This window comes from Balaenoptera musculus, chromosome 2 (assembly GCF_009873245.2).
Source record: "Balaenoptera musculus isolate JJ_BM4_2016_0621 chromosome 2, mBalMus1.pri.v3, whole genome shotgun sequence".
NCBI classification, from domain to species: Eukaryota; Metazoa; Chordata; class Mammalia; order Artiodactyla; family Balaenopteridae; genus Balaenoptera; species Balaenoptera musculus.
The window spans coordinates 174,121,816-174,341,527 of NC_045786.1; the positions used below are offsets into that span (position 1 = coordinate 174,121,816).

The 219,712-nt window shown below is 49.0% G+C and overlaps 5 protein-coding genes, 1 long non-coding RNA gene and 1 pseudogene across 20 annotated transcripts; 4 read left to right on the top strand and 3 right to left on the bottom strand.

Annotated features, from left to right (window-relative positions):
- Nucleotides 1-3,227: 3,227 nt before the first annotated feature.
- KLC1 (kinesin light chain 1) lies at nt 3,228-33,726 on the top strand. The gene is given in 17 exon segments (XM_036844014.1): nt 3,228-3,342; nt 3,344-3,493; nt 5,336-5,463; nt 5,465-5,538; nt 5,541-5,567; nt 9,259-9,333; nt 9,837-10,062; nt 14,129-14,216; nt 14,834-14,935; nt 17,558-17,731; nt 17,878-17,977; nt 22,296-22,345; nt 22,431-22,498; nt 23,834-23,942; nt 26,994-27,155; nt 31,899-31,949; nt 32,633-33,726. Coding segments are annotated over 16 exon segments (1,680 nt in total). The 5' UTR covers nt 3,228; the 3' UTR covers nt 31,932-31,949; nt 32,633-33,726.
- Nucleotides 33,727-34,207: 481 nt separating this feature from the next.
- Nucleotides 34,208-45,323, top strand: LOC118890754. The gene is made up of 3 exons (XR_005018821.1): nt 34,208-34,291; nt 44,885-44,960; nt 45,313-45,323. It is a non-coding gene; the product is annotated as an uncharacterized LOC118890754 (long non-coding RNA).
- Nucleotides 41,029-55,101, bottom strand: XRCC3 (X-ray repair cross complementing 3). Of its 8 annotated transcripts, XM_036844013.1 has the most exons (9): nt 55,036-55,101; nt 52,102-52,218; nt 51,655-51,956; nt 49,827-49,964; nt 49,513-49,725; nt 46,393-46,547; nt 44,178-44,390; nt 44,049-44,095; nt 41,029-43,965 (listed from the first exon to the last, which is right to left on the bottom strand). In XM_036844013.1, exons 3-9 carry the CDS (start codon nt 51,707-51,709, stop codon nt 43,746-43,748), a joined length of 1,041 nt encoding a protein of 346 aa, XP_036699908.1. In that variant the 5' UTR covers nt 51,710-51,956; nt 52,102-52,218; nt 55,036-55,101; the 3' UTR covers nt 41,029-43,745. The 8 variants fall into 8 exon arrangements, with proteins under 8 accessions (XP_036699908.1, XP_036699907.1, XP_036699900.1 ...); XM_036844012.1 differs by having other exon boundaries at nt 44,049-44,390; XM_036844005.1 differs by having other exon boundaries at nt 41,029-44,390.
- A 308-nt stretch (nt 55,102-55,409) lies between these two features.
- On the top strand, nt 55,410-68,709 carry ZFYVE21 (zinc finger FYVE-type containing 21). Of its 2 annotated transcripts, XM_036841485.1 has the most exons (8): nt 55,410-55,599; nt 64,266-64,316; nt 64,516-64,684; nt 65,343-65,418; nt 65,503-65,594; nt 66,093-66,146; nt 67,854-67,996; nt 68,128-68,709. In XM_036841485.1, exons 1-8 carry the CDS (start codon nt 55,462-55,464, stop codon nt 68,161-68,163), a joined length of 759 nt encoding a protein of 252 aa, XP_036697380.1. In that variant the 5' UTR covers nt 55,410-55,461; the 3' UTR covers nt 68,164-68,709. The 2 variants fall into 2 exon arrangements, with proteins under 2 accessions (XP_036697380.1, XP_036697381.1); XM_036841486.1 differs by lacking the exon at nt 66,093-66,146.
- A 261-nt stretch (nt 68,710-68,970) lies between these two features.
- Nucleotides 68,971-152,983, bottom strand: PPP1R13B (protein phosphatase 1 regulatory subunit 13B). Of its 6 annotated transcripts, none has more exons than XM_036841479.1 (18): nt 152,721-152,983; nt 120,994-121,141; nt 115,878-115,997; nt 108,293-108,369; nt 88,141-88,242; nt 85,792-85,966; nt 84,800-84,996; nt 82,483-82,623; nt 79,556-79,736; nt 78,040-78,144; nt 75,912-76,081; nt 75,048-75,549; nt 73,168-73,916; nt 72,503-72,640; nt 72,299-72,432; nt 71,543-71,709; nt 70,631-70,822; nt 68,971-70,047 (listed from the first exon to the last, which is right to left on the bottom strand). In XM_036841479.1, the coding sequence occupies exons 1-18, from the start codon at nt 152,727-152,729 to the stop codon at nt 69,956-69,958; spliced, it is 3,399 nt and encodes a 1,132-aa protein (XP_036697374.1). In that variant the 5' UTR covers nt 152,730-152,983; the 3' UTR covers nt 68,971-69,955. The 6 variants fall into 6 exon arrangements, with proteins under 6 accessions (XP_036697374.1, XP_036697375.1, XP_036697376.1 ...); XM_036841480.1 differs by having other exon boundaries at nt 70,631-70,830; XM_036841481.1 differs by lacking the exon at nt 78,040-78,144.
- Nucleotides 100,456-101,452, top strand: LOC118889608 (annotated as a pseudogene).
- Nucleotides 152,984-202,892: 49,909 nt separating the features above from the next.
- On the bottom strand, nt 202,893-207,640 carry ATP5MPL (ATP synthase membrane subunit 6.8PL). 2 transcript variants are annotated; one of them, XM_036843275.1, is made up of 4 exons: nt 207,523-207,640; nt 204,492-204,615; nt 203,731-203,754; nt 202,893-203,043 (listed from the first exon to the last, which is right to left on the bottom strand). In XM_036843275.1, the coding sequence occupies exons 2-4, from the start codon at nt 204,613-204,615 to the stop codon at nt 203,009-203,011; spliced, it is 183 nt and encodes a 60-aa protein (XP_036699170.1). In that variant the 5' UTR covers nt 207,523-207,640; the 3' UTR covers nt 202,893-203,008. The 2 variants fall into 2 exon arrangements, with proteins under 2 accessions (XP_036699170.1, XP_036699171.1); XM_036843276.1 differs by lacking the exon at nt 207,523-207,640 and adding an exon at nt 206,937-207,097.
- Between the last annotated feature and the right edge of the window lie 12,072 nt (nt 207,641-219,712).

Genomic DNA, 219,712 nt, shown 5'->3' on the forward strand with positions numbered 1-219,712 from the left:
CACAGCGACCTGCAGCCCGGTGCAGCTGCTCGCAGGCAGCAGGAGCGTGCACGTCTCTGCCTCGCCCGTTGCCAGCAGTGCCCCGCACTTCGTCTAGAGAAGATGTGCTCATTTGCTAAGGACAGCTCTCCTGGGGGTGGCGGTCGGGGGTCGTTTCTTTCGGGTAGCTGGCCTCCCCTCTCCCATGGAAGTGCTGCTGCCCCCTCACCCCCCATGCTCCCCCCGTAAGTCCTGTCACCTGTAAAGTGTCCTTAGCTCTGGATGGGCGTGTTCATTTACTTGTCTTCTCTTTACCTGCATGTCCCTGAGGGTGAGGCCCTTGTCACCCTGTATAAGCCAGGGCCTCACTCAGAGTATGTTGTAGTAAAACACTTTTATGGTCTAGGTTGGGGAAGAAGAGCATAAACGTTGCATCGTTAGGAAGTAATACATAAATGTGTTGCTGCCAAAAGTGGAGAAGGAGTTCTTCATTTTTGGTTTTTTTTCTTTCTCTAGGGACACCAGTTCTGGGAAGTGAACCTTAGGCAGTGCTCAGATCCACACCTTAACCTAGTGGTATTGAGTCCTGTTCATTGGAAGCTGGTTCTAAAATGTTTCCTTCATTCATTCAGCAAACATATATTTAAGCGTTTACTGTGTGACAGGCTGGGATATAGTGCTGAACAAGACAAATGAGGTCCCTGCTCTCCGGAGTTTGCAGTGCAGTTGGAGAGCTATGAGATAAATAAGTTTGTAACAAATCTAATAATATTACACTGTCAGGTAGAGGAGTCGCCTCTGTTCTTTTGTTGTTTTCTGGGCTCTTTGTGTTATGGAGGTGGATTTCTGAATAGTCCTACAGACAGCTTCTAAACTTCCAAAGTTTAGTCTTTGTGTTATGCAAACAAATCAGTTTTCCAGTATGAAACGGGGGGGTGCAAGGACAGATGTGACCCTGTTATCAGCTACTCGCAGCCTTCACTCCCAAGTCCTAGAATGTGGGGTCTGTAGTCACTGCTTCAGCACTGCTCCCCCAGAGTCCCCTGGTGGCCTAGTGGTTAGGACTCGGCGCTTTCACTGCCGTGGCCCAGGTTTAACCCCTGGTCGGGGAACTAAGATCCCACAAGCCACGCAGCGTGGCCCAAAAAAAAAAAAAAAAAACCAACCACTGCTTCCCTTCCCCCAGCATCTGTCAGTCCATCCATTCACCAGATGGTCTGTGAGGGCCAGGAACTGTCCTACGTAGTGTGCATTCACTGGGGGTATAAGGTAAAGTCTTGCCTTTTAAAAAGAACTCATATTTAAGGGAATATAAGATAATATGTGAAAACAAAGATTTTGGGTAGTCATAAGTGCTCTGAAGGAAATCACTCTCAGGTGATTTAATATGACATCCGTCCCTGTCACTCTCCTGAACAGGCTTTCTTAATGATCACTGTTTGTGGCCTTAAAAAAAAAAATTATGGGATTTAAAAACAGACATGAAACTAGAGAGGATAGTAAAAAGAACTGTTGCTTCCTATTAGCCATCAGCACCATTTTGCTGACATTGTTTTATGTGCCCCTTTCTCCTTTCCTTTACCTTCTCACTGTAGTATTTTAAAAGCAGTCCCAGACACCATATGATTTCATGCTGGTGGCCTCTTGGCTAGTCTGACCCAGTAGGCATGCTCAGCCCTCATCCTCCTGGAGTCTTTTTTTTTTTTTTAATATGTTTTTTAAAATTAATTAATTAATCTATGGCTGCCTTGGGTCTTCGTTGCTGCACGTGGGGCTACTCTTTGTTTGCGGTACGGGGGCTTCGCATTGCGGTGGCTTCTCTTGTTATGGAGGCATGGGCTCTAGGTGCGTGGGCTTCAGTAGTTGTGGCACGCGGGCTCAGTAGTTGTTGGTGCACAGGCTTAGTTGCTCTGCGGCATGTGGGATCTTCCCGGACCAGGTCTCAAACCTGTGTCCCCTGCATTGGCAGGCGGATTCTTAACCACTGCGTCACTAGGGAAGCCCCCTCCTGGAGCCTTTACAGCACTGGTCATCCTGCTGTGTCACTCTTGTGTCACCAGGCTTCAGTCAGGTGTGGTTGTCTTGCTGCTCTGATTGTTCCCGTGCTCCTTTGCTGGTTTCTCTTTCTCCAACTGTGACCCTTTCTCAAGGCTTTGTCTGGTAAATATGTGACCGAGAATTTACTGTCCCTTCTGCATTTCATTAAGGGAAAAAAAGCTTGTAAACATTCAGAGAAGATTTTGTTCACGGAGGCTATGTGTTTTATTTATTTTAAAATTTTATTTTTATTTATTTCATTTTTGGCTGCATTGGGTCTTTGTTGCTGCATGCGGGCTTTTCTCTAGTTGTGGCGAGCGGGGTCTACTCTTCGTTGCAGTGCGTGGGCTTCTCATTGCGGTGGCTTCTCTTGTTGCAGAGCACGGGCTCTAGGCGCACGGGCTTCAGTAGCTGTGGCACATGGGCTAAGTTGTTCGGCGGCATGTGGAATCTTCCCGGACCAGGGCTCGAACCCGTGTCCCCTGCATTGGCAGGCAGATTCTCAACCACTGTGCCACCAGGGAAGCCCTGCTGTGTATTTTAGAAATGCCATTTGGATGTTTTGCTGCTTTTCATCTTTGGCATTAATTTCAGTTACTGTCATTTCTTCTGTAAAAAAAAAATTCAGGGCTTCCCTGGTGGCGCAGTGTTGAGATCTGCCTGCCAATGCAGGGGACACGGGTTCGAGCCTGGTCTGGGAGATCCCACATGCCGCGGAGCAACTAAGCCCGTGAGCCACAGTTACTGAGCCTGCGCGTCTGGAGCCTGTGCTCTGCAACAAGAGAGGCCGCGATAATGAGAGGCCCGCGCACCACCATGAAGAGTGGCCCCCGCTCGCCGCAACTGGAGAAAGTCCTCGCACAGAAACGAAGACCCAACACAGCCATAAATAAATAAATAAATAAATAAATTAAAAAAAAAACAAAACAACGTCTCTACCTTCCTGTTCCTGACAGTCCAGCAGGAGAGACTTTATTAAAAAAAAAAAAAATTCAGACATAAGCCCGAAAAGTAATTAATTTGGTCTGCAAAGGAAAAACAGAAACCAGTACAGAATGTAGTATTTCCAGGTAATAAATCACAATACACATATTTATTATTCACCTATAAAATGTTAATTCAGAAGTCTTCACACATGTATTTCATTAAAGGTGTAACATAAATTAAGCCTCTAATGAGATGTCCATCTTTTTTTTCTTTATCCATCCTAGAATGTATGACAACATGTCCACAATGGTGTACATAAAGGAAGACAAGTTGGAGAAGCTTACGCAGGAGATGAAATTATTTCTAAGACAAAAGCAAGTAATTCAGGGCCTGGAGGCCTCTGAAGAATGAGCACAATTCCATTTTACAAAGTTTACTGGAGACACTGAAGTGTTTGAAGAAAGATGACGAAAGTAATCTGGTGGAAGAGAAATCAAACATGATCCGAAAGTCACTGGAAATGTTGGAGCTTGGCCTGAGTGAGGCACAGGTATAACTCTCAGATATGAACATGAACTTGCCAGTCTGGAAAAAAGTGGAGACTTTGTTTGACATATGAGGTTTAACTAAACTAGAGGGCAGATACTTATAGAATAATAGAAATCAGCTTGTATGTGGGTTATGTATGTTATACAAATGGATGATTTGGGCATATCTAAATTTTAAAAAGTAGAGCGAAAAATAGAGGTAACTCTGTGTCAGTTAGGATTTGATTTGGCTGGCATATATCAAAAAACAAAACAGTGGCTTAAATATCATAGTCCATATGTAAAGCACATATTGAGGTGGGCTGTCCCAGATAGGTCTATAGCTGTAGTGGTTGTCAAGGGTACCCAGGCCCCTGCCACCTTCTGCACTACACCCCAGCCAGCCTGTCTCATGGGCTAAGACAGAGTCCCAGCTGCAGCCACGTGACCCCACTCTAGGACTGCGAATGGGCAGGAAGGGTGTGCCTCCTCCCTTTACCTCCTTGAAGTGTGCGTGGCACTCTGCTTACATCTCATTGGACGGAACTTGGTTCCGTGGGCACCCTAGTTGTGAGGGACACTGGGGAATGTTGTCTTGCCCCTTAGAGTTCCAGGTTCTTAAGCCTGAGGAAGAAGGGTGAATGTTGGCCAACAGCTCATAGTTTCTGCAGTACCCCAGACAAGATTGTCTAATGCACTTGACTAACCTTTGTTTCTATCCTGCTAGACATAGAGATGAAAAAATTGAAACATTTAGGTGTGCCCCCTGCCCCCGGCCATAACTTTCAGCTTTGGCCAACATATTTTAGGTAAAATAAATACACTAAAATTGGCTTCTTTCTTTCTTAGCTTTCTTCTTGTATAGTGAATGAATGAGGCAGAAGTGGGCTTCTGGTTTACCAGTGTCTCCGTCCCCCTCCTGCTTTCCCAGAGGAAATCATTCTGTACCAAAGTGATGGCCATACCCTGATTTTAAATTCTTCATCCTAAGCATGTTACAGATTCTAATTGTAGGACTTTGTCTATTGTGAATCTCTTATTTGCAAGTTGTGTTGAAAAAGCGATATAGGGGTGAACCTCCTTTTAGTTTGGCAGATATTGGGGTTAAAAGAAGAAGGAGGAAAAGAGCCCCACCTTCTAGAGTTTCAGGTTTAGACCTAGGAGGATAATAAAGAGGGAGGGGGCAGGTGCACGGTCTGCAGAGAGAACAGACCGAAGCCGGCTTTCCTCCCCAACTCTTTCAGCCCTTATCCTCCCAGGCAGGCCCGTCCCTGAGACCCATCAGTGCACCCCAGGCAGAGCCCAGTAGGGACCTCCGCTTATGAGTGCGTCAGGGCATCCTGACTCGTGGTGCTGGGCCACAACCACAGAGCCTTCGTCCCTTCCCCCTGCAGTGGCGAGGAAAACTCGTCTGTGCGCCCCGCCCCAGCTCCACCACCAGCCCCTCACAGAGTGACCTGCACTCTGCACACGTGTGCAGGTGTGTGCATGTGCTCTCACCCGTGGCAAAGGGTCTCTGAGAAATTCTGTTGGCGCCATCTAGATAAAAAGTAAAAAAAAACACAGCTCATCAGTACAGTAGCTGCCTGTCCTTTGCTAGTCCATTCGAGATGCTTTCTAAACAGAAAAAAACAATGCATTTTTCATAGATGTTCTGAGCATGTGATATTCTTGATCACGCCCTGAATGTAGCCTGTGACTAAAGTGTGGAAAATAGAAGTAATGGCAAATTGTACTTGTATGTACTTCGGAGCACGTGTCTGCAGGTGTCAGCTAGAGCTACAACCCCAGGACGCTTGCGGAGACGGGAGGTGGCGTTTGTTGGGCTGAGTAGTGCAGTGCTGTCAGCGTTTCTGTCTGTCTAGGTTATGATGGCTCTGTCAAATCACCTGAATGCCGTCGAGTCGGAGAAGCAGAAGCTGCGTGCACAGGTTCGTCGTCTGTGCCAGGAGAATCAGTGGCTGCGGATGAATTGGCCAACACGCAGGCAGAAATGCGAAGAGTGAGCAGTCTGTGGCTCAACTGGAGGAAGAAAGAAGCATCCTGGAATTCATGAATCAGCTAAAAAATGCGATGATGACATTTCTCCATCAGTAAGTGTTCTGTAGGAATGCAGTATTGGCAGTTACCACGTATCGTCGTCGTAGATTGTTTCAGTAAAGCCGCAGTGTTTTCCGCTCCCCTCCAGCGTTTGTGTTTAACAAGACCAAGGATTAAGGGTCTTGGGACTGAGTCCCTGGGCAAGTCATATAAGTTCTCTGTGGAGTAGATTTTTCGTGTGTGTTTTTTTTGAACGATGGTCAGAAAATGTAAAAATAGGGCTTTCCCTGGTGGCACAGTGGTTGAGAATCTGCCTGCCAATGCAAGGGACACGGGTTCGAGCCCTGGTCTGGGAAGATCCCACATGCTCGCGGAGCGATTAGGCCCGTGACCCACAATTGCTGAGCCTGCGCGTCTGGAGCCTGTGCTTCGCAACAAGAGAGGCCGCGATAGTGAGAGGCCCGTGCACCGCGATGAAGAGTGGCCCCCGCCTGCCACAACTAGAAAAAGGCCTCGCACAGAAACGAAGACCAAACACAGCCATAAATAAATAAATAATTAAAAAAAAAAAAAAAAAGAAAATGTAAAAATACTTTGTAAATATAAAATAAACGCAAAGAGGTGCCATTGCCTTCAACGAGGCCTGTCGCAGCTTGAGATCCCCTGAGCATCCTCACCCTTTGCGGTCTGGCTTCTGTGCCCATCACGCTGCGGGGATGCTTTTCCTTTAACAGTGCCCTGATCCAGTCGCCTGTAATCCAGACTCGGGACTACCTCTGTAGTTTATGGTGGAGCTTCACTTTCTCTTCGAAACCCTCTCCCCTGCTCCCAGGACACCACTTGGTTCTCCTGGTCCCTCGCTCATGCCTCCTTCTTGGCCTCTCCTGTGGTTCCTGGATGTTAGGGTTCCCCAAGGATCTTGGTCTTTTCCTTCATCTGTTGGCTCTTTCTGGATGTTCATCCCAATCTCGATTACTATTTTTCGTTTACTGTTTATTTCTGATTCAGTTAACTTTTTTTTTAAAGTAACCTTCTTTATTTTGGAATAATTTTAGATTCACAGAAAAGTCAGAGGTGGGGCCTCTGGGAGGTAGTGTGGATTAGATACGGTCATGAGGATGGGGCCACCATGATGACATTAGTTACACAAAGAGGAAGAGACCCTAGGTCTCTTGACGTGATACTGTAAAGAGAATTCCCACATGCCCTTCACCCAGGTTCCCCTAGTGTTAACATCTTGTATCACCACGTTACGTATCTGAGTTAACTTGGGGCACTGTCTGTCTCCAGAATACCGTAGGCTGCATGGCTTAAACAGTAGACACTTAATTTCTCCTGGTTCTGGAAGCTGCAAGTCTGAGATCAGGGTGACAGCTTGGTCGGTTTCTTGGTGAGGGCCTTCTTCCTGGTGTGTCTTCATGTGGCCTCCCTGGTGCATGTGTGCAAAGAGAGAGAGAGAGACCTAGGGTCTCTTCCTCTTTGTGTAACTAATGTTGTCATGGTGGCCCCATCCTCATGACCGCATCTAATCCACACTGCCTCCCAGAGGCCCCACCTCCAGATATCATCACATTGACGATTAGGGCTTCAACATATGAATTTGTGGGTGGGGAGGACAAACATTCAGTCCCTAGCAGTACGTTTGTTAAAAGTAAGAAATTAACGTTGCTGCATTACTATTAACGAAACTACAGCCTTTCTTTGGATTTCAACAGTCCTTCCATTAGTGTCCCTTTTCTGCTCTAGAATCCAGTCCAGGATTTCACATGGTATTTTGAGCTAACATTTTTTTAATGCCTACATAGTTCTAGGCATGTTCACTACATAATCTTTCTACCATTGAGTTCCACATTTGTGTCTGCAGTCTGAGCCCTCATCCTAAGACTGTAGGAATGGTTTTGTGTATTGTGCCAGCAGACCTACACTTGCCTTGTGTCTTAGCTTAGGCTACCATAACCAAATACCATAGACTAGGTGGCTTAAACAGGAGATCATTTACTTTCTCATAGATCTGGAGGCTGGAAGTCAGATACCAGGGTGCCAGCATGGCTGGTTTCTGGTGAGGACCCTTTTCCCAGCTTGCAGACAGCTGTCTTCTTACTATGTTTGCACATGGCAGGGTGTGGGTGTGGGGGGAGGGAGAGCTAGCTCTCTGATGTCTCTTATTATTAGGGTACCAATCCCATCGTGAGGGCCTCACCCTCGTGATTTTATCTAACCTAATTCCCACCAAATACCATCACACTGGGGGTTAGGGCTTCAACATGATTTTGGGCACAATTAGTCCATAGCACCCTGTTTTATGAGGCATACTGTATTTCTCCCTTGATCTCTAGGTCAGGAGCAACTGAATGTTTTGATTTAAAAGATATAACTCCTGTAGGTTGCTGTGGGAATAAGAATAGAGAAGTTGATTCACCTGGAAAACTGGATAACATTGAGCAGGGGAAAGCTGGTCTCATAGAATCAGAGACATTTAAAACTTTTTTTTTTTTTTTTTTTTTAATTTATTTATCAGTAATAGTGGCTCACGGGCTTAGTTGCTCCGTGGCATGTGGGATCTTCCCAGACCAGGGCCCGAACCCGTGTCTCCTGCATTGGCAGGCAGATTCTCAACCACTGCGCCACCAGGGAAGCCCTAAAACTTTTAATTTGGAAAACGTGTCTAGCTTGGAGAAGAGATACAATGAGCTAACCCTGCCTCCCCTTTTAGGGGGTTCGCATGAGAATTTTTCTGCCCTGTTCCTCCTACCACTGCTGGTGCATTTCCTTAGCATGAGGAGTTCTCCTGTGGGACCCAGGGCCGGGGTTAGATTCAGGAGGTTGAACCCAGGCGCAGTGCTTCCTCTCTCCTCTGCAGCCCAGATTCCATTTTTGCCGATTGTCTCAGCAGAGTCCTTGATGACGTTTTTCGCTCATTCCAGGATCCAGTTCAGGACTACACGTTGGACATAGTGGTCACGTTCCTTTAGTCATCTTTCATCTGGAACAGGTCCTTTCACAGAAAGAAGAAAGCCTGTCTTTGTCTTTCATGACACTGGTATTCTTGAAGAATACAGGCCAGTTACTTCATAGATTGTTCCTCAGTTCGGGTTTGTCTAGTGTTTCCTCATGAGTGTGTTTGGACTGTGTGTCCCAGATGGGAATGTTATAAAAGTGACGTGTGCCTCTCAGGTCCCTTCCAGAGGCAGATGGTGTCCGTCTGCGCCAGGGCGATGCTGAGTTCTCACCTGGTCAAGCTGCTGTCTGTTCTCTCCATCGTGTGGTCACTCATTTTACCCGAAGGCTCATCTGTGGGGGACACGAGTCATAGGCTGTCACACTGCTCTTAGGGGTCCTGCGGTGGAGATGCTGGTTGGGGAGGGGGGGTGTCCAGTCTGCCAGTTCTGTGGGTTCAGAGATTTGCCATTTAATTCATTTGGTTTCCAAATAAATTTATTTCAAGTAAGGGCTTTCCCTGCTCTTTGAACTTCTGTAGGACACGGGTGACGACTAAGGCACAGAGATGCCATCGTGATCTGTTCGCCACTCCTGACCGCACAAGTACTTTGAGTCAGTCTAGCAGGCTTTTTTATTACTCTTACTAAACTGATGGATAGACCAAATTGTGGCTAGTTCCTATATTGATCTGAAAAAACAAACCATCTTTTCTATTTTTTAGTTTAAATGAAATTTGTATCAAAGATTTCCAGTGCAGGATTTATAGTATTTGTAAGACTAATATTGTCCTGGGTTGGTTTTATAGGAGGACAAGACACTGATTCCACCAAAGAACCTCTGGATGACCTCTTCCCAAATGACGATGACGACCCCGGTCAAGGAAGTAAGTTGGGAGTGGTGGTTAAATGGCAGCATGCAGACCGAGGGTGGACGGGTCCTCCTTGGGGTGTAATTGCCGTCATTAGCAGGCGGTGGCGTGCCTGCAGCCTGCCTCTCAGGAGCCCTTGCACACTCGGGCTGCCTCGCTGGTTCCCCCAGAGAATTGCGAGCCATTTTTCTCGCTGGGCTAGAGTAGCGTGTTAAGGCCAGCCCTCGTAAACAGGGGCATGCACCAGCAAGTTCCGACGCGATCTGTGGATTCTCACAGAGCGAAAGGGCAAAGGAGTTTTTCCTGGTGCCAAGAGCAGTCTCACCACACGTTGGGGCCGCGCGCGGCACCCCCGACAAGTTGCTGGTGTTGCCTCGCCTGCGTGGGGAACGCTGGACAGGTTTGGTAAAGTGGGGACCACGTGCTGACCTGGACCAGAGCCAGAGCAGGGAGTGCTAATCAGCTGGTGTCACCGGGTGATTTTCTCTGTCGCCTGAAGTGAGCCCTTCTCTGTGTAGTGCAGCAGCAGCAGAGCAGCGCAGCGGCGGCCGCCCAGCAGGGCGGCTACGAGATCCCCGCGCGGCTGCGCACCCTGCACAACCTGGTCATCCAGTACGCCTCGCAGGGGCGCTACGAGGTCGCCGTGCCCCTCTGCAAGCAGGCCTTGGAGGACCTGGAGAAGACCTCTGGCCACGACCACCCGGACGTGGCCACCATGCTCAACATCCTGGCCTTGGTGTACAGGCTAGTAGTCCTCATTTTATTCTCTTGATTTTACCTAGAGACGACGTTTTTAACGAGCTTGCCCTAAAAATACATGTCTGTAAACTGTTACGAGCTACTTTTCCAGCCTTATCATCCGTTTGTCTTCAGACAGCCAGGGGTTCAGTGCAAACATTTAGCAAGCTCTCTGGCAAGAGTGTGACCCTGAAGAACGGACGCTGCCTGGGGCTCCCAGGCAGCCTTCCGGGACTAGCCCACAGCACCCTTCGCTCTGGCCAAGCTAAGCTCTTTTGATTTTTTTCCCCACAATACTTGGTATACCAGGCTCCTTCTGCCCACCCTGCCTGCCTGTACCCCCTGCCTTTCTGAGGCCTTGTCAGCTCTCTCTCCTTTCTGAATCCAGGGCTCCACGTGCCCCTTCCCAAGTTGTGCCCCATAACCCTGTCCCTGCCTCTCTCGCAGCACTTGCCCTGTACTTGGCCTCCGGGTGATTTGAATTTTGTCATCTCTTCTCCCGGGATCCTGGCTCCTTGAAGTTGAGGACCAGGTTGTCTTCTTGTCTCCACCTTGAGTCACTCGAACATGTTTGCTAACTCAGAAGCCTTTGGTGAACTTCCTGAATGGAATTAAATAGTTTGCCTAGGCACTGGGCAGTGGTACGTGGGAGCCCCTTGTCTGCTTCTGTCTTTTAGCCGAACTGACCTGAAATCGAGCAGGTCAGGGTGTTACTCACACGCAGGACTGGTTTGCTGTGGCCACTCCAGTGTGGTGGGTTTCAGTGAACTGCTCCATTTTTCTTCATTAGTTTGGTTGTTTCAATTTAGCCAACAGTTTTGAGATCCAGACGTATGTAAGACTTTGGGCTGGTTCCTGTGAGTCCCTAAAGATGAATACATAATACCTGTTCTCAAGGAGAAACCAGAACGTGGAATTTGAAGTCAGGAGAGTTCAGTTTGTATCTCTGCTAAGTGGCCCCTAGACAGAGGATGTTGTCCAGAGCCCTTAGCTTTTCCGAGCCTCTGAAGGGTTGCAGGGGATGTGAGACATGGTGTTTACCTGGCACTGTGAAATAGTCAAACAGCATCATCTAAACCTGTTTCTAAAGGAACTGAGGACCTTGTTTAGAGAATAGGCTGGCTGTGTTCATGTGTAATTATAGAAGCAGGGAGATTGTTGTTAATAAAATAACACAGAAGCGGGAATTCCCTGGCGGTCCAGGAATTAGGACTCTGCACTTTCACTGCTGGGGCCCGGGTTCAGTCTGTGGTTGGGGAACTATGATCCCATAAGCCGCTTGGTATGGCCAATAAAGAAAGAAAGTAACCCAGAAGTGTTCATGGAACAGAAAAGATGCCTTCCAGCTGAGAGGATTAGGGAAGGCCTAATGGAGGGGTGCGAGCGCTTTCTGTGGCCTTGAAGGGTGTGTTTGGGGCAGACTCCTGCATCCTGTTTGGCAGTAGTAAGGGATGGGGCTGGAAGGGCTGGGCACTCTGCAGGTGCCAGGTCTTAGGAGAGTGGCTGTGGGGAGTGCACAGGACCTGAGGGGGCTGGAGCCTGGAGGCAGGGCAGCCCAGCTGCGTGGGGCTGGCGGGGATGGAGCTGGGAACCTGAGCAGGGAGGGGGAAAGGAGGGGGAGGGCTCCATGAAGAGAAGAGGAGTAGACTGTCCCGAGAGGGAGCTGATCGCCTTAAAGAGCACCGGAAGGAAACTGAGCACCGCCACGCCGCCGCCGCGGCTCCACGCCGCCGCCACGGCTCGGCTTCGAGAGCAGCGTAGCCTTTTCCGTGCTGCATAGCACTCTGGTTTACAGGTAGTCCTGACATTTTTTGACAGGTTTCGTGCTTATGGACATTCAGGTTTGCAGATTTTTACTGTTATGCATTATTGTAAGAATTCCTTAGTCACAGGTATTTGCATTTAAAATCTTGGTAGATTATGCTAAATTTCATTCCAGAAAGGTCTTTAAAAAATTTACATGCCTACGGAGAACATGAGAGTTTCTGGCTGATGGTAGATATTTTTACTGTAAACGAGTTAAATAAAAAATATGCGTAGAATGCCACTGGAATTTGTTGTACTTAGGGTGCGTGGTCACACAGATGTCATTGTGCTGGGTGCTGGGAATTCGGTGGCCTGTCTTCAGTCTTGTGTTTTTCCTTCGCACTATAGTGTGAGAGTTTACTCATGTCAGCAGAACATTTGAAAAAAGTGAGCAGCTACGTATATATTCATATTCAATATTGTGTCCTAGAGCTGTACCATAACTCTATTTCAACATTTTTCTATTAAGGGACATTTAATTGTAAGCTTTTTTGGGGAGCGGCATTAATCTACTGATGAACATCTTTTGCTCAGGATTTTGTATTTTGTTTTAGTGTCAATTCCTAAAGCGGGTTAGAGTATAAACATGATACGTGGGCTTCCCTGGTGGCGCAGTGGTTGACAATCCGCCTACCAATGCAGGGGACACGGGTTCGATCCCTGGTCTGGGAAGATCCCACATGCAACAGAGCAACTAAGCCCGTGCGCCACAGCTACTGAGCCTGTGCTCTAGAGTCCGCGAGCCGCAACTGCTGAGCCCACGTGCCACAACTACTGAGCCCACGTGCCACAACTCCTGAAGCCTGCACACCTAGAGCCTGTGCTCTGCAGCAAGAGAAGCCACTGCAAGGAGAAGCCCATGCACCACAACGAAGAGTAGCCCCTGCTCGCTGCAACTAGAGAAAGCCTGCGCGCAGCAATGAAGACCCAACACAGCCAAAAATAAATAAATAAAATAAATAAATAAAAAAAAAAAACAAAAACATGATACGCTTCTTGGTACATGTTGCCCAGCTGCTTTCAGGAAGGTGGTGCCAGTTCACGCTCCTCCTCCATCACCAGCCTGGGGCTGGGCTGGTTGTCTCTTACTCTTTATTAATGGAGAAGTGCAGCATTGTGTATTAATTTGTATTCTGTGATTATGTGTTTTTAGTCATTTGTGTCCTTCTGTGAATGTTCTGTTACCTTTTTTTTTAATATATATTTATTCATCTATTTTTTGGCTGTGTTGGGTCTTCGTTGGCTTTCTCTAGTTGAGGCGAGCGGGGGCTACTCTTCGTTGTGGTGCGTGGGCTTCTCATTGCAGTGGCTTCTCTTGTTGCGGAGCACGGGCTCTAGGCGCGCGTGCTTCAGTAGCTGTGGCGCGCAGGTTCAGTAGGTGTGGCCCACAGGCTTAGTTGCTCCATGGCATGTGGGATCTTCCCGGACCAGGGCTCGAGCCTGTGTGCCCTGCATTGGCAGGCGGATTCTTAACCACTGCGCCACCAGGGAAGTCCAAAACCTATATACTTGGCCAGAATTAGTGTGCTTCGGAGGATCTGGCAGCCTTATCAGCCCTTCCAGTGTTCTGCAGGGCAAAGCCTTGCTGGGCAGCTGTTCTTACTCAGTTGGGAAGTATGTGTACTCAGTCTCACAAAGTAAATAACTGGTTTGCAGCCCCATCATCAGGTAGCACTTAAACCAAGGGGGCTGGGGCTGGAGGTGCTTCTGTCTCCCCACTGTCAGCAGGACCCTTTGCCCTGCCCTGCTTCAGCAGACACTGCGGGGTGCGTCCTGGGCTTCTGTTTCACAGGCTTTTCCATGGCACGTGGCAAATCATTAACTTCTTAGAGCAGCTCTGTGAGTCACATCCTTCCTTTTTAGGTGGGCCGACTGTGACTGTGGAGCCCACGTGACGTGCCAGAGCCACGCAGCCGGTAGCTGGCAGAGCTGGGTGCAGACACCGGAATCCGTTCCGTCTGCCTCACTGTTCTGGACGGCCTCGCTTACTGTGTGCGGGGTTATGGCGGTAGTATCGTCCCAGTGATCTAGATGGGAGGGCCAGGTTCAAAAGCTAATCAGGCCCGACACCCAGCTCACCTTGCCATTACGTTTATTGATGGAGTCTTTTTCTCCTACATTAGGAGTGTTTTTAATAGTTTTAATAGTTAATGTCTATTTTTTAATAACTGAAGCTTAACTTTTATTTCTTTAGTTCCAAAATTACATTTTAAAGAGATGTAGTAAGCTGTGTCTATAACACTTAATTGTATGTTTTTCAATTTAGAGACCAGAATAAATACAAAGATGCAGCTAATCTACTGAATGATGCCTTGGCCATCCGTGAGAAAACTCTGGGCAAAGATCATCCTGCGGTTTGTATACTGGTTCTTTCATTCTTTTTATATATTATTTTCTCTCATGTATTTTTATACCCATCTCATTTTAATATTAAACTCAACAGGGAAGATTTAAGAGCTGCCTTTTCCCTGGACGGCACAGGTAGGACTTCCCTCACTTAGTGCAAGTGATGAGCTTCAGTGCTGGTGACTCCCATTTAGCAGGTGTCAGTGTGCACTTAAGTTGTTTATCACCCCACCTCAAATGGATCACGTACTGTGTTTTTCGATCCTAAATCAAATTGCATGTACTTCTGTAAATTTTTTCCTAAAGATCTTGTATTGTCTTTTTATTAAAATCTGGTCAAATTTGCATATAGATCTATTTTGGTTGGCTTTGTGGCTTTCAGTGAAATTTAAAAAAAAATCAAGATCCTGTTGATGTTGATTTGGGTAATTTTAATATTCGGCAGTGTTACTTTATGCAGTCTGTCTGTAGACAGTGAGACTGCTCTTTCTCCTCAAGTGGAGTCCTGTTCCTTCATCCAGCTGAGAGCTCTTCCCTGCACATACTGGGCGTGATGAGTGTGTGATGTCTCACATCCCCTCCACTGCTGTCGTTTACCGTTCTTCGCGGTTCCCTGTGTTGGTAGGTGGCTGCAACTCTGAATAACCTCGCAGTGCTTTACGGCAAAAGAGGAAAGTACAAAGAAGCTGAGCCGCTGTGTAAAAGAGCTCTGGAGATCAGAGAAAAGGTGCGACTGAGGGCGGTTCTCCTTGAGATGCTATGTTTTATGCTTTTAAATAACTCACTTTTTTTTAAAAAATAACTCACTTTTAAGCTGTAAGGTGGGACCACTGTGATATATCATCACTGACCATTTACTGAAAACAAGCCCTTCAGTCAGGTGGGCAGCCCCAAACGCAGCCAGATGGGCCCATACACATGGGAGTTTAGGAGGAGTGGGTGTGCAGAGGGTGGAGCCTTGAGTCTGCATGCCCTCCCAGCCTGAGGCCTAGAAATGACTCACCTGAAGAAGGAATTTCTCAGGCCTGTAGGTGGAAGGCACGGGGGCATTTCATTGACAGTGGGGCACGTGCCTGTCAAGAAGAAAAACATTAAAATTTAAAAAATGAGGTCAACAAATATGCTTATGAAACTGAAGAAAATGAATAATTGTTTTTGAGAACTAAAGAATAACTCAGAGCTATAGAGTAAGTCAATGTCATGGATATTTAATATCAGCTAATACAGTTTATAGTAATTAGGTATTTTTTAAATGTAACTTGTTAATTTCAGCAGTGCTCTGTATGACTGTGTATTCAAATGTTAGAGACTTGGCAGGTCCATGCCATGATTTTTTTTTTTAAAGGTTATTTTATGACATATAGGTTTGTTTGTTTATTTATTTGTTTGTTTTTGGCTGCGTTAGGTCTTGTTGCTGCGTGTGGGCTTTCTCTAGTTGCGGCGAGCAGGGGCTACTCTTCGTTGCGGTATGCAGGTTTCTTGTTGCGGTGGCTTCTCTTGTCGCGGAGCGCAGGCTGTTGGCGTGCGGGCTTCAGTAGTTGCAGCATGTGGGCTCAGCAGTTGTGGCTCGCGGGCTCTAGAGCGCAGGCTCAGTAGTTGTGGCGCATGGACTTAGTTGCTCTGTGGCATGTGAGATCTTCCCGGACCAGGGATTGAACCCGTGTGCCCTGCATTGGCAGGCGGATTCCCAACCACTGTGCCACCAGGGAAGTCCAATGACATGATATTTTAATTTGACTTTTTGTGTCATTATTTACCATTGATACTGAGCAATCAGTCATTTAATTTTGAGTCATATGGCAAGGACTTGGGAAAGGGAGGTTGAAAAGGGGCTGATTATCACATTATGCAGGTAAAGTTTTGTCCATGTTGCCATCTGCATAATATTTACAAAATAAAATAGTTTTTATTTTTTATTTATCCACTGAGATTTTGAGTGGACTGGGGTTAAAATCAGGGAGAACCACAAATGTATCAAATTAAGGATTATGAACTGTAGATGATGATATATCAGATTCATTCATAAATATTTGCTCTTTCATTCAGTCGTGTAGCAGACATTTATTGAGGACTTGGGGGCTCTCTGCTTGGTTAGAGTTGGTGATTTCAAATTAGACACAGTCCCTTCCCTGGGGACACAGTGCAGCAGGCAGACCTTGGGAAGGCAGGTGCTTTGGCTTCTAGCCTAGAGCTCAGGGAACACATAGAGCAGGGGCTTCTCCAGGTACAGGGCTGGGACTGCGCTGGGCATGGCCTCCCACAAACAGCCAGCATTGGAGCTGAGTCTCAAAAACCGAGGTCAGAGCTTCCGGGGCAGGGAGAGGTGGGGAATGCAGAGGGGATGGAGAGGCAACCTGCCTCACTGGGGGCTGTGTAGGTAAAGGCGCAAGGTGAGAGACGGGACGGCTGGCTCAGGTCCTGAGGAAGCACTGTCGTGTTTAGTCGTCCATCTGCGTGCCAGCACCGTCCGAGGTGCTGAGAGGACATTACCTCCAGACATTGAGACAAGGCATTTGCACTCTGAGGCTTACATCTTAACGGGTGAGAGTCAGGCGACAAAGGACTAAATAGATAAATAAGATAGTTTTGGGTAGTGATACTTGCAAAGAAAGAAAAAAACCAGGTGATGTGCTTGTGAGTAAACTGGGTAGGGATGGGCTGAGGGCTCCCTTAAATTGGATATAAGGAGGTCCTCTCTGAGGGGACCTGAAAAGAAACCTGAAAGATGAGTTGTTTAGTGGGGGGTGGGGAGCAGGGCAGTGCTGGGAGAAGAGCGTCGGGCGTCTGGGACAGTAAGTTCAAGTTCGAAGAGCCCTGAGGGGTGAAGTTTGAAATGCGAGGGAAGTGGTTTGGGATGCTCAGAGAATCTGGGTCTGTTTGTGAACGGATACGTAGGATGTGAATTGAAGAATTGGAAGTTTCCTTTGAAGGCTGTTCTGTGCAGGAATAAGTGTAATGTCGTTAGACTCAGAAGGGCCAGGTGTAAGTTCAGGTACTTCAAGGACTGGGCAGCCACATTAAACAGCCTTTATAAAACCCAGTTTCCTCGTCTTCAGACTGTGCATAGTATTACCTACCAGGTAGGATTGTTATAAGAATTAAAGACACTAAAGCACGTGAAAGAAATCAGCATAGTCCCCTCCCCCCAAGAATAATGAGTTCAACAAATTCTGGTTAAGTTATTTTTATTATTGCATGGGGAGCCATTTAAACATCATAAGCCTGGAAGCAAGGCACAGTCGTATTTCTGTTTAGAAAGCGCCTTCTCATGATAGGGTAGAGAATGGATCGGATGGTACCATGTGAAACAAATAATAAGTGTTTCTAATACACTATTTTTTATTCCCAGGTTTTGGGAAAGGATCACCCCGATGTTGCCAAGCAGTTAAATAACTTGGCCTTACTGTGCCAGAACCAGGGCAAGTACGAAGAAGTAGAATATTATTATCAAAGAGCCCTCGAGATCTACCAAACAAAACTGGGGCCTGATGACCCCAATGTGGCCAAAACGAAAAATAACCTGGTACGTTGACAGAGGTACAACCTTATAGATAGAGTCAGATTACTTTCTTCCTGAAACCTGGACTCTGTTTCATAGTTTAACCTATAAATAAGAACGTATGCTTCACTTACGTATGAAGAATAGTAAGTACTTTGTTTTATTTTAAGGCATCCTGCTATCTGAAGCAAGGAAAATTCAAGCAAGCAGAAACACTGTACAAAGAGATTCTCACTCGCGCACATGAAAGGGAGTTTGGTTCTGTAGATGGTAAGAAATACACTTTTGTTTCTAAGCAGATGCAGTTGTAGGATGCGTTAAACATAGTGATTTCCATGAAGCAAAAGGATAAAAAAAAATAGTGATTTCCAGCTTGAACTTGGTAATACCCAAGTCATCACAGTATTTTCAAGATAGAATTTAATTTGAATTTTAGAAATGATTTTCCACGGAGCGCTTATTGGAGAGGACGTGACCCAGTCTGAGTGAGTGCCCATCGGCTCATCATTCATCATCCAATGACCATGGTGAACCCTGCATGCCTGCCCTGGCATTACCGATAATGGAGTCATGCAGCCTGTGGTCAGGGTGATGGGCCACGCTACCTTCACCGGAGTCCACACGTGCTTTAGGCACAACCTAGATGCACTGACTCCAGAAAGCCTTCCTGGAGTCATTAATGCTTTCTAGAATTGCTCTGTAGTACAGTGGTTCTCAAAGTGCCGGCAGGAACCAGCAATTTCAGCACCAGTTGGGACCTGTCAGAAATGCAAATTCTTGACCCATCCCAGGCCTGCTGGATTGTTTGACGGCCTTAAAGAGCTAAGGCCTGTCTCCTTTGTATCCCTTAAAGTATTGTAGGTGCTTAATATTTTATAAGATTTTAATTGCTCAGTAAAACAATGTTTGTGTGTTACGTAAGGCGTCTTCCCACTTTACTACCTATTACATAAGGATTTCAGAATGTGGACAGTTGTTACTAGCGTGTGGGAAACCTTAGAATTCGTGGGGAAAAAGAGGTTTTGATTAATATTTTCTTCTATAGAGAGTTTCTAGAAACCACTTTTGAAAAATCTTGGAAAAGTGTATTAGTTTTTTTCTGTTAACAAGTGGAGCAGTAAATCTCTTACTATCAGAAGATCGTAATGCCTCAGGCTCATCATTTTGAAGATGGATTCCGTTTGCAGTTGTGCCGGGATTGGAAAACAGCCCACCTCCCTGGACCTGTACAGTTCACAGGGACCTTTCATGTCCTCGTCTAACTGTAGAGGCCTTGCTGGTTTTGTGTTGATTCCAGGCCATCTCCTTAGTGCTTCTTTAAAAAAATTTACTCTTGGGGAAGACTTGTTTCCTTGCGATTTGCTAGCTTCTTTCTACTAAAAATAGTAGCATGAAGTCCAGTTAATTGGGTTCTAGTTAAAAGCAGTTTTTCTGTACTCGGATTTATCCTCCACACAAATGTTAAAACGTAGGACAGAAAGGCATTTTTTCTTTAGGCAAGATGCACATGTGTCCTGGTTTGCTGTCGGGGCATGGCTTTCAGGTCACAGGGCCTTCTTGGCTACAGTGCAGCATTGAAACCCATGACCTGGTTTGTTGTCAGGAAACCTAGTTCTCTTAACTGTGGTGGATTCTTGTCTGTTCTAACAATAGGCTTAGATTAGTGCATAAAGCTAAAACTGCAGTAAATAACAGTGTTATTAAGCTTTAAATACTGTTCACTCTTTTTTTTTTAATAATTGTGATACACAATTATTTTTCAAGTATTTAAACAATTGTACCAGCACCACTAACTGAATAATCCTTCCATTCCCCCCACTCATTTGTAAGGTCCTATTCTAAATTCTTTATCAAGTCAAGGATTTTGTTGCTGGTGGTAGTGGTAGTGGTAATGGTGGCGGTTGTTTTTCTGCTGGACCATTCCTCTCCATTTATGCAGGTATTGATTCTTGTACCAGTTGCACATCTTCTTGGCTGCTGAGGTTTGCAGTGAGGCGGGTGGGGGTGAAGTTAGATATGTGATGTGACAAAGTCTGTAATTACTCTTCCTTTTCAAAACTTCCCTGGTTAGTTTCACTGTTGTTTTTTTTTTTAATTGAAGTATAGTTGATTTACAATGTTGTTAATTACTGCTGTACAACAAAGTGATTCAGTTATATATTTACATTCTTTTTTTTTTATATTCTTTTCCATTATGGTTTATCATAGGATACCTGATATAGTTCCCTGTGCTGTACAGGAGGACCTTGTTGTTTATTCATTCTGTATATAAGAGCTTGCATCTGCTAACCCCAAACTCCCACTCCACTCCTCCCCCACCCCCCTTCCCTTTGGCAACCACCAGTCTGTTCTCTATGTCTGTGAGTCTGTTTCTGTTTCATAGATAGGTTCATTTGAGTCATATTTTAGATTCCACATATGAGTGGTATCATATGGTATTTGTCTTTTTCTGACTTACTTCACTTAGTATGATAAGCTCTAGTTGCATCCATGTTGCTGCAAATGGCATTATTTCGTTCTTTTTTATGGCTGAGTAGTATTCCATTGTATATACGTACCACATCTTCTTTATCCATTTAGGTTGTTTCCATGTCTTGGCTATTGTGAATAGTGCTGCTATGAACATAGGGATGCATTGTATCTTTTTGAGTTACAGTTTTGTCTGGATATATGCCCAGGAGTGGGATTGCTGGATCCTACGGTAATTCTATTTTTAGTTTTCTGAGGAACCTCCATACTGTTTTCTATAGTGGCTGCACCAATTTACATTCCCACCAACAGTGTAGGAGGGTCCCTTTTTCTATACCTTCTCCAGCATTTGTTATTTGTAGACTTTTTAATGATGGCCATTCTGACTGATGTGAGGTGATAACCTCATTGTAGTTTTGATTTGCATTTCTGTAATAATTAGTTATGTTGAGCATCTTTTCTTGTGACTGTTGGCCATCTGTATGTCTTCTTTGGAGAAATGTCTATTTAGGTCTTCTGCCCATTTTTTGATTGGGTTGTTTGTTTTTTTGTTGTTGAGTTGTGGGAGCTGTTTGTATATTTTGGAAATTAAGCCCTTGTCAGTTGCATCATTTGCAAATATTTTCTCCCATTCCGTAAGTTGTCTTTTCATTTTGTTTATGGTTTCCTTTGCTATGCAAATGTTCACTCTTTTAAAACCAGTATTTAAAACTAGTTTCATTCTTCTCCTATGACATGCCAAATAATCCTAAGAATAGTTAACCACATACTAGTCTTTTAGTTAAAAACAGTTTAAATGTGTAATCTTATTTAATTTTCTCAACAGTCCTGTGAAGTGGGTCACACATTACTCCATTTTAGGAGCGAGGACACTGCAGGCTAAGTGACTTGCCCAGGATGGGTAGCTGATGAGTGGTTGGATTGGGTGGGAGCACAGGTTTTATTCTCCAGAAACCTCAAAAATAAGTGAAGAGATGGGAACATGAAAATCACCTATAATTTCATCACCCAAATATGTCTTTTAATTTTTTTAGTGTCTTTCTGTCCTTTTCTGCCTATTGATTTGCATAATTGAAACCACACTTTATATATAATCATGTATACTGCTTATTTTCCTTTATACTTGTAGCTTAAGCATTTTTCATGTCATAAAAGTATTTTCATAACCTTCACTTTTTAAAAAAAATTTATTTATTTATTTGTTTTTATTTTTGGCTGCTTTGGGTCTTTGCTGTGCTTCAGCTTTCTCTGGTTGCGGTGAGCAGGGGCTACTCTTCGTTGCAGTGTGCAGGCTTCTCATTGTCGTGGCTTCTCTTGTTGCGGAGCACAGGCTCTAGGCGTGTGGGCTTCAGCAGTTGTGGCACACAGGCTCAGTAGTTGTGGCACACGGGCTCAGCAGTTGTGGCTCGCGGGCTCTGGAGCGCAGCCTCAGTAGTTGTGGCACACGGGCTTAGTTGCTCCGCAGCATGTGGGATCTTCCCAGGCCAGGGCTCAAACCCGTGTCCCTTGCATTGACAGGCAGATTCTTAACCACTGCGCCACCAGGGAAGCCCATAACCTTCACTTTTAAGACTGCTTATCCTCCATGATGTGGGTGCGTTAGTTGTCTGGAAGCTTTGGATGAGTGGTATGCGTCAGTGCTCTCAAAAGTGAAGAAAATTTTAAAGGAATATTGATTTGTAGTTTTTCCATTTTTGCTCCCAACATCTTACTACTATTTCTTAGACTTTTGTTTAATGTTAGTTGTTCAAATTCTAAATAGTCCCAAGTGTTACGTGAGGGTTCTAGCGTTAAAAGTTTCCTTATAGGGACCCTAGCATTTGTCCATGTTTTTGATCATTGCCTACCCTGTCTAGGTAGGTACCTTTGATTCCATGTCTTCTGTTCACAGAGCTGCATGTGAATGGCCATTTCCTACTGGTTTCTTGTGGTCTGGTTCTGTCTTCATAGTCTTTATTCTCCATTGTGAAACCTTGTCTGTCCATGATGTGAAAAGTAATATCTGAGAAGGATCATACGGAAAACAAAACAGAAACCTTGCAGTTGCTGAAATTGACAACTTCCACTTTGTGGGCTCTGTTATGCTTCAGTTTATAGTATGTTATTTTTTCTTCCCTAGATGAAAATAAACCCATTTGGATGCATGCTGAGGAAAGAGAAGAATGCAAAGTAAGGACATACTATTTCGAGAGATTCTAAATTGAATATATTGCTTAAGATAATTATTCACTTGAAATTATTTGCTATAATTTAGGGAAAGCAAAAGGATGGGACTTCTTTTGGAGAGTATGGTGGCTGGTACAAAGCCTGCAAAGTTGACAGGTACGTCTGCTTAACTGAAAAACAAAGACACAGCTGTGGAAGGTGCTAATGCTTCAAAGGTAGCTTGTAAACGACCGAGTGTGTAAGTTCCTTAAAGTGGTGTGGTTGCACAGTCCCTGATTTTCCCCAAATTCCAATAAAAACTCCATAACTTTGTAAATGAGGTAATTCATGTGCACAAAACCCACCGTAATATGGGTCACATGGGTAAAATATTGGTTCTGTCCATTAATGCTGTGTCTAAGGCTAACTACCAAATCGCAGGAGAAAAGATGACTAAATAGAGACACAACAGTTAAGGTGGCCATAGAGCAAACTCACGGGAAACAGGCCAGCAGACGTGCAAAAGCCAGCACTTTGCAGGTGTGTCCGGGTGCACACCCCAGTCTCTCCCGCAGCCCTCAGGGCCTCCGTGTCTGCAGAGGGTTGTGTGAGCTCCTTCACCAGCAGCCCATGAGCCTGTGTAGATGCCCATTTCCTCTTCTGACTGCAACACCTTTCCTGCAGTCTTTTTCCTATTTTAACTTTTGCTCTCTCTTTAAGACTTAGTTTACCAGTCTTCTATTTCAGAAAAACTCTCTGAACCCCTAGTTTGGAACAAGTACTCCTTATTTGGGTTCCCCATAGCACTTAGCATAACTTCTGAGTTGCATGTGCTTTGTTTCTCCCAGTATTCTGTAAATTGTCTCAAAGACATGGAGTATAGCTTCTTTATTTCTAAAGCGCCTATCATCAGTAAGAAAGAAATCTCTTGAAGTATATCTATACTAAAATGAACTAGATTTATTTCTCGTTTCTTAGTAAGAGTGCTCTGTGAGGAGTGCAGAAACACTGTCTGTGTCCACACTGTTCATCCTTTCGCACACACAACCGTCATTCTGTGACTCAGATCTCATTGGTGATGAGTTTTTGGATTCACTTTGCTTCCCCTCTACTTGTAGAGGGAGGGGAGAAGGTAGATAGCAGCATTAAAACATGTGTCCTCTTTACTGCCTGGCACAGTCAGCTCTGCCCCGGGGGTGGGAAGCCTGATGGTCACTGGACAGACCCAGAATAGACATTTCTGTTGAGACTGCTCGGTGGTCTGTGGGAGCAGCCACAGACTGGAAAGAACACAGGGGCATGTCCCATCAGCCACAGGGCTCAGTGCAGTAGGCAGGGGAGGCTTGACGTAGAAGAGCCTGTTAGAGTTTTACAGTTAAAAAAAAATACCATAGAAATTTAAATAATTTTAGCCAAACATAAGTCTGTTTGTCCTTTAGATTATGTGCTGTTGATAGTGGTTGCTCTAAAACTTATATTTTATAGTTTTGTATATCATATGCTTTCTTACAGTCCAACTGTTACAACTACTTTAAAAAACCTTGGGGCACTTTACAGACGTCAAGGCAAATTTGAAGCTGCAGAAACATTGGAAGAAGCAGCCATGAGGTCACGTAAACAGGTCAGTCAAAAACCTTCTGTTTTTAACTTAGCCTTCCGTTTTTAACTTTGAGTTTAATGATTCTCTTTTACGAGACTTATTGAAACCTTGATTTAGAAATAGAAAATGTTTACTGTTCTAGTTTGTACAAATAAAATTATATTGTTCAAGGGACAATATAATGTAAATATATGGTAAATATGACACCAAAAGCACGAGCAACAAAAGCAAAAGTCAGTCAATTAGATTCACCAAAATTAGAAACATTTGTGCATTCAAGGACACTATCAAGAAAATGAAAAGACTCACAGAATGGGTGGACATATTTGCAAATCACATCTGTGAGGAGGTCTAGTGTCCAGAATGTTTAAAGACACAAGGACCACCTAATTAAAAAACGAGCACAGGACCTGAATAGACATTTCTCTGAAGATGCTACACAACTGCCAACAAGCACATGGAAGGATGCTCAACATCATTAGTCATCAGGGGAATGCAAATGAAAACCACAGTGAGGTACCACTTCACACCCACTGGGATGGCTAGAATTCAAAAACAAAACAGAAATAACAAGTGTTGAGGAGGAGGTGCAGAGATTGGAACCCTTGTGCACTGCTGGTGGGGACGTAGAATGGTGCAGCTTCTGTAGAGAACAGTTTGGAGGTTCATCCAAAAGTGAAGCATAGAGTTCCTATCTGACCCTGCAAGTCCACTCCTAGGTATACACTGGAGAGAATGGAACACAGGTACTCAAAACAAATACAGCTGATTCTCGTTATTCATGGTACTTCTGTTCTGTAAAGTTGCTCTGAACACTGAATTAGCAAATACTGAACCATTGTTCCTAGGGAGATACAGAGTTATGTTCCTGGGAGCCTCTGGTCACATTTACTTCAACCGATCAATACATAACCTTGTTTTAGGTCTGCTTCTGTTTAAAGACACCTTATTTAGTATATGTTGTTGATTCATTAGCATCGGATTCATGGCCAGCAGCACTGTAACTTTTGCCTGGAGAGAGCTTATCTTTCTCCATAAGGCACACCCCAGCCTTCTTGCGCTTAGGAACACCAGGGGACACTTTAGCACTGCTCTCGGGGGCCGTTTTAAACAGTGAAATCACTGACCGAAATGCGGAAAACATGGCACCAGATGATTTAGACTGGGGGAGGGAGGATGCTTGTTTACAGTATAAGGTGAAACAAGAAAGCAGAGTGTCACCTTGTTCGATCTTAGCTGGGGATGTGCGCGTCGGGTGACTCGAAGTTTTCTCCACTTTGTGTGTCTGTGAATGACCATGAAAGCACTGCGAGTGTTGATTTTAGGATTACAAATACATTTTGGCCAGTAGGTGAATTAGCAAATACAGCCTCCGTAAGTGATGAGGATTGACTGCGCTTGTGCACATAAGTTCGTGGCAGCATTACTCTCAGTAGGCTGAATGAACAGACAGACACATGTTCGTCGATGGATGAATGGATACACGAGGTGGTATATCCATGGGATGGAATACTATTTGGCAATAGAAGGACTGCTGAAGCACTTTCCTTCATCAACTGAGGTATTTTAGTTATGCTGAAATACAGTTGTAAAGAACATACAGGAAAAAGGCTTAGTTCTTGCCCTTTAATTACCAGTTTTAGAGTAAGGAGTTAATGTATTACTGTGTATGTGTATGCATATAAAGATGGCAGGTTTTGTTTTCTATTTTTAGGGCTGGAGGGGCAGGTGTGGCTTTTTCCCCTGAATGGTGTATATGTAGCCTACTATGCAGTTGTTGGTTTATAGCCACCTTTTGGCCGGGATTAAAGTTACCCATGGGTACCTTAGAATTTTTTCCTTCAAGAGATTCTGTGCAGAGGGATTAGAGAAGGCCCAGCATAGGTGTTGTCAGTGGTGTTCTCCTAGCCTGTGCCCTGCAGGAGCCCCTTTCTTGAGTCCTGTCGTCCTTCCCAGGTCTTCTGACTCTGAGGGGCTACTGTTCAGGGGAGGGCGCCCTGCGTGTAGGCGGCGTGGGATTCTGGCTCGACTGGGAGTGGTCTGTGGTGCTCCTTCACCACCAGGCTTTGCTGTAAACCAGTGCCAAATAGTGTTTATCCAACCAGTGGTGTCTAGAGTCAGGAGCTGCAGATGTTTAGAGAAAGGGATGTTGCTAGTGCTTTGTTGAGAACAGCCCCTCCTGCGCCTGGGAGGGCCACGGTCTGCTTCACTGTGGAGGTCACCGCAGCACATGGTCTGTTTGGGTATTGTGCCCCCCTGAGGAGGAAACCTTGAGGGTGAGCGAAGGGACGGTATTTGCATGAGCTGTTTGGGTTGAGAGTCCATGTAGAACACAAGACATGCTGCACCTGGTCATCAGATGGTACTGAAATGCACACGGAGAACGTTTGCTGCTGGGTGTTAATCCAGTTATGTTTTCACTCAGATGTGCCTGGGGTGAACGTTGAGAAAGCAGGCGAGCGCTTGCTGCTGCTCAGCACTCTGAGGAGTAGGAACGTTTGCTGTTAAAATGCCTTTTGTTAAATTAGTGGCTGATTTTTAAAAATGTTATACTGAGAGCAAAGTAATCCGCGAGTTTTCAACCACGTACTTATTTTGGAGGCATGGAACACCAGGCACTTAATGTTAAAGTGTCAAAAACTGGGCAGTTTCCCAGCGTCTCACCATGAAACTTCCAAACATAGAGCAAAGTTGAGAGGATTTTATACCCGTGTACCGCCTCCGAGATTCAGTCACGAGCATCTCTCCCATCTATCCATCCTTCGGTCCTTTCTTTTTTTTTGATGCCTTTCAAAGTTGTATACCTCAGTACACTTCCTTTTAAATACTTCAGCGTGCACATCATAACCTGGAGCTCAGTATTTGTTTATAATTTTTTAATATTTGAGGTAAAATTTACATACGGTGAAATGCACAAGTCTTAAGTGTACATTCCTGAGAATCACTGTTCTGATTTTTCCCTCCAATGTTTAAGAACTTTTTTCCCCTAATATACATTTAGTTATCTTAGAAATCCCCAATAAAACTTAAGTGCTGATGGATCAAACCCTTTTCCCCCTGCCTGGCTCGCAGGGTCTTGACAATGCTCACAAACAGAGAGTAGCTGAAGTGCTGAATGACCCTGAGAACATGGAGAAGCGGAGAAGCCGCGAGAGCCTCAGCGCGGATGTGGTCAAGTACGAGAGCGGCCCTGACGGAGGGGAGGAAGTGAGTATGAGCGTAGAGTGGAACGGGGTAAGTACAGTACACAGCGCGCGCTCAGCCCGTGCTGCGAGGCCCCGGGCAGCAGTCTGGGCCGTCTCCCACCGGAGTGCTTTCTGGCATCTCCTGACTTACCTGCTAGACAGCCTACTTGTCTCAAATTAAGTACGAAAAATTAAGCTTTTTGTAAGTTCTTCTGCTAACACTGAAGTCTGTTATTTGTTTGAAGTAGTAATTTTCTTCTTTTTAGGAATCCATGAAAGCTGTTTGGCTTAACTTTGAGCACTTAAATGCTGATTGAGTGTCCTGGTTATTAAAGCATAATCCATAATTTGGTTTTATTTTAATATTAGGATTAGTGTGGCAGATAACTAACTCGCTTTTTTAACTTACCCATTTTCATTGCTAACTTCAGTGCTCCTAATTTCACTGACGAGGCTGCTGTAGATTTCGTTAGAATTAATTTAAATACTTCCAAGGAAAATGGTGATTCAAACAGAACTCGTCTGTAGAAGAGAACAGGTCAGGAGTGAGAATGTTAGGGTGGCTGCTCTTCACGCCCCAGCTCAGTCCACGGAGGGCCCAGCGGCTCACCGGTCTCCACGGTTACCTGCCGGAGGCTTTTGGGTCCCGAGCATGTGCCTCTATTAGAAACGTGTCACCTCTGTGGCCAGGCTGTGCCTCTGCCTCTGCGGAAATTCTTACCACTGCTGTTTCTCCAGTGTTGCCTTCTGGGCATTTTCTTTCTAGTGAATTTTTGTAACACGTGGGTAATTTTTTTGTACATTGAGCTGGTGTCTTTGGAATTCTGCTTTTATGGGGGAGGGTTGAATGCAGGATTAGCTTTAATGCATTCAGGTGCAGTGTTGATTTTTTTGAAGTCACGTAATGCAGTTTGATTGAAGTCATGTAATGCAGTTTGATTTTTTGAAGTCACGTAATGCAGTTTGATTAGGTAATTGTGCAGATGTTTTGCCAAATGGTAGTTTGGGACTTTCTTATAGTCTATCTTATTGAATCTATTTATTCTTTGGGATTTTCTACAGCTGTATCAATTTGGTAAGGGTCAGCACTCTAGTTGACATTTTGTGCAGAACGTTGTTGGCCAAGCTTTAAGGGAGAGCATCTCTTTCGACTGTCTTTACCTGGCAGCTCCCTTGCTTTGGTTTCCCTGTGCCAAGACAACCAATCAGCATCTGCTTTGACCACTCACCCCGTTGGGCAGTCGCCCAAAGGGAAATGAGGGTGGCGCTGCCCTACTCGTGTCCGTGTCCAGCCCGCACTGTGTACTGTACTCTCCCCGTGGTGGCTGTTGTCTGCGTGCTTTGTGTAGAGGGCCCCTCTTTTCGCTGGTCTTCAGGAGCCAGGGGGCAGGGTTTGATCCTTTAGAATGAAGTTCTGGAGGAGCTTTCTCTTGAGACAGTATTTCTAGGTCAATCTTTCTATGAAATCACGTGAAAATAAAATTATTGACATCTCAGAGTTCTATTACTGTCTTCAAGACTGAGACTTGGGGGTGAGGGAGAGCTGCTTTCATTCCTCCGTGGAGGGCGGGCGGGCGGGCGTCACGGTGCGGTGGGCAGAGGTGGGACCCCACCCCCGCCCAGTTCCTGCTCTCTGCCCTTCACCTCACATTTCCTCTCTCACTGTGGACATGCTGTCACTCAGGACGCACACACGCTGGGTGCTGGATACCTTTTTACTTGACTTTTAGACACTAGCGACTCTGCATCTTTGACAGAATCCACCCCAGGGCGCTTCGCCTGGGCTGGATCCAGGTGACTGAAAGAATCTAGATTGCCGGTCATCCAGTGCAGCGGTTCCTAAACTCACTTTGAGCAGCAGAAGGAACCCTCCCCTCAGATGGGGTCTTATGTGAAGCAGTGAGTAAATAGAGAACTGCTTGGGTTAACCAGGGAGGGACAGTCGAGAGCTGGTGCCTGAGGCCACTGCTCAGACCAGGACCGCCCCCAAACAGGAGGCCTTGGTTCTCAGACTGGTTTCCTTTGGAAGCTCTGAGGTTCTGAGAAGTTAGTGCTGCTCTCCCAACATTTGACTTTTGAGTTTTATTTTCAGAGCATACATTTACATTTTAAAAAGAGGCAGGAAAGGCAGTATGCACCCTTAGGTGGTGTTTGGTTTTTTTTAACATCTTTTTTGGAGTATAATTGCTTTACTATGTTGTGTTAGTTTTTGCTGTGTAACAAAGTGAATCAGCTCTACATATACACGTATCCCATATCCCCTCCCTCTTGCATCTCCCTCCCACCCCCCCATCCCACCCCTCTAGGTGGTCACAAAGCACCGAGCTGATCTCCCTGTGCTATGCGGCTGCTTCCCACTAGCTATCTATTTTACATTTGATAGTGTATATATGTCCATGCCACTCTCTCACTTCGTCCCAGCTTAACATTCCCCATCCCTGTGTCCTCAAGTCCATTCTCTGTGTCTGCATCTTTATTCCTGTCCTACCCCTAGGTTCATTAGAACCATTTTTTTTTAGATTCCATATATATGTGTTAGCGTACGGTATTTGTTTTTTCTCTTTCTGACTTACTTCACTCTGTATGACAGACTCTGGGTCCATCCACCTCACTACAATTACCTCAGTTTCATTTCTTTTTCTGGCTGTGAGTAATATTCCATTGTATATATGGGCCACACCTTCTTTCTCCATTCGTCTACCCTTAAGTGCTCTTTAGATTCAGCTTTATTGAGGTGTAATTGCGTGCAACCAGAGGAGCGCATTTGAAGCTCACCTTGGTTTAGAGGCTCACACACTGCTGTCCTCACATCATCTCTGTCCAGGTGTGAGGATAAAATGTTTCATGCTGTCTCTGCATGAGTGCAGATTTCCCTGAGATTACAGGGCAAGCAGACTAAGCATTGTTGCTATTTGCAGCCACTTTCCTGTGTGCATCAAGATTTTCTCTGTTATGCAGTCAAGATAAAAGATAAAAATAAATTGGGAGTTGAGGTGGGCGCTGAGGCTGGACCTGTCTGTAACTTCACGTTCAGATCACAGGTTCTCTGAGGCAGCCTCATTGTTCTTACTTGTTTACTTTATTATCATAAGAACTTGTTACATGTTTATAATGAGAAAATGCTGTTTAGGTTTTATTTTATATTGGGGTTCTACATTAGATTTTAATTTTTTAAAAAAGGATTTCAGCGCTCCTTAAAAAGTTTGGAAACCGCTGCTGTAGGGAAAGTGCTGAGCTGCTCTGTTGGGGGGACGCACACAGCCCTCCCTTGGGTTCTCACAGGACACTAGGCGCAGGCTTTCTCAGAGTTCAGAAGTAACATGGACCACAGAGGGCGGCGTGGTCAAAGACAAGACAAACTGGGTTATAATAGTTACTCCCTGCAGATACTGCAAGTCTGGGTCAGCAGAGAACTGAATTGTGTGCTATTAAGATATAAGAAACGTAAGGCTCCTGGACATATTCTAATTCACGTGAAGTTTCTGGATGAGATTCTTGACATGGTAGATAATTTGTTTAGGGAAGTACAATTCTGTTCTTTTTCTGTGTACCGTAGAGATCATAATTGAAGTACTTGAAAATGTAACTTCATCAAATGTTATTTTTGTGTAAACTGTTCAGATCTAAAAGTCACTGTCAAGATAAGTCTCTTATGGTCCTGCTTCTAAAGATGCAGATGCTCTGTGCATAGTGACCCTTTCTGGGTAAAACTGACTTCACGTTAACTGTGAGACGCACGTGTGTCAGTCACCGGGACCCAGGTCCCCACTGGGCCACGCAGGAGCCTCGGGGCTGCACTGTAATTAAGGAATTGCCCTTGCAGTGGTCCCACTAGGCCGCCAGGAAACATCACACGTCTTACATTCTGAGTGGGACCTGAGCTTCACCTGTGCTGGCCTTTCTGTTTTCAGAGTGCCAGTTCTCTACTGGGGTCCTTCTGAAGTAGCCCCACCCCCATGTACCCATTCTTTTCATACTGCTCCCCATGTTAATATTTCTAAAAGCTTTTAATACACTAAACTCTTTCCCAGGATTGCTGGGAATGAGGTAACTGTTAATTAGAAATAATGTAATTTTTTAAAAATAAAAATTAAACTAGGAAGACAACTAGAATAAACCAAAGAAGAATTTAAAAACACCAAATCACCTGAAATCCATAGATAATAATTACTGCCATATAATTCTTCACCAATACATTATACTGTTAATTTTTGTTCAGAAACCCAGTTTTTTGATGCAGATATTCTTTCATGGCAGTATAACGATCTAGACTATTCTGAAAGTGTTGGAATACAATGAAACCTCCCAACCCTCTAGTCTGTTTTGAGTAGAAATCCACCTTGTTTGGGTGGGTTTGTGCTGTCCTTCCTGGTGGTTCTCAGGGGAGAGGTTCCCAGCTGGTGAGAGCAAGGAGGGCAGGCAGACCTACCTGCTCCACCGCCCCACCTCCCCTCCAGGTGCTGCTCCCCAAGCCCAGCCTGCCTTGCCGGGGGGGGGGGGCAGCGGGGGGGGGGAGAGAGTGAGTGTGTGTGGATAAGTGTATGAAATGCTCTTGGAATCTGACTGAAATTACTCTTCCGTATTCTGCTGAGTGTCTAGTACAGGAATATTACAAATAGTACTACTATAGAGTAGCACTGAATTTTGAAATGAACACAAGGAGTTGTACTATTTATAGAATTATATTAACGTTTTAACATTCTATTTCTAAAGAGCAGCAAGAACTTATGTTTTCTTGTCCTCCCAGCATTGGTGGGGAGTTGGTAACAAGTTTTATTTTTCCATTTTAAAGATGAGAAAGATGAAGCTCGGGCTGGTTAAATGACTTGCTCAGCGTCGCATGGTGAGTCAGCGCGGGCGGGGCTCAGGTCCCCGCGGTCTGGGGCTTCCAATCTGCCAGGACCCAGGATGCGTTGCTGCTTCGGAAATCCTTTTTCTAGTTAATTTTATTTTGGATTATCAACTGCATGTTTAAAATGTGCTATAAACTTTAAAAGTCAGTGTTTCTTAACATTTCTGAAATGTCTAAAATGTTAGTGTTTTTCAGAGAAAGTCCTTTCTGATTTCAGAGAGAACTTTATAGTTTAGTTCTATGCGAGAGGATTTCTGATAGTTAAAGCTTTAATGAATGCACTCTTCCTGTGCATAGCAGTCTTTCTTTTGGTCACTGTCAATGTTTTTTGTTTCGGAATCTCCTTATGTACAGTAACTTGAAAACCTTTTTATTGTGAGTATCAAGGAGATGTCTAGCACGGTGCCAGCCGTGCTCTAAAAATGTTGAATTTTATTTTATTGAGGATTAGGAGTGATTAGTCTAGATTATGTAAAATGTAACATAAGGTCCAGTACCTGTTTCATACGGGGCTGACAGGAGCAGGCAGAAGGTAATTCCAAATACTAAAGCGGTAAAAATGCTGCTTAGATTTTGTGACCTAGAAATACTGTAAGCCAAGCTGTGCTGCGTGGAAACCGGCTCTTTTCTCATGAGTTTCACCCGGGCTTTCTCTCTCCGTTTCTGTCTAACAGGCCTAGCTGCCCTGTGTGACACTCACACTGTCTCCTGCATGATGGGCGGCATCTCCTCCAGCTTTTCTTCTCTCTCCAGTGCTGACGGCTGTGTTTAGCAATCCCCTAGGATTCTTGTCAGAGCTACACCGCCATTCCTTTCGGTGCTGCTGTCCTTTTGGGGGGTTCCTTATCTCTGTATACATGTAGCTTTGCCAGATATGTACTTAGTAATATAAACTGTGTTAATAAAACCATTTACTGTGTAATACATGAGTTTAAAAACTAAGAGCAATTAGCTGTTCACTTTGATAAGAGGTAGTTAGTAGTATCCCCCAGGTGTTACTGCAATGGCATGATGGTGACTGTGACACTACCTAGGCTGTCAGAGTAGGGCATGTGCTGCTCCTGTCGCGTACCGATACCTGCTGGGACCACCCTGGGCTCTGGGCGCTCCCCTTAGGATCGTGCTCAAGTAGAATTTGCTGTGTAGTCTTTGTGTGAAATTTTGACAATTCTGCTTTTCTCTACTAATCTTTAAGTGTTCAGTGATTTGTGTATTTGTGTCTTTCTAACTTCTAATAAACTCACTCCAACTGACCTGTGTCTTGGTGTCTGTCTGCTTGGTAGACCTTCTCACTCTTTCCATGGAATGCAGCATTGCCGTAGCTTCTAGAAGGGGTGGGGCTACTGTTAATCTTACTAAATGATTCATTCTGAGAATAAAAGTTGTTCTATACACATTTTTTTCACTCTGTGTATTTGATTTTCATATCCAGATACTGCCAAGTGTTTCACTTATTAATGTCTGAATCAGTTATACAAAAGCTGGGCACTCTTACTTGCTTCCTACAAGGCATCTAAGGATTTTTAGTTATTTGTATAGAATGAACGTATTGTTTAATTTTCCCATTACATTTGTAATCAACATTTAATAAAACTGTCCTATATAACTTAATGAAGAAACAGTATATCTATTGCATGTAGATGAAATTGTTAAAAGGAAGTTGCCTATGTCAAACCTAAATGTTTTAGGTCCTGTACTGTTTCATGGACCAGATGCTTCCGTATTTATTAAACATGGAGTTTGATTTTGGTGATCTTCCTAGAAGCTGCCTTAATTTCCTTGAGTCTTTCTGTGTATCTTTTGTTTCAAAACAGTAATATAATTAATTTTCCTTTGGGGATTTTGTTACTTTTGTTTGAATGAGCTTTTTCATGTTCAAAGGTTTTCATATTCATTGGATTATCTTGCATGAAATTTAAAATGGAGAGATTTCTATTTAAAGTGTATTTACATACATGGCAAATTGATAATTTCTGTAGGAGTCACATTACCAGCAAGTCACAGACCGGCAGGTCAACCACGATGTGAATTCTTGTTTTCATTTAGCTTTGTCTCTTGCGGGTTGGGAGGGAGAACCATGTGGCGCTTCACATTTGTTCACGTTTTTTTCAGGATGGCACTGGATCTTTAAAACGCAGTGGTTCCTTTAGCAAACTCCGGGCTTCAATTAGACGCAGCAGCGAGAAGCTGGTTAGGAAGCTGAAGGGAGGAGGTTCACGAGACAGTGAGCCAAAGGACCCTGGGTAACTATCGCCGGCCCCCGCCCGCCCTTCTCGCCCGCAGACCTCAGAGCTGCATTCCCGCCTGCTTCCCACACGGTCGCAGTGGAGAGGGTTAGTAGCTGCAATCCGACTTTTTCCCAGGATAGGTTGAGAAAAAATTGTGAAATTTCCTGTTTAGAGGCTAAAAGAGCTGAAGCCTTTGAAAGAAATTTATGGAATTCTTTGATTTTGTTACATGTTCAAAGAAAGCTTTAGCAGTGAAAAGTAAGAATTTAATATTAAAATATTGAGCATATTGTTTTCTCTAAGTATGCATTATTCATTTTTAAAACCAGCATTAGCTTAAATCCTTTAAAGTTAGTTTTAATCTTTTAAAATCAAATGCCAGCTATGACTATATTAAATCTCATCATACAGGTATTACTATAGGAAGAAAAATGGTTTAAATAGAAGGATCACAATTTCAAGAGTTTTGTTATATGAGTTTCTTTAGGAGATTTAAAAAACCTTAGGTTTTGCATGTGTTTAGAAAAGGGTCTCTTCAGTCATGAGTCTTTTAGGGTCTTTTGAACAATAACTTTTAAGTTATCAAAGGAATTTGATTCTAAGATATTCCTTGCTTTTTATAAGGTTCGTCAGAGGAAGGGTTCTTTGTCCTTCTCTGTTAGTGTTAACAAATTGTCCTGGTTTCTGGGTTATTTCTGGTGTAAACAGCTTCCTGTTTTTGGATGCGTTTCTCACAGAAGCACTGTATTGTATTGTCAGCTGTTCCGTGAAACTCAGCCTCCCTAAAACGGTACCTATTTTGTAAAGGTTGATTCTTAGTATGACTCTGTTTTAAAGTATTTCACTTTAAGTTCTGTAAGAATTCTGATGTCTCAGAACTGAGACCGAGTTCCTTTGGGTAACATCTGGGAATATAAAGGTAGGTGCTTTTACAGTTGTGTGCTTCGCTGTCTGTAAGACATGTCCCGTCTCATTCCTCTTGTCATCAGTTGGGGCCTGACTCCGGAGACTGCTGGGGTCGCCCAGCCTGGCTCTCTGGTCCGCGCCTCACCCGCACCTGTGGGGAGAGGGGCTGGGCTTGCCCTTAGCTCTGCCCCCGCATCTCTGCTGGTGGAGGGACTTGCTTCCCGATGGCTTTGGAGGCAGGAGGAGCAGTTGGGTGTTTATATGCTGCCATTGCCCTCTTCTCAGAAATGTCTACAATCTGCAGAGGGAGTTTCCTGCGCTCCGCCGATGCCTGGTGTGAAACCGCCGGAAGCTGCGGTGTTGGAAGCCAGTGGGGGCTTCTGCGGGCGCGCAGGGCGTCGGTCCTGCCTGGGAGGAGGCATGTGCGCGCTGCCTTAGGGAAGTGGGTCCTAAAGTGCCCTTGTTTGGTTTCCAGAGCTAAAGTGATACGGTGCTGTCTGCCCCTCTCACAGCGTGGTGAGGGGCTGAGCAGATTGCTGGGCCCTGCTGAGCCCCGGTCCTGATCCTTTGGCGGGTCTGACGCGTGAAGTGAGGGCCTGTCACGCGCTCTATGCCGTACAGGCCATCGGCCGGTTCCGCCAGGGCAGACGCACTGTGGCCTGGGGTTCTGGATGTCTCGGAGCTCTTCAGGGCAGCGTCCAACTCTGGCACCGAGTCCTGGACGCGGCAGAGCTCACAGTTTCTCCTTCACGTCTTTCTGTCTTTCCCGTGACGCTGCGTGTGTGGACGCTCCCCAGTACGGATGTTCATGGCGCTAAGAGCGCTTTGCCAGTCTGACCTGTTGAAAAGTAGACCCACACACTTGCATATCGTAACAGTTTTCCTCTGTGATGTTATCTGGGTTGATATCTTACTAAACTTTTTGAAAAACTAAATAATTTAGAAAGTTTATCCCATCAAATGCATGAAACAAAGTAATCTTTCCAGGTAAGAGCAGCAATCTTTAGACCAGTGGCTCTCAAACTGGAGCATGCCGCAGCATCTCCTGGAGGGTTCCTAAAACAGACCGAAAGGCCCACCCCTGCGTTTCTGATGCAGTGGGGTGGGGGGGAGGAGGGGCGAATTTGCCTTTCTAGCAAGTTCCCGGGTAGCGCCAGCGCTGCTGGGTGGGCCACGTTGTGAGAATCACTGAAGTGGGTGCCCCGGGATCAGGGTCTGCAGCCTGCAGTGGGCACAGCTCCAGGGAAGCACTGGACTGCTTGATGGTCTGGGCGCCGCGGGCTTCAGTAAGAGTGAGGGTGCGATTCCGAAGAGTCACTGATGGGGCAAGTTGTTCTTTCACTTCACCTTGTAAAGAAAAGGAAGTTTGAGGACAAAGTTTGTGTACCTTTCTTAGGAAAAGGTAGCTGGCCAATTAAGTAATATAATTAAATATGGCAGAATATAATTCACTGGTGATTTGGTTTGATTTTATCCTTTGTTCTTTAGTGGTTCTGGATAGAGGAAAACCTGTCCAGAGCTCTAGCAACACTTGTGTGGGGTTCATTGGGATGTTTTTGTCTTGTCCTAGGTGGGAAGTTTGGGGAGTGAGTTTTATAATGCTTGGGGATAAGTCAGTTAAGGTTTTGCTCTTGGTGTAGTTTGTTTAGTGAGAACTCAGTAAGTGCCTGCTGTTTGCCTGGCACTGTGCCTGTGGTGCTGGCGGCCGTGCGTCCATCACCTGGGCCTTTGGTCCCTGCAGCTGGTGTGCGTGTGTGCGTCTCTGTCTGGTTGTGCTCGGCCTTCACACCTGTGCTTCACCCTTGCAGCCACGCACTCAGCTTGTAAATAATAGTGGTCACTGTTGATGTCATGGTAGTTCAAATTCAGAATTACTGATCCTATTATAAACATTTAAAAATAACCCTTCATATTGGTTCTTTTAGCTTTAAAAGAGAAGGTGGCTTTCTGTTTGAGGTCATCCGTGGTGGCAGTAAGCAATTACAGTAATTTTACGACTATCTATAATTTAAGTTTAGATTATAGGTAATTTGTAACATTTTATTAAGTATTTTAAAGGTGTCAAACGGGAGAAAAAAGTAAATATATATATACAAATCACGATATTTTTTGTAAATGTAAAGCCACGAAATATGTTTTAAATTTTGGTTTCTGAGCAGAGAAATACTAGCCTTAGAGTTTATTTTACTAATAAAAGATTATTTTTTCCTAGTTTTAATATAGAAAAATCTACAAAATACAGAATATATTTATGCATTTGATCTTAATAGTGAGCTTTGAGGGTCTCTCTGTCTCTCTCTCTCTTTATTAATATTTATTTATTTATTTGGTTGCGCTGGGTCTTAGTTGTGGCCGGTGGGCTCCTTAGTTGCAGCATGCATGTGGGATCTAGTTCCCTGACCAGGGATGGAACCCAGGCCCCCTGCATTGGGAGTGCGGAGTCTTACCCACTGTGCCACCAGGAAAGTCCCTTGAGGGTCTCTCTCTGACACGGTCACTTAGGGGCGAGGTTTACGGGAGTCGTTGAGGTTCCCTTCCTGAAACTCATCTCAGGAGGCTCCTCGGGCTCCCACGCCGAAGTCAGCGGGTGGCATTGGCAGAGCCGCTCGGCTCCTATAGGAGCCAGGCTTTAACAAGTGAAACTGCAGCGACACTGGCTTTCTGTATGGGGCTCGAAGATAAACTTTTTGCTGAGAAAGACGCAGAGAAACTGCGCTTTTTTGTGCTGGGTGCAATAGAGTAGATCTGGGATGTCCGTGTAAAGAGTTGGGTGGGTATCCCAGTCTGGGTGAGATAAAGGCCTCCTCTCCGTTAGGGACAGTCCCAGGCCCCCATGGTGACAGAGGCTTTGGAGGGGTGGCTTTGCTGTGCTCCCTGCTCCTGGTTGACTGATGTGCTGACGGTTTGTCCTTGCATGTCCGCCGTCCTGGGTGCAGCATGAAGCGTGCCAGTTCTCTGAATGTCCTTAACATGGGTGGCACGGTGGCCGAAGACCATTTCCAAGTAAGGAGCCCTGCCCCACTTAACATCCTTTACATGTTGGCTGGACCTTTCCTCATCACTGCTGCCATTTCAGCAGAGCCTGTGAACATTTTAGTATTTCTGATTCAAGACAAATAGACATCATAAATGATAACTTTCATAGTCGGCATGAACTTAACCATCTGAATTATGGGAATGTTGTGAACATTCTTAGTATGTGAATTAATGATCTTTACAAATATTTTGATTGACAATTAAAAATTAAATATTCTGATAAAGTAATATCAAAACTTGACCAGTTGTTAATTTGTATTATTAATTTGTATGATTTTAGCTTCTAGTAGTTTATAACTAATATAATGTCTAGCTGAGCTGTTCAGTGTTTTAAAACTATTCAAAACTTCACTAAGTACAGTCACTTTGACACAACAATCTTTAGCACTTTGTCACCTGTCTGAGTCTTGCACAGACCGGTCACCTTTGCACTTAAAACTGTTGGCATCCTGTCCTCCATTACAAATGGCCTTTTTATTTTCCATGTGTGACTGTTGGGTGCGCCCAGGCCTCTGGCCCCTTCTATGACCTAGCTGCTGTCCACCGGGACCAGGTGTCCTGGTCACCACACCTGTTGATGCAGCAGCTTTCCCAGTCACCTCAGTCCCACCGGTAAACTGTGTGACGTACAGGGACGGTGACGGGCTGGCAGGTGTGCTGAGCTTCCTCCTCACCCCCAGCACGCTGCGGGGGCGGCTGCTCCCAGGATGCTGTCCTCGGGCCTCTAGTGTAAAAGCTGCACGTGCTCGGAGGATGCGCTGCTGCTGATGACAGTGGAAGAAACTACTTTTGTTTTTAAAGGGTCTGGAGCTAACATAGTCCTTTGCTCCCCTTTCTTGTGTTTTGCACACGCACATCTGAGCATCCGGACTCTGGTGTGTTGATGTGAGTCGTGCAGCTCTTGTTAGTGCCGAGACCACTGCAAGCTGGCGTCATGCGAGGTACTGGTGAAGAATAATTCTTCCATTTGTTTTTTCACGCAGGAACGAAATAATTGTCTGGCAGACTCCAGAGCTCTGAGTGCCAGCCACGCCGACCTGGCCCCCACGGGTCGAGGCAGAGCTAGATTAACCCCCAAGGCTAACGAGCGCTGAGACTCTCAAAGCTTGGCCAGGCCCCTCCCCCCTGCAGGGCGGCCCTGGGGTCGCCTCCTTTCCTGCATGATGACCTCCACCACCTGCTGGAGGTTTGCCCCGAATTCTGTTAAGCGGTCTGCAGCCCTAGTGCCCAAGAGCCGCCAAAGCCCAACGGTGGGACCCGGCCAGGTGTGGAGCCGGCTCAGCGTGCTCGGGATGGGCCGCTGCTCGTGGACACCGGCCCCAGCACCAAAATCTGCTTTCAATTGTAATACTGTGTTAAGGCTGTTCATTAAGACTGGAACCTTAAACTACATCCTTTGAGAATAGGAATCCAGTGACCTGTGGCAGCGATGCTGGGATTAGGGAGCGGGGGAGACGGGGTAGCTGCAGGGAGGCCTGCACCCCTCCTGGTCTGCATCTCAGCCCCTTTGGAGCCCTTTTCCCCCCCTCCTGGCCTCTGTATACTAAGCACACGGAGATGCATGTTTTCCTTTTAAAAAGCTTTTCTTCGTAGCGTTAAGTAACACAGGGTGGGTTCTGACAGATACATTTTCTTTTCTTTTTTTTTCTTTTTTGTAGATTGATTTATTTTGGCTGTGTTGGGTCTTCATTGCCGCACACGGGCTTTTCTCTAGTTGTGGCGAGCAGGGGCTACTCTTCGTTGTGGTGCGCGGGCTTCTTATTGCGGTGGCTTCTCTTGTTGCAGAGCACGGGTCCTAAGTGTGCAGGCTTCAGTAGTTGTGGCTCATGGGCTCAGTAGCTGTGGCTCGCAGGCTCCAGACGCGCAGGCTCAGTAGTTGTGGCTCACGGGCTCAGCAGTTGTGGCTCACGGGCTCAGTAGTTGTGGCACACGGGCTTAGTTGCTCCGCGGCATGTGGGATCTTCCCAGACCAGGGCTCGAACCTGTGTCCCCTGCACTGGCAGGTGGATTCTTAACCACTGCGCCACCAGGGAAGTCCTGACAGATACATTTTCAAACCAACCCTGAGACGTTATTCCTTAAGGGAATCCGTGAGACAAGCTGGTAGGTTAAGAAGGTGTAATTCCAGATGACGCCAGCTGTACAAGGGGACATCCTTGCTGATGAGGTTTGAAAGAGGATCTGGAAAGCTGTGAGCATCCTTGTGAAATGTTGTCAGGGTTAGTTTCTAGTTTACCTTAATGTTATGTGGGTGGTGTCACTGAGCAAAGGCGCTTCCAGCCACCTTTTCCTCAACAGTTGCACTGGGCTGGGGTGCTACGTGCTCCCTGTGGGGACTGGGGGGGGGCTCACTGTGGGGTGCCCTTGGACTGCACGTGTCCTTCACCCCCAGTGTGGACCTCGGGCTGAGGGCTAGAGGCAGCAGCGTCCTGCGGTTTCGGTACAGCAAGACTAGACTTTAAGCTTTGTTTAAAAGTTCCTATAATTCAGTAGTGGATCACCTCAGGGCACCGGTGCTTGTGTTGGTGAGAGTTGCTGTGTCCCCTGAGAGGCAGGCACCCCAGCCCGGTGTTGGGGGCCCGTGAGGCTGACCAGTCTCCTGCAGCCTGTCTCCTCTGGCCACGCTCCTTTCCTCAGCTCCTGACTCCACTTAGGTTTTGCAGCTTCCAATGGATCAGGAACTTTCAAAATGCTCTCTAGAGGTGTTTAAAAAAGTTTGATGGGTTGTAAGAAACCACTGGAAAAAAGAGCAGAGCTGCGTCCCCCCCATGTGGGCACTGTGGCCCTTTCAGGTTCACCTTTAGGTGCAGTGGGGGTGATGTGTCTGTGTCACATCAGAATCAGGAGGGGGACCAAGCTGTCCTGGCTCTTCCTTCCACTACATTGAAGTTTTCTCCCAGCCACAGAGCTGATACAGGACACCTGAAACCCACTCGGTTTCCCTTAGTGACAGTTGTCTCTGGAAAAACAAAGGGCATTTAGAAAGAATAAACATGGGGCTGAGAATAGAATTTAATTTTAAGCTTCCAGTTGGTGAAAAGAGACCTTCTTTGCAGGGGCCTTAGTTGAACCTTGTCTGGCTTTGAGCCCTCTGGCCCTGGTTCCCCGAGGGTTGTGGTGGCCTTTGTAAGGCCACATGGAGACAGCATTTGGTGTAAGGCTCAAGGGCCTTCTTGAAGCTGGGTTGTAAAGGCCTTCGTGTCTCAGAGGGAATGCTACCGGGGAGTCAGCAGTTTCTGATTTTTGAACTTGTATCAAAATGGAGAGAAGCCAGGTTGTAACCTACTTCCAGTCTGGTAGTCAGGATTTTAACATTCTCGGAGAGAGCAGTTGGGGGGGGAGGGGGAAGTCCAGCCCTCCCTCTTCCTTTCCTGGTGAGGGGACCCTAGGGGGCCAGCCCCCATTTCTACACTGTTTCTATCAAGTTAGACTCCCCTGGCCAGAGGACGGACGGGCAGTGGAGGGGCTGAGGGTCGCCGTTGAGTGTCTGAGGGCAGAGGTCGTGGAGAGCTGGGCCTCCTGACCCTCCTGCTCCTCCCCAGGGGGAGAGGCCATTCCCATGCTGCAGGGGTTCAGTTATTTTCTGAAACTTAAAAAAAGTTCCTATTATTTGTTTGGTCAGAAGGCTGCTAGGGATATCATGTAATTAGTTATTGCCTTTACAGTAAAGTATAAGTATTGCTAAGGATTCAGAGTTTAGTTTGTAGCACTCATTGTTATAACTTCATAGAATGTTCTGGGGAAGGCATGTTACATCTGTACGAGGCCAACTTTTGATATGTTTGAACACTGCATTGTGTAATCATGGGATATCTGGAAACTAAAGCAGCACCGGATAGCACCAACCAAAGGTGAAGTTCAAATGAGCTAAGCGAGCATCGTCCTGCAGATGCCTCCTCGTGTAATTGGGCTGATGCATAAAGACACGTGCACAGTTTCCGCTTAGTTCTCCAGCACGACAGGAGGACTCAGGTGGTTTATACAGTGGTGTGGCGCTACCCCTCGGGGGTCACAGGCCTGTGAGGACCATCCGATTGTCCGTGGGGCGTGCTCTGGGGGATGGGATTGGCTGAGGCCAGGGAGAGGTAGGGTGGACACTCCTTTGGGACTTGGTGTTTCTGAGACACAGAGAGAAAACCCCACTGCAAAGTCCTATGGCCCTTGGTGGGTGAGCACCCCCAGGACGGCCTGTCTGCCTGGTGGGCAGGTGCAGCTGCCCAGAGGCCGAACGTGGGTGCACTTGTGCCGGTCTGCACCTCTGCAGGGGGGTGGCCATGAAACATACCTTTTGTCTTGGAGCAACAGTTTTTTTTCTTTTCTCACTGTTGGTGTGACTTGCCTAGGAAATCATGTGGAACTGTTTATATTTACTTACAAAAATAAAGTTTTATTTCCTGTTGTAAAGTCCCTGTACGTTTGCGGAAAGGCTCTTTTGTAAAACTCCAACCCTAAAATTTAGACCCTTTTCCTGTTTGACATTAGGCACCCAGTCTTTTTAGGGTCACGGACTACTTTGAAAACAGGACGAAAACTGTAAATGGGTCATCCCGTCCTAGAATGACGTGCACAGAGCGTGTGCCCCGGGACAGGGATCTACCGCCCCACCCCAGTGAGCCCGTGGGAGCCTGGGACCAGTGTCTAGCTCCTGGAGCTGTGGGAGGGTGGCCACGGCACTGAAAGTGGAGTGACAGGGCCACCCCAGGGCTGTGAGGACAGATGTCACGTGTATGAGTCCTCAGGACAGTGCCTGGCACAGAGCAAGCGCTGGTGCGGGTCCAGGGGCTGCAGGTGCCTTCACCGGCACGTCTGTCCGGCCGGGGCTGCTCTGTGCCGGGCAGCAGTGGGGAGGGGGCAGAGGCAGGGTGATGATGGGGGCGAAGGCGGCGCAGCCCTGCCGGAACTGGGCAGTCACGTCCCTTGGTGGCCGTGGGGCCTTGTGCTGCCACGAACAGATGCTCAGATTCTGGCGTTTGTGGCCAGATGCAGCAGGACCCTGGCCTATGGGAGGTCCCGAGTTCTATGCACACGGTGCGGGAGCGCCCTGCCAGAGTGGACGCCCCCCCCCCAGGCCAGGGCTGAGGTCCCGGCCACCGTGGCCAGCCTTGGAGGAGGCACTGAGGGCACAGCGGGATGTGCTCTCCTTTTAGAATAGTTCTCGTCTGCCCAGAACGGGTTTCCCGGCCGATGGGCCAAGCCGGCGCCGCGGCTGCTGGCGCCCGCTGGGGCTGGTGGCCGGGCTGGTGGCAGGGGCAGCGCACAAGGCACATCTCCCCGCTCCGATGCCTCTCCCGGACCCTGCGGCCTGGCCTGCCGTGTGTTCTCCACCCTGTGCCAGACCGGGGCCCGGGGGTGTGCTGGCGGCCAGGAGCTGACAGCCCGACCACGGGGTGAGGAGGGCCAGTGGGCGCTCGTCTGACCTTGGCCCGCCGCGGCCCGAGGCGTGGGTGTTGGGAGCTTTGGGAAGGGGATGTGCAGCCTTGCGGGGTCGGGCTGGGGCCGGGGGGCCGGCATCCGGGCAGGAGCTAACGTGGGCCTGGGGCGGAGGGGCTATGGATGCTGGGCGCTTCTTGCAGCCCCTGGTACCTGAGGGGACCCTAACCAGGGGGAGGGTGACACGTCAGCAGGACTCGGTCCCAGGCGTCCCCCGCACACCCTCAGCGGTGACCGTGTAGGAACAGGACGAGGGCGGCAGGTGGGGGGCGGAGACCACCCTCAGGGTGCGGCGGGGCGGGGCGGAGGCGGCCTCCTCGGGGCGCTGCCGGTCGGCCATCAGCCTCACCAGGAGCTGGTTGGACCAGGTTATTCCCAGGGCCGGAGACACCCGCTCTCCCCCGACACTGAGACAGAAAACAGCCGACTGTCCTGTGCTGCGTGTGGAACCGCGGGTCCCGCCGCCCCTGCCCTCGGGCGCCCCACTCACCCCGGCGGCCCGGCTGCCACACCCCGCTCCTCCGCGAATTCCGTCACCTGGAGGGTCCAGATCGGGGTCAGCGGCGGTGAGGACCCGGCCCCCCTGGCCTTGCCCTCCCCGCGGGCGGAGGGGGCCCACCTGGTTGACGCACAGCACGGGGCTCCGGAAGGTGCAGCTCAGCCGGCGCAGCTCGGCCCCCAGCGCCTGCAGACGCCGGGCCCTGAGGGCCGAGGCCGCCTGGTCGAACTCACAACGGAACGGGGCTGCCACGGAGTCGATGACCACCAGGCGGGCCATGCCCCGCGACAGCAGCACAGGCACCTTCTCACGCACACACTCCAGCAGGGTGTCCTGGAAGCCGAGGGGAGGTGGCCGTCACCACCCGCGCGGGGGACCCCTCACCACGCCCCGCCCTGGGCCATCACAGTGGCCAGGCCCCTCCCCTTCAGTGGCCCCGTGCTGGGCACCGACCGCCCGGGCCACCACGGTCACCAGGACTGCCCAGCCCCACCCAGTGGAGGGAGGAAGCAGGTGTGCGGGGACCTGAGTCTGTCCTGCAACCAGCGTCGCCTCCCACGTGAAGACCCCCGGGCCGCGCCCAGGCTGTGCGCTAGGACGCTGACCGAGCCGGTGTGGGGTCTCAGGTGCCCCCAGGCCAGGCCCACCTGCCCCCCAAGGCCCTGCGCGCTGTGCTCGGGGCAGCCCTGTCCCTTGGGGCCGCCTGGCTGCCCGCCTGGACTCGGCCCCGGTGCCCGGTGGCCACACGCTGGCCATCCCGTCAGGCACTCCTGAGAGCTGTCGGGTGTCTGGGATGAAATTCGACTCTGTGCTTGTTAACTCTCCAGGGTGTCTCCAGCAGAGCCTCTCTCTGTGGAAAATGACAGCAGCAGCAGCGGCGGCCTGGAGGACGCCAGCCTTAATGTGAGTCCTGCACCCCTTCCCGCCACCGCAGGCAGCGCTGGGGCATGGGGGGGCTGGGGCGGGGGCAGGGCTGCGCCTGCCTGCTGCAGGGTCAGGACTCCAAGAGGGGCCTAGCTTGGAGACCCCGTCCCCCGGGAGGAAGCCTGGGGCCCTGAGGCTCTGTTTGTGCAGCGGCATCAGGCCCCGGTCCGCACCTCTGGCCTCCCCCCGGGCAGGGCCCCCCAGTCGCTGGGCAGACACCAGCGAGGGCCGGGGGGCCTCCTCCAACCAGAGCTGCTCCCGAAACGTAACTTAGGAATGCCGCCCCCGGGTCTCGGCCGGCCTGGCCCTGACCCGCTGCCGCGTTTCGCAGTGAGGATGCGCTGGGAGGATGCGGATGTGCTGCCTGGGTGCGTCCGGAGGGCCCTGTGACAGCCAGGGGACGCTCGCGAGGCTGGAGGGCCTGGAGCGGGAGCCTGTAGCGCTGACCTCGCCTTCTCCTGCGTCCACGCCCTGAGCCCCATCACGCTAATCACCCGCAAAGCCACGGCCGCGCTGGGCCCCTAGGGGACGGCCACCTGCCGCCGGTCCACCCCGGGCCGCCCGTGCCCTGAACCAGCACAGGCTCGCGTGCCACCGCTCATCGTGTTACTTCCCCGCGCTATGTGTGATCATGTATTTTACTGTAAAATTTTTAAAAATTAAAAGTTTATACAGTTCATCCTTTACCGGAAATTCTTTTTATAGCAGTTCTTAAATGGGGGAAGGGCCCGGGTGGGTGGCTCTGCGCACTTGTGTTCGGTGCACTGGTCTATACTCCGTCTCCCATCTCCCTCCTGCAGCCTTTGCTTCATTATTCAGCCCCAAACAATGACCTCAGCCGGCTGCTCCCCCGCCGCCTGCCTGCCCCCTGCCCCCTCCCCAGGGGCCACTGCCCTCTGTGTTCCCACCGCTGTCTGCCCATGGGGAGGGCGCATGACCCGGGGACGGCTTCCAGGTGTGGTGTCGCCCCAGCGGCCCAGCCAGGCGCGCTCAGCAATCTGGGGGGCCTTGACAAGGGGACTTTCCCCTCCTTCAGAGGCAGAGGTACAACCCCACACCACGGCTGCTGCCGGGCCAGTGGCCTGGACGGCAGGTCCCGTCCTCTGGGCCGTGGTCCCCTCTGCAGCCAGGTGAACAGCCGCAGGAGGCCCTTGCCCGGTTGGGGCCTCCTCTAGGGGGCAGGAGGTGGCGTGTCAGGCGCCCCTCCCTTACCCGCTCTTCCCTTGGGGGTAAGGCTGCCAGAAACACACTGGACGCCCAGTTCAGCTTGCGCCCAGGTAACGAGTAGCGCCGGCCTGAGCGGAGCACACGGCCCCCCGCACACGACATGCCGCAGGCGGGCACCGGGGCCTGGCCTTGCGGGTCGTGCGCGTGGCCCGCCCGCGTGGCCGACTTCCCCTCAGACGCTTACCACGTCGGCTGCGTGCTCGATGAAGATCTGGTGGCCAAACTGGATTTTCCTGACCACGTCCCCTGGGACGTCTGTCCGCAGGCACTGCTGCTGAGCGATGAGCTGCTGCAGACGCCGGCTGGGGAAGGCGTCCTCTGTGCACACGAACACGGCCCCTGGGAAGCCACGGGGCGGTGAGCAGCGGGGGGCCCGAGGCCCCCCCCCCCACCCGCCAAAGGCCCTCCTTCCTGCACTGCCTCTCGTGGGTCTGCCCCTCCGACCCGGCACGGGGGCCGGCTGGCGCCCACCTCTCACCGCGGGCCCCTCACCGCCGGAACTGCACCCTGTGGGTCTGCCTGCCCTGGGCTGTCCGAGTGGGAGCGAGGGGAACTGTAGGGGCTCCCGGCTTTCAGAAACGCCCCCTCCTGCAGACACAGGGAGATGCCCCTCCCAGGCCCTGCTGGGCGGATGTTGCCTCAATTGCACTGTCAAGGCTCCTCCTAAGGTTCTGGGCTACCTGGTGGTAACTGTCTTTGCTGTGCCTGGAAAAGCCAGTAAACAAAACACAGGCGATGCATCACCAGGGGCCTGGAATCCCCACCAGAAGGTACCCCCGGTGTCCTGCGCTGAAAAGAACCAGGGGCCACCAATTCTCAACAAAGGCCCCAGGACAGTTCAGTGGGGAAAGAGTAGTCTTTTTAACAAACGGGGCGCTGGGACAGAGACACCCACATGCAAAAGGATGAAATTAGACCCTTACCTCATACCATATAGGAAAACTAAATCACAATGGATCAAATATGAGAGCCCAAACCATAAAACTCTTAGAAGAAAACACAGGGGTAAATCTTATGACCTTGGATTAGGCAGTGGATCCTTAGATGTGACACCAAAAGCACAAGCATGAAACAAACTGGACATCATCAAAGTGAAAAACTGTGCTTTAAAGGACACCAACAAGAGAGAGAGAAGATAACTTAATAGAGAAGATACTGCAAATTGTTTATCTGATGAGTTTAGTATCCAGATTATATAAAGATCTCCTGCAACTCCACAGACAAATAACCCAAGCTTTTAAATGGGCAAGAGATTGGAATAGACCTTTCTCCAAAAACACACGAATGAGCAGCAGCACGTGAAGAGATGGTCAACGTCACTAGTCACGAGGGGAATGCAGTCAGTGCCACAGTGACAAACCACCCACACGGGCATCAGAAGGACAAGCGTCGGCTCAGACGCGGAGGGACCGGAACCTCCTACATCGTTGATGGGAAGGAAAACGGTGTAGCCGCCGCTGAGAACAGTCTGGCAGTTCCTCAAAGAGCGAAACACGCAGCTACCATACGACCCAGCAATCCCACTCCTAGGTGTCCACCCAAAGCCACGCACGAACAAAAGGTGTGAACAACTCACATGACTGTCAACGGATGAACGGGTAGCTAAGTTGTGGTCTGTACACGTGATGGAACATTATTCAGCCCTACAAAGGAATGAAGAACTGACACATGCTCCAATGTGGGTGAACCCTGAAGACATTATGCTGGGTGAAAGGGCACATTTGCATGATCCCATTTATTTGAAATGTGCAGAACAGGCAAATCCATAGAGACAGGAAGCAGATGGGTGGTTGCCAGGGGCTGGGGGAGGGGAGAGTGGGGAGTGACTGCTCATAGGGATGGGGCTTCTTTTTGGGGTGATGAAATGTTCTGGAACTAGATAGTAGCGGTGGGTACACAACTTTGTGAAAATGCTAAAAACCACTGAATTAAATAAAGAAGAAAGGCCTCAGGACTTCCCTGGTGGCACAGTGGTTAAGAATCCGCCTGCCAATGCAGGGGACACAGGTTTGAGCCCTGGTCCGGGAAGATCCCACATGCTGCGGAGCAACTAAGCCCGTGCGCCACAACTACTGAGCCTGAGCTCTAGAGCCCGCGAACGACTACTGAGCCCGCGAGCCACAACTACTGAAGCCCGTGTACCTAGAGCCCGTGCTCCGCAACAAGAGAAGCCACCGCAATGAGAAGCCCGTGCACCGCAACAAAGAGTAGCCCCCGCTCGCCACAACTAGAGAAAGCCTGTGCTCAGCAATGAAGACCCAACACAGCCAAAAATAAATAAATAAATAAATAAGAAAGGCCTGTGATCTGGCGGTGCGCTGGCTGAGCCCCATCAGGACTCTCAGGGCCACGGCGAAACCTACCATTCCTCTCGCTGTACCGGTCACGGCACCGCCCCGGGGAGGGGACCCAGAGAAGAGGCAGAAGCACCGACACCACGTCCGCACGCCCTATTTGTGAGTGTGTAACTTTCATTTTGACCCGATTCTGTTTCAACAGACTTTCAAACTTGGAAAAGAGATGCAAGATGGAAGGAGAAGCACCGTCTGACCGTGTCAGTGGTGAGCTCCCGACCCTTGGGGCCTCCCTAACCTTCCCTGGCACGTTCCAGCCCATTCCCGGGGGCAGGGCTGCCTGGGGAGCCCCCGACGTGGCCGAGACCCTTGTCACAACGCCGCGGCGCCCGTGTCCTCCACATCTTGGGAGAGGCCTGGACAGAAGGTTCACAGCCAAACCCAATCGCACGGCCCTCGAAGCTCCTCGCCCCACACCCCGTCGGGCGTCTCACTGGGACAGGTGAGCGGGGTGCCCGCCCACAGAGGGGCTTCGAGAAGCTGGCGGGAAGGCGGCCCAGCATTTGAGGGTCGGCGGGGAGGAGCTCCACATTTTCTGAAGCGCAGGATCCAAAATAACTCCAGAGCCGCTTGGCCATTCTTTTCAAAATTGGGGCTTTCAGACCTGCTTTGGGAAGTCACTTTCTCAGGAAAATGTGCCTCAGGCCCCACATTTAATGTGGTCACAGTGGCCGTGGGCCAGGCCTCTGCAGGGGACACGCCGCTTTACGGAGTCGCCCCAGGCCGGCTCTGTCCCGCCTTGGCCAGGCCCTGGGGCTCTGCACTTTCCCTCCCACCGAGGGGCCCGTAGCCCCCCTCCCACTCCTGAGGCAGGAATCGCAGAGCGGTTGTGAAGACAGAGACTGGAACGTGGAAAACGGCCCCCAGGGGCAGCCTCTGGCCTCGACGGCAGGTGCCCGCGAGGTGACAGGTCAGGACCCCTGCCCGCCCCCCGAAGTGGCCGCACTCACCGGCCCCCAGGCCTCCGTGTCGCCGCGGGAGCTGCACGGCCAAGCAGAGTTGCAGCGCCAGCTGGGTCTTCCCGGCGGAGCTGCGTCCGGCCAGCTCGGTGATGCCGTCCAGGGGCAGCCCGCCGCGGAGGAGCCCGTCCAGCACGGGGCAGCCCAGGCTCAGGCGCTGGTGCTGCTCGGGGAACTGCTCCTTCTGCCGCAGCAGCTGGAGCGCTGGGTGCGGGGAAACGACAGGTGAGCCCAGCCCCGCAGGAAGCCCCGCACAGGTGCCCCCGTGCCCCGCTCCTCCAGCCAAACCCCAGGGCACCGGGCACCTGTGCAGACGCCGCTTCCCCGCAGGTGTGAGGAGGCCGCCCTCAACAAGCGCTGCACGTCGGGGCCGGAGAGGCGGGTCAGCCTCTGCAGGTCTGGTCCAGAAAGATGCAGAACCTCCTTTACTGACCTCAGTTTGGCTGAAGGTATAGAATCAATTACAGGACAAGGTCAGACACGGTAACACACGGCGACACAGCAGGGACAGCAGGTGTCCTCCAGTTCTGGGGACCTGGCGGGCAGGGGCCAGTCCACCTCTCCCTGAAGTTGCAGGGACCCCCAGACGGAAGGTGACCATGACGGGACGGGAGGGAAGGGGCCTGGGGAGGCTCGCGTCTTGGCTGCAGAAGCCGGATGCTTGGGCCTCTCCCTGGTGCCGGGAGCAGCGGCCTCCGCCTGGTCCCACGCCCGCCTGGACACGTCTCCCAAGACAGGTCTGTGTGTGCACAGCCTGGGAGGGGCCCGGGCCGAGTCGGGGGAACCATGCACGAGGGAGAGGCCGCAGGAAGGGATCCAAACGAACATCCACTGAACCAGGCCACGGGATGGCCAGTGGGGTGAACAGACAAAAGAAGAGGCAGCATGCTGGCGGCAGTATCGCGGAGGGCTGGGTTACAGGGTGAACAGCCCGAGGGAGCTGGTGTTTCATGAGGAAAATGAATAATTTTGAGCTTAGATAAACATATTACTTTCAAACGAGTAGAAAGAAAAAAAATACGCTAAAAATATATCCAACCAATCCAGAGGAAAGCATAAAAGAAAAACAACACAAAAAAAATAGGACGAACAGCACAGCTTAATAAGGGAGAGTTAAACCTAAATTTATCAGGAATTACCTTAAATACGTATGCACTGAATGCTTCAGTTAAAAAAAAAGACTGAACGAAAGGGGAAAACAGAACTACTGATGTGCCCTTAGGATGGAGGAGCAGGACGGCACGCTGCTGCCGAGCCCTGCGTGCACTCAGGGCCCCTGTCACCTGCTAACAAGCACCTGACGTCGAAGCATCCCTCACAGACACCCCGGGAGACAGCGAGAACAGAGGGGGGTGCAGGGCGCCAGCCGGGCTGCGGAGGAGCCAGTGCAGCGTGGGGATGGACGCGCCCAGATGCCAGCAGACTCGGTGGGCTGGCCAACCCTTTAAGCATTTAGAAAAGAGCCACCGCTGCCTGACAGACCTACTGCGACGTGGGAATAATCAGAAGTACAGAGGAAATGCGGCGCATGAAAAAAGGAGGCAACCGCTAACTTTGGGGGGAAAAACCAGAGATGGTACAAGAAAGGAAACAGTCATAACCCCAGGTTCAGTGGCAGCCATTATGTCCCCAGTCACAACTCTGATGGCTAATGGGACCCAAACTGTGTTCCAACTGTGGCGGGAGGTGTGGAGGAAGTAGGGGCACACGGGCACCAGCCAGCCCTCACCCCCAAAACAGGAGGCCTGTGAGGACTCGTAACACAGACAAATCACACACAGCAACATAAGCTCACTCATCAGCAACCCAGATATAAATACAACAAAGTTGCTAAAAGACTCCTAAGTGGTAAGTAGTTCCGTTTCACTTTTCAGACACCATGTGTGTACTGCTTTGATGAAAATGAAATTAACTTAAAAGAAGTCCTTTCAGTTAAACACACACACACAACTGAAAAACCTGCGCCACATTCCAGCATCAGGGCGTTGATCAGCACCAGCTGTCCTGGGTCAGTAACCAGAGGGTCCCCAAGGCTCAGACAGGCAACCTTGTAAACCTGTTCTACATAAGATGTGTATATATGTACGTTCATACTTTTACACAATCACTTTATATAAACATCAGCAAACACACCTTTCTTAACTGCAGCAATAATTCTAGGATTCAGGTCCAACTGATCCAAATCCATTTTTTCAATGGGGTGACCATAGAGATGGACGAACGCCCAGGGACACGAATTCTGACGTGCTTGTCGTCCCCTCGAGCAGCCCGGGAGCCGAGTGCAGCAGAGTGACCGAGCCCGGGTGCGCGGTTCCCTTTGTGACAGGGCCACACCGTCAGCCCTGAGCCTGGAGAGGCTTCACTGCACCAGGAACAGCACTGAGAGACGTCTAAGGTGGCGCTTCTGTCCGGGCAACTGTTCGGTAACTCAGAACCTAGGACTCAATCCACACACAGATGCATCTGAAGAGACCTTGCATTCTGAAGGTCAGCCCACTTCACCCCCGCAGAAAGTGGGAGAAACCGGCTTGTGTCCCAGCCCCACGCCCTCCAGGCCAGGGGCGCCCTGCCCTGACCCACCTCTCTGGGGTGACGGCGCCGGATACGGTCAGAGGCCCGTGTGTGCTGGGCTCACCTGAGTGGAGCCTGCTTTGCATTCTCCGGTGTGAGTTCCCTTAAGTGTGTCTCCATGGCGATCTGGAAAGAGCAGAAAAGGCCATGTGTGGTGGATGTCAGAGGACGCCCAGGAGGTCGGAACCGCTGCCCCAGCAGAGAACAGCGGACACCGAGTCCGGCCCGGCCTGCAGCCTGCCCTCCCCGCTGGCAGGAGGGGCAGCCGGCGGCGTGTCCACCCAAGACGGCACAGCCGGGGATGCAGCAGGGCAGCGACACTAAGGCTGCGGCCACTCAGCAGAGGCCAGGCTCAGCGTCCAGCAGCAGCAGCGAGGCCCGGGCCTCTGGACGGTGTCAGGTCGCTCCGGAAGCTTAAAGAACCGGGCCGTGTACACCCCCTCATCTGCGGTCTGCTCAGGGAGCCCCTGGAGGCAGCTGCTGGGAGGGGGCAGCACGAGGCTCTGGGGCCCACAGCCCTGGCAGGGGGTCTCCGGGCCAGCAGGCTGCTCCCACGTTCTGCTGGCGCAGGGGGCGGGGGGCTCCCAGACCAGCTGCTCGGGGCAGGGCTGACAGTAAATACTGCTGAGGCCCTCAGGACTGCACATCAGGGCAGAAGGGCGGCCTGAGTGCAGGGCCCCGGTACCAACTGCAAGGCGGCTGGGGGATGTTGAGTAGCTAGGAGTGCACCCTGAGGCCGTGTGGGAGACGCCCGGGCATCAGACATCCGGACAGAACACCAACCTGGGTTTGTAAATTCTAGAGGAAGTGCGTGTGTTCTTCCCCTGGACTTGTGGGAAGCCCCCGGCTCTGAAGCGGGGAGCAGGCTCTGAAGTGGGGAGCAGCGAGTGGGCTGGGGTCTGGATTCTGAATGACGGGGGGAGGGAGCCTGCGTGGGGACACAGCCGGTAGGTGCCTGTATATAAAGCTCGGATTCCGACGAGCAGCTGGACACGGGGCAGGAAAACCAGCGGGTGACCACCAACCGAAGGGCCTCAAGCTTCCGTGATGGGGGGGTAGGGCCCCCAGAAGCAGAGTGCCCACTGACGGAGCACCCGATGGGTACCCGACACCGGCCCAGGAGCTGGACCAAGAGCCTCAGGCAGGGGCCCAGGTGAGCCAGCCACCCTCCAGGTCTGTGCTTCTCCAACCGGGGACAAGCATGTGCCCAGGCAGCACCCAGGAGCAGGCACGGGGCGGCCTGGACAGAGCGCAGCAGCTTCCAGGGGCATCTGAGTGCAGGTACTGTTTCAGGGGCACAGCTAACGGTGGGCGCCGCTTGGTGAGTGTGAAGGCGCATCAACTCTTAGGGCCCAGCGCGAGACTTCGAGGAAACTCCAGTTAGGTCCCCGAGCCTTCCCAGGTGGAATCACTTTCCTGTATCTCTGGGACTCTGGGGCTCTCAGGGGGCCTGAGGACCCCATGCCGCCAACACACGCTGGGACAGGAAGGCGGGGCCGCGGCAGATGGGCCCACCTCCACCCTGGGGGCAACACTCAGGTTTCTGGCAGCTTTCGTTGACTCAAACTAAGGACTCAAGGGTTAGAGAATGAGGGAAGATCTCCTTTCAAAACTAATGCACTAAAATAAATGTGTTCAGGGCCTCTCCCGCTCAACCAGACAGCCACGCAAAGGAACCGGAGGGTTGGTCGGGGCGGAAGGAACCAATCCCCACACACTGAAACTGTTCATTCTTTCTCTGGTCAAGTTCGGAGCTAAATTCAGGCAAACTACATACAGCTCCACTAATGTTGCCCTAAAATCACTGAAGGTAATGAAAGGTAGAGGGCTGACATTTATCAAACACTTCGTCTCTTCCAAGCGCGTGACAGGTATGAACTCAAACTTCACACCAGCAATATTATAATAACCCTGTTTTGCTGGTGAGAAAACAGAAGCACAAAGTGGTTACACGACAAGCTTAAAGTCATGCCGCCAGCAAGCGGCCGGCCTGCGACGCAGGTCCAGGCTGTGTGTTCTAAGCCCCTGACCCAAATTAGCCCGACCCTGAGTTTACACGGCCCACCTGTTAACAAATCCAAAGGGAATCGTTTGGTCTCCATACTCTGCAGAACTCGGTTATCCAGAGGCTGACCTGCCCGGGGGGGAGTCCAGCCCTGTTGGGAGCAGCCCACCCTCAAGGCTGGGCATCTTTTCCGGCTCCCCCTCCCACAAAGGGGCCAACGAGCACTCCTTCATCCTGGGGCTGCTGGGAGGAAGCTTTCACCTGGGACCTTGGGTGGCCACACAGGTCCTCCCACGCCTGGGCCACCTCTGTGGTTTCTCCAGAACTGGCCAGCCTGGACTTCTGGCCCCCCTCGCTTCTCAGGATCCTCTTCTGTCTCTGGGAACCTCTTCTCTCTTCAGCCCCTGAGGCTTTGAGCACTCCCCACTCCCCCAGACCTGGGTGTCCAGCAGACCCCGCCTTGGCCGTCCGATGAACCAGGGCGCCCTGCAGACGCACCCTGCCACCCACGCGCATCTGCTCTTCCCACCGGGTGCTGCATCTCCGAGGTTGTCCACCCCCCACCCTCTCCCGCCCCACCCCACGGCCCCTGGACTGCTGCCACAGCCCAAAGTGGCCCTGCAGCTCTGCGGGCTGACGGCCCCAGGACCGGGCCCCTTCTGCCCCAGCCCCGCTCGCCAGCCCGCGCGGCACCGGCCCCGGGCTCCCTCCCGCCGCCGAGACTCGCTCGGACCCTCACTCGTCCCCTCGCTCGGCTGTGCCTTCTGCCCGCCCGCCCGCGGGTGCGAACCGCGGCTTGGGGCATCGATGACGCGCGACCCCGTCCCCGCAAAGCCCCAGGAGGAGGGTCGCGCGGGAGCCGAGCTGCGCTCTCGGTGCCCAAGGCCACCCCTGCCTCCATCCCGCCCCGGACCACGGCGGCCACTCCTCGCACTCACCTAGACCGCGCTCCACACGCTTCTTCGCGCCGTCCTACCTCTCGCAGCCTACTCTTCCAATGAGCGCCGGGCGCCCCGCGCCGGATACGCCAATCAGAGATGAAGCGGCGCCCACGTCGCCGACTAACTGGCCAATCCAAAGTCTCAATAGCCCCGAGCGGGCGGAACGTGCTCGGGCCGGCCCTCAATGCCTATTGGTGGCCGACCGCAGGGTGGCAGGGGAGGTACCCTTGCGCCAATTGAAGAGCGCAGCGACGGGGCGGACACCTGGCGGCGATTGGTCCGAGCTCCGTGCTTGGCGTGGGGATTGGGCGCGGGCGCTGTCAGTCGCGTTGGTGGGGCGGGGCGGGGCGGGGCGGGGTGGGGCGGGGCTCCCGGGGGGCTAGGGCCCGGTTGCGGGCGGCGGGCGAGCGCTGGGGTGGCGTCATGTCCTCCGAGGTGACCGCGCGCCACGACGCCAAGAAGCTGGTTCGCTCCCCCAGCGGCCTGCGCATGGTGCCCGAGCACCGCGCCTTCGGCAGCCCGTTCGGCCTGGAGGAGCCGCAGTGGGTCCCGGACAAGGAGGTAGGTCGCGGACGCCCGTCAGCCCCGGGACCGGGTCCGCGCCCCCTGTCCCCTCCCCGTGCCCCCAACCCTCCCCGCGTCCGCGCCCCGCGTCGGCTCCCCGGGCCCGCCCTGCCTCCCCGACGCCCCTCCGCAGCCCGACCCGCCCTCCTCTCCCCGCGCACCCCGGCCCCGGAACTGCCTCCTCCGGGCGGCCCTTCTGTCCTCCCCACCCCCAAACCCGGCCGCCCTCGGGACCCCTGCCCCGCGCCCTAGCGGAGCTCCCGGGCTCCACCCCTCCCGGGCCACGGGTACTCTGCCTGGCCTGGTTTCTTTTCGCGGGGCACCCAGTCTCCCCCGCTCTTCAGAAACTGCCCCCCGAGGTTTCTGTGACCCTTCACAGATCTCCCTTCCTGATACGACCCGGGCTTTGCCCAGCTGCGAGGTCACCTGTGGATTCCGCCACATCCATTGGTCGAGCTGCTGGGCTGGAACCTTTGAGACAGTTGCGACCCCCTCCCGCGAGGGAGGAGAGGAGGCCCGTGTTTGTTTATTTATAATCAGCGCTCTGTGTAGGGGACTCTCGCTGTGTGGACTGTCCGGCGGTGGTGTCTGAGGGAGTCTTGGGAGTGAGTACGCGCGTCCAGGTGGGGCGTCTGGAGGGCGTCCTGCCTGGGGAGCTGCACCTGCTCCCAGAGGTGAGGGGCGCGGCGGGGCGTGAGCTCTCCCGTGGGCGGGGTGAGGGCGGAACCTCTGAAGGCCCTTTTGTGCTGTGCCACAGGGTTTGGACTGGATCCCATAAGCCGGTTATTCTCAGCTATGCTAAACCAGGCGGAAAAACTTCTCGCATTCCTGTAAATCACAGACGTCCCAGAGACATAAAAGTAGCACGATTTTTGAAAATGCTTTAAGTTGCATCTCTTTCCAGCATTCCGATTGACCACTTTTCCTTCCTCCCCCTAGAATCACGGTTGGCAGGCGGCACGTTTTCTGCAGGGGGGCGAAGGGGAGGATGCGATCAGGTGTTTTCAGGGCACTGGCAGTGAAGCGCCCAGAGCTCGGAGGGGCGGTTGGGCCAGCCGCGGGGAGGTCTCAGCGCCGTCCTGCCAGGGCTGCCCTTTTCTCTGGTCTCCTGGTCACCGAGTTCCTGCAGGCCAGTGCACAGAGAGGGTGAGATGTTGGTGCGCAGGCGGGTCACTGAGCTGGCCCAGGCCACGTCCTCTCTTCCTCTTGGGTTTCTGCTCGTCCTGTCTGTGCTCTTTCTCTTTTGCATTTTTCTTCCTGGCGTTTGCAGTCTTTGAAATCACAGAACATACCTTTTCTCGCGTGGTCTCCTTGGTTAGTGCTGTTAAAAAGTGATTAAAGAGAAAAAAGGTAATATCACGACTCTCGTTCTCCTAAGTGAATGCATGTTCCGGAGCTCTTTTAACTGCATCATTGAGGGAGCCGGACAGGTGTTATCAAGGTTCGAAGAGAAGTCAGAACCGCACAGCCTGACCTGGAAGGAGGCAGGTGAGGGCAGGAGCTAGAGGCGAGTTGGTCTATTCCATGGCGGGGGAGGGGAGCTGGGACAGGGACATACTGTGTCTGCAACATCTCCACTTCACTGAGTGGGCACCAAGCGTGTCCTCGAGGCCAGGTCAGAGTGTCAGTCTTTTTCCACTGCTGTCCCCCGAGGACCCTCTTTAGACATTTTTTCCCCTGATTGATCCCCCATGAAATGTCACAGCAGTGGATATGTCCACTTAGGGACCATATGTGCGGGAGAACACCCCTCTGGACGATGTGCAGTTTTCCCCTGCAGCCCGCAAGCTGCTCTTCAGTTAACCTCTGGGTCCCCTGTGCCAGCCCTCTTCAGGGCCCTTTGCTCTTTCCTGAAATGATTGTTTCGCAGGTTGTACTGCATGTGTTGTCCTTCTTTGCGGGTCTGGTGTTGAGGTGCGTCTGGAGCCCTGCCCGCCTGTCTGGGGGCTCTCGGGAAAGTGATCAGGTTGGGTGGGCGTGCTTGGATCAGCGTGGCACTCCCTCCTGTAACAGAAGTTTTGTTCTCATGTTGGAAGGATGGCGGGGTGCCTTCCAGAAACACTCCCCCAGTTTGCCATCTGAGCAGCCAAAGAAGGCCCTAGAGGCGGAGGGAGCTCAGAGTGGGGAGGAAGTCTCCAAGTGACCGTGGACAGTTTCTCCTCTGAGTTTGAGGAAGTGCGTGTTGAAATGTACTGGGGAACGTCCTAGAGTCCAGAAGTGACCAAAGGAAGTGTCCGGAGGAAAAGAAACTTGGAGTGGGGCAGTTCGGGCTGGGAGAGTCGGGATGAAGTCTGGCCTTGGTTGCGGTGGCTCTTGGCGCGGGCGTGGGGGGCCGGGGGCTTGCCCTGCTGCTCGCTTGGCTTGGCGGCACTCGGCCTGTCCAGTGCTTCTGGGACCCACGACCCTGGTGTGTGGGGAGGGGACTCAAGCGTGGAGATACCAGTGCTGAGAAGTAGGTTTACTTGTGGTTTGGGACGGGCGGTGGCGGGGCACAGGTGGAGCACGGCAGGGGGCGACGTGCCGTCCTCAGCTTCGCCCGCCCCCGCACTCAGCTGTGGGTGGATGAGCGTCACGGCTGTGTGCAGCCGTCCTGCGTTCTTCGTCCCGGCTGTCTTCTTCTGGGTCCATCAGCGGCCAGCCTGTTGCCCATCTATCACCTTTTTTTTTTTTTTTTTTTTTTTAAGTTTATTTACATGTGGTCTTCTCGTTGTGTTGCCATTATCAAAGTGGGATTCTTTTTCTTTTTAATTGATTAATTAATTAATTTTTGGCTGCATTGGGTCTTCGTTGCTGTGCGCGGACCCTAGGCGCGTGGGCTCAGTAGTTGTGGCACGCAGGCTCAGTCGTTGTGGCTCGCGGGCTCAGTAGTTGTGGCTCGCAGGCTCTAGAGCACAGGCTCAGTAGTTGTGGCGCATGGGCTTAGCTGCTCCACAGCATGTGGGATCTTCCCAGACCAGGGCTCGAACCCGTGTCCCCTGCATTGGCAGGCAGATTCTTAACCACTGCACCACCAGGGAAGCCCCATCAACTGTTTACTCAGTGCCTGACCCTGTGCCAGCTTGGTAGCTGGGGCCCACAGGGGCATCCCGTACAGATGTTGGAAAACATGGGGATGTGGGTACGTCTGTAGCTCTCAGCTTCTCAGAGGGGTTCCTGCCCCAGAAATAACTGAGACTCACTTTCCTGGTGTCTCTATGCTCCCTGGGAGCTTGTGAGGTGGGGAGGCAGTGGCGGGACGGGGAGGAGGCCTGGGAACAGCTTGGGCCTCGTGTGACTGCTGTCCGAGTGTTCCATGACCAGGAGAGTGGGCTTAGGGGTGGGCCGTCTGGGCACACAGCCGTAAGGACTTGCTACAAGTAGCCCCAAATACTGCATTTTATCGCTGGAATCCGGGCAGTTTTGTAGCCCCTTTCTTCCTGTCCTGGGCGCTGGGTACAGCCAGTGATGACAATGGCTCTGCACTGTCACTGATGTCAGGTGCTCTGCAGATGCAGAACCGGGGAGGAGAGAGCACAAGTGTGTCAAACAAAAACAAGGTGAGGAGAGATTTGTGTCCCACAGGGTCACTGTGGGGGGAGGTCTGGCCCAGGGCCCTGCGAGCTCTCCAAGGGCAGGTGGCAGGGGTTGCTCCATGGGAGGGGCAGCCTAGGCTAGAAGGGAACGGGGTGGGAAGGGCAGGTGGTGTGATCTGACAGCGGATCAGGGGCTGCACCACCCCAGGACAGCCTGTCTCAGGCTGCGGGGTGGGTCAGAGTTCAAGGCCCTGAAGGAAGGAGAGATTAATGAAGGTTTTATCAAGTCAAGCTCGTGGGCACTTTGTTCCGATGGAGGAGTCAGCCCGTCCCATCAGCAGTCCGCGTGTGGCTTGTGGTGGGTGGACAGGGGTGTCTGTTAGTCTTCTCTAGAGCAGGTGGGGAGGGGCCCTTTGCAGGACGTGTTCCCAGAGCATTGTGGGCGGCGTCCCCGGTCTCTGGTCTCCTGGCCTCCGGGATCCCAGGCAGGGGTCCCCCGTGGTGAGGAGCCAGGAGAGCTGCCCACGGCCCCTCGGGCCGGCGGGGCGCTGCTGCCAGTGTCGGGAGAAGGCGGGTTCCTGGCCGTCCTGCGGGACACGGGCAGTGGCCGCCTCTCCTTCCTGGGATGTGGTGTCTGCACCTGCTGTTCCCTGTTTGATGGCTCTGGGCTTTGTCCTCGGAGGTGTTCTGTCCCTCCCCTCCTTCCCTCAGGCGCCCCACCCACCCCCGTGAAAGCATCTGTTGTCAAATTCATCTCAGTCCCGGGGCTGCTGTGTGTCTGCTCTTTGTCCCGTGAGCTGGTTTCTAACATTTTATTGGTTCCCTCATTAGTTAATGAGTTAAATCTTTTTTTTTTTAATTTATTTTAATTAATTAATTTATTTTTGTTTGCGTTGGGTCTTCATTGCTGCACGCGGACTTTCTCTAGTTCCGGTGAGTGGGGGCTACTCTTTGTTGCGGTGCGTGGGCTTCTCATTGCAGCGGCTTCTCTTGTTGCAGTGTGCGGGCTCTAGGCGCACGGGCTTCAGTACTTGTGGCACGGGGGCTCAGTACTTGTGGCGCATGGGCCCAGTTGCTCCGTGGCATGTGGGATCTTCCTGGACCAGGGCTCGAACCCGTGTCCCCTGCATTGGCAGGCGGATTCTTAACCACTGCGCCACCAGGGGAGTCCATGAGTTAAATCTTTGACACGGGTTCATTTTATATTTGTAGGAGTTATGCTTTTACTCTTTAAAAACAGTTGTTTTTCAACAAAGATACAGTAATACGTGTAATTTGTAACTTATTTTTATGATTTATTTTTGAGGACGCCTTTTTCTTTTTAATTTATCTAATTAATTTATTTATTTTTGGCTGTGTTGGGTCTTCGTTGCTGTGTGCAGGCTTCTCATTGCGGTGGCTTCTCTTGTTGCGGAGCACGGGCTCTAGGAGGAGGAAGCTTTTTTAAAAAAAATATTTATTTATTTATTCGCTTGTTTGTTTCGGCTGTGCCGGGTCTGAGTTGCGGCATGCACGTGGGATCTAGTTCCCCGACCAGGGATCGAACCTGGGCCGCCTGCGCTGGGAGCCCAGGATCTTACCCACTGGACCACCAGGGAAGTCCCCTAGTAGCCTGAGAAACGGTCTAGCGTGCGAGCCAGGCGCAGCCGGGCAGGTGTTGTCTCTCCCAGCGCCGCCAAGGACAGCGTGGGAGGAGGCGTGACTGCCCTTTGCCGCTCCAGCCTCAGAGGGAGGGTGGGCATCTGTCCCCAGATTCTGTCCTTTTTATAGTAACTTCTTTTTAAACACTCCTTTAAACTCTCCAAACTCCCTCTTCCGACTCTTCTCCTTTGAGGGGAGATGCCCTGTCGGCCGTCCTGATGCGCTGCCCTGGGCGCCCCCAGGGCTCCCTGTGCTGGAGTCGGACAGCAGGTCGGCAGAGACCGCGGGTCTCCAAGCCGCCCTGTGGCCCAGCCTCTGCCCTCGGCTGCGTGCTGGGGTGGACCCCACGATCCCCAAAGGCCCCTTCTGCCCTGAAGCCTGCCATCTGGGCCCGGCTTCGTGTGGCCCTTTCTGGTTTCTCCTTTGATTGCTCGTAATCTCCTCACTTTCCCCCCAGAAAGCACACCCCCAGCCTCGTCTGAACTCTCCTGCGTCGGCAGGGTGGGCACGAGCCAGCTGTTGCTCTCCTGGCTCAGCGAGGGGTTGAGGCCGCTGGGCTCTGACCCTGGGGCTGCAGCCAGGAGCGCGCTCGGGGTCGGGTGTTGCACTAGTGGCTGTCTGTGCCGCCCCCCGGCTCCCCCGTCCTCTCGTGGGCGCCCAGGGGACCCTGTGGAGGCCACCCTTACCACCGGCTTCCTCCCAACTGTGGGGCGGGGGTCCTGGGGGTGAGCGCAGGGGCCCCGGAGGTGGGCTGGAGGCTCCACCATTGACACTGTTTCACTCGAGGACAAGGACGAGGACGGCCCTGCTGGTCCTACCGCCCGTCCTGGCAGGTGGGGAGTGGCCTGGGGCAGCCTGGGGGGGATCAGGCAGCATCTGCGTGTGTGTCTGTGTCTCTGTGCCTGTGTGCGTGTGCTGTGTGTGTCTGTGCCTTAACCTGCACCTCGCACGCAGGGCCCTCACTGAGCTCCTGTGGGTCCCGGTTCTCCCTTGCAAGTGTGCCTGTCTGTGACGCCAGCCCCAGCCCACCCTAGCGGCGCCGCGGTGACACACAGGCCTGGGTGCGATGTAGTCTGAGAGGCTGGAACCCAGGCAGCTTTTGTCACACATGGTGCAGGTGGGTTGCTCACACCTGGTTTCTGGACTCCGTCTCCCCAAACAGCGGTTTCCCGGAACCCCAGAGCCTCTGGGTCCAGGTCAGGTGCACGGGGCCTGGTGCTGGGCCTCGGCCTGGGCTTTTTGTTTCCTTTCGATGCAGCTGGTCTATCAGACAAGGTGTGAGTTCTTTGGTGGTAATTTTACTCTCATATCTTCACCAGTTGCTTTATTTCCTTATTTAATTTTCTTTTCATATCAAATTGTTCTCTTGATAACTTTAAAAGCTTCTTTTATATAATCCACAGGAAACTTACCTTATTTAAAAGCCTGTACATTTTGTGAATAACCTCGTTGGTTATTTAGATTAATACAAAACTTCTAGATCACTAATGTTTTTAAGGGAGCGAATTTTATTTATTTATTTATTTAAAATATTTATTTTTGGCTGCATTGGGTCTTCGTGGCTGCGCACGGGCTTTCTCTAGCTGTGGTGAGCAGGGGCTGCTCTTCATTGCGGTGCGCAGGCTTCTCATTATGGTGGCTTCTCTTGTTGCAGAGCATGGGCTCTAGGCGCACGGGCTTCAGTAGTTGTGGCATGCAGCCTCAGTAGTTGTGGCTCGTGGGCTCTAGAGCACAGGCTCAGTAGTTGTGGCTCACAAGCTCAGTAGTTGTGGCGTGTGGGCTCAGTAGTTGTGGCTCACGGGCTCTAGAGCTCAGACTCAGTAGTTGTGGCACATGGGCTCAGTGGTTGTGGCACGTGAGCTCAGTAGTTGTGGCTCGGGGGCTCTAGAGTGCAGGCTCAGTAGTTGTGGCGTGTGGGCTCAGTAGTTGTGGCTCGCGGGCTCTAGAACGCAGGCTCAGTAGTTGTGGCTCACGGGCTTAGTTGCTCCGCAGCCTGTGGGATCTTCCCAGACCAGGGATTGAACCCGCGTCCCCTGCATTGGCAGGTGGATTCTTAACCACTGTGCCACCAGGGAAGCCCCGGGAGCAAATTTTAAATTCTGCTGTGGTCTTAGTTTAGAAATTGGTCTCTCAGTTGCCTAGATGCGAGCCTCCCGGCGAGGGTGGGGCAGCCCTGGGCTCCATGCCCCCGCCGTGGGTGCAGGACGCGCATAGACTCGGGAGGCAGCTCTCGCACTGGAGCCTGGCCTGATGCTGGTGGCCCCGCCGGCTTTCCCCGCATCCAGTGGATTCTGCGGCTGGCAGATGTGTGAGGTCACAGGAGAGCGTGGCACACAGATGCCCTGCCATGGGTGGAGGCCCGAGGGCCAAACACACGCAACGTTCCAGAACTGACAGCAAGAGGCAATGGCAGGGGCTGGTGGAAGCAGCTGCGCTGTGATTAGCCAGTTCGTGCCTGACGCCGGCAGGGACTCTGTGGATGGTTCTGGAGGGCCAAGGTGGGCCAGGCCCTGTGTCCCAGCACAGAATGCAGCGTAAGAGCAAAGAGAAAATAAGGAAACGTTACGGGATCTCAGAATGCTTAGACACCAGCCCAGGGTGGGGCCGTGGCCGTGTAGAGCTGGGTGGGGCTGGGGGCCAGCCTGGACGCCTGCCCTCCCACGGAGAAGGGCACACTGCGTGTGGATGCCAGGCTCCTTCCAGAAGCTTCCTCAGGGTCCCGGCCCCATGGTGGGCCCTGGCTCCTGCTGTGTATTTCCTCAGAGCGACAGACACGGCTGAAGGCGCAGGCCTGGGGGCGGGAGGGGTGCAGAGTAGGGGTCAAGGTCAAGCACTGCGCTGGCAGAACAGGGAGGATGGGGAATGAAGCCCGGGCGGCGAGTGGGTTCTGGTTGCCCAGATTGAAGCCAGGCAGTGAGGACGAAGGGCAGGACACTGGGGTCAGGCCGTGTTGGCCAGGACTGACTGGGGACTGGCCAGGTTAGGGTCGCGTGGTGGTCAGGGTGTCTGGCTCCCTGACGGTGGCATTTTACTGTCACTGTGTCATTGGGGTGAGGTGGCACATGTGTCCAGGAGCAGCTTTCCCACCGTGGATGCTGAGCCTTGGCGGCGCGGGGACAGTCTCTCCGCACTTGCTGCCAGGATGGGAAGAAACCCTGTGTCCTGTGTCAGATGACAGGTCTGAGGGCCTCCGCGTGGTTGGTTGGTTTGGTGATAATGTGGCTGTTTCCGGCCCTGGGCCTCGGCCTGTCCTTGGAGCCCTGTCCCCGGCCTCCCCGCTGAGCCCCGGGCGTTTGGGCCTCGTAGCACCCTTGCTGGCTGGACGCTGCCCCAGCTCAGCAGACCCACTGCGCTTCTCCGTGCGGGGACCCGGTGTAGATCACTTTCTGCTGCGGCATCGCATCATCTCACGGCCGATCCTGGGTTCCGGCGACAGGACGGGGCTCCCCGAGGAGCTGACCGCGTGGCCTCGGCAGCCGGGTCCTGACGCCCTGTCACCTTCTCTTCTAGTGCCCGAGGTGCATGCAGTGCGACACCAAGTTTGACTTTCTCACCAGGAAGGTGAGCTGCGGTGGGGCGGTAGGGGGAGTGGGGGGTGGGAGTGGGTGCTGTCTGTCGCGGAGCCTCGGGGACAGTGGCGGCCTGGTCGGCAGGCGGGGGTCCGGCCGCTGGGAAACCACTGGGACCCTCGAGGCATCTGGTCGTGGATGCCGGTGGCGCGGGTCTCCGGGAGTACTCACTGCCTGCCCCGCGTCTCCAGCACCACTGTCGCCGGTGTGGGAAGTGCTTCTGCGACAAGTGCTGCAGCCAGAAGGTGGCGCTGCGGCGCATGTGCTTCGTGGACCCCGTGCGGCAGTGCGCCGAGTGCGCCCTGGTGTCCCACCGGGAGGCCGAGTTCTACGACAAGCAGCTCAAGCTGCTCCTGAGCGGTGAGCACCTGGGGCCTCGTGTCTGTCGTGTGGTGGCTGCGATGCTGTGACGCCCTGCCTGGCCTCTGTCTCTGCGGGGCACCTGCTGCAGGCTTGGGACCGCTGGTTGGGACTCCAGGTGCGGCCCCGGCCGTCCTGGGACATGGTGGTGGCGAGAGGGCAGCTCTCTCCCCGGGCCTGCTGCCCCCTCCCCGTGCCTGCTGCCCCTTCCCCGTGCCTGCTGCCCCCTCCCCGGGCCTGCTGCCCCTTCCCCGGGCCTGCTGCCCCTTCCCCGGGCCTGCTGCCCCTTCCCCGGGCCTGCTGCCCTCTCCCGGGCCTTGGCAGCCTAGCCCCCCTGGCCTGCGGGCCCCCTCCCCCTCCTGGCAGCAGGGCGGGTGGTGCTGCCCAGTGGCCCCCGAGCGCTGGGGGAGGGTCGGCGCCCTGTGATCCAGGGCCTTGGGAGGTAAGGCCCCTGGGAGCCCCAGGCAGTGCCTTTTATTTCCGCTGTTGAACCCCAACCCTGTCACGGCCTTTCCGCCTCAGCCGAGGGCACCGCAGAACAGAGCTGCCACCGGTCTTGCTTTCCTTTTGTCCTCTGTGCGTGTCCCCTGGTGGGCTGGCCTGGAAGGGGAGGCGAGAAGGGAGCTGCCGGGGCCTCATGTCTGGTTTTCATCCCCAGGAGCCACCTTCCTCGTAACTTTTGGAAACTCGGAGAAGTCAGACACGATGGTCTGTCGTCTTTCCAGCAACCAGAGGTAAGAGCAGGTGCTGCTCGGCACTGACGCTCTGTCGCTCCGGGCCTGAAGTGACGCGGTGTGGACACCCTTTGTTTGCTGCAGGTACCTGCTTCTGGACGGGGACAGTCGCCACGAGGTCGAGGTCACGCGCATTGCCGCCGTGCAGATGCTCACAGAAGGCTTCTCTCCTGGAGGTGAGTGCCGTGTGGCACCGGCCTGGGTGACTCTCGGGGTCTGTGGGCCGTCCTGCTCAGCCGCGGCAGGGGCTTGTGTTTAGTGAGTGGCTGTAGGAGCTCACCAGGCGAATGGGGCTTAACGTGTAAAACAAGCGGGGACTCTGCTCTTCTGTACGTTTCACTTACTGTCGGGCTCGGGTCAGGGGTAAGGCTCCGGCGGCAGCTGGCGTCGGCCCGATTCCCCGATGCCTGGAGCGTTGCCCGCCCAGCACCACGGCCCCCAGGGTCTGCGGGGACAACCCTCCTCCTGGAGCTTGCGGAGCGCTTAGCCTATTCTGGATCTTTCCACCTAAACTTCCGCACTTCAGCAGCTGTCCTTCCATGGAAGTGGAGTTGGTGTTCCGTGTTGGGTGCAGTGTGCTGAAGAAACCCACGTGACTTAGTCCGTCTTGCTTTCTGTTTTCTGATCGGCTCTTGCTTGTTCTTCTCTCCTGCCTGCCTACCTTCTTGACGTAGAAAAAGACATGCACACTTACACCAGCCTCCCGGGGAGCCAGCCCGTCTCTGAAGGTCAGCTCCCCGCTCTCCGCCGCTCTCCCTGCCCCCGCGCCGGGCCGCGCCTCCTCCAGACCCTGCTGTGTGCTGGGGTCCACGCCGAGGCTCTCTGTGAAACACACATTGCCTTCTTTTGGTTGATTTGAAGGACAGTTGGGTCTAAGACGGGCAGACAAAGCATAAATGAAGCAATCTATCTCATCTGCTCAGTTCTGCGCTCCCAAGGGGAGCCCTACGCATTGTTTCCTAACGTCCCCATGGCATCCGCTGGGCCTGAGCGGGCCACGCGAGGGGGGCGCGGGCGGCGGCCCTCCCCAGCGCGCTCCCGTCCCTCCGCAGCGCGCTCGCTCCCGTGTTCTCTCGTAGGAGCCTCTCTGCGCTCCTGGGCCTGCAGGTGGCGAGGGAAGCGGGCCGGCGCCGCGTTTGCCCCCCGTGCCCGAGCACAGGCTTGTGCGTGGCGGCACCTGTGCTGCGCCGTGAGTCGAAGGTGCGGAAGTCATGGTCCGGAGAAGCGGGGGGCCACCCCCCGCCCAGGCCGGGGCATCCCTCCGTGTCCTTCCCGCGTGTGGGCGGGGCCGAGGGCTGGTGGCGCCACGCGCCCCCTTGTGGCGGTGCTGGGAGGACAGTGAGTCCTGCTCTGCCCAGGCTTCCGGAACCGTTAAATGCCCAGAAAAATGTGTTCCCGAGGGGGCGGGGGCGGGGGCGGCGGCCACAGCAGCGTCGCGCACTTTCTGTCGAGGCCCAGGTACTTGCATGCAGCTCTGCCGGACACAGACTCAAAATGCGACAGCAGTCATAGGAGCCACGGAAACGTGGCCTGGGCCAGTAAAAGTCTACTTACGGGAGCGGGGGGTGGGCAGAGCACAGCCTGCCTGCCCCAGAGCCCGGGGCGGGGGGCACTCCTGCAAGGAGCCCAGGTGGGGACAAGCCACTTGACACCCAGGGTCAAACCGTGGCTTATGAAAGGTCATGGAGGGCGTCCCAGGCCTTGGGTGGCGGGGCACTTCCAGCCGGATCGACCTCCCGGTGGGCCGGGCCTCTCCCACCCAGCACCTGCTCCCCTGCCGGCCTGCGTTTGACTCTGAGACCTGCGTCTGATGGAAGGGATCTTCTGAGCTGGGTAACTGCTCACAACGGAGTTTTCCTCCCAAGTCACAAAGTAGAACAGCTGTAGGCAAACTCCACTGTGAGGCTTGGTCTCCTTGCCACTTTTCTGGCTGCAGTCGTGACAGAAGGGCCGTCTGTTCCTCCAGCCGTTGGTTCTCAGAGCAGGTGCTGGGGTCCCGTCGTCGTCCATGGCGTCACAGCCCAAAGGCGGGCAGTTGTCCCAGCAGGCCGACCCCACACGGCATCTTTTCGGGAGCTTGTGTACTAGAATGGGGTGTTGGTGGCACTTGTGCCCTCCGCTTTGACCCTGGCTCTCCAGAGTAGGGTGGGGGTGAGGCCAGCGTGACAGGCAGGGTGCAGCCTGGGCAGCCCTCCCGACGGCACCGCGCCTTCTCCCTGGGTTCTCGGCCACGTGGTGCTGAGTGTTTGTCCCGCCCTGTGAGCTCGGGCTCATCCGCTGGGCAGCCCCTAGCCCAGGCCCTGCTACCAGGCCGCCTCCGTCCGAGGCCAGCACCAGGGCTGGGGAGGAGGTGCCCCAGCCAGCACATCAGGGCCGGCGGCACCCTGGGCGCTCAGCGTCCCCTCGGGCATCCTTACCTTGTCTCCCCGCTCCAGGAGGCAATGCGCGGGCCACAGGCATGACCCTGCAGTACACGGCGCCAGGGGTGGAGGGCGTGACGCAGCTGAAGCTGACGGCCGGGGAGGACGCAAACGGCAGCAGAAGGCAGGCGACAGCATGGCTGGTGGCCATGCACAAGGTACCGTGGGCCCGGCCCTTCTGCTCAGAGCACTGCCCACCTTTCCCAGAGGGAGGCCCGCCGCCTGCCTAGCCGGGGCGCCCCCACTGGCTTCAGCCAGGCACACGCATTTATCTCTGGTCACCTTGCAGGCTGCCAAGCTTCTCTACGAATCTCGGGACCAGTAACGCCACGCGGGCTGGACAGTCTGCTAGGGGCAGCAGCACCTGCTCGCCGAGCACGCACAGGCGCAACTAACCCTACACGTGCTGGAAACGCAACTCAAGTACTCGGAGCTTACTTAGTGCAATATGTACACAGTTGATTAATGCTCAGAACACCTCGTGCTTTAGAATTTGTCTCTTATCGATGCCTAATTGGGGTGGGAGAGACTGAGCTACACTACTGCTAAACTCTTTTTAGCATAATCTATACCATGTTTTTATGAGTGCCCAAGTTTACTAGATGGTTCTGGTCCCTTGATGTTCGTTCCATTAATTCTTCCACGGAAGTGATCTGGGCAGTGGTAACTCGGCCTGATTTGTACTGGAGCACATCTCACAGACTGCCCGTTCGTGTGTCACTCATCTGGGGCTATGAACAAACCTTTGCTACTTCACAGGGGAAGGAACAAGATTTGTGTTTTGTACTTTTCACTATTTCCCTTTATTAATTAAAATAATTGTACAACAATTTGTATATAAAGCTTATGATTAAAACCTATTTTGAAAATACGGATCAGGCCTCACCTCGCTGTGTCCAGACAACCTGAGCTTCGTGCTCAGCTCAGTTCTGGCTCCAGAACACAAGACTCACAGCCTCCGGCGAGAGACAGCGGTTTATTGTGTGCACGTTTACATGGCATCAGCGGAGAGAGACTGCCCTGCAGGGTGTTCGCTTCTCATCAGCACACTGTGTACACAATCAGTGCTTAAAGGTAGGCGACTACAACAAGAATCTACACGTGTCTATATGTAAATTACACACAAGACTCGTACATGGAAAATAAGCTCAGGGCCTGGATTTTAATGAGAGAAAAAAACATTTCCAACATGGTTCTGACAGTTTCGAGTGGTTTAGTCAAAAAATAGTTTTGGTATATAAAAGCCTGTACGTACAGTTGACGCTTCAGGGAAGCGCCTTACTTGCTTCAAGTCTGGAACCAGGCAGAGGTTATGGTGTCATGGCCGGGACCGGGGAGCCGGGGCCCTGCCCTCCCGCCCCTATAGCCGCCCCGTGACTTTGCAGGCGTCCCCGTGTCCACCGCCTCCTGGCCCGCGGGTTGCACAGCCCTCGGCAGAGCACGTCCACACCGGGAGGGGCGAGGACCACACCGGGGCAGCAAGAGGCTGCAGAGAAGGCAGTGCTGTGCTGAGACTCCTGACCACGTGTCACTCGCTCTTAAGGTCCCTCGTGTCCATGGCCTGTCGGTGACCTAGACCGAGGCCCGGAACAGGAAGTGGAGCCCACACACCAGGCACCACCGCTGGACAGAAGTCTCCACACGGGGGCTCCTCTGGTGATGAAGAAACGCATGTGGTGACGATGAGAAAGGTGCCCGGGTTTCTGTGATTTCCAGTCAACAGGAGGGCAGGGCTCTAGCGAGGGGACGCACCTCACAGCAGCTACAAGTTTTCATTGTTGGGGCTGGGGTGACACCAGGAATGAGGGACGACGGCCTTGGGGCCCAAGTCTGTGACAGCATTCGTCTTCCTTGGCAACCGACCAGGGGTTAATTACAGGGCTTCTTGCAACAGGGGCGGTTGTTTAGAAAGCTGGGTATTTATTCGGATTTACAGTAACTGGCAAAAGTCGGTCTTCTTGGAGGTGAAGGTCTCTCTCCCAGCTGCGGGCAGACCGGAGAAAGGGCCTCACCTAGAACCTGCCGGGGTTTCACATTGTGGACGCTGTCTGCTGAAGGGAGCACCAGTAAAGCCATGTCTAGCTTCAGCTCCCCGGGGAAATGGGAGAATCACCTCTTCAGTGGCTCCTCGTCGCTGGAGAGCCCGTGTGGTGCTCCAAAGGGAAGTTCAGGCCAGTGTTCGCTGTCGGGGTTTGATCCGTGGGTACAACTGGGAAGCAAGGGACAGGAGTTAGGACAAGGGGACGACCCACTGGACAGGAACCCCGTCCAGAGGCCAGGCTGCCCTCAGAAGGCCGCACACCAGCTCCTTCAGGCCGAAGTTCGGCTTGTCACCCTCGTGTGGAGAACTTCCCAACTCCCAGGATACCCCCTTCCTCTTCCTCTCAGGGCACTCGACACTGACGCTGTCTGCAAGGCCCCTAAAGGTGCCTGGCAGGCCCACGGTGTCCAGTGACTGTGTCACGAAGGCATGTGCCAGCCCCACCGGGCACGGAGCACGAGAGCAAAGGCACGGCCCTGCCAAGGGTCTGAGGAAGCATCAGTGCAACGCAGCGCAGCCGCCTGCAGCCGCCCTGCCCCCCGCCCCGCCCCCCGCCCCGTCAGCGGCCCCACGAGCAGAGCATGCTGTGAGCAGCCCCTGTCAGGGGGCTCCGGCCTCCCCATGGGCCTCCTCGAGAGCAGATGCCCCCCCACGGCTCCCACGAGGCTTGGAGAAAGGCAGTCTCCAGCCCGCAGGACTGGAGCCCAGGCTACGCCCATGGCAGGAGGAGGGGGCAGCGCGGAGTGCTTACCCCCAGCAGGGTTTTGGGCACGTAGCCCTCCCGGTCCCCCAAGCGAGCCCACCACCAGTCGGTCTCGCTCTCGTCCTTGCGCCTCAGGACGGTGAGGGCGTCCCCTTCGTGGAAGGACAGCTCGTCGCTGTTCTGGGCCTCGTAAGCCCACAGAGCGTACACCACGCCTTTGTTCATCACGCCCAACTTCTCCTGCACCCCTGGGACGGAAGAGCAAACGGTCAGGTCTCCGTGGAGGGCGGGCTGCAGAGGGAGCCCCGCAGCGGGATCGGGAGGGACACGCTGCTGTCCTTGGGCAGCCCGGCGGGGGCCGCGGTGGAGCGGTCAGAAGCCAGGCCAGCTGCCGCCCTCCGCTTAACACCAACAGCCCCTTCCACGTCCGAGCAAGAGGACCGTGGCGGAACCTTTGTGTCCAGAAGCAAAACAGTGTTGTTCTAAAAGGCGTTTCTTAAGGTGAAACGTACAACCCACACGTAGAACAAACTTCCAAAAGTCTAAAAAAGCCACGTGACTTGCTCTTGGACAGTGGGAAGCACTCGCCACCAAGCGACGGAGCCACCGCGACCCAGTGAGCTCACACCCAGGACTCGCCTGCGGGTCCCCAGGAAGGCCGGCCGCCCCCAGCCCCGCCGCACGGCCTCTGTCCTGGGAGCTGGGCCTGGAGGGCATTGCCCGTTTCACGTGTCACTTTGTCCCCAGGGTCTAAGGTAGGCTGGGCCCACAGGTTCTCCCATCGGGTGTAGCGTCGATGGCCTGTGACTGTTTAGCCCTTGGAAAACCCAGCCCTGCCTAATGGAGAAGGGAGCTTCCCTCCCGCACAGGATGGGACGGGACGGGACGGGAGACCCGCCCTGGGACACCTCAGCCCTCACAGCCCTCTCCCCTGGGGCACCCCGGCCACCCGCCCCGCACCGTGTAAGAACTGGGAGCACTGAGAGTAGCCTTCCTCCGCCTCTTCGCACTTGTCCGCAGCCGTCTCAACGTCGCTGATGGTGGAGGCGAAGATGGCGGCGCCGCTCTCCACCAGCTGCTTGCAGAGGTGGACGCTGTTGCAGGAAGCGGCACAGTGCAGCGGCGTCCTGGAGGGACAGAGGAGGCGCTCACGCCCAGCCGGGTCCCAGGTGGCCCCCAGGGCTGTGTGCTCAGTGCCCCGTGAGCTGCTGTGCTGCTGCCTGTGTAGTGGCCTCACTTCTACTGACAGTTTTGGGCCACACACACGTTTCTGAAAAGGGCGGGCCGGGAGTGGACTGAACACCGGCCTGTAAGCTGGGTGTTCACGGTGCAACAGCACGAGTGTCCCTCACACAAGTGACGCGTCCCTTACAATGGCTGCGACAGTGACGGCTGTGTTTTACCACAATATACAAAAATGGCTCTTCAAACGCGGCAGCGCAGACCGCTGCCTGACGCTCATGATGAGGCCCACGGGGCGCAGGGCCGGCACCGCAGCGGCCGGCCCGCGAGGCTCCCCTCCACACAGGCTTTCTGGCCACTTAAAAACATACGGCTCAGCAGAGGCTCAGACTACAGTCAGCGGTCAGCCACGTGAAGAGCATGAACACAGCCGAGCCTTTAACAAAACCCCGGGAAGATAACGCAGGCCTGGGACCAAGCTGCACCCTTGCCTCCTCCCTTCTCCCCACCACCCCCGCGCCCCGGGGCCCTCACCAGCCGTCGCTGTCGGCGGCGTTCACGTTGACCCCAAAGTCCAGCAGGAACTTCACAATCTGGTGGTGGCCGGCGCAGACGGCGTTGTGCAGCGGGGTGATGCCCTCGTCGTTGGGCTTGCTGGGGTCCTCCACCTAGGACACAGGGCGCGTGAGCCCCGCCCCTGCCCGGGGCCACCAGGGCTGCGGCCGCCCGCCTGCTCACCTCGTAGATGATCCTCTGCACCAGGTCGAACTCCCCCTCCAGGGAGGCGTCAAGGAGCAGCGCCAGCGGGTTGAAGCGGACCCTCAGCCCGTGCCCCGTCCTCTCCGAGTTGGGCTTCTTCAGGTTGGTCCGTTTGCTCTATCGGGAGGAAGCTTTGGATTTCAAGGTGACCCCACAGAAGCAGGCCCGGGGGGAAGCGGGCAAGAGGGGAGGGCCTAAAGCCCAAGGCAGAGCTTCCCGCGCAGCCCCGAGTGGTGCCGGGCACCGCGGACCAGCCCGCTCTCAGGCCAGCCCGGCCTGGCTCCGAAGGGCGTCTCTGCCTCGGGGGCCGGGCTGCGCCGCGGGCACCTGAGAGAGGGAGCAAGGCGGGTCACAGCCAAGCCCAACTGCTTCCGCCCTGCCAGCCGTGAGGAGCTCCTGCCTGCCTCTGCTCCTGCAGCACTGCCCTCCCTCTAGGGCTCTGTCTAGAACGTTCTCCTTCCCCTTGCTGCCTGCCCTTCCTCAGGGACACCTCGGGCCCCCAGGCTGGCCCTCTGGTGAGAGGCCATCGCCCCTCGTGCCCTGGACGAGCCCCACTGCTCCCAGCACCCCCAACACAGGCACGCCCTCCACAGGCACTGGCTGGCTGACTCGGGAGCCGGGGCCCGGTCTAGGGCGGCACCCACCGTAGGGGCCGCCGGCAGGGGCGCGGCGGGGGGGAACGATGCGGGCAGGCGCTCCTCCCCCAGGGACGGGGGCACCGGCTCAGTGGGCGGGGCCGTGGCCACGTTGTTGTTGTCGTCCTCGGCGGGCTCGGCTGTCTGGTGGGTGTTCGGGGGACAGATGAGCCCCTCCGGTTCGGGGGACGGGAGCCGGTTGTCATTGGCGTCCGAGGCGGGGGCAGGCTCGGCCGGGAGTGGGGCCGTGGGCAGGGCGGGGCCGGCCTCGCCCAGGTTCCCGTTGGCAGCGGTGTTCCCATTGTCCACATCGGCTAAGGAGCCCAGGAAGTCCTGCGAGGGGCTGGGCTGGTAGAAGGGGGTGCCCTCCATGCCCCCAGCCAGGGTGTTGAAGCGCTGGTACAGCAGCTTCTGGATGTTGGGCCCGCCAGGGCCCTCGGACTCCGTGATGGAGCTGCGCTTCTTCAGGGGCCGGGGCGCGTTGGCCAGCTTCCTGCGCAGGGCCTCCAGGTCAGCGTCGCTCTGGTAGCGCAACGGCGAGTGCACAATGGGCGTGAGCTTGGTGGGGCTGAGCGGCCGCGGCAGGCTCTCCACGGCGGCCCCGTCTCCGGCGGGGGCAGGGCTGTCCTGCTCTGGCTCCTTCTCAGCACTTTCTGAAGGGGGCAGGGGCTGCGAGGCGCTTGTGGCCAGCGACCCGTGAAGAAACGGCAGCGGCGACGGGGACGTGGAGCCGGACGGCAGAACAGGTTTACCGTACACTGGGGAGACACAGAGGACACCGACCTCAGCAGCCTGTGGCGCCTGGGGCCTGCTCACCAAGCACCTTTGACGACACAGAGATGGGCTCCTACAGAGACTGTAATCTGCCACTGAGGATGCTAAGTCCCCATATCAAATCCCAAAGGAACCTGCTGCTCACAGAACCCCACCAACTCCTTCTGGAAGGTGGAGTGTCTCTAATTTATCAGTGTTTACAGAACTGGGGCTTTCTCAAATGAAAAAGAACAAAAGGTTGCAAACCTGCCTTCCTGCCCTGAACAGGTGTTCACTGTTTCCTGGCCAAGGAGAACCCACGTGACCTGGGACCAAGCATGCAGGCCACCTCAGAAAGGAAGGCTGGTCCGGTGGCCCTGGCAAGCCTCTCCCCCGTGGGCCAGGGCCTGCCGCAGGCCAGTGCTGGTACAGCCACCCGGGAGATCCCTGGACACAGAGCGGCCTGGCCTGCCTAGGGATTCTCAAACTAGATTCTGGAATCTGCAGCCCACACCCAAGAACATCTGAAGAGGCCCCAGCCCAGCCCAGATGCCCAGAATCCTGCCGCACAGGGAGGAATCACCGTCAGCCTCCATATGTGGGGAACTGGGCTCTGTGCTCACACCTGCCTCCCCAGGAGGCCCGGGGCTGATGTTCCTGCACCCAAACCAGGGCTCTTCTCCCCTGTGGGCTCTGGGAAAGGATCCCAAAGTAGCAAAATCCTCCCCTCGCATCACCCCCCAGGGGCCTGGCTCAGCTACTACTAGGAGGCCAGGGGGATCAGATCCAGGCAGAGCTCCTACTACGCCAGCTCCCCAGATAGGTCCTGTACAAGTTACTACGAAGCAGGAGGAAAAGAAGAAATTCCAAAGTGCCAGCCTTCCGAGACCTGAATTTCCTGAGAAATGTGGGTAGGCGGGCACTCAGACAGAAGTCAGAGAGCTGTGGTCCACCTGCAGAACTGCTCTGTGCATGTCATCTTTTACCCCCATCTCACACAGATACCCAAGGCCACACGTTATGTAAGAATCAAGTTTAATCCTAAATAGCACGTGGCCCCAAAGTAAGGATATGGATTGGCATTTTCTCAAGTATGATTTCCTAGCCCCGAGAGATAGAGTGCAAACCCACCATACCTGCTTTAACCGACTTATTTAAGGTGCTGTGCGCCGCTGGCTGGTACTTCTTAGGTGGTGTGGCTTGCTGGAGGTACATGGAGTATATGGAACTTGAATTCACCGTCTGTGGGCCTTTCCTGGGGGACTGTGGCCTTGACCCTTTATCAGCCAGGAAGGGCCTAATGGCCACAGTTAGTGGGAGTTCAGGTTTGCCGTCTCCAGCTGGAAAGGCAGGCAGCCCCGCCGGCGGGTACGTGGGACTTGGTGGCACAGAAATCCTCTGCTGAATCTGCTGCGAGGACCCTGGCTGGTGGGGGCCACCTGCAGGGGGCAGCGGTGCAGGTTTCTGCCTACTGGGCAGGCCTGCGCTGGGCCTGGGCAAGCTGCCCTCCTTCCTCCTCTCCAGGGAGTTTGTCGAGCCTGGGCCCACGGGCGCAGGGCTTGGGTACGTCCCATAGCTTGGAGGCAGCTGCTTGCCGACACCAGGGATGGGAGGTGGCACTTTACCAATCTCGATGCCCTAAATTTAGGTGTTAAAAAGAAAGACAAAGTCATCCTTTGAAAAGTCAAGCACGTTTCCATCCACGGTCACAAGAGCACAAAGTAGGACTTGTAATCCTTCAAATAGGCTTGTGACCAGGCACGGGGCACGCCGTGGGGGTGAACAGCAGGGTGAACGACCCTGACCAAAGGCCTCACACCTGCACCCGGCTCTCGTGCTCAGGGTCCATGAACTCCTTCAGACTTGGGTTATGATTTGGACACCAACAGGATTAATTTGCCTCGTGACACCTCCTACCACTTAGATAAAGACGAAGGCTAAATAAGGATGCAGTCAGTTAGGAGCCTGTCTGTGTTTTGTGACGAAGACAAGCGGCCCACCTGTTTCTCCGGGGCTCCCAAGGCCGGCACGGGCACAGGCTGGCTCAAGACGGGCCCCTGCCTGAGAGGCCCCTCCACGTTCGAGTCCTTCCACTCCACGCTGGCGATCTGCGTCACTTTCACCAAAGAGCTAGAATTGTGTTTTAATGTTGGCCAGTTTCCATCATTGGCTTGAAAAGAACACAGAATTTAAGTAAAATTATTCTTGAAATTAGTTGAACCAACATAAGAATAACCCCCTGCCAGAAGCAAAAATCACCTTCTGGGACGTCACGCTCTGATGGAGCTCCATGACCAGGAGGCGCCCCCTCACCCACACACCGGCTGCTGCGCGGCAGGACGACCAAGGTCGGCCTCTGCCGGCACCGCCTCACCAGTGCCCACGTGCGGTCACGTGTGCAGAGACTCCATGGCCAAGCACAGGGCTGCCCCAGCCCGGGCGAGGGGCCAGAGGGTTGCAGAAACATTCTCAGCCCCCACTGCAATACAGGTCAAAGCCATTACATCGACACCAATGAACAACGTAAGCGTCGGCACTTGGTTTTCAAACACTATTTACAAATACAGACAGCAATAAAAAAGACTTATCTTTTGACTTCTTAACAGGTTTGACCTGTACTGCTTCTAGTATTAAAAGAAAAATTTGACTTTAATCTGTTAGAAATTTCCACCCTCTTAAAATAATTCATGATCACAGGAGGACAGTACAAGTTCCCAGTGATTGGAGTAGCAGGCTATCACTCTGCTGCAGTGATTAGAAAGCCAGTCAACCCAGCATTTTCAGGACAGCCACTGAAAAGGTATGCTTTTTAACACAGCACCTTCCAAACTGAGAAAGGGCGCAGAAGCACCCCCGGTAACACAGGCCCACTCACAGCGAGCCCACAGGGTTCGACCTCAGCCTGCCGCAGGCCCCTGCTCCTCTCCGCAGCAGTACAGGGCTGGACTAGCGTGGGAACCCTCCCAGCCATCAGCCGTATGGCAGGGAAAGCAGCCAAGGGCACTGTTCGGGGCCCTCCTGTAAGAGCAGCACATCCTCGCCCCTCCTCCCATCTGCCAGCACGGGCAGGTGGGGCAATGGCAGAGCAGCGGGAAATCACCCTCCCTTACAGCAACTGTGCCTGAGCCCAAACCTGCGACTCACAAAACAGGAAGAGCAAACTCTCAAATCTGCTCTGCACGCAGCCATACAAGCAGCGTCGGCGCAGTGCGGACGAGAGGGCCTCTGAGCGCCCGGGCAGCGGCGGCTCCTAAGCCAAATCTATCTCTGGCAGCAGCACGGCCAGCCCATTGTGTCCACTGCTACTCCGGCTCAGTTCCTCCATGGCTGGAAACCACTGCAGGCTCCAGGCCGCTGCTAGGGCCCTGGTGAAGCATTCCCAGGCCTTAGTCCAAACCATCGCTTTGCTCTGTGTGGCCCATCAGCCTCTTCCAGGACAGAAGTGTGTGTGCTTTCACGCCCCCTTGGTTGTATCAGACCGGGGGGGGGGGAGTGGTGTGGGCCAGGGATGCACAGGTTCACCAAGGATGCACCGAGTGCAAACTCCGGGCTGAGGGGAAAATGGACAGAGCCTGCTGCTGACTCAGGAGGGAGGATGGGGCTGGCCGCGGGGGCTAGAGTCCCTGGCCTCTCTCAGGATCACAGAAAATGTGGCCACCGGCTGCTCCTCAAATCCCACAGCCACGGGAGAGTTGGCAGAAGTCAGGCACACAGGGACTGGACAGGGACTAGGGACGTGCCTTCTTCAGGATGCGGCAGGAGGTGCAGAAGGAAGACCATTCGTTCCTATTATAAAGGGACAGTCATCTGTAAGTATGATGGGAGATTCCTGTACTGAAGATAAAACTAAAAGCCTCATAATGAACTCAGAAAATCATCTTAATTCTGTAAAAACAAAACCAAAAAACCCTTGCTGGGCCAGCACCTGTCAAACCCTTCCTGAGGATGATCTGGTGTTTCGACCCAGCCCAAATTTCACACCTGTTGAAGGCGGGGACCAATTATGTATATGTGGTTTCTGTCTCAAGTCTGAATGCGAGGCGCAGGCCTTTGTCAGTTTGGAAGAACAGCCACGGCTGATTTGGCACCGTCACCAGAGTTTCCCACCGGACCTGCCAGCCAACATACGGTTTGCAAACGGGCTTGTGGGGCGCTGTGACAAGCCACAGTCAGGCCCGACGTCGAGGTCTGACACTGTCCACGAGCTGGTCACTCTGGGTTTACCGTGGCCATCTGTGTGACACGGGAACCAGAAGGACAGCCGACAGCACAGTTAGTCTCCCCTGGGAGATGTTCTCACCCCGGCTCTACGTCTGGGCCGAGATACTGCCCCCCAACGTGGGGGTGACACAGGTCTCCTGCGCTCACTCACCCCACAGCACAGAGAAGGAGCGAGGCAACTGCCGAACCTCCGGAGGACACGGTCTCCCGGCCCTGCGAGGGGTCTTCTCCCGGCAGCCTCTTGTGAGGCGACCTAGCATCCACCCACAGAGAAGAGGGGAAACTCGAGCCATCCTCAGCTCGGGGCAGGTTTTGAGATATTTAAGCAGAGAAGGAGCCGGCTGTGCTAATTATCTGCCATCGGCAACAGCTGAATATATACTCCCACCATCGGGTGGTTCAAACTATAAATAACAGCTTATCAAAGAAAGCTGCAATTAGAGTTTCATGCCGACCACGCGCTCCACGTGGCTTCTAAGACACAGCCACGAAGAGATCTGAGCCGGGCACGTGGCCCATGAGGACTGGGGATACCTCCTCCCACCTGGGTCAGAGCAAGCCCCGGGTCCTCCAGCGGGGGCAGCAGTGGTGTTGCTGCTCAGACCAGGTGCCAGGCAAGAGAACTCAAAGCGAACAAACGAAAGACCAGCACAAATCTACCACCAAACCTAAAAAAGTCCTCAAAATGTAGTCCTGACCCAGTCAGCACTACTGCTGTCAGGAATGTCACCTGTGCTCTGTGACTCCGTGTGTGATGGGCCAGCGTGGCAGCCCTGTCATAAAGTCTCACTGCCAAGGAGCCCTGGCATCTCATGCATCAGTTTAAAGCACAGCCGTCTTCCTCTGAAGACACAGTGCGGCGTCTCCGTGGAGACCTGGGCCTGCGCTCGGCTAGGAAGCCGGGGGTGCCGCAGGAGCTCCATGTCCTCGGGACGGCTACGCACCGGCTCGGCGCTGGGGGCCCGAGTCCGGTCACACCGCACGATTCAGGGTGGCCGAGAGCCAAAGGGGTGGCCTGTGGACTTTCTGGTGGACAGAGACCACGCTGGGTCGGGCAAGCAGAGCAGCTGCAGGCTCTGCTGATGGGGAGGCAGCCCTCCGCCTGGGCCGTAGTGTGAGGACAAGCACCCTCACAGGCAAACAAAACCTGTGGCAGGGGAGGCTCAGGTCTTAACTAATTTGTGTTTTGAGAAGCCACACAGTAAGGACACTGAGTCCAAAAAAGAGAACCTGTTCTTGTTTTAGGATCATCATTACTATGGTGGCACACAGCTCCCCAAATGCTGCCCTAGAGGACAAAGTGCCTTGGAGGACACATCGCAGAGGCTGGGTGCAACGTGGGGGTCTTCTCTGAGGCCACTGTCCCCCCCACAGTCCCCCTTCCTGCTCACTCTCCCCCCGAAAGAGGACCCAGGCCACTCACCGGATTTGGATCTTCCGTGGGCAGCACTTGAGGCGATAGTGAGAGACTGGGGCTTTATGGGGTCTCCAGGGGCAGGATAGCTGCCGGTGCTGGGAACCTGGATGTAAGGCCCCACCGCAGCGACCCTGCCAGGCGTGCTCAGGGGTGACTGTGGCGAAGACGTGCCATTCACACGGCTCAGCTATAAAATGGGATGAAATGAGAGTCAAAATTCTACTCAGTTAAAAGAAATTATAAGCCTAGTATGACCGACTGCTCAGATTTGAGCCAATCACTCAACAGTTCATACGTAGGAAGCTCCATCACCCTGGGAGATCAGTATCTAGAAAGGGCAAGACTTCAAAAAAGGGCCTGAACCCACAGTCCCGTATGAGTGATGCTCTGTGATAACACCTACCTGTTCGTGAGTTATAAAACCAGGAGCCGAGTGTGTAACAGAGAACCCCTCAGGACCCCTCTGTGTACATAACCCTCTCACCTGGGGATGCACTCCCTCCCCTGGGTGGGCACAGAGGCATTGTCAAGCCTGGGCTCTGAGCCTGGCTTCAAATCCTGCTCTACCACTTACTCGCTGGGCTGCCTTGGGCAAGTGATGCAACATCTCTGAGCCTCTGTGCCCATGTCCGAAAATTCGGGATAAGCGTTGTTGTAAGGACTGAATGAGCCATGCAGGACAAAGTAATAGGGTCTGGAACCAGGTGAGACTCTGACCAGTTCCCTGAAGGCAGCTCTGCTGTTCTCAGCAAGGACACCAGGCCACAGCCAATGATACTGGTCACGTGACACTGCCCAACAACAAAAGCCTGCAAAACAGGGATCTGACTAGAGAAACACTGACCCTTAGAGTTCCCCAGACAGGCTCTGAGAGAGCCATACCCATCCAACAATTGTTTGCAAAATTCTGCATGCATGAGCATGTGTCATTTTGAAGAAAGCATCCATGATCTTGACAGTTGTTCAAAGGTGCCTAAAACCTTTGGGTTGGAGACACATCTCTGCAGAAGCACCAACTTCTTCAGGGAGATCCCTTGAAGTATCAGATGGAATAAGAAGTAATATTTATGTAGCCATTTGTGACGGTTAATTTTACCCATCAACTTGGCTAGGCTGTGATACCCAGATCTTTGGTCAAACATGTCTAGATGTTGCTGTAACGGTATTTTTAACATTTAAATCAACAGACTTTGAGTAAAGCGGATTGCCCTCCATAATGTGGGTGGGCTGCATCCAATCAGTTGAAGGGCTTACAGAGAAAGACTGAGGTCCTCAGAGGAAGAGGGAATTCCGCCTGTACACTGCCTTCAGACTCAGGCTGCAACATCCACAACTCCCTGGGTTTCAGGCTGCCGGCCAGCCCTGCAGATTTGGGGTGTGCCTGCCTCCACAACCACATGAGGCAGTTCCTTACAATCAGTCGACTGATCAGTCTCTACACACATGTACACACAGAACTGATTCTGTTCTCCAGAGACCCCTGACCCACCACTACTAAGACCGTAATGTAAACAAGCATGGAGCACAGGCACACGTCCTCTCCCATGGTCTGTGTGTTGTTAATTGAGAGAATAAGGAAATCATGGCATCATACAGATTAACCATTGACCTTTAAGCACTCTGGTTAAAAAAAAAGTGTGGATTTGTAAATAAGAGACTTTTCACCTGAGACCACTGATCACGATGCCCACAGAAGTGGCAGTACCCTTCTGCCTCTAGCGTCCTCCTAACCCATCCCACCAGGCGAAGCTACTGAAGCCTGCACCTCGCCTCCTGAGAGCTACCTTCAGAGCAGCAGGAGCTGACAAGAGGACACCTGTCAAGCGTGAAAGCACCAGTTTTGGAGTGTGGATAGAGGAACTCTGGGAGCACTGTCCCAGCTACCTGGCTGCCTGCTCCATTTCCACTCCTGAGGGCAAAGTGCCAATCAGCTCTCCACTCAGGCACTGCTCCCCCCAAACACTGAGCACCACTGGTGGAACAAAAGGTCAAGTGCTACATCCAGCCAGAGACACCACACACAGCAGTCCCTTATCCTCCCACGAGCTCCCAGCGATGCATACGCTCGTGAAGCACTGACAGCAACGGCAAGACTCAGGGACACCCTGCCTAACAACAGGGCTGGGTAATGTGACCACAGGCCCTGGGACATGGAATATTACACAGAAGTTACAAAAGGAATGAGGTAATAATGACCTGGAAAGATACCCATATTGCAGTTAAAAAAAAAAAAGACTAGGTACAGAACAGTGTGAATGATATAATTCCTACAATTCCATTTTCAATTAAAAATTGAATACCTTTCTGTCTATATTAAGCAAAAGACTGGAACCATTAATAACTATCATCCCTGAAGAATGAGAAGGATGGAAGGGACTTTCACATTTTCCTTTAAATATTTCTGCACTGTTTTAACTTTCTTCCAATGAGTATTTACTACCTTTGAAATTCAAAATACCAAATAAAGATTTTTAAAAAGCACTAACCCCTTATATAGCACTTTTCTCAAGAGTTTACAAAGTCTTTCCACATGGGTTATTTCTCAGAATCCTTATAGCAATTCTCAGCTCATAGCAAGGACACGAGGCTACACAAGGTCAAGGAATTTATGCACATGGCACAGCTTAAAATGGGTGCTGCAACTCCAGGGCCAAAGCCTCTTCCCCCAGTGGAAGGGAGACAGAGCTGCCTGGGGAGAATGGACGGTGAGGCGCTGCGGACCAGGCGGTTTTGATTCCATGCACCAGGAAACAACTGTGTCTTTGGGAACATGAACTTTCTTCTACTGTCACTTTTTATGGTTTATGGCCAATTTATGTTTATCAGCTATGGCAAATGGGGGGAGCAGAATGGCATTACAGTGAAGATGTACACTTTGGGGAAAAACCATTTTCAGTAGTTTATCTCACAGAAATATTTTCTTTTTCACATGCCTGAATTTTTTTCCCATAAAGACGTTCACGCAGTTCGCTGATCCGCTTGTCCATCATGGCCACCTCCATGTTGCGCTTATTCAAGAGCTCCTTCTGCTGCTGGAGCTTTGAATTCTGTTCCTGGTTGAGCTGATTACGAATCTGCAAAATAGAAAACATAACATTCATGATTTGTATTAACTAAATAGTCAAATTCTCATTGTTAGGGGGATTAAAAAAAGAAGGAAAAAGCAACATTTAGTTCTTATGTGTATTTACATACAGGCATCGTCCCCTGTATGCTAAATATTTTACAGGTACAGCACAGATGAATCCGGAACATATTTCTTATGGACCAAAAAAAGAGCAAATATCTGCAAATGTGTCTTCTTCAAAGTGTACGGAATGACTAGTACCAGTAATGACTGTGGGACACCATGCCTGTGGTCCTAGGGAACGGGGGCGGGTGGGGTTCAGTGACCTAAGGAGGGGCATCTGTTCTGCCCCACACAGTCCAGTGAATGTGGCAGCAGGAAACCCAAGGATGGCCAAATCACCAAACAGAATGTTCTTATATCATTTTAATGGGTTATAACAAGCACGTTTAAAAAATGAAATAGAGAATAGAAAACATCCGAGTGCACTGCACACAGAAGGTTAAGTCTTGTCTTGCTAAACTCTTTCAGGTGCACACATGTACTAGCACATACATACTGGCATATGTGTATAGACAGGAGGTAACATGTACTTTATAACCTAGATTGCAGTCAAAAAATTGGAAATATATATAAATAAATATACTACAGTCATCAAACTTTACCAAAAAAAAATCCTTAAAAAACCCTGCACTTGCATGAGGTAGGGGATATGGGGATATATGTATACATATAGCTTATTCACTTTGTTATATAGCAGAAACCCAACAATGTAAAGCAATTATACTCCAATAAAGATGTTAAAAAAAAAAAGAAAAACCCTGCGCTTTTAACAATTGCTTAAAAATATAAAAAGTAATAAATTCTTATAACACTTTGTTTCTATGCATTTACATTACAGAACTTAACAGCAACAAGTGAGTTTACTCTCTGTAATTAAAAATTTGCATTTCATAAAATGATATAATACTTTTTCTAGCAAGTGCTAATAGAACTGCAAAACTTGTATCTGGCTTGAAAAATCACCTGCTGGGGACTTCCCTGGTGGTCCAGTGGGTACGACTCCGCACTCCCAGTGCAGGGGGCCCAGGTTCAATCCCTGGTCAGGGAACTAGGTCCCGCATGCCATAACCAAGAGTCTGCATGCCACAACTAAAGATCCTGAGTGCCGCAACTAAGACCTGGCTCAGCCTAAATAAATAAATAAATATTTTAAAAAAATCACCTGCTGAATGACAATTTCTGAGAAATGGGAATCTTGAGGGTTGTTATGATTGTGTCCTCCTGAAATTCATATGTGGAAGCCCTAATACCCAATGTGATAGTAACTGGAGATGGGGCCCTTAGGAGGTAATTAGGTAGGCTTAGATGAGGTCATGAGGGTGGGGCCTTCATGATGGGGTTAGTGTCCTTATAAGAGGAGGAAGAGAGATCAGAGCATGTGGGGACACAACAAGAAGGCAGCCAGGAAGTGGACCCTCACCATGAACTGATCTTGGACTTCCAGCCTCCAGAGCTGTGAGACATAAATGTCTGTTGCTTTAAGGCAGCCCAAGCTGACTAAGACAAGGATTTAACAAATAGGCATCTATCTTGTCAGAACACAGTTTACACAGAGGCCTTAAGTATTATCTAAAGCTTAATTCTTTACCAGTTCATCATACTGCCAATTAAATTCACACTGAAATTTCTGTACCGAAAACATGCTAAGTGAAAGAAGCAAGTCACAAAGAACTACAACTGCATGATTCCATTCATATGAAATTTCCGGAATAGGCAAATCCATAGAGATGGAAAGTAGAGTCGTGGCTGCTTAGGGCTAGAGGGATAGGGGGTTGTGGGGTGATGGCTAAAAGGTGTCGGGTTTCTTTTGGGGGTGATGAAGATATTCTAAAATCAATTGTGGTGGCGTATACAGAACTCTGTGAAGATACTGAAAACCACTTAATTGTATGCTTTAAATGGGTGAATCGTATGCTATGTGAATTATGTCTCAAAGCTGTTTAAAAAATTCTTTTGTACTGAATACATTTTGTGCCTACTATTAAATTAGAATCCATTAATTTGTTTCCAGTTCCTGAGGTTTCCACGCTGAAAGAAAACCCAAAAGATAAGGAAGTTTTTTTTTTTTTTTTTGATAAGGAAGTTTTAATAGAATCATTCCTCAGACCCAGGTGAGTTACCTGTAGCTCTTGGTACAGTCTTTTCAGCTCCACTGCTGCTGGTCCTGTCAGCTTGCCATTGTAAGACTGGAACCCATTCAGTTTTCCCTTCTTTAAATCTTCCAATTGCTGACTGAGCTGATCAACTCTTAAAATCGCAGTCTGTACTTCTTGCTTCTTTTCCTGGAACATGGCACTGAACCTTTCTATTTCAGCAGCTATAATTTCCCACCAATAAAGAAAAAAAACATAATTTAGTTGATATTCTTTTTTTCATAGTATTTTGCTATTTTTATTTTGTGATTTCTTCATTTCTATCCATTTAACTCAACTTTAGCATCATCTAGTGCCAGACCTTGGAGAAAAAAAGTTGTAATACCCATAATCCAAAACACACTTCAACAAGCCTTTGGAACACATAATGTGACCGCTCATATGACAAACAATTAATTTGCACTAATTATTGAATATTTTTAAATTAGGGCAATCTGTCCAAAAGCTATCTTGGTCAAGCCACTTAGGAATCTCAAGGCACCAAAGAGACCAAAGGCTCTGTGAGGGCAGGACCATCCAAATCTATCTTGCTTATTCTGTAACATAAAGTAGGTACTAACAGAATTGATTGATGAAGTAACAATCCACGCACACAGAAATAAAAAGTGAGCATTTGTATGCTTTATCTTAATACACAGATAAAATTTATGCTGTTCAATTAAAACAGACCCTCACGATGAGTTGAGTCTTAAGAGTACCCTAGCCCCAGTCCAAAGGGCGGCTGCAACCAACGTAACAAAAGGATCTCTCTACTACATTGCTAAGGTTGCAAAAGATCTTCTAAGATCTCTTAATCTAACCAACCCATCCAGTTAGATGCAGATGACAGAGCAAAGCTTTAGTGCTTTTCTACAGCAAGATCTGACATCAGCTTGTGACTGAGAGCATCTGGAAGCTGGCCTCTGTCTCATGTCATCTACGCCTGCTGAGTGTGGGCGCCAGTGGGCCGCGGCACATACACAGATTGCCATTCATGATTTTGCTGTAGTCTACTTGTCCTCTCATGGCACGGATCTTCTTCAGTTTATTTTCCTGGGCTTCAACTCTTTCTTTCAATTTCTGAAGCTTTTCATTTTCAGAAATAGACTGCTGCTGACGGCGCTCCTGTTGCTTTAGAAAATGTAAACGCTGTTCCTATTGAGAGAGGAAAATAGCTAACTTTGAAAATTGAAACGTACAGTAACTTTTGTACACTAAAAAAAGTTTAAGTGGATCCCTCAGTATCTCCTATCTTAATGAATGTTACAGAAATGCTAGCCACGCTTTCACCTCCATTCCTGTGTGTGAAGCCCCAGCAGCCTAAGCTTCCTGCCACCAGTACCAGGTTTCCTGCTGCTACAAAGCGGCTTTCAAGGGTCCCTTATATTAACCTCCTAAAGGAAATGAGCACTGACTAGCAGAGGATTTTATATTGAAAAGAGATAAGGTGAGCAGTAAAGAGATGAACCTCTAATCTGCTAAGTGACAGGAACCTTCGAGGAAGGGTTTGTTTTCTTTAGGATTAGTTCCTTCAAAAGTAATCAAACATTTTATAGTCAAACAGGACAGTCCTACAGTAAAAATATATGCGATACTCTTCAGTAGTTTTTTTCCCTACTCATGTGAAAGCATACCTTAAGGGTAACAGTCAACATTATTCATGGTCCCATCTGTATGCATAAAACATACTTAAGAGGCTTAAGTGTGACTGTGCAGGTGTTACACACTGCACACTAAGGGAAGGGTATATGTGCTTCAATATGGAAAGATTAACTTGTGAATTACACTGCTGAAAATATCTAAGATTTTTTAAAATAGCAATACTCTTGGATTAATATTTGGAAAGAAAATAAAAAATAGAATTAGAAAATTTTATAATGACATAATACCACGTACATTTCATCTTAGAAATGGGATGAAAATACTTTCCAATTACTTTTAATTGTTCTTTATTCTTGTAAATCCAATAAACTTTGTAAGACAACTTTTAAAAACAAGTCCAACTTATACTATTATTTACATAAAAGTGGATAGAATCACGTGGTCATTAAATAAGTGAAAAAAAGTTGAACTGGACATTTGGTTCTTAAGAAAATCTCTCTACAGAGCAAGCATGAAGAACCTAGGCAGTGGCGTTAACATATGTGTTCTCTCTACAGCAGTTTCAGAACATTTAAGATCATTAAACATGAAATCATTTTCAGCAGGCATGGGTGATAGGTCTGATTTTTTAGTCCAAGACTAAACCATTATTTAGAAAAGTTTTGAAAGCAAGCAGGATCCTGTGGGGCACTCTGGGATCCAAAACCCTTTCTGCGCCCCCATTTCTGGTTTGTAGGGAAAAGGCTTCAGACTCCTACACCTTCCCTGAGCTCCAAAAGGCAGATTCAGTTACTAACCAGGGAAGTAAGAGAATGCAGGAACAAAGAAGGAGCAGTCAGGAAGCAACAGGGTCCTGGCTCCTCCTCCAGGGACACACAGAACAATACACCCTTGAGCTCTTCTGCAGGAACTAAGCCCCCCCCGCCCCAGGTGGAGGACGGTAACTCCACGCTGAGCACAGACTCTGGATCACCAGCCTGTTCCCTCACCACCAACCAATCAGAAGAAAGCCACACACCCTGCAGCCCTCCCCTAAATTTTGCCTATAAAAATGCTTCCCCGAGAACCACCGGGGAATTCGAATTTTTTGAGCATGAGCCACCCATTCTCCTCACTTGGCCCTGCAATAAACCTTTCTCTGCTCCAAACTCCAACGTTTCTGTTTTGCTCTGTTTGGCCTCACTGCAGGTCGGCAACAGTTTCAAACACTACGACAGAGTTTCAACAACAAATCTAGTACTCAGTGTAAATAATGAGTGCTGACAATGCCGTGCACCAAAATAAACCAAATTCCTTGTAGGGTGGTATAAAGGGAAGCCACTGTCTTGGGGGCCCATGACCAGTGTCTTATCACAGGTCACTGGCTTGCTTCCTCTAGAACACTAATGCCAACTACATCAGCCGAGAACACACCCAGAGGAAAAAGGAGGGGACAATAGAAAGTATCCTTTCTTTCCAAATTTTATCTACAATTGGATAAGGCCAACTGTTTCCTGTCCGGGGGGTTGTGTGTGCAAGTCAAGGGTCAGATGCTTTTGTTCTGATACTTTCCCAACTTCAAGAAGCTACAGTATGCATTTATGATTACATAAGAGATAATTAAGAAAGACATTGTGTTTAACACTGTGGCGGCATGGCCCTACTTGCAGGGGTTAGCCAGGTAATCTAAAGTAATGCCGAAGAACACACTTGTTGAACACTTCCCCACCGCTGCTTTAATAACTTACCTTGGCAACCAACATTTGCTGCTGGTTTTCAATTTGCTGTTGTTGCCTAGCTGCCATATCTTGGAGTTCTGAGAGGGTAAGTTCGACACGTGGATTCCCAATCTGCAGGAAACAAAACAAACTCAGACTGGAATGTATGTTTATCTGCATAATCATTTTCTCTAGTGTCAAAATGCACACACATCAAGATTTTTAAATAGGTTCCCTAGAAGCTAAGAGAAGATAAATAAGTGTACTTTCTCATAAGAACTTTTCCTCCTAATTGTTGACTGCTTCTATTAAATTTATTTGAGTAAAAGGGGATGTCAAATGTTTAAGGATAAACAACGTAAAAAATAAATGTGTAGGTGACACCTTAAGGACAAATGTCATTTCACTGCCACCTGGTCTCAAGAAGCTGAAATACATAAAAGATTCTAATATACAAATATCTCATTAAAAACACCATAGGTATGGCCTAAATCAAAGATTGACCCATTACTGACAGAGAATTATGTGTGTGAAATAAATACAAAAAGGTAACACATCTGGAGGAGTGGCAACCAATGGAACTGGAAAGCATGTCCCCATTCTCTGTTAATGATAAATAATTACATCAAGCATTTTTATTGTGTTCATCATGAACCTTGCACTGAAGTAATTACTTTCCATTTATGAACTCATATAAGCCTCAAAATGACACTCTCAGGTAGATATCATTATATCCCCGTTCTACAGATGAGAAAATGAAGCAGAGAGGAGTTCAAACTGTGCCACAGGTCCGGCAGTTTGCACGGACAGAGCAGGAGGCAGAGGCTTACTGTTGACCATCTCATACAGCACAGTCTTTACTAAGCATGCATTACTACGCTAGACGTGACACATGCATGCACTGTACCACACAATCTTCATAACAAGCCTCTGCGTCAGACAGATGAGCCCCACACTGGGCAGGAATCCCAGGAGAAAGGTGAAGGGGCGTGGCTAAGGGCACAGAGCTGACAAAGGGACAGAGCTGCAATCCTAGCCACGCCTGTCTCCCTCCCACCTCCTCCAGCCCCGGCTGAGCTAACCACACAGGTGCACGGCCCCTCCTCAGAGCTCCACTTTCTACCTCTAGGCTCAACTGCACTCTCAGGGTCCCTCCTACCTCCCTTGCGCCCTCTTGTAATTCTTCACAGGGGTACCCACCCCTGTTCCTCCGCCTCCAGTCCTCCCCAAATCATGTGGTGTTCAAGCCCATTCTGGACTCTTGGAAAATGGAATCAGGATCTGTTCACCGGTCTTAACTGGACCACGTTTATCTAACATCCCGAGAAAGTAACGTGGAGCAAGCCCCTTTTCAAAACTAGATATTGTAAACTGCCAAGTTACAGAAACTTCATTTGAAAAGAGATTTGTTCATTCTCCAGAAATGCCTGGCAGGACTGTCACAATGCCCCAAATTTCTGCATTAATACTAATAAAGGATTCTAATTTCCACCTATTGAGATTTTCCAATCACCACAACAAAAGGTATTTTTAAAACTTTCAGAACTTTACTCCTTAAACTTTTCACTAGAGAAAAATGAAGTTCATGCAACAAATCTTTCAATTCACATTAATTTCATAATTTTCACAACTTGAAGAAAAAACAAAAACCTGTCTCTTTGGTCTCCCCTCCACACCAATGGCTTAGAATAACAATGAAAAGAGGACAGAGGAGAAATTTAACTGTTTGATATTCTGATATTTATACCCGTGAACAAGAGAGAGCTCTTTGTATGTGTTGTATCATATGTGTATTTCTAACTATAAGACTAAGATATACTCTACTGTCATAAGTAAATCAGGTATTGTATCTTATGTATATACTCATATATATTGTAATTTAATAAAAGTTTATTGACAGATATCACAAACGGAAAACTGTATAAATCATAGTGTTCAGCTCAGTGAATTATTTCAAAGTGAACACACCTGTGTAATTTAATTGTATTTTAAACAGGTCATAAAAACACAAGCTACCATAAATTTGTAAGTCAACAGATATGCAACATTTTACACTTTAGTACATATTCCCTAATTTGTTCAATGTGAAAATTTAGAAGAAAGCACCTTTTCAGAGTTTTTTTTTTTTTTAATTAATTAATTAATTTATTTATTCATGGCTGTGTTGGGTCTTCGTTCCTGTGCGAGGACTTTCTCCAGCTGTGGCGAGCAGGGGCCACTCTCCATCCCCGCGGTGCGCGGGCCTCTCACTATCGCGGCCTCTCCTGTTCACAGGCTCCAGACGCGCAGGCTCAGTAGTTGTGGCTCACGGGCTTAGTTGCTCCGTGGCATGTGGGATCTTCCCAGACCAGGGCTCGAACCTGTGTCCCCTGCATTGGCAGGCAGATTCTTAACCACTGCGCCACCAGGGAAGCCCCAGAGTGTTTTAAGAAAACAAAAACCTTTGATGTAAATTTTATCCTCTTATGACAGGCCTATCAGTATGCATTCTCTCCTTGTAAACTAAACCCCATAGGAACAAGTTAAAATTCTCCATATGAACTCAATTTATTCAGACAAACTAATGACCTAATTCCTTGCTTATTTCTTCTCATTGCATCTAATAAGAAGAAATCAAATCCTGTTCCCATGGGCACATGGAGGTCCCTCATTATGGTAGTTATCTGATGAGTTCAACTCCAGGTCACAGGGAGGACAAGTCACTTCCACGACTAGTAAAACTAGTGGAAAAGTTCTCTCGGTAACAGCCCAACAGGCTTCTAAAATATAGGCCCAGAGAAAGGAAACAGCTCCCCAGCCTTCCACCTGCTGCACCATCCTCCCAGCTGGACTGCTGCCTGGGGCCCCAGGGCTCAGGGTCCCCTCTCCCTCCAACATTCTACCTGGACTCTGAATTCCAGGGCTGGTATTTATGTTCCCAACGAACGCGGTTCGCTCTCCAGCCTGACACTGATGTCACCCACCTCCCATAACAAACAGAGCCCACCCAAGCCCAGGTATAATGGACTCCCCACCCACCCCTACCCCCAACAAGCTCAGAGAAAACCGGAAGCCTCTTGCCCCCAGCCTTCACTTATCTGGGCATATCATCCCCTTCTTTCTCCAAGCGTCTACAAATCTACTTGCGGGAGCAATGAATTAAGAGACATTATTCCTCTAACTTACAATACTTGTATTGCAATATATACAAAACTCTCACCTGACAGAAAACTTGTGCTGGCGCGCCCTGGCTAATGAGAAACTCTCCACAGGTCCCAGTGCATCCAGCACCCACAGCGCCCGGCCCAGTGCATGGCCACAGGCTCCGATCAATGATTAACATTTCTTTTTTTTTTTTTTTTTTAATTTTATAGCTACTTTATTTATTTATTTATTTATTTTTGGCTGTGTTGGGTCTTCGGTTCGTGCGAGGGCTTTCTCTAGTTGCGGCAAGTGGGGACCACTGTTCATCGCGGTGCGGGGACCGCTCTTCATCGCGGTGCGCGGGCCTTTCACTATCGCGGCCCCTCCCGTTGCGGGGCACAGGCTCCAGATGCGCATGCTCAGTAGTTGTGGCTCACGGGCCCAGCTGCTCCGTGGCATGTGGGATCTTCCCAGACCAGGGCTCGAACCCGTGTCCCCTGCATTAGCAGGCAGATTCTCAACCACTGCGCCACCAGGGAAGCCCGATTAACATTTCTTGAATGGATTTATAAGTTAATCAATATTTCCTCATCCTTCCACCACACCCTGATCACATACCTACAGAGACAGCGTCTTCTCAAACTTAAAGTCCAGCCTTCTTTTCATTCTGTCTTCCTATAGAGAGCCGACATCCTCCTCGCCATTTTATCTCCCTCCCCAGATCTTCCCCCACACCTCGTGAACCCACATTTCCTCGGGCCCCTATCACCTCCCTTCTGACGATGTCCCCTAACTCCTGTCTGCCTGGAAAGGCTATAAGCAGCAGTAGTAAAGGAGCTTCGTAAAAGAAGAAACTAAGCCATGTGCTCGGGACCCCAGCAGGAGTCAAGAGACAGAGGGGGACCAGCACCAGGTATTCTCTATTTACACGACAGGGTGACTGTGAAGGGGTCAGGAGAACTGGGGCTTTTTTTTTTTTTTTTGAGTACTATACATGTTTGATACCATGGTAATTCGTTTACCCTCGATATGCCAGATATAATCCCAGATACTGTAATAGAAAAGTAAAATGCAGTTTCTCCCTGTTTTCAATGAGCCTCGATTCTGCTGAATGGGGTAAGAATCTCACATGGGAAGCAATTAAGTTACCCATCAAATTCAACTATGAGGAACAGAGCCTGAGCTCAGCTCTCCATACTTAAGAGTCTCATGTGAAATACAAAGAGCATTTTTCCAGCGTAGCAGCAAGGACCTGAAGCGTCCATGCACTCCTGTAGAAGTGTGCTGTTCAGCCTGGCACCCATCCTGGAAAGCCTGTGATAAGCTCAGAAAAGCAGAACGTTTCACAGCACCACACTCAGCTACCCTGGGTCCACTCGTCATGAGAACTGTGGGTCTGAAAATAAAAAGTGTCTCTTAAAACCTCCTACCCCAAAACAATGAATCCAAATGAGAAGCTAAACCCTCTTTACATTATTGTTCCTGACTTTACATAAATTCCTCACAAAAATATTATTTCATGGGCTTGGAAACAGATCCTCCAGCCCAGTCAAGCCCTGGATGACTGTGATCCTGGCCAACATCTTGATTACAACGTCATGAGAGACTCTGAACCACGCACCCAAGCCCTGGTTTCCTGACCCCTAGAAACTATGTAAGATAATAAAATTTACTGTTTAAGCTCCTAAATTTAAGATTAGCCACTTTAAAAAAATTGATAAGCATATATTCTAATCCATTTCAGATACAAAATTTCAAAAACATCCATAGTGGTAATAAGTTAACAAAATGAAGTGACAACAGGCTAGTTTAAGAAATACCCAGTGAAGTTTATCACGTTTACTTTAATTGAGGCATAATTTACAGACCATAAACGTGCCATTTAAAGTCTACTGCTGCATGAGTTCTGACCACTGCACGTCACAGTGTAACCACCAGCCCAGTCAAGACAGAACATTTCCATCATCCCAGAAAGCTCCCCGCTGTGCTTCCCAGTCAACTCCACTCTCCCTGCCCCAAACCAGCCATCTGCAGGGGTGGTGCTGGTTGTGCCACGATCATCACCGAGTCCTGTGTCCTGGAGAAGTTCTCACAGACGGGGTCACTTCCTTGTGTTTGGCTTCTTTCATTCACCACAACGTTTTAGAGATTCATCCACGTTGTTACCTGTATCAGGAACTCATTCCTTCCTGCTGACGAGTAGTATTCAGTCGTACGGATATAACAGTTTTTGTTATCCTGTTCGTCTGCTGATGAGCATTTCGGTTATTTCTACTTTTTAGCTATGAGGAATAAAGCCATCTTGAACATTCATGTACCAGTATTTATGTGGACAAACGTTCTGGCTTCTCTTGGGTAACTGAAGGGGAACGGGTTGAGGGGGTGGTTTGTGTGGTTAAGGGCTGGTTTAACTGATACAAACTGCCGAACTGTTTTCCAAAGTGAAGCACTGTTTTACACTCCCCCCAGCAATATATGAGAGCTCTAGCTTCTCCACATCCTTGTCAACATTTGGTGTTGTCAGGGTTTAAATTTTAATGATCCCCTTTTGAAATAAAATGCTAACCTCCTGGTGAAGAAAGAATTCCACATAAATGGTATTTTGATAAATAATGAAAAGAAGTAAGCATAAAAATGTCCTTAATGAAGCTATCAACCCCAAACGCACTATAATCAGATTTTCAATAAATAAGCTAGCTAGGGACTTCCCGCGTGGCACAGTGGTTAAGGATCTGCCTGCCAATGCAGGGGACACAGGTTCGAGCCCTGGTCCGGGAAGATCCCACATGCCATGGAGCAACTAAGCCCATGCACCACAACTACTGAGCCTGCACTGTAGAGCCCGCAAGCCACAACTACTGAGCCCCGCGTGCCACAACTACTGCAGTCCACGTGCCTAGAGCTTGTGCTCTGCAACAAAGAGAAGCCACTGCAATGAGAAGCCCGCGCACCGCAACAAAGAGTAGCTCCCGCTCGCCGCAACTAGAGAAAGCCCGCACACAGCAATGAAGACCCAATGCAGCCAATAAATAAACAAACAAACAAACAAATAAGCTAGCTAGATTTGCTGAAATTTAGATATAAAGGGGGGCTTATTTCCCAGGCTAATGTCTCATTTGTACTAATTATGTATATGAATCATGACTCAGAAAGCTATCAAAATAAAGTATGTTTGACAAACAGGCTATCAGAACTAGATTTTTTAGATATTAAACAACTACAACTCACTTGATAATTGTGGTTAAAAGCTTTAGATCACAAGTCAGTTGATAACATGGCTTTAGTCAAATGTATTTTTGTCTCCTCGGGTAATGTGTTTCATATATATTTTGAAACTGGTGTTACAATGATTCAGTTATTAAAAATATATAATAAAGTTTCTCAAACCATTGTAGACAATTATGCAATACACTCATCTTCCATCCTAAGCCTCTAATGATATGTTTTGTAGATTTTTAGTCTTCCCAAATATTAGTAAGAAGACTTAGCTTTATGTCTCATCTGAGGTACTATTGAAAACTTTCTGCCAACATGCACCGAATGTGTTTTTCCAATACGTGCCAAAACCATCGAAGACTGCACTTCTGTCTATGAAAACAAAACGTTCCTCACCTCGCACAGTATGTGTTCATTTAATGACTCTTCACTCTCACAGTTCCTAGAAAAATGACACTATTTTCCAGACAACTTTTTTTTGGTATAATGACATCCAAAAACACATTAAGTGCTCTGTAAGAAGTGATATTGTGACATTAGTTTCAAGCAAATAAACAGTCACCAATTTACTCACCCCAACTGCTCCGCATCAGAGAATAGGACGTGGCCCAACCCTAGAGCAAGTGTCACGGCTGGTGAGTCCCCGCGTGCGCTCTGAGCACACGCGCCTGGTGAAGAGGCCGAGGGGCGTCTTCTTCAACCCCCTCTGCTCTACTGTGCACAGGGCCTCCCCCATCTGTTTTCAAGTGCTCTCTCGTTTAGCTTTTGTTACCCTAAAGATGCTTTCCTGTCCTATAACTTTAAGTTCAGTTTGAGTGCATTATCCCCAAAAGTTGAAAAATTGGTGAAGAAAATTATATAAAAGGAAGAATTTACATTTCAAAGTCATTCCAAAGAAAAATTCTCTTGCATCCCTCTCCACCAACCATGCCTACTGTGAAGCCTTCTCCTCCTCCTTTCGCAAATACGACACACTGTCATTGCATGACATTTCATGTCCCAGCTGAATTCATGTGTTATTGCTTCTATCATCATGACTTCAGCGTTCAACTCATATATTTTATATCTGTGAAAACAGTTTGGGAATCAACAGTCCCCCTTTCTTTATTTCACAGGCCGTGTGTCTGCTCTCTACTGCTGAGTAACAGATCACACCTAGCCTTGGTATGAGCTTAAAACAGTACACATTCATCATGGCTCACAGCTTCTGTGGGTGAAGGATTCCCGAGCAGCATGACTGGTCGGTTCTGGCTAGAGATTCCTCCTGAGATGGAGTCAAATGTCAGGCAGGGCTGTGGCCGTTTTAAGGCCGCAGGATCTGGTTCCAAGATGGCTCACACGCATGGCTACCAAGCTGCTGCTGGCTGCTGGTGGGGGGCCTCAGTTCTCCTCCAAGTGGGTCCCTTCTCAGAGCTGCCTGCTCCAGTGTCCTCGTGACACAGTGGCTGGTTTCCCTCAGCGCAAGCAATCCAAGAGAGAGCTGGAGCAGCTGTCTCCTTATGAACTAGCCTCGAAGTCACACGACCTCACCTTCCCCATGTTCTGTTTGTTCGGAGCAAGTCACTAAGTCTCGGCGAGGAGGGGAATTAGGCTCCACCTTTGAAGGGAGGCATGTTAAAGAATTTGCAGACATATTTAAAGACCACCACATCCACTGACTGTGAAATCTCGTGAAGACTCTACAGACTTCTATCATTCTATCATGCACTACTTAGAAGAGTTTGGTTGTTCCCAACAGCACTGTCACAATCCAAAGAAGAGAACGTTTATGAGCATATGTTTAAGAGAGTGAGATAACAGGGCAATCAACAGAGGTTTTAAATATAAATGCTGCTTCTCCCCTCAATGCCTAACGTATACTGCTTGGTAGTGGATTTTGTCAGTAGTTAAACACCTATCAGCTAATGGGCCACTTTAGATGTCAGCTTTAATCCTGATATGCTGATTTTAATACTCAACCAAATAACTTCATCTTTGGTTACAAAACAGACAAGAATATAACTGTAATATTATTTGGGAAAAAAGTAAGTTCCCTAAGCTTCCAAGTTCCTTTTTGTATTTAGTCTATATGGAGAACACAGTTAACCCACTGGTGAGCCTAGCCATCCACCCCTGGCCTCTCTCCAAAGGAGCTCTAGATCCAGAGTTCCCATGGCCAAACTCACATTTTTGTTTGTATGCCCTGCCAGCACTTCAACTTCCACATGTCTGAAACCAAACCCCTTCCTTTCCTTCCAACTCGGGCTTCCTCCCTAAACTCCGGACTTTCATCAATGGCTCTCGCACCGTGTCTACCCTGAGCCCACCTCGCCCACTGGAAGCTGCGGCTCAGCTCCTGATCTCTCTCACAGCTGTGCCTGCCGCCCCCTTCCACAAGCAACCCTTTCCCACCCCCATATTTTTGCTCACATTCTTCCTTCTGTCCACAATGCCTTTCTCCTACTTCCTAAACCCTTCCTTATCCTTGAAGATCTAGTGGCAATGCCATCTGCTTCCTGAGGTTCTTCCTGATCATCTAAGGGATTTCTTACACAGCTGTTCTGACGCTCAGGATCTGACATCACTTCCAGACATGGGACAGAACTCAGTATTTTTTAATGGATTCGAAATTCTAGAGATTCAACAACATGTAAGGAGCACTTGCTCAGACATTTATATATACTTGAGTTTACAGTTATCTTAGTTGATGTGTACGAAAACTCTGTGAGGGAAAATAAGCTTAGTTTAGGATGAGGAAGCTGAGTCTCTGTGCAGCTGCTGGACGGCTCTCCTAAGTTCCTGTGGTTGGGTCAGTATCCGTGTCAGGATCTTAACCTGAGTCTCCTGACAGCAAGCCAGACGCTCTTTCCATCGCACAGGTGGTATTGCCCTCATGTTTTTTTCTTACCAGGCTACATTTCTTACCATTGCTCCTAACCAACAATCATTTATTGTATCAAAGGGTAGACACTCCATTAGACACCACTTATTGATTTATTATTAGTTTGAATCATATGAAAATGCTATTTTTGTAGATCAAAAAATGGTCAAAATCAATAATTTCATATGGTTCAATCTAACAGGAAAGGATTCATTCCCCCCCCCCCCCGGGAAAAATGTAAAAGCTAAAGATAACTTGATTCTAGCATAGAGTAATAAAAAAAATACAGAGAAGAATGAACTCTAGGTAACTATTTTTGGAAGACTATGAGAAATGACAAAACAGACTAATGACACCTGCCTAGTGACACTGAAGGGCTTTCTGGAGGAAGGCAGGATGGTGAGGAGGCCTGCCTATTGCTGCTGCTATTATTCCAGAGGAAGTCATCTGTGGCTTTCTTGGGACAATTTCATGTAAGCAGACATAAATGAATTATAAAAGGGGAAGAACTAATTTTTTTTTTAAATAAATTTATTTAATTTTGGCTGTGTTTGGTCTTTGTTGCTGCGCGCGGGCTCTCTCTAGTTGTGGCGAGCGGGGGCTACTCTTTGTTGTGGTGTGCGGGCTTCTCATTGCGGTGGCTTCTCTTGTTGTGGAGCACGGGCTCTAGGCATGAGGGCTTCAGTAGTTGTGGCATGCGGGCTCAGTAGTTGTGACTCACGGGCTCTAGAGCACAGGCTCAGTAGTTGTGGCGCACGGGCTTAGCTGCTCCGCGGCATGTGGGATTTTCCCGGACCAGGGCATGAACCTGTGTCCCCTGCATTGGCAGGTGGATTCTTAACCGCCATGCTACCAGGGAAGTCCCGGAAGAACTAATTTTAAAACCTCGTGTCTGATCATTTTTCTTGAAAGATGATTTTCAACGAATTTCTTTTCTTGGAGGGTAATATTGTCCTCCTACAAATGTTTCTTTTAAGATTTCTTTAAAGAAAGATCATTCTGTTAGCTAATAATAACTCCTCTTGTTTACATTAGCATCTCAAATGACATTTTCTTTAAGTTGTAGTTTACAGATAACAGGATGCCTTTTGAGTTTATATCTCCATAACCTTGACATTTTTATTTTCAAATATTTTCTTTGGAAGTAAGTCTCTCTGAGATTCAAGTAGCTGTGACTCTGCTGTAAAGTAGAGCTGGCAAAGCCTCACGAAACTCCCTGCCTCCGGTCCCATTCCACCCTCCACCCAGACACACAAGCACACACGCTGGCACCCAGGGATCCTTCTGAGATACAGCTGACCCTGTCTTCCTCTTACTTAACCTCCTACAAGACGCGTCCAGGCTCTGAGACCCCCAGGCGGGTTCTCCAGTTCTCTTCCCTCTTCAGCATCGCCCCACCTTCCTGTCCCCTGGCTCTGCTGTTACATTCTCTGCCGCCACACAGCCCCACGTCTTCCTCCCTATCTTTGCGGAAGTCTCTGGTCGCCACCTCAATAAGGCTAATCTGATCCTCCCTGTTACTGTGGTGCCTTGTCCTACTCTCATCACACTCCTCACACTGTGTTATAGTTTATCTGTTTTCACAGCTCTCTCCAAAAAACACCCATTCTTTCTCTGTGAAATCTGAGGCAGACTTCAAGTAGCCACCACCAAACACCTTGCATTGATAATGTCTTTGGCCTATCTAAAATACAAATAAATTGGATACAGGGAACTACATTCAACATCTTTTTTTTTTGGCCGTGCCGCGCAGCTTGTGGGATCTTGGTTCCCCGACCAGGGATTGAACCTGGGCCTTAGGCAGTGAAAGAACCGAGTCTTAACCAATGGACCACCAGGGAAGTCCCAATATCTTATAATAACCTATGATGGAAAAGAATATGAAAAAGAATATATATGTGTGTGTATAACTGAATTACTTTGCTGAACACCTGAAACTAACACAGCATTGTAAATCAACTTACTGCAATAATAAATAAATAAACAAATAAATTGGATAGAATTGCTTTAAAAAGAATAAAAGAGGATTTCCAAGCCTGGGTGGTAGTTACCTGAGTGTCTGCTTAGTAATTCTTTAAACCATACATGTTTTACACATTCTTCTGTACATTTATTTTTCAATTTAAAAAGTAAGAAATAAAGAAGAATTAGACCTAACAGCCAGTATCCCATCTTGTGATTTAATCATCACAAGATATTGGTTTAAAATTATAACTAGTTTTTTAAAGTATAACTGGATTCTCAAGTACAATGCCACTTCAAAGATGACAAACATCCCTAAAACAAAACTGACAAAATAATTAGGATAAAATCTGTTTATAATCACATGATATTCTAGAACATTAAATCATTCCTCTTTTTTCCTACCTCTGCAAGGTTATAAACTTTCAGGTTTGGAGAGTATTTTTACTTGCTTATTTAGCAAACAAAAAAGTAGGTGATAATGATATCAAGGTACATTATAAACATGTAGGTTTATTTTTATCACATAAAATATTCAGTAAAATTGAACCTCTCTAACATCTCATTGTGCTCTGGAAATGGTGTATTTCATATTCCAAAAATTACTAAGTCTCACAAATTAATAAGAGTCAATTAGATATCTAAAGCATATACTGGCTCCCACCCCCTGCAATACTACTACAATATGCTATTTTATCCTATATGTGAATCACTCATACGATTAAAATTCACTGATACCAGTTCAGTTTGGTTTAACCACATTTATACCCAAGGCAAGTGGCTGGGCGCAGCTGGGGCGAGAAAGATCAACAGGAGAACAGGGCTACCAAGGAGCATGAACACCAGTAAGAGAAACCAACTACACCCCACACGAGTGCTACAAGCTGAGCATTATGGTGACTTCTCTATCTCTCAGAATGTGGCCCACAAAACACGCTGAGCTACACTCCTGATAGCAACAACTAAAAGATAAAACATAAAAACCTATTTTTAAAAGCACCACCGAGTTGACACAGCAAGGAAGGAAGCTACAGGGGCTGAAATAAAGAGACAGCAGAAGCTCTGGGCATTGAGGAAATATCAAAGCCAGCTTATGCCCACCTGGAGACTTGCCCTCTGGAGCTGCTGAACCCTAGCACTAACAGAGAAAGCCGGTTTTCCGGTAGTGACGACCTCCCCACGAGAACACGCCTCTTGGAATGGACCTCCTTCATCCCTCTCCAGGAGAGAAGAGGAACGCAGCAAGAAGCGCCTGGTGCAGAGCCCCAATTCCTACTTCATGGATGTGAAATGCCCAGGATGCTATAAAATCACGACCGTCTCTAGCCATGCACAAACAGTAGTTTTGTGTGGCGGCTGCTCTACTGTCCTCTGCCAGCCTACAAGAGGAAAAGCAAGGCTTACAGAAGGATGCTCCTTCAGACAGAAGCAGCACTAAAAGCACCCTGAATCAAGAAGAACAGGAAACCATCCCAATAAACACATTTCAGATTTAAAAAAAAAAAAAAGAGAGAGAAAGATGAGACCAACCCAGGGTGGAGAGTCCAATAGAAGATGCCATACACATCCAGGACCCCGATTCAGCGTGAGAGTGAATGAGAAACACCCTCAAACCCACAGATGCGAGCAGGAGGAATCTGCCCTCTCTCCATCACAGTCTGAGTGGAGGGGGACGACCCCGCTAAGAATCCGTAAACACGAGACAGCCCTCATGTAAGCTTCAAGACCCACAAAGGGGACCACAGAGTGAGTCTATCTGCACGCCCAGTTACTGACCAAAGCAAATGCAAACCACTTGGGAAAATCCCACCTTCATCCAGACCTTAAAAATATTCACAGGTCAAGTTCCAAGGAAAGTGAGAAGCTCATTGTCAAAAATCAAAGCACACAAAGATCATAACACCATGACTTAAAGCCAGTAGAAGCGACATATGCAGAAATTGAAATTATTAGTTGCAGAATATGAAATAACTATGTTTAGTGTGTTTAAAGAAATAAGAGAAGCTTAACATATGACCAAAGAGTAACCAAGAAGAGGTGGAAAAGAACCAACTAAAACCTCTAAACTGAAAAATTTTTAATGACTGCTTAAATCCACTTTACTGTAGTTGACATATAATAAACTGTACATATCGGAAGTGCACAATTTGACACATTTTGACAAACATGCACACCATGAAACTATCACCACAATGCAGAAAATGGACAAACCCATCACCCTTAAAACTTCCTTGTGCTCCTTTGTAATCCCTCCCTCCCACCTCCCGCCACCCTTCCCAGGTCCCAGGTCCACAGGCAACTGCTGATCTACTTTCTGTTACTAGAAATTAGTTTACGTTTTCTCTAATTTTATATAAATGGAACTATACAGTGTGTACTCTTTTGTCTGGCTTCTTTCTTACAGCGTAATGATTTGAGATCCATCCATGGTGTAATATGCAGCAGTGGTTCATTCTTTTCTTTTTCTTTTTAATTAATTAATTTATTTATTTTTGGCTGCATTGGGTCTTCGTTGCTGTGCGCGGGCTTTCTCTAGTTGCAGCAAGCGGGGGCTACTCTTTTGTTACAGTGCGCGGGCTTCTCATTGAGGTGGTTTCTCCTGTTGCAGAGCACGGGCTCTAGGTGCACGGGCTTCAGTAACTGTGGCACGTGGGCTCAGTAGTTGTGGCTTGCAGGCTCTAGAGCGCAGGCTCAGTAGTTGTGGCACACGGGCTTAGTTGCTTCGCGGCATGTGGGATCTTCCCGGACCAGGGCTCGAACCCGTGTCCGCTGCATTGGCAGGTGGATTCTTAACCACTGCGCCACCAGGGAAGCCCGGTTCATTCTTTTTTATTGCTCAGGAATATTTCATTGTATGGATATAACAGTTTTTTTGTCCATTCACCTGTTAACACACATTAGGGTTTTTCTAGATTTTTGACTACCACAAATCAAACTGCTATAACATTCATGTACAAGTTTATATGGATATCTGCTTTCCTTTCTCGTGTAAATACTTAGAAGTAGAATTGCTGGATCGTATAACAGATTTATGTTCAAGTTTTAAAGAAACTGTCCAACTGTGTTCCAGACCACACCACTTACATTCTCAGCAGCCGTGTGTGTTTCTCGCAGGCTCTCCACAACTCTGCCAGCACTTGCTATCACCAGTCTTTTTAGTTTTAGACATTCTGATGGATGCGTGGTAGTATCTCACTGTGGTTTTAATTTGTATTTTCCTAAAAACTAATGATGTGGAACATGTTTACACATGCTTACTTGACATTCACATACCTTCTTTAGTGAAGCATCTATTCAAATATTCTGCCTGCTTCTTCTAAAACTGTGTTATTTATTTTATTAATGAGATTTGAGATTTCTTTTTATATTCTGAATATAGTTCCTTATCAGGTATAGTATTTGCAAGTATTTTCTCCCACACTGTGCCTTGTCTTTTCATAACAAGTAACACTAAAAGCATATTATATGTACTAACATCCAAATAAACACAGTGAAAGACAGAATTCATTAACTGAAAAATTGTATCTTAAGAAGTTATCCAGAACACAGTACAAAGAGACAAAGAAAGTGAAAATATAAGAGTAATTAAGGATAAAATGAAAGATATAACATGTCTAATCAAAGTTCCAGAGAAGAAAAAAGAAAGAATGTGGAAGAAGAAATACCTGTAGAGATAACAGTAGAGAACTTTCCAGCTAGGTTGATAGATGCCAATCCCCAGAATCAGTAAGTTCAACAAATCCCAACAGGAGAAATTAACAGAAATGCACACTTAGTTCTTCTACTCAAAACAGAGAATTATTTAATCCTAATTTCATTAAATCTCAAAACCACTATATGATAGTAAAGGGATTTTTGACATCAAATAATATAACACCACAAAAACAGGATAACAGGAATGGAGACAACAAGAATGTCTGGAAGCTGGAGAATGGATGCGAAGTAACTGACCTAGTAGATCTGAGACAGACCTCAAGAGAGAAGAGGTGAAACTGGATGAAGAAACCAGTTACATCACAGAACCTTCAAAGGGCTCAGGAATTGGCAAAACTATGTATCTCTGGAAAGGGGGATGAAATGTAAGGCACCTAAAATAAAGCAAACTGAGTGAAAGATATTTAAGAAGCAGTAAAATCCCTAGATCTCCTCCCCAACTCTATGATCTAGCTGACCACCTCTCTCCTACCCTGGCAGAAGTCTACAAATTTATTCTCTAGACAACTGAAACGTTATCTGGCCTGGGAGATGACAGTCCCAGCTGAGTCCTGGGTACCATATGGAAAACAAGGAGACTAAGTGACCATATTAATAATAAATGCTTCCAGAAACAAACACTCACATATACAGTCAATTGATCTGACAAAGGTGCCAAGACAATTCAATGGGGAAAGGATAGTCTTTGCACCAAATGGTGCTGGGATAATAGGATATTTACATGCAAAAGAATAAATCTGGCCCCCCTACTTCATACCATACACAAATATTAACTCAAAATGGACCACAGACCTAAATATAAGAGCTAAAACTATAAAGCTCTCAGAAGAAAATATGGGGGGTGGGGGTAGGATCAATTGGCCTTGGCAACTTAGTGGATGTACAGGAATAAAGCAGAAACGGACTCAGATTTAGCCTGATTGGCTGAGAAAACAGAAAAGAAGTACAGATACTTTCAGGACACCTAAGTAAAATGCTTGCTTTCCTTCTGGGAGTCAGGAATTTTGGTGGTTGCTAGACAGAGGCTGCCCACATGAGCAGCTCCCAATAAAACCCCAGGCATTGGGGCTCTGATGAGCTTCCCTGGCAGACATTTCACTCATGTCACGATCAGCTGCTGGAAGAATTAGGTGCATCCTGTGTGACTCCACTGGGAGCGGACTCTTGGGAGCCTGGTCTCCGACGTCACCCCGTGTGCCTCTTCCCTTTGATGCTCTTGCTTTGTGTTCCCTGACTGGAGGAGGTTGCAGCCACGAGCACAACCATAATGCTGAGTCCTGTGGGTCCTCCAAGCAAATCACCAACACCGGGGGTGGTCTTGGGACCCCTGATACAGGCATACACAATGAGAATAAATCAATTTGCCTTTATACCATAAAGTTAAACAAGATCTTGAAAATTCTGTTGGACAAGTAAGTTCCGAATGCTTACGACAGTGTGTACATATAACCTGGAGGTTCCCAAACTGGCAGGGCAACAGAGTCATATGGGGAGTCTTCCAGGCCCACCTCACACTTACTGAATCAAAAGTTCTGCCAATGGGATCTGGGCCTTTATATATATATTTTTTAATACATAAATTTATTTATTTATCTACTTTTGGCTGTGTTGGGTTTTTGCTGCCGCGCGCGGGCTTCTCTAGTTGCAATGAGCGGGGGCTACTCTTCGTTGCGGTGCACGGCCTTCTTATTGCGGTGGCTTCTCTTGTTGCGGAGCACGGGCTCTAGGCGCACGGGCTTCAGCAGCTGTGGCACGTGGGCTCAGTAGTTGTGGCGCATGGGCCTAGTTGCTCCGTGGCATGTGGGATCTTCGTGGACCAGGGCTCGAACCCATGTCTCCTGCATAGGCAGGCAGACTCTTAACCACTGTGCCACCAGGGAAGCCCATGGGCCTTTATTTCTTAGACAACCTGACTTCATGACCTGCAATTTTGGGAGAACAGAACTTTCCCAGCCTCCTGCCTCAGCAGCTGCTAATGGGCATGCATCACACCAAATCAGCAGCCTGTCCTTCTCTTCCAACCCACAGGCTGCTGGATCTGTTCCTGGTTGCTGCAGCCCGCAGACAGAAGGTTCAGTGTGCCACCATTCTATATCCAGGATATACACAAAAACATTTTTGGAGAAGGACATTTTTAACATCTTATTAACTTTAAAAATGCATGTAAAAGTGCTTTGTAGACAATAAAGTACTTCACAAAGGTAATATATTATTAGGCTTAAAAGGCAGGTGTGTGTGCCATAAAACACAGTAACATCTTCGATGTCATGCTTCTAGCACAGAGTTATACCTCCTCGCTAGCTCTCTAAACTTCCTCTAACTATAAGCTCATGTAAAGGCTACAAACACATTTTTAATTTTGGTTTCAGGTTTCAGTTTTGTTGCTCTTGAAATGTAAACTTCATTTCCATGTTAACAAGAAACAACTTCATCCTGGAAAAGATCACAGACCCATCACATCAAAACATCGAAACTCACCTTCTTACATTATTGGAAGGGAATCCTTTCCTCCGGAGTCCCTTCCCTTTATCATATGCGCACATACCCCGCCTCAATACACACAGCCTACTCAACGTATTTACTTCCCCTTCCCTAAAGTTCAGGCCAGGAAATCTTAGAACTCAAAAGGATCTTCAAAATTCTGTTGTACAGGTAAGTTCTGAATGCTTCCGACAGTGGGTACATGTAACCTGGAGGTTCCCAAACCTGGCAGGGCAACAGAGTCATATGGGGAGTTTTCCAGGCCCATTCCAAACTTACTGAATCAAAAATTCTGCCAGTGGGGCCTGGGCCTTTATTTCTTATGACTTTCTGAAGCATATATGCCTGACGGAACCCCACAAAGGCTCTAGATTTGGAGTGGACAAGTATATCAGAAGGCAGGAATAAGAGGAGGATTTGTGGAATGATCTTTAGAAATTGAAGGGTAAGGAAGGAGAATCCTTAATCTTGACATTAGGAATAGTTCTCCTTGAGTGGCACAAGGATTAAGACATTGGAACCAAAAAGAAGAAAATATAATCTAGTATACCACTTGGCTCTGCAGTGGATAATATCTGAAAAATCTAAAATAATAAACACCATTAAATGGTTTTCAGCTTTATAACCAATATATATACAAGGTATAAAGTCTTAACTATACTTAGATAAAAGTACACAAATATTATCAACATTGACAACATAAAAGTACAGCTGAGGGCTTCCCTGGTGGCGCAGTGGTTAAGAATCCGCTTGCCAACGCAGGGGACACAGGTTCGATGCCTGGTCCGGAAAGATCCCACATGCCGCGGAGCAACTAAGCCCGTGTGCCACAACTACTGAGCCTGTGCTCTAGAGCCCACGAGCCACAACTACTGAGCCCACGTGCCACAACTACTGAAGCCTGCACACCTAGAGCCCATGCTCCGCAACAAGAGAAGCCACCACAATGAGAAGCCCGTGCACTGCAACGAAGAGTAGCCCCCACTTGCTGCAACTAGAGAAAGCCCGTGCGCAGCAACGAAGACCCAACACAGCCAAAAATAAATAAATTAAAAAAAAAAAAAAAGTACAGCTGAAAAAGCTGGAAGGTAGGACAGGAGGGAAGGGGAGACAGAGAAAAGGGAGCGGGTGCTAATACCCTCATCTTACAAGAAGGGAGGTCCAGAGACATGGTTTAAAGTTGATCATACAAAGAAATAGAGACTTAAGTATATCATTTAAAGTCACAATGGTAGCCAATAAAAGAAATAAAATCGGAAGTCAATAATAGCGAGTTGGAAAGTACAGAGGCAAAGTAACTTGCTCAGACTTAGCTTGTTAGAAAGTTCTGAAGCCGTGTCTGAGCATGGGCCCTCCACACTCCAGGCCTGTGCTTTTTCCAGTGTATAGCTGTGCCAAGCACATGCCAGGGGGTGATCCGCCCAAGGCTATACACCTAGTTAGTGGCAGAGCCAGAAAAAGAAACTAATTTTCCAGCCTGAAAATTATTTGGAAAACTTATTACTAAAACTTCCAGAAAAGACCATGGTGAAAGTTTCTCATTCTTCCTTCTTCTCTCATTCATTCACTCTCATTCATTCATTTCTGCTCATTCTTTTAACATGTTATTTCTTAAAAAGAACCCTTTAGGACTTCCCTGGTGGTGCAGTGGATAAAACTCAGTGCTCCCAATGCAGGGGGCCAGGTTCAATCCCTGGTCAGGGAACTAGATCCCACACGCATGCCACTGCTAAGGAGCCCATGTGCCACAACTAAGGAGGCTGCAAGCCACAACTAAGGAGCCCACCTGCTGCAACAAAGACCCGGTGCAACCAAATAAAATAAATAAATATTAAAAAAAGAAAAAGAAAAAAGAACCCTTCTACTTAGATAAACTTCCTCACCTATAATCAATGTTAGGCCTATTCTCCAACTCTATACCATATGATAAAGGAAGTTCTCTTTCCTGGAGGCACCTATGAAGACTTCAACCCACCAGCCGCTTTGTCTTTTAAGACCTGACACAAGGATCAAGACATCAACACTGAAGATACAAAGCAAGTCTGCCTGCCCATCTTTTAGTCTAGAGACTAGACCATCTGCTTCCTGGGGACAGGCCACTGTCATGAGCACAGAGGCACGCAGCTGCTGCTCCAGGACATGCCGTGGGCAACATGTAATGGGCATGGAGTGCACTGCTCTGCTTGAGACCATCCAGTGCATGGGCCATGGTGTGGATTGATAAAACAATTAACACTCAAGTGACTGCCGCTTTGTAACTTCATAAAAATGTTTGAAATATTCAACAGAAATGACAACTTCTGTGAAAATAAAGGGCAACCTCAGGAAAATGGAGTTGGGAAGCCACGACGGGGAGCTCTCACACACATACCACTAGACACCGGTGCAGATCCCAACAGGAAGAGACGTACTGTGCACCCCCGGAGGAAGTAACACCACTCTACTGCCACCAGCAGCAGGAATAACGATCTCCTCCTTGCCTGACAACAATTCAGCCAATGTAAAGCCACCATATTTCAAACTCCCAGGTTCCTCCAACAGACCTTTTGTTGACAGCAGCCCCTCTCAACTTCCTCTTCTCCTCTAAAAAAGAGTTTCCTCTTGCTTTAGAGGACTGGGATGTGGTTGTCCAGAGCTGCGGGTCCTGAATTGCAATTCTTCACTGTTCCCAAATCAACTTGTTTTGCTGGTAAAATAACTGGCTGTTTTATTGTTTTCGGTTAGCACTACCCCAAAATTAATTCTTTAAAAATAAATTATAACCCCAATTCATTAGTACCTATAAAAAGCAATTAAAATTTTTCAATTTAATTCACTATTACTTACCCCATTTTCAGTGCGTTTTTCTCCAGGTACATTTATTACATTTCTCTGAGTTCTTTGCTCTTGGGTCTGACGGCCACCTAGAGAAATGAAGGCCAAACTTACTAAAAGACATACTAGAAAAACGATATTTTATCATTTCTTCACTTATTCAAATATTTATTGAACACAAGTATAAAATACCAGGCTGGACAACTCAAAAATTAGTACAGTTGAAAAAATGTCTTATAATCAACCTGTTTACATAAAGTTGTTTAAATGAAAATTTTTTCTAATATTCTATTTCAGAATTTTGAAATTGCTTTATATCAAGAAGTTTCTAACACTTAGAAAATGGTCAAGATGGTAAATTTTACGTTATGTGTGTGTGTGTGTGTGTGTGTGTGTGTGTATTTTTTTTTTAGAATTAACTTTTACTTTTATTTCTCTTTTTCTTGACCCCATCAATTTTATTCTAAAGTTCTTTCTCATTTCCAAGAGATTCATATTCCAATGCCATGTTATCTTGTTCAGGATCACAAAATAATATGGGAATCTTACAATTTGTTTTACAAAATAGCAGAACTCTTGTCATTGAACTGAATTAGTGCAAATACATGTGTGATCAATGTCATTCACAAACTTAGATACTGAAGCTTATTAAGCCTTCTTTTAAAAGGAACAATATTTGAAGAATTCCTAAAGAAAACAGAGATGAAATTCCATGTCCTCATACACAACACGAACCCAAAGATGCTGCACACCGGGTTCCCCCAGCTCTCCCGGACCCTCACTGCTTAGAAGGCTGACCGCTCCCTCTTCAAACTCACAGTGGAGGATCAGCCTCCCTTCCTGCCCCACGGGAGAAGCTGCTGGACGTGGGCCTGGAAGGAGCCTTGCTGCTGCTCTGGCTCAGGCCCCCTCTGCCTCATCGCTCACACCCTCTGCACACAGGGATGGGAAGGACCTGGGATCCAAGCTACTGACCCTGAGCAGATGCTCCAGGACCTGCCACTTGCTGGTCTCCACGTTGGTCCCGGGGACCCCACAGGAACTCGTAGTGGGCGGGGTCGCTGTGGGGCACCTGCCAGTACTCCAGGTAGCCCTCCTGCACCCACACTTTGGTGAGCAGCTCCCTGGGCTCCCCACAGATGCAGTGCTGCTTCCCTGCATACACCCGCATGACGCTCAGTGCTTCCCAGACCTCCTCCTCAAAGGCAGGATCCTTCCAGGAGGATCACAGCCAGAAGCATCACCAGGAGGCCAGCCTTGGGCACGCTCTGCCCGTCGGTCAGCACGGCATCCCAGGTGAGGCCCAGGGTGGGGGCCAGGACGTAGGTGCACTCGCGGGGGTCCACCTCCTTCACGTCCACGCCAAACACCAGCTGCATGCACTCGCAGGCTTGGCTGAAGACCACGGGGAAGTGGTCCCGATGGTCTTTGAGGACCATATTCAGCATTTCCGCCTCGGTGGTCGGCTCCTTGGTGCGATACTTGAGGAGCAGGAACCCCACCAGGTCAGCCATCATCACATGAAGTGCCTCCTGGGACAAGGACTCGGCCTGGGTTGGGGGGGGCGTGGACTGGGGAGGAGGGAGACGAGGGGGATGCAGCCTCCTCCCCCTCAGCCCTGAACAGCCACGCCTCCACCGGGCCCTGGGCCTGGACTGGGTCCTGAAGGTCTGCCTCAGGCTTGCGGAGCTCACTCATCTGGACCAGGGGTCTGATGACTGGGGTCGGGCCACCAACAGGAGTGTGGGCAGGGGTGACAGATGGGGACCATGGGCAGGTCTTCTTCTGAGGGGTGCTCTCGGGCCTCACAGGGGCGCTCCTCCTGGGCGGCCTGTCCCCTGCCAACCTCACCTTGACTCCTGGCACTGCCTGGGCCTCCTCTGTTCTGTGACCTGAGGACACGGTCCTCAGACCTGGGCCTTCGCCTCCCGGTTCCTGGAGCCCCCTTGGGTCCTGGATGAAATGCTGGCTGGAACAGGCTACCTCCCGGTCAGCTCTGAGCCTCCGACCAGCTGCACCCCGTGCAGAGAGTGACTCTGCGCCCCAGACTGGAGGCTGGGTGGGAGCTGCAGCGTCCCTGACCGCAGGGAGGGTCTGAGAAGAAGCACACCTTCCAGTGGTGCCTCTTTGCCCACAGCTAGACTTCAGAGTTTCTTCTCCGTTATGTATATTTTACCACAATTAATTTTTATTAAAAATTAAAGCTTGGACTTCCCTGGTGGCGCAGTGGTTACAAATCCGGCTGCCAATGCAGGGGACACGGGTTCGAGCCCTGCTCCGGGAAGATCCCACATGCGGCGGAGCAACTAAGCCCATGCGCCACAGCTACTGAGCTTGCACTCTAGAGCCCGCGAGCCCCAACTACTGAGCCCGCGTGCCACAACTACTGAAGCCCGTGCGCCTAGAGCCCGTGCTTCGCAACAAGAGAAGCCACTGCAATGAGAAGCCTACGCACTGCAACGAAGAGTAGCCCCCGCTCGCCGCAACTAGAGAAAGCCCGCGCACGGCAACGAAGACCCAACGCAGCCAAAAATAAATAAATAAATAAATAAATTTATTTTTTAAAAAATCTTACTCTTTTTATGTATAAAGCAAAGCTACTGGGTACATAAACAGACATACAGTACATCTGATAGGGGGAAGACAGGGGCAAGTAAGAATACAATATCCAGTAAAGGGCCCTTAGGGAGGTGATAATGAAAAATGCGATTAAACAAATGGGATAGTGAGAGGCCCGCGCACCGCGATGAAGAGTGGCCCCCACTTGCCACAACTAGAGAAAGCCCTCGCAGAGAAACGAAGACCCAACACAGCCATAAATTAAAAAATAAATAAATAAATAAATAAACAAATGGGAATGACAGAGTATGCAACCGAACACAGTCGCATAATATACAATAGCCATTTCATCACAGCTATTATATTTCCTATTAGCAGAAATTACGCATACACACATCCTAGACTATAGCATCTATCAGTTTACAGAGTAAATTAAATTCTTAGTTATTAGAATTTTTAAGAAATAAGGTACTTGGGTTAATTTAATATTCTATCATTGCTGCCTCTTGCAAACAGCAAACCATCAAATTAGAATACTATAAAACACATAACATTGAAATTATATCAAGTGCCACTTAATCTTTGATGGTAAAGAAGAAACTTGATGATCCTGCATTCTGGAGACAGAAAATAATAATAAGAGCTGACATTTAGTGAGCACATCGCCAGGACACCTCATTAACTGCCACCACAACCCAATGTACCCCGCACATAAGGAAACGGAGGCACAGGGATGTGAAGTCAGTTGCCCGAGGTCCAAACTGAGTAAGCAGCAGGGCCGGTGCTGAACCCAGGAGCCCTCACTCCAAACTCCATCACAGCAGCCCCCGGATTCTAGCTTACACTCTGCACATGCCCTGCACCGAGTTACTTTACACATTAAGCTTCTGTTCCCCCAGGTATACAAGGTGATTGAAGGAAATGTCCTCCACACTCTCCTCTAGCTTCCATATAGAGAATTCCTACTCTTTTAAGTCAGGGTTGTCCTTTACTTCTTGTTATACCTTATAGTTCTATAGGCAATAAATACTCAAATGTAACTCCTTTTAAACAATATATATCGGTGACAACTGGCTTGTCCTCAGCTCTGTGGGGAGCAGAGAGGAAATATGCGTCTTGGATCTTCACCTCTGGCTGATTAGAATATAAGCAGGAGGAGAAGTTCAGTGAACAGAAATAAAATGGAACACAGCACCCAATGAGAGCTGTTCTACCTGCCACCTTTCTTCTTGAGCTCTGAGAGAGAGGCAGAACATGCAGAAGCACAGGCAGAGGGAAAAGGGCGGAGGGTGGAGCATCACAGCTGGAGGAAGATGGAACTGTGAGTTAGGGCACGACAGCGAATGCATATGCAACAAAGAATATGGTGGAAGAGAGAAAGAAGAGACAGGTTGAGGATATGGGCAGGGTCCCATTACAAATGCCATCAAAGCTAAGCTGAGGAGTATTAAATAGGGAAGCAGGGACTTTGCTGAAAGTTGTGAAAAGTGATGAGAGTCGTGTGATGAATTTGGTTCCTCCAATCCTGACCAACCCTCTGTACCAGCCTGGGTCGAGAAAGGTGTACTCCCTGGCACCACTCCCCTCGGAGCCTCCTTCATCCTGGTCCCCTGCCTTCAATGCAGCAGCTCTGTACTCTCCCCTCCAGGTCCGACTCCCTCTTCAAGGCCCTCGTCTCGAGCCCCATCCCCCTGGGACGCATTGTCTCCTTAACCTCACACAGCCCAGCACCCGGCTCTTCCACTGTCTCAGGTGTACTTGCCACGTGAGCACAACAAGACTGAGCAGCATCCGGTGTGACGATGAACGTCAACTGGAAGGTCAGTGCTGTCCCCTTCCTTGTGACTCTAGACAGTTCTCTCAAGTATCCCTAACGCTTCCAGACTTTATAGAGTGAGAACAATATAAGACCTTCCCCCCACTCCACCATCCTGGGACAGTAAGGGTTATGTACATATATTATAATGATTAAAGTAAAATATAAAACTTCTAATTTGAGTATAGGGTATAAATATTTGGAGCACTCAGGTAGAGAGTTAAAGTAAGTTCTTAGCACTAGAACAGCACTTTAACTGCCAGCTAGTCTAATCCTCCTCAGGAGTCCATCCAGAGAGGCAGGGCCCTTTTCTAAGGTAGAAATGGATGAAGAGCTAGGCCTGGAGCCTTGGTCTCCTGACTCCAGATGACCAACACCCAGTGGAATAAAAACCAGAAGTAATGATGCACTGTGAAAAACTGCATGATATTAACAGCTACGGGAAGATGATTTTAAAGCAGACGGTAGCTCATCCTAGTGGCAAAATATCCTTTAATTAAAAATACAGGGATTTCCTTGGTGGTCCAGGGGTAAAGAATCCGCCTTCTAATGCAGGGGACGCAGGTTTGATCCCTGGTCAAGGAACTAAGATCCCACATGCCATGGGGCAACTAAGCCCGCGTGCCACAACTACTGAGCTTGTGCGCCTCAACGAGAGAGCCCGCATGCCACAAACTATAGAGCCCATGCGCCCTGGAGCCCGTGCACCACAACTAGAGACAGAAAAACCTGCATACCACTAGAGAGAAGCCCGTGCGCTACAACGAGGAACCCGCGCGCTGCAACGAAGACCTGAAGCAGCCAAATAAATAAATAGGTATTATAAAAAAATACAACTAGGGACTTCCCTGGCGGTCCAGTGCTTAAGACTCTGTGCTTCCAATGCAGAAGACACGGGTTCAATCCCTGGTCGGGGAACTCAGATCCCACAAGCCATGTGGCTCGGCAAAAAATAAATAAAGAGGGATAACTTGTAATAAAAGAATCTTCTTTTTACAAAAGGATGTCCTTTCATTGTTTATTTTTTTTTAAATACCAGAAGTAATCCATAATCACTGTTAAATAACAAAGGTTTCTTTCTTAACTGCACAGTGTATATGCTTTCCAAAAAAAAAGATTCCCTTATTTTAAATTTTAATTCAAAAATAAGTAGTTTATGGGAAACTGGGATTGACATATACACACTGCTATATATAAAACAGATAACTAATCAGGATCTACTGTACAGCACAGGGAACTCTACTCAATACTCTGTAATGGCCTATTTGAGAAAAGAATCTAAAAAAGAGTGGATATATGTATATGTATAATAGATTCATTTTGCTGTATACCTGAAACTAACACAACATTGTAAATGTACTATACTCCAATAAAAATTTTTTTTAAAAAGTAGTATATTCCTATGGTTCAAAATTCAAAAGGAAACAGGCTTCACTGCACCGCAGTGGTTCAGAATCCGCCTACCAATGCAGGGGACATGGGTTCGAGCCCTGGTCCAAGAAGATCCCACATGCCGCGGAGCAACTAGGCCCATGCACCACGACTACTAAGCCTGCGCTCTACAGCCCACGAGCCACAACTACTGAGCCTGCACACCACAACTACTGAAGCCCGTGTGCCTAGAGCCCGTGCTCTGCAACAAGAGAAGCCACCTCAGTGACAAGCCCGCGCACCGCAATGAAGACCCACGCAGCCAAAAATAAATAAATAAAATAAATAAATTTTTTTAAAAAATTCAAAATGAACCAAAAGATATAAATGACCAATTTTCCCTCCCTCCTTCCCCTACCCAGCAGCCTTCCCCCGAGGTTAGCCATGTTACCAGTTTCTTACTTATCGTTCCAAAGATATTTCATACACACAAGCCAACACAGAATACGTCATTACTCTTTCATCTCTGTTACACAGGAGGCAGCACGTGTGTACACTGTGCTTATTCAAGGGACAAGTGCAGGAAGTGGTTTCGGACAGGGCACAGAGCAGATGTACTCCGGTTTCTTCAGCCAACGCCCCTGGAGGCATTGAAGGCTGCTCCTACCAGCAGTGCCCATGAGCTACACTATGTAGATGTCATTTTGTATGTGTGCAGACACAGCTTTAGGATAAATTCTCAAAAGTGAGATTGCTGGGTGAAAGGTTTCATGCTTTTGTAAGCTTAATAGATACCACCAAACTGCCCTCTACAGAAGCTGCCAACAGTGTGGAAGGCTGCCTGTTTCTCAGCATTCTTGCCAACACTGTGTTATTAAATGTTCTAATCTTGGCCACGTGACACGTGAAATACAGTATCTCAGTGTTTTTCCTACATTTCTTTTATTAGGAGTAAGGCTGAACTTCTTTTCATATATTTCTGGGTCATGAATATTTCCTTTTCTGTGAACTTCAGGTTTGTATATTTTGCCCATTTTTTTTTTTTTTACTGTTTTTTTTTATCATTTTATGTAAAGGAAATTAGCCCTTTGCAATATGAGCTATAAATGCTGTTTCCCAGTTTATATTGTCTTTTGACCTTGCTTTAATGTGGCTATTGTCATGCAAAGAGGTTTTTTTTGTTTTTTTATTTTAATAATTCAGTTCGTCTTTTCTATTATGGTTTAGAGTTAGTTACACTTAGGCCTTGTTCTTTTTTTTTTTTTTTTTTTTGTTTGGCCGCACCGCACAGCTTGCAGGATCTCAGTTCCCCAACCAGGGACTGAACCCAGGCTGTGGCAGTGAAAGCCCGCAATCCTAACCACTAGGCCACCAGAGAACTCCCCACTTAGGTCTTGTTCTTGTTTTTCTCTCTCTCTCCATATACATATATGTGTATATATACACATATATATACTATATAAATATATATATATTTCCCAGAATTTTTATGATCCTTTCATGGTTTCATTTATTCTTAAAATCTAGAGATTTCATCCATATGATATTTATCAAAAGCAATCCCTTTCAACAGCAGGTCCCCTTACATGTTTCAGTGCATTACGTGACTGACTTAGGATCCTGAGGAGGAGGCTGAAAGTGTGAAATAATCATAAACTGCAATAACAGAAGTCAAAAAACCCCCGTGAGATACCAACTCTCCCTCTCACCACTTGTAAGTGAAGGGGGGAAAATCATGTGAATAATTAGATGTTTATTCCTGTTAATTCTTAAATTAATTTTAATTAATTTAATGTTTAAATTAACTTTTATGGCAAAAATTAGCAAATGGGGGAAAAAGCACTTATCTACCTTGTTCACTGCTCTCGGTTGGGGAATCTTCATGTCGAAGAAAGAATTTCACTTCTTCCCTTCGTGGCCCCCACTTCTGAAGATGTTCATACATCATATAATCAAAGGGTATGGGACGCTCTAGGAAAAAAACAAACAAACAAAAAAATCTTACTTTTCCCAGAAACAAACAAAATGACTCCTACCAAAAGTAAAAAATGAATAAAAATAATTTAAAATAAATGTACACATATATATTAGAATTCAAGGATATTACAAGCACTGAATTTTAACTTTAATGAAATGAAAGCAAGACCATGAACGGGAAATAATTTAGGTAACATATAAACACAAAGAAGTAAACATAAAAACAATTTTGCAACATTAAATGGGGAACAGTGAAAAAAATGTCCTTTAGTATATTTATCATGAAGCAGTATGCCTCCCACTCTTTCAAAGAAACACATTAACAAATTGGCTGAATCTTGTTATCCATTAAAATGTTACAGGTGGCAATCAGATGTATAAAGGCTTGACAACGACATGCTGGCAATACAGCTAGCCCACACAAACACTTGTATGTGAATGTTCACAGCAGCAATATTCATAGTAGCCAAAAAGTGGAAACAACCCAAATGTCCATTAACTGATGAAAGGATAAATAAACTGTTGTATATCATACAATGGATATTTGCAGCCAAAAAAAGAAATTAAGTATTGATACATGTTACAACATGGATGAATCCTGAAAACATGCTAAGAGAAAAAAGATAGATCAAAAAATCACACACTAAAAATAAATAGTTTTTTTAAAAAGTCACATATTATATGATACAATTTATATGAGATGCCTAAAATAGTCAAATACATAGAGCCAGAAAGTAATACAGTGGTTGCCAGGGGCTGGGGGAGGAAGGAATGGGGAGGTACAGAGTTTGGAGATAGTTGCATAACACTGAGAATGTCCTAAAAACCACGAAGTTGTACACTAAAATGGGGATTTTTATGCTATGTGAATTTTATCTCAATTAAAAGGAAAAAAAAAGGAAATCTTGAAACGTTCCCACTGCCGCTTGTGCTTGAAAGCGAGAAAGGATATCGGCAAGTTCCAAGGCTCACAGAAAACCGCCTGACGTGGGAGAGGAGCAGGACAAGATTGAACAGTATTCTGGCTCCTTTCAACACAAGAGTGTGGCTGGGTGAGAGACTCCTCCTGCTCAGCCTGAGAACCTGACACTGAGTCAAGAGAAAGAGCTGTGCAAGCTGCAGCCTCGTCATACATTCAAGGTGTGATTTATTGTTCAGTCCTAGATAAGTGCCAGACTTCCGTAAGGAAGAAAACCCCACCATTCATAGAAATGCAGCGCACATTGTGCTGCTGCCGTTTCATCTTCCTACATGTGCAGGCAAGCTTTGTCTATTCAACCAACATCAAGGGCAAGGACATAAATCATCTCATCTCAGTTGAAAATGAAATCTGTGTGTGCTTAGTTCAACTCTGAACTGAGTATTTGTACAGCGAAAAGCAAGCACAAATTGAACACTAAAGAAGTAATATCATTCCATATTTTTAGTTTTGAAAGTAACACTTTTTATGGATATAGGCCTATAAAAAAGATTTTTAAGAACTTGTATATTGTAGTTTTATAGCTGTGAGGCCCATGTTTAAGCCTAATCATGTCCCTTGGTTTTACATAAAATTGTGTCTTAGGCCATATTTTTATTCATATTGCTTTGGCTTACAAATTTTTTTCACATTAATTAAAATCAATTTACAGTCTTCACTTAAATCTACCAAGTCTGAACATAACTTTATAAAGTTAAAACTCCAATTTTGTCTTAAAGCCAGTTATTGAAAAAAATTTGTTTCCCTTTATAAATAAAAAAATTTTAAAGACTAACTTCAAGAAAAGCAAGCTAAGCTTCATTACCTTTTTTAAATAAGAAGGGTTAACTAAAATGTTATTTCTGCTTTAAAGTGAAAACAAAACTACCCCACACATATCATGTAGAATTAATAGCATACTATACCTCATTAGCATCTTATGTAATGGAGAAATCTATAAGACTTTCAGCCATTCTTGGATAAGGCAAAAAGAAAATCAAGTAGGAAATTTCACAAAAAGAAAAACTGAAGGTCCTACCTACACTCCTGATTTGCATTAGAGCTGACATCCTCTGTGAGGAAGGGAACCACAAAAAGATCAGGATAATACGCTGGCCAAGTTAACAGATTGTTATGGGTTGGGTTGTGTCCCTTCACACACAAATTCATATGCTGAAGTCTTAACCCCTAGTACCTCAGAATGTGACCTTATTTGAAGACAGGATCTTTAAAGAGGTAATAAGTTAAAATGAGGTCATTAGGGTGGGCCCTAATCCAAATGACTGGTGTCCCTTTAAGAAGAGATTAGGACACAGACACACACAGACAGAAGGCCCTGTAAGGACACAGGGAGAAGACTGCTGTCTACAAGCCAAGGAGAGAGGCCTCAGGAGAAACCAACCTTGCTGACACCTTGATCTCAGTCAGACCTCTAGCCTCCAGAATTGTGAAAAGATAAATTTCTCTTATTTAAGCCACCCAGTTTGTGTTACTTTGTTATGGCGGCCTGAGCAAACTAATACACAGATCCACAGAGAAATACTCTCTTCTCAAAAGCACTGACAATTATATTGGAGTATCATATTTCTGAATACTGATGACATGAGTATACCATGTGTTATGGATGCAGTAATTTTTATGCAAAGTGTTCTCCAAAATCTGAAAATTACCTTAAGGGTTCCTCTGGGGTAAAAAAGACTGAGAAAGGCTGTGCTTTTTCCCCTTCCTTTGAATCTCATCCACCCCCATCTCTTCAAGATCTCGCTTTGCTGCTCCAATTTACTCAATGATTTAAGTGTTTACTCAGGGCCTATTATGAGAAACAGGCTGGGCACTGGGGGTATGATGGTGAACAAACAAGTTCCTGCCTTCAGGAATTTTAGTCCAATAAGAGAGAGAGAGATGAAAGCTACTATATTATGTTTTGATAAATACAATGACAGTACTGGAGCAAAGGGGAGGGACCCTTAACGCACTCTGAGATTCAAGGAAGGGACGAGAGGCAAAGGTGCGTGGGTGCTAGGGACTGCTCTAGACAGTGGGAGCAGTGGCTGTGGCCCTCTGTGCTCCGAGGAGGCAGGCCTCACTCCTGATGAGCCTAGACCACAGGTTATGATTTCAGATGGCCCTGGAGCCAAGGACTGCACCAACTGAGTGACTCAAGCGGCCAGGGACCACTGGGGCTCTCCCAGACTAATGTAAGAGGCAGATAAGGAATAAGAAGTGATAGCAAGCCACAAAAAGCAAGAGCGCTAAGAGGCTAGAGAAGAGCAAACAATGATGGAATGACCAGGCTCTAACATTAGTCCTCTAAAAACTGCAATTACTTAACACCCCTCTTCCTGTAGCTGGTATCAGAATGATAACTGAGGACCTGGCCTCTTACTTCTACTTTAGTAAATAGTCCACCATTTATCAAAGTCAAGTTTCTCTCAATGTGTCCTTAAAGTTTTTACTCTGAATTTGAAGGATAACATTAAAAGCACAAGACTTTGGAAGAAAATATTTACAAATCATATACCTAATAAGGGACTTGTATCTACAATATATAAAGAACTCTTACTGGGGGTGTAATGTACAGCATGGTGACCAAAGTTAATAATACATACTGCAGGGACTTCCCTGGTGGCGCAGTGGTTAAGAATCTGCCTGCCAATGCAGGGGGACATGGGTTCGATTCCTGGTCCGGGAAGATCCTACATGCTGCGGAGCAACAACTACTGAGCCTGTGCTCTAGAACCTGTGAGCCACAACTACTGAGCCCGCATGCCACAACTACTGAAGCCCGCGCGCCTACAGCCCATGTTCTGCAATGAAAAGCCACCGCAATGAGAAGCCCGCGCACTACAATGAAGAGTAGCCCCCACTCGCTGCAACTAGAGAAAGCCTGTGCACAGCAACGAAGACCCAATGCCGCCAAAAATAAATTAATTTAAAAAAAAAAACATACTGCATATGTGAAGTTGCTAAGAGAGTAGACCTTAGAAGTGCTCATCACAAGAAAAAATATGCTGTAACTGTGCACAGTAACGGATGCTAACTAGACTTACTGTGGTGATCGTTTCACAACATATACAAATACCAAATAATCATGTAGTACATTTCAAACTAATAAGATGTTGTATGTCAATTATACCTCAATTAAAAAATTATTTTTAAGAAGTGTAAGAATTCACTGATTATCCCTAAGTGTCCTTTAAACACATCCATCTGGACGCCCACCTCATACACAGCATGTTCCAACTGACCACTCTCTTGCTTCCTGACTCAGACCCATCCATGCACACAGCTACCTCCTTCCACACGCTGCCGGAGCAGGTGGCCTTGCCAGTCTAGTTCCCACCCTCCCGGGCCCCCTCCTCTCAGTGCTGTCTGAGGAGCACGCCTTGTCCATGCTCTTCTCTTGTCCTTCCCTCACATTGCTCCCCTCGCCCGGTGTATCCTATCCTAGTTCAATTCCACCCCTCCGTGAGAGTCCACATTATTTTGCAGAATTTTCTGTATTCGGTAATTATATTACCTACACTGATCATCTCTGCCCAGCTAGCTGACAAATCCTTAAATATAAGAGCCAGTATTAACTCTTCTCAACTTAATAAACAAATATTTATGAAGCACTTACTATTTAAAAGGCTTTGTACACAGGGGAACACGATAATGTTTTTGTCTTCGTGAAGTTATCATAGGGAAAAGAAAAGCAGATGAACAACATGACATGCAACAAACAAAACACTGTTAAGGTCTCAGTGGACAGAGAACTCTCGTTTGGTCAGTAGTGATGTCAGAAAGCCTTCACAAGAGAACCGGATCCGCTTTCCCAGCTTCTTCCACACGGCTACGGTGAGGGTCAAATCACAAAACACACTTTTTTGCAAACAGCATTTATAACATCCTATCCTCATGCGATAGAATAGTTTTTACTTTACTCAATTCCTTATTACCTCAGATAACAAAGAACCAGGAACAACATTCTGTATTCAATAAACACTGGATTTCATGTACTTAGTCATCTTTATAGAGCCTAATACATACCATTTCCCCTCCACACTTCAGCTAAATGGCAACTGCCTTCTCCAGGTTCCTTGCAAAATTCTACAACATCCCGACATGTTGTTTCTGGTGTTATAGGAACTTCTGTTAAAATCTGTTCATTGTTGCTCAAGAACACGGTTAATATCATCTGTAAGAGAAATATTAAATTAAAGCTACAACTTAAGAGTCATCAATCAATAAAGAGATTAATCTGTAAATTAAAAGTGATCCCCCCACCTCCCCACTCCGCCACTGCCACTCTGCCCTGCCAGAATGCTTACAGGACAGGTTAAGCTGATCCTAAAGTTCACGTAGAAAAATTAAAATGTAAGACAAGTCGGGAAAATGCCAAAAGAGGAGTATTAGAAGGAAACTAGCACTACTAGATATTATAAAGCCTCAAAACAGTACGGCACCAGCACATAAATAGATCAATGGGACAAATTATAAAGTCCAGAAACAGAAAATGGTAAATGATGAAGCAGGTTATCTCAAAACTGAGGAGGGAAAAGACTATATAATGAATGATGCCTGAGCAATTAAAATACCCAACTGGAAAAAAATGAATTCATATTGCACATCATACACAAGCATAAGTTCCTAATAGATCAAATATTTAAATATAAATCACAAAATTGTAAAGATTTTAGACTAAAACTGGGTAAATTTCTTTTTATAATCTTGGAGTACAGAGCCCTTTCTACCTATGACTCAAAAACCAGACACCACAGAAAAAGATATATTCAAGTAATAAAACACAGGGATCTTTTACAAAGCAAAAAAGACAAACTGGGGAAAAATATTTGCAACTCATATTACATATAAAAAGCCAATCTCCTCAATATATAAAGGGCTCCTAAAAACTGGTACCAGAAAGACCAAAAATCCAATTTATTTTTAAAAATTGACTGAAGAAATAATATATCACAGTAAAAGAAATGAAAATGGTCCTTAAATGAAGATACATTATAATGTATTCAAAAAATTAAAAAATAAAAATTGTCCAGCATTATTTTAAAAAAATCTTTTAAAAACCCTACCACTTTGATCTAAGAACTCAAGAGATTGTATCATAAGGGATTTTTAAAAAACATTACCCCTAAAGTAAAATTTAAACCCAAGATTTTCTTTGATCAGACAGTATTATAAAGTATTTGTTTAATCTTTGATCAAAGTCAAAAACAAAATTTGCATTTGTCCCAAAATTCTCCTCTCAAAATCTTGGCTGTCAACTAAGTATTTTAGTTCATTGTTAAAATATTTTTTTTCTTAGAAGTGCCCTAAATTCCTAAATTTTGAGATTAAACATCTCTATACTGACAGCCAGATTTTATTACCAAAACTAGTAATAGTTATGAACTGTTCTCTTGCCACCAATCTCCCCTTACTCCAACCTACCCCTTCACTGTCGTCAGTTAATTTCCTAAATCAGTTGAAGTCATTCCCTTGCTTAAAATATTCAGGAACCCTGCACTGCCTAATAGCAATCCTTCCCAAAACATTTCTTCGGGTTTATAAACAGGAAACTGGTTTCTTTACTGAGCACTCAGGAGTCTAACATTGTAATGTTCATGTGAATCTCTAACTTTTCTCCCCCAGAGACCCTTATGGGGCTTGGATTTCCACAGAATGCCCTCCGAGAAAGCCTAGACCACAGGATAAACTGCAAACTCCTATCACGGGTAAAAGATTCCCCACAACCTTCCTAGCCTTCCAGTCCTAGTGCCCTCCCACCATGAACCTTGCTCCCTCAAGTCCAAGTTCTCCAGGCCGCTGTCCCTCTGCCCCAGTGCCCTTCCTGTTTGCCTGTAAACTCCTACTCACCCTTCAAAACTCAGCTCATGTGCGTCCACCTTTGCAAAACCTCCCTTCACCACCTCCTCTCACCAGGGAGGCTACATGTTCCTTCCTTTGTGATCCAGTAGCTCTTCACACACATCTTTATTACATCACACTAGGCTCTACGTGCCTCCAAGCAATTCACTTTTGAATCTTTTGTTCCCGTTGCCTGATCAGTATCTGATGTATGGGAGGCACTGTGAAATCTGGTTGACTCCACGAATGACAGACAAAATATAAAACCTTCACCATACCACAGAACTGAGGAAACACTACTCATGATCTAAGATACATCCAGTCTGTTCAACAAACAAGCACTTTTCCTTCAGTTCTTCTAGGATGTTATAAACACATTTCTCTTTTATAAGAAATAAAACAGTTATTTCTGCTCACTAACCCACAGAGGAAATTTATCTTTAAAAGTTGGGGGTCTTTTAAATATTAACATAAATGGCCTGGAATCTATAGAATTTTGAATAAAATAGGTAATTCCTGGATCCAGTGCAAACAAGTCCAGAACTGAAGGGCCTTAATGCTATACCAGTTTCATCAGAACAAGTGTAATTTTTTTTTTAAATAAATTTATTTATTTATTTATTTATTTTTGGCTGCATTGGGCCTTTGTTGCTGCACACAGACTTTCTCTAGTTGCAGCGAGCAGGGGTTACTCTGTTGCGGTGCGCGGGCTTCTCATTGCGGTGGCTTCTCTTGTTGCGGAGCACGGGCTCTAGGCACGCGGGCTTCAGTAGTTGTGGCTTGTGGGCTCTAGAGCACAGGCTCAGTAGCTGTGGCCCACGGGCTTAGTTGCTCCGTGGCATGTGGGATCTTCCCGGACCAGGGCTCGAACCCGTGTCCCCTGCATTGGCAGGCAGATTCTCAACCACTGCACCACCAGGGAAGCCCTTGGAATATATTTTTATTCTTGTTTACTCATATTTATCTTATACTTCTAATGGTAAATATTTTCCCATGTGATTTCACAGCCTATGCTTTAAATTTATTTATTTATTTATTTGTTTGTTTGTTTGGCTGCGCCAGGTCTTAGTTACAGCACGCGGGATCTGCATTGTGGCATGTGGGATCTAGTTCCCTGACCAGGGATCAAATCCGGGCCCCCTGCATTGGGAGCACAGAGTCTTAGCCATTGGACCACCAGGGAAGTCCCCTCATAGCCTATGCTTTTTAAGATCTAATAATATGTTTTCCCAAACCACAGTTTATAAATCAAAATTTCAAATCAGTGAGAATATTTTTTAAAATTATCTTCTCTTTAACTGCTGTAACTACATTTCACTAATAACCAGGAGTGGGTCCTGTTTTCCGCAGCTCTTCAGCCTTTTCATTCCTCATCCTGTACCCCTTGTGTCTACTACAGGATCCATGATTTGTTCTCCACACTGTGAGCTACTGAAGGTGTACACAACCATCTGCTTCTGGAAGCCGGGCCTCTGGCCAGAGCCAGTCTCGCATGCTCATCACCCACCATGGGCACACAGTGGCACCCGTAAAGGCGTGGCTTGTGCTTCTCTGCTCGGAAAGCAGAATTCTTTAGGAACCTGCTGTCAGAATGAACCATGGCGTGACACTCTTCGGGGACACTTTTGAATTACCAAGACTTTTCAGCTCGTGAATAAGTTCAACATGATGGGGGAAGGGGAGGAGGGGCAGAATGGCAGAGTTGTGAGTCTGAACATTTATTTTTGAAAGCTAAGAACTCCCAGATAAATTAGCCAAAAGTCACTACACATTATTTCAGTTTTTAATTCTATTTTATAGTCTTTAGTAAACCCTATCTTTTCTAATCTTAGCAAAATCCATTTCCCCTAATCTCTACTACTCAATCAAAGCTAATTTCATTATAATCATGACAGATTTAAAAGCTCTCGAGATAAATTAAGCTGGCATTGACCTGGATGGTACATACTTCCCTAGAGCAACCCCTACAATTGGAGCTGAAAAGGCATGGGACTGCTACCATTATTCTAGCAAGTATTTCTTAGATTAAAAGAAACTGAAGAATCTCCAACACAAATATCATAAGTATTAATCCTAGATGCACTTTTTTTTAATATCTTTGAAATCACAATATATCTTACAACTGATAGCATGTCACAATCTAATGGGTAGTGTTATTTTTTCTTTCTTAATAGTATGTATAGAGATGAAACCCAACAGGGTTAAGGATTAAGAAGGCTAAGAAGGCAAAGAAAACAAAGAAAAAAAAAGTTAATGTTTATTCTTCCTAAAAGATTAATATGTTGAAAATAAAATATTTGGTTAACTACAGTTAGAAAAACACACAAAGATTTATACTATGTGCTGTAACCAGCATAGCACGTGATGATAAGATGCCTTCTATGCCTTTCTTCAAACTGTTCCCTCTGCCCAGACAAGTCACGCTATCAGACCCTGCCCGCCTGTCCGTCCTTCTCCACCATCTGCAAATGTCCACCTCCTCTTGGAAGTATTTCCTGACGCCATTGTCTACCCATCCTGACCCAGTGTGAGTCAGGGCCTCCTCTTTTGCTCTCCTATAACAGACTGTGGCTATTTCTGGCATAACATTCTTACACTAAATTATCAATGGTTTTCATGATTACATCCTCTACTGGAACAGTGTTTGTGACTCACAGGAGTGAGTTGTGACCCATCACCTGCTCTTGAAATCATCTAAGTGTGTCTCAAGCTGCACATATTTTTATTTTTTTAGAAGTTGTTAAAAAAAAACCCAGAATGGCCATAAGGCCACTGAGGGCAGGACCTGTGTTCTCTAACTCAGTGCCTGAGTAAAATATAAGTGTGCTCAGTAAATAAAAGATGGAGGCAGCCTAGCAGGCAGCTAACTGCATAACCATATCAGATTAAGAGGTCAACTTCTCCTCACTCTCAAGAACATTTGAGCTACATAAAGAAAATCACTGGGAATCTACCACTAATGTAAGTCATTTACATAGTAGAGCCTTTAAAACATTTGCTCACCTAACCAACCTATCTAAAACAGCACTCCTCTATCTCACTCTGCTTTTTTTCTTCTTCGTTTTCATCACCACCTGATCTGTGCTGTATATTTATTTATTTGTTTATCCTCTGTCTCCTCCCACTAGAACATAAGCTCCCTGAGAGCAGGGATTTTAGTTAGTTCACTGCTCTATCACTAGTGCCTGGAGTAAAGCCTGGCACATAGTAGGCACTCAATAAACTCCCCCAAGTATATAAAAAATTTCTTTTTAAAATAGGTTGAGTCACAAAGGGTAGGTGTCTGCCTTCTTATCTTCAAGGTCTCCATAGGAAAAAAAAAAAGACCAATATATTCCCCCCCTAATCACTGAGTTACTCCACATCAGAGAGAAGAAGGATAAAAATCTTTTAAAAATGTTAGTGTTTGGGACTTCCCTGGTGGCGCAGTGGTTAAGAATCCGCCTGCCAATGCAGGGGACATGGGTTTGAGCCCTGTGTCCGAGCAAGATCCCACATGCTGCGGGGCAACTAAGCCCATGCGCCACAACTACTGAGCCTGCTCTCTAGAGCCTGCGAGCCACAGCTACGGAGCCCGCGTGTCACAACTACTGAAGCCCACGCGCCTAGAGACTGTGCTCCACAACAAGAGAAGCCACTGCGATGAGAAGCCTGTGCACCGCAACGAAGAGTAGCCCCCGCTCGCCCCAACTAGAGAAAGCCTGCATTCAGCAATGAGACCCAAGGCAGCCAAAAAATAAATTAAAAAAATTTTTTTAAATGTTAGTGTAAAAGTCAGAAGCCTGTACACATGCATATGATATTTGGCAGATTTTACTCAAAACTAGACATCACAGAAATCCCTTGTTAAAGTTTTCCCTCTTTCCACAAGGTGGCACTGCAGGGTATTGGGGGTGGGGGGGAGTCCCACCCCCACTCCTGCAAATTTTGGGGAAATGAATTAACTCCAAAGAAAATGAACGAATAGTTTGGTAAGATCATATTACATTCAATTTCTGTAATTGGAATTCGTATTATTTTGGCAAAGAACTAGAACTAGCCTTTCAAGATCAATGAAGAATTTTTTTCTAAATAAGCAAGAAGTAAATATTTAACACTCTTGAGAGGACAGACACATTTAAATATTTAAGTAGCATCTACTCATAAGAGACTAATACAGTTAAATGACCATTAAATTAGATCCTCAATAACCATATCAATTAGTTCAAGTCACTGTTTTTGCCTTTTTTATTTTATTTATTTATTTTATTTATTTATTTTTGGCTGTGTTGGGTCATCATTGCTGCACGCGGGCTTTCTCTAGCTGTGGTGAGCAGGGGCTACTCTTCGTTGTGGTGCGCGGGCTTCTCATTGTGGTGGCTTCTCGTTGCAGTGCATGGGTTCTAGGCGCATGGGCTTCAGTAGTTGTGGCACGAGGGCTCAGTAGTTGTGGCTCGCGGGCTCTAGAGAGCAGGCTTAGTAGTTGTGGCGCACGGGCTGAGTTGCTCCATGGCACGTGGGATCTTCCTGGACCGGGGTCGAACCCGTGTCCCCTGCATTGGCAGGCGGATTCTTAACCACTGCACCACCAGGGAAGTTCCTTTGCTTTAATAATTTAATATTTTAAAAGTATATGGGCTTCCCTGGTGGCGCAGTGGTTAAGAATCCGCCTGCCAATGCAAGGGACATGGGTTCGAGCCCTGGTCTGGGAAGATCCCACATGCTGCGGAGCAACTAAGCCCGTGCGCCACAACTACTGAGCCTGCGCGTCTGCAGCCTGTGCTTCGCAACGGGAGAGGCCGCAACAGTGAGAGGCCTGCGCACCGCGATGAAGAGTGGCCCCTGCTCGCCGCAACTGGAGAAAGCCCTCGCACAGAAACGAAGACCCAACACAGCCAAAAATAAATAAATAAATAAATTAAAAAAAAAAAAAAAAAAAGTATATATTCCATCATATAAAAATTTCCTCTTACCAGCTTGAATTGGTGAAATCTGGTCACACACTATTCCTGGGAATACAAAATATACATCTTAGCTTCCCTTCACCTTACTTACTTAATCCCTCCAGTATTTAAAAGCATATGCATTTTGAGGGAACCTGTCTAAAACCTTGTAGAAATACAAAACTCATGAAGCTTCTTGTAATGTCTAGATATGCCATTACTCCATACCATGTGTGGAGGTGATGCAGCTGACCAAATTTAATCTATTCACTAAAACTTAAAGAATCCTTTAAAATAGGAACAGGGCAGTATCAACTCTGACACCCTTGTTCATCAATGTTGAGAATTACTGCTCAGAATGATGGTTGCTTTACTGACATTGTCCATGTGAACGTTACGGAAGCAGAACTGATTTTCAAACCACAGGTTGTGACCTACTAATGTGCTGTATAATCAATTAGTGCCCTCAGGGCCAGTTTTATTTTTTAATGGAGAAGAACAACATAAAATAGTATTCTAACACAACACTGTAAATCAACTATACTCTAATATAAAATAAAAATTTTAAAAAACCAAAAAACACACATTAAAAAAAAAAAACCAGTATTAAGAGAATGAAAAGGGACTTCCCTGGTGGCTCAGTGGTTAAGAATTTGCCTGCCTATGCAGGGGACACAGGTTTGATCTCTGGTCCGGGAAGATCCCACATGCTGTGGAGCGACTAAGCCCGTGCGCCACACTACTGAGCTGGCGCTCTAGAGCCCGCGAGCCACAACTACTGAAGGCCTCATACCTAGAGCCCGTGTTCCGCAACAAGAGAAGCCACTGCAACGAGAAGCCCGTGCACCGCAACGAAGAGTAGCCCCTGCTCACCGCAACTAGAGAAAGCCCGTGCAGCCATAAATACATTAATTAATTAATTAATTTATTTATTTATTTTTAAAAAGAGAACAGAAAGACCAGCCTGGGAGAAAATATTCATAAAACACATGTCTGATAAAGAATCTGTATCCTAAATATACACAGAACTCTTAAAACTCAATAAGAAAACAAAGAACTCAATCAAAAAATGAACAAAAGATCCAGACACCTCATCAAAGAAGATACACAAATGGCAAATAAGCATGTGAAGAGATGTTCATCAGAGGTCATTAGGGAATTGCAAATTAAAACAACAATGAGAAACCACTACACACCTAATAAAATGTCCAAAATCCAGAACACTGACAATTCCAAATGCTGACAAAGATGTGGAGCAATAGGAACCTGCTGGTGGAAATGTGAAATGGTACATCCACTTTGGAAGACAGTCTGGCAGTTTCTTACAAAACTAAACATATTCTTACCATGAGATCCAGCAATTAAGATTCTTGGTATTTACCCAAATGAATTGAAAATTTATATCTACACAAAAACCTACACACAAATGTTTATAGTAGCTTTTTATTCATAACTGCCAAAACTTGGAAGTCACCAAGACATCCTTCGGTAGGTGAATGGATAAATAAACTGTGGTGCATCCAGAAAATGGAATATCATGCAGTGATAAAAAGAAATGAGCTATCAAGTCACAAAAAGACATGGAGGAAACATAAATGCACATGGCTAAGTGAAAGAAACCAGTCTGAAAAGGCTACATACTGTATGATTCCAACTATATGACATTCTGGAAAAGAAAAAACTGTGGAGACAGTAAAATGATCAGTGGTTGCCAGGAGTTGAGGGTGGAAGGAAGGATGAGTAAGAGGAAGGAAAAGAATTTTTTAGGGCAGTGAAAGTACTCTGTATGATACCATATTGGTAGATAAATGACACTCCACATTTGTCAAAACTCACAGAACTGTACATCAGAAAGAGTGAACCCTCATGTAAACTATGCACTTTAGTTAATAATAATGTATGAACATTAGTTCATTGACTATAACAAAGGTATCCCATTAAAGCAAGATGTTAATAATAGGGAAAACTGTTGGGGTTCAATCTTTCTGTAAACCTAAAACTGCTCTAAAAAACAGAGTCCATTAATTTAAAATAAAAAATAAAACAATACACTACACATGGTAAAGGTTAAGTGCTGTCTCCTGAAATTCTGACTACATATATCCATATAGAGAGATACAGGATTGTGTGTAAGACTGGGTCACGTTGTAAAAGGTGTTTCTTGGTGTGGGTCATGGTCCAAGAAGTTTGGAAGAAACTGCTCTCAGGGCCTCACGAAACCCCCCAGGATTAAATGAAAAATCACTACACTGGGGGAAAAGCACTCCCATCAACATTTATCAGTTTTTATTACTAGGCACTGTGACACACACTTCACACATTCTCAATTCACACACCAACTTTGTGAGATAAATACCAACCTTCATTTTACAGATTAGGGAAAGGAGGCTTGGACAGGTTAAATAACTTGTCCAAGGTCACTGAGCTAATAAGTGCCAGAGTAGGATTGGATTTAACCCTGGTCTGACTGACTCCAAAGCCATGGTCTGAACCACTACTCTAAACCACTTCAAAAGAAAAAAAGAAAAACAGCAGAATTTTAATAAATACCTTCATACTTACAATATACTTCCCTTTATTAAATAACTTCTCAATTAATCAAATTTTATCTAGTGTCTACAGCTGAAACTCTCTAAAATGCAAAGTTAATCATACAAGGGAACCAGAACAAAGAATCATGCATTTTTTTCTAATTATTCAACTATAAAGATGACCTCACTAACAGATGTTCTAATTAAATTTTCTTGACCTTACAAAATTTTAAATTAGGTGTACTAACAATTTTCAGAATAAGTCTTCCTCTTTCTACATATTTCTTTGTAAAATTCAAGAAAATATATTCCTGTATGTATTTTTTAAAAACATCTATCTACTCCTAGGTATATACCCAAGAGAATTAAAAACATATGTCTACACAAAAGCTTGAACAAAAAAGTTTATAGCACCATTACTCATAACAGCCAAAAAGTGGAAACAGCCCAAACTGATGAATGGATAAACAAATGTCGTATATCTATCTATACAATGGAATATTACTTGATCATAAAAAGGAATGACGTGAATGCTACAAACATGGATCAGCCTTAGAAACATTGCCAAGTGAAAGAAGCCAGATACAAAAGGTCACACGTTGTGTAATTCCATTTACATGAGATGCCCAGAATAGGCAAATCCATAGAGACAGGAAGTAGATTAGTGGTTGCCAGGGAATGAGGGGAAGGAGGAATAGGAAGGGACTGCTAATGGGTCCTGAAATTAGATAGTGGTGACAGTTACACAAGTCTGTGAATATGTTAAAACCACTAAACTGCATACTTCAAAGGAGTGAATGTTACGTGAAATACATATCAATAAAGCTGTATTTAAAAAATATCTAGCTATACCAATTATTCAACCTATACAATCAGTAAAATATTTTTCCCAATGGAAACAACTTTAAATAAATATTATGGGACTTCCCTGGTGGCGCAGTGGATAAGAATCCGCCTGCCAATGCAGGGGACACAGGTTCGAGCCCTGGTCCGGGAAGATCCCACATGCCGCGGAGCAACTAAGCCCGTGAGCCACAACCACTGGGCTTGTGCTCTAGAGCCCGCAAGCCACAACTACTGAGCTCACGCGCCACAACTACCGAAGCCCGCATGCCTAGAGCCCGTGCTCCACAACAAGAGAAGCCACCGCAATGAGAAGCTGGCGCACCACAACGAAGAGTGGCCCCCGCTCGCCGCAACTAGAGAAAGCCCGTGTGCATCAACAAAGACCCAATGCAACCATAAATAAATAAATAAATAAATAAATAAATAAATAAATATTATATCATTTCCTTTTATATATTTTTCTTTTCTCTAGTAATAAAGATTTATAACTGTACAAATCCTGTTTTTTCATGTCTGCTAATACCAAAAATTGAGTACTAATCCTTTTGCCAGCAGAAAACAAAACTCAAAACAAGGATAATTAGTAATGTCTCTGAAGAACACTTTAATATAATCATGTGTATAGACACCATAGCAAATACTATCATCTGTACAAAATCAGAATACAATTTTTCAAGGAAAAGTAAGTCCAAAAGCCCTCCTATCTTTTTACAAATGACTCCGTCCGTTTTGTCTTTCAGGTTTGAGACAGCTCTTAAAAACCATGATGCTACTTTGAATTTGCCTATAATGCTCTGAGTTACCATTCTCAAAATATTTCTCATCTTTAGAAAACTAAGCAAAACTCAAGTGTAGAAAACAAAAGTCCCAGTGCCTGGAGATTATCTATGCCATTTACAAAGGAAAAATACTTCAACAGATGTCCCTTAGGCCTCATGGAATCTAAATTCAGGCACTAATGACATGAACCATGATAAGATGTCCTAATGAAACAAGACAGACCACTGTTGTTACAGCAGAGTGATATGGTGGATAAAGTTTCACCTAATTAGGTGAGTTCCATGGAAGAAAAAGTTTGGTGTTAGCACTGTTCAATAACAACTGTAACCAGGATCTAGAAATCACTATGAAAAGGAAAACTAAACATTAATTTACTAATCTCCATATAAAACCCACTATTAAAAAAAAAGACTTGCCTAAGTTTCATCATCAACTTTAAAAAGAGAAACCTCAAGGTTTTAAAATAAGTTTTCATAATAAATGCCTTGTCCGTATGTTACGCTTAGGAAAATTGCTTGTTGGAAGTAGGACACATACAGAACTACAATTTTTTTTTTCAAATTATGCTAGTTCTGACATATCTTAGGTGCTTAAAATTAGAGTGAAGTTTATAACAAGATACTTAACTTCAAAGGACTTTTACAATTTATTAATAATAAAAATAGCTATTATTTCAGTGCTTACTATGTTCGAAGACAGGCCTTCTGTTTACCCATATTATATCTCTGAACTCTCCCAACAGGTCTACGGAGCTAGGTGCTAGGATGATCGTGTCACTGCATACAGACTGAAGGGCTGCCCAAGGTCACGTGACTAAGAAGTGCCAGAGTGTCTGACCCAAGAGTGTCTGACTCCAAAGCTTAAGTTTCTACTTGAATAGCTCAGGAACAAAGCAGTGAACACCTTTAAAAAACAAAAAAAAAACAAAAAAACAACACAACTATTCAAGTTCTTCATCCCTATGAAACTGCAAGAAACAATCTCTATTCAAAAGTTATCAGACAGAAACGTAAACTATTTTTTTATAATGGAAGAACTCACTTCAAATATATAATGTACACATTCCTTTGAAAAGCAAAACATTGTAAGTATGAATACAAAAGAGTAAATTAGTAGAGACTCATTATAAAATCCAAAGATGAATGTACTACACAGCCTAGACTGCCTCTGGGAAAAAATTCCTACTAACAAAGACTAAACTGAAAACTGATGCCTTCCCACTCCATGTCTTCACCTCTTTCTTGACCTGACCTGGGTCCTGAGATTTGGATCTGCTCAGATACCAGAAGAACCTTTATAAAAACCTGTGTACAATTTGCAAAATTTCAAAACCATTCCTTTTGAAGAGAGAATTATGTATTCCATCACTCATTACAACATGAGGCTGCATATAAGTTTTCTTATTATCACATATCCAAATTTTTACCTTTCCAAACAAAAAGCTCTATTATGGAGATCTGACTGAATTTCTGAGTATTAATATTGTCAGGAAGTTATGTGTTTTCAGAAAGAGAAAAGAATGAACATTTTCTTAGCCCCTACTAGGCAATCATACACCAATTTAGTCCTCATGGCAACCTCAGAGACCCCAACTGGGATGGCTTTCAGATGACAATTCTCTCCCCTCTTCTCTGGGACTCACACTTGTAAAGTTTTCAGGGGTCAGGCTTATTTTACATGCCCATCCCTCTTGCATTGCTGACTCAAACTAAGGAAGATAGATGATGAAAAATGTTCTTCGTCCCACAGGTATCCACTGAGTGCCTACTGTGTGCCAGGCGCTGGAGATTCAGCACTGACAAAGCAGACAGGGTTCCTGCCCTTGTGGAGTTTTCATTATAGTTTGAGGAAAGAGACAAAATAAGTAGGTAGAACATGTATCGTATGGTGGGTGGTGATGTATACTACGGAGAAAAGCAAAGCAGGCAAAGGAGATTGGGAACAAGGCAATTTTAATTTTAAGTAAGCTGGTTAGAAAAGGCCTCCGGGAAGGAGGTGAGAGAATGAGCCTGCAGACAGCCTGACAGAAGGGCATTCAGACAGAGGGAACAAGTGCAAAGGCCCTGAGGCAGAAGGAATGCCTCCTACGACTCAGAATCAACAAGGAGTCAGGTTGGCTGCAGCAGAGAAATCAAGGGGAGAAGAGTAGGTGATGAGAGGTAAACTACTAATTAGGCTTCTGCTCAGAGGGAGCTTGGAAGTCCTTAGAGTTCAGCTAAGAAGTGGCAAGTTTTACCATCATGATTTACAGCCTCACTCGGCTGCTTTGTTGAGAACAGACTGAGGGTGAAGAAGCACAGAAACAGGAAGGCCCTTAGAAGGCGAACCCAGGAATCCAGGACAGAGAGAGAATCCCGGAGGTAGTGCAGAATAGAAGCTGGCTAGACTGTGAAGGTAGCTCTGATGGATCTGCTGATGGAGTGGATGCTGACTACCAGAGAAAGAGGCTGTGCCGTAGACAGGGGGCCCACCACCCTTGATGCCAAGGTGCCCAGACTCATCCCAGGTCCTGCACCACCTGAAGATTCCGTTGCTCAGCTCTCCCTCCAGCATCCTTCCAATAAACCCCCTCTTCTCTAAGATTTTTTTTTTTAATTTTTTGGCAACACCTCATGGCACGTGGGATCTTAGTTCCCTGACCAGGGATCGAACCCACACCCCCTGCACTGGAAGCGCAGAGTCTTAACCACTGGACCGCCAGGGAAGTCCCTTTTCTAAGATTTTAGAAAGTACTTGCAACCAAAATCAACTCAACTACTAAAGTTACTATCATTTTACAAATGAGAAACCTGAGGTATAAAAAAGGTTCAGCACTCATCCAAGGCACAGCAGTTCCTGGGTAGCTGAGTTCAGAGGTGAACACACAAGTCTGCCTGGCTCCCGAAAGCCTGTACCACACTGCCTCCCAGGCCCTGACTAGCCCTCTACCTGCAAACAGGCACAGAGAGCATAAAAGCAAAACAAAACCAAAAGCAAAAGTGGGAGGGAAGTAGGCAGAAAAGGTCAGCAAGAAAACCCGCTTCAGGGCCAGCATTTCACAAGACGTGAGAAGCAGGATTATCCTGTTACAGAGACCTACCTCCCTTTCCCTCCACCCCACAGGGTCAAGGGCCTCAGCAACTCTGTTCCGCAAACACATGGAAGTCCCAGCTCTGTACCAAGTTGAAAGCCCCAACTGTCTCCATCCAGAAGAAGAGAGGAAATGGGGCTCAGGTTGACAGATCACCTTTCCTTTGGTCTTATCATCTCCCTACACTGCCACGAAATAGTTTTCTTCCACCTCTGGTCACAAAAACAGTTAACGTATTATTGTTGGCTCAGCACTCAGAGCGATCTCAAAAGGATCCATATTTTAACACAAAAATAAAATGTTGTGTTCCCTGAGGTAACAGTCATACCAGTCCTACAAAAAGCACACATTTTAAGCTGCAAATTTGAGAGGACAGCACACAGGTGCCTCAATTTTTTCTCAATAGTCAGTAAAGTTGTTTGGGGAAAAAGAAAAAATAAAAAACTTTTTTGGTAATTTGAGTTACTTTAGAGTAAATAACCACTTGCTTCTTAATCCATTCATAAAAGCATTCAATGCAATTAAAAGGGATACGCTGCGAGTTTCCAATTTAAGCTATCATAAAGATCAGTCACCAAATCTTAGAGCCAGAAAGGAGCCTTACCTAACCACCACTCTTTCCCCATTTTACCGATGAGGAAGCAGAAGCCCAGAGAAGGAAATAATTTGTCAAGGTTAATAAATCTTATTAGTAACAAAACCAAGACTGAAATCAGGTCTCTCAATTCTCAGCCCAGCAGGCTGCCTCCCTTTCAGCAGTTTATTTAGTTACACTGTTTACTTAATATTGAATGAGAAGGTCTGTGAAATGTCCAGCAAGAAGGCTGACATACAATATTCTCTCAAATCTAATTTCCTCCCTTTCTTGTTTATTTAAATACCTGGCATCAACTTTAGGCACTGCAAAAGTTAGAAAAACCTCAGAACTTTAAAAATTATAGAAATGAATTGAAATTAAATTACAAAAGAGAACCATGAAACAAAATTGACACAGGAACACATTATCAAGTGCAAATTATAAAGGGTAGCTGATGAGAAAACAGACCTATAATAAATTTTGAAAATGACTCCATGACTATCAATGGGATCCTGAAAAATGTAAGCTAAGTGACACTATTTGTTTAAAAGGCATTCAATTGGGATATAACTAGGTGACCATATAATTAAGAACCAAACATGGCCCCTTTGAGTGGCGAAAAAAAAGCTAACAAAACAGAATGCCAGGACAACAGGCAAAAACCAAGATGTTCTCTTGCACACCTGGATGTATGGGCACCCAGTATAAATCACACCTAAGGAAAACTACATTGTTTCATCTGCAACAAAACACTCCCAAGAGAAGAGTACCACAAAGCAACAAATATTTTAAAAATCAGGACTAAAGAGAAAGTGAAAACTACAGAATAGATCTTTTTTTTTTTTTTTTTTCACCGGCAGATGAAAAGTAAGCCCTGACTTCCCTGGTGGCGCAGTGGTTAAGAATCCACCCGCCAATGCAGGGGACATGGGTTTGAGCCCTGGTCCGGGATGCCGTGGAGCTAGTAAGCCTGCGCACCACAACTACTGAGCCTGAGTGCCACAACTACTGAAGCCCGTGCGGCTAGAGCCCGTGCTCCGCAACAAGAGAAGCCACCTCAATGCAGCAATAAATAAATAAATAAATTTATATTTTAAAAAAAGTAAGCCTTATAAAATGACTCATAAATCCTACCTCAAAAAAATTCTTTTCCACCCTTACTCCAACAGAAACAAGGAAAAGAACCATTTATGACATGCAAGTGAAAGAGGTAGGAGCATTATCCCCATTTTACAGATGAAGAAGCAGGGTCAAGAGAGTCTTGATACGTCACTCAAGGTCCGAATCTAAACCCAGGATGACTCCAAAAGCCACAAGGCCCATGAGAGTCCCAGGTCTCTTTTAGGACAGATATCACAGCTTGGCAGGCCACCTCTCTCCCTCCCTTCAAGATGAGGCAGACAGTGTTTCTATCCTCAAAAGAGAATGAGGGGAGGGGATGGGCTTGGCATGTAGGCTTGGCACACCTCACCCAGCTGTGGGTCTCTCTCTTTCAGCCAAGGCCACAAAAAGCTCACGGACCACGACGACCCTAGTCACCAGATCTGGGCCCCGTGGGACAACCAAGGACCGCCCCCACAGGACAACCAAGATCCTACATCCAAGGAATCAACTGACCTTGGAAATTCAAACCACAGAACCTAACTTCAACATTCAAGGGTTCTGCAGTCCAGCACCCATCTTCCTCCTCAGGTGTTGTGAACAGCAATAAAAGTAACAGCACCTGTTTACTGATTGACACTATGTGCTAGACCTCACGCTGAGCATTCTCCAGGCATAATATTGTTCAATCCTGCCAGAAATCCTGGGAAGAGGTTTTTGTTTTTCTTTGGGGTTTTTGCTTTTTTTTCTATTATCCTTATTATTTTTTAGGTGGCAAATTAACACCCACGTAATTTTTTTTTAGAGTCTAACAACAGATGTAATAAAAAACAGACAGTCCCCCTAACGACTCACACTTTTAAACAGCTGGTATATATCCTTTTAGACCTTTCTCTCCACCACAAAACTCTTTTCTTCTTTTTTACAGTGAAATCACATTAAGTAGAAAATGGGTTTTTCAGCCAACACTACATTTGGGGCATTTTTCCACAAGAATTCACACAGTTCTACTCCTTTTTTTTAGACTATATTTCTCCCTATGGCCACACCATTATTTATTGAGAGACAGTGTTACTTTCAGATGAGGAGATAAGCTCCAACAGGTATGTGACTTGTTTAAGGTCACAGAGTAAGTGGCAGGGCCAAGGCTGGACCCAGACCTACCTGATTCCAAAGTCTGTGTTCTCAAACACTCGGTCCCACAAGGTACTTGTTTTGAATGTTTCTGTCAACTAGACTACAAACCCCTTGAAGACAAGGAATTAGTGTCTTTAAGTCTCCAATGCCTAGCATTGTGTTGGCATATAATAAGAGTTAATAAATATTTGTTGTGTAAATATCTGATGAATGTCACTTTTTTTGTACCTCGTTTACCTTCCCTCCTATGCCATTCATATCTTTCACAGTGCCCTGGCATATGGAGGCACAAACATATCTGTTGAAAGTAAGTATAGCTCTAACGCCACTCTCGGTCTGGGTCACTTGGCCTCTCGCCATCTCAGAATTCACCTGCAATGCCAGCTCAGACCCACCTGCTTCTCCAGGAGCTTCCCTAACAGAGGGCTTTCGCATGGAGACCCCTCTATTCAGCTCTAATACAACATCATAAAAAGTTAGCACTAGAAACGATCTTAGCAGTTATTCATCCTGTACCCCTCCTCACTCTGTAGTAATAGAGATCGTAATCCATGGTTCTATGACAAACTAATAAGGCTTCAACCCACAAGAAATTAAAAATTTCAAAACCAAAGTGTAAGGCACTTAAAGTAGATTTTGCTAGGTACTACTTGGGGAGGGGGATGGCAAGATACGAAGGCAGTGAAATTTCGCAAAAATCTAAATGTCTATTTGAGCCTCCAAAAGACTACTAACCCTAAGTTTATAGTCCTGTCCTGCCTGACTCCATGGTGGTGCAGAATTTTGACCTTGGTAACCTCTAGCACCAGACTTCTCTGAATACTAGCCAAAACCTCATCAACTGATAGAAATGGGCTCTTCTATTGTATGATTAACCATAAAGGTTCAGATTAAGAGATTTTAATAACAGTTTTGCGTAACAAAAAAAACTGGCAAAACAAACACAAAAGATAATTTTCCACTAAATTTAGTCATGGAACTTAGCTACTTTGACTTGACTATCAAAAGTATAAGCAGGGGACTTCCCTAATGGTCCAGTGGTTAAGACTTTGCCTTCTGATGCAGGGGGTGAGGTCGATCTCTGGTTGGGGAGCTAAGATCCCACATGCCTCAGGGCCAAAAAACAAACAAAAAACAACAAAACAAAACATAAAACAGAAGCAATATTGTAACAAATTCAATAAAGACTTTAAAAATGGTCCACATCAGAAAAAAAAAAAAAAAGCATAAGCAGCTGCTAGTGCTTCTATAAAAATATCCCATTTTCCCTCCCAGTTACCCCATATGAGCCTTAGTATCTGATTATCAGCAACTCTTCTAAAGGACTCCCACCAGAAACCAATTGGACCATGAGGTATTCTCTGTTAACAATGATATTTGAGGATTTGTTCGATTCTAGAGGCAAATAACCATATAAGAAGATTAAAATTAGACTCCTGGGTTTGTTTTATGACAAGACACTGCAGTATAATAGACACAAAAAACCAAAACCCATAATGTAAAGCAAAGTATTACAATGTATATAACATAAACTGGACACACTTACAGGATCACTCATTCATTCACTTAGGAAAATTTTACTGAGCCCAACATGGCCCTGGGCCAGGCTCGGGACACAGACTGTCAACATCGCCTCAGTCACTGAACCTTGAGCTAAGACAGAGAAGAGATACCAGGAAACTACAGTGGGAAACTGCAGAGTGCCATGAGACCCCACAGAAGGACAGCCTGATCCAGATGCCAGCACCAGGGAAGACTTCCCAAAGGAAGCAACATGTAGGCTGAGACTAAAGGAGTTAGCCTTGAACGGGAGTGGAGAATGCGTGTGGGAGCCAGGGGGTAAGCAGGTTATGTTCTTTTTTTTTTTTTAATTTTTATTTTTATTCATTTTTTATTGGAGTATAGTTGATTTACAATGTTGTGTTAGTTTCTGCTGTACAGCAAAGTGAGTCAGTTATACATAAACATATATCCACTTTTTTTAGATTCTATTCCCATATAGGTCATTACAGAGTATTGAATAGAGTTCCCCATGCTATTCAGTAGGTTCTTATTAATTAACTGTTCTATATATAGTAGTGTGTATATGTCAATCCCAATCTCCCAATTTATCCCTCCTCCTTCCTTTCCCCCCTAGTAACCACAAGTTTGTTTTCTACATCTGCGACTCAACTGCTGTTTTGTAAACAGGTTCATTTGTACCATATTTCTTTTTTTTTAAAATGTGTTTCTTTTTTTTAAATTACAAATTTATTTATTTATTTTTTGGTTGTGTTGGGTCTTCAATGCCACGCGTGGGCTTTCTCTAGCTGTGGCGAGCAGGGGATACTTACTCTTCGTTGCGGTGTGCGTGCTTCTCTTTGCGGTGGCTTCTCTTGTTGCAGAGCTCTAGGCGCGTGTGCTTCAGTAGTTGCGGCACACAGGCTCAGTAGTCGTGGGGCACGGGCTTAGTTGCTCCGCGGCATGTGGGATCTTCCCAGACCAGGGCCCGAACCCATGTCCCCTGCATTGGCAGGCAGCTTCTTGACCACTGCGCCACCAGGGAAGTCCTGTACCATTTCTTTAAATTCCACATATAAGCGCTATCATATGATATTTGTCTTTCTCTGTCTTACTTCACCCACTATTACAATCTCTAGGTCCATCCATGTTGCTGCAAATGGCATTATTTCATTCTTTTTTTATGGCTGAGTAAATACTCCATTGTATATATGTACCACATCTTCTTTATCCATTCCTCTGTCGATGGACATTTAGATGGACCACTGCGCCACCAGGGAAGGCCCTGCCCATTTTTTGATTGGGTTGCTTTTTGTTTTTTTGTTTTTTTTTAAGCACTTTAAATTTATTTATTTATTTATTTTTATTTTTGGCTGTGTTGGGTCTTCGTTTCTGTGCGAGGGCTTTCTCTAGTTGCGGCGAGCGGGGGCCACTCTTCATCGTGGTGCACGGGCCTCTCACTATCGCGGCCTCTGTTGTTGCGGAGCACAGGCTCCAGACACGCAGGCTCAGTAGTTGTGGCTCACGGGCCCAGTTGCTCCGCGGCATGTGGGATCTTCCCAGACCAGGGCTCCAAACCCGTGTCCCCTGCATTGGCAGGCAGATTCTCAACCACTGCGCCACCAGGGAAGCCCTGGGTTGTTTTTTGATATTAAACATGAGCTGTTTGTATATTTTGGAGATTAATCCCTTGTCAGTCGCTTCGTTTGCAAATATTTTCTCCCATTATGTGGGTTTTCTTTTCATTGTGCTGATGGTTTCCTTTACTGTGCAAAAGCTTCTAAGTTTAATTAAGCCCCATTTGTTTATTTCTGTTTTTATTTTCATTACTCTAGGAGGTGGACCAAAAAAGATTTTTCTGCGACTTATGTCAGAGGGTGTTCTGCCTATGTTTTCCTCTAAGAGTTTTATAGTATCTGGTCTTACATTTAGGTCTTTAATCCATTTTGAGTTTATTTTTGTATATGGAGATTATGTTCTAAGTAGAGAGTCTGCTTAACTGTTCCACAGACCACCAATCAATGACAGATGAAAACAGCCATGATTAAATAAACCCCATTAGGCACTGCTTTCTCCTGTGCCAAAAACTTGACATTTAAATGACCATACCCTAATTTGGTTATGTTTCCAGCCATGCTTCACTCTAGAAGGTGATAAAGGAGCTCCTCTTAAATGTCTTCCACAGTGTTCTTTTTATATTTTGGTTTTACTTTTGCTATTCTTTTCTACTCTATTTACAAGTGAGAGTAGAAGGTGAAACTCTCAAGATAATTTAGTGTTAAAATATACTGAAGGGGGCTTCCCTGGTGGCGCAGCGGTTGAGAATCTGCCTGCCAATGCAGGGGACACGGGTTCGAGCCCTGGTCTGGGAAGATCCCACATGCCACGGAGCAACTGGGCCCGTGAGCCACACTTACTGAGCCTGCGCGTCTGGAGCCTGTGCTCCACAGCAAGAGAGGCCGCGACAGTGAGAGGCCCGCGCACCGCGATGAAGAGAGGCCCCCGCTTGCCACAATGAGAGAAAGCCCTCGCACAGAAACGAAGACCCAACACAGCAAAAATAAATAAATAAATAAATTAATTAAAAAAAAAAAAACAAAAACAAAAAACGGAGTACAGAAACAATAAAAAATGATTTGTTAAAAAAAAAAAAAAATATATATACTGAAGGAAAACAGAACTAGGTAGTCTTCCCAGACATACTAGGGCTGATAAAGTATTTCTGAGAGAGTAGTTTAATTGTAACAGTACTAGTAGTTAAATGTTGATAAAATCATCCTTTCAAATTTTTCCTAATTTAAATTAGAATCCTAAATCCTTTAATTATTAATTACACTATTTCTGTGGTTGTTAAGCACCCTTAATGACGCTACCAGAAAACTTAAAATTGCATTTGTGGCTCACATTATGTTCCTACTGGACAGAGCTCATCTAAAATGTGTCCAGCTGCTGTCTACATTACTGATATTATTTAGTCTTTTCTTGATGACTCAGTCATCATGAGGACCTTTAACCACCACCCTGTGTGTAGTCTGTAATCTGTCATTGTGCTATCTTTGGTGTTGACTGAGGTCAGGATGCCCACCCTCAGACCACAACCTCAGGTTTTCTTAAAGCTGTTTCTTTCTATGGTTTCCAGCAGCCTGTCTGCCCACAGCTACACCCCTCCAGCAACCTTGGATGCAGCTTCTAAAGATTTAGAAGCCAGGTAAATTAGAACTGTGCAACACCTAAGAATCAAGGATAAGTGACGGCTGAGGAGGATCACCTCCAAGTTAGCTTCAATGCATGATTCTTTGACAACTATTTTGACTGCTCGGAGACCCTTTTCTGCCTTGATTATCCTGATAGACTCTTCTCATTGATTCCAGACACTTAATGCCAACTTTAACATAAATTAGAGCATTTACAACTCTCCTTAAAATTCTGCAACGGTAGTTTCAGTTTGAGATGAAAAAGTTCTGAAGATGAATGGTGGCGATGGCTGCTGAACAACGTGAATGTGCTTAATTCTGCAGAACTGTACACTTAAAAATGGTTAAAATGGTAAATTTTGTTACGTATATTTTACCACAATTAAAAAAAAACAACCAACTTCAACAGTTTCATATCCTTCTCAAGATCAAGTTCAAACTTTCATGCAGGTCACACACGGCCCTCAGAATCTGACCTCTACCGACCTTTCTAGCCCCCTTGCTTCATCTGGCCTTAAGCTTCAAGCAACTTCCCTCAACATACCACACCAATTCAGATCTCAATGCCCTGCAAACATTAAGGCCTCTACCTAAAATTCCTTCTTCCTCATCCTTCTCAACTCCATTCAAATGTCACCTCCTCTGTGAAAACTCCCCTGACATCCCAAGGTTGAGAAGACTCCTCTCACCACTGTGCCCTGCCGTACGTAGCTTGTACTCTGCCAGGCGTACAGTCTTTATCTTTCAGAATGGCACTTTTTATTTACATGATTGTTCCCCACCGTGAGCTCACTGAGAGGAGGGACTGTGCCAGCCCTGGCACAGACTCAGCATATAAGGGGTGTGCCCTAAGTGCCTGCTGAGACCATTCAGTAAACAAGTACTTACTGAATGCCGACCAGAGGCAGGCAGTATCCTAAGCACTGGGGGTCCTGCAGTGGGAAAAGAAAATGAAGCCCCACTTCCATGGAGCCTCCACAAATACCTGCTAGGTGGACATAAGTACTATAAAGAAAAATGAAGTGCAATCAGGGAGGGACATTTTATACAGGGTGGCCTGGAACGTGCCAATTAGGTAGAGACCAGAGAACAGGGGGTGAGCTTTTCTGCTGACAGAACACTGAGTGAAGTGAATCTGAGCTGGTTTTGAGCTGTGGTCTGGATAACAAAGGGTACTGGAAAGAGAAGGTAAACTTTCATTTCTAAGAAACACAAACCATCCCACTCTGTCCTATCAACTTGACAGATTTTGCAATTACTACCTAGTTCTCCTGGCAGAAAGAACACAGGCATTCTACCTAGGTGGCGTAAAGTTCACTTATGCTCCTTTGCTGACTGAATCCTCTCTGCCATGAGGCCTTACGGTTGCTAGAGAAAACTAAGAGGAGCAGATGTTATTAACAGAATGCACTAAGCACTTGACAATCCTCACAACCACCTTTTGAAATACACTGCTATTAAAACCCATTTTTGGGCTTCCCTGGTGGCGCAGTGGTTGAGAATCTGCCTGCCAATGCAGGGGATACGGGTTCGAGCCCTGGTCTGGGAAGATCCCACATGCCGCGGAGCAGCTAGGCCCGTGAGCCACAACTACTGAGCCTGCGCGTCTGGAGCCTGTGCTCTGCAAGAAGAGAGGCCGCGACAGTGAGAGGCCCGCGCACCGCGATGAAGAGTGGCCCCCGCTCGCCACAACTAGAGAAAGCCCTCGCACAGAAACGAAGACCCAACACAGCCAAAAATAAAAATAAAAAAAATAAATTAATTAATTTTTTTAAAAAACCCCATTTTTAAAGAGGAAAATAAGAGGAAAATAAAGAGGTTAAATAATTTGTCCAAGGTCACAGAGCTGGTAAGTGGCAAAGCTAGACTTTGAAACCAGACAGTCTTGGCTTCAGAGTCTGAGCTGATAATCACTATGCCCCCTGTTTTACATCTGTATTTCTATCACAAATACTCTGTTCCTATTGTTGGGGGGTTTTTTTTCTGTTAATCCTAAAATTGTCAAACTTTACTTCACCGTTCTTCACATTTTGACAAAATCTCACTTCTCATTTCTATTCTAACACAAAAATCTGTATATATTTTGATCATTTGTGAATTTAATTATTATTCACTGATGTTATTTTCAAGACTGCCATGAGATAGAACTACAAGCATGCAATAGAGCAAAAAGCAAAATACAAACTATCAATACAGAGACACAGATTACACTGCTATAAAAAGTGTGCATATATACTCCACAAAGAAGGAGGAGGCCCAGGCCAGCCACTGCCCCATGAAGCTGGGTCTAGTGGGGGCTCTGGGTGGGGCTGATCAGGCAAAATGACAAGTACAAGGGATGACACATGTGTGTGGCATGCCACAAATGCCCAGGCAGTAATCTAGAACATCAAAAACACAACGTTAAAAATCACTTAATATAGGGCAAATGATTTTTTTAACTCAATATATTTATTTTACCTTAAGATTTAAGAGTAACATCTTTCAGGCAGGATATAGCAGGCATCTCAAGCTCAACACACCCAAAATAAACCTCATTCATCCCCTTACAGCCCTCTAAACCTATTCCTTCCCACGTGTTCTCTATCTTGGTTACAGGAAAGACAAGCCCGGCTGCTGAAGCAATAAACCTGTTATCCTCAACTCCAGCCACTGTACTTCCTTCCTGTTAATCACACACACTTACACGTCAGTACACACACTCACATGTACGCACACTCTCACACACCCTCTCACTCCATCAGATCTATTTTACCTCCTATTGACTGGCTCTTTCCCTTGACCTTCATGTCAAGTCTGACCTGCACCAGCTGGTCTCCTAACTGTTCTTCCTGTTTCTTTTTAATTTCCCTTCCTCCGCAGTCCATCCCCCGGCCTTGGCTCCAGAATTCTCCCTCTACCATACAAATCTGACTGCATCATTCTACTTTTTAAAAACGTTTGGTGGTTTCTGATCACCCATGGGATCAAGTGCAAACCCCATCAGAACACACACACACACCTCTTCACAATGGGGTCTGACACTACTTTCCACATCATAACCTTCTTTCATTCAAAATATCGTCACTGAACACCAACTATGTGGCCAGTCATTGGGACAGGCACTGGTGGTAAATAGCAATAAAAAGAGACAGCTCCTGCCGCCATGAAAATTACAGTCTAGGACAAGAAAGACATTTACCAGTCATACAAACAAACGTTTAAGACTGCACTACAAGTATTGCAAAGGTAGACCAGGCAAAATGTTCTGAAATCAAATAGTGGCAAAGGTTGTACAATCTTGTAAATACACTGAAAACCACTAAATTGTACACCTTAAAAGGTAAATTTTATGGTATGTGAATTACATCTTTAAAAAAAAAAAAAAAAAAAAGGCACACCAGGTTGAAGGCCTCTACTGGTGTATTTGGCCAAGGCAAAGATGGGAAAGCTTTCCAGAGGAAATGAAACTTATTACATATAACTAACATTCGCTGAGCATTTACTACACAACAGGCACCTTTTGCTGTAATAATCCATCTGATCCTAACAACCCTAAGGTTACTATTATTATTATCCTCAGTTTAAAGACAAAGAACTGAGGGATCAAGTAACTTTACCCAGGGTCAGAGAGCCAATAAATGGTGATGCCAGAATCCACACTTAAGCCAACCGACACCAGGGCCCATACTCTGCTACAGTGAAGTCACCTGGACAATGCCTGCTATTCAGAGCTACTTATGATACAATAAGTAAACCACTGTGCTTCATTTCTTCCAGAAGAAATTTCTCTCCACGTCCTCTATAAGGCCCTTAAAAGACCCTTTAAGATCCTAACCCATCCGCTCACCACCATCACCTTCCTGACTTCATCTCCTCCACTCTCCCCCTCCCCCCCCCCCACATACTCTGCTCCAGCCACACAGGCCTCCTTTTGTTTCTCCAGAATGCTGGGCACGCTCCTACCACAGGGCCTTTGCATTTGCTTGACCTACAATGATTGCAATCACAACATATGTTATAAATCATGATTCTGTCAAAACTTCAGTTAACACTTTCTCTAGACACACTAACAATACTGCTAGCAAGACCCTGTTCTGAATTGGACACTAACATTTCGAATGTCACTTATTAATTTTAATCAAAACTACCTCATTTTCCAGTCTTTTATTGTTCTGTATGATGTCACCATGCAAAGATTTTTATTTTACAAAATCTAGTAACAGCAGCTTTTGCTTACCAATTAGTGCGAACAACAGTCATACGGCTATCTTTGCAGTGAAATAAAACAAAACAATCAAGCCAAGAAAGTGTCACAATAGAACCTGATTACCACCATTCCTCTGTTCAGCCCTAGAACCATAGTTTGTGAAATAACTATGGCAACAGCACTTCAAGGCATCAAAATCCCACCGAACTTTTGCTGGGAAGCTATTGCCCATCTGTGCAAACACACAAAAATGCATGTTGACAACCAGTTATGTAACTTCAATACAGTAACCTGGTGATATTTTAAGTTTCTATCATGCTAAAAATTCTAAGTAACTCTTAGACATATATGCTGGCATAAACTTTTCAAAGTAGGACGCTGAGAAAGAAAAGATACATTTAACACATTTACATTTAAAACAGCGTTGTCCCCAAACTCAAGATGGCGAATACTATCATCTTTTATCAAAAAGATTCACCGTGAGAATCTTTTAAATATTAAGCTCCATTTGAGCTAAGCATCAGGGGAAAATATTTAGCCCAATTCAACTTACCAGGACCTCTAGCAAAATGCGTTGACTATAGCAAGTAAGTGACTGGTACAACGGCTAGGAGCAAAGGCTTTTCAGTCAGACAGTTTGTTTTCAAACCTTGTTTTACCACTTACTATCTGGGGGACCTTAGCCAAGTTTTACTTCCTGAGCCTCAGTCCTCCATAAAAATAGAGACACCACCACAAAGCCTATAGGATGCAGTGCTTTAGCGCATAATGACAAACACCATACACTGAGTGCTCACTATAACTAAACTGAATTGTAGGAAGTTAAATAGCTGCAAAACTTTGTTGCTGTACTTAATACTGTAGCCTTTAGAAGAGTTATCCCTATAGACTAGTTGTTTTTTTTTAAATTAATTAATTAATTTATTTATTTATGGCTGTGTTGAGTCTTGGTTGCTGTGCATGGGCTTTCTCTAGTTGGGGCGAGCGGGGGCTACTCTTTGTTGAGGTGCGTGGGTTTCTCATCGCGGTGGCTTCTCGTTGAGGAGCATGGGCTCTAGGCGTGCGGGCTTCAGTAGTGTGGCATGTGGGCTCAGTAGTTGTGGCTCATGGGCTCTAGAGTGCAGGCTCAATAGTTGTGGCACATGGTCTTAGCTGCTCCACAGCATGTGAGATCTTCCCGGACCAGGGCTCGAACTTGTGGCCCCTGCATTCGCAGGCAGATTCTTAACCACTGTGCCACCAGGGAAGTCCTAGACTAGTTTTTAGTTCAATAAAACTGTAATAATAAAATCTTTTACATACACATCTTTGTATGAGCGAAGCTTTGCTTTTCCTTTTGTGAATTTTTTGGGCACTCCAAAGGCTAGAAATAGTTTTATTGTTTTAAATGGTAATATTATGTTTGTAACTTTTGTCTTAAAGAAACCAGTTTAAAAAAAAAATCTTCTCCAGTCCTCGGTGTTCTGTTTACTGAGTTAGCTTGTAAATTCAAGCCTATCAAATGACTTAATGATTAAGTGGGACTTCCCTGGTGGCACAGTGGTTAAGAATCCGCCTGCCAACGCAGGGGACACGGGTTCGATCCCTGGTCCGGGAAGATCCCACATGCCGCGGAGCAACTAAGCCCGTGTGCCATAACTACTGAGCCTGTGCTCTAGAGCCCGCAAGCCACAACTACTGAGCCCACATGCCACAACTACTGAAGCCTGAGCGCCTAGAGCCCATGCTCCACAACAAAAGAAGCCTGCACACCATAATGAAGAGTAGCTCCCGCTCGCCGCAACTAGAGAAAGCCGGCGTGCAGCAACGAAGACCCAACGCAGCCAAAAATAAATTAATTAATTAACTAATTAATTTTAAAAAACCAATAATAGTGAACATCCACTGAGCTCCTTCTATCAGCTCTATCATACAAATATACTTGGGCAGTGAATGAGTTTACTAAAAGGCTGCCAAAACAAGTGTCAAGTTGTGTCAACCTTTGCTGCAGCCAATGCAAATATTACTGACCCCCCATGAAAGTATCTGCTATATATCAACTACCGGACCAACCACAAACACTTGGAAACCACTAGGACCAACTCATTTTACAGGTGAGGAACTGAGACCCAAAGAGATTAAGTCCACAGGTCACACAGTTACTTACAGGTGGGGACTGAAACCTAAGCCTCTCTGCTTCCAGTTCGTTGTTTTGTCAATTACATGACAGCTGACGGTTTAAAAAGAGAAAGACCTATTCCAGAACCTCAAAATGTTTTCTACATCGTTGGGAAGAAAGTGAATACCTGAAATAAGTGAATGTTTGTTTAATGAGAGCTAAATATTACGCACAAACTAATGTAACCCATAGCCCACAGTGAATATACTGAAGGGCTCCTAAGACAGAAATGAGTGGAATCAACTAGTCACACTGCGTGGTGTCTACTGGAGGTAAGGAGCCCCACTGTTAACATTACCAGAGGCACCGCCAGAGTGCCCTTCTTACAGGTAAAACACACTTCAGAGCCGCAGAGCTTCCTTTACTCAAGTCAGCCGTCCTTTGGAAGAGAAAGAAGTCTCCTCAGTGCCACGCCCCAGATATATTTCACCTGTGCACAAAGTTTTACAGCTGCAAAATGTTCATTCTCTGTTGAAAAGAATGATGCTAACGATCAAGGCGGTTTTTCAGCCTTTTCATGCTCTGAACCAGGCTACTTTTATTAAAATTCTTATTTTGGGACTTCCCTGGTGGCGCAGTGGTTAAGAATCCACCTGCCAATGCAGAGGACACAGGTTTGAACCCTGGTCCGGGAAGATCCCACATATCGCGGAGCAACTAAGCCCGTGCGCCACAACTACTGAAGCCCGCGCACCTAGAGCCCGTGCTCCGCAGCAAGAGAAGCCACCACAATGAGAAGCCCGCGCACCGCAGTAAAGACTAGCCCCCGCTCGCCACAACTAGAGCAAGCCCGCACGCGGCAACAAAGACCCAACACAGCCAAAAATAAATAAATAAATAAATAAATTTATTTTTCAAAAAAATTCTTATTTCTATCAAATCTGTTTAGGTATGGCCTAAACGATTTCAGGTCTAGACCCTCGGGACCAGCCAACGAGTAATCTTTAAAGTATAGCCCTCTTTTTTCCTTGGGAAAAGTTTTAAAATGTCACCCACTGAAAAAAGGTGAATGACCACAAATACTAGAATGCCATAATATTTTAATGAGGGAAAATTCCAAAATATAACTTTATTTAAAAGTAGACAATCATGAAACTGTGTAACAGGCAAATTGAACACTTCTACAAAGAGACATTATTGTGTCAGATGAGAACACGGCCAGATACTAATTTCCAACAGCTGAGAGACTGGGTGCTGCAGTAAGCCATCTGATCAATTAAAAATTATTACAGACTCTCAAATAAGTAGAATATACTCTAAACCTGTGTTGTTCACTAGAGTAGCCACTAGCTACATGTAGCTACTGAGCACTTGAAATGTCCTAGTCTGAAAGGAGGTGTGCTATATATGTAAAACTTCACTGGATTCACACTGGCTTTCAATGACTTAGTACCAAAAAAAAAAAAAATATCACATTAGTAAATTTTTCATACTGATTACATGTTAAAATGATAATATTTTTGATATACTGAGTTAATAAAAGATACTATTAAAAATAATACCAATTACTAGAAAAATTTAAGTCCCATTTGTGTCGCTCATTACATTCCTATTGGGTAGTGCTACTCTATACAAACTATGCAAAATCCGATCTAACCCTCCTTTGATGATTCATGACGATGATGATGAACACCAAATATATAATAAAGAAAAAATCTCATTTATATCTTGGATACGTAGTTTAAGATAGTATCAAGTAAGAATGGCGTGTTCTTAAAACTTCTATTAAATTTACAACCAACGCCAACTACATTTATAGAGGAAGGACTCAATCCTAAAAGTAGTACTTTTAGGGAACAAGAAGGAAATACAAAGTAAAGACCACAAAAGAGGGACTAAGAGAAATACCATCTGTTTCTAGAAGGCATTTTAAAATAAAAGCAGTGTGTTTTAAATAATTAGTAGGCTTGTTTTTTAAAAACATTTGATTATTATGAGTATCATAAAGAAATTTCCCAATTGCCAGCTAAGCAAACGTCGTAAAAAGGAAACCTGGTAAGGCTGAGGCTAGAAATTCTAACTATGTGAGGAATAGAAGTAAAATGTCCGAATGTACCATATGGAAAATGTAAGCCAAATTTCTTAACAGGGTATTTAAAATGAAACATACAATGATGAAACCAGTCAAAATTTTATAGATATCCTTCAATATTACTATGGTATCAACTGTTAGAGGATTTAACTAAAAGTGGTTTCAAAATTCCAAAACACCATAATGCCTTTTCCTAATCTAGCCAGTGAGAATTAGGGAGAGAACTGTTTCCAAATGTCTTATCTTGCAGAGGTTAAAATTAGAAATTGACAATTCAGAGACATATTAGCCATAATAAATATTTGCAGGGCATTCCGTTTGACAAGCACTATTGGACACTTCATCCTTTTTGATCCTCAGGACAGCCCTCAGATATTGGTATGTTTTTATCCCTGCTTTAGAGGTAATTCCAGGCTTGGAGACCTTGACTTGTTCAAGGTCACATTGCTAAAAAGTAGCAGAACCAGTACTTGATTCTGGTTCTTCTGAGGCTCATCCAGTTCTCCTTCCATTACAAGACAATCACTCATTTAAAACCAAACGTTTAGAAATACAAGCTCTGATGCCAAAGAAGGATCTAAGGATCAACTAGGTCAAACTTTAAGTACTCTGCAAACACGATGTGTTGGAATCAGTTCAAAAAGGGGAGAAGAGATTATCAAGAAACAGGAAATGACTTGAAAGATCAGGGAAAAAAATTTCTAATCTAAATGTCCTTGGGTGCAGGCACAGCAGAATAATAGTATTCAAGCAGAAAATGCAGAGAAACGGTACTTTCCTTCTGAAATGTGATTTTCAATGTAGAAATTGTAGGCTAAAAGAACGATTTTGTTGTTACTTTACTATAAATGTGTTTGAGAATTTTACTTAATATACAGGCACTCAGAAAACCAATACATCCAACTGGGTACCACCAGCCCTTCATTTTTTCACAAGTCATGACATTTACTTCACAAAAAGCCAGATGAGAAAAATTATAATTCAGCACCCACTGCTATTTAGATTAGAGGTAAAGGAAAAGGTCAGGTAGGAGAATGGCAAATTTAATGAGCACTGTCTTCTTCCTAGTACAACGCATCCTTGAGGGCAGGACAAAGGCGGCACCACCACAAACGAACCTAGTTCAACCTTCAAAACACACTGACAACAGGCCAGTTAACGCAAAATGTACAAATCTCGAAGGCACGGTGAAAGGGAATTCCTAAAACGGCTCTCTAAATCCATTCCTAAGTAAGGAATGTAAAGTAAATTCCTAAATATAATACAACAGGATTCCAGAATCAGGAAAGGGCTACGGAGAAATGTGGGTTTCCAGCGTGGGAACACCACACGGGGGTGCCCACACTGCCGACACCAAATACGACACCAGCCCATTTCAGGCGGGGGGCAGAGGCGCCTCGAGACCCCGAAACGGGGCGAGAGCCAAACGACACCCCTGCCTCCCCGTCCGAACCCCGCCGGGACGCACGGGGAAAACCGACCGGCTCCAATTTCACCTCCGGCTTCCCCTCCCGGGCAGTGCGGCCGGGGAGGCTCGGCAGGAAGGGCCGCGCCGCGGCCGAGGGAGGGGGCGCCGGCCCGGAGACCCCCGCCCGGACCTGCCCCCAGACCCCCGACCACGCCGGCCCCCGCACCCGGACCCCGAAGCGACCCGCGGACCACGGACCCCCGGACCCCGGCCCAGCCCTCGCTGACAGCCGGCGCCGCCCCACCTGCCCGCCCGGGGGGCGCCGGGGCCGGGCGCGCCCGCCAGGCCACTTCCTTCCCCGCCCGCCCGGCCCGCCGGGCTCGCGCGGGCCCCGAGGGCCGGGAGCCGCGGGAGGAAGGAGGCTTGGCCAGCCGCCCGCGGAGGAAACCGCCGCCGCCCGCACCCACCGGCATCATCGCGGCGCGGGTCCGCGGCGCCCTCCGCCGCCTGACAGGACGCTCGGCGTCGCGCCGCGCCGCGCCCGCCGCTCCGGCCGCCTTCACAGGCCGCGCGCCCGCCGCCGCGCTCTCGGGCCCTCACGGCGAGGCGGCAGCTGCAGCGGGCTGCGGAGCCTGGCCGGCCCTGTCGTGGCCGCCGGCGCGCTACGTCGCTGTCTCAGGACCGGTCGTCGTCGCCACCACCTCCGCCCGACCGCCTCCCGCCGCCAGCCCGCGGACTCTCCTCGGACCCCGCAGGCCCTGCCCCCAGCGCGTCGCCCCACACGGCGCCAGCCGCCCCCTCCGATTGGCCCGACTGTGCTGGGGGCGGGTCCGGGGGGGTGGGGCATCCGAGCCCCGCCCGCCCAACCTCGCTCCCGGCCGCGGCCAGGTACGAGCGCGTCCGCGCTCCCGCGGGCGGGCGGGGGAGGGGCGGTAGTGCTGCGGAAGCTGGACTGCTGCCCCGCCCGGCGTGACGGCCTGTGGGCTCCAGGCCGTGCGGGGCCAAGATCCCGGACCCTCGCAAACGTCGGGCATGGGAAAACCGAGGTCCAAAGAAGGAAGGGTCCGGCGGGGGCACCTCAGCGGGTCACGGTAGGGCCGAGACTCGAACCCCAACTCAGGGAGGGCCGGAGGGGGCGGGGCGCATCCCGTGGCGACGGCGCGCGCGCCCGCCTTTGACCGCGTCCTGACCCCCGGCTCCCGACGCCCGGTGGGGCTGCAGGCCAGGGGCCGGATCGGAAGGGTGTGGGTGCGCCCCAAACCATGCAAGTGACCCGGCTCCGCATTGCTCAAGATGAACCCACGAAACGGCGTGGCGCCCGGCCCCTGGGCACCTGTTCCCCGACACCACTACCTCCCCGCGTGTTCTGCGACTCCCGCTGCCCTTTCCCTACGGCCAGCCGACCTTCCCGGGCACGTGACCGCTCTTCAGCCTTGGCCCTTCACACAGGCGATACCCCCGGCCTAGAAGGCCTGTGCGCACCTGTACCAGCATCCTTCGATGCTCAGACTTCCCCGGGCAGCGCCCAGTCCTTCTCTCCAGGGTCTGGGTCTCTCCTTACGGCCCTCTCTCCCGTGACGCCACCCACTCAGGTCTGAGCGCCTGAGTAACGGAGGCCAGGGCAGGGGCTGAGCAGACTCTCAGTGAAGGCCGGCCAATGGGCAGGCATCCTTTCTGTGCCCTCCACACTGTACCATTCACTGGAACCCTGGCGGGGATGAGATGGTAACTGATGCACTCCACAGGCAGCTCTAAAACTTCCTTGAGCATCCGGAGCAGAGAGGTCTGTTTATGGCCCCGAACCCACCTTAGGGAGGGCTCAGCTCCTTAGAGATGACAGCAGGTGGTGGTCAGAGCCCATCCCTAGCCCGTCTGCTCCTCTGAGGGGCCTGAGGCTGCTGGGTGGGGCTGAGGGACAAAGAGGGAGCAGGCCAGAGAGCAACACCATACTCCTCTTGGCCTCTTCTTCAGAGGCCAAGGGGGTTAGTGGTTGAGAGTGTAGGACTTTACAGTTAGACGGACACTGCCTTGGCCACGCCCTCACAGTATGATCTTAGACAAGCTACATCTTCTCTCTGTATCTCAATTTGCCCATCTCTATAATGGGAAATTACAGGAATAACACCTGCCTCATATTTAGGGAGATTTAGCCTGGTATCTAGACCAAGGTCGTGCATAATTGGCCTCCTTTCTCTGACCTCCTCCACGCCCAAACCATCCCACACATGGACATAATTAGGTCACACACAAAAACCCCGACCCTGCAAAGACCTCTTTGTCTCCACATCACCCAGATTAAAGTTCACAAGATGCCCTTCAGGAGTCACTGTTGATGCTGGGATATGGCTTTTAGGGTGGTCTAAGAAGATGTCTGGATTGTTCAGAGAGGCATACTAGCAAAACAGTTCAGCGAAGGAGAGAGAGCGAGGCAGGTGGGATAGCTTATGCATACTCGGCCAATTCTTGATAATTGTTGAATCTGGGTGATGGGTACATGGGATACATTGTCCTTTTCTCTCTACTTTGTATGTTTGAACTATTTTATATTTTAAAAAATGATTACTCTTTAAAGCAAATAAAACCCATTTGGGGAGAAAATCAGTATAGATTCATATTTGCATAAAGGAATTCTTGAAGGATCAAGAACACTAATAAAGTAATGATTGCAGATGGGAATGGGAACTGGGTGGATTAGGGACAGAAATCAGGGTAAGAATTTTCACTATTTTTAAAAAAAATTTATTTCGAAATAAAAAAACTTATTTCGTTGTGGTGAGCGGGCTTCTCATTGTGGTGGCGGCTCTTGTTGCGGAGCACAGGCTCTAGGCACGCGGGCTTCAGTAGTTGTGGCTCGTGGACTTTAAAGCACAGGCTCAGTAGTTGTGGCGCACGGGCTTAGCTGCTTTGTGGCATGTGGGATCTTCCGGACCAGGGATCGAACCCATGTCCCCTGCATTGTTGGCAGGCGGATTCTTAACCACTGCGCCACCAGGGAAGTCATCCATTGAGTCTTGATGACCTCTTTAAAGGCCCTATCTCCAAATACAGTCACATTCAGAGGTGTGTTAGGGGTTAGGACTTCAACATATGAATCTTGGGGGGATGCAATTCAGTCCCTAACAAGACACTTCATAGCTTGGCCCCAGTCTACCTTCTACCTTTTCAGGTTAATCTCCTATGCTCCCAGCACCCCACACCTGGAATTTTTTTTTTTTTTTTTTTTTGGCCACTCAGCTTGTGGGATCTTAGTTCCTCAACCAGGGATCGGACTTGGGCCCCAGCAGTGAAAGCGCCGAGTCCTAACCACTGGACTGCCAGGGAATTCCTGCACACCTGGATCTTATACCCCAGCCATCCAGAGGCTGGGCCCTCCCCTCGTCCAGGACCCTATGCCTACAAAAATGCTTCTGCAATTTCCTCAAGAAGTGCTACCTGCTCCTGTTACAATTCAAATCCTTCCTCTTCTTCAAGGTTTTTCCAGATTCCCCCCAGGAGAACTCACCTCTACCACCTTCTCCCAGACTGCTTAGACCTGGCTCACTCGTCACATCCTGCTACCTTAGGTCTGGAGACATACCTATCTCCCCCAGGGGCCAGTGGGCTCATTTAGGTAATAAGTGTTCACTGGCTTTCTCCAGTGTGCCCAGCACTGGTCCAGGCCCCGGCAACACAACCTTGAGTAAGACAAACATGGTCCCTGTTCTCACGGAGCTTATAGTCTGGTCAGGGAGAATATGATAAACAAGAATGCAAGCAAATAAAATAACTCTTCACATGCTGGTAAGCATGTAAAAAATGCAATAAACCAGATTAATGTGACAGAGATAACTGCTTTTGCCAGGAGAAGGTGACATTTGAGATGGGACTTGAATACTGAAGAGGCACCTTCTGGGGCTCCCAAGGAGGGGTATGTGAAGGAGGAGGGAGAGCAGGTGAGAAAGGAATGAGCTAAGGGCAGCTCTGGGGGCAGCCCTGGGGGCTCAGCAGGCAGAGCAGGGGAGAATGGAGGGAGGTGAGGTCAGGTTTGGGTTTGTGGGCCAAGAGCCTGGATTTTATTCTGGGCGGGTAGAGAGACCAGATGTGTGTTTTCCAATGCCCAGTGGCCACCATGGGGAGGCTGGCTGGCGTGTGGCAAGAGTGGGGGAAGGAGGCCCCTTAGGGGGACTGAGGTGTAGGTGGTGGATGCAGGGAAGGGGTCCCATTTGGAATGTGCTTTAAGGGGTGGGGCTTGAGAAGGAAGGACCTGGGACGGCCCCCAGGCTTCTGCCCAGTGCTGGGGGCTGGGGTTCAAACGAGGCTGTCTGGTGCCCACAGAGCCCCCGGCATACTTAGCAAGCAGGAGCTAGTGGGTCCAGTGCTGATGTCCTGCTTGGCCATGTGGCCCCCGAAGGGCCACATTTCAGGACTCCCCTTCCTCTGACCAGGCTGAGCCCGTCCCCCACCCAGCCCTTCATCCAGCACTCCAGGCAGGCCTCAGGCATGGCCCAGCCTCTCCCCTTCTCTGCCCACTACCCCTGACTGCTGCCTACCCCATCCCTTTTCTCCCCCTGCCTCACCGCAACAGGAACCACCCTCACCTCTAGTCTCCATTAAACTCTTTTCGGCCAAAGGGGTGTTTCTGATGTGGAAATCATACCTGCCCACTGCCCCAGTGGGACCCCCTCAGTGGCTCCCTTCAGGGGGCAGGGGGGTTGTTAAACCCCTGAGGGTTTGGGCCTTCTCTCCCTGAAACAGGAGGGAAGGAGGCAGGGCACAACCTTTGAAAGAATGACATAGCCCGAGGACATGACATAAACTGATTAGAACCAAATGGGTCCAAGATGGTGGACAAGTCGACTTTTTCCACTAGACCTTGAGCCTCAGTGTATGCTCACATCAGCAGGCTAAATGACATATCCACAGGGGCCATGACTGTTCCAAGACTGAACTGACCATAAGGATCAATTGGTGGCCCAATTCCTGGAATCCCCCGCCCCTTCCTAAAATAGCGGAATACTCCTCCCACTCATTAGCCTATGAAATTACCCACCTCTATAAGAACTGGCAACCCCCGTACCCTAGGGCCTTTCTCACTTCTGAGGTGGCCCACACTCTGTCTGTGGAGTGTGTTTCTCTCTAAATAAACCCACTTTTATCTATCACTTTGCCTCTCACTGAATTCTTTCTGCCATGAGACATCAAGAACCTGAGCTTCATTAAGTCCTGAGACCAGGTGTGTGATCTCGGTTGGAAGACTGCGGGTTTTGGCTGCGTTGGAGTCCTGGGCGCATGGTTTTCACCCCCAGGCTCATTCCCACCTCCACCTGCCCCAGGTCAACTCCTACCCCTCCCACTCCGCCTGAAGGCAGCCGCCACCCCACAACCCCTGTGTTCCCCTCGTGCAGGGGTGGGGACAGTCGGGACGGGAGCCTCGTGTCCCGCCCCCACGGTTCCAAGGGAAGCCTGTTTCCACAAACCCTGGCTGCGAACCAATCGTGGTTCCGTTCGGGTCCTCAGGGGCATTAAAATAGTAATATTTTTGATCAAGGTGAGAAGAGACTTGATAGGAAACACACAGCGATCTGCTTTCCGTGTTTTGCTCTGCTGGGGGGGCCCTGAGGGGGTGTGTCCGCCGCGGGGTCCTCCGCGCCCAGTACCGAGTGGCGCCTACGCGCACCCCACCGCTGCCTCCACCTCGGGAAACGCACCGCAGACCCCCAGGCAGACGAACCTCAGGGTGGGGGCTCGGCAGCTGGGAGCTGCGTTCACTCCCACACAGGCCCCCGCTGCTGCCACGGGTGCCGAGGTGCCTGGTCACCGCCCCGGGGTCGGGGGTTCAGCGCTGGGGGAGGGGTCCACATGGCCAGGACGCGGGCCAGTACTCGGTACACAGAAGCCTCTGCTCATCCCCGCGGGGACCTAGTGAGGCAGGTGTTCTCTGAAGCCCAGAGAGGTTTCGCCACTTGTGCAGGGCCACGGGGCGGGGACCTACGGTGGCTGGGCTCGAACCTGGCAGAGCCGGAGTCAGCCCCGCGGCCGCGGGGCCAGGCGCGCTCTTCCAATCGGGCGCGGCCTCCGGGACTCCCGGCGCCGCCGGCTCCGCCCAGGTGGGCGGGGCCTCCTCGCCTGGAGAGGGTCCGCGGGGCGCCTTGGCTAAGCCAGACACACACACACACACACACACCCCGCTACATCACACACACACATCACAGACCCCTCGTCCTGGTCTGAGGCCTGAACCGCATTCTGCTCTCCTCCTGGGATCCGCCTAGGGCCCCTGTGGGAAGGAGAGAAGCCAGTGCTGGGCCCAGACAGTCATTCCTTCATTCATTTCTGACCTTGACTGTGTCCTCCGTGCTGGACTTGAGGCTACCAGGTTGCATCTCCCTGCCCTCAGGCAGCTTGTTAGAGGTCATGACAGAATGCAATTTGGGCAATTTAGTCTCCAATCTTTTGTTCTTCCCCAAGCGTCCTACCCTCGGCATTCCCTTCCCCACTCCCGGACATCATTTCCCGCGGATGCAGCCCCTCCCGCCCACCGCTGTGCAGGGTCCCCTATCAGGCCCTCCCTCCTCTCCCCCCCACACACTTCAGTTGCTTCCAGTTTCTCCCCATTATTCATGATGCTCTCACATCAGTCAGGGTCCTGTGGGAAAACAGATGGCTTTCCGCAAATAGGGAAATTCCAGGAGGGTTACTTACAAAGGGGGACTGCTTACCGAAGGGGCAGGGTCGCGGGGGTAAGGGAACCAGAGGGAGAGTGTAAGCCTCCAGGACCAGCACAGGGGGGGGCAGTTACCACCCGTAGGGCTGGAGGGAAGCAGGAGGGGAGGTCACCAGCAAATGAAAAAAGAGAGTCACCAAGGGGATGCCTGACCTTGAAAGCAGTGACGTTCGGTCAAGTGACAGCCTGTCCAAGGCCCCCTGACCTCCCACTAGGGCACTTCACTGGGCCAACCCACTGGGTTCTGAGTACCAGGAACCTGTGGATGCAGACCCTGGAGATGGGCCTCCCCTGGAGAGTAGCGGAGATTCAAACATAGTTCTAATGCTAAATCCTGCACTCTATACACACTTTACGTTGTTTTATGAGCTTAGAATCCATTTCACAATAACTACTTTGTTATTTTGTAGCAAGAAGTTAACCAAATGAGCTTTCACATAGGAGTTATGCCTTTGGACTGTGGAGCTAGACCACCTGCTATTTAGGTCTGGCTGTGTAATTTGGGGTAAGTTATGCAAACTTTCTGTGCCTCAGTTTGCTCATCTGTAAAATGGGGATAATAACAGTGCCTTCCTCAAGGATTTTTGTCTGGATTACATAAAATGATAAGTGTGGCACACAGTGAATGCCAAACGGGCATTCGCTGTTACCCTGAACTGGGTGAGATGCTGCTGCCAGACCAGGAGGGTCCCTGGTCTCAGAACCACTGTGCTCATCCACTGATCTGCAGCCTTGGGTGCCCGGGTATGCCAGCCTGACCTTAAAAAAAGCCCCACAGCTAAAGAGCAGTGTCCTACTCCCCCTCCCGCTCCCCTCGCAGTCTCCTCTGCACAGACACAGCACAGCACAATCCGGAACAGGATGATCTGTCCTTTTTGCCAACCCCAAAGAAGGCATCTGGCGGCAGGGTTGGCCCTCTTGGTATGTGGAGAGAACGTGACTGACTGCTGCCATTTGTACCGGGATGCCTGAGACACTCTGGGACAAGTTCCGGAAACTCCTTCAAGTGAATGAGGAGGACACTGGACTTGCCTCCTAGTGAGCCAGAAGGGTAATTGCCAACCCCTTAGCCTGCCTGGCTGAGCAAGGAGGGCGGTTCAGCTGAATGAGGTGTGAAGAACACGTCAAGGCCATGTGGGAACCTTGCTGGAGAACATTGGTCTTGACAGATGGGTCCCGCTGGGCCAGAAGGGGGATTTACACAACACACACACACACACACACACACACACACACACACACACGCAGAGGTATAGGTCACAGCTCATCACTTGCTTGTCACCTCCCCAATTGGCTTCTAATGCTCTCTACTTGTAATATAGTGATTAGAGTCAGAAAGACCTGATTCAAATTCCAATTCAAAAACGCAAATGTGCAAAAATAGTTCTGTTTGGACAAAATACCTCACTTTGTGTTTAAAATTAATTCATATTCTTATCAAAATAATCCACGGATTTTATTTTATTTTTTTTAAGATTTAATTTTTAATTTATTTTTGGCAGCGTTGGGTCTTCCTTCCTGCGCCCAGGCTTTCTCTAGTTGTGGCGAGTGGGGGCTACTCTTCGTTGTGGTGCGCGGCCTTCTCATTGCGGTGGCTTCTCTTGTTGCGGAGCACGGGCTCTCAGCGCTCGGGCTTCAGTAGTTGTGGCATGTGGGCTCAGTAGTTGTGGCTTGCAGGCTCTAGAGCACAGGCTCAGTAGTTGTGGCGCACAGGCTTAGTTGCTCCGAGGCATTTGGGATCTTCCTGGACCAGGGCTCAAACCTGTGTCCCCTGCATTGGCAGGCAGATTTTTAACCACTGCGCCACCAGGGAAGTCCCTCCCCTGCATTATTGACAGGGCGGATTCTTAACCACTGCGCCACCAGGGGAAGTCCCGCCCACTTGATTTTTAATGAGGCAAATAGTATGCAAATGCTTCTGATGAAAAACCTACAGGCCCATCTCTGACTCACAAGCTCCAGGGGCAACCTCTTTCAATTCTTTTATGTGTGTGTGTGAGAGACCTTCATATTTATAAATATTATGCTTATACTGTTATTTCTTGAGTTTTCAATTCTAGATATTATCAACTGGCTCCCTATTATGGCAGATGAGAATTTAGCAGTCTTACTTGCCCTCTCCCAAAATGCCTTTTCCCTTTACACAACACACTTATATCATATTTCTGGTTTAAACAATATTCAGCATTCCATTATTGTACCCTTGTAAATACTGTTCACTGCTGAGCCAAGCTGTGTACAGACAGTTTTGCTTCGACAGGTATTTTTTTTGGTTTTTTTTTTAAATTAATTTATTTTATTTTTGGCTGTGTTGGGTCTTCGTTGCTGCATGCAGTCTTTCTCTAGTTGCGGCAAGTGGGCTACTCTTCGTTGTGGTGTGCGGGCCTCTCATTGCGGTGGCTTCTCTTGCTGTGAAGCACGGGCTCTAGGCATGAGGGCTTCAGTAGTTGTGGCATGCAGGCTCAGTAGTTGTGGCTCGAGGGCTCTAGAGCGCAGGCTCAGTAATTGTGGCTCACGGGCTTAGTTGCTCCGCAGCATGTGGGATCTTCCCAGACCAGGATTGTGAACCCGTGTCCCCTGCATTGGCAGGCGGATTCTTAACCACTGTGCCACCAGGGAAGTCCCTGACACGTGTTTTAATTTATGCATATTAGCTTACAGGTGATTGGTAGGCAGGGGCAAGGCATCAGTACAACCGGAAGTTTGGGTAGTTTCTTATGCAGTTTTTCCAGTGTATTAATGTTTTGAAAGTCAGCAAGGACAAGGATTAAAACAATTAAAAGAGGGTCCTTAGCAATATATGAAGGCCTTAAAAAATTAGGTAAGTTGAAAAAATCCACAGAAAAGTCTTCCTTTAGAGCAAGAACAATGTAGTGTAGGACCACTTCACTCCCTCTGTGTTCAGTCTGTCTGGGGAAGCTGAGCGTGTAGATGAAGAAGCTGCAAAGGTGTGCTCTCATATTAAAACATTTTGTTTTTGATGGATAAAGAAAGCTACCTCTAGATTGTTTTTTTATTGTTGATGAAACTAGTCTCTTTTTAGAGGTGAACATCTTCAGGGTCAACATTTCCAAGGAGGAAGCAGAAGCCTAAAAGCCTAAGGCTGCAAAGGAGAGACTAGCTGTGATTTTAGGTGCTAATGCCAGTGGAGAAATGACTGTGTTAGTATCTTTATTAGTATCATTGTTGGTTTTGTTAGGGCTCTGGTTATAGAGCTATGCAAAAATATAAACTTAATAAAGGATGTGTATCCAGAATATATAAAGAATTCTTATGACTCAATAATAAGACAAACAACCCAATAAAAAAATGAGCAAAAGATTTTGAAGAGGGACTTCCCTGATGGTGCAGTGGTTAAGAATCTGCCTGCCAATGCAGAGAACATGGGTTCGAGCCCTGGTCCGGGAAGATCCCTACATGCCGTGGAGCAACTAAGCCCGTGCGCCACAACTACTGAGCCTGCGCTCTAGAGACTGTGAGCCACAACAACTGAGCCCGTGTGCCACAACTACTGAAGCCCGTGCGCCTAGAGCCCATGCTCCACACCAAAAGAAGCCACCCCAATGAGAGGCCCGCACACCGCAATGAAGAGTAGCCCCAGCTCAACACAACTAGAGGAAGCCCGCATGCAAGCAACGATGACCCAATGCAGCCAAGAATAAATAAATAAATAAATAAATAAATTTTTAAAAAAAAGATTTTGGGGGCTTCCCTGGTGGCGCAGTGGTTGAGAATCTGCCTGCCAATGCAGGGGACAAGGGTTCAAGCCCTGGTCTGGGAGGATCCCACGTGCCGCGGAGCAACTGAGCCCGTGAGCCATAACTACTGAGCCTGTGCGTCTGGAGCCTGTGCTCCGCAACAGGAGAGGCCGCAACGGTGGGAGGCCCGCGCACCGCGATGAAGAGTGGCCCCCACTCGCAACAGCTGGAGAAAGCCCTCGTACAGAAACGAAGACCCAACACAGCCAAAAATAAATAAACAAATAAATAAATAAATAAATTTATAAAAAAAAAAAAAAAAAAAGATTTTGAAGAGACACTTCGGCAGAAATATACAGCACATATAAGCACATGAAAAGATCATCATTGGTCGTCATCAATGAGATACCATCACACACCTGCTATAAAGGCTAAAATGAATAAGACTGACGATATCTAGTGTTGACGAGGAGGTGGGACACCTGGAACTCTCATACACGGCTGCTGGGAATGCAAAGGCGGTTCAGCCCCTTTGAAAAAGTTTGACATTTTCTTTTATTTTTTAAAATTGAAGTATAGTTGATTTACAATATTGTGTGAATTTCGGTTGTACAGCAAGTGACTCAGTTTTATATATATATATATATATTTCAGGTTATTTTCCAGTGTAGGTTTATTATAATATATTGAATATAGTTTCCCTGTGCTATACAGTGATCCTTATTGCTTCCCTATTTTATGTAGAGTAGTTTGTATCTGTTAATCCCATACTTCTAATTTTATCCCTCCCTTCTCCTTCCTTTTTGATAACCATGAGTTTTTTTCTTTCTATGTCTGTGAGTCTGTTTCTGTTTCATATATAGATTCATTTGTATTATTTTTTAGATTCCACATGTAAGTGATATCATATGATATTTGTCTTTGTCTGACTTACTTCACTTAGTATGATAATCTCTAGGTCCATCTATGTTGCTGCAATGGCATTATTTCATTCTTTTTCATGGCTAATAATATTCCATTGTATATATAATCACATCTTCTTTATCCATTCATCTGTTGATGGCACTTGGTTGCTTCCATGTCTTAGCTACTGTAAATAGTGCTGCTATGAACACTGGGGTACATGTATCTTTTTGAATTAGAGTTTTCATCTTTTCTAGGTATATGCCCAGGAGTGGGATTGCAGGATTATGCGGTAAGTCTATTTTTAGTTTTTAAGGAACCTTCATACTGTTCTCACATAGTGGCTACACCAATCTACATTCCCACCAACAGTGTAGAAGAGTTTCCTTTTCCAGCATTTATTATTATTATTATTATTTTTTAAATTCTGTTTTCATTCTTTTTTTTAAATTTCTGTTTTCATTTCTTTTTTTAAATTTATTTATATTTTATGGCTGTGTTTGGGTTTTCGTTTCTATGCGAGGGCTTTCTCTAGTTGCGGCAAGCGGGGGCCACTCTTCATCACGGTGCGTGGGCCTCTCATTATCGCGGCCTCTCTGTTGTTGTGGAGCACAGGCTCCAGACGCGCAGGCTCAGTAATTGTGGGCTCACGGGCCCAGTGGCTCTGTGGCATGTGGGATCTTCCCAGACCAGGGCTCGAACCCATGTCCCTGCAATGGCAGGCATTTCTCAACCACTGCGCCACCAGGGAAGCCCAGCATTTATTATTTTAGACTTTTTGATGATAGCCATTCTGACCGGTGTGAGGTGATACCTCATTGTGGTTTTGATTTGCATTTCTCTAATAATTAGTGATATCGAGCATCTTTTCATATGCCTGTTGGCCATCTCTATGTCTTCTTTGGAGAAACATTTATTTAGGTCTTCTGCCATTTTTTGATTGGGTTGTTTGTTTTTCTGGTATTGAGTTTATGAGCTGTTTATATATTTGGATATTAACCCCTTGTCAGTCACATCATTTACAAATATTTTCTCCTATTCCCTAGGTTGTCTTTTGTTTTGTTGATGGTCTCCTTTGTCATGCAAAAGATAATAAGTTTGATTAAGTCCCATTTGTTTATTTTTGCTTTATTTCTTTACCTCGGGAAAATGAGCTAACAAAATATTCCTACAATTTATATCCAAGAATGTTTTGCCTATGATCTGTTCTAGGAGTTTTATGGTGTCAAGTCTTATATTTAGGTCTTTAAACCATTTGGAGTTTATTTTTGTAGGTGGTGTTAGGGAGTGTTCTAATTTCATTGATTTACATGTAGCTGTCCAGCTTCCCAGCACCACTTGTTGAAGGGACTGTCTTTTCTCCATTGTATTTTCTTGGCTCCTTTGTCATAGATTAATTGACCGTAGGTGTGTGAGTTTATTTCTGGGCTCTCAGTTTGGTATTTTCGTGTGTGTGTGTATTTATAAAATGAGAAGCAGTCCCACTTCTAGCCATTGACCCTTGAGAAATGAAAATATAAGTTCACACAAAGACCTGCATATACGCAGCTTTAGTCATAATAACCCCAAACTGGAAATAACCCAACCTCTATTCAAATGGTTAATGTGGTACCTCTATACAATGGACTATGACTCCAGCAATAAAAAGGGACAAACTAAGTGATATACACAGTAAAATGGACGCATCTAAAATAGCATTATGCTAAGTGAATGGATTCAGACACAAAAGATTACATACTGTATGATTCTATGACATTCTGGAAAGTGATAGGGACAGAAATATCATAAGGACAGTAATTAGATCAGTAGTTCCTGAAAGATTAAGGGGAAATGACTGCAGTGGGGTCTGAGGCAACTTTTGGGGATGATGGAAATGTTCTATATCTTGATTGTGTAGTGGTGGTGGTTACATGACTATTTACATGTTTAAAACCTCATCAAATTATACACCTCAAAAGAAAAAATTTTACTTTGTACAAATTATACCTCAATAGGGACTTCCCTGGTGGTGCAGTGGTTAAGAATCCGCCTGCCAATGCAGAGGACATGGGTTCGAGCCCTGGTCCGGGAAGATCCCACATGCCATGGAGTAACTAAGCCTGCGCGCCACAGCTACTGAGCCTGCGCTCTAGAGCCCGCGAGCCACAACTACTGAGCCCAGGTGCCACAACTACTGAAGCCCGCACGCCTAGAGCCTGTGCTCCACAACAAGAGAAGCCACCGCAATGAGAAGCCCGCGCACTGCAACGAAGAGTAGCCCCCGCTCGCTGCAACTGGAGAAAGCACACGCACAGCAATGAAGACCCAATGCAGCCAAAAATAAATAAAATAAAATAAACAAAATTAAAAAAAAAATTATACCTCAATAAACCCAGCTTCTTAAAGATGTTCCACAGGTTTTAAGTGTCTAACCCTCTTTTCTCTGTAAGCCCTGTTATTTTTAGTGAATGACTTTACAGAAGGCAAGATTTTAAAGGAACGTTTATATTTAATTATAGCAAAAATATCTCAGTTATGATTACATCTCCTTTCCTCTATAATTTTTTGTTCTTCTGGGAGTTATATGGATGGGTTGCTCTCAAGTCTGCCACGTGGCTGTTGCGCCTCGACCTCTCTCCTGCATGGGCCATCTGCTTCCTGTATCCTTTGTCATCCTCTTTCTTGAGTTTGCATCTTCCTCATGGCAAAGCACATCTACCAGTAGCTTATTGAGATAGGGTGCATAGGAGGTGAATTTTCTAAAAGACTTTGCATTCTGAAAGTGTCTTTATTCTGCTCTCACAATTAACTGATAGTTTGGCTGGGTATAGAACTTCAGGTTGGAAATCATCACTATCAGAATTTTGAAGGTGTCAATTCCATTGTCATCTTGCTTCTAGTATTTCTGTGGAAGAGATTCTGCTACCTCTTCCTTTGAAAATGACCTGCTTTTTTCTCTTTGAAAGTCTTTCTTTTCCCCCTTTTTCTGGCCGTGCCACGCAGCTTGTGGGATCTTAGTTCCCTGACCAGGGATCAAGCCCAGGCCCCCTGCAGTGGAAGCCCAGAGTCCTAACCACTGGACTGCCAGGGAATTCCCCTCTTTGGAAGTTTTATCTTTATCCCCATTGGTTTGAAATTTCGAGATGAAGTGCACTGATGTGAATTTTTATCTATTAATTATGCTGGTAACTTGGTGGGATGTTTTTTCATCTGGATACTTATATCCTTCCATTCTGGGAGTTTTTCTTAACATTTTTCTTTGATAATTTCATTTCTTCTGTTTTCTCTTTTTTTTTTTTTTCTTTGTGGAATTCCTGACATTCAGATGTTGGACCCCCTGGTTTAGTCTTTTAATTTTCTTATTAAAATTTCTCTCCTCATTTCTATCTCTGTCTTTTGGGAGATTTCTTCAACTTGATGAAATGATGATCCCAAGATGATCTTATCCAGTTTCATGGCTTTAAATGCTATTTGCACACTCATGACTCCAGCCTGGACCTCTCCCCTAAATTCTATGTTCCTCTATCTAACCAGCTTCTCAGCATCTCTCCTTGCATATCTAATAAACATCTTGGATGAATAGATCCAAAACTGAATGTCTGGTTTCTAACTCCCTGTGCTTGGCTGAACAATGGCTCCCAAAATATAAATACTTCCTAATCCCCGGAACCTGTGGATGTTACCTTATATGGCAAAAAGGACTTGCAGGTATGATTAAGTTAAGGCTCTTGAGATGAGGAGATGATCCTGTATTAAGTGAGTCCTAAATGCCATCACATGTGTCCTTATAAAAGCGAGGGGAGGGACTTCCCTGGTGGTCCAGTGGTTAAGACTCTGCACTTCCAGTGCAGGGGGCACAGGTTCTATCCCTGGTTGGGGAACTAAGATCCCACATGCCGCCAGGAGCGGCCAAAAAAAAAAAAAAGAGGGAGGGGAGATGGTCAGAGGAGGAAGTAGGAGAGGTGACAGCAGAAGCAAGTGGCTGGAGTGACGTGAGGAAGGGGTCATGAGCCAAATAATGCAGGTGGCCCCCAGAAGCTAGAAAAGACAAGGACACAGCTTTTCAGAAGGAGCTGGCCCTGCTGACACCTTGCCTTTAGGCCAGTGAAACTGATTTCAAACTTCTGGCCTTCAGAACTGTAAGAGAAAAAATGTGCTGCTTTAAACCACCAAGTTTGCAGTAATGTGTTATAGCAGTGATCGGAAACGGATACATTCCCCGCCTCACTTCTCCCACAGACTTTCTCATGTCAGTCGAGGGCACCCCCATCCTTCCAATCGCTCAGGCCAAAACCTCGGCGTGGTCCTTGAGTCCTCTTTGACGCATACCGTGTATCCAGCCTACCAGGAAATTCTTTCAGTTCTACACTGAGAGCATCTTCAGAACCTTACCAGGTCTCGCCATCTCCACGGCAACCACTCCAGGCCAACGGCGCATCATCCCTTACTTGGGTCACTACAAAGCCTCCAGAATGGTCCCCAGTTTCTGCTTTTGCTGCCCACTTACCCCCCACCCCCACCCTTGAGCCCATTTTCAACCTAGCACCCAGCACGACCCTTTTAAAATGAATAAGATCGTTTCCCTCCTCTCTCTAATCTCTCACTGGCTCTTCATCTCACCCAGCGAAAGCCAAAGCCCCTCCGCAGCCTACGGGGGTGACACAACCGCCACCTCCCGTCCCCTCTCTCACCTCACGCCCAGCAACTGTCCCCTTGCTAACTCTAATCCAGCCACACTGGCCGCCTTGCTCAATTGTGCCAACCACACTCCTGCCTCAGGGCCTTTGGACCTGCTCTTCCCTCTGCTTGGGAAGTCCTCCCAGATTCCACATGACCAAAGCTGACTCTGTAATTTGTGGGGTCCAGTGCAGAAATGACAATGTGGGACTCCTCATTCAAAGAGCAGGGGAAAAAAAAGTATCATTAAAAGTACCAAAATATAGGGCTTCCCTGGTGGCGCAGTGGTTGAGAATCTGCCTGCCAATGCAGGGGACATGGGTTCGAGCCCTGGTCTGGGAAGATCCCACATGCTGCGGAGCAACTAGGCTCGTGAGCCACAACTACTGAGCCTGCGCGTCTGGAGCCTGTGCTCCGCAACAAGAGAGGCCGCGATAGTGAGAGGCCCACGCACCGCGATGAAGGGTGGCCCCCGCTCGCCGCAACTAGAGAAAGCCCTCGCACAGAAACAAAGACCCAACATAGCAATCAATCAATCAATCAATCAATCAATCTTAAAAAAAAAGAAGTAGCAAAATATAAAAGGTTTTCATTTCTTCCAAGAGAGAGGCTCTCTCTTGACCTGTCAAGGTCTTTTTAATTTGTTATTTAATGTTGCACTCCCTGGGGCAAAGGGATGCTTGCCATGAACTTGCAGACCCTGACGGGTACCCAGGGTCCCACACTTGCGCATGCACAAATCACAGGCTGCTGAGTAACCCCTACTAGAAAAGCAATCTCCCCTTGCCATGGGTGACCCCCTAAGGGGTTACAACCTCTGTGCAAGAACTGCCAAATCTCCTACAGAACATGCCGTGTAGCTGGCCAGCATGGGGCAGGGACAGCCACCTCCATGTCCTACCCTGAGATGCCGTGGGGCGTGTGTGACAGCCCCTGACCCTCCCTGTGCCCAGGTTCCCACTGGGGGCAGAAGGTGGCAGCAGTTGCTGGTCTGGTCTGTGTGCGTGGCTCTGATGGGGCCCGGGGCGCCAGCCAGCAGAGGAGTGGGCAGTCTAGAGGCAGGGAAACAGTGGGAGGGAAGACTGCGTTAGTGAGCCCAGCTCCAACCCCCAGGGCATTGGACTCCACTTACAAAACACACATCCAAAGGTAAAATTATCAAGACTCTCAAGACAGCGGGCAGAGCATAAGCCCTGGGTTGGGACCCTGTGCTGGTCCATAAAGCTGGTCTTAGACATGCTTTCCTTGCTCCGTCTCATCAGTGAGGCCACCCCTGACCCCTCCCCCCATGCCTGGTACACCCTTTCCCTGCACTCCAGCTGGCATTGTACATACTGTTTAAAGCCTGCCTCTCACATCTGGAACAGATGCTTCACGGGGAGGGGGGAGGGGGGGGAAGAAATCTCCCCAGCACCTAGAACACCGCCCAGCACATAAGAGGTGCTCAATAAATATATTGAATGAACAAAAAAGTGAGTGAATAAGTGAATGAATGAATGAATGAGTGGATGGATGGGCTTTCTTCCTGTGGCATCCCTCTGCAGCTTCCTCGGACCTGCCAGCTCATCTCCCGCTGCTCTCCACCTTCAAAACCACTGCTGGACTCTTGGGCTCTGTATAGCATCCTGCTGCTGCCCTTGTGGGCTTGTTGCCAGGCCCGCGGTGCTGTGGAATTCTGGAAAGCGGCAGCTGTGACCCACCGCCCACTCAGCCTGTCTGAGCAGCCCCTTGGCCATTCTCAGCCCTGCCCCTCCTCTGAAATTCAGATTTTTAGCCCTAAGGGCCAGGCTCCTTTGTAGGTACTTGCCAACTTGGTAAAAGTATGACTCTCAGAGAAAGTCATACCACCGTGACTCCCACTTTGTGTAGGTTGGTGAGCTGAGCAGGAGAGGTCAAGCAACTTCCCCGAGGCTGCACAGCTGCTGAATGTCTGGGCGGGGACTTGAACTTGAGCCTCTGGCTCTAACAGTTCACATGCCCCCGGCTGGGTGCTTGTCCAGATTGGAGATGTTGGGTGGGGTGCGCCAGCCCTGGCAAAGCCTCCTGCCAGCAGCCTGTATTGTTCCTGGGATTAGACTCTGGGGAGGCTGAGCTACAGGCCAAGTGTCACCAGGGCTTGCAGCTCTTTCCTGGGGCTTCCAGAGCCTCGGTGGGGCAGGGCAGGGCAATGCCCACCTCCCTCCTGAGAGGAAGCAGCCTGGGGACAGTACCTCGAAAAGGACAGGGGCGCTTCCTGGTGCTTCCAAGCTGGGGAGGGGCTGCAGAGGGACTCGCCCCCCCACATACCCCCGAGCGGCAGGGGCCCCAGGATAGGGACTGTGTAGGTGCCCTTCTCCGCTGAGGGTGACAGGCCACGCCTAACAGTGAGCAGCTCCAGCCATTCTGTCCCAAAGGCCCAGATTAGCACAGCAGGGCTCAGAGGAGGGGCCAGGACCCACCCTGCCCTGTAGAGGAGGCGGAACTAGGAACCAGGAGGAGAGATAAAGTGCTCCCAAGGCCTGTGTTCCAGAACCCTGCCTGTTGGAAGCTTCCCAGCACCTCTTGCTGCCTCGTGACCTCCCCAGAGGTTGAGGGGACTCATCAGGTAACTCTGACATGGTTTCATGGCTGCATGAGTCTGCCTTCCGTCAGCTCCCTGAGGGCGCTTTTACACACATTTTTATCCTTTCCACTTCCCGCCCCTGGTAAGTGAGTGCTGCTACCACATCCCCATTTGATGGATGAGTAAACTGAGGCCAGAGAGGATCGATAACCTGCCACTCAAGGTCACACCCACAGGAGAGGGCCTGGAGCCCACGAGCTCCCACACCTGCGGGCAGCAGCGCCTGTGCCTGCAGTTCCAACAGCAAAGCACCTCTGCCCAGGGCCCAGCTGAACGGGGCGCCAGGCAGTGCTCCGAGGGAGGTGGGGCTGGAGGGTGGCAGTCATGCCTGGGCCTGTAGGCACTGGCTCCGGGCCTGTTAGGCCAAAAAAGAATCCATCGGGTTACATGTGGGACCCAGATTTCTCATCTCAGAGGGACTTTCATCTCTCCCACCAGCCAGTTGGGGCCCCTGGTCCCCCAAGCCCTGCACCCTCCTGGCACAGAAGTGATCTGCTGCTGACCTGGGGCGGGGGGCGGGCACGTGTTGAAGGAGGCCTGGCTCCTGATCCCCTGGGCCCTCCATTCTAGCTCCTCTGGGGGCAGGGGCAGGTGCCACCCCCCTCCGGCATCCCCCTTGTCACTCCCTCACCTGCCCCCTCCCACCGCCTTTGCAGCTGCTGTCACTGGACCCCAGGGGGCCCTGGCTTCCATCTTCTCTCGTTAGAATCCTCCTCTGGTCCACTCCCTTCTCACCTTGTCTCCCACAGGCATTGGGCTAAGCACTTAGTAGGCTTTATCTCTTGAAATCCTAACAGCCAGCAGACACAGCCTGGGGGGGTGGGGGGAGGCAGGTGACCCTCGGTCCCACTTCCTGTTCCAAAACTCAGGGCAGGCCAGAGGGAAGGGTGTGGGCTGGGTCCTAGGCTCCCGGATCCTGGGGGGTGGTGGACCTGGGCTTCACTCCAAAGGCTCTCCAGACTGGCTGCCCAGGGCTACAGGGAGGGGTCCTCAGCACCCTGCCCACTCTGGCCCCCAGGGCTGCACGCCTACCCCGTTGAGGCTCAGAGCCACCCTACATGGCCACTCACTGACAGTGAGTGACGTGCACCACTCGGACCCTCGGTCTCCTCATTTCTGAATGAGAGATATCTTAGACTTACTTTAAGGCCCAGGTGTGCGCTGCTGGAAGGCAAACTGAGTTGCAATGACTCAGGCCTCTGTAACTCAATAGGCTTCACACCTATTGGTGGTTACTGGTAGCTGCTACTAATGACAACTTATCTGTTCATGACAGGCCTGTGGGCAAGAGCTGGTGCTGGGTGCTGGGGTGAGGAGGGAGGGGCGGGGCTCTTCCTCATTCCAGCCTTCGGGAGCACTCTGATGACCCCACCCTGAACTCCTCCCTCTCCGTCTTCTCCAGTTCATGTGTCATGAGTATCACCTGTCTGTCCCTCCAGTGTGTCTGCACCCCTCCGTGGCTCCATCACTCTGCAGGGGCCTGGCACCCAGAAGTGCGTGGGGTGGGAGTGAGGGTGAGTGAGACGTCTCAGCCCCCTCTCATTTTGCAGGTGGGAAAGCCAAGGCCCAAGGAGGTCCTGGGGAGGCCCAAGGACACAGTGAAGTGGGTCAGTGTTGGGAGGCTGCAAGCCAAGCGAGGGACCTTAAACTAAGTCTTTGGTTTGATCTCAGGTAGAGATCTGGGTCCCGGAAGGCTCCAGGAGCTGCAGTTACAGGTCAGTTTCAGGCCAACGAGCATCCTGGGGACACTGCTGTGTCGTTCTGCACCTGCCCTGACGGGAGCTCAGGTGTCTGGGTGGCCACGGCAGCCTGGGCAGCAGGCCACACTCCACGAAGGGCTTCTGGAAAGCTGAGCAGCACCGGCTCTGCTGGGTCTCCAGGGAACAGGACAGGGGCCCCAAAGACCCCTGGAGGTACGAGCCATCCCCAGGCACCCTGGGGAGAATGCCAGAGGCCTTGACTTTCCCCAGCCCCCAGCCCCACTGCTGCAGCCCGTCAGGCCCGCCCAGCCCAGCCCCCATTTCACCTCTTCACAGACAGCAGTGCCACTCGCTGGGCATCCCGTCCCCAACCACGTTCTTCCCGAGTGTCCACACAGCAGCCCGATGAAACCCGGATCTGACCAGGCCACCCTCACTCCCGCTTGCCTGTAGGATAAAGTCCGACTTCCTGTCCCTGGCGTTCAAGGCCCTCCATCTCTGCCTCTAGTGTCTGGACTGCCCTTAAGAGGGGAGGAATAGGGTGTCCCCAGGCAGGGGGTGGTGGCTCTGAGCCTTGTCCAGATATGGCCGGGCCACCCAGACTGCACTGAGCTGCTGGGCCGAACACGGCTTTCCTAGCCCTGGGTGTGCAAGTGTGAGGGCATCTGTGAGTGTGGCTGGGTGTGAGATGGTGTGTCCAGTGATAACGTTGGGCGACTGTGGGATATTCCCAAGAGGTTTTTGTTTTTTGGTGTTTTTTTTTGGCTGTGTTGGGTCTTCATTGCTACACGCGGGCTTTCCCTAGTTTCAGCGAGCGGGGGCTACTCTTCGTTGCAGTGCGCAGGCTTCTCATTGTCGTGGCTTCTCTTGTTGCAGAGCACGGGTTCTAGGCACACAGGCTTCAGTAGTTGTGGCGCGTGGGCTCAGTAGTTATGGCTTGAGGGCTCTAGAACTCAGCCTCAGTAGTTGTGGTGCACGGTCTTAGTTGCTCCGCGGCATGTGGGATCTTCCTGGACCAGGGCTCGAACCCATGTCCCCTGCATTGGCAGGCAGATTCTCAACCACTGCGCCACCAGGGAAGCCCCTCCCAAGAGGTTTTGCTGCAGGGGCCACATCCTGGGACCAGCTTTCCCTCCAACTGTCTCTTAGCAACCAGAGCTCCTGAGGATCCACCGTTCAACCCCTTCCAGGCCTGGGCCTCAGACGACCTCAGCGGAAACAGTGTGGCTTTGGTCAGAATGGCACGTGGGGCACAGAACTGGGCCTTTGACCCCTGCAGGTGGCGTCTCAGGTCAGGCTTAACTTCCTGCCCCAAGATAGCTGGAGCCACGTGACTGGCTCTTCTTCCCCTGCCTCCATCCCCAGCTCTAACCCAGCCCCAGGGGCCGAGCCAGCTTTGAGGCCGGTGGGGCCTGACCAGGTAAGTCCCTGCTCTGTAGCTCAGAGGCAGAACCCTCTTACAGCCCACCCAACCTGGAAGGGTCTTCTGTCCATCAGGCCTTGCTCTGGGTCCCATGCCCTGGTTACCCTCTGCCCTGTGATCTGCGCTCTGTGTTGTCTTGCTGCCAGCTGGACCCAGGACACCTTCCCATGCCTGTCGCTGACTCTGATCACCTGCTAGCTGGGTCCCGGGACCATCCTCCCTGGGCATGGCTTCTGAACAAGTAGCACCCCCGGTTACTGGAGCAATAATCTCCAGGTGTGTGCAGGTCTTCCATGATAGCCTCTATGATGGCTATGGTTGGTTTCCTTGTCTCGTGTCTGGGGACAGTGCTTCCTGTTCCAAAGAGGGGGTCCAGATGAAGGGCTCCAAGCAGCCCACCTGCCCAGGTTGTGTCCTCCTGCCCTGGGACTGGCAGGAGGGTAGGTCCACGACCCTCTTCATCCCTGGACCTTCTGTTGTCCTGGTGGTCACACCCTGACATCCCCACACCACAGTGTAAGGATCCCGTGTGAGGATGAGCACGCAAGGGATGGGGGCGGAATGCCACGGAGGGCACGGGAGGAGGGTGGCCAGCGCGGCGGGTGCGCCCTGGGGTCTGCAGAGGTCCGAGGATGCTCCGACACGGACTGGGGGCGTGGCCTCGAGCGTGGGCGTGGCTTCAACGGGAGGGGCGGGGCCTGCTTTCCGAGACCTGCGGGCCGCTCCCACCCGCCACGCTTCCTTCTGGGTGGGGGCTTACGTCTTGCTTGGTGGTCCTGCAGCTCTTTCCCCCGGCGCTGGGCCCTCCCCTCCGATCCTATGTCTTAGACGTGGTGACAATGACAACGTGGACGATAAGAAGAGCTTCGGGGACTTCCCTGGTGGCACAGTGGTTAGGAATCTGCCTGCCATGCAGGGGATACGGGTTCGAGCCCTGGTCCCGGAAGATCCCACATGCCGCGGAGCAACTAAGCCCGTGCCCGACAACTACTGAGCCTGCGCTGTAGAGCCCGCAAGCCACAACTACTGAGCCTGCGCTCTAGAGCCCGCGAGCCACAGCTACTGAAGCCCACGTGCCTAGAGCTGGTGCTCTGCAACAAGAGAAGCCACTGCACTGAGAAGCCCGCGCACGGCAACGAAGAGTAGCCCCTGCTCGCCGCAACTAGAGAAAGCCCGCACGCAGCAACGAAGACCCAACGCAAACAAAAAATAAATAAATAAATTTATTTTTAAAAAAAAGAGAAGAAGAGGTTTGGCTTCCGCCTCTCCCAGGTCCCCGCCCTGGGGGGGGCGGTCCTCAGGAGACATCCCGTCCGGCCAGAGCCTCTACCCAGACCCTCCCACTCCCTGCTGCCCACTCTGGCTCAGCTCTCTAAACCTGCCCATCCTCCAGGCCCTCCTCAAAAGTACCCCCTCCCAGAAGTGGACCCAGTTTAACTTCTCACCTCTGAGAATCATACTCTGTCACCCCCTCCCAGACACAGCCCACAACCTCCCAGCAACGGTGTCATCAATGTCCCCAAGGCCAGGCATCCAGAGGCCAATCAGATGTGCCATGGCTAGGTGGCTTCCACAATGGCCACCAGCAACACGGCCCAACTCGGCTACAAGGATCTTCTGCTACAAGACCTAGAATGGAGTCTTCCTACGGCTTGTGACTTGCAGTCCTGAGGGGCCAGGAAGCTGAGGAGGGTCCTTTCTCTCAGAGCAGGGTGGGGTCTCCAAGAGGAAGGGCCAAGTCTCACTCACCCCCAGCCCCCCAAAACTGGGAAGTCCTGATGTTTTTCAAGGGTAAATGGAGGTTTCTGGAAACATAGCTGTGTGAGAAGGATGTCTCCACCAGGCAGAATCTCCTGGCACACTTTCCTCACAATTGGCTTGGGGTCTGCCCACACTGGGTAGATGGGTGGATGGATGGGTGAGTGGGTGGATGGGCGACTGGGTAGATGGATGGATGGATATGTGAGTGGGTGGATGGGTGGGCGGATGGATGGGTGGATGGATGGGTGGATGGGTGGGTGGATGGATGGGTGGATGGATGGATGGGTGGATGGGTGGATGGATATGCGAGTGGGTGGATGGTTGGATGGGTGGGTGGGTGGGCAGGTACCATGTTCCCAACAGAGGCCAGCAGACCCCCTGCCTCCCTGCACACCCTGAGTGCCCCAAGCCTCGTGGCCAGGAAAGGATCACAGAGCCTGTTCATAAAACAGCTGAGGAGGTGAGTGCAGTTCAGCCTGCAGAAGACAAGCCTCAGGGGAGCAGAAGAGGTGCCTTTGAGGGTTTGGAGGGCTCTCCACTGGGAGGAGGCAAGGACACCCCCCCCTAACCCCATGGCTCTAGGGGTGGACCCAGGACTAGCGGGGGAAGCGGGAGGGAGGCAGATGGCGTCTGGAGGCGAAGCCAGCTGCTGGGGCTCGCCTCCTCTCCTGCTGTGCTCCTGACAAATGGTAAACGGAACCCGGTTTTCTTGCTAACTTACATTTTCAGTTCCAAATGGTCTGTGACTCCAAACATGTTCTCATTAACAAAGTGTCTTTTAGTTGCAAGCAACACACTGACAGTCACAAATGAGTGACACAGAGGTGCGTATGATGCTATGATGCAAAGCCACACTGTACCCAGCCACCCTCCCCAGGTCTGCTCCTTGATCCCACGGGGCTTGTGAGGCTCACAGCGGCCCCTGCAGCTGTACACACCACATCTACCTCTCATCTCTGACTTGCCAAATTTCAGACACTATGGACTCCTCAATATGAAAGGTGGAAATTCAAGAACATTACAGTTGACCCTTGAACAAGGCGCGAGTTAGGGGTGCGAGCTCCTGTGCAGTCAGAAGTCTCAGCATAACTTTACAGGGGGCCTTCTGATCTGGGGTTCCACATTCGAGGATTCAATCAGCCTCGGGTTGGGTAGTGCTACGGTATGTATTGAGCGAGGAAAAAAAAAAAAAAAACCTGCGTATAAGTGGACTCATGCAGTTCAGACCCATGTTGTTCAAGGGTCCGCTGTACATGACCCTCCTATTTTTCATATTTGCATAGTTACTTTTATTCTTCTACTGCTTTTTTGGTAACTTTAAATAACATCCATTCTACCATATAGCCTAGCAATTCCGCTGCTAGGTATATACCTAAGAGAAATGATAACGTGTCCAAGGGACTTCCCTGGTGGTCCAGTGGTTAGGACTCCTCGCTTCCACTGCAGGGGACACGGGTTCGATCCCTGGTCGGGGACCTAAAATCCCGCATGCTGTGCAGCACAGCCAAAAAAAAAAAGAAAACACGTTCATACAAACACCTGTACATAAATGTTCATAGCAGCATGACTCACAATAGTCAAAAAGGGGAAAACAGCTCAAATATCCAGCAGCTGGGTGGGAAGCAGCCGCGTGGCACAGGGAGATCAGCACTGTGCTTTGTGACCGCCTGGGGGGGTGGGATGGGGAGGGTGGGAGGGAGGGAGATGCGGGAGGGAGGAGATATGGGAGCGTGTGTATATCTGTAGCTGATTCACTTTGTTGTGGAGCAGAAACTAACACACCATTGTGAAGCAATTATACTTCAATAAAGATGTTTAAAAAAAAAAATATCCAGCAGCTGATGAATGGTTGGTTAAACAATATGCAGTCTGTTCCTACAATGGAATATTATTCAATTATATAAAGGAACGGGGACTTCCCTGGTTGCGCAGTGGTTAAGAATCTGCCTGCCAGTGCAGGGGACATGGGTTCGAGCCCTGGTCCAGGAATATCCCACATGCCACAGAGCAACTAAGCCCATGTGCCACAACTACTGAGCCTGCGCTCTAGAGCCCACGAGCCACAACTACTGAAGCCCGTGTGCCTAGAGCCCGTGTTCCACAACAAGAGAAGCCACTGCAATGAGAAGCCTGCACACCACAACGAAGAGTAGCCCCCACTCACCGCAACTAGAGAAAGCCCGTGCACAGCAACGAAGACCCAACACAGCCAAAAATAAATAAATAAAATTAAAAAAAAAAGGAATGAAGTACTGAGACAGGCTTTACCACTGAACACACTATGCTAAGTGAAAGAAGCCAGACACACAAAAAAACACATATTGTATGATTCCATTTATGTGGAATGTCCAGAATAGGCAAATGCATAGAGAGAGAAAGTAGAGTTGTGGATGCTTAGGGCTGGTGGGGAGGGAGAAACAGGAGAAATAGACTGCTAATGAGTATAGGATTTCTTTGTGGGGTGATGACAATGATGCAAGTAGACAGTAGTGATGGTTGCACAACCTTGCCAATGTACAAAAACCCTCAGAAACACACACTTTAAAAGGGCGTGTTTTATGCTAGGTGACTTATATATCAATAAAGCTGTTATATGTAAAAATATGTATTCATTGGGTAAAGAAGATGTAGTACACATATACAGTGGAATATTACTCAGCCATTAAAAAGAATGAAATAATGCCATTTGCAGCAACATGGATGGACCTAGAGATTATCCTGCTAAGTGAAGTAAGTCAGACAGAGAAAGACAAATACCCGATGATACCACTTATATGTGGAATCTAAAATATGACACAAATGAACTTATGAAACAGAAACAGACACACAGACGTAGAAAACAGACCTGTGGTTGCCAAGGGAGAGGGACGGACTGGGAGTTTGGGATTAGCAGATGCAAACTATTATATACAGAATGGATAAACAACAAGGTCCTACTGTATAGCACAGGGAACTATGTTCAATATGGTGTGATAAACCATAATGGAAAAGAATATGAAAAAGAATGTATATATATGTATAACTGAATCACTTTGAGCAGAAACTAACACAACATTGTAAATCAACTATACCTCAATAAAATAAGTAAAAAAAATATATATATATCTATTCGTTCACATTCACTTCTGACCCGGCCTTGGGGAGGCAAGGTCACTGGTCCCCCCCCCCCCCCCGCATTCCTCCATCCCTCCTCAGTCAGCCTCAAACAGTGAACCTGAACTCTGTCCAACATCAATCTGCGAACACACACTGACAGATGGGAGGCTGAGGTTGGGAGAGGATCTTGCAAAGGATCAGAATCCTGTTGTGATCATAACTGTGATTTAAAAAAATAATTGCTGTGTATTGAATACCCACCCTGTGCCAAGGTGACGGTGCTGTGTGTTCTACATGCATCATCTCATTAAGCCTCAGGATGACTTGAGGTCAGGCACCGTGTCCCCATTTTACAGAGGAGGAAACTGAGGCTTAGAGGCATCACATGACTGCTAGAACGTGGCAGAGCTGGGAGCAGAGCCCGGAGTGTAAATCCAAAACTCTTGGCCACCTGGGAGAACATCCACATTTGCTTTCTGTCTCCAAGTATGGGTTTTCTTATGCTGGTGCTCACGTAGACCCATTCGTTTTACGTGGTTTAAGCCCTTTGCGCGATGCAAGACCTATCTCGAGAATGTCCTTCGGGGCAGAGGAAGGCAGTAGAGGCAAGGGCTCCCTCCCCCCCACGCCCCCTTGCCGCCCACCTGGTACCAGGATGCTCCAGCCTCCCTGGGCCTTCATCCTGACCTCAGGTGGGTGCAACCTGGGCCGTGACCGTGACCTGCTTCCTGACAGACAATGGGAGGCCTGTTTGCCTTCCCGGGCGCCGGATTAGACAATATTTAGCTTTCCCTCGGAGGAGAAGCGTTGCCCCTCCCCCGCGCGGCAGTGCCAGCCGCTGGGCCGCCGCCAGCAGCCTCTCCCTGTTGCTCAGCGCCTCAGTGCCCATTCTAGAGGTTTAATCATTAACGGGCACATTTGGCCTTTGATTTCAGGTAGGAATTTGGGAGCTGTCCCCAGGAGCAATTACCTCTGACACACTATTTTGTGTAAAATCACTCTTAGCTGCCATTAGCTGATAAAGCTGGAATAAAGAGGGGTCCGTTAACCGCACTGGCCTCTCGGCCTCTCGGCCTCCGTGGAAGGCCACCATGGGACCTGCCTTTTGGGGGCCGTGAAGTAGGTTCTAGAACATTTGCTCTCAACGTGTCTGGCCCTGCGGCTGCGCGGTGGCCTCACCCCCACGGGCAGTCCTGAGGCTGGCAGAGTGGCCGGGAGCAGCACCCGCTCAGGGCAGACCCCCCGCAGCCAGGCCCCTGTTGGCTCTCGGCCCCCCGAGCGAGAAGCCGCTGGGATCAACAACTCCTCACCCTTCCAGCCCGGGTTGGGGCCCAGGCAGCAGCGCCCGCCTCTCGTCGCCCCTGGGAGGAGCAGCCGCTGCCTGGTGTGGGAGTGAGCTCCCCATCCCGGGCGGACTCCAAGCTGGGGCGCCCACTCAGGGCTCCCCCCGACCTGAGCCGGCTTTCGGGAGTCACCGACAGGCACCGAAGCCACGCCTCCTCCCCCTCCCCCCTGACTGCCACTGAGACCCGCCTCCCCGCCCTCTCCTGGGAGCTGCCCTGGGAGGCACGGGGCCTCCCAACGTGCGCTGCAGCCCCCGCTGCGTTTCTGCTGCTCGGGGCGTTGCCAGAGCAGCTGGCTGGAGGGGGAGGCAGGTTGAGAGAGGCCTGCTTGGGAGGAGGGTGGTGGCAGACCTGGTCTCCTTCAAGGGACCCCCTGCCTTCCTGCCCTCCTGCCCTCCTGCATCTCTGCCCCCTGGGCCCTGCCCCACTCCTCCCCAGAAACCTGAGGCTGAAACCTCAGAATCTCCCACCTTCCCCTGCCCTGCAATTCCCCTCGGGCTGGCCCGTCCCCTGCCCCTGCTGCAGTGCCAGTATCGGGGGGCCAGGCAGCGCGGGTTTGCTCAGGGGTGACCGCATGGTCAGCACCCGGATGGGCACGACCTCGGACACTCCCAGCTTGTCAACTGGAAGGGACTTGGAGGCCGGTGTGTCAAAAGTTCTCAGACGCAGAAGGGCCACAGGGGCCAGGTACACTGAGGGGCAGGCCAGAGCCTGCAACACAGCCATGCCACAGCCACTGCCTGTTTTTTTGGTTTTTTTTTTAATATTTATCTATTTATTTTTGGCTGCGTCGGGTCTTAATTTCAGAACGTGGGATCTTTTGTTGCAGCGCATGGGCTTCTCTCTAGTTGTGGCGCATGGGCTTCAGAGCATGCGGGCTCAGTAGTCGCAGTGTGTGGGCTCTCTAGTTGTGGCGCACGGGCTCAGTGGTTGTGGCATGCAGGCTCAGTTGCCCCGGGGCATGTGGGATCTTAGTTTCCCGACCAGGGATCGAACCCGCGTCCCCTGCACTGGAAGGCGGGTTCTTAACCACTGGACCACCAGGGCAGTCCCCACTACTGCCTGTTTTGCCCAAGTAGCCACGGGCCTCCCCGTGGGGCTCTGCTCTGTGACCCTGGTCGCTGGGCGTCATCTCCCCACCGCCCTGTGGGGCTTCGGGGCCTTCCTGCCAGCCAGCCCCGGCTCCAGATGGCCAGACAGTCCCAGAGCCTCCGGCTGGCCGGGCGCGGGGCTCCCGTGGCACCGGAAGAGCTGCCTGGAAAGGCAGGATGGGCACACCCTGTTAGGGGCTTGCCCACTGTCCCCCTGGGAGCCTTCCTGGAATCCAGGAAATTAAGAAGGACTCAGGCAGGACCCCCGAGGGGCCTAGGGGCCCCGCCTCTGTCTTGCTGCAGGACTCCCGGCCCTGTTCTCGGCTCTGCCGGGGAAGCCAGACCCTGCTGCCCAGAAGCGGGCTGGCGCTCACGGGGAAGGCGAGCTGGGGCCTCGCGGGGAGCAGACCCTCCAAGTCCCCTCCACGTCCGCCCGCTCCTTTGCACCCCTGCTGCCGCCCTGCCCCCTGGACCAGGGCAGCGGCCGCCCGGCCGATCGCCCTGCTTCGTCCTTGCTGTGGCCCCGTCCACTCTTGGGCTGGCTCCGTGGATTCGAGTTGTTTACTAGTCCCTGTTGCTTTAGGAACAGACTTGAAATCTTAAAGAACTTGACCCACAAAGAGGTGGCTGCAGGGATTGTGCGGTCGGGGGGACAGACTCCTGTGTAGGCAGGGTTTGCAGGAAGCTGGTTGGTTATTCAGTAGCTTTACTTCACAGATACGTCCCAGAGGGATGAAAGCGCTGAATGTAAACCACAACAAGTCAGAAACGTTTAGAAGAAAGTCTAGGCGCGTCCTTGCCCCGGAGAGGGGCGTGGCTGCCTGCTCCCTGGGCCAGGCATCCAGCGAAAACAAAGGCCAAGGGTGCCACCCCATCCACTGGGCCCCATGCAGGGTCAGGGACCTGCACCTCCCCAGACAAACAGGCTGTTATCTCCAGCGCCGCGTGGCAGAGGGAGCCGAGGTTTTCCAGACGTCTGGGGAGCCGTCTCCCATTCCCCGCACTGCGCAGGCCCAGCTTGGTGGGATGCTTTGGGTGTGCAGCCAATGGCAGCGCTTGGGCCCTGGGGCAGGAGGGAGCACAGGGAGGCCGCTGGCCCGGGTGGGGCCCTCGGGCCCTGCTGACACCCACGTGCAGGCCTGTGAGGACCAGAGTTGGGCGCTCCACGCCGGGCAGGGAAATGACGCGCCCCGTGCCGCCCACTCCAGTTCAGTGCCGAGGGGGGCAGCCTGTGAGGGCAGGCCTGGCAGAGGCCCTGTCAGCCCTTCCCTGCATACCTGACACTCCCCAGACGGCTGAGGTGAACCAGCCCCGTCCCAGCCCCAGAGCCTTTAAGAGACCCGCGGGGAAGCTGCTCTTATGAGCTGCTGTGATAAAGATGATGCACGTGTAGAGGCAACGTAGACAGACCTACGAGCGCCTCGATTACCAGAGCCTCAGTCTCTTCATCTATAAAACGGGGACAAGAATCAGGGCACTGCCTCAGGGTGCTCGGAGGATGGAGGTGACATAATCCTGGCACCTGGCAAGTGGTCAGTGCACGGGATGAGGCCTGGGTGCATGCCCAGGTACAGAGGGGCAAGGGGCTCCCTTGGGTAGGGAGGGAAGGCTTCTCATCCTGTGTCTGCCCTGGATGAGCCAGGCTGACCACGAGGACAAGGGGACCCGGCAGAGGGCATAGGACGCCTGGAAACTGCAAAGCCCCAGGAAGACTGCATGCTCAGAGGCTGGGGGGAGGGGCTGAACAAAAGGATGGCAGGGAAGGGCTGGTCCAGCTGGAGGGCCTGGCCGAAGGCCGAGAGGGGAGGCCTACCAGAACTTTCCTCCTGGGCGTTCCCTGCCCCCTGCTGCCTGTCAGGGCCTCTGGACAGTGCAGACCAGCTGGCTGGGGGCCTGGGCTAACATTTCCATTTAAAATTCCCAAGTTGCCCTAAAGGACCCAGCAAGAGCACAGAGTGAGGGGTGGAAAATGTTAGTGGAGAATCTGTCCTGTCCCTGGAGTTCTCCTGACCCTTCTCCTGTCCCTGCTGCCCCTGCAATGCTACGAGGTCTGCTCCCTGCAGTTGAGTTTCTTTACAAAAGAGGAAAACAAGGCTCAGAGAGGAAAGAGCTCTCCGAGTCCCACTGTTGGTCTAAGGCCAGATCGGCTTTAAATCCAAGTCTGTTTTATCACTGGGACCGGAGGGGACCAGAGAAGTCCACCATGGCCAGCAAGGATGGCCCATACTGCACCGCATCCCAGATTCCCAGAGGGCCCAGAGTCCCTCTCCACCCCAGCGGTCAGGGGAGCCTGGTGGACGCCCACCCTGGTGGCCCCTCCCGCAAACTACAGGTGCTCAGGAGTGTCCCTGAGGCTTCCCCTGGCCAAGGTCAGGACTGGCAATGCTGACCTTGGAAGTGGTCACGGCCACAGTGGTCTCTGCTGGGATGCTCTGAGGGCAGCAGGTCCGAAGCTGGTGGTGACGCCTCCAGCCCTGCCTGCGGCCCCAAGTCCCCTGCACTCAGCATCCCTGGTGCGTGTCCGTCTCTGAGTGCACGGAGGCCGAACAAAGGACGGTGCCCAGCCCTGAAACGGGAGAATCTAACAGCAGACCCTAGAGGGGACCCAATGATCAGCGTAGACCCACACCGTGGGGCTCCCAGCCACTGCCCTTCTCCAGGAAAGCCCCTTCCATGGGGTGCCCAGTGGCCAAGTCTGGGCCTGGTCACCCTGCCCACTGCCCTAAGTTGCTGGTCCCGGTGTGGGCCCCTGACTCAAGCTGACCAATCAGAATTTCCTTCCTGGAAATCTGGCTCTGCTTGGCCCACAGAGGAGCCCTGAGGGCCACACCTGGCGGCAGGGCCCCTTCCTCATCCATAAAAGAATATTAAAAATGACATTTTCCAAATATGTTGGCATAAAGACGAGTATATGCATATTATATGTGGAAACATTTTCTTCAGCCTAAAAGTTCATTTTTTTTCCTTCCGATTTGAGAAGAAATAAAAACATTTTGGGGGGCACTGAGCCCGCTGTGCCTCTTGGAGGCCCCCCAAGGTCAGCGCTGCAGGCTCGCTGGTCTCGCTCCTTTCTGACCTGGGAGATGCCTCACCTCCTTCCTGTCCGTCTCCTTTCGGCCTGAGTTGCCCAGAACTGGATTCTGAGTGCTGGTGGCCTAAGAACTAACACGGCCTTCCTGCCGTGGCTGTGCCTCCGAGCGAGCCTGAGTGTCACTCATCACCCCTGCAGCCCCGGACCCCATTTCACAGGTTAGGACACTGAGGCCTGGAGAGTCAGCTGCCTTGCCCGGGGCCCCGCTGTGGGTCCAGAGCCAGGTTCCAAGAATTCATGTGCAGCTTGTTCTTTGCAAGGAAAGATAAGCAGCTTCCTTCCCAGTTTCTCCTGCCCACTCTTTCCTTCCTTCCTGGTCCTTCATTCGTTTGCACTTAGGCCGGGGTCGCAGCAGGATGGAGCTGGGAGAATGAGTCTGGGGGTGAGAGGACAGCGAGGGTGGGCAGAGCAGACAAGTGGGCAATGGCTGCTCCAGACCCTCTCAGGTGCCACCCCCTCTGGGCATGAGGCCAGTTCCTACGGCATCCCTGGGTCCCCCACCCTGTGAGGCCCTCTCCAGGAGAGGTGTCCCCAAGGCCACCTGCAGGAGGAGAGTCCCTTCAGGGATATGGATCAGGGCAGAGGTGCTGCCCAGCTGCCTCTGGCTCCAGGGAGAAACCCTAGGCCCCATGGAGCTCCGTCAGCTTTTCCTGAGAACAGGAAAAGAAGCGGGAAGTGGGGATGTAAAAATAGATGCTACAGCCAGTCGGGGCAGGACTGCAGTTGGCCGGCCTCACGTCTTCCTTCTTCTGAAGGTTGGGCTTGGGCGCGCCCAGGCTGGGAGGGATGCCCGCTGGGCCTCCCTCCCCTCCTGCTTCCCGGACACCTCCTGGGCCCCCAGCCCCGGGAGGCACACGCACGGGCCACAAGGCCTCTGGGCGGGCGCTGTGATTCGCGGGGCTGGTGGCCAGCAAGGCTTCTGCGCCCCTGAGCCTCCGCCTGCCGGCGACAGCTTCCCTCCAGGGCCGCTCGGCTGGGTGAGCCACACCCACGGCACCCAGTGGGTGTGCTAGAGATGTGGTGCCTCCGTCACCTCTGCCCAACCCCCCACCCGGAGGGGCTGACCCCCTCTGGAGCTGCCTCTGACCTCTAACCTTTCCCAGGCAGGTTAAATGGAAGTTGTGCGAAGAGGCAGGGGTGGGGCTCATGACTATCTTTCCAAAGACCAGCCAGCGCTGTAGCCCCCTCCCAGCTCATCCTCCCCGCACCGTCCCTCAGCCCTGCGCTGGGGGCTGAAGCCCCAGGACCCACCGATTCCAGCTTCTGCCCGATGCAGCGGGAAGGCACTGCGTGTGGCCCCGAGGCCGGCCTGCCATTCTGCTGTGTCCCTCCCTGGGCAGTCAAGGTCCCCTGCGACCTCTGTTTCCCCATCACCCAAAAGGAAATTCAGCTTCCGCCTCCTTAAGAGAATGGGAGACGGAGCTGTGTAAACTGTAAAGTGCTGTGAGGGTGCGAAGGGCTGCTGCCCCCTGCAGGAAGCAGGGTTTCTCTCGGAGGCCGCAACAGAGAAGCACCTGCAGCTCCTGCCAGCTGCCCCGCCTCCACCCCACGTTTCCCTCCTGCCCCTGGGTCCCCAGGGAGTCGGTCATCTTCCGGCCACGCTCAGCTGATGCTGAAGGTGAGTCAGGTGCGATGATGACCCAAGCGCAGGTGAATCACGGAGCAGGAGGGGGAAGTGGGTTATTACCGGGACTGTCTCTCTGAGAGGCCGAGAGAGCAAGAGTGACATCACTGCCGGCTGACCTCACACGCACGAGGCCCCTGCCCGAGCTCCAACGGCCCTCTGTCCCCCTCCGCACCTGCTCTGTCCCCGCAGGCTGCGCTGGGCCCTGGCTCTGAGGACCACAGGCTGCTGGGAAGCGCGGGCACAGAGCGGCAATGGGGGCCGTGCCCGCCTGGAGCCACCCTCACAGAGGCCTCAGCTGTGAGCCTTTGGCACCTGCTCCAGTGAGGTTAATTCAGGGGGTTCAGGGCGAGTGAGAGGTGACACTGGGAAATGTAAACTTTAAACTGTATCAGTGTTCGTAAGTTGGGTTTGGCATTTAAAAATTTTACCCAAGGGACTATACTCAATATTTTGTAATAATCTATAAGGGAAAAGAATCTCAAAAGAATATATATATATATGTGTATAACTGAATCACTTTGCTCTACACCTGAAGCTGACACAACATTGTAAATCAACTATACTTCAATTAAAAAATAAGTACATTTTATTTATTTAAAAATCCTCATCCAGTGGAAGTGGCTCTGGCCTCTGAGGCCCTTTGGGAAAGCCACTTCAAAGGTCTAAGCTCCCCGGGCTGGGACAGGGCACGGGAGGGGCACTGGAGGGGCTGGGGCAGCCTCGGGCAGTGTCGTGGGCCCTTAGAATGAGCGCCCCTTCAGCGTTGGGCCCTGGGCGCTTCACTCGCTTGACCCTGGTCCCAACCCCGCAAGCTTTTCTAAGTTCATGGGGGACACTGAGGCCTTGGGTCTGGGATGGGAGTCAGGAGTCGGCTTGGTGGGGTACGGACTGCGAGGGCTGCCCGAGGGCCCCCACCAAGAGCAGGTCTGGGGGCAGGGTCTGTCTGTCCTTCCTGGCAGAAGGCAGCACCTGCACAGCCTCAGCTGGTGACAAAGGGGCAGAAACGCTCTGGACGTGGACAGAGGGCGCCGGCACAGACGCTAATGAAAGGCCAGGGCAGTGGGAGCTGAACCAGCCTGCGGCTTCCTCGAGGCCCGGCCGCTGTGACCGTGATCGTGGTAATAACACCAGTGCCCATCGTGGGTGCTCAGGCTGCTGGTGTGGGATGTCTGGACACTGACCGGCCGGGAGCTCAGGAAGCCCCTCCCCACGCGATCTCACTGATGCTGCCCTGGCTGGCTGGGCTGGGGGATTATTACTCTATTGTTTTTAAAGTGCCCTGTTGTCATTTTTTGATTACGGAAGCGATCCAAGCTCATGATAAAGACCTGTGAGCACTGAGTGGGTGGTGCTATTCGCTTGGTTCATGGTTCATGGATGGGGAGGTGACGCAGCCCATCGCAATTCATCAGTATCAGCAGCAGGATGACAAAAAGGATTTAGTCACCGTCCTTTGGGACACAGCTGGGTAAGGCTGCTGGCAGACAGACAGGGTCTGCACCCCGGCCCTCCCAACCTAAAGCTGACCAAAAATGAGGGTATTTTCTGCACAGTCCTGGGAGGTGAGGGCAGGAGTGGGGGCTAAGAGCAGATGGTGGCACAGTCCCCCAGCCGCTGGTGGCCGCAGCCCACAGGGCGACTGCCCATCTTGCTTCTCCAGCTGCTTCCTGCTGCCGGATCTGGGGCTGGGGGTGGGACAAGGGCTGGGCTGCTCTGACGCCCTGGTGCTTCCCGGGGTTAGGGGAGGCCACTGAGAGCTGGCGGGCGCGGGGTGGCCCCTTTCATCCACGCGCAGGCACCTGAAGACCTAGGCTGGGCTGCGTGCGTGAGGCTCCTCTGGGGAGCACGGGAGACAGGGGTCCTGCAGAGGAACTCTGTGCTGTGCATTTCTGTGGCCCTGATTTTAGTGATGAGCCCCTTCGCCCAACCCAGACCATCATGTGCTGAGGAACACAGATCACCTAATTCATTCTCATGAAGTCTCACCGTGAGCTGCTGATGTGACCATCACCACTCCATTTTACAGATAAGGAAACTGAGGCTTGGGGGACGATGTTCACATGTCCAAAGCCACGCAGTACTAAGTGGCTGAATTTGATTTGAACCATTCCAAGCCCTTCCCCCGTCTCCCAGCTCCCCGCCCACACTCGGCTCTCCAGGTCCTGATGCTATGGACACCATGCTGCCGCCCATCTTCAGGGAGCAGGGGCTCCCAGAGCCCAGCGGTGACCAGGCAGCGGGTGTGACCTCCTGGGGACTGCATTCCACCGAACCCGACACACACATTTTTCCCAGGCCTAGGTGTGAAACTTCGGGCGAGGGTGGCCAGACCTGGGGAACCTCCCAGAGCCCCTGGGCTGATCTGGGAAGATGTGCTTGTGTCTGGACGCTGCGCCCCCACCACCTGGCCCAGAGCAGGCCTTCTGTGTTTGCCAACCGTGCCCCGGGGACAGGTAGATCATGGGCACACTTGGCTTAGAGACGCCTGGGCCTGGTTTGGGCTGAGAGTAGGGAATGGGAAAGGATATCAGAAAGGGGCGGGTGCTGAGAAGGGGGAGGGCCAAGTGCAGAATGCTGGTGGGCACTGCAATCAACGCTGGTGCCTAAGGGGTCCGCTAGGAGGGTCTCAAGTTCAGAACACCTTGCAGGGGGGTTGCAGGGGCTTGAAAAAGCCTCCAAGTCACCCGTTTCCTGTGACTTCATTGGTGTTGGGGTGCAGGTTATCTGGCCTCCTTTAGTTTTGCTGCATGTTTTACTGTTTGGCTAATTAATCTTGGTCTGACAAACTTTCTTTTTGGAAGAAAATGTTTATTCATGGGTGTTTGGCCTGAAAAATACTATTGCTGGGTTTTCTGGCACCTCCAAACATTTAGGAGACACATGTGGAAGCCGAGCTGGGCGTCAAGGCTGCCTGCAGTGTCCCTCCGGGCTGGGAGCCCCTCCAGGTCAGGCCAGGCCCACCTCGGAACCACCTCTGACCCAGAGCCCAGACCGAGGCCAGCATAGAGGCGGCGGCAGCACCTGCTTGTTGAGTGAATAACTCGCCTGGCTGGGGGACGGTTCCTGGAACGGAGGTGCCAAGAAGGTGAGAGAAGCCAGGCAGGAGGGCAGGGCTGCGTTAGTCTCTCAGGGTGTAATTCTTCTTGCCCTTGCAAGAAGGGTGCAATTTACATTTTTACTTATTTGAAATCACACAGTAATTCTTTTTTTAAAAAAATTAATTTATTTTTTGCTATGTTGGGTCTTCGTTGCTGCACACAGGCTTTCTCTAGTTGCGGCGAGTGGGGGCTACTCTACGTTGCGGTGCGCGGGCTTATTATTGCAAGGGCTTCTCTTGTTGCGGAGCACAGGCTCTAGGTGCACGGGCTTCAATAGTTGTGGCACATGGGCTCAGTAGTTGTGGCTTGCGGGCTCTAGAGTGCAGGCTCAGTAGTTGTGGTGCACGGGCTTAGTTGCTCCGCGGCATATGGGACCTTCCCAGACCAGGGCTCGAACCTGTGTCCCCTGTGTTGGCAGGCGATTCTTAACCACTATGCCACCAGGGAAGTCCCACACAGTTAATTCTTGAACAGTCTCATATAAATCAAAGTGTTACCAATAAAATCCAAGTCCATCTTGATCAAGCCCCTTTATTGTGCCCCCCGACTCCCGGTATATTCCCTGTTTTGTTTTGGTGCCTACTTTGCCAGATTTTTACTGATATACAAGCTCGTGCCTATATAAACACATAGTTTGAGTTTTGCGCCTGTGTGTGTGTTTAAACTCAAAGGGTGTCGCTCTGTATGTATCATGCTGTAAACTGCTTTTCCCTTGAGCAGACTAAATCTTGGAGATTCTGTCAGTGCGCATAGATCTTCCTTATGACCTGCGTCTGCTGTGGAGGACCCAAGGCTGCAGCAATGGCCCCCACAGGAGTCAGCATGCCCACTTTACGGATGAGTAAGTTGAGGCTCAGAGAGGTTGGGTGACTTGCCCGGCGTCACCTCCAGCTGTGTGAGGGTCCGGTCTGGCAGGGACTGGGAGAGGGGCAGGTGGGAGTGGTGAGTGTGGAGCACAAAGAAAGGAGTGGCAGGTGAAGGGGACCCCAAGGGCAGAGCCCAGATGCCCGAGGGAGGAAATCAGTCAGGGCCTCTGGGAGTCTCAGCGATTCCAGATGGATCAGGGGGGAAGCTGGCACTCAGCTGGAAGCCGAGGAATTCTGCAGGCCCCGTCCAGCCACACGCTCACTCTCCCTTCCGGGGCCGACTCCCCGGAGCCTCTGTGGCCAGGGTGCTCAGGGCTGGGCGATGACCGAGTGGGCCCTGTCCTCCAGGACACATGGCCCGGGCCCACTGCCATGCCAGGCGGGCCCAGGGGCAGGGGCAGGTCCTGCCCACGTCCATCCCCCACATCCCCATGACACCAGCTCTGGGTGGCCTCTGCCGGGTGCTCATTCCCCAGGACTTAGGTCAGGGTGAGGCACGTGCCAGAAAGACCAGGCCACCCGGGCAGGCCCAGGGTGTGGCCTGCAGTGCTTCCCACGAAGGCCGAGCCGGCCAAGGTGCAAATTGGGGCAGGCTTCCCAAGGAGGTGGAAGGACGCAGGGAAGTGGCCTCCAGCCTCCTCAGCGCGCTGCTTCCTCCTGACTCACTGCTGGCCTGCCCACCTGTGGCGGGAAGTCACCAAACCTCCCCAGACTTAGGAGCACCTGCCGGGTGATGGACCTTGCCCCACGCTCCCCACATGCGCCTGCCTCAGCTGACCCACTTCCCAGGCATTTGGCTGAAAGAGGCCAGGGCAATCCCGAGGGGTGGGGTGGGTGCGGCCGGGGTGTGTCCATGGTGCCAGCGCCCATGCAACATTCTCGGCCTGGTTTCCCAGGGCTGCGCCCCGCCTGACCACCTTGTGCCTGTCCCCTTGGAGGCCACTGGCTTATTCACAAGGCCACTTGTGCCCAGCGGCTCGGGGCATCGCTGCCAGCAGGCCGTCAGTCGGGGCCTTCCCAAAAGAGTCCCAGGGAGGAGCGTCCTTGGGCTTGGTCTGCAGGTTCCGTGCACCCCAGGCCCTCCTGCTCTCCTGGCTGCATGACTTGGACCAGCTACCTCTGGCCCTTCAGGCTTCCTGACCTACAGTGGAGACTCTCAGATTCCATCTCACACACCGTTACCTGGATCAGACGGAGCCCGGTGTTCAGAAGGAACGGAGTGGAGCTGACCACAGGCTGCTGCATCGGGGTCAGGAGCAGCTCTGCTTTCTGAGTCGGTATCTTGCCCAAGCCGACTTACTCCCATCAAATCCCGTGGGGCTCACTTTTGGCGTTCTCAGTTCGGCTGCAGAGCAGAATCTCTTGGGGAGCATTTTTTTAAAACTTTCATTATGTGAAACATTGTTAATATTTTACACCAAACTTTTTACATAAGTAGACAGGATTTATACTGAACTTTCATATCCCCATATCAACCATCAACTCATGCCCATCTTGTTTTATTTATACTCTACCCAGTTCCCCTTCTCCCTACATTGTTTTGAATCAGACAAAGGAGGTTTTTTTCTTTTTTTTTTTTTTTTTAAGTACAAGTGCCAGACTCTCACCCCCAGGAATTTAATTGAGTCATCCAGGCTGGGGCCCAGGAAAAGTGTATTTTAGCAAAGCTCCCTCCTGGGACACACAGAGGTGCAGCCAGTGGGGAGGGTTTAGAGCCAGCAGATCTGTGGAGCTGCTTCCAGGAGGGTCTGGGAGACACCGCGAGACCCTAGAGAGGTGGTACATGGGGTGTCAACCCTACAACCCTGACCTAGAAGTTCAGGTTTGGACGGCCCACTCTGAGGGCGCACAACACCTTCACTCCAGACGAGGGGAGAGAGATCCCATCCCACTCTGATGTGGACGGTCTGGAGGGGGTCCTGACAGCCCCATCAATCCCGTGCTTGGGAAAGCAAAGACCAGAGTGGATACACCCACCTGGAAAGTGGTTAACTGGTCAACCACAAGGCTGCATGTTCCCAGGGGCTGTGCCGGCCAGTTGCTATCAAAGGAGATCCTGGCGCTGGCAGAGCTGGCCCACAAAGGATGCTTTGTTCACCTGTTAAAATAAACACTTCCCCTGGATATTTACTCCCGGGACTCAAATGTAATATGGGGTGTAAGTTACTCTTTAACAGGAGACTTGATCCAGGCCACCAAGCTCTCCTGAACTAATTTCCTGGAAGAAAGGCATCCCTCCGCCAGCCCAGGTGTTTATTAACCACTCCCCGTGGCAGTCAAAGAGAGGCTGGCCGTGGCCATCACCCGGACCCCAGGTTCACCCTGGGAACCCTGGTCCTGAGGGCCAGCCTCCATCTTCCCTGAAGAAGAGGGGAGGTGACCAGTGAGTCCTCGCTGTCTGGGAAGTGAAACCAGAGGCTCAGCAAACACGTGTTTTCCTCTGGTCTGTTCAGTTCCCACTTGGAGAGAATACGAGTGAACTCGGGCTCCTAGCCGGAGAAGGGGGCATGCAGATGTCCAGACAAGCCCCTGGCACCAGGGCCCAGCACACACCCACAGCAACTGCCACCAAACCTGGACTTCTAGGTCAGGATCATTGGGTTGACATACTTGACACATCAATCTTTAAGGGTTAAATATAACTTCACGAACTTGGGGGCATTTACAATCAAAATTTTCAAAGCCCAGTCAATGATGCAGTGAGAGGTGATGGTCAGAGCTGTCGTGAAGGAAAGCTGGCTGCTAGTCTCTGCTTGTCACACCGATTGGATCAGGTGGACACCTGACCTGAAGGCAGCTCACGCACAGGCTGGCCATGCCCTGTAGCCTGGTGCAGAAAGATGGGCTGGGCCAGTCAGATGTCCCCCTCAGGTATCTGGACCAGGAAGAGAGGAGGGGAGATGCCCCGGGGAGGAGGGTAATGCAGCAAAACGTCACATGGGCCCCGCACGGCACCATGACCTCATCCTCGGGCCAAGACCAGGAGGAGGAGAGGAGTGGGCAGAACAGGCACCAGGGAGAAGAAATGCTAGCAGGGGGAGGCCTGAGGGATGCCGTGACCTTCCTTCTCCCAGATCCAGTTCTGCTTCCAGGAGGTCCGGGGGCCCCAATGCTTTCCTTGGGTTCCCCAGGGATCCTGTCCTGCCCAGGCCGACGTGAGGACAAGCCAAGTGAGAGCATCTTGGGATGGACGTCTGTGGACACTGGAGCCTGGTCTCCTTCCGGTCTGCCTCGGTTGACAGGAGGGGCAGGAGTGGAGTCGGGCTGTCCCCTGCACACGAGGCTGGCTCTGTGCCAGTCCAATGGGCACCTTCAGGTAAATGTAGGTCAGCTTGCATTGGCTCACATGCTGGGATGCTAGCACCTGGCTGTAGGTGTTGGGTGCAGGTGGCCCACCTGTGGGAGGGGCCTGGTGAACAGAGGGACAGTGTGGGTGGGAAGGGCCCGGGGAGGTCCTGGCCAGTGGTGACACTAGCTCCCTCTGTGCTGTGCCTGTATTTGACTGCAAGCTGGGGACTGGAAGACAGTCCACCTCCTGGCGAGGCGACAGAGCCGGGCAGCAAGGCAGGACCTCTGATGCCCAGCTTTGCGCTCCAACAGTGGCTAGGAGGCAGCGGGCCAGCTCAGCCTGCTAACTGGAGGCACCAGGGGGCGGAGGCGAGATGACACTGGGCCCAAGGCCACCCTCCAGGTTACCAGAAATTGACCTTAGGGCCACAAGACTAACTGTGGCCCCCAGGCACTGGCGCGGTGGGGCTCCCAGCCTTGGCCAGGGATCGCGGGGAGGGAAGGGAAGCAAGCGTTCAGATATGCAGCTCTTCCCCGGTGACACCTGGGCGCCGGGCCCTGTGTTAGGAAAACCTGCTGTGCTCACCTGTGACTCACTGACTGGGCAGAACTGCAGGCGGCTGACGACCTTGCTGGAGCCTCTGCTCCAGGCTTCCTTCGGAGGCAGGCTCTTCCGAGGGTCTTGAACTTGTGTGATCAGAAGCTCCTCGAGGGCTCCTTAAAGCACAGGCTGCTGCCTGCCCGAGTGTGTGATGCCACAGGTCTGGGCGGGGCCTGAGGACCTGCATTTCCTACCGGTTCCCAGATGCTGCCGCCGCTGCAGTGGCCCCGGGACCCCACTCTATGAGAGCCACCGCTGTGGCTGAAGCCATTTCAGAGAGGACGTATTTTCAATCACTCTGCACCTGCTTCCTTTTGGAAGGGGGCTGCGGCCCCGTCCGGTGTGCCTGAACCACCTCTCCTGGACGACTGTCTCCAGGGTGCTGGGGCTCGAGGGCAGGGATCTGGGGAGTGAGGGCAGAGCCCTGCTTCCTTCGTGAAGGTGGGGTGTGGAGACCTCTAGGCAGTGCCTGGGGCTCAGGGCACAGCTCACCTGTGGAAAGGGGTTCTTGGCAGGGATGGGGACCCAGGGACCCCACTTCGATGGCTGGCAGAGGCTCTGAGGCCAGTGGCACCTCAGCACACGGGATGGACTTTGGAGCTGCTCCGGCTCCCGGGTGAGGGCACGGGAGGCCACAGTGCTGGTTTCACTGGAAAAGCCACTGGGTTTTGAGGCCAGAGAGGAGATGCAAACACAAGGCTCCTCTCTGCCCTTTTCAAAAGACAGAATGCCCGCACTTCAATGGCAGTGTCTGCACTGAGTCCGGCCATTGTTCGCAGGAGGTAGAACCCCAGCCTCCAGGACAGGCGGCTCCTCTGTGCTCCCCACAGGAGTCCCTTTGTGGGATGGGGGAGGCGCTGGGCCCCAGCCAGTCTCCTGGATACTTCAGGACACTGGCAGGTCCGCTGTGACGTTCCCAAGCCCCAGGCTGGGGTACCAAGTCACCTGAAGGAAGGTGATATGAAGGTCAGGGGAGAGAGCAGTGGCATGGCTGCCACGCCGAGGTACCTGTGTGCAGGGCCGTGTACTGGGCACCCCTGCGATTCCTGTCACATTCATTTGAAAGGTGTCTGGAGGCTCAGGATGGGTGGTCAGAAGCTGACTCCCAGGAGAGGACGCAGGTGCGGGTGGCTTCTTGGGGAAGTGGCCCCAGGGGGGACTGCGAGGGTGGAGGTGAGCAGGCTCTGTGACACTCTGGAAGAGGAAGAAGCCGATCCGGGGGGTCCTCAGGGGAGTGCCGCCCTGGGGGACGTGAGCTCCCGGCACTCCTGGCTCCTCCCTGGGCCAGTCCCCAGAAGCAACTTTGCAGGGGCTGCAATGGCGGAGGCCAGCAAAGCCGGGAGGGCACTCAGGGCCATGAGCAGATCCCAGGGGTCTGGGGCAGCAGTGAGAGCACCCACCCCACCTGAGTCCTCCACAGACCCTTCAAGCTGGGAAGGAAAACATCCTTGTAATTCTTTTAAGAAATTCTTTTCATCTACCAAGGAAGATATGTAACAATTAAAAGAGTTTAGTGATTATAACCCATAATGGAATAGAATCTGAAAAAGAATATATATAGAGAGAGATATATATATGCATATATAATTGAATCACTGTGCTATACACTTGAAACTAACACATTATAAATTAACTACACTTCAATTAAAAAAAAAATAAAAGAGCTTAGTGACACCAGAAGGGTGTATGCAAAACATGGTGAGAGCAGGAGGTGTGGATTCCATCTTGGGGCTTCCTGCGCTGTCCCTCGGCTCAGGAAGAGCTGGAGAATGCTGGGCAAAGGCTCACCATGACGAAAAGAGAAAACCCAAATAAACAAAACAAGAAATGAAAGAGGAGAAATCACAACTGATACTGCAGAAGCACAAAACACCATAAGAGAACACTATGAATTATCATATGCCAACAAATTTGACAACCTAGAAGAAATGTACAACTTTCTAGAAACATACAGCCCACCAAAACTGAATATAGTAGAAACAGACAACTTGAAAAGACCGATCACTAAATGTGAAATAAAATCTGTAATAAAAAAACTCCTTACAGGGGGCTTCCCTGGTGGCGCAGTGGTTAAGAATCCGCCTGCCAATGCAGGAGACACGGGTTCAAGCCCTGGTCCGGGAGGATCCCACATGCCGCGGAGCAACTAAGCCCATGCGCCACAACTACTGAGCCTGCGCTCTAGAGCCCACGAGCCACAACTACTGAGCCCATGCGCCGCATCTACTGAAGCCCGTGCACTCTGGAGCCCGTGCTGTGCAACAAGAGAAGCCACCACAGCGAGAAGCCCGTGCACCGCAACGAAGAGTAGCCCCCGCTCACTGCAACTAGAAAAAGCCCACACACAGCAACGAAGACCCAACACAGCCAAAACTAATAAATAAATTAAAAAAAAAAAAAAAGAATCTGCCTGCCAATGCAGGGGACACGGGTTTGAGCCCTAGTCCAGGAATATCCCACATGCCGTGGAGCAACTAAGCCCGTGCGCCACAACTGCTGAGCCTGCACTCTAGAGCCCATGCTCCACAACAAGAGAAGCCACCGCAATGAGAAGCCCACACACCGCAACGAAGAGTAGCCCCTGCACAGCAATGAAGACCCAATGCAGCCAAAAATAAATAAATAAAATAAATAAATTAAAACAAAACAAAAAAAACCTCCCTACAAACAAAAGTCCAGGACCAGATGGCTTCACAAGCAAATTCTACCAAACATACAAAGATGAATTTATACCAATTCTTCTCAAACTCTTCCAAAAGACTGAAGAGGGAACACTCCCAAAGACATTATATGAAGCCACGATCACCCTGATATCAAACCCAGACAAAGACATCACCAAAAAAGAAAATTACTGGCCAATATCTTTGATGAATATAGATGCAAAAAATTCTCAACTAAATATTAGCAAACTGGACTTCCCTGGTGGCACAGTGGTTAGGAACCCGCCTGCCAATGCAGGGGACACGGGTTTGAGCCCTGGTCCGGGAAGATCCCACATGCCACGGAGCAACTAAGCCCATGCACCACAACTACTGAGCCTGTGCTCTAGAGCCCGCGAGCCACAACTTCTGAGCCCATGTGCCACAACTACTGAAGCCTGCACACCTAGAGCCCGTGCTCTGCAGGAGAAGCCACCACAATGAGGGGCTTGCGCACCACAACGAAGGGTAGCCCCCGCTCAACGTAACTAGAGAAAGCCCATGTGCAACAAAGACCCAATGCAGCCAACATAAATAAATAAATAAATAAATTTATATTAAAACAAAATTAGCAAACTGAATCCAACAACACATAAAAAAGATCATACACCATGACCAAGTTGGATTCACCCCAGGGGCACAAGGATGATTCAACATACGCAAATCAATCAATGTGATACACCACATCAACAAAAGAAAAGATAAAAACCACATGATCATCTCAATAGATGCAGAAAAAGCATCTGATAAAATTCAACATCTATTCATGATAAAAACCCTTACAAAAGTGGAACAGAGGGAATATATCTCAAATAATAAAAGCTATGTATGACAAACTCACAGCCAATATAACACTCCATGGTGAAATGCTCAAAGCCTTCCCCCTAAAATCTGGAATAAGATAAAGGATGCCCACTTTCACCACTTTTCTTCAACACAGTATTGGAAGTCTTAGCCATAGCAATTAGACAAGAAAAAAAAAAAAACGGTAGTCAAAGTGGCAGGGAAGAGGTAAAATTGTCATTATATGCAGATGACAGAATACTATATATAGAAAACCCTAAAGACTCCATACAAACACTACTATAACTGATAAATGAATTCAGCAAGATTGCAGGATACAAGTTTAACATACAGAAATGGGTTGTATTCCTTTACACTAACAATGAAACATCAGAAAGGGGATGTAAACAAACAATTTTTTAAAAAATTTATTTTAGGCTGTGTTGGGTCTTTGTTGCTGCGTGTGGGCTTTCTCTAGTTGCAGCGGGCAGGGGCTACTCTTCGTTGCGGTACGCAAGCTTCTCATTGAGGTGGCTTCTCTTGTTGCAGAGCACAGGCTCTAGGCACATGGGCTTCAGTAGTTGTGGCGCGCGGGCTCAGTAGCTGTGGCTCGTGGGCTCTAGAGTGCAGGCTCAGTAGCTGTGGCTTGTGGGCTCTAGAGTGCAGGCTCAGCAGTTGTGGCGCACGGGCTTAGTTGCTCTGCAGCACGTGGGATCTTCCCAGACTAGGGCTCGAACCCATGTCCCTTGCATTGGCAGGTGGATTCTTAACCACTGCGCCACCAGGGCAGCCCAGCTGAAAGTTTTTTATACATGCACTTATATATATATATTTTTAATAAATTTATTTATTTATTCATTTTTGGCTGTGTTGGGTCTTTGCTGCTGCACGTGGGATTTCACTAGTTGTAGTGAGCAGGGGTACTCTTCGTTGTGGTACACGGGCTTCCCATTGTGGTGGCTTCTCTTTGTTGCGGCACACAGGCTCTAGGTGCGTGGGCTTCAGTAGTTGCAGCAAATGGGTTCAGTAGTTGTGGCTCACGGGCTCTAGAGCACAGGCTCAGTAGTTGTGGTGCATGGGCTTAGCTGCTCTGCAGCATGTGGGATCTTCCCGGACCAGGGCTCGAACCCACGTCCCCTGCATTGGCAGGTGGATTCTTAACCACTGCGCCACCAGGGAAGTCCTAGATGCACTTATATTGTGGATGTCACGTTTCATCCCTACTTTGCTGAGAAACATTACACGAATGGATGTTTAATTTTGTCTAATGCTTTTTTTTTTTGCATCTATTGAGATGATATTGTTTTTCCTTGTTATTGTATTAATATGGTGAGCTACATTGATTTTTTTTTTTTTTAGTTAAGCAAAGAACACCTTATTTCTGCTACACATAACAGCATACTGCCCTAAGAAACAACTACTATTATTTTTTTCTTATTGAAATACAGCTGATTTTCAGTGTTGTGTTAATTACTGCTGTACAGCAAGGTGATTCAATTATACATACATACATACACATATATACATGTATATACACATTTTTTAAACATTTTTTTCCATTATGATTTACCATAGGATATTGAATATAGTTCTCTGTGCTACACAGTAGGACCTTGTTGTTTATCTATTCAATATATAAAAGCTTACATCTGCTAACCCCAACCTCCCACTCCATCCCTCCCCCACTACTACTATTTTAGTTTCAGCATTAACATGTGCACTTACAAATATAGGTCAGCATGTATATTAAAAAATATGCCAGTAATCCCTGCTCCCTGGAGAAAACAATGTTGTAGATAGATTATCAGTCAGTCAGCTGAGGATTATGTCATTAGTCTTTGTTCTTAAGAATCAGTAGGTTCTCTGCTGTTTGCCAGATTCTTTCTCTTGGGGAACCTGCCAGCGTAACCTTGAGCCTGCTCCTATTCAGGGTTTCTTAAACATCTCAATTTCTCTCCGTTCTCTCTATTGAATGTTGCCATTGATTAAAATCCAGATCTCATTGATTTTTTTTTCTTTTTTTTTTCTTTTTTTTTCTTTCTCATTGATTTTTGAATGTTAAACCAACCCTTCCTTGGTCATGACTTCTTTTTACTTTTGATTGGATTCAATTTGCTAAAATTTTGTTTAAAAATTTGGCATCTATGTTCAAGAGGAATATTGGTCTATAGTTTTCTCTTAATGTTGTTCTACTTTTGAATCCTGCTGGTGCTGATCTCACAGAATGAGTTGGGGAGTGTTTCCCCCTGTTCTATTAAGGAAGAATTTGTGTACAATTGGTATTATTTCATTCTTCAATATTTGGTGTAACTCATCAGGGAAGCCATCTGAGCCTGGAGTTTTCTGAGAAAGTTTTCAACTACAGATTAAATTTCTTTGATATAGGGCTATTTAGGTTCTCCATTCTTCTTGAGTGAGCTTCAGTGGTTTGTGTCTCACAAGGAACTTGTCCATTTCATACACCCTGTAGAATTTTCTGGTTTCAAGCTCTTTGTGATATTCCCTTATCCTTTTAATATCTGTAGAATCTGTACTAATGGCACCTCCCTCATTCCTGATATTACTTTTTTCTTCTCCCTTTATTTTTTCTTCACCAGTCTGGCTAGAGTGTTTGTCCATTTTATTTATCTTCTCAAAGAACAAGCTTTTGCTTTCACTGAGTGCCTACTACGAATGCCTGGTCCTATGTGAGATACCAGGTGGAAAGAGATGAATTAGTGTCCTTTACATAAATCTGCTATTTATTTTTATTCTTTTTTAGAAAGTCCTCTGCTTTTTATTTCTGAAATTTTTAAAAAAATTAATTAATTATTTATTTATTTTTGGCTATGTTGGGTCTTTGTTGCCGCACATAGGCTTTCTCTAGTTGCGGTGCATGGGCCTCTCATTGCGGTGGCTACTCTTGTTGCAGAGCACGGGCTCTAGGCACGCGGGCTTCAGTAGTTGTGGCTTGTGGGCTCTAGAGCGCAGGCTCAGTAGTTGTGGCGCACGGGCTTAGTTGCTCCGCAGCATGTGGGATCTTCCCGGACCAGGGCTCGAACCCATGTCCCCTGCATTGGCAGGCGGACTCTCAACCACTGTGCCACCAGGGAAGTCCCAAACCTGCAATTTATGATCAATCATCTTACAGGTGCCGCACAGCTCGACTGGGGCGCACACACCCCGGGATATATTAATACAGTGACAAGCAAGAAACACATGCCTCCTCCGGAGGCTCCCTGGTGGCTGAAACACATGGTTGAAAGTTACCCCTTCAGATGCTGGGACCGTGTTCTCCTCCCTCTGCCTTTAGGGTCCTCCACAGGCCACTCTGAAGAACACTGACGAAGCACGGATGGGCGGGATGCGTGGACCTCAGGATAAAGGGCCTCCTTGGAGCTCCGTCTGGAAACTGGCTGCTCCTGCCCGCGGGTGAGTTCGAGGCCCTCTCTGCTTCTGTAGACAGACGCCTCTTCTGTTGGCACCGCCCGAGCGCTGTTCTGAACAGGGTGCCCCCCCGCACCCCCCCGCCCCGTGCCCAGCACAGCTCCAAGCAGTCCCACATCTGTGCTCAGTGCCCACAGGAAGCCTGGCGACGACAGGCTGGCGGCGCGCACTGGCTCCACCTGCAGGCCACCTCGGGACATGACTGGCTTGTGTGCAAACAGCAAGTGGGTTCTGGACAGCAACAAAACTCTTGCTTCTTTCTGCGACAAAACACGCTGTCTCCACTTAGGAATTAGGGACGGGGAACCACTTGGTGCAGCAGGAGGACAGTTTTGTTCCACTCTTTAAGGCATGGCTGACGCTGGGCACAATCTCCGGGGGTGGGGGTGGGGGTAGAGCAGGTCTCTCCTCGACATCCTCCAACCTGCCACTCTGCATCACTCACAGGCCAGAGGGTCCACCTTTCACAGGATATGCTCCATCTCAGCCAAGTTCCCTTCACAACACAAATCCCAAGAGCCCCTCACCCCATTCTGCACAGGTGCAGTACGGGCAGCTGGTCCATGATGGGTTTTTATTTACTGATGATCGTAACTAAAGGACCCCACAAACGGTAGAGGGGGACACGCTCCCAGGGCCCGCACACCAGCTCCTCTGCTGACTCCAGGGGCTGGCTGCCCAGGCCTCACCTTCTCCTTCTCTGGGTAAGAGCTCAGCCTCCCGGAGCGCAAGTCCTGGTCCCAGCATCGGCTAGCTGACCTCTGGCACATCACTGCCCTCTCTCAGCCTCAGTTTCCTCCTATGTAAAATGGGACTGCAGCTCTACGTCATTCGGTTCCTAGGACTGAATGTGCTAAGAGGCACAGCACCGGGGGAACACGGGTGGACACTGGTGTAGTGGATGAAAGGGCTCGGGGTGGGGGGCGGAACGGGACTTCCTTTGTATGGCTCAGTGGTTCTCAAAGTGTGGTCCCGGGGCATCAGCACGTCCTGGGAACTCGCGAGAAATACAAGTTCTCAGGCCCCTTGCCACACCAATGGAAGCAGAAATGCTGGGCCCCGCTAGTCCTTGCTGACAGCCCTCCAGGTGATACTGTCTCAGAACAGATGGCCCACATGAGTAATTTTTGAGATTAGGACTTTCTGATCCGCAGTGCTCATCCTCTGGACGGAGAAGAGAACAAAAGCTTATCGGAGAAAAAGTGATCCCTGCTTTAAAATGGAACCCTGCTCCCAGCTCCAATGCCAGCTCTCACTGGGGCTGTACGATGCTTTCACGCCAGTTTCCCGTTGAGCTAACAACCGTAAGGCAGTCAGTGAGCCTGATAAGTGGGTTTTATCCCCATTTTACAACAGAAGAAACCAAGGCTCAGAGACCCCACCCAAAAGTGGCAGCCATCTGTCAGGCACCAACCATGGCGAGAGACCAGGACCAAGACCTGGGCCACCATTTCTATTCCACAGGCAGACCCCCATCACCTGCAAAGCACCAGATTTCAAACTGGACTCAATTCCACCCCTACGTTTACTGCTTTAGAATCTATTTTTTAAATGCAATTTAGGGGTTTTGGTAATTGCCTTAAATGGAGAAAAACATTATGCAGCATTCACTTGATATTAGCCAAACTAGAAGAGATATCAATTGATTTAAAAAAAAAAAATTTATGTACCTTGCCTTAGAAGTGATTTCTGGATAAAATTTTCTAGAGCTTATAATTCCATCCACAATATGATCTAATACTGCTTATTTCTAAAGCATTTTACATAACTTTGCTGTACACCTGAAACTAACATTGTAAATCAAGTATACTCCAATAAAATTTTTTTAAAAAAAGGCATTTTACAGTTTAAATAATGCTCTTGCATACTTTCTCTCACTGAGCTCCACAGTAACTCTAAGTTAGAACTTACACATTATCTCCATTTTCCAGATGAGAAAACAGAGGCTCAGGGAGGTCACGGGAGTTAAGTAGCAGAATCGACTGCTTAACATTTACTGACCTTCACAGTGTGAAGCCTCGATCTGCCCTCCACCCCTGCGCTAATGGAGGTGTTCGCTCCTCAGCCCCTTGGATCTCCTAAGGACAGGGCAGCTCGGCGAGACTCTGGCTGCACCTGGCGCGCGCAGACCTACTCGGAGTGCGGCAGGCGCGGGGCGGAGGGAGAGACACGGCGCAGGCAGCATGCGTCTCACAGGTACGTTTATTCATGTCCAAGGGCAGGGGCACTGCTGCAAGTCAACACGATGTCCCACGTTCCCACAGCACAGCCAGACCGATGTCCCATCCAAGGAGAGCTCGTTAATGATGCCCGTGAGCAGGCGCAGGACTGGAAGCTTTTCAGGGAGAAGCACAACAGACACAGTTTAGGAGGAAAGGAACAAGCAGAAGGCAGCTCGTCACAGAGGTGCGTGCCGACAAGCCAGAGGCGCAAAGGACAACTTCCAGTACGACGGAGCACGTGGAGGGTTATTTCTACATGGATGTATACGGAGGGTCTGCGCAATCAACATGGGCACGCAGCTCACGTGCAGGCGCACAGAGCAAGCGGCATGGAAATGTCTTCTCCCCAAGGTCAAGGGCCAGTCCTAAGTTTGCACAGGACTCAGATGACTAGAGTTTCATTGTCATTTGGAAGCGAAGTGAAGAAACGCCCAGCACTAGGGCACGTTTATGTGGTTCTTGCTTTCACAACACGTTTTACAGGGCAGCCCACGGGCACAGCTAACTCCTGCTTGCCTACTGGTGGCACCAGCTAGCCCTGATCAATTCATTTCACTCCTGGAAGCTGTACTTGGCCCACGGGGTGAGCAGTGGTTTTCAACGCTCAGACTGCGGGGAGCAGAGCTTCGGAACCCTCTCCCGGCGGGCCAGCACACGCCACCTTCTGAAGTGTTCCTACTGCATCTGTGTGCTTACTGAACCTCGCGTCAGCTTCAATTCACAACAGGGATATACCTTGTCCCAAAAAGGTACGATGGGGTTTCTCATTCCCCACCCATTTTAAGAAGCAGAAATCTTACCTTTCAAGGCTTTACTTCTTTTATCTAAAATAAATGGAAAGAAAAATTGGTCATATCAATGCTTCACAAAAATGCCTTTAGTCGACTCACTGTTGAAATCATCATTTGGCTGAAAAGTTCATAGCTTAGGCAAAGCTGTTAAATGAAGCTTTCAGAAAATAGGAATTCCTATAGTGTCTCAAAGCCAAGAAGTGGTGAAAATTCTACCACAGATGTTCTCTGAACAGTTAAATAGCCCTTCAGAATCTGCAGGACTCTTCACTCTCTACCAGGTCCTAACCTCCAGTCTTGCAGTTTAAAGTTTCTCCTTTCTTTCCTCTTTTCAACCAATCGCTCATTCATACACAGTTGGGCCTCATCTCTGCTTCACTGAGAACCAAATGGTTACTCTGCCCCAACTTTAATTATGAAAATATTTAAACATTCAGATCAGTGGAAAAGGTACAATAAAACACTGCATACCATGACACTTCATCCCTAAATATTTTAACCTGCATCTCTTAAAACTAAAGACATCTCCCATGCATTCTAAATACCATTGCCACACCTAAGAAAATTAACAATTCCGATATCAAGGTCTTGTTCAAATTTCTTATCACTGACATAGCTCTTACACTCCCCACATTTTAACAAAGGACCACCGGGGGTTCTGATGTTCACTCCTAGTTAAGAACCAAAGTTTCTTTACAATATGAATTGTGATTCCTCTTGAAAGTAATTTTCTTCTTGACCTCCAATGAATCAAACACAAAGAAACTTACCAGCACTCCTGATCTTATAAACGATAAAAGCCATCAGCCCCGTTCCTACCCAAATCTCCTGGTAAACTTGGGTATAGTAGGGCTTCATGGGGATCCAAACATTCTTAATAAAGCTTTGAAGCATCTGAAAAGGAACACAGTGATAAATATTACCATGACTATTGTTTTAAACCTAACTGGTAAGAGGTTTCCATTTATTAAGTTTGACCCTATTTCCCAAACTATTCAACAGGGAGCAGCCCCTATGCCGAACCTGCTACCCGAAGCCATTCCAACATCTACATGGGGACTCTTGCTCTCAACAGCTTTCCAAGCTCCACTCACCTCTCACCATCCCCTGACCTTGGCCATCCGGGCACTCCATCACTTCACATTCCTCCAGCCCCAGAGCTCTCCCAGCCCGTGCCGTCCCGCACTGTCATCAATGGTCCCCCTCTCTGAAGGCTATTCTCCACGAGTGCCCCCAAATTATGCCAAGAATTACACACTTTTGAAGAAACTAGCATACTTGCATCACCATGTTAAGAACTGTTGGCACTCAAAGCTGAAAAAGAACATGGTCAAGGCATGGTGATTTCCCTGTGAGAGTAACACCCAGACTTGAGCTCACGTTCATCAGCTGTATCTCAGTCTTTCGTTTGTTTTGTTTGAATCTCAGCTGTATTGAGGCATAACTGACATATAAAACTGTAAGATATTTACGGTGTACACCATGGTGGTGACTTGATACATGTGCACAATGTGCAGGGACTTCCCCCGTCTAGGTGATTAACACATCCATCACCTCACTTTTTTTTTGGAGAGAACTTTCAGTTCTCTAAAGAGCCAGAGCATCTGGGAGAACAGTGTCCTTGGTAGAGGCAGCTCATGGGCCAAGACCCAAGGTCAGAACACGCTTGGAGTGGGAGGAACAGCGAGAAGGCCACTGTGGTCGCTCAGATTCAAATCCTGGCTCTCTCACTTTCCAGCTAACTTAAACTGCCTCGGTTTCCTCATATCTAAAACAGACATAAAAACAGCACCCACCTCAGAGGACTGTTATGAAGATGGAGGAGTTGCTATGTGTCAATTACAGTATCTGCTGTCCTACAGCAAGTGCTTGTTACATAAAGTGTCATGGCTGGGCTAGTGGACAGAAGATGGCCAGGTCATACAGGGCCTTGGAGGCCACAGCAAAGAGCGCAGCTTTTATTCTCAGAATGTCATGCAAATTTAACAGCATTCATGAAGTGCTTTACTTGCTTATCTCCTGCACTACTTGGAGAAGATCACACAGTTGGATCTGTAAGTCACCCAGCTGGATCTGCTCCTCATTACTGAGTATCCGCTCCAAGGCCTGGCTTCCAGCTCTTCCAAAGAGAGAACATACCCAGGCTGAGGCCCAGGCCTGAAGGCTAGCCAGCTCCCTGAGTGACCCAGGAAGCCGTGGCTGTGTCCTCCTCCTGGAACCCCTTGCAGACATGTCTGCCCTGACATTTCCTGTCTTCAGGCAGTACTGGGATGCTCTGTCAGAGCATAACGTACAAGAAACCGACAGCCCTGTCCTGAAAAGGCAGCTGAGAGGATCCAAACAGGATGTGGAGGAAGCCTCTGGAAGGCCTGGACAGGAAGAGTTCAGAGGGACTGAGCAAATTCCTCTCCTCCCTGTGCCCAGCACTGACTGGGAAAGAAGACCAATGGGGTCGGAAGCCTGCAAATCCTGGGTTCCTACACCAGTTCAGCCTGTTTTGCCCTCGATCCTGGGAATGTCTTGAAGCTGTCATTTCAGAGGTTTCCCTTTCTGTGAAACAGGGATAGCTCCACCTGCCCCACTGGGCTCTCAAAGTAAAGGACCCCAACCTACTGCCTGGTGTGGAATAAAAACTCAGTAAATGATCGCAGCAAGAGAAGAAAGAATTGCTGCAAATGCCCAGCTGACTACAACAGTACTAAGCTCCTGAGATTCTACGAGGAAGGACTTAAGAAGCTGAGGGCAAGGCCCAGGTCAGGTAGGGGCCTTAGAGCAAGGCCAGAAGAGGATCTAGAAGGAAAAGAGCAAAGCAAACTAGGAGGGTGTAAAGAAGGTAAGAACGGGCCAAAGAAACTTCTGTTATCTCCATATTTTGCTCAGGGCCCAGGCCCCTGGTGTTGTCTCCTCACCTAGAATTACCCAAGAGTGCTACAGGGTAGGTACATGGCAAATGCTTATTTCCCACCCCGCCTTTGGCCCAAGGCTGCCATATCTGGCTGGACAAGCGACAAGTTCCCAATGTCTACAAAACGAGGCCCCCTACTTTTTCTGCCTGAGTTCACTCTATCTAGCATCGTTTCCCAGCTGTGTGAGTTTTATTAGCGCCCATTCCTTCAAAGACCCATCCTATTCAAAGGCCAAGCAGGTGCCCGCTGTGTCCGTTTAAGTCTGCAAAGTGGTTGGTATGTTACATTAACAGCAAACTATTACCTGACCTTACACTGGAAACAGGAAACGTCTGACCCGTTGAGCCTCAGACCGGGCTTCACAGGCTGAGGTCCGTACAACTGCAATCACCTCCGATCCCGTTTTGGTCCCCGTTTCCCCCTCTCCCAAAGCCTTGTCATACGTACAGTGTAGCTCCGAGAACAGTGTGCTGCAAGGAAACTTGAGGTGTAAAGGGGAGAAGAGACTAAACGTGGGGTAAGAGCTCTCGGCTTGGATCCTGACTCCATCACTAACCTGCCGAGTAAGCTCGGTTAGGTGGTTGAACCTCTCACGGCCGAAGGAAAAGGCGTAGCGAGGCCTCGACTTTACTCGCCAATAACAGCTAACCCCCGGACGACCTCCCTTTACAGTTTGGGGGACCCAAGTAAAAAGTGAGCGTGGGCAGGGGGAGGGATTGGACCTCAAGGTCAGGGGGGATGGAGATGTGGCCGCGGTGGGGCCGGGGAGGCTCCCGCCCGCCGCCCGCTCCCGCCGTGGAGGCCACTCCGGGCCCCGGGTCCTCGCCGCCCGCGATCCGGCCCCTCACCGTACCGGCTGCCCCGCGCCGAGCGCCGACCCCAGCCCCGCACTCACCTCGGCGAAGAACTAGCGGCTCAGCTAGCCCTAACTCACAGCTGATGACTCGGAAAGGTCACTGAGCACGCAAGCGCCGCGCGGGGCCTGCCGGGAAGGCGGAAGGAGCGGCGTCGCCCTAGACCAGCACGCCACCCCCCCAGCCGCGCCTGCGCACCACAGCGCCCCCAGCGGCCGCCCGGGTTCGGCCGCCTGGAGGGTTGGGTGAGGGGACGTGGGGGGGTGTGTGTCACAATCAGGTGACTTAACCGTCCGGATTTGCCTGGGAGTGGGACTTTCAGTGCTGAAACAGAGAAGGTCTTGGACAAAGCCGACGAGTTGGTCTACCTGAAAAAGGGAATCTCTACTTGTGTTAAACGCAAAAAAGCTGCATCTCCCGTCTCCGATTTTCTTGCCATTTCTCTGTGTTAACATTTTTTGCTCTGCATATTTTTATGCATCAATTCTGTGCACAGTAATTCTACTCAATAGACAATATAAAGACTTCCACAGGGGTGCCAGACACTGGACCTAAAAGACGCAGGCTTTAAAAATAACCATGCTTGGGACTTCCTGGTGGTCCAGTGGGTAAGACTCTGTGCTCCCAATGCAGGGGACCCAGGTTCGATCCCTGGTCCGGGAACTAGATCCTGCGTGCATGCCACAACTAAGAGTCCACATGCTGCAACTAAGGGTTCGCATTGCCACAACTAAAAGATCCCGCATGCCGCAACTAAACATGCCACAACGAAGATCCCACAACTAAGACCCATGCAGCCAAAATAAATAAATAAATATTTTAAAATAAGTAAATAAAAATAACCATGCTTAATATGTGCAAGGAAATAAAAAACAAATCTGAAAATTTCAGCAGAAAACTGGAAACTGTAAAAAGTGAAACAAAAGAAAGCCACTTAGCTGATTTGAAAAAGAGCCCAATAGAAATTGGATTGATTTAGCAATGGATTAGACAGGTGAAGAATTACTGAATTGGAGGCTGGGTTAGAAGAAACCATTCAGGAACACAGACAAAAGAGAAAGGAATAGCAGGAAAGTCTATCATAGGTGTAACTGGTGTCTTAGTATAACTGCCAATCTAGAATTCCATGCGTGAGGAAATTAGCATTCAGAACAGAAGGCAAAATGACATTTTGGACCAACTAAGACTGCGGAAATAATTACCAGTAGGTCTGCAGATTAAAAAAAAAATCAATGTTCATTATTCAGGCAGAAGGAAAGTGAGCTCAGAAGGAAGGATGGGGAGGCTGAAAGGAAGAGCAACGAACTTGGTCCTGCTTCGAAGGGAAAGAAGCTTAGGATCAAATGAAGCTGCATTTGGAAAACTTGGAAAACTTAGGGCAGTGATGCTCAAAGTGTGGGCTGGGGGTTTCCAAGGCCCCCGAGGGCCGAAACTATTGTTTGTAATAATGGTAAGATGTTATTTGTCTTCTTCACTAGAATTCTCTCACAAGTGTATGGTGGAGTTTTCCAGAGGCTGTGTGGCCTGTGATGCCACAACAGAATGAGTACAAAAACAGGAGAAACCAGCTATCTTACATTAAGGCAGACATTAAGAGGTCTGTGAAAATGTAAGAGTCTTTTACTCTTCTCAAATACAAAACTTTGGGGGCAAATATAGTGACTTTTCATAATTATTCCCTTTAACATCAACTGGTTTTATTATTATCATTTTTAAATGAATTTAAAAAGTAAATAAAACATTTCTCAGTTGTAATCCCTAAATAAAGTAGATAGAACCCACGTAAACAAAAGCTCTGTAGGGTCTTCAACAATTTTTAAGCATGTAAAGGGGTCCTGAGACAAGGACAAGGTTTGAGAAACACTGTCGTAGAAGAAGAATGTTTCAGACTTACAATGAGCTAGGAAACCGCAGAGGACAGTAAGCACTTAGGAAAAGCTTAAGGAAGAGCATCATCGTCGGAAGCTTCAGGACAAATCTTTTGAACTTCAAACTCGACTTGAGAGCAACAGAATTTTAATGTCCTCAGTTGCTAATCCAATGTAGCTCATGAAAAACACATGTTCAAAGAAAACAATGTTTAAAGAAAGGGTCATCCCAGCAGATTAATTCAAAGTGCAAAACGCTGTATTTCGTGGCTGAGAAGGTCACTGAAGACATGAAGGTATTTGGGGCAAAGCTCCTCCCGCTGCACAGCACCAACATCGCTTGGAATTGCTCTCAGCTGTTTTCCGTTTGGGCCTGCAGCTCCAACTGCTCTGCGGATGCAGATATGCGAAACCTCCACCAAGGCCCACTCCATGGCCTTCCCCTGTGCTCTGGCCTAGATGTCTACGTGCCTATTCGGAACTATGAAGCTGCCTCTTTTTAACTCTGGACGTTGGGCAGGAATGCCAGATGGGCTGGGCCAGGTGACTAAAGAGCACCAAGAACTACTCATGAAACAAAGGGGCTCAAAGCCATTTAATCTGTCACGACACCGAATGTTAACCAGTGTTTCGTCTGGAAAGTGGCAGTTAAATGACAACAAATTTCAAAACTGAAGAAGCATCAAGACAGTGTCCTTCAACTGCAGTTAAAAACTCAAACCTCAGGAGGACCGAAGGAGGCAGTAAGCCAAGAGGATCAAAGAACATAGAAAAAGCCCTTCAGAAAACATCTGCGTGAAAGGCACCTTCTTCAGAAAAAGAGCAACTTCCACTTAGAAACACACTCATTGTAACATCAACAAAGGAAGGTAGTGTGGGAACAGTAACGTACTAGGAAACACAAATGGGATTTGCAGAGTCGTTTGAAGTGGTTTCGGCCTAACTTGTGAAATTCAGAACATGTGCTAGCCTTCACAAAATGGATGAAGTTGCAGTATTTTCCAACCAACGCTGAATGACATACTGAGAGTCTAAATGATTTTACGATCACATTTTCTTACTTATTGAAAAATGTGTTTTTTTTCTTGCCAAAAAATGTGCGCGTGAGGGGGAGTTTTGAAGCCTGCACTATTCGGAACAGTCAAAATACGAGGCCCAGGGCTCGTAATACGTTAGTGGTGTGGCCAAGACAGGGCCTGGGACTTCTAGCTCAGTACCATGCTGGGTTTGTTCTTTGTAAGAAACCAATAGCTCAACCCGGCCTAGTCTGACTTCTCTCTGCACTGTTCTCAGGCTGACCTCTCATCTGCCACTCTTTGGGCGTTTTCCAGTGTTTGATTGAATGGCCCTCACACTGTTGACCAGTGCCATGCTTTGGATGCCTTCCACCTATTTTTTCACAGGGCTCTTTCCTGCGAGCCCACACTGTGCCAGACGCTGCACTGGGCACTGACGGTGTGAAGGTGGGCAGGCAGTAATGTCACTCTTCTGATTCTCCCTGTTGCCTTTCTTCCTTTGTATATCTTTACTGGATTTTTCCTCTCTGACCCTTTCAGGCTGCTTCCAAGTTTCTGTCTACCTTCACTCGCTCTGGCCTGGACCATTTCAGCTGCTCCCAGGGTTTTAACCACCATCCATTTGCTGATGACCTCCAAATGTGAACCTCTCACCACCTGTTTCTGTCTAGCTGTAGGGAGGACACTGCCCCCGAGACGTGGATTTAGGAAGGAAGGAAGGTGAACTCAGTTTAGCCAAGATCTTGCCCCACTGAACTTCTTCCAGATCCTCAATTCAGCCAGCAGGGCCACCCGCCTTCAGGCCTTCATCAGCGGACTACCTCCCCCTCCGAGTCCTCTTTCTTCGGGCTTGTTCCTGGTTCTTCTGCAGGTTTCCACTTAGGTGTCATTTTCTCCAAGAAGCCTTCCCTGACTTCCTTGCTCCCTTCCCCAAATTAGGTGCAAGGTGTCCCAGGTTAGCAGGCTCTGGTTTGCCGTCCATCTTCTCCACGCTGAGGTCCATTACCACGACCCTGCACTGGGCCAGGCGCACAGCAGGTGCTCAATAAACGTCTGTCCCGTTTTGGCCCAGAGCGCCAAGCCTCAGATGGAGTAGCCCTCAAAGGGGGAGGTTGGAGAGAGACTGGAGGCCTTGTTTTTGCACATCCCGGGTTCGCTGATGCTGGGCCCCGCCCCCAGACGGCCGAGGGGCCCTGAGGGACTCGTTTTGCCAACTTCGGTACCTGGTGGCCGACCCCAGCGGCCGGACTTCGGCGTCGCTAACGGGCAAGCGCTCCCGGCGAGCCTCACACGGCGCGGCGGGGGGGGGGGGGGGGGGGGCGGGGCGGGGCCGGCGGCACAAGGTCAGGGTGGCGCGTGGGGCGCGTGGCGCGCGTGGCGCGCTCTGATTGGAGGGCTTGCGGCGGGGCGGGGCCGCGGGCCTGCCGCCGCTGCGTCGTGCGGTCGCTGCGTCGTGTTCCCGCCCTGCCTGTTCCCTCCGCTCTGACCGGCGGTTGAAGAGGCGCGGACGCCGGCCTGTGAGCATGCTGCGCAAGCTCACCCTCGACCAGATCAATGACTGGTTCACCATCGGCAAGACGGTGACCAATGTGGAGCTGCTGGGCTCGCCGCCCGCCCTCCTGGCCGAGGCGGCCCGGGACGAGGCGCAGCGCAGGGACGCGGTCCCTGAGGCCCAGGCTCAGGCCCCGGCTCCGGCCCCGGCCCCGGCCAAGGCCCAGGCCCAGGCCCAGGCCCAGGCCAGGCCGGTGGCGCCCGGGAGGTAGGAGGCTGGCGGGGGAGAGACGGGGGCGGGCGCAGGTGCGGGCCTGGGCAACGAGGACCTGGGCCGCGCCGACCCTGCGTGACCGTGTCGCTGGCGTCGGCCCCTCTGGTGAGATGTCTGGCTGTCCCAGAGTGAGCTGGCCACCAAGCAAGCCCCACCCCGTGGCCTGGGCCAGGCTAACTTCTCCCTACCAGGAGCGGAGCCGCTCCAGAGTTTGGTTCAGTTTAAAAACTTTTTATTGGTAGGCTTTATTCATTTATTTTTTAGAGCAATTTAAGTTTATGGAGAAATTGAACAGAAAGTAGAGTCCCATGTACCTCCTGCTCCCCGAGCAGTTTCCCTCATCGTCAGCGTCTAGCTTTACTGTGGTATGTTTATTATCATTAACTAAATCCGTCGATAAGACGAGGGTTCATTCTTGGTGGTGTACAGTCTGTCGGCTTGGACAAAGTATAACGATATGTATCCGCCATTAGCATCATACAGAGTCCTTTCACTGTCCTCCAAATCCTCTGTGTTCTGCCTCTTCATCCCTCTCTCCCCCGCCCCCCCCAGCCACCTTTTTAGTGTCTCTGTAGCTTTGCGTTTTTCAGCATGCCTTATAGTTGGAAAGCGTCCGGTATGTAGCCTTTTCAGATTGGCTTCTTTCACTTAGGAATATGCAGTTAAGGTTCCTCCATGTCTTTTTAGGGCTTGATAGCTCATTTCTTTTTAATGCTGAATAATATTCCATTGTCTGGATGCACCACGGCCCGATCGCCACTGAAGAATATCTTGGTGGCTTCCAAGTTTTGGCAGTTACGAATAAAGCTGCTGTAAACATTCCTGTGCAGTTTTTTGTGGGGTCAAAAGTTTCGGCTCATTTGGGTAGATACCAAGGAGCCCTAATGCTGGATCTTTGTTCAGTTTTATTGGTGCTCCTCCTGCCATTATTCCTTGACTTGGGTGCTGTCAGTTAATCTGTTCACGTGATTTTAGTGGAAATAAGGCAAGAGGATGCCTGTTTTTAGGAGACCTAGACGTGGTGAGTAGAAACACCTGCTCCCTCTTTAAAGAAGGTCAGTGTGGAAGTATCCCCTGCTTGGGGTATCTGCATCACTGCTTGGCCTCTTCCCCCCAAGTTGGACACCCTTTGCAGTTGAGAGGGTGGTTTTGATTTTAATTTTTTTTAAGTTACCTTTGTGCATTGCCCCCAGCCCTCACCCCCATTTGATCTAGTGGATGGACTCAAGAGTCTGAGTCAAGGTCTCATGGGTTGTTTCGAGCCTTTGTAAAGTCAAGTGCGACTTGGGATCGTTGGTAAATTTGTTTCTTGGAGGCAGGGAGGGGACAGAGAGACTCTTGTACAGCTTTAGAGTGGCTGTTTTGTTCACGTTTTCACACACTTTGTTTCCTTTAATTACTCTGGCGAATGATCCCTTAGATCCGCCCCCTGCCCCCACTCCCCTGCCTGCTCAGTAGACTTAATGGGCAGAACAGTATTGCTTTTAAATAACTCACTGTGGTACTGAAATAAGCTATTATTGACCTTGTCAGAAACGACCAGCATGGATTTAAATGTCCTTTTAACTTCCTGGACCCTTAATGCTCATCTAATGCCAGAGTCTCTAGCAAATAGTAGGCACTCAGTTAAATATAGCTATATTATTTAATCCTCAAAACAACCCCTTGAGGTTGCTGGCATTACCTTGATTTTATAGATGAGGAAACAGACTTGGGTGGTAAAGTGATTTGCCTGGTTTCCAGTAATAAATGGTCAAGGTAGGTAGAATGACTTCCAACCCCACCCCCAAAAGATATCCACTGTAACCTGTGAGTATTTTATGTTATGTGGCAAAAGGGATTTTGCAGATGTAATCAAGGTTACAGATCCTAAAATAGGGAGATTACCTGGATTATCTAATCAAATGAGCTCTTAAAAGCAGAGACCTTTTCTGGGTAGAGTCAGGGGTTTGAAACATGAGAGGGACTCGACTGGTCATTGTTAGAGGGGCCACGTGGAAAGCTTGAGAAGGAGTGTGGGCAGCTAAGAGCAAAGACTGGATCCTGGCTGACAGCCAACAAGGAAACGGGGACCTGAGTTCTACAGCTTCAAGGAACTGGATTTGGCCAACGACCAGAATGAGCCTCCAGCTCAGGGAATGCAGCCCTGCCGACACCTTGATTTTGGCCTTGTGGGACCCTAGACAGAGGACCCAGTTGGGTCCACCTGGACTTGTGACTTACAGAAACTGTGAGATAATAAATCTGTGGTTTTTTAAACTTCTGAACTTGTGGTGACTTGTGGCAGCAGCAGGAAACTAATACAGTGGTAGAGCTGGGATTCAGACTTAGACGAGCGGACCATGAAGCTGTTGCAGCTGCAGTGCCTGGCACGCGGCGGCTGCTCAGAGGCTTGTTGAATGATGTCTTCCCAGTGAAGGAGAGTTTTTTTTTCTTAAATAAATTTATTTATTTTATTTATTTAGTTTTGGCTGCGTTGGGTCTTCATTGCTACGTGTGGGCTTCTCTAGTTGCAGCGAGCGGGGGCTACTCTTCATTGCAGTGCGCGGGCTTCTCATTGTGGTGGCTTCTCGTTGCGGAGCACGGGCTCTAGGCGTGTGGGCTTCAGTAGTTGTGGCGCGTGGGCTCAGTAGTTGTGGCGCGCGGGCTCTAGAGCTCAGGCTCAGTAGTTGTGGTGCACGGGCTTAGTTGCTCTGCGACACGTGGGATCTTCCTGGACCAGGGCTCGAACCCGTGTCCCCTGCATTGGCGGGCAGATTCTTAACCACTGCGCCACCAGGGAAGCCCTGAAGGAGAGTTTTGATGTTGGTGAGAAAACATTTGATGTTGGGGAAGGCAGGCTTTATAAGTATAGGGTATTGCATAGTGAAAAGGTATTTGAGAGGGACAGTCACTCAGGTAGGAAGATTAGCTTGCATTGAGTCCCCAGAGTCCAGTCTGTGGGTGCTGTTAAATCAGCTTAATGAGTCATATGAGTTGTGACCATCAGCATTAAAAAAAAAAAAAAAAGAGCAATAGAAAATACCAGACTGTATTATGGTAGTTCAAATAAGAATTGCTCTGTGAGATGGACCTGTGTCTGTGTGGTGAGTACAGAGTCACAGTGTGAATTTCTTTCTGAAAGAAAGCCCTGCTTGAGTTCCTGTGACGAGAAGTTAGAGAGGACCAGGAGTTGGGAAGGGTGGTAAAGTGAGTAGGGGTAGTTGAATGGTCTGCAAATGATATATTCAATGATACTATGGATTTCCTCCTGTCTTGTTTTCCACATGTTATTGTATTTTTGCTCCTTTGTGCTGATTGTGGGATATGCTTTCCTTTTCTTCTTTTTTTTTCTTTTTTTGGCTGTGCTGGGTCTTTGTTGCGGGCTTCTCTCTAGTTGCGGTGTGTGGGTTTAGTTGCCCCACAGCATGTGGGATCTTAGTTTCCCGACCAGGGATTGAACCCGTGTCCCCTGCATTGGAAGGCGGATTCTTAATCACTGAGCCACCAGGGAAGTCCTGGCGTATGCTTTCTTTTATTTTTACATTCCTGTTTCTTCACCTTGGCATATGAAAAAGAGAAACTTAGTGGCTGTGTTAGGCCGTTGTGTTTTCCTCCAGGGTTGTCTGTGCCAGCTTTCCTTTGGAATGCAGGGCATGGTCCTCAGATTGTGGCTGGGGGCCCGCTGCACTCCCACTGCCCTTCTGCCCAGTGTTGCTTTGTGTGTGGACTTCCCTCTGTCTTCCTAACTCACACGAACTCCTGGGCTCATGACAGTCTTGCTTAATTCTCACTTTGACATCTTTGACTCTCCAGTACCTTAAAATGTACTTTGTCCCAGAGAAACTCCACTACAGAAAGCTTTCAGATCGCTTTTCAGAAGCATCTGGTGATGCTGTCACCCAGTTTCCTTTTTTGTTAATTTCGCGTTTCCTTCTTGAAATGTCTTACTGTCAGCTGAATGCCTGCCGTGTTGGGCATTGTGTCAGGTGACGCAGGCAGTACAAGCAAGCTCGCTCCTTCTGACAAGCGAGCCCCATCGTATAGCTGAGGAAGTCAAGGGTCAGGTAAGTTGAGAGACTTATCCCAGCCCATGTATCTGTTATGTTGTACAATGGGTGTGTTTGACTCCAAAGCATGTGACTTTTTCCTTTTTGCCTTGCCTTTCAGTATTTAGGCCTTCCCTAGATGGTAGTATTTGCTTGTGTTACCCTCCATGGAGTTCTGTTTTCTATTCACCCACAAAAGTCCATGTTTTTTAAAAACCTTTGTCTGTTTAACAGATTTAGTCTATTAGGTAATTTTCCCATTAATTGGAAAACTATTTGAGTGTCTATTCTGTATCTACCACGTGCAGCTGGAGTAGAGGGATTGAGAGGGAGGGAGGAGATGAAGTCAGAGAGGCAACAGGGTGCCAGGTCAAGAGTTCCTTGTTCAGTCTCAGTGAGCAGCTTGCTGCTTCATCTTTGACATCGGGGAGCCACTGGAGGGCGCTTAGAGGTTTTGGGCATAGCTGCCGCGTGTGGTCTCCACTCCAGCAGGGTCACTGCCAGTTGAATGAATGAAGAGGGCCCAGGGCAGAAACAGGGAGGTCAGGTATCAACTTTATGTGTAAACTTGGTTGCACCATGGTGCCCAGATATTTGGTCAAACATTACTCTGTGTCTTTCAGTGAAGATATTTTTTGGATGGAATTAACATTTAAATAGGCGGATTTTGAGTAAAGCAGGTTAACCTCCATAATGTGGGTGAGCCTCATGCAATCAGTTGATGGCCTGAATAGAACGAAGACTGATCTCCCCTGAGCAAGAAGGAATTCTGCCAGCAAACTCCCTTTAGACTCAGACTGCAACTGACCTGGGTCTCCAGCAGATTTTGGACTTGCACCTCTACAATTGTGTAAGCTAATACCTCGAAACTAATCTCTCTCTGTAGATACAGACGTCCTGTTGGTTCTGTTTCTTTGGAGAACCCTCACTAATACATCATCCAAGCAAGAGAGAGGATGGTGGTTTAGACCAGGACAGTAGCAGTGGAGGTGGTAAGCGATGGTGGAATTCAGGGTATATTACTAAGAGGCGGGAACTTTGTAGCTGGATCAGGTATAGAATAGGAATGGGGAAGCAGTCATGGCTGACACCAAGGTTTCCGGGTGAGCATTTGGAAGGTGTTGCCATCCACTGAGAAAGGCCAGACCGCAGGAAGAACTGGTTTTGGGGGAATACCAGGTGTTTGATTTTGAACATGTTAACTCTGAAAATCCTGTTAGTTAACAGTAAGTGCATGAATCGAGGAAAGAAGTCTGGCTGTGGAGCTAGATGTTTGGGAGTTTAAGGCTTTGAGGCCAATGAGACAAGACCACCCAGGCTCTGGGTGATGGAGCCTGGTGGGTGAGTGCAGAGAGAGGGGAGGTCTAAGGACCCAAGCCTGGAGCGCCTGAATGTTTAGAGGTTGGTGAGAAAAAATGTGCAAAAGAGACTGAGAAGGAACCACTAGCAGGGTCCGAGGAAAACCAAGTGAGCGAGCCTGTTTTAAACAACTGCTTGCTTAGTGCCCTGTATGTGCATCTCTTAGTACTTTTAAGGAATTATTTATTTATTTATTTAATTTTATTTATTTATTTATATTTTTTATTTTTTGGCTGCATTGGGTCTTCGTTGCTGCGCGCGGGCTTCCTCTAGTTGCGGCGAGTGGCGGCTGCTCTTCGTTGCGGTGTGCAGGCTTCTCATTGCGGTGGCTTCTCTTGTTGTGGAGCACAGGCTCTAGGTGTGCAGGCTTCAGTAGTTGTGGCACACGGTCTCAGTAGTTGTGGCGCACGGGCTTAGTTGCTCCGCAGCATGTGGGATCTTCCTGGACCAGGGCTGGAACCCGTGTCCCCTGCACTGGCAGGCGGATTCTTAACTGCTGAGCCACCAGGGAAGTCCCAAGGAATTATTTTATGTGTTGTTTTCCCCGCATAAGAACTTCTTGAGGGTGCAGATCTTCACTGAATCTCCACCTCTTAGCACAGTACCTGGCATATAGTAGGAACTCAGATGTCTGTTTGGATGAATGAACTGCCTTCGTAGGTCCCAATTATTGATTGCTTACAATGTGCTGGGTCCTTATTCTAGAAATGATGAGAGTTGCTTCCTCATTTGCTCCTACCTTGAATGAATCCTGAAATCTGAGTTATTCCTCTGACCAGAGCTGATTTCCTTAAGGTAGGGGCGTGCGTGCATGAGGTAGGGGTGTGTGTGTGTGTGTGTGTGTGTGTGTGTGTGTGTGTGTGTGTATGTGTATGTATAGAGTCAGTCCAATAAGAATCAGCATATCCTGGCAACTGTGCCGTAAAGTATTTCTAGAATAAGAGTGTCTCACTGTGTATACGATCACCACCCTGGTCTAAATAAACCACCATCATCTCTTGCCTGGATTATTACAAAAGCCTTCTATTTTTGGTCTCCTGGCTTCCTATCTTTGCCCCCAATAATTTATTCTAGCACCTAGAAGAATACCTGGCGTGAGGTAGATGCCCAGTTGATATTTGTTGAATGAAGGAATCCTTGAATAACATTCACACGTAAGGTTTGAGGAGCACATGTGCGACTTTCTGTGGGATAGATGGCTGTTAGAACAAGGTGTAGACTCTGATCGTGGCTTACCGAGCGTTCCCCATCGGGCACCTGACTCACCTCCTGCTGTCTTTCACTGCATTCTGGACACATTGGCATTCTTCTGTGTCTTGAAGACACCACACTCCTTTCCACACTGGGGCTTCCACACCTAGTCTGTCTTCTGCCTGGAGTGCCTGCCCTCTTCCATTCCTGCCCTGTTTCTTCCCATGATGGGCCCCTTTCATCATTCGGGGCTCTGCTCCTTCAAGAAGTCTCCTGGGACCTCCATAGCTACAGAAGTCCTCCCCCACCTTCTTTGGCAGTCTCTCTAGTCTTTGTCAACTTTTTCTCCTCCTCTAAAGCACTTAGCACTTGCCCCAAGTCTTGTTTGTTTGTGATGTGTTTCTGGGTCCTCCACCATTGTGAGGGGGCCAGAATGATTCTGATTTCCGGCTTGTAGAATTGGATGGATACATAGGGTTGCCATTTCCTGAGAAATGACTGGAAAACACTAGTTGAGGTGTTTGAAGAATTGTGCTTTTAGTTTGTGTAAAGTGTGTTGTTCCGATTCCTCTGTTCCTTTCTTGAATTTTATTTATCCTTTTAGGAAACAAACCTCTATGATTTGGTTTTGAGCATGTTGATTTAAGTTGCCTGTAGGTCTCCAAGAGGAGGTGTCAGGTAGGCAATTGCCTGTATGCATTTGGAGCTCAGACGTAAGTTGGGGCTGGAGGTGGTGTAGGGGCCTGACAGGCTGATGTGAATCCTAGCCCTGCCATTCAGTATCTCTTGTGATACTGGGCAGAGGCATCGAACAGGTGTGAGGCTGTTTGCTCATCTGTCAGATGGGAATAACGTCACCTCCTTTCAAGTCTAGGATTAAATGAGATGTACCTACATACAGTGCTTAGCACGGTGCCTGGCATGTAGAAGAATGACTTTCATGTGATTAAATGGATTTGGCTGGTTAATAATGCCACCTTTTCAGAGCTTACTATATGTCAGGT

Excerpts from the sequence above, each read along its gene's own strand:
- XRCC3 (XM_036844005.1), bottom strand. The coding sequence starts at position 51,709 with ATGGATTTGGATCAGTTGGACCTGAATCCTAGAATTATTGCTGCAGTT. Across the intron at positions 49,965-51,654 it reads TATTGCTGCAGTTAAGAAAG|CCAAACTGAGGTCAGTAAAG; the intron begins GTGTGTTTGCTG and ends CTATACCTTCAG. Across the intron at positions 49,726-49,826 it reads GGGAAGCGGCGTCTGCACAG|CGCTCCAGCTGCTGCGGCAG; the intron begins GTGCCCGGTGCC and ends CCCCGCACCCAG.
- ATP5MPL (XM_036843275.1), bottom strand. The coding sequence starts at position 204,615 with ATGCTTCAAAGCTTTATTAAGAATGTTTGGATCCCCATGAAGCCCTAC. Across the intron at positions 203,755-204,491 it reads TTATAAGATCAGGAGTGCTG|ATAAAAGAAGTAAAGCCTTG; the intron begins GTAAGTTTCTTT and ends CATTTATTTTAG. Across the intron at positions 203,044-203,730 it reads AAGAAGTAAAGCCTTGAAAG|CTTCCAGTCCTGCGCCTGCT; the intron begins GTAAGATTTCTG and ends CTCCCTGAAAAG.
- PPP1R13B (XM_036841479.1), bottom strand. Across the intron at positions 115,998-120,993 it reads TGAAGTGTGGAGGGGAAATG|AGCGTCCCATACCCTTTGAT; the intron begins GTATGTATTAGG and ends TTTTTTTCCTAG. Across the intron at positions 71,710-72,298 it reads GCCGCCGACAGCGACGGCTG|GACGCCGCTGCACTGTGCCG; the intron begins GTGAGGGCCCCG and ends CTGTCCCTCCAG.
- ZFYVE21 (XM_036841485.1), top strand. The coding sequence starts at position 55,462 with ATGTCCTCCGAGGTGACCGCGCGCCACGACGCCAAGAAGCTGGTTCGC. Across the intron at positions 65,419-65,502 it reads CGTCTTTCCAGCAACCAGAG|GTACCTGCTTCTGGACGGGG; the intron begins GTAAGAGCAGGT and ends TGTTTGCTGCAG. Across the intron at positions 67,997-68,127 it reads GGCTGGTGGCCATGCACAAG|GCTGCCAAGCTTCTCTACGA; the intron begins GTACCGTGGGCC and ends GTCACCTTGCAG.